Source organism: Phyllobates terribilis, unplaced genomic scaffold, assembly GCF_046119375.1.
Source record: "Phyllobates terribilis strain yellow unplaced genomic scaffold, ASM4611937v1 Scaffold_4__5_contigs__length_816908805, whole genome shotgun sequence".
In the NCBI taxonomy this organism is placed as follows: Eukaryota; Metazoa; Chordata; class Amphibia; order Anura; family Dendrobatidae; genus Phyllobates; species Phyllobates terribilis.
In genome coordinates this window covers 674,917,573-675,204,054 of record NW_027362764.1, presented here as the reverse complement: position 1 = coordinate 675,204,054, position 286,482 = coordinate 674,917,573, and the positions used below count along the sequence as shown (strand labels likewise).

The following is a 286,482-nucleotide window of genomic DNA, read 5'->3' as shown; positions in this document are numbered from 1 at the left end:
TCAGGCGTGTTAAGGGTGGTGTGGCCGTAGGCAGAGACAAGCCTCTCACTTGCTGCTTTTCTACTTTGAAGTCTGGCTGCCGGCTGCCCTTTCCAGTGCTCAGCAAGACCAGGTCCTTTTGTGCTTTCCCTTCTCTTCAATTTTTTTGCTGGCTTCCTTAAAAGGTCTTGTAGACAGAACGCCCCACTCAGAGCCGCTGAGCTCACTGATCGGCTGCAGCGCTGTCGACGGAACGTCAGCTTCACGGCCAATGCCACAGGCCGGGAGCAGAGGCGAGAATCACCGGTAGACCCGGGTAGGGTGAGTAGAGCGTGGTTAGTTGCTTTCTAATAGCCTGCAGCCGGGGATTAACTTTTAATGAAAGGGAACAATCCCTTTGACTGTCTGCAGCGCGCCACACCTAGGAAGCGCACTCTCACACACAAGCCAGCATGCACACGTGCTCGCACGTGACAACACCCCCTATCAGCCCCTACAACCTCTCTGTCACCATGTGTCAGACTCTCCTGCCTGTTTTATGATTTCAGGGCGCTAGCACTAATCACCCTCCCCTCTCCAATTCCTTCCTTGCCTTCCTTGCACTGAGGTTAGCTCTTTGTCAGCCGTCTGGCTTGGTTACACAAGCTTCTTTTCAGAGAAACATGTTACTTCTGCTGGCCCTCGCTAGGCGGCCGGCATCCAAAACCTTCCCTGGGCACCTGCTGAAAGCCTGGCCCCTCCACGGCCCCGGGTGCTTTTAACACCATCATTTCCACACAGCGAGCTGCGGAGTCAATAAGCACTCCTAGCCGTGGAAAGGAGCTCGGTGTCAGACCTGCGTGGTAGCGTACTTAGCTGCCAACTGGCTCAGAGGCCTTGGGGCTTCCATCATCTAAGTTACTTAAGGTCTGTGTCCGGCAAGGCGCCGTTCCATGCTAGCCGAGCTGGGCAGTAGGGCAAAACGTCATCAAAATGGTCTACAGCACCCGGTGTTCCCAGGAGTTCTCCCATCCAAGTACTGTCTGAGCCCAGCCCTGCTTTGCTTCCGAGATCAGATGAGATCGGGCGTATCCAAGGTGGTATGGCCAGTAGACGCTGTTTGATCCATCGCCCGGCCAGCCTTTCTCAGGATCGCTTGGTGGCGAGCAATCTGGCCGTGACGAGGCGGGCTCCGAAGGGTCCATGCAAAGGCTGTGCCGTCCCTACAGGTGTGGTTTGTTTAGCAGTGATTCACCCGCCGCATCAGGTGTCTTCAAAAATGTCTCGGCGCAGGGTCTCCTGCAGACTAAACCCTTCATCGCGGTAATGTGACAGAAAGAGCAAGCTGGACCCGTAACTTGGGGGCGGAGCGAGACGTCCAGGGGTGAATGAAGGAAGAGGGTGAGATGGTTGCCAGTGACTTTGAGCTGTTCTTCAGGGGGGAGGGTCGTGTTGCCTGCAAAGGTCTTCTGCTTGGGGTTACCAGTGGTTGCCTCCAGCCACGCGGGAGACGCTGGTCCTGGTGAAAAGGAGCCTAGTATTAAAAGTAAAGAAGCAACAATGCTGGAGGCCCACGGTGATCAGAAGGATGCTGGTATTTTGCAGAGATGAAATATCGCAAGAGAGAAAGCAAATGAAAAAAAGAAAAGAGAATGAATGTGTGCACTTGTGAAAGGGAATGGAAAAAAGGCATAGAAGAGAGTGCCCCCTGCTGGTGGAAGGAAGGAAAAAGCAAAAGCCTACAGCACCAGGTATTCCCAGGCGGTCTCCCATCCAAGTACTAACCAGGCCTAACCCTGCTTAGCTTCCAAGATCAGACAACATCGGTTGTGTTCAGGGTGGTTTGGCCGTAGGCAGAGAAAAGCCTCTCACTTGCTGATTTTCTACTTTGACGTCTGGCTGCCGGCTGCCCTTTCCAGTGCTCAGCAAGACGAGGTCCTTTTGTGCTTTCCCTTCTCTTCAATTTTTTTGCTGGCTTCCTTAAAAGGTCTTGTAGACACAACGCCCCACTCAGAGCCGCTGAGCTCACTGATCGGCTGCAGCGCTGTCGACGGAACGTCAGCTTCACGGCCAATGCCACAGGCCGCGAGCAGAGGCGAGACTCACCGGTAGACCCGGGTAGGGTGAGTGGAGCACGGTTAGTTGCTTTCTAATAGGCTGCAGCCGGGGATTAACTTTTAATGAAAGGGAACAATCCCTTTGACTGTCTGCAGCGCGCCACACCTAGGAAGCGCACTCTCACACACAAACCAGCATGCACACGTGCTCGCACATGACAACACCCCCTATCTGCCCCTACAACCTCTCCGTCACCATGCGTCAGACTCTCCTGCCTGTTTTATGATTTCAGGGCTCTAGCAGGAATCACCCCCCCCCCTCCCCAATTCCTTCCGCACCTTCCTTGCCTTCCTTGCCCTGAGGTTAGCTCTTTGTCAGCCATCTGGATTGGTTACACAAGCTTCTTTGCAGAGAAACATGTTACTTCTGCTGGCCCTCGCTAGGCGGCCGGCATCCAAATCCTTCCCTGGGCACCTGCTGAAAGCCTGACCCCTTCACGGCCCCGGGTGCTTTTAACGCCATCATTTCCACACGGCGAGCTGCGGAGTCAATAAGCAGTCCTAGCCGTGGCAAGGAGCTCGGTGTCAGCCCTGCGTGAAGGCGGCGGGGTATCGTACTTAGCTGCCAACTGGCTCAGAGGCCTTGGGGCTTCCATCATCTAAGCTACTTAAGGTCGGTGTCCGGCAAGGCGCCGTTCCATGCTAGCCGAGCTAGGCAGTAGGGCAAAACATCATCAAAATAGTCTACAGCACCCAGTGTTCCCAGGAGGTCTCCCATTCAAGTACTGTCCAAGCCCAGCCCTGCTTTGCTTCTGAGATCAGACGAGATCGAGCATATCCAAGGTGGTATGGCCAGTAGACGCTGCTCAATCCATCGCCTGGCCAGCCTTTCTCAGGATCGCTTGGTGGCGAGCAATCTGGCCGTGACGGGGCGGGCTCCGAAGGGTCCATGCAAAGGCTGTGCCGTCCCTACAGGTGTGGTTTGTTTAGCAGTGATTCACCCGACGCATCAGGTGTCTTCAAAAATGGCTCGGCGCAGGGTCTCCTGCAGGCTAAACCCTTCATCGCAGTAATGTAACAGAAAGAGCAAGCTGGACCTGTAACTTGGGGGCGGAGCGAGACGTTCAGGGGTGAATGAAGGAAGAGGGTGAGATGGTTGCCAGTGACTTTGAGCTGCTCTTCAGGGGGGAGGGTAGTGTTGCCTGCAAAGGTCTTCTGCTTGGGGTTACCGGTGGTTGCCTCCAGCCACGCGGGAGACGCTGGTCCTGGTGAAAAGGAGCCTAGTATTAAAAGTAAAGAAGCAACAATGCTGGAGGCCCACGGTGATCAGAAGTAGAGATGAGGGTTCTTCTACTCGAACTGTTCGCCAATCTCAAATTCGAGCTGTTTTGGGCGGTGTTCGAGCCGTTCGGCGAACACGAACAATTTGAGAAAAATTCGGCTGTTCGAGGTTATGTTCGATAACTGTTCGTGCACCAAAATCATAACTGGATTTTTTCTCAGTAATGATGAAAATTAATGTTAATACGCAGTTTGAGTGTACAGCGGGGTGGGGGGAGGGGCAGGGGATGGATCTCTGCAGGAACAATGAAGATCTCCATTTTTTTTTCTCTTTCCCGCATTTACAGTGGGGAGGTGCAATCTGTCAGCCTATCAGCAGCGCACACACGGAGCGAAGTGCTTTTTTTCACACAAGCAAGGGCATGTGTCATTGGCAGTGTATGTCACATGTCCTTGCCCTATAAGACCAAGCCATTTTCCCCGTCGCCACCATTTTCTCACTGCTGCAGCTGCGTGTTAGACGGCACCGCTGTTGCTGTGTGCGCTATACCTTGTTAATTTCAAGCCAATTTTCGCACAAATATACAGATAGCTTGGGAGTAGGGAATAGTTGTGATTGCAGTCCTTTTAAGGACTAGGTTACAGCATTTCCTACGACTTTTATCAGGCAGGTCTGTGCTCTTAAATAGATAGGTTGTGGGAGTAAAGACTAATTGTAATTGGAGTCCTTTTCAGGACTAGGTTACATCAGTTCCTATCAGTTTTTGCCAGGCAGGTCTGTGCCAGTGCTGTGCAAGTTTTTTTCACAGCATTTGGCTGAATCTAGCAAAGCTAATCCTTTTTGGCCTATTGCAGAGTGTGTTAGTCAGTGGAGTAGCCTATCTGTGTTGCAAGATATACCACCTGTGTATAGAATACCAATTTTTTTACTGCACCTAGTGAAGTAAAATCTTTTGGGCATAGCATCATTCTATTAGTCCATCTATACTGACCTCCATCAGGTTGCAAACTGAATCTAATTTTTTTCTGCATCTAGCTCTGAAAAAAATATTTGGCCTTCTAGCAGTGTGTGGGACTTGTTCTATTAGTCCACCTATACTGACCTCCATCAGGTTGCAAACTGAATATATTTTTTTCTGCATCTACCTCTGAAAAAATATTGGGCTTCTAGCTGTGTGTGGGACTTGTTGTATTAGTCCATCTATACTGACCTCCATCAGGTTGCAAACTGAATATATTTTTTTCTGCATCTACCTCTGAAAAAATATTGGGCTTCTAGCTTTGTGTGGGTCTTGTTCTATTAATCCATCTATACAGACCTCCATCAGGTTGCAAACTGAATATAATTTTTTTCTGCATCTAGCTCTGAAAATATATTTGGCCTTCTAGTAGTGTGTGGGACTTTCTCTGTTAGTCCATCTATACTGACCTCCATCAGGTTGCAAACTGAATATAATTTTTTCTGCATCTACCTCTGAAAAAATATTGGGCTTCTAGCTGTGTGTGGGTCTTGTTCTATTAATCCATCTATACTGACCTCCATCAGGTTGCAAACTGAATATAATTTTTTTCTGCATCTAGCTCTGAAAAAATATTTGGCATTCTAGTAGTGTGTCGGACTTTCTCTATTAGTCCATCTATACTGACCTCCATCAGGTTGCAAATTAAAAATAATTTTTATCTGCATCTACAGTACCTCTGAAAAAATATTTGGGCTTCTAGCTGTGTGTGGGACTTGTTGTATTAGTCCATCTATACTGACCTCCATCAGGTTGCAAACTGAATATAATTTTTTTCTGCATCTAGCTCTGAAAAAATATTTGGCCTTCTAGCAGTGTGTGGGACTTGTTCTATTAGTCCACCTATACAGACCTCCATCAGGTTGCAAACTGAATATAATTTTTTGTATGCATCTAGCTCTGAAAAAATATTTGGCCTTCTAGCAGTTTGTGGGACTTTCTCTGTTAGTCCATCTATACTGACCTCCATCAGGTTGCAAACTGAATCTAATTTTTTTCTGCATCTAGCTCTGAAAAAATATTTGGCCTTCTAGCAGTGTGTCGGACTTTCTCTATTAGTCCATCTATACTGACCTCCATCAGGTTGCAAACTGAATATATTTTTTTCTGCATCTACCTCTGAAAAAATATCGGGCTTCTAGCTGTGTGTGGGACTTGTTGTATTAGTCCATCTATACTGACCTCCATCAGGTTGCAAATTGAATATAATTTTTTTCTGCATCTAACCCAGCCAATAGTTTTGGCCTAATACCACAGTTTGGCCACTCAGCTCTGCTCGGTTACCATCCATTGTTTTTTTGTGCAAACAACTCCAGAGTTGTGAATTAGTTAACCACCAAAATGAGTGGAAAAAGGCCTGCTGCTGGTGGAAAGGGGAATAGGCGTGTTGGGAAGGGGAAAAAAGGTTGTGTCCGTGGGGTAGGTGTTAAAGCAACAGTAACATCTGCAGAAGAAAGACCATCTTCCAGCCAAACTAAAATGTCTACTTCTTTTAGCGGACAATGTGATAAGATCCCTTTCTTACGGCCACGCCAATCGCTACAAATTCCAGATGAGGCACAAAAACAGCAGGTGCTTCAACGGATATCAAGTGCTCCTTTAAGTGGGCTCTCCTCCACATCAACTTCAACATCACAAATACTCCAGTCCTCAAAGGTGTCACCCAAATCGCACTTGCTTCCTCACAGCTCCCAAATCTCCAGCTGCCCGTCTGAGTATGAGGTAGAACAGATGGTTGAGTCTGCAGAGCTGTTTACTCATACTATAGCCTGGGAATCAGAGGTCGACTCCAGCGCTTCTGTGAATCCAGACGAGGAAATGATCTGCACTGATGCCCAGAATCTTTATGAGTCGGATCCAGGACCAGACGCAGAAGGTTCTGACCATAATGTAGACCCTCATTCCCAAACTGTAACTCCTGTTGGTGGAGACAATGAGGAAGACGATGATAAGACTCAAATACCTGATTGGAGCGACAACTTTAGTTTTTGTCAGGGCAGGAACAGGTTGGCTCTGAGGACGACGGGTGTGATAACCCACAGGGTGATGATGATGAGGTTGGAGATCCCACTTACTGTCAACCCACAGTCAGCCAAGAGATGAGGTCAGCAGAGGAGGTGGAGGAAGATGCTAGTGACGACGAGGTCAGGTTGCGCCTTCCTGGACAGAGACGTAGTACTGGAAGCACGTCAACAACTGCATACTCAAACACAACTCTGCCTCTCACCACAAGTCGTGGTGGCTCTTCAGGTCGCATGGGTGCTAAGCCTTGCATAGCCTGGGCATTTTTTCAGATCGATAAAGATGACCCAACTCGTGTTATCTGTAACATTTGTCAGCAAAAGCTAAGTAGAGGCCAAAAAATACATAGTTTGAGTACTTCATGCATGAACCGGCACATGGACATGAAGCATAAGTTGCAGTGGGAAGCTCAGTGTGCTACATTGCGGCCTAGCCGGCCGGGCCAACCACCGTCTGCCATATCTTGTGCATCCGCGGCCTCTTCATCCTTTGTGACTGGGGGGAAAGCAGTCACAGCGGTTTTGGGGCGCAGACCTGCCACCTCTTTACCCGCAACAGCCAGCGTGATTGGCAGGTCATCATTTTCTTTGGAGGTGGTAACACCAGCTGGTGTTGAGCGCTGTCCGACATCGATAGCACCACCTTTGGATCAAGGCAACCTAACATGTCTGCCTGCATCTTCCTCACAGACCGGCAGTTTGCCGGGGACACCCTTATCAACCCCGTCTAAGCACAATAGCCAGCCCTCGGTCCCTCAGATGTGGACAAGTAAAAGACCATTTCCTCCTAGCCATGAGAAAGCTAAGAGGTTGAATTTCACCATCTGCAAGCTCTTGGCTACAGAAATGCTGCCTTTCCGCCTGGTGGACACAGAGGATTTTCGAGACCTTATGTCCGTCGCAGTGCCCCAGTACCAGATGCCCAGTCGGCACTACTTCTCAAGGAAAGGTGTGCCTGCGCTCCACCAGCATGTCGCACACAACATCACCGCTTCTTTGAGAAACTCTGTGTGTGACAGGGTGCATTTCACCCCAGACACTTGGACGAGTAGGCATGGACAGGGGCGTTACATGTCGCTGACTGGGCACTGGGTAACTATGGTGACAGCAGGACAAGGGGCTGCTGTCCAAGTCTTGCCGTCCCCACGAGTTGTGCGTCAATCCTCTTTATGTCAAAGTTCCTCCACTGCTTCTGCCTCCTCAACCTCCTCTCGGTCTTCCACCTGCACCCAAAGCCTGTCTGGTCATGCCACAAGCTTTCTAACTGCGCAGAAGGGATCCTGCACACCTCCTTACTATGCTGGCAGTAGGGCTCAACGTCATCAGGCGGTTTTTACTTTGAAATGTCTGGGAAATGTGAGTCACACAGCTGAGGAGTTGTGGTCAGCTCTGGAGAACCAATTTCATGAATGGCTGTCTCCACTGGACCTGAAACCAGGGAAGGCCGTGTGCGACAATGCTGCAAACCTGGGTGCGGCCCATCTCCGGGGCAATGTCACACACGTGCCTTGTATGGCTCACGTGTTGAACCTGGTTGTCCAGCAATTTTTAGCCCACTATCCCAGACTAGATGGCCTTCTGCAGAGGGCACGGTCGCTGTGTGCTCACTTCCGCCGTTCGCATCCCGCAGCTCAGCGACTTACATCTCTACAGAAGTCGTTGGGCCTGCCACTTCACCGGCTAAAATGCGATGTGCCTACCCGGTGGAATTCAACTCTGCACATGTTGCAGCGACTGTGGCAGCACCGACAAGCCCTGGTGCAATACGTTCTGACGTATAGCCTGGGCCAACGAGATCCAGAGGTGGGGCAAATCACGCTGGAGGAGTGGTCTCAGATCAGGGACCTATGCACCCTTCTGCACAGTTTTGAAATGGCGACGAAGATGTTTAGTGCTGATGATGCCATTATCAGCATGACTATTCCGGTGATTTACATGCTGGAGCACATGTTAAACAGAATTCGGAGTCAGGTGGTGGCACAAGAGGAGGTGGAGGAAGTAGAGGAGGAGGAGTTGTATGCGGAAGGGCTAACATCTGCAAGGTCCAGACGGTCGGCAGCACCAAGGTGGCAGGCATGTGAAGGTGGGGGAGATGGTTTTACCAGGGCGCATGGTAGCAGCCAAACTAGTGAGGAAGGTGCAGGAGCCCAGGAAGCAGTGGAGGACGAACTGATGGAAGACTCATCAGATGAGGGAGACCTTGATCACATTTCTGTTGTGCGAGGTTGGGGGGAGAGGACAGAGGAAGGAAGCATGATTGTTACCTCGCCACCAACACAACAGGGACTTGGTGCTCCTGGATGCGCAACACACATGAGTGCCTTCTTGCTGCACTACCTGCAACATGACCCTCGAATTGTGAGAATTAGAAATAATCCTAACTACTGGGTTGCCACACTGTTAGATCCCCGGTACAAAAGTAAATTTGCCGAAATTATTCCTGCCATAGAAAGGGATGCACGCATGCAGGAGTATCAGCAGAGACTGTTGCAGAATCTTACATGTGCTTTTCCACAAAACACCAGTGGTGCACGTAGTGAATCTCACAGTTCCAACTTGCCAACCGTGGGACCGTCAAGTGTTCAGCACTCAAACCGTAACAGAACCACAGTATCTGCTGGTAACATCAATTTTGCGGAATCATTTCACCACTTTTTTAGCCCATCCTTTGCAAGGCCACAGGAGACAAGAAGTCTGACACATAGTCAACGCCTAGAGACGATGGTACAGGAGTATCTCCAAGTAAACATTGAAGCCACGACTGTGTCACTGGACCCTTGCTCTTTTTGGGCTTCCAATCTGGATAAATGGCCGGAGCTAGCCACTTACGTCTTGGAGATCTTGTCATGCCCCGCAGCCAGCGTTCTGTCTGAACGTGTGTTCAGCGCTGCTGGTGGTGTGCTGACAGATAAGCGCACGCGGCTCTCCACTGATAATGTAGACAGACTCACGTTCATAAAGATGAACAAATCATGGATCCGAAACGACTTTTCTACCCCTGTGTCATCCTGGGGAGAGTAAAAGCTTGATGATTGGTTAAAATCACCCTACCAACCGTTTTAAGCTTTCAAATTACTAATCATGTTTATCTGTATCTTGACTGGAAAATAATTTGGGCTTTGTAGCAGTGTGCAGCACTGATCCTATTAGGCCATCTATAATAAGCTCCACCAGATTTAAAATTAAAAATAATTTTTAGCTGCATCTAGCCCGGAAAATAATTTTGGGGCTCCGAGATGCGCAAGACACATACGTGCCTTCTTGCTGCACTACCTGCAGCATGACCCTCATATTGTCAGAATTCGAAGTAATCATGACTACTGGGTTGCCACACTCTTAGATCCCCCAAACTTTTCGATCAACCTTTTCATTTTAATAAAGACCAAAAAAATGGTCATTTTTGAAATTATAAGCATTAGCAGGTTGTTAGAAACTGAAATCAAACAGTTTTCAACTCAAAACTTTATTCTAGGTGATGTTACATTTTCACATAGGACCCCTTGTTCGAAAGGAGCTTCTGAACTCTCTCGTCCATTGAATTTGTCAGGTTTTGGATGGTTTCTGCTTCAATTGTTTTGCATGAGGACAGAATACCCTCCCAGAGCTGTTGCTTAGATGTGAACTGCCTCCCGCCATCATAGACACTCCTTTTAATGATGCTCCAAAGGTTCTGAATGGGGTAGAGGTCAGGGGAGCATGGGGGTCACACCATAAGTTTGTCCCCTTTTATGCCCATATCAGCCAGAGATGCAGATATTTTATGTGCAGCATGAGATGGTGCATTATCATGCAGAAAAATGATCTTGCTGTGAAATACACGGTTCTTCTTCTTGAACCATGGCAGGAAGTGCTGTTTGAGAAAATCCACATACATTATGGAGTTCATCTTTAGCGCCTTCAGGGATCCTAAAGGGGCCGACAATCTCTCTCCCCATGATTCCAGCCCAAAACATTACTCCACCTCCTCCTTGTTGGCGCTGTAGCCGTGTTTGCGTGGGGTGTCCATCAACCAGCCATCCTCCACTCCATCCATCTGGACCATCGAGCGCTGCACGGCACTCATCCGTGAACAAAACAGTTTTGAAATCAGTCTTCATGTAATGTTTGGCCCACTGGAGCCGTTTCTGCTTGTGTGAAGTGGATAGAGGAGGTCAACAGGATGGCGTATGCACAGCTGCAAACCTCTGAAGGACCCTGCATCTTGTTGTTCGGGGGACGTTGGAGGCACAAGCAGCTTCAAAAACTTGTCTGCTGCTATGACAAGGCTTTTTTGCCACTGCTCTTTCAACCTGACGTAATTGCCTGTAGGAAAGAGTCCTCAATTTGCCCTTATCAGCACGCACACGTGTGTACTGTGAATCAGCTACATACTTCTTGATTGCCAAAACACTTCATCCTGATCATCGCACAATGTTGATTGTAGTCATGCCTTGACCTAAACACTCCACAATTTGTTGCTTCTCAGCAGCCGACACATCCTTTTTCTTTCCCATTTTGGCAGAAAATGTAGGCTGCTTAATAATGTGAGAGAGCCTTCTTAAGTAGTCTTGCCTTTCATTGGACACACCTGCCAAACTAATTAACACAGGTGTCTGCAATTGCTTACAGTGATATAAAGAGCCCTGACACACATCACCATCAATGAGTTTAACTGACAAACAAACAAATTCTTCCCTTATCACTCCTAAACACTTTTTGCATAATAATTTGGAACGCAGTGTACATGTGCTTTTCCACAAAACACCAGTGGTTCACGTAGTGAATCTTACAGTTCTAACTTGCCAACCGTGGTCTGTATGGAATTGTTCAATAAAGGGCCCAAAATTAAGATAACATAGATGGGAGAGGTCTCTATGAATAGGAATTCCTAAGTATTTGATACCCTGTGAGGGCCAGGCAAAGGGAAAGTTGGACTGGATGGAATCCTATATGGATTTGGGGAGGGAGACATCGAGGGCCTCAGACTTCGCTGCATTGATTATAAAATTTTACCATGTAACAAAGTGATCTATTTCAGCCATAACAGCAGGGATGGATATATGTGATTGAGTGATATATACTAGGACATCATCAGCAAATAGAGAGCACTTGTACTCGGTGCCTCCCACCTCAATCCACCTAATATTGGGGTTATGGCGAATTGATGAGAGCAGATGCTCCGTCACTAGGATGTATAAGAGAAGGGACAGAGGACATCCCTGCCTTGTCCCATTGGTGATTGTGAAAGGTGATGAAAATGTTCTGACGCACCCCCTGGGCCTTGGGACACCCGGAGCCGGACCCTTTTTGGTGGATGCTGGTGGTTGTAGTCTTCGTGGCGGTGACCCGGTTCCGTGGCTCAGGGCGGTCAAACCAGTGGCGGAACTATTTATGTGGTTTTGATGTTTAAATGTCCGACTACGCCACTCGTGGATTGCGGTCAGAGTGAACCGCCGCTACAGGGCAGACCGCTGTGGCTGGTGTTGTGGGTGCAGCAGAGCGTAGCATAACTCCCCACGGGAGGAGTATAGCCTCAGGGCAGTGTATGCGGAGGATGGGGGTGATGGTGCAGGGCAGCAACAGTAATGACACGGAGTCAGTGATGCAGTCCAGGGCCTTTACTCACAGTTCTTATTATCCAGACCACGTCTGCAGGTAACGGCTGCCCACGTCGTACTGTGCTCACCAGGTGAGGGGCTCAGACAACTCCCAGATAACTTTGGAGCACTTCACAGGACCCCCTTTGTGTGTCCTTTGTCTGGCCTTTCTTACCAACACTTCTGTCCGGCTGCCTCGGGCCTCCTCTTGATAAACTTGGCGCCAGTTTCCCTGACCCTATGTGGTGCCTTCCTAGCGGGTGTAGCGAGGGGCTGCGCAACATAAAATGTCAGAGCCTCCGGTTTCTAGCTGAGGGTCGTTTCCTGCCTCCACTAGTTCGGGGACCGATCTCCCCCTTTGGCCTGACCCCTCCACGCAGGTGGATTCGGGCGTGCGGTGGCGACTCGCCCGTCCGCACCCCTGGGATCCCTTCATTCCTCGTTCCTGGAGCCTTCTCCGCTCCTCTTCCTTCCTTCTCCCTCTTCCAGGCCTGGGCCTCTGTTACTAGGCCCGCCTCCGGAGCAGAGCTCATGCAGAGCCCCTGCTCCCTGCCACTTCTGCTCAGACTTCTCTGCACTGAACTAAGATGGTGCCCACCTTTTATACTCCCTTCTCAATGCACCCAGGAACTGCTTCCTCCCTGCTCCGGCACTACAGGGTTCCCCTTCCTCAGTGTTCCCTCCCCCCACTCCAGCCAGGGACAGGGACTGTCGTGCCCATCTCAGGGGCATATTGGTCGCCCTGCCCCACGGCAATGTGGTGTAATGCATGCAGGTGTCGGGTCCTGATCCACACTCCATCCTTACCTGAGAGTGAGATATCACACCTCTGGGTGAGGTGCAATACGTCTGTAGCAACCGAGCCCTCAGGGTGCTACAGTTCCATTTATCTTCAGCCTAGGTGACGTATTGCGATACAGGGCCGTGATTTTGGCTATAAAAAGGTCCCCTAGACCCCTACCCCAAGCTTTTTAAGAGAATCATATATGGCGTGCCAGGAGACTCTATGGAATGCTTTCTCAGCATCCAACGAGAGTATCTAATTACAAATTTTTAACTGCATCTAGCCCAGGAAATACTTTGTGCCTAGTAGCAGTGTCTGCTAGTCAGCGGATTATCCCAGCTGTTAAGCAAGCTACACCACCTGTAGTTTAGACACTTAATTTTTTCAAAGGAAATGCTTCGGGACCATGGGATACTTAGTGAAGAGCATCAGGAGGCACCCCAAGGCATAGGGGCTGGGACTGGCAGTAGGATGCCTTGCGGTGGACAGCCGAGCTCGATCCTTATAAAAGCTTTTTAACTGCAGCAGCTTTAGTGGACGCTACTGGAGCTGGAATTACCGCAGCTGCTGGCATGAGACTTGCCCTCCAATAGATCCTTATAAATGGATTTAAAGTGTATTCATTCAAATTAGAGAGACAATTTAAATTAAAAAGCTTAGAGCTGCCTCCACCACAGGGGGGCTCGCTCGACCCACCAGCGGACAGGCACCAGTATTGGGAGAGGGGGGCTGGCCGTCAGGGTTCACCGCGGCTCTGGCACAAACCCGGCGACATGGAGGTGGCACGGGCAGGAGCGGACTGGCCGTGTCGGCTTCTCACTTTTTGGATTTTAGAAGGGCATGACATGCCTATATCTGTGTCTCCCCCTCCTTTTACTCCTCCACCTCTTTTATTTTCGCATGACTATATGTACTTGTCACTTTTCCATGTGTTAGTTATGTCTTCTGAGCAGTTTGTCAGCTTTAGACACCTTTGAAGGTGTTTTCTATGTGTTTCTATGTGTTTTTGTTTGCCTGCCATTGGTTTTAACGGTGTTCGAAGGTGTTCGACGAACAGTTCGACGAACAGTTCGGCGAACACACAGGTGTTCGACGAACCGAACCGAACTCGAACACTACGGGGGTGGCTCAACACTAATCAGAAGGATGCTGGTATTTTGCAGAGATGAAATAGCGCAAGAGAGAAAGCAAATGAAAAAAAGAAAAAAGAATGAATGTGTGCACTTGTGAAAGGGAATGGAAAAAAGGCACAGAAGAGAGTGACCCCTACTGGTGGAAGGAAAGAAAAGGCAAAAGCCTACAGCACCTGGTATTCCTAGGCAGTCTCCCATCCAAGTACTAACCAGGCCCAACCCTGCTTAGCTTCTGAGATCAGACAAGATCAGGCGTGTTCAGGGTGGTGTGGCCGTAGGCAGAGACAAGCCTCTCACTTGCTGCTTTTATACTTTGAAGTCGGGCTGCCGGCTGCCCCTTCCAGTGCTCAGCAAGACCAGGTCCTTTTGTGCTTTCCCTTCTCTTCAATTTTTTTGCTGGCTTCCTTAAAAGGTCTTGTAGACACAACGCCCCACTCAGAGCCGCTGAGCTCACTGATTGGCTGCAGCGCTGTCGACGGAACGTCAGCTTCACGGCCAATGCCACAGGCCGGGAGCAGAGGCGAGACTCACCGGTAGACCCGGGTAGGGTGAGTAGAGCGTGGTTAGTTGCTTTCTAATAGCCTGCAGCCGGGGATTAACTTTTAATGAAAGGGAACAATCCCTTTGACTGTCTGCAGCGCGCCACACCTAGGAAGCGCACTCTCACACACAAGCCAGCATGCACACGTGCTCGCACGTGACAACACCCCCTATCTGCCTCTACAACCTATCCGTCACCATGCGTCAGACTCTCCTGCCTGTTTTATGATTTCAGGGCCCTAGCAGGAATCACCCCCCCCCTCCCCAATTCCTTCCGCACCTTCCTTGCACTGAGGTTAGCTCTTTGTCAGCCGTCTGGCTTGGTTACACAAGCTTCTTTGCAGAGAAACATGTTACTTCTGCTGGCCCTCGCTAGGCGGCCGGCATCCAAAACCTTCCCTGGGCACCTGCTGAAAGCCTGGCCCCTTCACGGCCCCGGGTGCTTTTAACGCCATCATTTCCACACGGCGAGCTGCGGAGTCAATAAGCACTCCTAGCCGTGACAAGGAGCTCGGTGTCAGGCGTGCGTGAAGGCGGCGGGGTAGCGTACTTAGCTGCCAACTGGCTCAGAGTCCTTGGGGCTTCCATCATCTAAGTTACTTAAGGTCGGTGTCCGGCAAGGCGCCGTTCCATGCTAGCCGAGCTGGGAAGAAGGGCAAAACGTCATCAAAATGGTCTAGAGCACCCGGTGTTCCCAGGAGGTCTGCCATCCAAGCACTGTCCGAGCCCAGCCCTGCTTTGCTTTCGAGATCAGATGGGATCGGGCGTATCCAAGGTGGTATGGCCAGTAGACGCTGCTCGATCCATCGCCCGGCCAGCATTTCTCAGGATCGCTTGGTGGCGGGCAATCTGGCCGTGACGGGGCGGGCTCCGAAGGGTTCATGCAAAGGCTGTGCCGTCCCTACAGGTGTGGTTTGTTTAGCAGTGATTCACGCGCCGCATCAGGTGTCTTCAAAAATGGCTCGGCGCAGGGTCTCCTGCAGGCTAAACCCTTCATCGCGGTAATGTGACAGAAAGAGCAAGCTGGACCCGTAACTTGGGGACGGAGCGAGACCTCCAGGGGTGAATGAAGGAAGAGGGTGAGATGGTTGCCAGTGACGTTGAGCTGCTCTTCAGGGGGGAGGGTCGTGTTGCCTGCAAAGGTCTTCTGCTTGGGGTTACCGGTGGTTGCCTCCAGACACGCGGGAAACGCTGGTCCTGGTGAAAATTAGCCTAGTATTAAAAGTAAAGAAGCAACAATGCTGGAGGCCCACGGTGATCAGAAGGATGCTGGTATTTTGCAGAGATGAAATAGCGCAAGAGAGAAAGCAAATGAAAAAAAGAAAAGAGAATGAATGTGTGCACTTGTGAAAGGGAATGGAAAAAAGGCATAGAAGAGAGTTCCCCCTGCTGGTGGAAGGAAGGAAAAAGCAAAAGCCTACAGCACCTGGTATTCCCAGGTGGTCTCCCATCCAAGTAATAACCAGGCCCAACCCTGCATAGCTTTTAAGATCAGACGAGATTGGGCATGTTCAGGGTGGTGTGGCCGTAGGCACAGACAAGCCTCTCACTTGCTGCTTTTCTACTTTGAAGTCTGGCTGCCGGATGCCCTTTCCAGTGTTCAGCAAGACCAGGTCCTTTTGTGCTTTCCCTTCTCTTCAATTTTTTTGCTGGCTTCCTTAAAAGGTCTTGTAGACAGAATGCCCCACTCAGAGCCACTGAGCTCACTGATCGGCTGCAGCGCTGCCGACGGAACGTCAGCTTCACGGCCAATGCCACAGGCCGGGAGCAGAGGCGAGACTCACCGGTAGACCCGGGTAGGGTGAGTAGAGCGCTGTTATTTGCTTTCTAATAGCCTGCAGCCGGGTATTAACTTTTAATGAAAGGGAACTATCCCTTTGACTGTCTGCAGCGCGCCACACCTAGGAAGCGCACTCTCACACACAAGCCAGCATGCACACGTGCTCGCACGTGACAACACCCCCTATCTTCCCCTACAACCTCTCCGTCACCATGCGTCAGACTCTCCTGCCTGTTTTATGATTTCAGGGCGCTAGCAGGAATCCCCCCCCCTCCCCAATTCCTTCCGCACCTTCCTTGAACTGAGGTTAGCTCTTTGTCAGCTGTCTGGCTTGGTTACACAAGCTTCTTTGCAGAGAAACATGTTACTTCTGCTGGCCCTCGCTAGGCGGCCGGCAACCAAAACCTTCCCTGGGCACCTGCTGAAAGTCTGGCCCCTTCACGGCCCTGGTTGCTTTTAACGCCATCATTTCCACACGGCGAGCTGCGGAGTCAATAAGCACTCCTAGCCGTGGCAAGGAGCTCGGTGTCAGGTCTGCGTGAAGGCGGCAGGGTAGCGTATTTAGTTGCCAACTGGCTCAGAGGCCTTGGGGCTTCCATCATCTAAGTTACATAAGGTCGGTGTCCGGCAAGGCGCCGTTCCATGCTAGCCGAGCTGGGCAGTAGGGCAAAGCGTCATCAAAATGGTCTACAGCACCCGGTGTTCCCAGGAGGTCTCCCATCCAAGTACTGTCTGAGCCCAGCCCTGCTTTGCTTTCAAGATCAGACAAGATCGGGCGTATCCAAGGTGATATGGCCAGCAGACGCTGCTCGATTCATCGCCCGGCCAGCCTTTCTCAGGATCGCTTGGTGGCGAGCAATCTGGCCGTGACGGGGTGGGCTCCGAAGGGTCCATGCAAAGGCTGTGCCTTCCCTACAGGTGTGGTTTGTTTAGCAGTGATTCACCCGCCGCATCAGGTGTCTTCAAAAATGTCTCGGCGCAGGGTCTCCTGCAGGCTAAACCCTTCATCGCGGTAATGTGACAGAAAGAGCAAGCTGGACCCGTAAATTGGGGGCGGAGCGAGACGTCCAGGGGTGAATGAAGGAAGAGGGTGAGATGGTTGCCAGTGACTTTGAGCTGCTCTTCAGGGGGGAGGGTCGTGTTGCCTGCAAAGGTCTTCTGCTTGGGGTTACCGGTGGTTGCCTCCAGCCACGCGGGAGACGCTGGTCCTAGTATTAAAAGTAAAGAAACAACAATGCTGGAGGCCCACGGTGATCAGAAGGATGCTGGTATTTTGCAGAGATGAAATAGCGCAAGAGAGAAAGCAAATGAAAAAAAGAAAAGAGAATGAATGTGTGCACTTGTGAAAGGGAATGGAAAAAAGGCATAGAAGAGAGTGCCCCCTGCTGGTGGAAAGAAGGAAAAAGCAAAAGCCTACAGCACCTGGTATTCCCAGGCGGTCTCCTATCCAAGTACTAACCAGGCCCAACCCTGCTTAGCTTCCGAGATCAGGCATGTTCAGGATGGTGTGGCCGTAGACAGAGACAAGCCTCTCACTTGCTGCTTTGAAGTCTGGCTGCCGGATGCCCTTTTCAGTGCTCAGCAAGACCAGGTCCTTTTGTGCTTTCCCTTCTCTTCAATTTTTTTGCTGACTTCCTTAAAAGGTTTTGTAGACAGAACGCCCCACTCAGAGCCGCTGAGTTCACTGATCGGCTGCAGCACTGTCGATGGAACGTCAGCTTCACGGCCAATGCAACAGGCCGGTAGCAGAGGCTAGACTCACCGGTAGACCCGGGTAGGGTGAGTAGAGCGCGGTTAGTTGCTTTCTAATAGCCTGCAGCCGGGGATTAACTTTTAATGAAAGGGAACAATCCCTTTGACTGTCTGCAGCGCGCCACACCTAGGAAGCGCACTCTCACACACAAACCAGCATGCACACGTGCTCGCACGTGACAACACCCCCTATCTGCCCCTACAACCTCTCCGTCACCATGCGTCAGACTCTCCTGCCTGTTTTATGATTTCAGGGCCCTAGCAGGAATCACCCCACCCTCCCCAATTCCTTCAGCACCTTCCTTGCACTGAGGTTAGCTTTTTGTCAGCTGTCTGGCTTGGTTACACAAGCTTCTTTGCAGAGAAACATGTTACTTCGGCTAGCCCTCGCTAGGCGGCCGGCATCCAAATCCTTCCCTGGGCACCTGCTGAAAGCCTGGCCCTTCACGGCCCCGGGTGCTTTTAACGCCATCATTTCCACACGGCAAGCTGCGGAGTCAATAAGCACTCCTAGCCGTGGCAAGGAGCTCGGTGTCAGGCCTGCAGGAAGGCGGCGGGGTAGCGTACTTAACTGCCAACTGGCTCAGAGGCCTTTGGGCTTCCATCATCTAAGTTACTTAAGGTCGGTGTCCGGCAAGGCGCCGTTCCATGCTAGCCGAGCTGGGCAGTAGGGCAAAACGTCATCAAAATGGTCTACAGCACCCGGTGTTCCCAGGAGGTATCCCATCCAAGTACTGTTCGAGCCCAGCCCTGCTTTGCTTCCGAGATCAGACGATGTCAGGCTCATCCAAGGTGGTATGACCAGTAGACGCTGCTCGATCCATCGCCCGGCCAGCCTTTCTCAGGATCGCTTGGTGGCGAGCAATCTGGCCGTGACGGGGCGGGCTCCGAAGGGTCCATGCAAAGGCTGTGCCGTCCCTACAGGTGTGGTTTGTTTAGCAGTGATTCACCCGCCGCATCAGGTGTCTTCAAAAATGGCTCAGCGCAGGGTCTCCTGCAGGCTAAACCCTTCATCGCGGTAATGTGACAGAAAGAGCAAGCAGGACCCGTAACTTGGGGACGGAGCGAGACGTCCAGGGGTGAATGAAGGAAGAGGGTGAGATGGTTGCCAGTGACTTTGAGCTGCTCTTCAGGGGGGAGGGTCGTGTTGCCTGCAAAGTTCTTCTGCTTGGGGTTACCGGTGGTTGCCTCCAGCCACCCGGGAGATGCTGGTCCTGGTGAAAAGGAGCCTAGTATTAAAAGTAAATAAGCAACAATGTTGGAGGCCCACGGTGATCAGAAGGATGCTTGTATTTTGCAGAGATGAAATAGCGCAAGAGAGAAAGCAAATGAAAAAAAGAAAAGAGAATGAATGTGTGCACTTGTGAAAGGGAATGGAAAAAAGGCATAGAAGAGAGTGCCCCCTGCTGGTGGAAGGAAGGAAAAAGCAAAAGCCTACAGCACCTGGCATTCCCAGGCGGTCTCTGTTAAATGGTTAGTTATGGAAATTCATTTGGAATGTTAATCGATAATCATTTTTCTGAGTTCTATGCCTCAGCCATCGTGTCTAGTTGACATGCGCTATTTGTGTGTGTATTTTTGGTTCACTACCATATGTAGAACAGGTGTCCATACGACTGGCTATAAAAGCCCATGGTACAGAATGGGGGGGCTCTCTTGCTCTGCCCACCCCACAAGACACAGAATCTTCATGCTGAGAAGCAGATGACATGTAGGCCTGGACACATGCTGGACAAAGACATGATTTACCAGCCAGGATCCAAGGAAAGATGGGTGAATCTCAACAATTAAGCTAATTATGGACAAATGGACAATTACTTTATAACTAATTATTGTATGTACCTGCTGCAATCTGATTCTTTTTAATGGACAATCCAAGAATAAATAGATACATTTTTTTATAAGAATATCGTGATATTGATACTTTGAGAAGTCCTCAGTAGAAAAAAATAATATAGGAAGAGTATTATTTTACAATGGTGAGCCAGCCAGTCCTGTTTTTTTGCTTTTTAAATTAAGTAAGTGAATTTCTTCCGTGAACAAGGGGGGAGTCCTGACGAGCTGAACAGCTGTTGTTCACTTGTCAGTAAATTCACTAGTTTTTCACGAGAAGCAGAAAGGACCTACAGACTGAGGAAAGACAGGAAGCAGAGGTACTAACAAGGAACAGAATCACACAGGAAAAGAATCAGACGAACTGAAGACAGGACGTGCTGATAAAGAGAAGCCAAGGAATCTTAAGGTAAGCAAAATATGGATATAATTTTTTCTTTTGCTAAACAAAGTAATATTAATTTCAAAGTTAATGTAGGAGATGACATAGAAGTTTTGTGGCTCAGTTTATACAAAGAATGTGAATTGCAGAATTTACAGTTAACTTCTAAATTGGTAAATAGAGACAAACAGTAATTGAGAAATATTCTACATTTGGTAGATTTTTTTCATAGTCTTGTGTTAGAGATTTCTAAGCAGGAAAATAGTGTAGAAGTGTCAGACGGTGATACTGATTCTGACTGTAATGTGGAAAATGAACAAGAAGTAAGACACGTGTCTATAACTGAAGGTGACCTTGGGTCTGACCAAGAGACGGACATACAGAAACCTGACATGGGAGGAGACATGACTGACATACGAGAAACCGACATACTAGGTGATGTGGGAGGAGACTTGAGTGACGTAGGAGGAACGGACGTACAAGAGCCACTAAAAATATCAGAGAATTCTGGAATTACCCAGGCTCAACTCCAAATTAAAATGAGGAAAAATTTGCTGAAATTATACAAATCATGCCAAAATATGATGTCAAAATCCATGCCTGTAGAAATTCAGAGACATTTGATAAATTCTCTGATAAGTTTGATTTATCCAATGAGGAGAGGAATCAATTATTTTAAATATGGATTCCTGTGACATTGTCCAGACGTTTACATTTAATGCCGTGTGAAAATGACTCTCCTAATGGATGGGAAAATGATTCGGACAGATTAAGATATTTGATTTATTGTGTCACAAAGGATTTTCCCAACATAGAAGATCTGCAGAAACTAAGGATTGGTAGGAAGGAATGTACATATACATTCATGTCCATATTTGAACGGTTGTACAAAGCTCTCATCAAAAATGGAAAAGTACAACATATGATAACAACTTTTGTACAAAAATTCAAATTCCTAAATTCAGTTTCCCAAGTTATGGCATCACAAAAAAATTAATTATTTGAATGTGCGCAGATGCTGGATTCTGTTAGAAAACATGAGAATCGTGAAAAGAAAATAAATCAAACTAAATTTATAAAACCAGGAAAGGTAAAATCTTACCAAAAGCCAATATCAAACTCTCCTAGACTGAGTCATCCCCATAGTGAACTCTATCAAATACGCAGAAGATTTCATATATGTTATAAGCCATATCAGCCAGTGCAAAGATCCATCTCTCCACAGAATGAGTTAATTCTCAGTCAGAACTGTGATTCTCTAAAAAGGAAAATGGCTGAAACTGATGGACAGAGACAGGTGAGACGACCAACTCACAGTGAGACCATGGAATGTGGACAGAAGAACAGGCAGTTCTCTGAGGTTTTGAAGGATAGAAAAATGTCTTTCCTAAAGAGGGCGTTCCTGGAGATATTTGAGAGAGACAGAAGATTTGGTTTAGGGAGTGGCTAAGGAAAAACTGTAATTATAATGTTGTATCAAAATGTAATACAATGTCTCAATATTTATTTATAATCTCATACAGTAAATTGTAGTTACATAGTTTCTAATAGTTCATATATATATATATATATGTACACTTTTCTAAGTAGAGATTGCGTATAATTGTATTTATATACGTTTATAATATATATATATATATATTAATTAATAAATTAGAACTTCATATATATAAATTTAAGTAGCAATATTTTGAATTACATTAGAACCAACCAATATATGTATAAGATATTTAAATAATTCTGTTTCTGTATGAATTTGATATTTAATTTTATTTTCTTATATTTCCTTAGAGTTTTCATTCCAAAGCAGGATTTGATCAGAGAACTCTAAAATGGATTTATTTCTTTATTCACACAGGAAGTGAAAAAATTGCATGATTTTATGTGTATAACATTTTAAAATAATAACAATATATCTAGTTGAACTATAATATATATGTAATACTTATTAATTCTTTTGTGTTGCTAATATTTTCTGTGCATGAAGTGTTCGTGCAAATTAAAGTAGCTTTACAGCATGACGTGTGACAGCTGCGGCCTTTGAACTTTGAGCTAATAGTATAGGATCCCATTCATTCTATTTTCAACTGATGTAACTTAAGACCGGGCAGCCAGTGAAGAAAGAATCTAAGACAAGAGTTTTTTCAAGTGTCTGAAATTCCAGTGACTTACTCTCATATTATATAATATGTACTTGGGGAATATTCAAAGAAATATAAAGATATTCAATTGATATGGCAATGCGCGTTAATAAATTGGGATACAACAATTTTGGGTTAAATATATATATATATCTAAAACTTCATATGTGGAATGTTTGAGTTGAACAGATCTGTGAATGTCAGAGTGAAGGTGACAGATGAGTAAATCAGCAGCTGCTAAGTGTGATTGATGTGACAGAGGCCTCGTATGTTTGTATGTTTGAAAAAAAAAATGTTTCTTTATGTGAAGGTACAAAAATATATTTAAATCTGAGGAAATTATAATACATAATTAGGTATTACAGTGCCTACAAGTAGTATTCAACCCCCTGCAGATTTAGGTGGTTGACACATGCTGAATTAACTTGGCATTGTGACATTTGTACTGTAGATCAGCCTGGAAGTGGGAAATGCACTGCAGCAACTTTTTTTTTGTTTTTTTAAAACGTTAAAAGTTAATTCAGAGTGTCCTTTATTATTCAACCCCTCAAACCACAAGAATTCTGTTTGGTCAACCTAAAGTATTAAGAAGTAGTTCAGGCTCCAAGAATAATGAGCTTCACATGTGTGGATTAAAGATCTCTTTTGCCAGCCTTTTCTGACTATTAAAGAACCTCCCCAAACTTGTGAACAGCACTCAGACATGGTCAACATGGGAAAGACAAAAGAGCATTCCAAGGCCATCAGAGACAAGATCGTGGAGGGTCACAAGGCTGGCAAGGGGTACAAAACCCTTTCCAAGGAGTTGGGCCTACCTGTCTCCACTGTTGGGAGCATCATCCGTAAGTGGAAGGCTTATGGAACGACTGTTAGCCTTCCACGGCCTGGACAGCCTTTGAAAGTGTCCTCCCGTGCCGAGGCCAGGCTTGTCCGAAGAGTCAAGGCTGTAGCGCCGGCGTCCCTGCCCTCTGCTAGGCAGGGACGCTGTTCCCCTCACCTCTCTGCTCCGTGCCCGGCGTCCTCCTACTGCTCTGCTGGCAGCGCGCGCTCCTTCCCGGCCACTGTGCTTAGGGCGCGCGCGCTCTCCCTCCCTCTTAAAGGGGCCGCGCGCGCCGTCCTAAGGAGTCCCCGGCCAATGGCCGGAGGACTTCACCATATATAAGGCACCTCCTCCAAAATGGAGGTGCCCGAGCAATGTTGTTGCACTGTTCACTACTCTGCTTCAGCCCTCAGGTCCCGTTGCCAGTTACCTGCCAGATACCTGCCAGATTCCTGCCAGCTTGCTGTCTTATTCCTGCCTGATATTCTGCTACCTGCCTGCTAGACTGAGCTCCGACGGTCTGCCTTACTACTCCTGTCAGGCTGTCTAAGGACCAGCTTGCCCGCTCACCTGGGAGCGCACATCAACTACCTGCCTGCTTGCCTGAGGTCCGACGTCTGCCTTCCAACTCTTGTCAGTCTGTCTATGGACCAGCTTGCCCGCTCACCTGGGAGCGCACATCTGCTACCTGCCTGCTAGCCTACCTGGAGGCTCTGCCGTCACGTGCTGTGACCACCTGCCTGTCCAGTGACTCCTGCCCGCTCACCTGGGAGCGCTCATCTGCTGCCTGTCTGCTAGCCTACCTGGAGGCTCTGCCGTCACGTGCTGTGACCACCCGCCTGTCCAGAGACTTCTGCCCGTTCACCTGGGAGCGCTCATCTGCCGCCTGTCTGTTGGTCTTCCTGGAAGCTCCGCCGTCACATGCTGTGACCACCCGTTTATCCAGAGACTCTCGCCTGCTCACCTGGGAGCTCACGTCTACCATCAGCCGCCACAGGTCGTACCAACCCTTTACCCAGAGACTGCCCCGGTCACTTGCCGTGACCATCTGCCCGTTCACCCAGAGACTGCCCCGGTCACTTGCCGTGACCATCTGCCCGTTCACCCAGAGACTGCCCCGGTCACTTGCCGTGACCATCTGCCCGTTCATCCAGAGACTGCCCCGGTCACTTGCCGTGACCTCCTGCCCGTTCTTCTAGAGACTGTCCCGGTCACCTGCTGTAACTGCCTGCCTGGTCGCCACCCGCTCCCTTACAAGGACCGCCCCCTTGTATAGTAGCTCAGAGGTTCCGCCTCCCAGACCCGTTACAGTTTGCTCGGGCCATGGAACCCGGTGGCACCCAAGCTCCCTCGCTCTCGGTCCTGTGTCATGAACTGTCCCATCAGAGGTCCCAACAGGAGTCCATCCTGGGTCACCTGCGGAATGTCAATTCTCGCCTGGACACTCTGACTGCTCCGCCAGCAACCTCCGCCAGTGCCATGACTCGCAATCCGGCAGCTCCGCTGTCCATTAATACCATGGTATCCTACCCCGGACCCCGGCTTTCTGCACCTCCTCGCTTCGGAGGCGACTCCGCCCAGGCTCGGGGCTTCATAAATCAGTGCACCCTGCACTTTGAACTCCTGTCCCACCAGTTTAACTCCGACCGGGCCAAAATTGCCTTCATCATGTCCCATCTCACCGGGGAGGCCCTGGCCTGGGTAAATCCTCTATGGGAGAGAGGAGACCCCTGGTGTCCGACTTGCCTGCCTTTCTCATGGCTTTCCGGAAAGTCTTCGACGAACCCGGACGGAAGACCTCATCCGCATCATCACTGCTACGCCTCCGTCAGGGAAGTCTCACCGTGGGCCAATATGCCATACGGTTCCGTACCCTTGCCTCGGAGCTCGCCTGGGATAACGACGCTCTGGTATCCGTCTTCTGGGAGGGTCTGTCCGGCCGTATTAAAGATGAACTTGCCAGTCGGGACATTCCTACCACTCTCGATGACCTAATAACTCTTGCCACCCGGATTGACCTACGGTTCCAGGAGCGTGCCAAAGAGGTCACCCGTGAGAGGAGGTTTCCACGTCTAGCTCCTACTTTTCAGAAATCCGTCTCTCCCCAGGTACACTCTCCTGAGCCTATGCAGGTCGACCAGACCAAGATGGTCAAAACCCGTCAGGACTTACGCCGTGCCGAGGGGAGCTGCTTCTACTGTGGCAGTAAGGAGCACCGGATCCGTGCCTGCCCGGAGAGGTCGGGAAACGCCTGTGTCTAGGTTCGCTCAGAGAGGTCGACCTAGACAAGAATAAATCCTCTCCATCTCTGCTGCTGTCAGTCTCAATCGTCTGCGGGGAGAACCGTTATTTCGAACTAGCCCAACTTGACTCTGGAGCAGCCGGGAATCTTATTTCACAGTCCCTGGTAGAGAAATTCCGCATCCCCACCAAACCTCTGGCTGTACCCTTGTCTGTTGCTGCCGTGGATGGGGGTCTCTTACCACGCCCCATCCAACTCATCACCGAATCCATTACTCTGCAGGTGGGAATACTGCATTCTGAGAGTATCTCCTTTCATGTTCTGCCTGGACTCTCTCACGCCCTCTTGCTAGGTCTACCTTGGCTCCAGAGACATGCACCCGTGGTTGACTGGCCGACCGGAGAAGTCCTTCGCTGGGGACAGGACTGCCATAAGACCTGTCTGGTTCCCGTCCATCCCGTCCGTCCTTCTCCTACCCCAGCTAATCTACCTGGACTTCCGATTCCTTATTGGTCTTATGCTGATGTCTTTAATAAAAAGGAGGCAGAGACACCACCCCCTCATAGACCATACGACTGCCCTATCGACCTGTTACCTGGTACTACTCCTCCCTGTGGGCGTATTTATCCATTATCCGCTGCTGAGACCCGGTCGATGTCCGAATATATTGAGGAGAATCTGGCCAGGGGATTCATCCGGAAATCTACCTCCCCGGCGGGAGCAGGCTTCTTTTTCGTCAAAAAGAAGGACGGCTCTCTCCGTCCCTGTATAGACTATAGAGGCCTTAACCAGATCACGGTGAAGAATAAGTACCCCCTTCCGCTCATTCCGGAGTTATTTGATCGTCTGAGGGGGGCTAGAATCTTCACCAAACTGGACCTCCGTGGGGCGTACAACCTGGTTCGTATCCGTCAGGGGGATGAATGGAAGACGGCATTCAACACCCGGGACGGCCACTATGAATATCTGGTAATGCCCTTTGGTCTCTGTAACGCTCCTGCCGTCTTTCAACAGTTGGTCAATGACATCTTCCGGGACCTTCTCTACTCCTGCGTAGTGGTGTACCTGGATGACATCTTGGTCTTCTCTCCGGATCTCCAGACTCACCGGAGGGACGTTCGTCAGGTCCTGCTCAGGCAGAATCACCTCTTCGCTAAATACGAGAAGTGCCTCTTTGAGCAGACCTCGCTTCCGTTTTTGGGCTACATTATTTCTCAGACCGGCCTACGAATGGATCCAGAGAAACTGTCTGCCATCGAGAAATGGCCTCGACCGGAGGGGTTGAAGGCCATTCAGCGGTTCCTGGGCTTCGCCAACTACTACCGCCTCTTCATACCGCACTTCTCTTCCCGGACTGCCCCAATTTCCGCGCTCACCCGTAAGGGTACTAATCCCAAAGAGTGGCCGCCCGAAGCAGAGGAGGCCTTTCTTTCCTTAAAACAGGCCTTCTCTTCCGCCCCGGTGCTGCATCGCCCGGATGGCAACAAGCAGTTCTTCCTGGAAGTTGACGCCTCCTCCTCTGGAGCCGGAGCGGTACTTACTCAAAAATCATCTTCCGGGAGGATGGTAACTTGCGGCTTCTTCTCTAAACTCTTCTCCTCCTCAGAGCACAATTATTCCATAGGAGACCGAGAGTTATTGGCCATCAAACTGGCATTGGAGGAGTGGCGTTACCTGCTCGAGGGGGCTCTTCACCCAGTAATAATTTACACTGACCACAAGAACTTGGCTTACCTCCAGCATGCCCAGAGACTTAACCCGCGCCAAGCCCGGTGGTCCTTGTTTTTTGCTCGCTTTGATTTTGTTCTTCATTTTCGCCCGGCTGACAAAAACGTCAAGGCGGACGCCTTGTCTCGATCCTTTCTGGTGTCTGATCTCGAGGAAGATCCGAAACACATCATCGATCCCGCCAGAGTAATGCAGGTGGCTCCCGTGAGTCTAAATCGTCTCCCTCCCGGAAAGACGTTCGTATCAGTACCTGATCGGGAGAAGATCCTTCACTGGGGTCACTCGTCTAAACTGGCTGGCCACGCCGGTCAGAAAAAGACCCTCCAGCTTATTACCCGGCACCACTGGTGGCCTAGCCTGCACAAGGACGTAATAGACTTTGTTTCTGCCTGTGTGTCCTGCGCCCGCAACAAGGTTCCGAGACATCTGCCAGCCGGTCGCCTCCTTCCGCTTTCTGTACCTGCTGCCCCCTGGCAGCATATAGCAATGGACTTTATAACTGACCTCCCAGTCTCTGCCGGTTGTACGGTCATTTGGGTGGTCGCTGACCGCTTCTCCAAGATGGCTCATTTCGTTCCCCTGCCAGGCCTCCCGTCTGCACCCGAGCTAGCTAAAGACTTTATTCGTCACATCTTTCGTCTTCATGGCCTGCCCCTCCACATCGTGTCGGATCGTGGGGTACAGTTCACCTCACGCTTCTGGAGAGCCACTTGTAAACTGCTAGACGTCACCCTGGACTTCTCTTCCGCTTACCACCCACAGTCCAATGGTCAAGTGGAGCGGATCAATCAGAACCTGACCAGTTACCTCCGGCACTTCGTTAATGCCCATCATTCAGACTGGGTGGATCTCCTACCATGGGCCGAGTTCTCTTATAACAGTCACGAGAGCGAATCCTCCTCCAAATCCCCGTTTTTTGTAGTCTTCGGTCAGCATCCTCGGATTCCTTTTCCTGTCTCCACCTCTGTGGACAACCCGGCTGCGGAATCTCTCGTTAGCAAATTTTCCTCCATTTGGGAGAGTACCCGATCCGCACTCCTTCAGTCGTCCGAACAGATGAAAAGACACGCTGACAAAAAACGCCTGGATCCTCCACAATTTCGTCCTGGAGATAAAGTCTGGCTCTCATCTAAATATGTCCAACTCAAGATACCTTCTTACAAGTTAGGGCCTCGGTTCATCGGTCCTCTGGAGGTCATCAGTCAGATCAACCCAGTGGCCTATAAATTGAAACTCCCGGCCAACTTACGGATCCCTAACTCCTTCCATGTATCTCTCCTCAAACCTGTGGTACTTAACTCTTTTTCCAAGTCTACAGGTACGCCTCCTGCTCCGGTTTCTGCTGAGGACGAGTTTGAGGTAGAGAACATTCTTGCCACCAAAAGGGTAAGAGGAAAGACCTTTTTTCTAGTAGATTGGAAGTGGTTTGGTCCTGAGGAGAGAACGTGGGAGCCCCGGGAGAACATCCATGCCCCGCTCATCCTTGCTAAATTTCTGTCTGGCCTAAAAAAGGGGGGGCCTAAAGGGGGGGTACTGTAGCGCCGGAGTCCCTGCCCTCTGCTAGGCAGGGACGCTGTTCCCCTCACCTCTCTGCTCCGTGCCCGGCGTCCTCCTCCCGCTCTGCTGGCAGCGCGCGCTCCTTCCCGGCCACTGTGCTTAGGGCGCGCGCGCGCGCTCTCCCTCTTAAAGGGGCCGCGCGCGCCGTCCTAAGGAGTCCCCGGCCAATGGCCGGAGGACTTCACCATATATATGGCACCTCCTCCAAAATGGAGGTGCCCGAGCAATGTTGTTGCACTGTTCACTACTCTGCTTCAGCCCTCAGGTCCCGTTGCCAGTTACCTGCCAGATACCTGCCAGATTCCTGCCAGCTTGCTGTCTTATTACTGCCTGATATTCTGCTACCTGCCTGCTAGCCTGAGGTCCGACGGTCTGCCTTACTACTCCTGTCAGGCTGTCTAAGGACCAGCTTGCCCGCTCACCTGGGAGCGCACATCAACTACCTGCCTGCTTGCCTGAGGTCCGACGGTCTGCCTTCCAACTCTTGTCAGTCTGTCTATGGACCAGCTTGCCCGCTCAACTGGGAGCGCACATCTGCTACCTGCCTGCTAGCCTACCTGGAGGCTCTGCCGTCACGTGCTGTGACCACCTGCCTGTCCAGTGACTCCTGGCCGCTCACCTGGGAGCGCTCATCTGCTGCCTGTCTGCTAGCCTACCTGGAGGCTCTGCCGTCACGTGCTGTGACCACCCGCCTGTCCAGAGACTTCTGCCCGCTCACCTGGGAGCGCTCATCTGCCGCCTGTCTGTTGGTCTTCCTGGAGGCTCCGCCGTCACATGCTGTGACCACCCGTTTATCCAGAGACTCTCGCCTGCTCACCTGGGAGCTCACGTCTACCATCAGCCGCCACAGGTCGTACCAACCCTTTACCCAGAGACTGCCCCGGTCACTTGCCGTGACCATCTGCCCGTTCACCCAGAGACTGCCCCGGTCACTTGCCGTGACCATCTGCCCATTCACCCAGAGACTGCCCTGGTCACTTGCCGTGACCATCTGCCCGTTCATCCAGAGACTGCCCCGGTCACTTGCCGAGACCTCCTGCCCGTTCTTCTAGAGACTGTCCCGGTCACCTGCTGTGACTGCCTGCCTGGTCGCCACCCGCTCCCTTACAAGGACCGCCCCCTTGTATAGTAGCTCAGAGGTTCCGCCTCCCAGACCCGTTACAAAGGCTAACCCAAGGACAACAAGGAAGGAGCTCCGGGAAGATCTCATGGCAGTGGGGACATTGGTTTCAGTCAATACCATAAGTAACGTACTCCACCGCAATGGTCTCCGCTCCAGACGAGCCCGTAAGGTACCTTTACTTTCAAAGCGTCATGTCAAGGCTCGTCTACAGTTTGCTCATGATCACTTGGAGGACTCTGAGACAGACTGGTTCAAGGTTCTATGGTCTGATGAGACCAAGATCGAGATCTTTGGTGCCAACCACACACGTGACGTTTGGAGACTGGATGGCACTGCATACGACCCCAAGAATACCATCCCTACAGTCAAGCATGGTGGTGGCAGCATCATGCTGTGGGGCTGTTTCTCTGCCAAGGGGCCTGGCCATCTGGTCCTCATCCATGGGAAGATGGATAGCACAGCCTACCTGGAGATTTTGGCCTTAACCCAATTGAAAACTTGTGGAAGGAGCTCAAGAATAAAGTCCACATGAGACACCCAAAGAACCTAGATAACTTGGAGAAGATCTGCATGGAGGAGTGGGCCAAGATAACTCCACAGACCTGTGCCGGCCTGATCAGGTCTTATAAAAGACGATTATTAGCTGTAATTGCAAACAAGGGTTATTCCACAAAATATTAAACATAGGGGTTGAATAATAATTGACACACACTTTTATGTTTAAAATTTAATAAAATTCAACTGAGCAACATAACTTTTTGGTTTGTAAGATTTATGCTTATGTTCATAAAACCTACTCTCGTTTGCAGTTTGAAGGCTCTAACTTATTTGCATCTTATCAAACCAGCTAAATCTGCAGGGGGTTAAATACTACTTGTAGGCACTGTATCTACATATATATATTTCTATATTTCTTTAATAATTATTATTTCTTGATTTAACTAATAGTGGATAAGGGCAACCACACATCAAAATGGTTTACAAAGCAAATTTATATTTAGAATAATTTTCCACATGATAATATTCTTGAATAACTATAATATTATTTTTAATGGTTACCTAAATAGGTACACACCTCTCTTTAGTCAAATCTATGCTACTCATCGATATGAAATTTATGCACAATATTTCTAGAAGAATAATTATTTTTAATTTGGTTCTGATATATACATAAATTTTATAAAATAATATTTTTGGTATTAAGGGGGAAAATGTGTCTTTGATCCTGATTACATAATCACTTTTGATCAATACTTATTTTCCACACATTTTAATAAAGAAGAAATAATAATAAGGTACTATGGTATAATTAAGAAGGGTATTACATGCAAAGTTGCAAAATTTAATATTTTTTGGTGGTACAAGGTTATGACAAATATGAAATCATCCAGATAATGGAGATATAAGGGTATTTTTTATGGAGAATATAATTACTCTGCATTTGTCATTAAAATTTAAAGGTCTTATTTTTATTTTTATTCTTATTTTTACTCTTAATTTTATTTTTCATTTTTAAAATTTTATTCTTACTTTATACTTCTTATTTTTCTATTTTTTCATTTTTTAATTCTCATTTGATTTTATTTCAGTTCAATATCTCAATTGAGAAAACACATTAATATTTAATAAAGTAATGTCTAATACAAGAGTATTGCTTCATTAAATATATATTGCTAAGGAAAAAAATGTTTACATTTTCTGAGTAAACACAACATTTCATTCATTCATTTATTCATTCATTCATTCATTCATACATTCATATATTTATTCATTTTGGTTCAGGAGTATACATTCTTTGATATTATTGGTTTAATAAAGATATAAAAACTTGTTTTTTCAAAATACACTGACACCTATGGGTTGGAAAAGGTAATTACACCTATGACATAAAAATGTTCTATCATATGGAGAACTTGATTGATAATGAATTATTATCTATTATTGTTTATTATTCCAAACATAATTTATTTTAATATTTTGATAATAATTAGATGGATATTACTGATTGCTATTGTACGCTGTGATATTATAGGTTAGGAAAAACTGCCAGATTTGGTATCAGATTAGGGAATGAAGACTTCAATCAAGACATCGCAATTATGAATTCTATCTTAATAAAGACTTTTAATTTTTATAAATCAAAGAGATTCTCAAAAGTTACAAGAAGAAGCAACTGATATCCGGACGTCTCAGAAGGTAACAGGTGTGAATGCTGAGTGTTATAATAGACTGTGTCCATTACATACAATACAATTCACACCACTGATCACCAGGACGGCAGAGGACGATGATCCTATATGTACTGTTTTGTGTTTAAGTTTCATCACTTTCCAGTGGTTACTTATCACCTGCAACGCTTCAATGAAAGCTGGTGAACAGGTAATACCTGGCATATGTGTCCTGTATATAAAGGACTGAGTACTGGTTATGGTGCTATATAAAGCAGGAAAGTGTCAAGTTAACCCTTGCTTTACTGACCAAAGACGTCACATCTGTTCCAAAAGTGACACGAGACCAGTGCGGACACACGGAAGATTCCAAAGACGATCCAACGTAAGTCCAGGTGACACTGCACAGATATTAAAGCTACATTTCATCCATGGACTTTGTTTTCTTATCAACTGACACACATGATCTTTCTAATAAAGAGTACAGTTTATGGACTAAACAATAATGAACACAATTATGGACTGTACAATATCTACATGCTGTAATTTATTTCAAAGAAGTTTTCATCTAAAGACTGTGTTATAAAAAAACCAAGAAGAAGTCGAGACGACGACCCGATGACATCAGTTGATGACGATTGAACCCGCGATTGCTTCAATTTAGATATAGGGAAGTATAATTATACATATTAAATGAATATTAGTCACGGCTTACCATAACATGAATTCACATCATTATATAACAATAATCCGATATTAATACTATTATTACTATTATTATTATTATGGAAATTTAATGATATTGCCATGGAAGAAGGAAAGAAAAAATGATTGATGAATGTATCTTCTTTTGAGAAATTTCAGTTAAAGTCCTTTTATTCTCAAAAAAGGGGGAAATGTTAAATGGCTAATTATGGAAATTCATTTGGAATGTTAATCGATAATCATTTTTCTGAGTTCTATGCCTCAGCCATCGGGTCTAGTTGACATGCGCTATTTGTGTGTGTATTTTTGGTTCACTACCATATGTAGAACAGGTGTCCATACGACTGGCTATAAAAGCCCATGGTACAGAAAGGGGGGGCTCTCTTGCTCTGCCCACCCCACAAGACACAGAATCTTCATGCTGAGAAGCAGATGACATGTAGGCCTGGACACATGCTGGACAAAAACATGATTTACCAGCCAGGATCCAAGGAAAGATGGGTGAATCTCAACAATTAAGCTAATTATAGACAAATGGACAATTACTTTATAACTAATTATTGTATGTACCTGCTGCAATCTGATTCTTTTTAATGGACAATCCAAGAATAAATAGATACATTTTTTTATAAGAATATCGTGATATTGATACTTTGAGAAGTCCTCAGTAGAAAAAAAAAATACAGGAAGAGTATTATTTTACAGTCTCCCATCCAAGTACTAACCAGGCCTGACCCTGCTTAGCTTCCAAAATCTGATGAGATCAGGCGTGTTCAGGGTGGTGTGGCCATAGGCAGAGACAAGCCTCTCACTTGCTGCTTTTCTACTTTGAAGTCTGGCTGCCGGCTGCCCTTTCCAGTGCTTAGCAAGACCAGGTCCTTTTGTGCTTTCCCTTCTCTTCAATTTTTTTGCTGGCTTCCTTAAAAGGTCTTGTAGACACAACGCCCCACTCAGAGCCGCTGAGCTCACTGATCGGCTGCAGCGCTGTCGACGGAACGTCAGCTTCACGGCCAATGCCACAGGCCGGGAGCAGAGGCGAGACTCACCGGTAGACCCGGGTAGGGTGAGTAGAGCACGGTTAGTTGCTTTCTAATAGGCTGCAGCCGGGGATTAACTTTTAATGAAAGGGAACAATCCCTTTGACTGTCTGCAGCGTGCCACACCTAGGAAGCGCACGCTCACACACAAGCCAGCATGCACACGTGCTCGCAAGTGACAACACCCCCTATCTACCCCTACAACCTCTCCGTCACCATGCGTCAGACTCTCCTGCCTGTTTTATGATTTCAGGGCCCTATCAGGAATCACCCCCCCCTCCCCAATTCCTTCCGCACCTTCTGCACCTTCCTTGCACTGAGGTTAGCTCTTTGTCAGCCGTCTGGCTTAGTTACACAAGCTTCTTTGCAGAGAAACATGTTACTTCTGCTGGCCCTCGCTAGGCGGCCGGCATCCAAAACCTTCCCTGGGCACCTGCTGAAAGCCTGGCCCCTTCACGGCCCCGGGTGCTTTTAATGCCATCATTTCCACACGGCGAGCTGCGGAGTCAATAAGCACTCCTAGCCGTGACAAGGAGCTCGGTGTCAGGCCTGCGTGAAGGCGGCGGGGTAGCGTACTTAGCTGCCAACTGGCTCAGAGGCCTTGGGGCTTCCATCATCTAAGTTACTTAAGGTCGGTGTCCGGCAAGGCGCCGTTCCATGCTAGCCGAGCTGGGCAGTAGGGCAAAATGTTATCAAAATGGTCTACAGCACCCGGTGTTCCCAGGAGGTCTCCCATCTAAGTACTGTCTGAGCCCAGCCCTGCTTTGCTTCCGAGATCAGACGAGAATGGGCGTATCCAAGGTGGTATTGCCAGTAGACGCTGCTTGATCCATCGCCCGGCCAGCCTTTCTCAGGATCGCTTGGTGGCGAGTGTAACATACCTGGCGGCGTCCTTGCATAGTGGTCCATCTCCCACTGTGCAAGAGCGCGCACTTGATCTCCTGTCCAGAATGTCTCTCTGGCTTCCCTCCATGCTGTCTGTTTGTGTCTGTTTCTGCTGCTTAAGGGCGGCGCCTGATCACTTCCTGCTTTTTGTACCTGCTGTGGGTCACACCCCTTGTGCGTCCTCAGCCTATTGCTGTCTGTCACCTGGTATATATCTCAGCTGCTCCCATCTATCCCTGCCTGAGCATAGTGTTTCATTCAGTGTGTGCTTGCACTCTGAAAGTGCCAGGTCCCGTTCTTTGTCTCCTGCCTTGCGGTATCAGTTCCCGTGTCTGAACTGAGTCCTGTCTATGTTTCCTGCCTTGCGGTATCAGTTCCCGTGTCTGAACTGAGTCCTTTCTTTGTCTCCTGCCTTGCGGTATCAGTTCCCGTGTCTGAACTGAGTCCTGTCTATGTCGCCTGCCTTGCGGTATCAATTTCCGTCTGAACTGAGTCCTGTCTGTGTACTCTTGCCTGCTGCCTCTCCTGGAGGCTGTATTTCCAGTCCTGTCTGAACACGCTCCTAGCCTGTTCCTCCCGCCTTCTAGGGGCCGATTACCTAGACCCGCTCCTGTATCTTGTCTGTCCTGTCTGAACACGCTCCTTGCCTGTTCGTCCCGCCTCTCTGGGGGCCGTATTCCCAGACCCGCTCCTGTATCCCGCTGCAGTGTCGGTCTCCTCCCTACACTCAGTTCCAGTCTGAACTCTCTCCTATCCTTTACCTGTTTTGCCTCTATGTCCGTTCCCTTCCTTTTTCTGCAGAGTCTGAACTCGTACCTAACTCCTGCTTGTTGTCTCTGTACTCCCGTTTGTGAGTTTGTGGTCCACTCGCTACTTCACTGCAAGTACCCTGTGGGTATCTGGCTCTGCCTTTCTCTTCCTGTCTGTTCCGTGTGAACAGAGCCCTGTCCCCCCTGCTCTGCTTTGTTTGCCGCTCTGCGGTTTCCGCTCTGCTCCTGCCTTGTTTACCGCTCTGCGGTTTCCGCTCTGCTAATTCCTTGTTTACCGCTCTGCGGTTTCCGCTCTGCTCCTGCCTTGTTTACCGCTCTGCAGTTTCCGCTCTGCTCCTGCTTAGCTTGCCGCTCTTGCGGTTTCTGCCCTGCTCTTGCCTTGCTTGCCGCTCCTGCGGTTTCTGCTCTGCTCCTGCCTTGTTTGCCGCTCTGCGGTTTCCGCTCTGCTCCTGCATACTTAGCCACTCTGCGGTTTCCGCTCTGCTCCTGCCTACTTAGCCGCTCTGCGGTTTCCGCTCCGCTCCTGCCTTGTTTACCGCTCTGCGGTTTCCGCTCTGCTCCTGCCCTATTTGCCGCTCTGCGGTTTCCGCTCTGCTCCTGCCTACCTAGCCGCTCTGCCGTTTCCGCTCTGCTCCTGCATTGTTTACCGCTCTGCGGTTTCCGCTCTGCTCCTGCCTTGTTTACCGCTCTGCGGTTTCCGCTCTGCTCCTGCCTTGTTTACTGCTCTGCGGTTTCTGCTCTGCTCCTGCTTAGCTTGCCGCTCTTGCGGTTTCCACTCTGCTCTTGCCTTGCTTGCCGCTCCTGCGGTTTCTGCTCTGCATCTGCTCGCTGCTCCGGCAGTCCTGTCCTGCTCTGCTTCTGCTCGCTGCTCTGACAGTCCCGTCCTGCTCTGCATCTGCTCGCTGCTCCGGCAGTCCTGTCCTGCTCTGCTTGCGCTCGCTGCTCCGGCAGTCCCGTCCTGCTCTGCTCTTGCCCACCGCTTCGGGCATTCCCTCTCTGCTGTGTTTGGCTACCGCATCTGCGGTTCTGTTTCTGTGACCCAGTCTGTACTGGGTCTTGTCCTCTCTGTGCTCCAGCCCGTCCTTTCGGCCAGTAGCTCCCCGCCTGCATACTCGCCTGTATCCACCCGTCTGCATACCTGCCGTGTTCGCTTATATCCACCAGTCTGTGCCAGCCTAACCTGCCTGTTCCAGTAATCCCTGTGTGGGTCAACCCCCGTGTCCGGAGTTTGACCTGGAGTAGCACCTGGTCCCTCTGCCCGGTATCTCCTTGGTGCACTGGCGTCGTATGCCGTCGTGCCACCTTGGTCGGATCGGCCAGATACTTAGTCACGCCCCTCCAGGCACTCTCCGGTTCATGGTCCAGTGGAACCACTACTCCCGCACACGCCAGTCAGTCCGGGCGTGTGCATAACAGCATGCTCAGGCCATGGTTCCCGTTGAGCCCCATGGCCTTCGCTCTCTGAGACGTTTTCTAGTGAATACATGCATTAAAAATAAATAGATACTTTTTTTTTTCCCTTAGCTGAGTTCCAGGCGAATTACGCACCGTCCAGATGGATCTGTCAGCTTTCGTTCCTGCGGATCCCCCACGTTACTATGGGGATCCAAGACAGTGTCGTGAATTTGTGGAGCAATGCATGCTACACTTTAAGGCCTACCCTCTCTATATTCCTTCCGATTGGGCTAAAGTGGCCTTTATGATTGACTACCTAGCGGGTGATGCCTTGAAATGGGTCACCCCCCTATAGGAAGCATGGGATCCTGTCGTCCTTGACCTGCAGGCCTTCCTGGTGGCCTTTCGTGTGGTCTTCGAGGACCCTAACCCTGAAGCCCCTGCTGAAGCTTCACTTCCCAATATCCCGGAGCAGCCCCGACGGGTAATGTGTGTGGGTAGCGCAATAGTCCTCCAGCCCAATGAGACTACTGCCCACCCAGAATCCTCACAGGGTGACTACGCTTTCCGGAATACTTCTCCCAACCTCAAGAGGCAGTCCAGACGTGCTAGACGTAGAGGCAAGCCGTCACGCCAGGGTCTGTCCTCCCTCAGACCTCCTGACCCCAACCTTGAAGTCCCTACTGAAGCTTCATCTCCCTGTATCCCGGAGAAGCCCCAACGGGTAATGTGCGTGGGTAGTGCACCAGTTCTCCTGCCCGAAGAGACTTCTGCCCATCCAGACTCCACACAGGAGAACTTCCTGCACCCGGCATCAGAAGCTTCACCCACTTTAACCGGTGTGCATGTCCAAGGATGCTCCAAAGCTGTGGTTACCTCAGAGTCTGTGCACCTCTACTACCTGGTGGAGGACCCCCTGTTGCCTCCTGAATCCTCCGGGATTCCACTCGATGATAAATGGAGAGAGACTTCTCTACACCCGGTACTCGATACTTTGTACGCTTCGTCCTGTGAGCCTGACAATGGGTACCCCAAAGTGGTAGTTACCCCCGAGTCTCTACACCCCTCCGACCAGGCGGAGGACCTCCAGTTGTCTCCTGAACCCTTCGGGGTGCTACCTGGTAGCGAAAGGACAGAGACTCTCCTATACTCTGTACCTGATGCCTCGCTCTCTTCGTCCAGTGAGTCCAACCTAGTGTACTCCGAAGCAGAGGTTAACCATGAGTCTCTACACCCCTCTGACCAGGCAGATGACCTCCAGTTGTCTCTAGAACCATTCGGGGTGCCACCTGGTGGTGAATGGACAGAGACTTTCCTATATCCTGGATCTGATACCTCGCTTGCTTCGTCCAGTGAGTCCGACCTAGTGTACTCTGAAGCAGAGGTTACCCGTGAGTCTCTACACCCCTCTGACCAGGCGGAGGACCGCCAGTTGTCTCCAGAACCCTTCGGGGTGCCACCTGGTGGTGAATGGACAGAGACTTTCCTATACTCGGTACCCGATACTTTGCCTGCTTCGTCCAGTGAGTCCGACCTTGTGTACTCTGAAGCAGATGTTTTCTCTGAGCCTCTGCACTCTTCTGACCCGGCGGAGGACCTCCAGTTGTTTCCTGAATCCTCCGGGGTACCACCAGATAACAAAGAGGCAGTGACTTTTCCTCATCCTGTACCTGATAACCCGTCTATTTCTTCCTGTGAGCTTGACAAGATGTACCTCGAAGCAGAGATTACCCCCAAGTCTCTGTCCCCCTCCAAACCGGTGGAGGACTTCCAGTTGTCTTCTGTACCCTCTGGGATGCCACCTGAAAGTATGTGGAGTGAGACTTCCTTGTGTGCTGTTCCTGGTACTCCACCCATTTCGTCTGTTGCTAAGGGTGGCTGGATGGGAGGTAGCATCCTAGCTACCCAGAGGAGACCAGTTTTTCCGATGGACAGTGGAAGTGATCTCTTCGAAGGGAAGAATTGGCCCTCAAATTCCCTGCGGGAGATTCTGGCAGGCCTGAAGAAGAGGGGTCGTAAGGGGGGGGGGTACTGTAACATAACTGGCGGCGTCCTTGCATAGTGGTCCATCTCCCACTGTGCAAGAGCACGCACTTGATCTCCTGTCCAGAATGTCTCTCTGGCTTCCCTCCATGCTGTGTGTTTGTGTCTGTTTCTGCTGCTTAAGGGCGGCGCCCGATCACTTCCTGCTTTTTGTACCTGCTGTGGGTCACACCCCTTGTGCGTCCTCAGCCTATTGCTGTCTGTCACCTGGTATATAGCTCAGCTGCTCCCATCTATCCCTGCCTGAGCATAGTGTTTCATTCAGTGTGTGCTTGCACTCTGAAGGTGCCAGGTCCCGTTCTTTGTCTCCTGCCTTGCGGTATCAGTTCCCGTGTCTGAACTGAGTCCTGTCTATGTCTCCTGCCTTGCGGTGTCAGTTCCCGTGTCTGAACTGAGTCCTGTCTTTGTCTCCTGCCTTGCGGTATCAGTTCCCGTGTCTGAACTGAGTCCTGTCTATGTCTCCTGCCTTGCGGTATCAGTTCCCGTGTCTGAACTGAGTCCTGTCTGTGTACTCTTGCCTGCTGCCTCTCCTGGAGGCTGTATTTCCAGTCCTGTCTGAACACTCTCCTAGCCTGTTCCTCCCGCCTTCTAGGGGCCGATTACCTAGACCCGCTCCTGTATCTTGTCTGTCCTGTCTGAACACGCTCCTTGCCTGTTCGTCCCGCCTCTCTGGGGGCCGTATTCCCAGACCCGCTCCTGTATCCCGCTGCAGTGTCGGTCTCCTCCGTACACTCAGTTCCAGTCTGAACTCTCTCCTATCCTTTACCTGTTTTGCCTCTATGTCCGTTCCCTTCCTTTTTCTGCAGAGTCTGAACTCGTACCTAACTCCTGCTTGTTGTCTTTGTACTCCCGTTTGTGAGTTTGTGGTCCACTCGCTACTTCACTGCAAGTACCCTGTGGGTATATGGCTCTGTCTTTCTCTTCCTGTCTGTTCCGTGTGAACAGAGCCCTGTCCCCCCTGCTCTGCTTTGTTTGCCGCTCTGCGGTTTCCGCTCTGCTCCTGCCTTGTTTACCGCTCTGCGGTTTCCGCTCTGCTCCTGCCTAGTTTACCGCTCTGCGTTTTCCGCTCTGCTCCTGCCTTGTTTACCGCTCTGCGGTTTCCGCTCTGCTCCTGCCTTGTTTACCGCTCTGCGGTTTCCGCTCTGCTCCTGCTTAGCTTGCCTCTCTTGCGGCTTCTGCCCTGCTCTTGCCTTGCTTGCCGCTCCTGCGATTTCTGCTCTGCTCCTGCCTTGTTTGCCGCTCTGCGGTTTTTGCTCTGCTCCTGCCTTGTTTGCCGCTCTGCGGTTTCCGCTCTGCTCCTGCCTACTTAGCCGCTCTGCGGTTTCCGCTCTGCTCCTGCCTTGTTTACCGCTCTGCGGTTTCCGCTCTGCTCCTGCCTTGTTTACCGCTCTGCGGTTTCCGCTCTGTTCCTGCTTAGCTTGCCGCTCTTGCGGTTTCCACTCTGCTCTTGCCTTGCTTGCCGCTCCTGCGGTTTCTGCTCTGCATCTGCTCGCTGCTCCGGCAGTCCTGTCCTGCTCAGCTTATGCTCGCTGCTCCGGCAGTCCCGTCCTGCTCTGCATCTGCTCGCTGCTCCGGCAGTCCTGTCCTGCTCTGCTTGCGCTCGCTGCTCCGGCAGTCCCGTCCTGCTCTGCTCTTGCCCACCGCTTTGGGCATTCCCTCTCTGCTGTGTTTGGCTACCGCATCTGCGGTTCTGTTTCTGTGACCCAGTCTGTACTGGGTCTTTTCCTCTCTGTGCTCCAGCCCGTCCTTTCGGCCAGTACCTCCCCGCCTGAATACTCGCCTGTATCCACCCGTCTGCATACCTGCCGTGTTCGCTTATATCCACCAGTCTGTGCCAGCCTAACCTGCCTGTTCCAGTAATCCCTGTGTGGGTCAACCCCCGTGTCCGGAGTTTGACCTGGAGTAGCACCTGGTCCCTCTGCCCGGTTTCTCCTTGGTGCACTGGCGTCGTATGTCGTCGTGCCACCTTGGTCGGATCGGCCAGATACTTAGTCACGCCCCTCCAGGCACTCTCCGGTTCATGGTCCAGTGGAACCACTACTCCCGCACACGCCAGTCAGTCCGGGCGTGTGCATAAAAGCGAGCAATCTGGCCGTGACGGGGCGGGCTCCGAAGGGTCCATGCAAAGTCTGTGCCGTCCCTACAGGTGTGGTTTGTTTAGCAGTGATTCATCCGCCACATCAGGTGTCTTCAAAAATGTCTCGGCGCAGGGTCTGCTGCAGGCTAAACCCTTCATCGCGGTAATGTGACAGAAAGAGCAAGCTGGACCCGTAACTTGGGGGCGGAGCGAGACGTCCAGGGGTGAATGAAGGAAGAGGGTGAGATGGTTGCCAGTGACTTTGAGCTGCTCTTCAGGGGGGAGGGTCGTGTTGCCTGCAAAGGTCTTCTGCTTGGGGTTACCGGTGGTTGCCTCCAGCCACGCGGGAGACGCTGGTCCTGGTGAAAAGGAGCCTAGTATTAAAAGTAAAGAAGCAACAATGCTGGAGGCCCACGGTGATCAGAAGGATGCTGGTATTTTGCAGAGATGAAATAGTGCAAGAGAGAAAGCAAATGAAAAAAAGAAAAGAGAATGAATGTGTGCACTTGTGAAAGGGAATGGAAAAAAGGCATAGAAGAGAGTGCCCCCTGCTGGTGGAAGGAAGGAAAAAGCAAAAGCCTACAGCACCTGGTATTCCCAAGCGGTCTCCCATCCACATACTAACCATGCCCGACCCTGCTTAGCTTCCAAAATCAGATGAGAGCAAGTGTGTTCAGGGTGGTGTGGCCGTAGACAGAGATAAACCTCTCACTTGCTGCTTTTCTACTTTGACGTCTGGCTGCCGGCTGCCCTTTCCAGTGCTCAGCAAGACCAGGTCCTTTTGGGCTTTCCCTTCTCTTCAATTTTTTTGCTGGCTTCCTTAAAAGGTCTTGTAGACACAACGCCCCACTCAGTTCCGCTGAGCTCACTGATCGGCTGCAGCGCTGTCGAAGGAGCGTCAGCTTCACGGCCAATGCCACAGGCAGGGAGCAGAGGCGAGACTCACCGGTAGACCCGGGTAGGGTGAGTGGAGCGCGGTTAGCTGCTTTCTAATAGCCTGCAGCCGGGGATTAACTTTTAATGAAAGGGAACAATCCCTTTGACTGTCTGCAGCGCGCCACACCTAGGAAGCGCACTCTCACACACAAGCCAGCATGCACACGTGCTCGCACGTGACAACACCCCCTATCTGCCCCTACAACCTCTACGTCACCATGCGTCAGACTCTCCTGCCTGTTTTATGATTTCAGGGCCCTAGCAGGAATCACCCCCCCCTCCCCAATTCCTTCTGCACCTTCCTTGCCTTCCTTGCACTGAGGTTAGCTCTTTGTCAAACATCTGGCTTGGTTACACAAGCTTCTTTGCAGAGAAACATGTTACTTCTGCTGGCCCTCGCTAGGCGGCCGGCATCCAAAACCTTCCCTGGGCACCTGCTGAAAGCTTGGCCCCTTCACGGCCCCGGGTTCTTTTAACGCCATCATTTCCACACGGCGAGCTGCGGAGTCAATAAGCACTCCTAGCCGTGGCAAGGAGCTCGGTGTCAGTCCTGCGTGAAGGCGGCGGGGTAGCGTACTTAGCTGCCAACTGGCTCAGAGGCCTTTGGGCTTCCATCATCTAAGTTACTTAAGGTCGGTGTCCGGCAAGGCACCGTTCCATGCTAGCTGAGCTGGGCAGTAGGGCAAAACGTCATCAAAATGGTCTACAGCACCTGGTGTTCCCAGGAGGTCTCCCATCCAAGTAATGTCCAAGCCCAGCCCTGCTCTACTTCTGAGATCAGACGAGATGGGGCGTATCCAAGGTGGTAGGGCCAGTAGACGTTGTTTGATCCATCGCCCGGCCAGCCTTTCTCAGGATCGCTTGGTGGCGAGCAATCTGGCCGTGGCGGGGCGGGCTCCGAAGGGTTCATGCAAAGGCTGTGCCGTCCCTACAGGTGTGGTTTGTTTAGCAGCGATTCACCCGCCGCATCAATTGTCTTCAAAAATGTCTTGGCGCAGGGTCTCCTGCAGGCTAAACCCTTCATCGCGGTAATGTAACAGAAAGAGCAAGCTGGACCCGTAACTTGGGGACGGAGCGAGACGTCTAGGGGTGAATGATGGAAGAGGGTGAGATGGTTGCCAGTGACTTTGAGCTGCTCTTCAGGGGGGAGGGTCATGTTGCCTGCAAAGGTCTTCTGCTTGGGGTTACCGGTGGTTGCCTCCAGCCACGTGGGAGACGCTGGTCCTGGTGAAAAGGAGCCTAGTATTAAAAGTAAAGAAGCAACAATGCTGGAGGCCCATGGTGATCAGAAGGATGCTGGTATTTTGCAGAGATTAAATAGCGCAAGAGAGAAAGCAAATGAAAAAAAGAAAAGAGAATGAATGTGTGCACTTGTGAAAGGGAATGGAAAAAAGGCATAGAAGAGAGTGCCCCCTGCTGGTGGAAGGAAGGAAAAAGCAAAAGGCTACAGCACCTGGCATTCCCAGGAGGTCTCTGTTAAATGGTTAATTATGGAAATTCATTTGGAATGTTAATCAATAATCATTTTTCTGAGTTCTATGCCTCAGCCATCGTGTCTAGTTGACATGCGCTATTTGTGTGTGTATTTTTGGTTCACTACCGTATGTAGAACAGGTGTCCATATGACTGGCTATAAAAGCCCATGGTACAGAAAGGGGGGGCTCTCTTGCTCTGCCCACCCCACAAGACACAGAATCTTCATGCTGAGAAGCAGATGACATGTAGGCCTGGACACATGCTGGACAAAGACATGATTTACCAGCCAGGATCCAAGGAAACCAAGTATGCAATGGACCAGGCAACTGTTAGGTGGATTCATAGCTGGCTTAGTGATCGGACTCAAAGGGTGGTTGTAAATGGCTGCACATCCAGCTGGATGAATGTCTCAAGTGGGGTACCACAGGGCTCTGTCCTGGGACCTGTATTGTTCAACATCTTTATCAATGATTTAGATGAAGGAATTGAGGGTAAACTGATTAAATTTGCTGATGACACAAAGCTAGGAGGGATAGCTAATACTAGAGAAGAGAGAGGATTCAAAAAGACCTAAATAAACTGGAGCAGTGGGCAGCAACCAACAGAATGGTTTTTAACAGGGAAAAATGCAAAGTACTACATCTGGGCAATAAAAATGAAAAAAGCATATACAGAATGGGAGGAATAGAGCTAAGCAACAGTACATGTGAAAAAGACTTAGGTATACTAATAGATCATAGACTGAACATGAGTCAACAGTGTGATGCAGCAGCAAAAAAGGCAAATACAATTCTTGGATGTATTAACAGAAGCATACAGTCTAGATCACGTGAAGTCATTATCGGTCTTTACTCCTCTTTGGTCAGACCTCATCTGGAATACTGTGTACAGTTTTGGGCACCACATTTTAAAAAAGACATAGACAAACTGGAGCAAGTTCAGAGAAGAGCGACCAGAATGGTGACTGGTCTGCAAACCATGTCCTGTGAGGAACGGTTGCAGGATTTGGGAATGTTTAGCTTGCAAAAAAGAAGACTGAGAGGAGACTTAATAGCTGTTTACAAATATGTCAAGGGCTGTCACATTGTAGAAGGATCATTTTATTCTCATTTGCACAAGGAAAGACTAGAAGCAATGGGATGAAACTAAATGGGAGGAGACACAGATTAGATATTAGAAAAAACTTTTTGACAGTTAGGGTGATCAATGAGTGGAACAGGCTGCCACGAGAGGTGGTGAGTTCCCCTTCAATGGACGTCTTCAAACAGAGGCTGGACAGACATCTGTCTGAGATGATTTAGTGAATCCTGCTTTGAGCAGGGGGTTGGACCAGATGACCCAGGAGGTCCCTTCCAACTCTACCATTCTATTATTCTATGATTCTATGAAAGATGGGTGAATCTCAACAATTAAGCTAATTATGGACAAATGGACAATTACTTTATAACTAATTATTGTATGTACCTGCTGCAATCTGATTCTTTTTAAAGGACAATCCAAGAATAAATAGATACATTTTTTTATAAGAATATCGTGATATTGATACTTTGAGAAGTCCTCAGTAGAAAAAAAATAAGAGTATTATTTTACAGTCTCCCATCCAAGTACTAACCAAGCCCGACCCTGCTTAGCTTCCGAGATCAGATGAGATCAGGCGTGTTCAGGGTGGTATGGCCAGTAGAAGTTGCTCTATTCATCGCCCAGCCAGCCTTTCTCAGGATCGCTTGGCGGCGAGCAATCTGGCCGTGACGGGGCGGGCTCCAAAGGGTCCATGCAAAGTCTGTGCCGTCCCTACAGGTGTGGTTTGTTTAGCAGTGATTCACACGCCGCATCAGGTGTCTTCAAAAATGTCTCGGCGCAGGATCTCCTGCAGGCTAAACCCTTCATCACGGTAATGTGACAGAAAGAGCAAGCTGGACCCGTAACTTGGGGGCGGAGCGAGACGTCCAGGGGTGAATGAAGGAAGAGGGTGAGATGGTTGCCAGTGACTTTGAGTTGCTCTTCAGGGGGGAGGGTCGTGTTGCCTGCAAAAGTCTTCTGCTTGGGGTTACCGGTTGTTGCCTCCAGCCACCCGGGAGACGCTGGTCCTGGTGAAAAGGAGCCTAGTATTAAAAGTAAATAAGCAACAATGCTGGAGGCCCACGGTGATCAGAAGGATGCTGGTATTTTGCAGAGATGAAATAGCGCAAGAGAGAAAGCAAATGAAAAAAAGAAAAGAGAATGAATGTGTGCACTTGTGAAAGGGAATGGAAAAAAGGCATAGAAGAGAGTGCCCCCTGCTGGTGGAAGGAAGGAAAAAGCAAAAGCCTACAGCACCTGGTATTCTCAGGTGGTCTCCCACCCAAGTTTTAACCAGACCCAACCCTGCTTAGCTTCCGAGATCAGACGAGATCGAGCGTGTTCAGGGTGGTGTGGCCGTAGGCAGAGAGAAGGCTCTCACTTGCTGCTTTTCTACTTTGAAGTCTGGCTGCCGGCTGCCCTTTCCAGTGCCCAGCAAGACCAGGTCTTTTTGTGCTTTCCCTTCTCTTCAATTTTTTTGCTGGCTTCCTTAAAAGGTCTTGTAGACAGAAGGCCCCACTCAGAGCCGCTGAGCTCACTGATCGGCTGCAGCGCTGTCGACGGAACGTCAGCTTCACGGCCAATGCCACAGGCCGGGAGCAGAGGCGAGACTCACCGGTAGACCCGGGTAGGGTGAGTAGAGCGTGGTTAGTTGCTTTCTAATAGCCTGCAGCCGGGGATTAACTTTTAATGAACGGGAACAATCCCTTTGACTATCTGCAGCGCGCCACACCTAGGAAGCGCACTCTCACACACAAGCCAGCATGCACACGTGCTCGCACGTGACAACACCCCCTATCTGCCCCTACAACCTCTACGTCACCATGCGTCAGACCCTCCTGCCTCTTTTATGATTTCAGGGCCCTAGCAGGTATCACCCCCACCCACCCCAATTCCTTCCGCACCTTCCTTGCACTGAGGTTAGCTCTTTGTCAGCCGTCTGCCTTGGTTACACAAGCTTCTTTGCAGAGAAACATCTTACTTGTGCTGGCCCTCGCTAGGCGGCCGGCATCCAAAACCTTCCCTGGGCACCTGCTGTAAGCCTGGCCCCTTCACGGCCCCGGGTGCTTTTAACGCCATCATTTCCACACGGCGAGCTGCGGTGTCAATAGGCACTCCTAGCCGTGGCAAGGAGCTCGGTGTCAGGCCTGCGTGGTAGCGTACTTAGCTGCCAACTGGCTCAGAGGCCTTGGGGCTTCCATCATCTAAGTTGCTTAAGGTCGGTGTCCGGCAAGGCGCCGTTCCATGCTAGCCGAGCTGGCTGTAGGGCAAAACATCATCAAAATGGTCTACAGCACCTGATGCTCCCAGGAGGTCTCCCATCCAAGTACTGTCCAAGCCCAGTGCTGCTTTGCTTCCGAGATCAGACGAGATCGCGCGTATCCAAGGTGGTATGGCCAGTGGACGCTGCTCGATCCATCGCCCGGCCAGCCTTTCTCAGGATCGCTTGATGGCGAGCAATCTGGCCGTGACGGGGCGGGCTCCGAAGGGTCCATGCAAAGGCTGTGCCGTCCCTACAGGTGTGGTTTGTTTAGTAGTGATTCACCCGCCGCATCAGGTGTCTTCAAAAATGTCTCGGCGCAGGGTCTCCTGCATGCTAAACCCTTCATCGCGGTAATGTGACAGAAAGAGCAAGCTGGACCCGTAACTTGGGGGCGGAGCGAGACGTCCAGGGGTGAATGAAGGAAGAGGGTGAGATGGTTGCCAGTGACTTTGAGCTGCTCTTCAGGGGGAAGGGTCGTGTTGCCTGCAAAGGTCTTCTGCTTGGGGTTACCGTTTGTTGCCTCCAGCCACACGGGAGACGCTGGTCCTGGTGAAAAGGAGCCTAGTATTAAAAGTAAAGAAGCAACAATGCTGGAGGCCCACGGTGATCAGAAGGATGTTGGTATTTTGCAGAGATAAAATAGCGCAAGAGAGAAAGCAAATGAAAAAAAGAAAAGAGAATGAATGTGTGCATTTGTGAAAGGGAATGGAAAAAAGGCATAGAAGAGAGTGCCCCCTGCTGGTGGAAGGAAGGAAAAAGAAAAAGCCTACAGCACCTGGTATTCCCAGGTGGTCTCTAATCCAAGTACTAACCAGGCCCAGCCCTACTTAGCTTCTGAGATCAGACGAGATCAGGCATGTTCAGGGTGGTGTGGCCATAGGCGGAGATGAGCCTCTCACTTGCTGCTTTTCTTCTTTGAAGTCTGGCTGCCAGATGCCCTTTCCATTGTTCAGCAAGACCAGGTCCTTTTGTGCTTTCCCTTCTCTTCAATTTTTTTGCTGGCTTCCTTAAAAGGTCTTGTAGACAGGATGCCCCACTGAGCTCACTGATCGGCTGCAGCGCTGTCGACGGAACGTCAGCTTCACGGCCAATGCCACAGGCCGGGAGCAGAGGCGAGACTCACCGGTAGACCCGGGTAGGTTGAGTAGAGCGCGGTTAGTTGCTTTCTAATAGCCTGCAGCCGGGTATTAACTTTTAATGAAAGGGAACAATCTCTTTGACTGTCTGCAGCGCGCCACACCTAGGAAGCGCACTCTCACACACAAGCCAGCATGCACACGTGCTCGCACGTGACAACACCCCCTATCTGCCCCTACAACCTCTCCGTCACCATGCGTCAGACTCTCCTGCCTGTTTTATGATTTCAGGGCCCTAGCAGGAATCACCCCCCCCCTCCCCTCCCCTCCCCAATTCCTTCCACACCTTCCTTGCCTTCCTTGCCTTCCTTGCACTGAGGTTAGCTCTTTGTCAGCCGTCTGGCTTGGTTACACAAGCTTCTTTGCAGAGAAACATGTTACTTCTGCTGGCCCTCGCTAGGCGGCCGGCATCCAAAACCTTCCCTGGGCACCTGCTGAAAGCCTGACCCCTTCACGGCCCCGGGTGCTTTTAACGCCATCATTTCCACACGGCGAGCTGCGGAGTCAATAAGCACTCCTAGCCGTGGCAAGGAGCTCTGTGTCAGGCCTGCGTGAAGGGCGGCGGGGTAGCGTACTTAGCTGCCAACTGGCTCAGAGGCCTTGGGGCTTCCATCATCTAAGTTACTTAACACTAGGACTACTGGACTCGTGACCCCGCCTAGAACTACTGAAAGTAGTCATTTTGACTCCTTGCTTGTTTTCGTTTATTTTTAGAGTTTCATTTGTGGTTATTTATTAATAATTATATTTTTTGTAATGTATTATTATTGTGAGATCCAACAGTAATGCTTTTGATTGTTTTTTTTCTGCTTTTCTTATTTTTCTACAGAAAATAACAATAATTATAATAGACATTTTTCAAACATTTTTTTTTATTCAAGTGCACACATATAAACAACAACTGAAGAACAAAAAGCAGAGAAAATGTAGGTGGAGGAGCATAAAAATGAAAATATGGCGCAGAATTCACCTTCTAAACATTTGGTGTTTCGCATTTTAGGCATTGCCTTTGATTTATGGCAGTACATTGCCCACACAAAGACTTACCACAAGTCTTACAATTTCCGACAGATCTATTTTTCTTGCACTTTTCTTTGATCTGGCAAAATTTTGTTTGAACCATCACTTCTGAGCATGTAGAAACTTGGGACGTGGAACCCTTTTCCCTATCTGTGACATAAGGACCACTCAACTCTCTCACAAGCGTTTGCAAAAATGCCTTGCGTGACATTTTTTGGTGGGTAATCTCCTTGAATATTATCCATGCATTTATACCCGCAAAGTCTAAGGCATTTTCAAATGCATGAACAGGCCATCTCCTTGTGCATGTTCGTGTGGTATATTTTCGTGCCATCTGATCCACTACATCTACTCCATATTTTGTTTCATTGTAAAACTTTACCGTTTCTGGAGTTTTTTTAGCGGAATCAGACGCAACAACAACATCTGGATGGACGGAACTCAAAATGACAACATTTTTGTTGGGCTTTCCTTGATCTACTGTAAGTGTAAAATTGTCTTCATTTCTAAACACTTTAGTGTTGTACAATTCCTCTTTCATGGATTTTATTTCTTTAGGCACTTCTCGCCTTATCTTGTTCAGTGTTCCCACGATGGTTGTTCCTTTGCTTTTTAGCTGTTTAGCTAATTTTACTGAAGTAAAATAATTATCGGTTGTAACATTGCGACCTTTTTTCAAAAACGGGTCCAATAACTTCATTACCACATGGTCAGCTAAACGGTCCTCAGCACGGCGTGTGTCATCTTTGCCTAGATAAGGGAAGCCATTTGCCAGATATTTGCTCCTCTTATCAACAGCTAGCCAATATTTGTGGCCATATTTATCTGGTTTGGAAGGCATGTACTGCGTGAATGGACACCTAGTTTTGCTTGGGAAAAGTTGCTCATCCACCGTTATGTATGGGCCAGGTTTGTAACACGCAATACAATTTTCAATAAACCTGTCCCACACAGTAGAAAATAGTGCAAACTTGTCCGTTTGCAGTCTCTCCGATCGAGTAGATTTCTCATCAAATCTGAGAAACCTCATAATTTCAACAAAGCGGTCCCTAGACATTGTCGCTTTGCAAAACGGTATTCCCCAGTCATTACACCAAATACTGCTAATCGAGTGACGGTTCGTGCCAGATATTCCACAAGCATAGAATATCTCAATGAATGCATCTAGCTCCTCATCAGATAGAGTAAACTGTAAATTATTGTTCCTGCATGCTTCTGCAAGCGTACAGTTCTTTATATGTGTCAATATATATGAATCAAAAAATAAACGCCATGCGCTCAAAGGACTATCGATAATGATATTTCTTCTGGCGTATCCTGTAGGGCCAGGTGCTTCTCGAAGAATATTTTGGCTGTCACGCCTACCAGGCAAGTGTTCTCCAATTTCAACAGGTTTCCATTGAATACCATCCGCTGAAACTAGTATTTCTTCAGATTCGCCTTCTCTGGTGTTTGTTGTTGCATTACCTTCGCCGCTATCGTTATCTGTTGTTCTTTCATTTCTGGGACGTTTTGCTGATTTTTTCTGTCCACGACCAGGAGGATGGTCACGAGGCAACATAACTGCATGAGCCCGATCTCCAGTTGATGTGCTTGGAATATCTGTAAAAAAGTTGATGAATATTTAGAATTTTTGTATTGTAAGGGTCCGTGCACACTGGCTGGATTAGCGGCGGAATATCCGACCGGATATTCTCACCACAATCCGGCCCGTACCTGCCCGCTCAGGTACAGAGCGGAGTTTCATACCTGAAGCTCCGCTCCGAACCCCGGGCTGGAGCCGCTGTCTGGGACGGAGCCGTGCTCGCGCGTAAGCAAGCGCTGCTCTGTCCCTGACAGCGGCTCCAGCCCGGGGTTCGGAGCGGAGCTTCAGGCATGAGCGGGCAGGTACGGCCTGTATTGCGGCAAGAATATCCAGATGGCTATTCAGCCAGAATTCTGCTAGTGTGCACAGGCCCTAACTCAGTGTGTGGAAGAACAAATAAATACACATAACTACTTACCTTCTGGATTTGTTCCTTCTGAGTTTTCAGATTCACTTGATATGTTCTGAGGAATGAAATCTTCATCACTGTCAGAATCAAATACATGTTCCTGCAATTCGGATTCTGATTCATCCTCCGGTATGGATTGCAAAGTAGCCAGAATATCCTGAGGCTTTATCAAACGTCTTCTCTCCATATTCCTCACAAATTCCATAATTCTATATAGTTCCCTGCGGAAAAATAGAAATGAAATGAAAACTAAAAGAAATAATAACTGTTCTGCCACCTTCAAAAGTAGGTGGGCTGAATCAGTTGACAGACAGCTAAACTATTTCATAACAATTCATACCTGTATGAGTCTTCAGAGCTCGTATGTCTGCGTCTGTTCTCTTTGTCTCTTCAGCTGAACTGAAAGTAAAGTTACTATCCAGAATACTGTCTCCTGCTAGGACCTTAGAAAAACACCACCCTTCATTAGCATAAGATAAGAGCCTAGAGTAAACAAGCTATTTTGTTCAGCATTACACAGTAATACAAGCAGGTAAAACACAAGGAAAATGTGAAAAGTTGACATGTAAATTGAACTACATCTATATGAACATCAGGGTAAATAAGACAGAGTGAAAAAATTATGCACAAAACTTTATAGCAACATTTAGTGACAAAAGGACCTCAAAATATAGTAGGGAGTCAAAATGACTCCCTTCAATAGTTCTTGGTAAATTTTGAAAAAAACGCACAAATTTTTCACCAAAATTATTTATTCTCACAAAATCTTTTTTCACATCATATTTGAGGAAAAGTCACCGAGTTTCAAGCTGGAATTCTGAAAAATGTAGTCACAGAAGAGAAATAAAAAACGAAAGGAGTCAAAATGACTCCATCAGTAGTTCTAGTGTTAATTAAGGTCGGTATCCGGCAACGCGCCGTTCCATGCTAGCCGAGCTGGGCAGTAGGGCAAAACGTCATCAAAATGGTCTACAGCACCTGGTGTTCCCAGAAGGTCTCCCATCCAAGTACTAACCAGGCCCAAATCTGCTTAGCTTCCGAGATCAGACGAGATTGGGCATGTTCAGGGGCATGTTCAGGTTGGTGTGGCCATAGGCAGAGACAAGCCTCTCACTTGCTGCTTTTCTACTTTAAAGTCTGGCTGCCGGCTGCCCTTTCCAGTGCTCAGCAAGACCAGGTCCTTTTGTGCTTTCCCTTCTCTTCAATTTTTTTGCTGGCTTCCTTAAAAGGTCTTGTAGACAGAAGACCCCACTCAGAGCCGCTGAGCTCACTGATCGGCTGCAGCGCTGTCGACGGAACGTCGGCTTCACGACCAATGCCACAGGCCGGGAGCAGAGGCGAGACTCACCGGTAGACCCGGGTAGGGTGAGTAGAGCGCGGTTAGTTGCTTTCTAATAGCCTGCAGCCGGGGATTAAATTTTAATGAAAGGGAACAATCCCTTTGACTGTCTGCAGCGCGCCACACCTAGGAAGCGCACTCTCACACACAAGCCAGCATGCACACGTGCTCGCACGTGACAACACCCCCTATCTGCCCCTACAACCTCTCCGTCACCATGCGTCAGACTCTCCTGCCTGTTTTATGATTTCAGGGCCCTAGCAGGAATCACCCCCCCCCTCCCCAATTCCTTCCGCACCTTCCTTGCCTTCCTTGCACTGAGGTTAGCTCTTTGTCAGCCGTCTGGCTTGGTTACACAAGCTTCTTTGCAGAGAAACATGTTACTTCTGCCGGCCCTCGCTAGGCGGCCGGCATCCAAAACCTTCCCTGGGCACCTGCTGAAAGCCTGGCCCCTTCACGTCCCCGGGTGCTTTTAACGCCATCATTTCCACATGGCGAGCTGCGGAGTCAATAAGCACTCCTAGCCGTGGCAAGGAGCTCGGTGTCATGCCTGCGTGAAGGCGGCGGGGTAGCGTACTTAGCTGCCAACTGGCTCAGAGGCCTTGGGGCTTCCATCATCTAAGTTACTTAAGGTCGGTGTCCGGCAAGGCGCCGTTCCATGCTAGCCGAGCTGGGCAGTAGGGCAAAACGTCATCAAAATGGTCTACAGCACCTGGTATTCCCAGGAGGTATCCCATCCAAGTACTGTTCGAGCCCAGCCCTGCTTTCCTTCCGAGATCAGACGAGATCAGGCGCATCCAAGGTGGTATGGCCAGTAGACGCTGCTCGATCCATCGCCCGGCCAGCCTTTCTCAGGACTGCTTGGTGGCGAGCAATCTGGCCGTGACGGGGCGGGCTCCGAAGGGTCCATGCAAAGGCTGTGCCGTCACTACAGGTGTGGTTTGTTTAGCAGTGATTTACCCGCCGCATCAGGTGTCTTCAAAAATGGCTCGGCGCAGGGTCTCCTGCAGGCTAAACCCTTCATCGCGGTAATGTGACAGAAAGAGCAAGCTGGACCCGTAACTTGGGGGCGGAGCGAGACGTCCAGGGGTGAATGAAGGAAGAGGGTGAGATGGTTGCCAGTGACTTTGAGCTGCTCTTCAGGGGGGAGGGTCGTGTTGCCTGCAAAGGTCTTCTGCTTGGGATTACCGGTTGTGGACTCCAGCTACCCGGGAGACGCTGGTCCTGGTGAAAAGGAGCCTAGTATTAAAAGTAAAGAAGCAACAATGCTGGAGGCCCACGGTGATCAGAAGGATGCTGGTATTTTGCAGAGATGAAATAGCGCAAGAGAGAATGCAAATGAAAAAAAGAAAAGAGAATGAACGTGTGCACTTGTGAAAGGGAATGGAAAAAATGCATAGAAGAGAGTGCCCCCTGCTGGTGGAAGGAAGGAAAAAGCAAAAGCCTATAGCACCTGGTATTCCCAGGCGGTCTCCCATCCAAGTACTAACCAGGCCCAACCCTGCTTAGCTTCCAAGATCAGACGAGATTGGGCGTTTTCAGGGTGGTGTGGCCATAGGCAGAGACAAGCCTCTCACTTGCTGCTTTTCTACTTTGAAGTCTGGCTGCCGGCTGCCCTTTCCAGTGCTCAGCAAGATCAGGTCCTTTTGTACTTTCCCTTCTCTTCAATTTTTTTGCTGGCTTCCTTAAAAGGTCTTGTAGACACAATGCCCCACTCAGAGCCGCTGAGCTCACTGATCAGCTGTAGCACTGTAGACGGAACGTCAGCTTCACGGCCAATGCCACAGGCCGGGAGCAGAGGCGAGACTCAACGGAAGACCCGGGTAGGGTGAGTAGAGCGCGGTTAGTTGCTTTCTTATAGCCTGCAGCCGGGGATTAACTTTTAATGAAAGGGAACAATCCCTTTGACTGTCTGCAGTGCGCCACACCTAGGAAGCGCACTCTCACACACAAGCCAGCATACACACGTGCTCGCACGTGACGACACCCCCTATCTGCCCCTACAACCTCTCCGTCACCATGCGTCAGACTCTCCTGCCTGTTTTATGATTTCAGGTCCCTAGCAGGAATCACCCCCTTCCTCCCCAATTCCTTCCTTGCCTTCTTTGCACTGAGGTTAGCTCTTTGTCAGCCGTCTGGCTTGGTTACACAAGCTTCTTTGCAGAGAAACATGTTACTTCTGCTGGCCCTCGCTAGGCGGCCGGCATCCAAAACCTTCCCTGGGCACCTGCTGAAAGCCTGGGTCCTTCACGGCCCCGGGTGCTTTTAACGCCATTATTTCCACACGGCGAGCTGCGGAGTCAATAAGCACTCCTAGCCGTGACAAGGAGCTCGGTGTCAGGCGTGCGTGAAGGCGGCGGGGTAGCGTACTTAGCTGCCAACTGGCTCAGAGGCCTTGAGGCTTCCATCATCTAAGTTACTTAAGGTCGGTGTCCGGCAAGTCGCCGTTCCATGCTAGCCGAGCTGGGCAGTAGGGCAAAACGTCATCAAAATGGTTTACAGCACCTGGTGTTCCCAGGAGGTCTCCCATCCAAGTACTGTCTGAGCCCAGCCCTGCTTTGCTTTTGAGATCAGACAAGATCGGGCGTATCCAAGGTGGTATGGCCAGTAGAAGCTGCTCGATACATCGCCCGGCCAGCCTTTCTCAGGATCGCTTGGTGGCGAGCAATCTGGCCGTGACGGGGCGGGCTCCGAAGGGTCCATGCAAAGTCTGTGCCGTCCCTACAGGTGTGGTTTGTTTAGCAGTGATTCACCCGCCGCATCAGGTGTCTTCAAAAATGACTCGGCGCAGGTTCTCCTGCAGGCTAAACACTTCATTGCGGTAATGTGACAGAAAGAGCAAGCTGGACCCGTAACTTGGGGGCGGAGCGAGACGTCCAGGGGTGAATGAAGGAAGAGGATGAGATGGTTGCCAGTGACTTTGAGCTGCTCTTCAGGGGGGATGGTCGTGTTGCCTGCAAAGGTCTTCTGCTTGGGGTTACCGGTGGTTGCCTCCAGCCACGCGGGAGACGCTGGTCCTGGTGAAAAGGAGCCTAGTATTAAAAGTAAAGAGGCAACAATGCTGGAGGCCCACGGTGATCAGAAGGATGCTGGTATTTTGCAGAGATGAAATAGCGCAAGAGAGAAAGCAAATGAAAAAAAGAAAAGAGAATGAATGTGTGAACTTGTGAAAGGGAATGGAAAAAAGGAATAGAAGAGAGTGCCCCCTGCTGGTGGAAGGAAGGAAAAAGCAAAAGCCTACAGCACCTGGTATTCCCAGGTGGTCTCCCATCCAAGTACTAATGAGGCCCAACCCTGCTTAGCTTTCAAGATCAGACAAGATTGGGCGTGTTCAGGGTGGTGTGGCCATAGGCAGAGACTAGCCTCTAACTTGCTGCTTTTCTACTTTGACGTCTGGCTGCCGGCTGCCCTTTCCAGTGCTCAGCAAGACCAGGTCCTTTTGTGCTTTCCCTTTTCTTCAATTTTTTTGCTGGCTTCCTTAAAAGGTCTTGTAGACAGAAGGCCCCACTCAGAGCCGCTGAGCTCACTGATCGGCTGCAGCGCTGTCGACGGAACGTCAGCTTCACGGCCAATGACACAGGCCGGGAGCAGAGGCGAGACTCACCGGTAGAACTGGGTAGGGTGAGTACAGCGCGGTTAGTTGCTTTCTAATACCCTGCAGCCGGGGATTAACTTTTAATGAAAGGGAACAATCCCTTTGACTGTCTGCAGCGCGCCACACCTAGGAAGCGCACTCTCTCACACAAGCCAGCATGCACACGTGCTCGCACGTGACAACACCCCCTATCTGCCCCTACAACCTCTCCGTCACCATGCGTCAGACTCTCCTGCCTGTTTTATGATTTCAGGCCCCTAGCAGGAATCACCCCCCCCTCCCCAATTCCTTCCTTGCCTTCCTTGCACTGAGGTTAGCTCTTTGTTAGCCGTCTGGCTTGGTTACACAAGCTTCTTTGCAGAGAAACATGTTACTTCTGCTGGCCCTCGCTAGGCGGTCGGCATCCAAAACCTTCCCTGGGCACCTGCTGTAAGCCTGGCCCCTTCACGGCCCCGGGTGCTTTTAATGCCATCATTTCCACACGGCGAGCTGCGGAGTCAATAAGCACTCCTAGCCGTGGCAAGGAGCTCGGTGTCAGGCCTTTGTGAAGGGCGGCGGGGTAGCGTACTTAGCTGCCAACTGGCTCAGAGGCCTTGGGGCTTCCATCATCTAAGTTACTTAAGGTCGGTGTCCGGCAAGGCGCCGTTCCATGCTAGCCGAGCTGGGCAGTAGGGCAAAACGTCATCAAAATGGTCTACAGCACCCGGTGTTCCCAGGAGGTCTCCCATTCAAGTACTGTCCGAGCCCAGCCCTGATTTGCTTCTGAGATCAGACGAGATCGGGCGTATCCAAGGTGGTATGGCCAGTAGACGCTGCTCGATCCATCGCCCGGCCAGCCTTTCTGAGGATCGCTTGATGGCGAGCAATCTGGCCGTGACGGGGCGGGCTCCGAAGGGTCCATGCAAAGGCAGTGCCGTCCCTACAGGTGTGGTTTGTTTAGCAGTGATTCAACCGCCGCATCAGGTGTCTTCAAAAATGGCTCGGCGCAGGGTCTCCTGCAGGCTAAACCCTTCATCGCGGTAATGTGACAGAAAGAGCAAGCTGGACCCGTAACTTGGGGGCGGAGCGAGACGTCCAGGGGTGAATGAAGGAAGAGGGTGAGATGGTTGCCAGTAACTTTGAGCTGCTCTTCAGGGGGGAGGGTCGTGTTGCCTGCAAAGGTCTTCTGCTTGGGGTTACCGGTGGTTGCCTCCAGCCACCCGGGAGACGCTGGTCCTGGTGAAAAGGAGCCTAGTATTAAAAGTAAATAAGCAACAATGCTGGAGGCCCACGGTGATCAGAAGGATGCTGGTATTTTGCAGAGATGAAATAGCGCAAGAGAGAAAGCAAATGAAAAAAAGAAAAGAGAATGAATGTGTGCACTTGTGAAAGGGAATGGAAAAAAGGCATAGAAGAGAGTGCCCCCTGCTGGTGGAAGGAAGGAAAAAGCAAAAGCCTACAGCACCTGGCATTCCCAGGCGGTCTCTGTTAAATGGTTAATTATGGAAATTCATTTGGAATGTTAATCGATAATCATTTTTCTGAGTTCTATGCCTCAGCCATCGTGTCTAGTTGACATGCGCTATTTGTGTGTGTATTTTTGGTTCACTACAATATGTAGAACAGGTGTGCCATACGACTGGCTATAAAAGCCCATGGTACAGAAAGGGGGGGCTCTCTTGCTCTGCACACCCCACAAGACACAGAATCTTCATGCTGAGAAGCAGATGACATGTAGGCCTGGACACATGCTGGACAAAGACATGATTTACCAGCCAGGATCCAAGGAAAGATGGGTGAATCTCAACAATTAAGCTAATTATGGACAAATGGACAATTACTTTATAACTAATTATTGTATGTACCTGCTGCAATCTGATTCTTTTTAATGGACAATCCAAGAATAAATAGATACATTTTTTTATAAGAATATCGTGATATTGATACTTTGAGAAGTCCTCAGTAGAAAAAAATAATACAGGAAGAGTATTATTTTACAATGGTGAGCCAGCCAGTCCTGTTTTTTTGTTTTTTAAATTAAGTAAGTGAATTTCTTCCGTGAACAAGGGGGGAGTCCTGACGAGCTGAACAGCTGTTGTTCACATGTCAGTAAATTCACTAGTTTGTCACGAGAAGCAGAAAGGACCTACAGACTGAGGAAAGACAGGAAGCAGAGGTACTAACAAGGAACAGAATCACACAGGAAAAGAATCAGACGAACTGAAGACAGGACGTGCTGATAAAGAGAAGCCAAGGAATCTTAAGGTAAGCAAAATATGGATATAATTTCTTCTTTTGCTAAACAAAGTAATATTAATTTCAAAGTTAATGTAGGAGATGACATAGAAGTTTTGTGGCTCAGTTTATACAAAGAATGTGAATTGCAAAATTTACAGTTAACTTCTAAATTGGTAAATAGAGACAAACAGAAATTGAGAAATATTCTACATTTGGTAGATTTTTTTCATAGTCTTGTGTTAGAGATTTCTAAGCAGGAAAATAGTGTAGAAGTGTCAGACGGTGATACTGATTCTGACTGTAATGTGGAAAATGAACAAGAAGTAAGACATGTGTCTGTAACTGAAGGTGACCTTGGGTCTGACCAAGAGACGGATATACAGAAACCTGACATGGGAGGAGACATGACTGACATACGAGAAACCGATATACTAGTGAGTGACGTAGGAGGAACGGACGTACAAGAGCCACTAAAAATATCAGAGAATTCTGGAATTACCCAGGCTCAACTCCAAATTAAAATGAGGAAAAATTTGCTGAAATTATACAAAATCATGCCAAAATATGATGTCAAAATCCATGCCTGTAGAAATTCAGAGACATTTGAGAGCTTCTCTGATAAGTTTGATTTATCCAATGAGGAGAGGAATCAATTATTTAAAATATGGATTCCTGTGACATTGTCCAGACATTTACATTTAATTCCCTGTGAAAATGACTCTCCTAATGGATGGGAAAATGATTCGGACAGATTAAGATATTTGATTTATTGTGTCACAAAGAATTTTCCCAACATAGAAGATCTGCAGAAACTAAGGATTGATAGGAAGGAATGTACATATACATTCATGTCCATATTTGAACGGTTGTACAAAGCTCTCATCAAAAATGGAAAAGTACAACATATGATAACAACTTTTGTACAAAAATTCAAATTCCTAAATTCAGTTTCCCAAGTTATGGCATCACAAAAAAATTAATTATTTGAATGTGCGCAGATGCTGGATTTTGTTAGAAAACATGAGAATCGTGAAAAGAAAATAAATCAAGCTAAATTTATAAAACCAGGAAAGGTAAAATCTTACCAAAGCCAATATCAAACTCTCCTAGACTGAGTCATCCCCATAGTGAACTCTATCAAATACGCAGAAGATTTCATATATGTTATAAGCCATATCAGCCAGTGCAAAGATCCATCTCTCCACAGAATGAGTTAATTCTCAGTCAGAACTGTGATTCTCTAAAAAGGAAAATGGCTGAAACTGATGGACAGAGACAGGTGAGACGACCAACTCACAGTGACGTCATGGAATGTGGACAGAAGAACAGGCAGTTCTCTGAGGTTTTGAAGGATAGAAAACTGTCTTTCCTAGATAGGGCGTTCCTGGAGATATTTGAGAGAGACAGAAGATTTGGTTTAGGGAGCGGCTAAGGAAAAACTGTAATTATAATGTTGTATCAAAATGTAATAAAATGTCTCAATATTTATTTATAATCTTATACAGTAAAATTGTAGTTACATAGTTTCTAATAGTTCATATATATATATACAGTCATATGAAAAAGTTTGGGCACCCCTATTAATCTTAAGCTTAATGTTTTATAAAAATTGGTGTTTTTGCAACAGCTATTTCAGTTTGATATATGTAATAACTGTTGGATACAGTAATGTTTCTGCCTTGAAATGAGGTTTATTGTACTAACAGAAAATGTGCAATCTGCATTCAAACAAAATTTGACAGGTGCATAAGTATGGGCACCTCACCAGAAAAGTGACATTAATATTTAGTAGATCCTCCTTTTGCAAGAATAACAGCCTCTAGTCGCTTCCTGTAGCTTTTAATGAGTTCCTGGATCCTGGATGAAGGTATTTTTGACCATTCCTCTTTACAAAACAATTCCAGTTCAGTTAAGTTTGATGGTCGCCGAGCATGGACAGCCTCTTCAAATGATCCCACAGATGTTCAATGATATTCAGGTCTGGGGACTGGGATGGCCATTCCAGAACATTGTAATTGTTCCTCTGCATGAATGCCTGAGTAGATTTGGAGCGGTGTTTTGGATCATTGTCTTGCTGAAAGATCCATCCACTGCGTAACTTCAACTTTATCACTGATTCTTGAACACTATTGCCAAGAATCTGCTGATACTGAGTGTAATCCATGCATCCCTCAACTTTAACAAGATTCCCAGTGCCGACATTGACCACACAGCCCCAAAGCATGATGGAACCTCCACCAAATTTTACTGTGGGTAGCAAGTGTTTTTCTTGGAATGCTGTGTTTTTTTTGCCACCATGCTTAACGCCTTTTTGTATGACCAAACAACTCAATCTTGGTTTCATCAGTCCACAGGACCTTCTTCCAAAAAGAAATAGGCTTCTTCAAATGTGCTTTTGCATACCTCAGCCGACTCTGTTTGTGCGTACTTGCAGAAACGGCTTCTTTCGCATCACTCTCCCATACAGCTTCTCCTTGTGCAAAGTGCGTTGTATAGTTGACCGATGCACAGTGACACCATCTGCAGCAAGTTGATGCTGCAGCTCTCTGGAGGTGGTCTGAGGATTGTCCTTGACTGATCTCACCATTCTTCTTCTCTGCCTTTTTGATGTTTTTCTTGTCCTGACACTTCTGGCCTTAACAAGAACTGTCCCTATGTTCTTCCATTTCCTTACTATGTTCCTCACAGTGGAAACTGACAGGTTAAATCTCTGAGACAGCTTTTTGTATCCTTCCCCTGAGCAACTATGTTGAATAATCTTTGTTTTCAGATCATTTGACAGTTGTTTTGAGGAGCCCATGATGCCACTCTTCAGAGGAGATTCAAACAGGAGAACAACTTGCAAGTGGCCACTTTAAGTAGCTTTTCTCATGATTGCATACACCTGGCTATAAAGTTCAAAGCTCAATGAGGTTACAAAACCAAAAAAAGTGCTTTAGTAGTCAGTAAAAAGTAGGCAGGAGTATTTAAAACAAGAAAATGATAAGGGTGCCCATACTTATGCACCGGTCAAATTTTGTTTGAATGCAGATTGCACGTTTTCTGTTAGCACAATAAACCTCATTTCAAGGCAGAAACATTACTGTGTCCAACAGTTATTACATATATCAAACTGAAATAGTTGTTGCAAAAACACCAATTTTTATAAAACATTAAGCTTAAGATTAATAGGGGTGCCCAAACTTTTACATATGACTGTATATATATATATATATATATATATATATATATATATATACACTTGTCTAAGTAGAGATTGCGTATAATTGTATTTATATATACGTTTATAAAATATATATATATATATATTAATTAATAAATTAGAACTTCATATATATAAATTTAAGTAGCAATATTTTGAATTACATTAGAACCATCCAATATATGTATAAGATATTTAAATAATTCTGTTTCTGTATGAATTTGATATTTAATTTTATTTTCTTATATTTCCTTAGAATTTTCATTCCAAAGCAGGATTTGATCAAAGAACTCTAAAATGGATTTATTTCTTTATTCACACAGGAAGTGAAAAAATTGCATGATTTTATGTGTATAACATTTTAAAATAATAACAATATATCTAGTTGAACTATAATATATATGTAATACTTATTAATTCTTTTGTGTTGCTAATATTTTCTGTGCATGAAGTGTTCGTGCAAATTAAAGTAGCTTTACAGCATGACGTGTGACAGCTGCGGCCTTTGAACTTTGAGCTAATTGTATAGGATCCCATTTATTCTATTTTCAACTGATGTAACTTAAGACCGGGCAGCCAGTGAAAAAAGAATCTAAGACAAGAGTTTTTTCAAGTGTCTGAAATTCCAGTGACTTACTCTCATATTATATAATATGTACTTGGGGAATATTCAAAGAAATATAAAGATATTCAATTGATATGGCAATGCGCATTAATAAATTGGGATACAACAATTTTGGGTTAAATATATATATATATACAGTACAGACCAAAAGTTTGGACACACATTCTCATTTAAAGATTTTTCTGTATTTTCTTGACTATGAAAATTGTACATTCACACTGAGGGCATCAAAACTATGAATTAACACATGTGGAATTATACACTTAACAAAAAAGTGTGAAACAAGTGAAAATATGTCTTATATTCTAGGTTCTTCAAAGTAGCCACCTTTTGCTTTGATGACTGCTTTGCACACTCTTGGCATTCTCTTGATGAGCTTCAAGAGGTAGTCACCGGAAATGGTCTTCCGTCAATCTTGAAGGAGTTCCCAGAGATGCTAAGCACTTGTTGGCCCTTTTGCCTTCACTCTGCGGTCCAGCTCACCCCAAACCATCTCGATTGGGTTCAGGTCTGGTGACTGTGGAGGCCAGGTCATCTGGCCTAGCACCCCATCACTCTCCTTCTTGGTCAAATAGCCCTTACACAGCCTGGAGGTGTATTTGGGGTCATTGTCCTGTTGAAAAATAAATGATGGTCCAACTAAACGCAAACAGGATGGAATAGCATGCCGCTGCAAGATGCTGTGGTAGCCATGCTGGTTCAGTATGCCTTCAATTTTGATTAAATCCCCAACAGTGTCACCATCAAAGCACCCCAACACCATCACACCTCCTCCTCCATGCTTCACGATGGGAACCAGGCATGTAGAGTCCATCCGTTCACCTTTTCTGCGTCGCACAAAGACACGGTGGTTGAAACCAAAGATCTCAAATTTGGACTCATCAGACCAAAGCACAGATTTCCACTGGTCTAATGTACATTCCTTGTGTTCTTTAGCCCAAACAAGTCTCTTCTGCTTGTTGCCTGTCCTTAGCAGTGGTTTCCTAGCAGCTATTTTACCATGAAGGCCTGCTGCACAAAGTCTCCTCTTAACAGTAGTTGAAGAGATGTGTCTGCTGCTAGAACTCTGTGTGGCATTGACCTGGTCTCTAATCTGAGCTGCTGTTAACCTGCGATTTCTGAGGCTGGTGACTCGGATAAACTTATCCTCAGAAGCAGAGGAGACTCTTGGTCTTCCTTTCCTGGGGCGGTCCTCATGTGAGCCAGTTTCTTTGTAGCGCTTGATGGTTTTTGCAACTGCACTTGGGGACACTTTCAAAGTTTGCCCAATTTTTCAGATTGACTGACCTTAATTTCTTAATGTAATGATGGCCACTCGTTTTTCTTTACTTAGCTGATTTTTTCTAGCCATAATACAAATTCTAACAGTCTATTCAGTAGGACTATCAGCTGTGTATCCACCAGACTTCTGCACAACACAATTGAAGGTCCCAACCCCATTTATAAGGCAAGAAATCCCACTTATTAAACCTGACAGGGCACACCTGTGAAGTGAAAACCATTTCCGGTGACTACCTCTTGAAGCTCATCAAGAGAATGCCAAGAGTGTGCAAAGCAGTCATCAATGCAAAAGGTGGCTACTTTGAAGAACCTAGAATAGAAGACATATTTTCAGTTGCTTCACACTTTATTGGTTAAGTATATAATTCCACATGTGTTAATTCATAGTTTTGAAGCCTTCAGTGTGAATGTACACTTTTCATAGTCATGAAAATACAGAAAAATCTTTAAATGAGAATGTGTGTCCAAACTTTTGGTCTGTACTGTATATCTAAAACTTCATATGTGGAATGTTTGAGTTGAACAGATCTGTGAATGTCAGAGTGAAGGTGACAGATGAGTAAATCAGCAGCTGCTAAGTGTGATTGATGTGACAGAGGTCTCGTATGTTTGTATGTTTGAAAATAAAAAAATGTTTCTTTATGTGAAGGTACAAAAATATATTTAATTCTGAGGAAATTATAATACATAATTAGGTATTATCTACATATATATATTTCTATATTTCTTTAATAATTATTATGTCTTGATTTAACTAATAGTGGATAAGGGCAACCACACATCAAAATGGTTTACAAAGCAAATATAAATTTAGAATAATTTTCCACATGATAATATTCTTGAATAACTATAATATTATTTTTAATGGTTACCTAAATAGGTACACACCTCTCTTTAGTCAAATCTATGCTACTCATCGATATGAAATTTATGCACAATATTTCTAGAAGAATAATTATTTTTAATTTGGTTCTGATATATACATAAATTTTATAAAATAATATTTTTGGTATTAAGGGGGAAAATTTGTTTTTGATCCTGATTACATAATCACTTTTGATCAATACTTATTTTCCACACATTTTAATAAAGAAGAAATAATAATAAGGTACTATGGTATAATTAAGAAGGGTATTACATGCAAAGTTGCATAATTTAATATTTTTTGGTGGTACAAGGTTATGACAAATATGAAATCATCCAGATTATGGAGCTATAAGGGTATTTTTTATGGAGAATATAATTACTCTGCATTTGTCATTAAAATTTAAAGGCCTTATTTTTATTTTTATTCTTATTTTTACTCTTAATTTTATTTTTCATTTTTAAAATTTTATTCTTACTTTATACTTCTTATTTTTCTATTTTTTCATTTTTTAATTCTCATTTGATTTTATTTCAGTTCAATATCTCAATTGAGAAAACACAATAATATTTAATAAAGTAATGTCTAATACAAGAGTATTGCTTCATTAAATATATATTGCTAAGGAGAAAAATGTTTACATTTTCTGAGTAAACACAACAATTCATTCATTCATTTATTCATTCATTCATTCATTCATACATTCATATATTTATTCATTTTGGTTCAGGAGTATACATTCTTTGATATTATTGGTTTAATAAAGATATAAAAACTTGTTTTTTCAAAATACACTGACACCTATGGGTTGGAAAAGGTAATTACACCTATGACATAAAAATGTTCTATCATATGGAGAACTTGATTGATAATGAATTATTATCTATTATTGTTTATTATTCCAAACATAATTTATTTTAATATTTTGATAATAATTAGATGGATATTACTGATTGCTATGGTATGCTGTGATATTATATATTAGGAAAAACTGCCAGATTTGGTATCAGATTAGGGAATGAAGACTTCAATCAAGACATCGCAATTATGAATTCTATCTTAATAAAGACTTTTAATTTTTATAAATCAAAGAGATTCTCAAAAGTTACAAGAAGAAGCAACTGATATCCGGACGTCTCAGAAGGTAACAAGTGTGAATGCTGAGTGTTTTAATAGACTGTGTCCATTACATACAATACAATTCACACCACTGATCACCAGGACGGCAGAGGACGATGATCCTATATGTACTGTGTTGTGTTTAAGTTTCATCACGTTCCAGTGGTTTCTTATCACCTGCAACGCTTCAATGAAAGCTGGTGAACAGGTAATACCTGGCATATGTGTCCTGTATATAAAGGACTGAGTACTGGTTATGGTGCTATATAAAGCAGGAAAGTGTCAAGTTAACCCTTGCTTTACTGACCAAAGACGTCACATCTGTTCCAAAAGTGAAACGAGACCAGTGCGGACACACGGAAGATTCCAAAGACGATCCAACGTAAGTCCAGGTGACACTGCACAGATATTAAAGCTACATTTCATCCATGGACTTTGTTTTCTTATCAACTGACACACATGATCTTTCTAATAAAGAGTACAGTTTATGGACTGAACAATAATGAACACAATTATGGACTGTACAATATCTACATTCTGTAATTTATTTCAAAGGAGTTTTCATCTAAAGACTGTGTTATAAAAGAACCAAGAAGAAGACGAGACGACGACCCGATGACATCAGATGACGACGATTGAACCCGCGTTTGCTTCAATTTAGATATAGGGAAGTATAATTATACATATTAAATGAATATTAGTCACGGCTTACCATAACATGAATTCACATCATTATATAACAATAATCCGATATTGATACTATTATTACTATTATTATTATTATTATAGAAATTTAATGATATTGCCAAGGAAGAAGGAAAGAAAAAATGATTGATGAATGTGTCTTCTTTTGAGAAGTTAAAGTCCTTTTATTCTCAAAAAAGGGGGAAATGTTAAATGGTTAACTATGGAAATTCATTTGGAATGTTAATCGATATTCATTTTTCTGAGTTCTATGCCTCAGCCATCGTGTCTATTTGGCTCAGAGACCTTGGGGCTTCCATCATCTAAGTTGCTTAAGGTCGGTGTCCGGCAAGGCGCCGTTCCATGCTAGCCGAGCTGGGCAGTAGGGCAAAACGTCATCAAAAAGGTCAACAGCACCCGGTGTTCCCAGGAGGTCTCCCATCCAAGTACTGTCCAAGCCCATCCCTGCTTTGCTTCCGAGATCAGACAAGATCAGGCGTATCCAAGGTGGTATGGCCAGTAGACGCTGCTCGATCCATCGCCCGGCCAGCCTTTCTCAGGATCGCTTGGTGGCGTCAATTTGGCCGTGACGGGGCGGGCTCCGAAGGGTCCATGCAAAGTCTGTGCCGTCCCTACAGGTGTGGTTTATTTAGCAGTGATTCACCCGCCGCATCAGGTGTCTTCAAAAATGGCTCGGCGCAGGGTCTCCTGCAGGCTAAACCCTTCATCTCGGTAATGTGACAGAAAGAGAAAGCTGGACCCGTAACTTGGGGGCTGAGCGAGACGTCCAGGGGTGAATGAAGGAAGAGGGTGAGATGGTTGCCAGTGACTTTGAGCTGCTCTTCAGGGGGGAGGGTCGTGTTGCCTGCAAAGGCCTTCTGCTTGGGGTTACCGGTGGTTGCCTCCAGCCACCCGGGAGACGCTGGTCCTGGTGAAAAGGAGCCTAGTATTAAAAGTAAAGAAGCAACAATGCTGGAGGCCCACGGTGATCAGAAGGATGCTGGTATTTTGCAGAGATGAAATAGCGCAAGAGAGAAAGCAAATGAAAAAAAGAAAAGAGAATGAATGTGTGCACTTGTGAAAGGGAATGGAAAAAAGGCATAGAAGAGAGTGCCCCCTGCTGGTGGAAGGAAGGAAAAAGCAAAAGCCTACAGCACCTGGCATTCCCAGGCGGTCTCTGTTAAATGGTTAATTATGGAAATTCATGGAATGTTAATCGATAATCATTTTTCTGAGTTCTATGCCTCAGCCATCGTGTCTAGTTGACATGCGCTATTTGTGTGTGTATTTTTGGTTCACTACCATATGTAGAACAGGTGTCCATACGACTGGCTATAAAAGCCCATGGTACAGAAAGGGGGGGCTCTCTTGCTCTGCCCACCCCACAGGACACAGAATCTTCATGCTGAGAAGCAGATGACATGTAGGCCTGGACACATGCTGGACAAAGACATGATTTACCAGCCAGGATCCAAGGAAAGATGGGTGAATCTCAACAATTAAGCAAATTATGGACAAATGGACAATTACTTTATAACTAATTATTGTATGTACCTGCTGCAATCTGATTCTTTTTAATGGACAATCCAAGAATAAATAGATACATTTTTTATAAGAATATCGTGATATTGATACTTTGAGAAGTCCTCAGTAGAAAAAAATAATACAGGAAGAGTATTATTTTACAATGGTGAGCCAACCAGTCCTGTTTTTTTGTTTTTTAAATTAAGTAAGTGAATTTCTTCCGTGAACAAGGAGGGAGTCCTGACGAGCTGAACAGCTGTTGTTCACGTGTCAGTAAATTCACTAGTTTGTCACGGTAAGCAGAAAGGACCTACAGACTGAGGAAAGACAGAAAGCAGAGGTACTAACAAGGAACAGAATCACACAGGAAAAGAATCAGACGAACTGGAGACAGGACGTGCTGATAAAGAGAAGCCAAGGAATCTTAAGGTAAGCAAAATATGGATATAATTTCTTCTTTTGCTAAACAAAGTAATATTAATTTCAAAGTTAATGTAGGAGATGACATAGAAGTTTTGTGGCTCAGTTTATACAAAGAATGTGAATTGCAGAATTTACAGTTAACTTCTAAATTGGTAAATAAAGACAAACAGAAATTGAGAAATATTCTACATTTGGTAGATTTTTTTCATAGTCTTGTGTTAGAGATTTCTAAGCAGGAAAATAGTGCAGAAGTGTCAGACGGTGATACTGATTCTGACTGTAATGTGGAAAATGAACAAGAAGTAAGACACGTGTCTGTAACTGAAGGTGACCTTGGGTCTGACCAAGAGATGGACATACAGAAACCTGACATGGGAGGAGACATGACTGACATACGAGAAACCGACATACTAGGTGATGTGGGAGGAGACGTGAGTGACGTAGGAGGAAAGGACGTACAAGAGCCACTAAAAATATCAGAGAATTCTGGAATTACCCAGGCGCAACTCCAAATTAAAATGAGGAAAAATTTGCTGAAATTATACAAAATCATGCCAAAATATGATGTCAAAATCCATGCCTGTAGAAATTCAGAGACATTTGAGAGCTTCTCTGATAAGTTTGATTTATCCAATGAGGAGACGAATCAATTATTTAAAATATGGATTCCTGTGACATTGTCCAGACATTTACATTTAATGCCCTGTGAAAATGACTCTCCTAATGGATGGGAAAATGATTCGGACAGATTAAGATATTTGATTTATTGTGTCACAAAGGATTTTCCCAACATAGAAGATCTGCAGAAACTAAGGATTGGTAGGAAGGAATGTACATATACATTCATGTCCATATTTGAACGGTTGTACAATGCTCTCATCAAAAATGGAAAAGTACAACATATGATAACAACTTTTGTATAAAAATTCAAATTCCTAAATTCAGTTTCCCAAGTTATGGCATCACAAAAAAATTCATTATTTGAATGTGCGCAGATGCTGGATTTTGTTAGAAAACATGAGAATCGTGAAAATAAAATAAATCAAGCTAAATTTATAAAACCAGGAAAGGTAAAATCTTACCAAAAGCCAATATCAAACTCTCCTAGACTGAGTCATCCCCATAGTGAACTCTATCAAATACGCAGAAGATTTCATATATGTTATAAGCCATATCAGCCAGTGCAAAGATCCATCTCTCCACAGAATGAGTTAATTCTCAGTCAGAACTGTGATTCTCTAAAAAGGAAAATGGCTGAAACTGATGGACAGAGACAGGTGAGACGACCAACTCACAGTGACGTCATGGAATGTGGACAGAAGAACAGGCAGTTCTCTGAGGTTTTGAAGGATAGAAAAATGTCTTTCCTAAATAGGGCGTTCCTGGAGATATTTGAGAGAGACAGAAGATTTGGTTTAGGGAGTGGCTAAGGAAAAACTGTAAATATAATGTTGTATCAAAATGTAATACAATGTCTCAATATTTATTTATAATCTCATACAGTAAAATTGTAGTTACATAGTTTCTAATAGTTCATATATATATATATATATATATACACTTGTCTAAGTAGAGATTGCGTATAATTGTATTTTTATATACGTTTATAAAATATATATATATATATATATATTAATTAATAAATTAGAACTTCATATTTATAAATTTAAGTAGCAATATTTTGAATTCCATTAGAACCAACCAATATATGTATAAGATATTTAAATAATTCTGTTTCTGTATGAATTTGATATTTAATTTTATTTTCTTATATTTCCTTAGAGTTTTCATTCCAAAGCAGGATTTGATCAAAGAACTCTAAAATGGATTTATTTCTTTATTCACACAGGAAGTGAAAAAATTGCATGATTTTATGTGTATAACATTTTAAAATAATAACAATATATCTAGATGAACTATAATATATATGTAATACTTATTAATTCTTTTGTGTTGCTAATATTTTCTGTGCATGAAGTGTTCGTGCAAATTAAAGTAGCTTTACAGCATGACGTGTGACAGCTGCGGCCTTTGAACTTTGAGCTAATAGTATAGGATCCCATTCATTCTATTTTCAACTGATGTAACTTAAGACCGGACAGCCAGTGAAAAAAGAATCTAAGACAAGTTTTTTCAAGTGTCTGAAATTCCAGTGACTTACTCTCATATTATATAATATGTACTTGGGGAATATTCAAAGAAATATAAAGATATTCAATTGATATGGCAATGCACATTAATAAATTGGGATACAACAATTTTGGGTTAAATATATATATATATCTAAAACTTCATATGTGGAATGTTTGAGTTGAACAGATCTGTGAATGTCAGAGTGAAGGTGACAGATGAGTAAATCAGCAGCTGCTAAGTGTGATTGATGTGACAGAGGCCTCGTATGTTTGTATGTTTGAAAAAAAAAAATGTTTCTTTATGTGAAGGTACAAAAATATATTTGATTCTGAGGAAATTATAATACATAATTAGGTATTACTGTATCTACATATATATATTTCTATATTTCTTTAATAATTATTATTTCTTGATTTAACTAATAGTGGATAAGGGCAACCACACATCAAAATGGTTTACAAAGCAAATTTATATTTAGAATAATTTTCCACATGATAATATTCTTGAATAACTATAATATTATTTTTAATGGTTACCTAAATAGGTACACACCTCTCTTTAGTCAAATCTATGCTACTCATCGATATGAAATTTATGCACAATATTTCTAGAAGAATAATTATTTTTAATTTGGTTCTGATATATACATAAATTTTATAAAATAATATTTTTGGTATTAAGGGGGAAAATGTGTTTTTGATCCTGATTACATAATCACTTTTGATCAATACTTATTTTCCACACATTTTAATAAAGAAGAAAAAATAATAATGTACTATGGTATAATTAAGAAGGGTATTACATGCAAAGTTGCATAATTTAATATTTTTTGGTGGTACAAGGTTATGACAAATATGAAATCATCCAGATAATGGAGATATAAGGGTATTTTTTATGGAGAATATAATTACTCTGCATTTGTCATTAAAATTTAAAGGCCTTATTTTTATTTTTATTCTTATTTTTACTCTTAATTTTATTTTTCATTTTTAAAATTTTATTCTTACTTTATACTTCTTATTTTTCTATTTTTTCATTTTTTAATTCTCATTTGATTTTATTTGAGTTCAATATCTCAATTGAGAAAACACATTAATATTTAATAAAGTAATGTCTAATACAAGAGTATTGCTTCATTAAATATATATTGCTAAGGAAAAAAATGTTTACATTTTCTGAGTAAACACAACAATTCATTCATTCATTTATTCATTCATTCATTCATTCATACATTCATATATTTATTCATTTTGGTTCAGGAGTATACATTCTTTGATATTATTGGTTTAATAAAGATATAAAAACTTGTTTTTTCAAAATACACTGACACCTATGAGTTGGAAAAGGTAATTACACCTATGACATAAAAATGTTCTATCATATGGAGAACTTGATTGATAATGAATTATTATCTATTATTGCTTATTATTCCAAACATAATTTATTTTAATATTTTGATAATAATTAGATGGATATTACTGATTGCTATGGTACGCTGTGATATTATCAGATGAGATCGGGCGTATCCAAGGTGGTATGGCCAGTAGAAGCTGCTCGATCCATCGCCCAGCCAGCCTTTCTCAGGATCGCTTGGTGGCGAGCAATCTGGCCGTGACGGGGCGGGCTCCGAAGGGTCCATGCAAAGTCTGTGCCGTCCCTACAGGTGTGGTTTGTTTAGGAGTGATTCACCTGTCGCATCAGGTGTCTTCAAAAATGGCTCGGCGCAGGGTCTCCTGCAGGCTAAACCCTTCATCGCGGTAATGTGACAGAAAGAGCAAGCTGGACCCGTAACTTGGGGGCGGAGCGAGACGTCCAGGGGTGAATGAAGGAAGAGGGTGAGATGGTTGCCAGTGACTTTGAGCTGCTCTTCAGGGGGGAGGGTCGTGTTGCCTTCAAAGGTCTTCTGCTTGGGGTTACCGGTGGTTGCCTCCAGCCACGCGGGAGACGCTGGTCATGGTGAAAAGGAGCCTAGTATTAAAAGTAAAAAAGCAACAATGCTGGAGGCCCACGGTGATCAGAAGGATGCTGGTATTTTGCAGAGATGAAATAGCGCAAGAGAGAAAGCAAATGAAAAAAAGAAAAGAGAATGAATTTGTGCACTTGTGAAAGGGAATGGAAAAAAGGCATAGAAGAGAGTGCCCCCTGCTGGTGGAAGGAAGGAAAAAGCAAAAGTCTACAGCACCTGGTATTCCCAGGCGGTCTCCCATCCAAGTACTAACGGGGCCCAACCCTGCTTGGCTTCCAAGATCAGACGAGATTGGGTATGTTCAGGGTGGTGTGGCCGTAGGCAGAGACAAGCCTCTCACTTGCTGCTTTTCTACTTTGACGTCTGGCTACCGGCTGCCCTTTCCAGTGCTCAGCAAGACCAGGTCCTTTTGTGCTTTCCATTCTCTTCAATATTTTTGCTGGCTTCCTTAAAAGGTCTTGTAGACAGAAGGCCCCACTCAGAGCCGCTGAGCTCACTGATCGGCTGCAGCGCCGTCGACGGAACGTCAGCTTCACGGCCAATGCCACAGGCCGGGAGCAGAGGCGAGACTCACCGGTAGACCCGGGTAGGGTGAGTAGAGCGCGGTTAGTTGCTTTCTAATAGCCTGCAGCCGGGGATTAACTTTTAATGAAAGGGAACAATCCCATTGACTGTCTGCAGCGCGCCACACCTAGGAAGCGCACTCTCACACACAAGCCAGCATGCACACGTGCTCGCACGTGACAACAACCCCTATCTGCCTCTACAACCTCTCCGTCACCATGCGTCAGACTCTCCTGCCTGTTTTATGATTTCAGGGCCCTAGCAGGAATCACCCCCCCCTCCCCAATTCCTTCCGCACCTTCCTTGCCTTCCTTGCACTGAGGTTAGCTCTTTGTCAGCCATCTGGCTTGGTTACACAAGCTTCTTTGCAGAGAAACATGTTACTTCTGCTGGCCCTCGCTAGGCGGCCGGCATCCAAAACCTTCCCTGGGCACCTGCTCAAAGCCTGGCCCCTTCACGGCCCCGGGTGCTTTTAACGCCATCATTTCCACACGGCGAGCTGCGGAGTCAATAAGCACTCCTAGCCGTGGCAAGGAGCTCGGTGTCAGGCCTGGGTGGTAGCGTACTTAGCTGCCAACTGGCTCAGAGGCCTTGGGGCTTCCATCATCTAAGTTACTTAAGGTCGGTGTCCGGCAAGGCTCCGTTCCATGCTAGCCGAGCTGGGCAGTAGGGCAAAACGTCATCAAAATGATCTACAGCACCCGGTGTTCCCAGGAGGTCTCCCATCCAAGTACCGTCTGAGCCCAGCCCTGCTTTGCTTCCGAGATCAGACGAGATCGGGCGTATCCAAGGTGGTATGGCCAGTAGGCGCTGCTCGATCCATCGCCCGGCCAGCCTTTCTGAGGATCGCTTGATGGCGAGCAATCTGGCCGTGACGGGGCGGGCTCCGAAGGGTCCATGCAAAGGCTGTGCCGTCCCTACAGGTGTGGTTTGTTTAGCAGTGATTCACCCGCCGCATCAGGTGTCTTCAAAAATGTCTCGGCGCAGGGTCTCCTGCAGGCTAAACCCTTCATCGTGATAATGTGACAGAAAGAGCAAGCTGGACCCGTAACTTGGGGGCGGAGCGAGACGTCCAGGGGTGAATGAAGGAAGAGGGTGAGATGGTTGCCAGTGACTTTGAGCTGCTCTTCAGGGGGGAGGGTTGTGTTGCCTGCAAAGGTCTTCTGCTTGGGGTTACCGGTTGTTGCCTCCAGCCACACGGGAGACGCTGGTCCTGGTGAAAAGGAGCCTAGTATTAAAAGTAAAGAAGTAACAATGCTGGAGGCCCACGGTGATCAGAAGGATGCTGGTATTTTGCAGAGATGAAATAGCGCAAGAGAGAAAGCAAATGAAAAAAAGAAAAGGGAATGAATGTGTGCACTTGTGAAAGGGAATGGAAAAAAGGCATATAAGAGAGTGACCACTGCTGGTGGAAGGAAGGAAAAAGCAAAAGCCTACAGCACCTGGTATTCCCAGGCGGTCTCCAATCCAGGTATTAACCAGGCCCAACCATGCTTAGCTTTAAAGATCAGACGAGATTGAGCTTGTTCAGGGTGGTGTGGCTGTAAGCAGAGAAAAGCCTCTCACTTGCTGCTTTTCTACTTTGACGTCTGGCTGCCGGCTGCCCTTTCCAGTGCTCAGCAAGACCAGGTCCTTTTGTGCTTTCCCTTCTCTTCAATTTTTTTGCTGGCTTCCTTAAAAGGTCTTGTAGACAGAACGCCCCACTCAGAGCCACTGAGCTCACTGATCGGCTGCAGCGCTGTCGACGGAACGTCAGCTTCACGGCCAATGCCACAGGCCGGGAGCAGAGGCGAGACTCACCGGTAGACCCGGGTAGGGTGAGTAGAGCGCGGTTAGTTGCTTTCTAATAGCCTGCAGCCGGGGATTAACTTTTAATGAAAGGGAACAATCCCTTTGACTGTCTGCAGCGCGCCACACCTAGGAAGCGCACTCTCATACACAAGCCAGCATGCACACGTGCTCGCACGTGACAACACCCCCTATCTGCCACTACATCCTTTCCGTCACCATGCGTCAGACTCTCCTGCCTGTTTTATGATTTCAGGACCCTAGCAGGAATCACCCCCCCTCCCCAATTCCTTCCGCACCTTCCTTGCCTTCCTTGCACTGAGGTTAGCTCTTTGTCAGCCGTCTGGCTTGGTTACACAAGCTTCTTTGCAGAGAAACATGTTACTTCTGCTGGACCTCGCTAGGCGGCCGGCATCCAAAACCTTCCCTGGGCAGCTGATGAAAGCCTGGCCCCTTCACGGCCCCGGGTGCTTTTAACGCCATCATTTCCACACGGCGAGCTGCGGAGTCAATAAGCACTCCTAGCCGTGGCAAGGAGCTCGGTGTCAGGCGTGCGTGAAGGCGGCGGGGTAGCGTACTTAGCTGCCAACTGGCTCAGAGGCCTTGGGGCTTCCATCATCTAAGTTACTTAAGGTCGGTGTCCGGCAAGGCGCCGTTCGAGGCTAGCCGAGCTGGGCAGTAGGGCAAAACGTCATCAAAATGGTCTACAGCACCCGGTGTTCCCAGGAGGTCTCCCATCCAAGTACTGTCCGAGCCCATCCCTGCTTTGCTTCCGAGATCAGAAAAGATGAGGCGTATCCAAGGTGGTATGGTCAGTAGACGCTGCTTGATCCATCGCCCGGCCAGCTTTTCTCAGGATCGCTTGGTGGTGAGCAATCTGGCCGTGACGGGGCGGGCTCCGAAGGGTCCATGCAAAGGCTGTGCTGTCCCTACAGGTGTGGTTTATTTAGCAGTGATTCACCCGCCGAATCAGGTGTCTTCAAAAATGGCTCGGCGCAGGGTCTCCTGCACCCTAAACCCTTCATCGCGGTAATGTGACAGAAAGAGCAAGCTGGACCCGTAACTTGGGGGCTGAGCGAGACGTCCAGGGGTGAATGAAGGAAGAGGGTGAGATGGTTACCAGTGACTTTGAGCTGCTCTTCAGGGGGGAGGGTCGTGTTGCCTGCAAAGGCCTTCTGCTTGGGGTTACCGGTGGTTGCCTCCAGCCACCCGGGAGACGCTGGTCCTGGTGAAAAGGAGCCTAGTATTAAAAGTAAAGAAGCAACAATGCTGGAGGCCCACGGTGATCAGAAGGATGCTGGTATTTTGCAGAGATGAAATAGCGCAAGAGAGAAAGCAAATGAAAAAAAGAAAAGAGAATGAATGTGTGCACTTGTGAAAGGGAATGGAAAAAAGGCATAGAAAAAAGTGCCCCCTGCTGGTGGAAGGAAGGAAAAAGCAAAAGCCTACAGCACCTGGCATTCCCAGGCGGTCTCTGTTAAACGGTTAATTATGGAAATTCATTTGGAATGTTAATCGATAATCATTTTTCTGAGTTCTATGCCTCAGCCATCGTGTCTAGTTGACATGCGCTATTTGTGTGTGTATATTTGGTTCACTACCATATGTAGAACAGGTGTCCATACGACTGGCTATAAAAGCCCATGGTACAGAAATGGGGGGCTCTCTTGCTCTGCCCACCCCACAAGACACAGAATCTTCATGCTGAGAAGCAGATGACATGTAGGCCTGGACACATGCTGGACAAAGACATGATTTACCAGCCAGGATCCAAGGAAAGATGGGTGAATCTCAACAATTAAGCTAATTATGGACAAATGGACAATTACTTTATAACTAATTATTGTATGTACCTGCTGCAATCTGATTCTTTTTAATGGACAATCCAAGAATAAATAGATACATTTTTTATAAGAATATCGTGATATTGATACTTTGAGAAGTCCTCAGTAGAAAAAAATAATACAGGAAGAGTATTATTTTACAATGGTGAGCCAGCCAGTCCTGTTTTTTTTTTTTTTAAATTAAGTAAGTGAATTTCTTCCGTGAACAAGGGGGGAGTCCTGACGAGCTGAACAGCTGTTGTTCACGTGTCAGTAAATTCACTAGTTTGTCACGAGAATCAGAAAGGACCTACAGACTGAGGAAAGACAGGAAGCAGAGGTACTAACAAGGAACAGAATCACACAGGAAAAGAATCAGACGAACTGAAGACAGGACGTGCTGATAAAGAGAAGCCAAGGAATCTTAAGGTAAGCAAAATATGGATATAATTTCTTCTTTTGCTAAACAAAGTAATATTAATTTCAAAGTTAATGTAGGAGATGACATAGAAGTTTTGTGGCTCAGTTTATACAAAGAATGTGAATTGCAGAATTTACAGTTAACTTCTAAATTGGACGGACATACAGAAACATGACATGGGAGGAGACATGACTGACATACGAGAAACCGACATACTAGGTGATGTGGGAGGAGACGTGAGTGACATAGGAGGAACGAACGTACAAGAACCACTAAAAATATCAGAGAATTCTGGAATTACCCAGGCTCAACTCCAAATTAAAATGAGGAAAAATTTGCTGAAATTATACAAAATCATGCCAAAATATGATGTCAAAATCCATGCCTGTAGAAATTCAGAGACATTTGAGAGCTTCTCTGATAAGTTTGATTTATCCAATGAGGAGAGGAATCAATTATTTAAAATATGCATTCCTGTGACATTGTCCAGACGTTTACATTTAATGCCCTGTGAAACTGACTCTCCTAATGGATGGGAAAATGATTCGGACAGATTAAGATATTTGATTTATTGTGTCATAAAGGATTTTCCCAACATAGAAGATCTGCAGAAACTAAGGATTGGTAGGAAGGAATGTACATATACATTCATGTCCATATTTGAACGGTTGTACAAAGCTCTAATCAAAAATGGAAAAGTACAACATATGATAACAACTTTTGTACAAAAATTCAAATTCCTAAATTCAGTTTCCCAAGTTATGGCATCACAAAAAAAATCATTATTTGAATGTGCGCAGATGCTGGATTTTGTTAGAAAACATGAGAATCGTGAAAAGAAAATAAATCAAGCTAAACTTATAAAACCAGGAAAGGTAAAATCTTACCAAAAGCCAAAATCAAACTCTCCTAGACTGAGTCATCCCCATAGTGAACTCTATCAAACACGCAGAAGATTTCATATATGTTATAAGCCATATCAGCCAGTGCAAAGATCCATCTCTCCACAGAATGAGTTAATTCTCAGTCAGAACTGTGATTCTCTAAAAAGGAAAATGGCTGAAACTGATGGACAGAGACAGGTGAGACGACCAACTCACAGTGACGTCATGGAATGTGGACAGAAGAACAGGCAGTTCTCTGACGTTTTGAATGATAGAAAAATGTCTTTCCTAAATAGGGCATTTCTGGAGATATTTGAGAGAGACAGAAGATTTGGTTTAGGGAGTGGCTAAGGAAAAACTGTAATTATAATGTTGTATCAAAATGTAATACAATGTCTCAATATTTATTTATAATCTTATACAGTAAAATTGTAGTTACATAGTTTCTAATAGTTCATATATATATATATATGTATATATAAATATATACACATGTCTAGGTAGAGATTGCGTATAATTGTATTTATATATACTTTTATAAAATATATATATATACATATTATTTAATAAATTAGAATTTCATATATATAACTTTAAGTAGCAATATTTTGAATTACATTAGAACCAACCAATATATGTATAAGATATTTAAAGAATTCTGTTTCTGTATGAATTTGATATTTAATTTTATTTTCTTATATTTCCTTAGAGTTTTCATTCCAAAGCAGGATTTGATCAAAGAACTCTAAAATGGATATATTTCTTTATTCACACAGGAAGTGAAAAAATTGCATGATTTTATGTGTATAACATTTTAAAATAATAACAATATATCTAGTTGAACTATAATATATATGTAATACTTATTAATTCTTTTGTGTTGATAATATTTTCTGTGCATGAAGTGTTCGTGCAAATTAAAGAAGCTTTACAGCATGACGTGTGACAGCTGCGGCCTTTGAACTTTGAGCTAATAGTATAGGATCCCATTCATTCTATTTTCAACTGATGTAACTTAAGACCGGGCAGCCAGTGAAAAAAGAATCTAAGACAAGAGTTTTTTCAAGTGTCTGAAATTCCAGTGACTTACTCTCATATTATATAATATGTACTTGGGGAATATTCAAAGAAATATAAAGATATTCAATTGATATGGCAATGCGCATTAATAAATTGGGATGCAACAATTTTGGGTTAAATATATATATATATATCTAAAACTTCATATGTGGAATGTTTGAGTTGAACAGATCTGTGAATGTCAGAGTGAAGGTGACAGATGAGTAAATCAGCAGCTGCTAAGTGTGATTGATGTGACAGAGGCCTCGTATGTTTGTATGTTTAAAAAAAAAATATATTTCTTTATGTGAAGGTACAAAAATATATTTAATTCTGAGGAAATTATAATACATAATTAGGTATTATCTACATATATATATTTCTATATTTCTTTAATAATTATTATTTCTTGATTTAACTAATAGTGGATAAGGGCAATCACACATCAAAATGGTTTACAAAGCAAATTTATATTTAGAATAATTTTCCACATGATAATATTCTTGAATAACTATAATATTATTTTTAATGGTTACCTAAATAGGTACACACCTCTCTTTAGTCAAATCTATGCTACTCATCAATATGAAATTTATGCACAATATTTCTAGAAGAATAATTATTTTTAATTGGGTTCTGATATATACATAAATTTTATAAAATAATATTTTTGGTATTAAGGGGGAAAATGTGTTTTTGATCCTGATTACATAATCACTTTTGATCAATACTTATTTTCCACACATTTTAATAAAGAAGAAATAATAATAAGGTACTATGGTATAATTAAGAAGGGTATTACATGCAAAGTTGCATAATTTAATATTTTTTGGTGGTACAAGGTTATGACAAATATGAAATCATCCAGATAATGGAGCTATAAGGGTATTTTTTATGGAGAATATAATTACTCTGCATTTGTCATTAAAATTTAAAGGCCTTATTTTTATTTTTATTCTTATTTTTACTCTTAATTTTATTTTTCATTTTTAAAATTTTATTCTTACTTTATACTTCTTATTTTTCTATTTTTTCATTTTTTAATTCTCATTTGATTTTATTTGAGTTCAATATCTCAATTGAGAAAACACATTAATATTTAATAAAGTAATGTCTAATACAAGAGTATTGCTTCATTAAATATATATTGCTAAGGAAAAAAATGTTTACATTTTCTGAGTAAACACAACAATTCATTCATTCATTTTTTCATTTATTCATTCATTCATTCATTCATTCATTCATACATTCATATATTTATTCATTTTGGTTCAGGAGTATACTGTAACGGGTCTGGGAGGCGGAACCTCTGAGCTACTATACAAGGGGGCGGTCCTTGTAAGGGAGCGGGTGGTGACCAGGCAGGCAGTCACAGCAGGTGACCGGGACAGTCTCTGGAAGAACGGGCAGGAGGTCACGGCAAGTGACTGGGGCAGTCTCTGGATGAACGGGCAGATGGTCACGGCAAGTGACCGGGGCAGTCTTTGGATGAACGGGCAGATGGTCACGGCAAGTGACCGGGGCAGTCTCTGGGTAAAGGGTTGGTACGACCGGTGGCGGCTGATGGTAGACGTGAGCTCCCAGGTGAGCAGGCGAGAGTCTCTGGATAAACGGGTGGTCACAGCATGTGACGGCGGAGCCTCCAGGAAGACCAACAGACAGGCGGCAGATGAGCGCTCCCAGGTGAGCGGGCAGGAGTCACTGGACAGGCAGGTGGTCACAGCACGTGACGGCGGGGCCTTCAGGTATGCTAGCAGGCAGGTAGCAGATGTGTGCTCCCAGGTGAACGGGCAAGCTGGTCCTTAGACAGACTGACAGGAGTTGTAAGGCAGACCGTCGGACCTCAGGCTAGCAGGCAGGTAGCAGAATATCAGGCAGGAATAAGACAGCAAGCTGGCAGGAATCTGGCAGGTATCTGGCAGGTAACTGGCAACGGGACCTGAGGGCTGAAGCAGAGTGGTGAACAGTGCAACAACATTGCTCGGGCACCTCCATTTTGGAGGAGGTGCCTTATATATGGTGAAGTCCTCCGGCCATTGGCCGGGGACTCCTTAGGACGGCGCGCGCGGCCCCTTTAAGAGGGAGGGAGAGCGCGCGCGCCCTAAGCACAGTGGCCGGGAAGGAGCGCGCGCTGCCAGCAGAGCGGGATGAGGACGCCGGGCACGGAGCAGAGAGGTGAGGAGAACAGCGTCCCTGCCTAGCAGAGGGCAGGGACGCCGGCACTACAGTACCCCCCTTTAGGCCCCCCCTTTTTTAGGCCAGACAGAAATTTAGCAAGGATGAGCGGGGCATGGATGTTCTCCCGGAGCTCCCACGTTCTCTCCTCAGGACCAAACCCCTTCCAATCTACTAGAAAAAAGGTCTTTCCTCTTACCCTTTTGGTGGCAAGAATGTTCTCTACCTCAAACTCGTCCTCAGCAGAAACCAGAGCAGGAGGCGTACCTGTAGACTTGGAAAAAGAGTTAAGTACCACAGGTTTGAGGAGAGATACATGGAAGGAGTTAGGGATCCATAAGTTGGCCGGGAGTTTCAATTTATAGGCCACCGGGTTGATCTGACTGATGACCTCCAGAGGGCCGATGAACCGAGGCCCTAACTTGTAAGAAGGTATCTTGAGTCGGACATATTTAGATGAGAGCCAGACTTTATCTCCAGGACGAAATTGTGGAGGATCCAGGCGTTTTTTGTCAGCGTGTCTTTTCATCCGTTCGGACGACTGAAGGAGTGCGGATCGGGTACTCTCCCAAATGGAGGAAAATTTGCTAACGAGAGATTCCGCAGCCGGGTTGTCCACAGAGGTGGAGACAGGAAAAGAAATCCGAGGATGCTGACCGAAGACTACAAAAAACGGGGATTTGGAGGAGGATTCGCTCTCGTGATTGTTATAAGAGAACTCGGCCCATGGTAGGAGATCCACCCAGTCTGAATGATGGGCATTAACGATGTGCCGGAGGTAACTGGTCAGGTTCTGATTGATCCGCTCCACTTGACCATTGAACTGTGGGTGGTAAGCGGAAGAGAAGTCCAGGGTGACGTCTAGCAGTTTACAAGTGGCTCTCCAGAAGCGTGAGGTGAACTGTACCCCACGATCCGACACGATGTGGAGGGGCAGGCCATGAAGACGGAAGATGTGACGAATAAAGTCTTTAGCTAGCTCGGGTGCAGACGGGAGGCCTGGCAGGGGAACGAAATGAGCCATCTTGGAGAAGCGGTCAGCGACCACCCAAATGACCGTACAACCGGCAGAGACTGGGAGGTCAGTTATAAAGTCCATTGCTATATGCTGCCAGGGGGCAGCAGGTACAGAAAGCGGAAGGAGGCGACCGGCTGGCAGATGTCTCGGAACCTTGTTGCGGGCGCAGGACACACAGGCAGAAACAAAGTCTATTACGTCCTTGTGCAGGGTAGGCCACCAGTAGTGCCGGGTAATAAGCTGGAGGGTCTTTTTCTGGCCGGCGTGGCCAGCCAGTTTAGACGAGTGACCCCAGTGAAGGATCTTCTCCCGATCAGGTACTGATACGAACGTCTTTCCGGGAGGGAGACGATTTAGACTCACGGGAGCCACCTGCATTACTCTGGCGGGATCGATGATGTGTTTCGGATCTTCCTCGAGATCAGACACCAGAAAGGATCGAGACAAGGCGTCCGCCTTGACGTTTTTGTCAGCCGGGCGAAAATGAAGAACAAAATCAAAGCGAGCAAAAAACAAGGACCACCGGGCTTGGCGCGGGTTAAGTCTCTGGGCATGCTGGAGATAAGCCAAGTTCTTGTGGTCAGTGTAAATTATTAACCGGTGAAGAGCCCCCTCGAGCAGGTAACGCCACTCCTCCAATGCCAGTTTGATGGCCAATAACTCTCGGTCTCCTATGGAATAATTGCGCTCTGAGGAGGAGAAGAGATTAGAGAAGAAGCCGCAAGTTACCATCCTCCCGGAAGATGATTTTTGAGTAAGTACCGCTCCGGCTCCAGAGGAGGAGGCGTCAACTTCCAGGAAGAACTGCTTGTTGCCGTCCGGGCGATGCAGCACCGGGGCGGAAGAGAAGGCCTGTTTTAAGGAAAGAAAGGCCTCCTCTGCTTCGGGCGGCCACTCTTTGGGATTAGTACCCTTACGGGTGAGCGCGGAAATTGGGGCAGTCCGGGAAGAGAAGTGCGGTATGAAGAGGCGGTAGTAGTTGGCGAAGCCCAGGAACCGCTGAATGGCCTTCAACCCCTCCGGTTGAGGCCATTTCTCGATGGCAGACAGTTTCTCTGGATCCATTTGTAGGCCGGTCTGAGAAATAATGTAGCCCAAAAACGGAAGCGAGGTCTGCTCAAAGAGGCACTTCTCGTATTTAGCGAAGAGGTGATTCTGCCTGAGCCTGAGCAGGACCTGACGAACGTCCCTCCGGTGAGTCTGGAGATCCAGAGAGAAGACCAAGATGTCATCCAGGTACACCACTACGCAGGAGTAGAGAAGGTCCCGAAAGATGTCATTGACCAACTCTTGAAAGACGGCAGGAGCGTTACAGAGACCAAAGGGCATTACCAGATATTCATAGTGGCCGTCCCGGGTGTTGAATGCCGTCTTCCATTCATCCCCCTGACGGATACGAACCAGGTTGTATGCCCCACGGAGGTCCAGTTTGGTGAAGATTCTAGCCCCCCTCAGACGATCAAATAACTCCGGAATGAGCGGAAGGGGCTTACTTATTCTTCACCGTGATCTGGTTAAGGCCTCTATAGTCCATACAGGGACGGAGAGAGCCGTCCTTCTTTTTGACGAAAAAGAAGCCTGCTCCCGCCGGGGAGGTAGATTTCCGGATGAATCCCCTGGCCAGATTCTCCTCAATATATTCGGACATCGACCGGGTCTCAGCAGCGGATAATGGATAAATACGCCCACGGGGAGGAGTAGTACCGGGTAACAGGTCGATAGGGCAGTCGTATGGTCTATGAGGGGGTAGTGTCTCTGCCTCCTTTTTATTAAAGACATCAGCATAAGACCAATAAGGAATCGGAAGTCCAGGTAGATTAGCTGGGGTAGGAGAAGGACGGACGGGATGGACGGGAACCAGACAGGTCTTATGGCAGTCCTGTCCCCAGCGAAGGACTTCTCCGGTCTGCCAGTCAAGCACGGGTGCATGTCTCTGGAGCCAAGGTAGACCTAGCAAGAGGGCGTGAGAGAGTCCAGGCAGAACATGAAAGGAGATACTCTCAGAATGCAGCATTCCCACCTGTAGAGTAATGGATTCGGTGATGAGTTGGATGGGGCGTGGTAAGAGACCCCCATCCACGGCAGCAACAGACAAGGGTACAGCCAGAGGTTTGGTGGGGATGGGGTATTTCTCAACCAGGGACTGTGAAATAAGATTCCCGGCTGCTCCAGAGTCAAGTTGGGCTAGTTCGAAATAACGGTTCTCCCCGCAGACGATTGAGACTGACAGCAGCAGAGATGGAGAGGATTTATTCTTGTCTAGGTCGACCTCTCTGAGCGAACCTAGACACAGGCGTTTCCCGACCTCTCCGGGCAGGCACGGATCCGGTGCTCCTTACTGCCACAGTAGAAGCAGTTCCCCTCGGCACGGCGTAAGTCCTGACGGGTTTTGACCATCTTGGTCTGGTCGACCTGCATAGGCTCAGGAGAGTGTACCTGGGGAGAGACGGAGGGAGTGACGGGTTTCTGAAAAGTAGGAGCTAGACGTGGAAACCTCCTCTCACGGGTGACCTCTTTGGCACGCTCCAGGAACCGTAGGTCAATCCGGGTGGCAAGAGTTATTAGGTCATCGAGAGTGGTAGGAATGTCCCGACCGGCAAGTTCATCTTTAATACAGCCGGACAGACCCTCCCAGAAGACAGATACCAGAGCGTCGTTATCCCAGGCCAGCTCCGAGGCAAGGGTACGGAACCGTATGGCATATTGGCCCACTGTGAGACTTCCCTGACGGAGGCGTAGCAGTGATGATGCGGATGAGGTCTTCCGTCCGGGTTCGTCGAAGACTTTCCGGAAAACCGTGAGAAAGGCAGGCAAGTCGGACACCAGGGGGTCTCCTCTCTCCCATAAAGGATTTAGCCAGGCCAGGGCCTCCCCGGTGAGATGGGACATGATGAAGGCAATTTTGGCCCGGTCGGAGTTAAACTGGTGGGACAGGAGTTCAAAGTGCAGGGTGCACTGATTTATGAAGCCCCGAGCCTGGGCGGAGTCGCCTCCAAAGCGAGGAGGTGCAGAAAGCCGGGGTCCGGGGTAGGATACCATGGTATTAGTGGGCAGCGGAGCTGCCGGATTGCGAGTCATGGCACTGGCGGAGGTTGCTGGCGGAGCAGTCAGAGTGTCCAGGCGAGAATTGACATTCCGCAGGTGACCCAGGATGGACTCCTGTTGGGACCTCTGACGGGACAGTACATGACACAGGTCCGAGAGGGAGGGAGCTTGGGTGCCACCGGGTTCCATGGCCCGAGCAAACTGTAATGGGTCCTTGTAAGGCAGCGGGTGGCGACCAGGCAGGCAGTCACAGCAGGTGACCGGGACAGTCTCTGGAAGAACGGGCAGGAGGTCACGGCAAGTGACCGGGGCAGTCTCTGGATGAACGGGCAGATGGTCACGGCAAGTGACCGGGGCAGTCTCTGGGTGAACGGGCAGATGGTCACGGCAAGTGACCGGGGCAGTCTCTGGGTAAAGGGTTGGTACGACCTGTGGCGGCTGATGGTAGACGTGAGCTCCCAGGTGAGCAGGCGAGAGTCTCTGGATAAACGGGTTGTCACAGCATGTGACGGCGGAGCCTCCAGGAAGACCAACAGACAGGCGGCAGATGAGAGCTCCCAGGTGAGCGGGCAGGAGTCACTGGACAGGCAGGTGGTCACAGCACGTGACGGCGGGGCCTCCAGGTAGGCTAGCAGGCAGGTAGCAGATGTGCGCTCCCAGGTGAGCGGGCAAGCTGGTCCATAGACAGACTGACAAGAGTTGGAAGGCAGATCGTCGGACCTCAGGCAAGCAGGCAGGTAGTTGATGTGTGCTCCCAGGTGAGCGGGCAAGCTGGTCCTTAGACAGACTGACAGGAGTTGGAAGGCAGACCGTCGGACCTCAGGCTAGCAGGCAGGTAGCAGAATATCAGGCAGGAATAAGACAGCAAGCTGGCAGGAATCTGGCAGGTATCTGGCAGGTAACTGGCAACGGGACCTGAGGGCTGAAGCAGAGTAGTGAACAGTGCAACAACATTGCTCGGGCACCTCCATTTTGGAGGAGGTGCCTTATATATGGTGAAGTCCTCCGGCCATTGGCCGGGGACTCCTTAGGACGGCGATCGCGGCCCCTTTAAGAGGGAGGGAGAGCGCGCGCACCCTAAGCACAGTGGCCAGGAAGGAGCGCGCGCTGCCAGCAGAGCGGGAGGAGGACGCCGGGCACGGAGCAGAGAGGTGAGGGGAACAGCGTCCCTGCCTAGCAGAGGGCAGGGACGCCGGCACTACATATACATTCTTTGATATTATTGGTTTAATAAAGATATAAAAACTTGTTTTTTCAAAATACACTGACACCTATTGGTTTTAAAAGGTAATTACACCTATGACATAAAAATGTTCTATCATATGGAGAACTTGATTGATAATGAATTATTATCTATTATTGTTTATTATTCCAAACATTATTTATTTTAATATTTTGATAATAATTAGATGGATATTACTGATTGCTATGGTACGCTGTGATATTATAGGTTAGGAAAAACTGCCAGATTTGGTATCAGATTAGGGAATGAAGACTTCAATCAAGACATCGCAATTATGAATTCTATCTTAATAAAGACTTTTAATTTTTATAAATCAAAGAGATTCTCAAGAGTTACAAGAAGAAGCAACTGATATCCGGACGTCTCAGAAGGTAACAGATGTGAATGCTGAGTGTTATAATAGACTGTGTCCATTACATACAATACAATTCACACCACTGATCACCAGGATGGCAGAGGACGATGATCCTATATGTACTGTGTTGTGTTCAAGTTTCATCACGTTCCAGTGGTTTCTTATCACCTGCAACGCTTCAATGAAAGCTGGTGAACAGGTAATACCTGGCATATGTGTCCTGTATATAAAGGACTGAGTACTGGTTATGGTGCTATATAAAGCAGGAAAGTGTCAAGTTAACCCTTGCTTTACTGACCAAAGACGTCACATCTGTTCCAAAAGTGACACGAGACCAGTGCGGACACACGGAAGATTCCAAAGACGATCCAACGTAAGTCCAGGTGACACTGCACAGATATTAAAGCTACATTTCATCCATGGACTTTGTTTTCTTATCAACTGACACACATGATCTTTCTAATAAAGAGTACAGTTTATGGACTGAACAATAATGAGCACAATTATGGACTGTACAATATCTACATGCTGTAATTTATTTCAAAGGAGTTTTCATCTAAAGACTGTGTTATAAAAGAACCAAGAAGAAGACGAGACGACGACCCGATGACATCAGATGATGACGATTGAACCCGCGATTGCTTCAATTTAGATATAGGGAAGTATAATTATACATATTAAATGAATATTAGTCACGGCTTACCATAACATGAATTCACATCATTATATAACAATAATCCGATATTGATACTATTATTACTATTACTATTATTATTATGGAAATGTAATGATATTGCCAAAGAAGAAGGAAAGAAAAAATGATTGATGAATGTATCTTCTTTTGAGAATTTTCAGTTAAAGTCCTTTTATTCTCAAAAAGGGGGAAATGTTAAATGGTTAATTATGGAAATTCATTTGGAATGTTAATCGATAATCATTTTTCTGAGTTCTATGCCTCAGCCATCGTGTCTAGATGACATGCGCTATTTGTGTGTGTATTTTTGGTTCACTACCATATGTAGAACAGGTGTCCATACGACTGGCTATAAAAGCCCATGGTACAGAAAGGGGGGGCTCTCTTGCTCTGCCCACCCCACAAGACACAGAATCTTCATGCTGAGAAGCAGATGACATGTAGGCCTGGACACATGCTGGACAAAGACATGATTTACCAGCCAGGATCCAAGGAAAGATGGGTAAATCTCAGCAATTAAACAATTAAGCTAATTATGGACAAATGGACAATTACTTTATAACTAATTATTGTATGTACCTGCTGCAATCTGATTCTTTTTAATGGACAATCCAAGAATAAATAGATACATTTTTTTATAAGAATATCGTGATATTGATACTTTGAGAAGTCCTCAGAAAAAAAAAATAATACAGGAAGAGTATTATTTTACAGTCTCCCATCCAAGTACTAACCAGGCCCTACCCTGCTTAGCTTCCGAGATCAGATGAGATCGGGCGTGTTCAGGGTGGTGTGGCCGTAGGCAGAGACATGCCTCTCACTTGCTGCTGAAGGCTAAACCCTTCATCGCGGTAATGTGACAGAAAGAGCACGCTGGACCCGTAACTTGGGGGCGTCCAGGGGTGAATGAAGGAAGAGGGTGAGATGGTTGCCAGTGACTTTGAGCTGCTCTTCAGGGGGGAGGGTCATGTTGTCTGCAAAGGTCTTCTGCTTAGGGTTACCGGTGGTTGCCTCCAGCCACGCGGGAGACGCTGGTCCTGGTGAAAAGGAGCCTAGTATTAACCGGTTCAGGACCGCCCACTGTACATAAACGTCGGCGCTGCCTGGGCTCTGTGCAGCGCCGACGTTTAAAAACAGTGGGTGGTCCCGCAGCGCTCAGGACCCCCAGGGTCCTGCTAGCGCTGCGGTACTGGTTCAGAGCGATAGCTCTGACATGTGGCATCATGGGGACCTGATTGGATCAGGTCCCCATGATGTTAACCTGTTCCTATCTTCTAGATGCCGCGATCCATAGCGATCGCGGCATTTAAAAGGTAGGGACAGCCGGTGGTCGGCGATCGGGACCCCCCACATACCTGTCAGCGGCGGGGATCCCGGTGCTGTGACCTCTGACATCATCGAGACCTGATTGGCTCAGGTCTCGATGATGTCAGCGTCACACCAGCCAATCAGAGACATCACCAGGGAAGTTTGTTTTAGCAACAAACTTTCCCGGGCGATCTGCCTGATAAATGCAGTTTCTCCTCCGATCTCAGTGAGAGAGCAGAGGAGAAACAGTGTGACAAGAGCTGTCAGCCTTGCCACTGTGAAAGTAAAAAAAAAAAAAAAAAAAAAAAGAAAGTAAGAGTTAGGGTTAGTGAGTCTGTCAGATCAGTCAGTCCCGTCAGATCAGTCCAGTCAGATCTGTCAGTCCTGTCAGATCTGTCAGTCAGATCTGTCAGTCCTGTCAGATCTGTCAGTCAGTCAGTCCTGTCAGATCTGTCAGTCAGTCCTGTCAGATCTGTCAGTCAGTCCTGTCAGTCCTGTCAGATCTGTCAGTCAGTCAGTCCTGTCAGATCTGTCAGTCAGTCCTGTCAGATCTGTCAGTCAGTCAGTCCTGTCAGATCTGTCAGTCAGTCAGTCCTGTCAGATCTGTCAGTCAGTCAGTCCTGTCAGATCTGTCAGTCAGTCAGTCCTGTCAGATCTGTCAGTCTGTCAGATCTGTCAGTCAGTCAGTCCTGTCAGATCTGTCAGTCCTGTCAGATCTGTCAGTCAGTCAGTCCTGTCAGATCTGTCAGTCAGTCAGATCTGTCAGTCAGTCAGTCCTGTCAGATCTGTCAGTAAGTCAGTCCTGTCAGATCAGTCAGTCAGTCCTGTCACATCAGTCAGTCAGTCCTGTCAGATCAGTCCGGTCAGTCCAGTCCGGTCCCGTCCTTTCAGTCCGGTCCGTTCAGTCCAGTCAAAAAATATAAAAATAAAATGGCCCGTCAGACTTATACCGCAGAGGAGGTGTATGCCCTGCTGTGTTCTGACACTGATGACAGCGCAATCTCAGATGGAGATATGGATTTTGAGGGCTTTAGTAGCGGCGACACTGAGAGCCCAGAAATGAGCAGTGATTCTGTTCCATCCTCAAGCCCAAGGACCAGTACAGCAATAGGGGCAAATAGCGCTACTGGAGAAACGTCTCCAAATCAGGGAACACTGCCCAGTACAAGCGCTGTCCCTGCTACTAGTGAATTGGCGCATGCCAGTGTACAAGGGGCGTTGCCACATGATCTAGCATTTCCCAGATGGGAGGCTTCAGATTCGGCTGCTCCATTCAGCCCTGATTTCAATGCCATTCCTGGTATAAATGTGGAGGTGGAAGATTTTGGACCAATTCATTTTTTTAATTTGTTTTTTACAGACAGCTTGCTAGAGCATATTGTCGTGCAAACAAATTTATACGCGTCCCAATTCATAAGCCAGAATCCCCGATCTTACTATGCTAGGGCAAATTTATGGACACCAACTAATGTCCCGGAAATAAAAAAATTTTTAGGACTTACATTTGCCATGGGGCTTGTTGAAAAACCGAGCATTCGATCCTACTGGTCCAACCACCCTGTTCAAGCCACCCCTATGTTTTCAGTCATTCTGCCTAGGACCCGTTATGAAATGCTCATGCGGTTTTGGCATTTTAACGACAATAGTCAATGCCTGCCCAGAAATGCCCCAGAACATGACAGGTTATATAAAATTAGACCCATCATTGAAAATTTGTCAGAAAAATTCTTAAGCCTCTACACTCCAACACAAAATATTTCTATAGACGAGTCCCTTGTAAAATTCAAAGGAAGACTGCACCTCAAGCAATTTATCCCATCTAAAAGGGCAAGGTTTGGAATAAAGCTCTATAAATTGTGCGAAAGTTCAACCGGATACACATCCGCTTTTCGCATATATGAGGGGAAAGATAGCCAACTAAACCCACCAGGATGCCCTACTTATCTGGGGACATCTGGAAAAATTGTTTGGGAGCTGATAAGTCCATTTTTTCAAAAAGGCTACAATCTATATGTGGACAATTATTACACCAGCATACCCCTATTTAAAAGTCTGGTTGAACACAACATCGGGGCTTGTGGGACCATCCGTAAAAACCGTCTAGGGTTTCCACAACCATTGGTCAACCAAAAGTTTCAAAAGGGGCAGTCAGGGGCTGTACGCAACGGAGAGCTGCTTGCCCTGAAATATAGGGATAAGAGGGATATTTTTGTCCTCAGCTCGATCCACACAGATGCCACAAGGGCCACTGTAGAACTAGGATCCACCACTCCGAAGCAAAAACCTGTGTCAGTCATTGACTACAACAAACACATGGGGGGTGTGGACCTTGCAGACCAGGTTCTACAGCCATACCAGGTATCAAGAAAGTCCTATACCTGGTATAAAAAGTTGGTTATTTATTTGTTTCAGGTGGCCACATACAATTCTTTTGTGTTGTACAAAAAAGCAGGAAATTCAGATCCTTTTCTTGATTATCAAGAAAAGGTAATTGAAAATCTTGTCTTTCAAAGTGTTAGCCCCGCTCATCCATTAGAATCTGAGGATGTGAAAAGACTCACTGAGCGACATTTTATTGCACTTATTCCAGCAACGGAAACAAGAAGGAACCCCCAGAAAAGATGTTGTGTATGTACTAAGAGAGCAATGAGGCGTGATACCCGCTACTATTGCCCACAATGCCCATCATTGCCAGCCTTATGCGTCACTGACTGCTTTAAAATCTTCCACACAGAACCACGTTTTTAAACTGTAAAAATGTATCCCAATTTGTCATTCAAACATTTGGTTCATTTAGTGAATGACACATTCGAGTAGAGCTCACTTAATTTCCAGGGGGGGTTCTCCAGAATCTAAACCTTCCATTGCGTGCTTGTTTCTGGAAATCATCCATTGAGTTAAAATGGTCACTAAACCCATAGATGAATTCCCAGAGGGGTTTCATTTATAAAATGGGGTCACTTCAGGGGGGATTCTTTAGCTCTGGTACTCTGAAAAGTGCCAGAACAGCATAATCCCCCCTGAAGTGACCCCATTATAGAAATGACACCTCTGTGGGAATTCATCTATAGGTTTAGTGACCATTTACCTATCTACTTATTTTCCCACCACTAGATTAATTTATACAGAGGAGTAGATTGTAAAATTCGGTCACTTGTTGTGGGCTTCCTCTGTTTAGGCACCTCAGGGGCTCTCCAAATGCAACATGGCGTCCGCTATCCATTCCAGTCAAATTTCCATTCCAAAAGTCAAATGGCGCTCCTTACCTTCCAAGCCATGCCGTGCGCCCAAACAGTGGCTTTGCACCACATATGGGGTATCAGCGTGCTCAGGAGAAAATGCACAACACATTTTGGGGTCCATTTTTTCTGGCTGCCCTTGTGAAAATTAAAAATTTGAGGCTAAAGTAGCAGTTTTGTGTTAAAAATGTGTTTTTTTATTTTCACACTTCAACATTATAAAATTCTGTGAAGCCCCTGGGGGTTCAAGGTGCTCACCACACATCTAGATAAGTTCCTTGAGGGGTCTAGTTTCCAAAATGGGGTCACTTGTTGGGGGTTTCCTCTGTTTAGGCACCTCAGGGGCTCTCCAAATGCAACATGGCGTCCGCTATCCATTCCAGTCAAATTTCCATTCCAAAAGTCAAATGGCGCTCCTTACCTTCCAAGCCATGCCGTACACCCAAACAGTGGCTTTGCACCACATATGGGGTATCAGCGTGCTCAGGAGAAATTACACAACACATTTTGGGGTCCATTTTTTCTGGCTACCCTTGTGAAAATTAAAAATTTGAGGTTAAAATAGCAGTTTTGTGAAAAAAAGTTAAATGTTGATTGTTTTCTTCCACATTCCAAAAATTCCTGTGAAGCACCTGAAGGGTTAATAAACTTCTTGAATGTGGTTTTGAGCACCTTGAGGGGTGCAGTTTTTAGAATGGTATCACTTTTGGGTATTTTCTGTCATAAAGGCTCCTCAAAGTCACTTCAAATAAGATGTGGTCCCTAAAAAAAATGTTTTTGTAAATTTTGTTGTAAAAATGAGAAATCGCTGGTCAAATTTAAACCCTTATAGCTTCCTAACAAAAAAAAATTTTGGTTCCAAAATTGTGCTGATGTGAAGTAGACATGTGGGCAATGTTATTTATTAACTACTTTGTGTGATATATCTCTCTGATTAAAGGGCATGAAAATTCAAAGTTTGAAAATTGCAAAATTTTCGCCAAATTTCCGATTTTTTCACAATCAAACGCAAGTGATATCAAAGAAATTTTACCACTATCATGAAGTACAATATGTCACAAAAAAACAGTCTCAGAATCAGGGGAATCCGTTGAAGCATTCCAGAGTAATTACCTCATAAAGTGACAGTAGTCAGAATTGAAAAAATTGGCCCGGTCACGAAGGCAAAAACAGGCTCTGGCGCGAAGTGGTTAAAAGTAAAGAAGCAAAAATGCTGGAGGCCCACGGTGATCAGAAGGATGCTGGTATTTTGCAGAGATGAAATAGCGCAAGAGAGAAAGCAAATGAAAAAAAGAAAAGAGAATGAATGTGTGCACTTGTGAAAGGGAATGGAAAAAAGGCATAGAAGAGAGTGCCCCTGCTGGTGGAAGGAAGGAAAAAGCAAAAGCCTACAGCACCTGGTATTCCCAGGTGGTCTCCCATCCAAGTACTAACTAGGCCCAACCCTGCATAGCTTCTGAGATCAGATAAGATTGGGCATGTTCAGATTGGTGTGGCCATAGGCAGAGACAGGTATCTCACTTGCTGCTTTTCTACTTTGACGTCTGGCTGCCGACTGCCCTTTCCAGTGCTCAGCAAGACCAGGTCCTTTTGTGCTTTCCCTTCTCTTCAATTTTTTTGCTGGCTTCCTTAAAAGGTCTTGTAGACACAACGCCCCACTCAGAGCCGCTGAGCTCACTGATCGGCTGCAGCGCTGTCGACGGAACGTCAGCTTCACGGCCAATACCACAGGCCGGGAGCAGAGGCGAGACTCACCGGTAGACCCGGGTAGGGTGAGCAGAGCGCGGTTAGTTGCTTTTTAACAGCCTGCAGCCGGGGATTAACTTTTAATGAAAGGGAACAATCCCTTTGACTGTCTGCAGCGCGCCACACCTAGGAAGCGCACTCTCACACACAAGCCAGCATGCACAACTGCTCGCACGTGACAACACCCCCTATCTGCCCCTACAACCTCTCCGTCACCATGCATCAGACTCTCCTGCCTGTTTTATGATTTCAGGGCCCTAGCAGGAATCACCCCCCCCCTCCCCAATTCCTTCCGCACCTTCCTTGCCTTCCTTGCACTGAGGTTAGCTCTTTGTCAGCCGTCTGGCTTGGTTTCACAAGCTTCTTTGCAGAGAAACATGTTACTTTTGCTGGCCCTCGCTATTCGGCCGGCATCCAAAACCTTCCCTGGGCACCTGCTGAAAGCCTGGCCCCTTCACGGCCCCGGGTGCTTTTAACGCCATGATTTCCACACGGCGAGCTGCTGAGTCAATAAGCACTCCTAGCCGTGGCAAAGAGCTCGGTGTCAGGCCTGCGTTAAGGCGGCGGGGAAGCATACTTAGCTGCCAACTGGCTCAGAGGCCTTGGGGCTTCCATCATCTAAGTTACTTAAGGTCGGTGTCCGGCAAGGCGCCGTTCCATGCTAGCCGAGCTGGGCAGTAGGGCAAAACATCATCAAAATAGTCTCCCATCCAAGTACTGTCCGAGACAAGCCCTGCTTTGCTTCCGAGATCAGACGAGATCGGGCGTATCCAAGGTGGTATGGCCAGTAGACGCTGTCCGATCCATCGCCCGGCCAGCCTTTCTCAGGATCGCTTGGTGGCGAGCAATCTGGCAGTGACGGGGCGGGCTCCGAAGGGTCCATGCAAAGGCTGTGCCGTCCCTACAGGTGTGGTTTGTTTAGCAGTGATTCACCCGCCGCATCAGGTGTCTTCAAAAATGTCTCGGCGCAGGGTCTCCTGCAGGCTAAACCCTTCATCGCGGTAATGTGACAGAAAGAGCAAGCTGGACGCATAACTTGGGGACGGAGCGAGACGTCCAGGGGTGAATGAAGGAAGAGGGTGAGATGGTTGCCAGTGACTTTGAGCTGCTCTTCAGGGGGGAGGGTCGTGTTGCCTGCAAAGGTCTTCTGCTTGGGGTTACCGGTGGTTGCCTCCAGCCACGCGGGAGACGCTGGTCCTGGTGAAAAGGAGCCTAGCATTAAAAGTAAAGAAGCAACAATGCTGGAGGCCCACGGTGATCAGAAGGATGCTGGTATTTTGCAGAGATGAAATAGCGCAAGAGAGAAAGCAAATGAAAAAAAGAAAAGAGAATGAATGTGTGCACTTGTGAAAGGGAATGGAAAAAAGGCATAGAAGAGAGTGCCCCCTGCTGGTGGAAGGAAGGAAAAAGCAAAATCCTACAGCACCTGGCATTCCCAGGCGGTCTCTGTTAAATGGTTAATTATGGAAATTCATTTGGAATGTTAATCGATAATCATTTTTCTGAGTTCTATGCCTCAGCCATCGTGTCTAGATGACATGCGCTATTTGTGTGTGTATTTTTGGTTCACTACCATATGTAGAACAGGTGTTCATATGACTGGCTATAAAAGCCCATGGTACAGAAATGGGGGGCTCTCTTGCTCTTCCCACCCCACAAGACACAGAATCTTCATGCTGAGAAGCTGATGACACGTAGGCCTGGACACATGTTGGACAAAGACATGATTTACCAGCCAGGATCCAAGGAAAGATGGGTGAATCTCAACAATTAAGCTAATTATGGACAAATGGACAATTACTTTATAACTAATTATTGTATGTACCTGCTGCAATCTGATTCTTTTTAATGGACAATCCAAGAATAAATAGATACATTTTTTATAAGAATATCGTGATATTGATACTTTGAGAAGTCCTCAGTAGAAAAAAATAATACAGGAAGAGTATTATTTTACAATGGTGAGCCAGTCAGTCCTGTTTTTTTTTTTTTTAAATTAAGTAAGTGAATTTCTTCCGTGAACAAGGGGGGAGTCCTGACGAGCTGAACAGCTGTTGTTCTCGTGTCAGTAAATTCACTAGTTTGTCACAAGAAGCAGAAAGGACCTACAGACTGAGGAAAGACAGGAAGCAGAGGTACTAACAAGGAACAGAATCACACAGGAAAAGAATCAGGCGAACTGAAGACAGGACGTGCTGATAAAGAGAAGCCAAGGAATCTTAAGGTAAGCAAAATATGGATATAATTTCTTCTTTTGCTAAACAAAGTAATATTAATTTCAAAGTTAATGTAGGAGATGACATAGAAGTTTTGTGGCTCAGTTTATACAAAGAATGTGAATTGCAGAATTTACAGTTAACTTCTAAATTGGTAAATAGAGACAAACAGAAATTGAGAAATATTCTACATTTGGTAGATTTTTTTCATAGTCTTGTGTTAGAGATTTCTAAGCAGGAAAATAGTGTAGAAGTGTCAGACGGTGATACTGATTCAGACTGTAATGTGGAAAATGAACAAGAAGTAAGACACGTGTCTGTAACTGAAGGTGACCTTGGGTCTGACCAAGAGACGGACATACAGAAACCTGACATGGGAGGAGACATGACTGACATACGAGAAACCGACATACTAGGTGATGTGGGAGGAGACGTGAGTGACGTAGGAGGAACGGACGTACAAGAGCCACTAAAAATATCAGAGAATTCTGGAATTACCCAGGCTCAACTCCAAATTAAAATGAGGATAAATTTGCTGAAATTATACAAAATCATGCCAAAATATGATGTCAAAATCCATGCCTGTAGAAATTCAGAGACATTTGAGTGCTTCTCTGATAAGTTTGATTTATCCAATGAGGAGAGGAATCAATTATTTAAAATATGGATTCCTGTGACATTGTCCAGACGTTTACATTTAATGCCCTGTGAAAATGACTCTCCTAATGGATGGGAAAATGATTCGGACAGATTAAGATATTTGTTTTATTGTGTCACAAAGGATTTTCCCAACATAGAAGATCTGCAGAAATAAGGATTGGTAGGAAGGAATGTACATATACATTCATGTCCATATTTGAACGGTTGTACAAAGCTCTCATCAAAAATGGAAAAGTACAACATATGATAACAACTTTTGTACAAAAATTCAAATTCCTAAATTCAGTTTCCCAAGTTATGGCATCACAAAAAAATTCATTATTTGAATGTGCGCAGATGCTGGATTTTGTTAGAAAACATGAGAATCGTGAAAAGAAAATAAATCAAGCTAAATTTATAAAACCAGGAAAGGTAAAATCTTACCAAAAGCCAATATCAAACTCTCCTAGACTGAGTCATCCCCATAGTGAACTCTATCAAATACGCAGAAGATTACATATATGTTATAAGCCATATCAGCCAGTGCAAAGATCCATCTCTCCACAGAATGAGTTAATTCTCAGTCAGAACTGTGATTCTCTAAAAAGGAAAATGGCTGAAACTGATGGACAGAGACAGGTGAGACGACCAACTCACAGTGACGTCATGGAATGTGGACAGAAGAACAGGCAGTTCTCTGAGGTTTTGAAGGATAGAAAAATGTCTTTCCTAAATAGGGCGTTCCTGGAGATATTTGAGAGAGACAGAAGATTTGGTTTAGGGAGTGGCTAAGGAAAAACTGTAATTATAATGTTGTATCAAAATGTAATACAATGTCTCAATATTTATTTATAATCTTATACAGTAAAATTGTAGTTACATAGTTTCTAATAGTTCATATATATATATATATATACACTTGTCTAAGTAGAGATTGTGTAACATACCTGGCGGCGTCCTTGCATGGTGGTCCAGTTCCCACTGTGCAAGAGCGCGCACTTGATCTCCAGTCCAGAATGTCTCTCTGGCTTCCCTCCTTGCTGTCTGTTTGTCTGTTTCTGCTGCTTGAGGGCGGCGCCCGATCACTTCCTGCTTTTTGTACCTGCTGTGGGTCACACCCCTTGTGCGTCCTCAGCCTATTGCTGTCGGTCACCTGGTATATAGCTCAGCTGCTCCCATCTATCCCTGCCTGAGCATAGTGTTTCATTCAGTGTGTGCTTGCACTCTGAAGGTGCCAGGTCCCGTTCTTTGTCTCCTGCCTTGCGGTATCAGTTCCCGTGTCTGAACTGAGTCCTGTCTATGTCTCCTGCCTTGCGGTATCTGTTCCCGTGTCTGAACGGAGTCCTGTCTATGTCTCCTGCCTTGCGGTATCAGTTCCCGTGTCTGAACTGAGTCCTGTCTTTGTCTCCTGCCTTGCGGTATCAGTTCCCGTGTCTGAACTGAGTCCTGTCTATGTCTCCTGCCTTGCGGTATCAGTTCCCATGTCTGTACTGTGTCCTATCTGTGTACCTTAACCTGCAGTCTGTACTCGTTCCTTGCCTGTTCGTTCCGCCTTCCTGGAGGCTGTATTTCCAGGCCAGTCTGAACACGCTCCTTGCCTGTTCGTCCTGCCTCTCTGGGGGCCGTATTCCCAGACCCGCTCCTGTATCCCGCTGCAGTGTCGGTCTCCTCCGTACACTCAGTTCCAGTCTGAACTCTCTCCTATCTTTTACCTGTTTTTTCTCTATGTCCGTTCCATTCCTTTTTCTGCAGAGTCTGAACTCGTACCTAACTCCTGCTCGTTGTCACTGTACTTCCGTTTGTGAGTTTGTGGTCCACTCGCTACTTCTCTGCAAGTACCCTGTGGGTATCTGGTTCTGCCTTTCCCTTCTAGTCTGTTCCGTGTGAACAGAGTCCTGTCCGCCGCGTCTGCGGTTTTCGCTTTGCTCAGCTCTGTCCGCCGCGTCTGCGGTTTTCGCTTAGCTCAGCTCTGTCCGCCGCGTCTGCGGTTTTCGCTTTGCTCAGCTCTGTCCGCCGCGTCTGCGGTTTTCGCTTTGCTCAGCTCTGTCCGCCGCGTCTGCGGTTTTCGCTTTGCTCAGCTCTGTCCGCCGCGTCTGCGGTTTTCGCTTTGCTCTGCTCTGTCCGCCCCGTCTGCGGTTTTCGCTTTGCTCTGCTCTGTCCACCGCGTCTGCGGTTTTCGCTTTGCTCAGCTCTGTCTACCGCGTCTGCGGTTTCGAATTTGTCTCCCAGTCTGTACTGGACCCTACCCAGCCTGTGCTCTAGTCTGCCTGTTCCTGTATTCCCCGGTGTGGGTCAACAGCCGTGTCCGGAGTCTGACCTGGAGTAGACCCTGGTTCCTCTGCTCGGTTCCTCCCTGGTGCACTGGCATCGTATGCCGTCATGCGACCTTGGTCGGATCGGGCAGATACTTAGTTACGCCTCTCCAGGCACTCTCCGGTTCATGGCACAGTGGAATCACTACATAAACACGCACACGCCAGTCAGTCCGGGCGTGTGCATAACAGCATGCTCAGGCCATGGTTCCCGTTGAGCCCCACGGCCTTCGCTCTCTGAGAAGTTTTCCAGCGAATACATGCATTAAAAATAAATAAATAAATATTTTTTTTCTCAGCTGAGTTCCAGGCGAATTACGCACCCGTCCAGATGGATCTATCTGCTCTCGTTCCTGCGGATCCGCCACGTTACTATGGGGATCCAAGACAAAGTCGTGCATTTGTGGAGCAATGCATGCTACACTTCAAGTTCTACCCTCTATGTTTTCCCACCGATCGGGTTAAGGTGGCATTCATTATGTCTTACCTGGCGGGTGATGCCTTGGAATGGATCAACCCCCTATATGAAACACAGGATCCGATCCTCCTGGACCTAATGGCCTTCCTGGTGGCCTTTCTAATGGTCTTCGATGATCCTAACCCGGAGGCTCCTGCTGAAGCTTCACCTCCCAATATCCCGGAGCAGCCCCGATGGGTAATGTGTGTGGGTAGTGCAATAGTCCTCCAGCCCAATGAGACTACTGCCCACCCAGAATCCTCACAGGGTGACTACGCTTCCCGGAAGACTTCTCCCAACCTCAAGAGGCAGTCCAGATGTGCTAGACGTAGAGGCAAGCCGTCACGCCAGGGTCTGTCCTCCCTGAGACCTCCTGACCCCAACCTTGAAGTCCCTACTGAAGCTTCATCTCCATGTATCCCGCAGAAGCCCCAACGGGTAATGTGCGTGGGTAGTGCACCGGTTCTCCTGCCCGAAGAGACTTCTGCCCATCCAGACTCCACAAAGGAGAACTTCCTGCACCCGGCATCAGATGCTTCACCCACTTTAACCGGTGTGCATGTCCAAGGATGCTCCAAAGCTGTGGTTACCTCTGAGTCTGTGCACCTCTACTACCTGGCGGAGGACCCCCTGTTGCCTCCTGAATCCTCCGGGATACCACTCGATGACAAATGGAGAGAGACTTCTCTACACTCGGTACTCGATACTTTGTCCGCTTCGTCCTGTGAGCCTGACAATGGGTACCCCAAAGTGGTAGTTACCCCCGAGTCTCTACACCCCTCCGACCAGGCGGAGGACCTCCAGTTGTCTCCAGAACCCTTCGGGGTGCTACCTGGTAGCGAAAGGACAAAGACTCTCCTATACTTTGTACCTGATACCTCGCTCGCTTCGTCCAGTGAGTCCAACCTAGTGTACTCCGAAGCAGAGGTTACTCCCGAGTCTCTACACCCCTCCGACCAGGCGGAGGACCTCCAGTCGTCTCCAGAACCCTACGGGGTGCTACCTGGTAGCGAAAGGACAGAGACTCTCCTATACTCTGTACCTGATATCTCGCTCGCTTCGTCCAGTGAGTCCAACCTAGTGTACTCCGAAGCAGAGGTCACTCCCGAGTCTCTACACCCCTCCGACCAGGTAGAGGACCTCCAGTTGTCTCCAGAACCCTTCGGGGTGCCACCTGCTGGTGAATGGACAGAGACTTTCCTATATCCTGGATCTGATACCTCGCCTGCTTCGTTCAGTGAGTTCGACCTTGTGTACTCTGAAGCAGAGGTTACCCATGAGTCTCTACAATCCTCTGACCAGGCGGAGTACCCCCAGTTGTCTCCAGAACCCTTTGGGGTGCCACCTGGTGGTGAATGGACAGAGACTTTCCTATACTCGGTACCCGATACCTCGCCTGATTCCTCCAGTGAGTCCGACCTAGTGTACTCTGAAGCAGATGTTTTCTCTGAGCCTCTGCACTCTTCTGACCCGGCGGAGGACCTCCAGTTGTTTCCTGAATTCTCCGGGGTACCACCAGATAACAAAGAGACAGTGACTTTTCCTCATTATGTACCTGATAACCCGTCTATTTCTTCCTGTGAGCTTGACAAGATGTACCTCGAAGCAGAGATTACCCCCAAGTCTCTGTCCCCCTCCAACCCGGTGAAGGACTTCCAGTTGTCTCCTGTACCCTCTGGGGTGCCACCTGAAAATATGTGGAGAGAGACTTCCTTGTGTGCTGTTCCTGGTACTCCACCCGTTTCGTCTGTTGCCAAGGATGGCTGGATAGGAGGTAGCATCCTAGCTAACCAGATGAGATCAATTTTTCCTGTGGACTGTGGAAGTGATCTCCTTGAAGTGAACAACTAGTCCTCGAATTCCCTGCGGAAGATTCTGGCAGGCCTGAAGAAGAGGGGGCGTAAGGGGGGGGTACTGTAACATACCTGGCGGCGTCCTTGCATGGTGGTCCATCTCCCACTGTGCAAGAGCGCGCACTTGATCTCCAGTCCAGAATGTCTCTCTGGCTTCCCTCCTTGCTGTCTGTTTGTCTGTTTCTGCTGCTTAAGGGCGGCGCCCGATCACTTCCTGCTTTTTGTACCTGCTGTGGGTCACACCCCTTGTGCGTCCTCAGCCTATTGCTGTCTGTCACCTGGTATATAGCTCAGCTGCTCCCATCTATCCCTGCCTGAGCATAGTGTTTCATTCAGTGTGTGCTTGCACTCTGAAGGTGCCAGGTCCCGTTCTTTGTCTCCTGCCTTGCGGTATCAGTTCCCGTGTCTGAACTGAGTCCTGTCTATGTCTCCTGCCTTGCGGTATCTGTTCCCGTGTCTGAACTGAGTCCTGTCTTTGTCTCCTGCCTTGCGGTATCAGTTCCCGTGTCTGAACTGGGTCCCGTTCTTTGTCTCCTGCCTTGCGGTATCAGTTCCCGTGTCTGAACTGAGTCCTGTCTATGTCTCCTGCCTTGCGGTATCAGTTCCCGTGTCGGAACTGAGTCCTGTCTTTGTCTCCTGCCTTGCGGTATCAGTTCCCGTGTCTGAACTGAGTCCTGTCTATGTCTCCTGCCTTGCGGTATCAGTTCCCGTGTCTGTACTGTGTCCTATCTGTGTACCTTAACCTGCAGTCTGTACTCGTTCCTTGCCTGTTCGTTCCGCCTTCCTGGAGGCTGTATTTCCAGGCCAGTCTGAACACGCTCCTTGCCTGTTCGTCCTGCCTCTCTGGGGGCCGTATTCCCAGACCCGCTCCTGTATCCCGCTGCAGTGTCGGTCTCCTCCGTACACTCAGTTCCAGACTGAACTCTCTCCTATCTTTTACCTGTTTTTTCTCTATGTCCGTTCCATTCCTTTTTCTGCAGAGTCTGAACTCGTACCTAACTCCTGCTCGTTGTCACTGTACTTCCGTTTGTGAGTTTGTGGTCCACTCGCTACTTCTCTGCAAGTACCCTGTGGGTATCTGGTTCTGCCTTTCCCTTCTAGTCTGTTCCGTGTGAACAGAGTCCTGTCCGCCGCGTCTGCGGTTTTCGCTTTGCTCAGCTCTGTCCGCTGCGTCTGCGGTTTTCGCTTTGCTCAGCTCTGTCCGCCGCGTCTGCGGTTTTCGCTTTGCTCAGCTCTGTCCGCCGCGTCTGCGGTTTTCGCTTTGCTCAGCTCTGTCCGCCGCGTCTGCGGTTTTCGCTTTGCTCAGCTCTGTCCGCCGCGTCTGCGGTTTTCGCTTTGCTCAGCTCTGTCCGCCGCGTCTGCGGTTTTCGCTTTGCTCAGCTCTGTCCACCGCGTCTGCGGTTTTCGCTTTGCTCAGCTCTGTCCACCGCGTCTGCGGTTTTCGCTTTGCTCAGCTCTGTCTACCGCGTCTGCGGTTTCGAATTTGTCTCCCAGTCTGTACTGGACCCTACCCAGCCTGTGCTCTAGTCTGCCTGTTCCTGTATTCCCCGGTGTGGGTCAACAGCCGTGTCCAGAGTCTGACCTGGAGTAGACCCTGGTTCCTCTGCTCGGTTCCTCCCTGGTGCACTGGCGTCGTATGCCGTCGTGCGACCTTGGTCGGATCGGGCAGATACTTAGTTACGCCGCTCCAGGAACTCTCCGGTTCATGGCACAGTGGAATCACTACATAAACACGCACACGCCAGTCAGTCCGGGCGTGTGCATAACAAATTGCGTATAATTGTATTTATATATACGTTTATAATATATATATATATATATATTAATTTGTAAATTAGAACTTCATATATATAAATTTAAGTAGCAATATTTTGAATTACATTAGAACCAACCAATATATGTATAAGATATTTAAATAATTCTGTTTCTGTATTAATTTGATATTTAATTTTATTTTCTTATATTTCCTTAGAATTTTCATTCCAAAGCAGGATTTGATCAAAGAACTCTAAAATGGATTTATTTCTTTATTCACACAGGAAGTGAAAAAATTGCATGATTTTATGTGTATAACATTTTAAAATAATAACAATATATCTAGTTGAACTATAATATATATGTAATACTTATTAATTCTTTTGTGTTGCTAATATTTTCTGTGCATGAAGTGTTCGTGCAAATTAAAGTAGCTTTACAGCATGACGTGTGACAGCTGCGGCCTTTGAACTTTGAGCTAATAGTATAGGATCCCATTCATTCTATTTTCAACTGATGTAACTTAAGACCGGGCAGCCAGTGAAAAAAGAATCTAAGACAAGAGTTTTTTCAAGTGTCTGAAATTCCAGTGACTTACTCTCATATTATATAATATGTACTTGGGAATAGTCAAAGAAATATAAAGATATTCAATTGATATGGCAATTCGCATTAATAAATTGGGATACAACAATTTTGGGTTAAATAAATATATATATATCTAAAACTTCATATGTGGAATGTTTGAGTTGAACAGATCTGTGAATGTCAGAGTGAAGGTGACAGATGAGTAAATCAGCAGCTGCTAAGTGTGATTGATGTGACAGAGGCCTCGTATGTTTGTATGTTTGAAAAAAAAAATGTTTCTTTATGTGAAGGTACAAAAATATATTTAATTTTGAGGAAATTATAATACATAATTATGTATTATCTACATATATATATTTCTATATTTCTTTAATAATTATTATTTCTTGATTTAACTAATAGTGGATAAGGGCAACCACACATCAAAATGGTTTACAAAGCAAATTTATATTTAGAATAATTTTCCACATGATAATATTCTTGAATAACTATAATATTATTTTTAATGGTTACCTAAATAGGTACACACATCTCTTTAGTCAAATCTATGCTACTCATCGATATGAAATTTATGCACAATATTTCTAGAAGAATAATTATTTTTAATTTGGTTCTGATATATACATAAATTTTATAAAATAATATTTTTTGGTATTAAGGGGGAAAATGTGTTTTTGATCCTGATTACATAATCACTTTTGATCAATACTTATTTTCCCCACATTTTAATAAAGAAGAAATAATAATAAGGTACTATGGTATAATTAAGAAGGGTATTACATGCAAAGTTGCATAATTTAATATTTTTTGGTGGTACAAGGTTATGACAAATATGAAATCATCCAAATAATGGAGATATAAGGGTATTTTTTATGGAGAATATAATTACTCTGCATTTGTTATTAAAATTTAAAGGCCTTATTTTTATTTTTATTCTTATTTTTACTCTTAATTTTATTCTTCATTTTTAAAATTTTATTCTTACTTTATACTTCTTATTTTTCTATTTTTTCATTTTTTAATTCTCATTTGATTTTATTTGAGTTCAATATCTCAATTGAGAAAACACATTCATATTTAATAAAGTAATGTCTAATACAAGAGTATTGCTTCATTAAATATATATTGCTAAGGAAAAAAATGTTTACATTTTCTGAGTAAACACAATTCATTCATTCATTTATTCATTCATTCATTCATTCATTCATACATTCATATATTTATTCATTTTGGTTCAGGAGTATACATTCTTTGATATTATTGGTTTAATAAAGATATAAAAACTTGTTTTTTCAAAATACACTGACACCTATGGGTTGGAAAAGGTATTTACACCTATGACATAAAAATGTTCTATCATGTGGAGAACTTGATTGATAATGATTTATTATCTATTATTGTTTATTATTCCAAACATAATTTATTTTAATATTTTGATAATAATTAGATGGATATTACTGATTGCTATGGTACGCTGTGATATTATAGGTTAGGAAAAACTGTCAGATTTGGTATCAGATTAGGGAATGAAGACTTCAATCAAGACATCGCAATTATGAATTCTATCTTAATAAAGACTCTTAATTTTTATAAATCAAAGAGATTCTCAAAAGTTACAAGAAGAAGCAACTGATATCCGGCCGTCTCAGAAGGTAACAGGTGTGAATGCTGAGTGTTATAATAGACTGTGTCCATTACATACAATACAATTCACACCACTGATCACCAGGACGGCAGAGGACGATGATCCTATATGTACTGTGTTGTGTTCAAGCTTCATCACGTTCCAGTGGTTTCTTATCACCTGCAACGCTTGAATGAAAGCTGGTGAACAGGTAATACCTGGCATATGTGTCCTGTATATAAAGGACTGAGTACTGGTTATGGTGCTATATAAAGCAGGAAAGTGGCAAGTTAACCCTTGCTTTACTGACCAAAGACGTCACATCTGTTCCAAAAGTGACACGAGACCAGTGCGGACACACGGAAGATTCCAAAGACGATCCAACGTAAGTCCAGGTGACACTGCACATATATTAAAGCTACATTTCATCCATGGACTTTGTTTTCTTATCAACTGACACACATGATCTTTCTAATAAAGAGTACAGTTTATGGACTGAACAATAATGAGCAAAATTATGGACTGTACAATATCTACATGCTGTAATTTATTTCAAAGGAGTTTTCATCTAAAGACTGTGTTATAAAAGAACAAAGAAGAAGACGAGACGACGACCCGATGACATCAGATGATGACGATTGAACCCGCGATTGCTTCAATTTAGATATAGGGAAGTATAATTATACATATTAAATGAATATTAGTCACGGCTTACCATAACATGAATTCACGTCATTATATAACAATAATCCGATATTGATACTATTATTACTATTATTATTATTATGGAATTTTAATGATATTGCCAAGGAAGAAGGAAAGAAAAAATGATTGATGAATGTATCTTCTTTTGAGATATTTCAGTTTAAGTCCTTTTATTCTCAAAAAGGGGGAAATGTTAAATGGTTAATTATGGAAATTCATTTGGAATGTTAATCGATAACCATTTTTCTGAGTTCTATGCCTCAGCCATCGTGTCTAGTTGACATGCGCTATTTGTGTGTGTATTTTTGGTTCACTACCATATGTAGAACAGGTGTCCATACGACTGGCTATAAAAGCCCATGGTACAGAAAGGGGGGGCTCTCTTGCTCTGCCCACCCCACAAGACACAGAATCTTCATGCTGAGAAGCAGATGACATGTAGGCCTGGACACATGCTGGACAAAGACATGATTTACCAGCCAGGATCCAAGGAAAGATGGGTGAATCTCAACAATTAAACAATTAAGCTAATTATGGACAAATGAACAATTAGTTTATAACTAATTATTGTATGTACCTGCTGCAATCTGATTCTTTTTAATGGACAATCCAAGAATAAATAGATACATTTTTTTATAACAACATCGTGATATTGATACTTTGAGAAGTCCTCAGTAGAAAAAAATAATACAGGAAGAGTATTATTTTACAGTCTCCCATCCAAGTACTAACCAGGCCCAATGCTGCTTAGCTTCCGAGATCAGATGAGATCAGGCATGTTCAGGGTGGTGTGGCCGTAGGCAGAGACAAGCCTCTCACTTGCTGCTTTTCTACTTTGACGTCTGGCTGCCGGCTGCCCTTTCCAGTGCTCAGCAAGACCAGGTCCTTTTGTGCTTTCCCTTCTCTTCAATTTTTTTGCTGGCTTCCTTAAAAGGTCTTGGAGACACAACGCCCCACTCAGAGCCGCTGAGCTCACTGATCGGCTGCAGCGCTGTCGACGGAACGTCAGCTTCACGGCCAATGCCACAGGCCGGGAGCAGAGGCGAGACTCACCGGTAGACCCGGGTAGGTTGAGTAGAGCGCGGTTAGTTGCTTTCTAATAGCCTGCAGCCGGGGATTAACTTTTAATGAAAGGGAACAATTCCTTTGACTGTCTGCAGCACGCCACACCTAGGAAGCGCACTCTTACACACAAGCCAGCATGCACACGTGCTCGCATGTGACAACACCCCCTATCTGCCCCTACAACCTCTCCGTCACCATGCGTCAGACTCTCCTGCCTGTTTTATGATTTCATGGCCCTAGCAGGAATCACCCCCTCCCCTCCCCAATTCCTTCCGCACCTTCCTTGTACTGAGGTTAGCTCTTTGTCAGCCGTCTGGCTTGGTTACAAAAGCTTCTTTGCAGAGAAACATGTTACTTCTGCTGGCCCTCGCTAGGCGGCCGGCATCCAAAACCTTCCCTGGGCACCTGCTGAAAGCCTGGCCCCTTCACGGCCCCGGGTGCTTTTAACGCCATCATTTCCACACGGCGAGCTGCGGAGTCAATAAGCACTCCTAGCCGTGACAAGGAGCTCGGTGTCAGGCCTGCGTGAAGGGCGGCCGGGTAGCGTACTTAGCTGCCAACTGGCTCAGAGGCCTTGGGGCTGCCATCATCTAAGTTACTTAAGGTCGGTGTCTGGCAAGGCGCCGTTCCATGCTAGCTGAGCTGGGCAGTAGGGCAAAACGTCATCAAAATGGTCTACAGCACCCGATGTTCCCCCATCCAAGTACTGTCTGAGCCCAGCCCTGCTTTGCTTCCGAGATCAGACGAGATCGGGCGTATCCAAGGTGGTATGGCCAGTAGACGCTGCTCGATCCATCGCCCGGCCAGCCTTTCTCAGGATCGCTTGGTGGCAAGCAATCTGGCCGTGACGGGGCAGGCTCCGAAGGGTCCATGCAAAGGCTGTGCCGTCCCTACAGGTGTGGTTTGTTTAGCAGTGATTCACCCGCCGCATCAGGTGTCTTCAAAAATGTCTCGGCGCAGGGTCTCCTGCAGGCTAAACCCTTCATCGCGGTAATGTGACAGAAAGAGCAAGCTGGATCCGTAACCTGGGGGCGGAGCGAGACGTCCAGGGGTGAATGAAGGAAGAGGGTGAGATGGTTGCCAGTGACTTTGAGCTGCTCTTCAAGGGGGAGGGTCGTGTTGCCTGCAAAGGTCTTCTGCTTGGGGTTACCGGTGGTTGCCTCCAGCCACGCGGGAGACGCTGGTCCTAGTATTAAAAGAAAAGAAGCAACAATGCTGGAGGCCCACGGTGATCATAAGGATGCTGGTATTTTGCAGAGATGAAATACCGCAAGAGAGAAAGCAAATGAAAAAAAGAAAAGAGAATGAATGTGTGCACTTTTGAAAGGGAATGGAAAAAAGGCATAGAAGAGAGTGCCCCCTGCTGGTGGAAGGAAGGAAAAAGCAAAAGCCTACAGCACCTGGTATTCCCAGGCGGTCTCCTATCCAAGTACTAACCAGGCCCGACACTGCTTAGCTTCTGAGATAAGGCCTGTTCAGGATGGTGTGGCCGTAGACAGAGACAAGCCTCTTATTTGCTGCTTTTCTACTTTGACGTCTGGCTGCCGGCTGCCCTTTCCAGTGCTCAGCAAGACCAGGTCCTTTTGTGCTTTCCCTTCTCTTCAATTTTTTTGCTGGCTTCCTTAAAAAGTCTTGTAGACAGAAGGCCCGACTCAGATCCGCTGAGCTCACTGATCGGCTGCAGCACTGTCGACGGAACGTCAGCTTCACGGCCAATGCCACAGGCCGGGAGCAGAGGCGAGACTCACCGGTAGCCCCTGGTAGGGTGAGTAGAGCGCGGTTAGTTGCTTTCTAATAGACTGCAGCCGGGGATTAACTTTTAATGAAAGGGAACAATCCCTTTGATTGTCTGCAGCACGCCACACCTAGGAAGCGCACTCTCACACCCAAGCCAGCATGCACACGTGCTCGCACGTGACAACACCCCCTATCTGCCCCTACAACCTCTCCGTCACCATGCGTCAGACTCTCCTGCCTGTTTTATGATTTCAGGGCCCTAGCAGCAACTACCCCCCCCCTCCCCAATTCCTTCCGCACCTTCCTTGCCTTCCGTGCACTGAGGTTAGCTCTTTGTCAGCCGTCTGACTTGGTTACACAAGCTTCTTTGCAGAGAAACATGTTACTTCTGCTGGCCCTCGCTAGGAGGCCGGCATCCAAAACCTTCCCTGGGCACCTGCTGAAACCCTGGCCCCTTCACGGCCCCGGGTGCTTTTAATGCCATCATTTCCACACGGCGAGCTGCGGAGTCAATAAGCACTCCTAGCCGTGGCAAGGAGCTCGGTGTCAGGCCTGCGTGAAGGCGGCGGGCTAGCGTACTTAGCTGCCAACTGGCTCAGAGGCCTTGGGGCTTCCATCATCTAAGTTACTTAAGGTCGGTGTCCAGAAAGGCGCCGTTCCATGCTAGCCGAGCTGGGCAGTAGGGCAAAACGTCATCAAAATGGTCTACAGCACCCGGTGTTCCCAGGAGGTATCCCATCCAAGTACTGTCCGAGCCCAGCCCTGCTTTGCTTCCGAGATCAGATGAGATCAGGCGTATGCAAGATGGTATGGACAGTAGATGCTGCTCAATTCATCGCCCAGCCAGCCTTTCTCAGGATCGCTTGGTGGCGAGCGATCTGGCCGTGACGGGGCGGGCTCCGAAGGGTCCATGCAAAGGCTGTGCCGTCCCTACAGGTGTGGTTTGTTTACCAGTGATTCACCCGCCGCATCAGGTGTCTTCAAAAATGTCTCGGCGCAGGGTCTCCTGCAGGCTAAACCCTTCATCGCGGTAATGTGACAGAAAGAGCAAGCTGGACCCGTAACTTGGGGGCGGAGCGAGACGTCCAGGGGTCTACAGCACCCGGTGTTCCCAGGAGGTATCCCATCCAAGTACTGTTCGAGCCCAGCCCTGCTTTGCTTCCGAGATCAGACGAGATCAGGAGCATCCATGGTGGTATGGCCAGTAGTAGCTGCTCGATCCATCGCCCGGCCAGCCTTTCTCAGGATCGCTTTGTTATGATCTGCTACAGAGACTAAGGAAAGAAAGGAGATCTATCCCTACAATAGAACTAAGCTAGATCCCTACGATGTAACGGGGAACCTGATCCTGCGATCAGACCCGCTAAAGTCCTCGGCTAGTCTGAACGCAGACCTATAGATGTGAGGGAGGGATCCCTACAAGATCTAGGGACTGGGAAAAGTTGGACACCTCCTAGCAGAAATAGTAGCAGTCAAAGACAAACACACAACAAAAAGGCATAGGGGTCAGAAGACCTAGCAAAACTAACAGAGAACGGCAACAGAGCAACAAGCTAGCTCAACAGTAGTAAATACAAATGAAGTCCAGCAAAGCCAGGTAGGCAAAATGGTCATGTGACCAGCAAACTAAAAAAAAACCTAACAGGAGAGTTGTAACAGTACCCCCTCTTCTAAGAGGATCCTCCGGATCCCCTAGGCCCAGGCTTACCAGGAAACCTCCTGTGAAACGCTCGGACAAGTCTGGGGGCAGAAACATAATCCGCTCTCACCCATGAGTTATCCTCAGGTCCGAAACCCTTCCAAGCGACGAGATACTGCAAACTCCCTCTATACCGTCTAGAATTTAGGATGCGGGAAATTTCATATTCCCCGTCCTCCACCACCGGAGGAACAGTGGCAGAGGCGTCACCATCCGACACATCAGCTTTTTTCAACAGAGAAACATGAGACACCGGATTAATCCTCCAGGACGTAGGAACCTCCAGCCTAACAGCAGATTGGTTAACTATCTGAAGTACCTTAAAGGGCCCTACGAACTTGGGACCCAATTTTTTAGAAGGAATCCTCAATCGCAGATTCTTAGAGGACAACCAAACCATGTCACCAACCGCAAACAAAATCTCTTGCCGTTTCCTATCAAAGTACCTCTTAGATTTTTTGTTAGCCTCCTGAAGATTACCACGCACATCCGTCCAAACTCTCTCCAAATGACCGGAAAAACTCTCCTCCTCAGGCACAGCCGAAACCAATTTGGAAAATGACCCAAAAGACGGATGTCTCCCAGAACAACAAAAAAAAGGCGAACACCCAGCAGAAGAGGATGTATGGTTGTTAAGAGCAAATTCAGCAAGTGGCAGAAACTCAGACCACCCCTCTTGATTGTCTGCCCAAAAACAACGCAAGAACTGCTCAACATCCTGGTTCTTCCTTTCTGTCTGGCCATTAGACTCAGGATGATATCCGGATGAAAACGACAAATGAACTCCCAACCTGTCACAAAAGGCACGCCAAAAACGAGCCACGAACTGAGGTCCCCTATCAAAAATAATGTCAGTAGGAACACCATGTAGTCTGATAATCTCCTTGACAAAGGCCTTAGCGAGTGTCTTAGCGCAAGGCAGTTTGATGAAGGGAACCAAGTGACACATCTTGCTAAAACGGTCCACGGCCACCCAGATGACCGTGAAACCTTCAGAGGGAGGAAGGTCAGTAATAAAGTCCATAGCCAGATGTGTCCAAGGTGCACTAGGAACCTCCAGAGGGCAAAGCAACCCCGCAGCAGGAGCATGCGAAGACTTGGATCTTGCACACACAGTACATTGGCGCACCCACTTAATGACTTCCTTCTGCCATCCAGGCCACCAAAAACTGCGACCCACAAGTCTCTTGGTCTCAGAAATTCCTGGATGACCTGCCAACCGAGATTCATGACACTCAACAAACAAATCTCTCCTAAAGGTCCTAGGCACAAACAACCTCCCATGGGGAGTGTTAGATGGGGCATTCTCCTGTGCTTTAAGAATCTCATCCTCCAAAATGGAGTCCAAAGCAGCAATCACAACACCTTCTTGTAAAATGGTCTCCTCTTCCTCCTCAACACCGACCATGGGAGAAAAGCTGCGAGACAAAGCATCCGCTTTAACATTCTTGGTACCCGGGATGTAAGTAACGGAAAAATTAAACCGCGAGAAAAAAAGTGCCCACCTAGCCTGACGGGCATTCAAGCGCTTGGCAGCATCAAGATAGATCAGATTTTTATGATCAGTGAAAACCTGAATGGGAAATTCAGCACCTTCCAAGAGATGACGCCAGTGTTCAAATGCGAGTTTAATCGCCAGCAATTCCCGATTATCAATATCGTAATTAAGTTCAGTCTCGGAAAATTTTTTTGAAAAAAAGGCACAGGGATGTACTCCATCCTTGTTTTCCTGAGACAACACCGCACCAACCCCCACCGAAGAAGCATCAACCTCAACCAAAAACGGCTTAGTCACATCAGGCTGCATAAGGATGGGAGCAGAGGTGAACCTCTCCTTTAGAAACACAAAAGCTTCAATGGCCTCAGAAGTCCAATGAACCACATTAGCACCTTTCCTGGTGAGATCGGTCAGCGGTTTGACAATAATAGAAAACTTTTTTATGAATTTTCTGTAATAATTGGCGAAACCCAAAAACCTCTGTATCGATTTCAAACCAATAGGCCTAGGCCATTCCTGCCCAGCTTGAACTTTAACCGGGTCCATCTCAAAACCTTCACTGGAGATAATGTAGCCCAAAAAACTATTTCTCTGTACAGCGAACTCACATTTCTCCAGCTTAGCAAAAAGCGAATTGTCCATTAATAACTGTAATACCTCACGTACGCTTCGCCAATGAGACTCCAGATCCGGCGAATAAATCAAAATGTCATCCAAATACACAACCACATTTTTGCCGATTAAACGTCTAAGGATATCATTAATAAGATTCTGAAAAAATGCTGGAGCATTGGTGAGACCAAAAGGCATAACCAGATTCTCAAAATGACCCACAGGAGTGTTAAAAGCAGTCTTCCATTCATCACCCTCCTTCATGCGCAACAAATTGTATGCCACCCGGAGATCAATTTTAGAGAACCACTTGGCCCCCACTAACTGGTTAAATAAATCAGGAATCAATGGCAGTGGGTAAGGATTGCGTACAGTAATTTTATTAATCTCACGAAAGTCCAGACAAGGACGTAAACCGCCATCTTTTTTTTTTACAAAAAAAAATCCAACAGCCACAGGAGACTTGGAAGGCCTAATGTGACCGGCGGCCAAGCTTGTCTGTATGTATTCTTCCAAAGCCTTTCTTTCAGGAATAGTAAGATTAAATAAACGACTCTTAGGAAAAGTCGCGCCAGGGACAAATTCAATGGTACAATCATAGTCTCTATGGGGAGGCAAAACCTGCGACTCCTCCTCAGAAAAAACTCTCCAAAAATCCTGAATAGGTACAGGCAATTCCCCTCTATCCACAGCAGCAATGCACCCGTTACAACACTTGTCATGACACTTAGGGCTCCAGGACTTAATTTCATTGGTAGACCAATCCAGTACAGGATTGTGCAATTTTAACCAGGGTAGCCCCAATATTACTGGAGAAGGCAAATTATCCAATACCACCAAATCCAAATTCTCTTGATGAATACCATTAATAGTGAGGGGAAATTCACAGACCTTGTGAGTAACACTCTTCAAGGGCGAGCCATCGACAGAAACCACAGCAATAGGGGATGACAAAGTTTTAGGTTCTAATCTAAGTTTTTCCAAGAATCCCCCATCAATCACATTCAGAGTAGATCCACAATCCACAAATACCCGAAATTCAATTAATTCATCCTGAGCAGCAGTAGTGGCAGATAGGAATACTCCCTTAGAATTTAAACAGGCAATACGAGCATGACTGACCATTTTTTTCTTTCTTCTTACGAAGCACACAGCTCTTAATAAAATGACCAGAATTTCCGCAATAGAAACACAAGTCTTCAGAAAGTCGGCGGTCTTTTTCCTGAGAGCGGGGTGCCATCGGCTCTCCATTGTCAGCACAGAACCTCTCAGGACTCGAAGCTGACATAGCAGAGGATTTGCTCTCATTAACCCTTTCACGCAGTCTCCTGTCCACCCGTATAGCTAATTGCATTGCCTCCTGCAAGTTTCCAGGTGTGGGATAAGCAATCAGTAAATCCTTTACCCTTTCACATAGCCCTGCAAGAAACAAGCTTTTCAAAGCAGAATCGTTCCACCCCACCTGGGCAGACCACCGACGGAAGTGAGAACAATATTTTTCCACATTACCTGATCCCTGCCTCAAACGTCTTAATTCAGACTCAGCAGATGAGACACGATCAGGATCATCGTACAACAAACCCAAAGCAGAAAAAAAACTATCCACTGATCTAAAGCACGGATCACTAGGTTGGAGAGAGAAGGCCCATCCCTGAAGATCTTTGCGCAAAAGTGACATTATGATCCCTATGCGCTGTGATTCATCACCAGAGGATCCGGGTCTCAAGCGAAAATATAATAGACAAGCATTTTTAAAAGAAAAAAAATCTTGTTGTTTGCCAAAAAATAGATCAGGCAGACGTACCTTAGGTTCCACAAAATGCGCTCCAGAACAGCTACTCACGTGTTGTTGGATCTTGGTCACCTCCAGAGAGAGTCCCTGCAAGCGTTGAGCCAAATCTTGCACCGAGACCATGATGGAAAACTGGAGGTCTTTTCTTAGAGAAATTTTTTTTTTTTTTTTTTTTTTTTATGGCTGGAATTACTGTTATGATCTGCTACAGAGACTAAGGAAAGAAAGGAGATCTATCCCTACAATAGAACTAAACTAGATCCCTACGACGTAACGGGGAACCTGATCCTGCGATCAGACCCGCTAAAGTCCTCGGCTAGTCTGAACGCAGACCTATAGATGTGAGGGAGGGATCCCTACAAGATCTAGGGACTGGGAAAAGTTGGACGCCTCCTAGCAGAAATAGTAGCAGTCAAAGACAAACACACAACAAAAAGGCATAGGGGTCAGAAGACCTAGCAAAACTAACAGAGAACGGCAACAGAGCAACAAGCTAGCTCAACAGTAGTAAATACAAATGAAGTCCAGCAAAGCCAGGAGGGCAGAGCCGGATTAAATTGGCAAAATGGTCATGTGACCAGCAAACTAAAAAAAAACTAACAGGAGAGTTGTAACACGCTTGGTGGCGAGCAATCTGGCCGTGACGGGGCGGGCTCCGAAGGGTCCATGCAAAGGCTATGCCGTCCATACAGGTGTGGTTTGTTTAGCAGTGATTCACCCGCCGCATCAGGTGTCTTCAAAAATGTCTCGGCGCAGGGTCTCCTGCAGGCTAAACCCTTCATCGCGGTAATGTGACAGAAAGAGCAAGCTGGACCCGTAACTTGGGGGCTGAGTGAGACGTCCAGAGGTGAATGAAGGAAGAGGGTGAGATGGTTGCCAGTGACTTTGAGCTGCTCTTCAGGGGGGAGGGTCGTGTTGCCTGCTAAGGTCTTCTGCTTGGGGATACCGGTGATTGCCTCCAGCCACGCGGGAGACGCTGGTCCTGGTGAAAAGGAGCCTAGTATTAAAAGTAAATAAGCAACAATGCTGGAGGCTCACGGTGATCAGAAGGATGCTGGTATTTTGCAGAGATGAAATAGCGCAAGAGAGAAAGCAAATGAAAAAAAGAAAAGAGAATGAATGTGTGCACTTGTGAAAGGGAATGGAAAAAAGGCATAGAAGAGAGTGCCCCCTGCTGGTGGAAGGAAAGAAAAAGCAAAAGCCTAGAGCACCTGGTATTCCCAGGCAGTCTCCCATCCAAGTACTAACCAGGCCCAACCCTGCTTGGCTTCCAAGATTAGACAAGGTCGGGCGTGTACAGAGTGGTTTGGCCGTAGGCACAGACAAGCCTCTCACTTGCTGCTTTTCTACTTTGAAGGCGTAGACAAGCCTCTCACTTGCTGCTTTTCTACTTTGAAGGCACAGACAAGCCTCTCACTTGCTGCTTTTCTACTTTGAAGTCTGGCTGCCGGCTGCCCTTTCCAGTGCTCAGCAAGACCAGGTCTTTTTGTGCTTTCCCTTCTCTTCAATTTTTTTGCTGGCTTCCTTAAAAGGTCTTGTAGACAGAAGGCCCCACTCAGAGCCGCTGAGCTCACTGATCGGCTGCAGCGCTGTCGACGGAACGTCAGCTTCACAGCCAATGCCACAGGCCGGGAGCAGAGGCGAGATTAACCGGTAGACCTGGGTAGGGTAAGTAGAGCGCGGTTAGTTGCTTTCTAATAGCCTGCAGCCGGGGATTAACTTTTAATGAAAGGGAACAATCCCTTTGACTGTCTGCAGTGTGCCACACCTAGGAAGCGCACTCTCACACACAAACCAGCATGCACACGTGCTCGCACGTGACAACACCCCCTATCTGCCCCTACAACCTCTACCTCACCATGCGTCAGACTCTCCTGCCTGTTTTATGATTTCAGGGCCCTAGCAGGAATCACCCCCCCCTCCCCAATTCCTTCCGCACCTTCCTTGCCTTCCTTGCAGTGAGGTTAGCTCTTTGGCAGCCGTCTGGCTTGGTTACACAAGCTTCTTTGCAGAGAAACATGTTACTTCTGCTGGCCCTCGCTAGGCGGCCGGCATCCAAAACCTTCCCTGGGCACCTGCTGAAACCCTGGCCCCTTCACGGCCCCGGGTGCTTTTAACGCCATCATTTCCACACGGCGAGCTGCGGAGTCAATAAGCACTCCTAGCCGTGGCAAGGAGCTCGGTGTCAGGCCTGCGTGAAGGCGGCGGGCTAGCGTACTTAGCTGCCAACTGGCTCAGAGGCCTTGGGGCTTCCATCATCTAAGTTACTTAAGGTCGGTGTCCGGAAAGGCGCCGTTCCATGCTAGCCGAGCTGGGCAGTAGGGCAAAACGTCATCAAAATGGTCTACAGCACCCGGTGTTCCCAGGAGGTATCCCATCCAAGTACTGTCCGAGCCCAGCCCTGCTTTGCTTCCGAGATCAGATGAGATCAGGCGTATGCAAGATGGTATGGACAGTAGATGCTGCTCAATTCATCGCCCAGCCAGCCTTTCTCAGGATCGCTTGGTGGCGAGCGATCTGGCCGTGACGGGGCGGGCTCCGAAGGGTCCATGCAAAGGCTGTGCCGTCCCTACAGGTGTGGTTTGTTTACCAGTGATTCACCCGCCGCATCAGGTGTCTTCAAAAATGTCTCGGCGCAGGGTCTCCTGCAGGCTAAACCCTTCATCGCGGTAATGTGACAGAAAGAGCAAGCTGGACCCGTAACTTGGGGGCGGAGCGAGACGTCCAGGGGTCTACAGCACCCGGTGTTCCCAGGAGGTATCCCATCCAAGTACTGTTCGAGCCCAGCCCTGCTTTGCTTCCGAGATCAGACGAGATCAGGAGCATCCATGGTGGTATGGCCAGTAGACGCTGCTCGATCCATCGCCCGGCCAGCCTTTCTCAGGATCGCTTTGTTATGATCTGCTACAGAGACTAAGGAAAGAAAGGAGATCTATCCCTACAATAGAACTAAGCTAGATCCCTACGATGTAACGGGGAACCTGATCCTGCGATCAGACCCGCTAAAGTCCTCGGCTAGTCTGAACGCAGACCTATAGATGTGAGGGAGGGATCCCTACAAGATCTAGGGACTGGGAAAAGTTGGACACCTCCTAGCAGAAATAGTAGCAGTCAAAGACAAACACACAACAAAAAGGCATAGGGGTCAGAAGACCTAGCAAAACTAACAGAGAACGGCAACAGAGCAACAAGCTAGCTCAACAGTAGTAAATACAAATGAAGTCCAGCAAAGCCAGGTAGGCAAAATGGTCATGTGACCAGCAAACTAAAAAAAAACCTAACAGGAGAGTTGTAACAGTACCCCCTCTTCTAAGAGGATCCTCCGGATCCCCTAGGCCCAGGCTTACCAGGAAACCTCCTGTGAAACGCTCGGACAAGTCTGGGGGCAGAAACATAATCCGCTCTCACCCATGAGTTATCCTCAGGTCCGAAACCCTTCCAAGCGACGAGATACTGCAAACTCCCTCTATACCGTCTAGAATTTAGGATGCGGGAAATTTCATATTCCCCGTCCTCCACCACCGGAGGAACAGTGGCAGAGGCGTCACCATCCGACTCATCAGCTTTTTTCAACAGAGAAACATGAGACACCGGATTAATCCTCCAGGACGTAGGAACCTCCAGCCTAACAGCAGATTGGTTAACTATCTGAAGTACCTTAAAGGGCCCTACGAACTTGGGACCCAATTTTTTAGAAGGAATCCTCAATCGCAGATTCTTAGAGGACAACCAAACCATGTCACCAACCGCAAACAAAATCTCTTGCCGTTTCCTATCAAAGTACCTCTTAGATTTTTTGTTAGCCTCCTGAAGATTACCACGCACATCCGTCCAAACTCTCTCCAAATGACCGGAAAAACTCTCCTCCTCAGGCACAGCCGAAACCAATTTGGAAAATGACCCAAAAGACGGATGTCTCCCAGAACAACAAAAAAAAGGCGAACACCCAGCAGAAGAGGATGTATGGTTGTTAAGAGCAAATTCAGCAAGTGGCAGAAACTCAGACCACCCCTCTTGATTGTCTGCCCCAAAACAACGCAAGAACTGCTCAACATCCTGGTTCTTCCTTTCTGTCTGGCCATTAGACTCAGGATGATATCCGGATGAAAACGACAAATGAACTCCCAACCTGTCACAAAAGGCACGCCAAAAACGAGCCACGAACTGAGGTCCCCTATCAAAAATAATGTCAGTAGGAACACCATGTAGTCTGATAATCTCCTTGACAAAGGCCTTAGCGAGTGTCTTAGCGCAAGGCAGTTTGATGAAGGGAACCAAGTGACACATCTTGCTAAAACGGTCCACGGCCACCCAGATGACCGTGAAACCTTCAGAGGGAGGAAGGTCAGTAATAAAGTCCATAGCCAGATGTGTCCAAGGTGCACTAGGAACCTCCAGAGGGCAAAGCAACCCCGCAGCAGGAGCATGCGAAGACTTGGATCTTGCACACACAGTACATTGGCGCACCCACTTAATGACTTCCTTCTGCCATCCAGGCCACCAAAAACTGCGACCCACAAGTCTCTTGGTCTCAGAAATTCCTGGATGACCTGCCAACCGAGATTCATGACACTCAACAAACAAATCTCTCCTAAAGGTCCTAGGCAAAAACAACCTCCCATGGGGAGTGTTAGATGGGGCATTCTCCTGTGCTTTAAGAATCTCATCCTCCAAAATGGAGTCCAAAGCAGCAATCACAACACCTTCTTGTAAAATGGTCTCCTCTTCCTCCTCAACACCGACCATGGGAGAAAAGCTGCGAGACAAAGCATCCGCTTTAACATTCTTGGTACCCGGGATGTAAGTAACGGAAAAATTAAACCGCGAGAAAAAAAGTGCCCACCTAGCCTGACGGGCATTCAAGCGCTTGGCAGCATCAAGATAGATCAGATTTTTATGATCAGTGAAAACCTGAATGGGAAATTCAGCACCTTCCAAGAGATGACGCCAGTGTTCAAATGCGAGTTTAATCGCCAGCAATTCCCGATTATCAATATCGTAATTAAGTTCAGTCTCGGAAAATTTTTTTGAAAAAAAGGCACAGGGATGTACTCCATCCTTGTTTTCCTGAGACAACACCGCACCAACCCCCACCGAAGAAGCATCAACCTCAACCAAAAACGGCTTAGTCACATCAGGCTGCATAAGGATGGGAGCAGAGGTGAACCTCTCCTTTAGAAACACAAAAGCTTCAATGGCCTCAGAAGTCCAATGAACCACATTAGCACCTTTCCTGGTGAGATCGGTCAGCGGTTTGACAATAATAGAAAACTTTTTTATGAATTTTCTGTAATAATTGGCGAAACCCAAAAACCTCTGTATCGATTTCAAACCAATAGGCCTAGGCCATTCCTGCACAGCTTGAACTTTAACCGGGTCCATCTCAAAACCTTCACTGGAGATAATGTAGCCCAAAAAACTATTTCTCTGTACAGCGAACTCACATTTCTCCAGCTTAGCAAAAAGCGAATTGTCCATTAATAACTGTAATACCTCACCTACGCTTCGCCAATGAGACTCCAGATCCGGCGAATAAATCAAAATGTCATCCAAATACACAACCACATTTTTGCCGATTAAAGGTCTAAGGATATCATTAATAAGATTCTGAAAAAATGCTGGAGCATTGGTGAGACCAAAAGGCATAACCAGATTCTCAAAATGACCCACAGGAGTGTTAAAAGCAGTCTTCCATTCATCACCCTCCTTCATGCGCAACAAATTGTATGCCACCCGGAGATCAATTTTAGAGAACCACTTGGCCCCCACTAACTGGTTAAATAAATCAGGAATCAATGGCAGTGGGTAAGGATTGCGTACAGTAATTTTATTAATCTCACGAAAGTCCAGACAAGGACGTAAACCGCCATCTTTTTTTTTTACAAAAAAAAATCCAACAGCCACAGGAGACTTGGAAGGCCTAATGTGACCGGCGGCCAAGCTTGTCTGTATGTATTCTTCCAAAGCCTTTCTTTCAGGAATAGTAAGATTAAATAAACGACTCTTAGGAAAAGTCGCGCCAGGGACAAATTCAATGGTACAATCATAGTCTCTATGGGGAGGCAAAACCTGCGACTCCTCCTCAGAAAAAACTCTCCAAAAATCCTGAATAGGTACAGGCAATTCCCCTCTATCCACAGCAGCAATGCGCCCGTTACAACACTTGTCATGACACTTAGGGCTCCAGGACTTAATTTCATTGGTAGACCAATCCAGTACAGGATTGTGCAATTTTAACCAGGGTAGCCCCAATATTACTGGAGAACGCAAATTATCCAATACCACCAAATCCAAATTCTCTTGATGAATACCATTAATAGTGAGGGGAAATTCACAGACCTTGTGAGTAACACTCTTCAAGGGCGAGCCATCAACAGAAACCACAGCAATAGGGGATGACAAAGTTTTAGGTTCTAATCTAAGTTTTTCCAAGAATCCCCCATCAATCACATTCAGAGTAGATCCACAATCCACAAATACCCGAAATTCAATTAATTCATCCTGAGCAGCAGTAGTGGCAGATAGGAATACTCCCTTAGAATTTAAACAGGCAATACGAGCATGACTGACCATTTTTTTCTTTCTTCTTACGAAGCACACAGCTCTTAATAAAATGACCAGAATTTCCGCAATAGAAACACAAGCCTTCAGAAAGTCGGCGGTCTTTTTCCTGAGAGCGGGGTGCCATCGGCTCTCCATTGTCAGCACAGAACCTCTCAGGACTCGAAGCTGACATAGCAGAGGATTTGCTCTCATTAACCCTTTCACGCAGTCTCCTGTCCACCCGTATAGCTAATTGCATTGCCTCCTGCAAGTTTCCAGGTGTGGGATAAGCAATCAGTAAATCCTTTACCCTTTCACATAGCCCTGCAAGAAACAAGCTTTTCAAAGCAGAATCGTTCCACCCCACCTGGGCAGACCACCGACGGAAGTGAGAACAATATTTTTCCACATTACCTGATCCCTGCCTCAAACGTCTTAATTCAGACTCAGCAGATGAGACACGATCAGGATCATCGTACAACAAACCCAAAGCAGAAAAAAAACTATCCACTGATCTAAAGCACGGATCACTAGGTTGGAGAGAGAAGGCCCATCCCTGAAGATCTTTGCGCAAAAGTGACATTATGATCCCTATGCGCTGTGATTCATCACCAGAGGATCCGGGTCTCAAGCGAAAATATAATAGACAAGCATTTTTAAAAGAAAAAAAATCTTGTTGTTTGCCAAAAAATAGATCAGGCAGACGTACCTTAGGTTCCACAAAATGCGCTCCAGAACAGCTACTCACGTGTTGTTGGAGCTTGGTCACCTCCTGAGAGAGTCCCTGCAAGCGTTGAGCCAAATCTTGCACCGAGACCATGATGGAAAACTGGAGGTCTTTTCTTAGAGAAATTTTTTTTTTTTTTTTTTTTTTTATGGCTGGAATTACTGTTATGATCTGCTACAGAGACTAAGGAAAGAAAGGAGATCTATCCCTACAATAGAACTAAACTAGATCCCTACGACGTAACGGGGAACCTGATCCTGCGATCAGACCCGCTAAAGTCCTCGGCTAGTCTGAACGCAGACCTATAGATGTGAGGGAGGGATCCCTACAAGATCTAGGGACTGGGAAAAGTTGGACGCCTCCTAGCAGAAATAGTAGCAGTCAAAGACAAACACACAACAAAAAGGCATAGGGGTCAGAAGACCTAGCAAAACTAACAGAGAACGGCAACAGAGCAACAAGCTAGCTCAACAGTAGTAAATACAAATGAAGTCCAGCAAAGCCAGGAGGGCAGAGCCGGATTAAATTGGCAAAATGGTCATGTGACCAGCAAACTAAAAAAAAACTAACAGGAGAGTTGTAACACGCTTGGTGGCGAGCAATCTGGCCGTGACGGGGCGGGCTCCGAAGGGTCCATGCAAAGGCTGTGCCGTCCATACAGGTGTGGTTTGTTTAGCAGTGATTCACCCGCCGCATCAGGTGTCTTCAAAAATGTCTCGGCGCAGGGTCTCCTGCAGGCTAAACCCTTCATCGCGGTAATGTGACAGAAAGAGCAAGCTGGACCCGTAACTTGGGGGCTGAGTGAGACGTCCAGAGGTGAATGAAGGAAGAGGGTGAGATGGTTGCCAGTGACTTTGAGCTGCTCTTCAGGGGGGAGGGTCGTGTTGCCTGCTAAGGTCTTCTGCTTGGGGATACCGGTGATTGCCTCCAGCCACGCGGGAGACGCTGGTCCTGGTGAAAAGGAGCCTAGTATTAAAAGTAAATAAGCAACAATGCTGGAGGCTCACGGTGATCAGAAGGATGCTGGTATTTTGCAGAGATGAAATAGCGCAAGAGAGAAAGCAAATGAAAAAAAGAAAAGAGAATGAATGTGTGCACTTGTGAAAGGGAATGGAAAAAAGGCATAGAAGAGAGTGCCCCCTGCTGGTGGAAGGAAAGAAAAAGCAAAAGCCTAGAGCACCTGGTATTCCCAGGCAGTCTCCCATCCAAGTACTAACCAGGCCCAACCCTGCTTGGCTTCCAAGATTAGACAAGGTCGGGCGTGTACAGAGTGGTTTGGCCGTAGGCACAGACAAGCCTCTCACTTGCTGCTTTTCTACTTTGAAGGCGTAGACAAGCCTCTCACTTGCTGCTTTTCTACTTTGAAGGCACAGACAAGCCTCTCACTTGCTGCTTTTCTACTTTGAAGTCTGGCTGCCGGCTGCCCTTTCCAGTGCTCAGCAAGACCAGGTCTTTTTGTGCTTTCCCTTCTCTTCAATTTTTTTGCTGGCTTCCTTAAAAGGTCTTGTAGACAGAAGGCCCCACTCAGAGCCGCTGAGCTCACTGATCGGCTGCAGCGCTGTCGACGGAACGTCAGCTTCACAGCCAATGCCACAGGCCGGGAGCAGAGGCGAGATTAACCGATAGACCTGGGTAGGGTAAGTAGAGCGCGGTTAGTTGCTTTCTAATAGCCTGCAGCCGGGGATTAACTTTTAATGAAAGGGAACAATCCCTTTGACTGTCTGCAGTGTGCCACACCTAGGAAGCGCACTCTCACACACAAACCAGCATGCACACGTGCTCGCACGTGACAACACCCCCTATCTGCCCCTACAACCTCTACCTCACCATGCGTCAGACTCTCCTGCCTGTTTTATGATTTCAGGGCCCTAGCAGGAATCACCCCCCCCTCCCCAATTCCTTCCGCACCTTCCTTGCCTTCCTTGCAGTGAGGTTAGCTCTTTGGCAGCCGTCTGGCTTGGTTACACAAGCTTCTTTGCAGAGAAACATGTTACTTCTGCTGGCCCTCGCTAGGCGGCCGGCATCCAAAACCTTCCCTGGGCACCTGCTGAAAGCCTGGCCCCTTCACGGCCCCGAGTGCTTTTAACGCCATCATTTCCACACGGCGAGCTGTGGAGTCAATAAGCACTCCTAGCCGTGGCAAGGAGCTCGGTGTCAGGCCTGCGTGAAGGCGGCGGGCTAGCGTACTTAGCTGCCAACTGGCTCAGAGGCCTTGGGGCTTCCATCATCTAAGTTACTTAAGGTCGGTGTCCGGCAAGGCGCCGTTCCATGCTAGCCGAGCTGGGCAGTAGGGCAAAACGTCATCAAAATGGTCTACAGCACCCGGTGTTCCCAGGAGGTCTCCCATTCAAGTACTGTCCGAGCCCAGCCCTGATTTGCTTCCGAGATCAGACGAGATCGGGCATATCCAAGGTGGTATGGCCAGTAGACGCTGCTCGATCCATCGCCCGGCCAGCCTTTCTCAGGATCGCTTGGTGGCGAGCAATCTGGCCGTGACGGGGCGGGCTCCGAAGGGTCCATGCAAAGCCTGTGCCGTCCATACAGGTGTGGTTTGTTTAGCAGTGATTCACCCGCCGCATCAGGTGTCTTCAAAAATGGCTTGGGACAGGGTCTCCTGCAGGCTAAACCCTTCATCGCGGTAATGTGACATAAAGAGCAAGCTGGACAAGTAACTTGGGGGCAGAGCGAGACGTCCAGGGGTGAATGAAGGAAGAGGGTGAGATGGTTGCCAGTGACTTTGAGCTGCTCTTCAGGGGGGAGGGTCGTGTTGCCTGCAAAGGTCTTCTGCTTGGGGTTACCGGTGGTTGCCTTCAGCCACCCAGGAGATGCTAGTCCTGGTGAAAAGGAGCCTATTATTAAAAGTAAATAAGCAACAATGCTGGAGGCCCAAGGTGATCAGAAGGATGCTGGTATTTTGCAGAGATGAAATAGCGCAAGAGAGAAAGCAAATGAAAAAAAGAAAAGAGAATGAATGTGTGCACTTGTGAAAGGGAATGGAAAAAAGGCATAGAAGACAGTGCCCCCTGCTGGTGGAAGGAAGGAAAAAGCAAAAGCCTACAGCACCTGGCATTCCCAGGCGGTCTCTGTTAAATGGTTAATTATGGAAATTCATTTGCAATGTTAATCGATAATCATTTTTCTGAGTTCTATGCCTCAGCCATCGTGTCTAGTTGACATGCGCTATTTGTGTGTGTATTTTTGGTTCACTACCATATGTAGAACAGGTGTCCATACGACTGGCTATAAAAGCCCATGGTACAGAAAGGGGGGGCTCTCTTGCTCTGCCCACCCCACAAGACACAGAATCTTCATGCTGAGGAGCAGATGACATGTAGGCCTGGACACATGCTGGACAAAGACATGATTTACCAGCCAGGATCCAAGGAAAGATGGGTGAATCTCAACAATTAAGCTAATTATGGACAAATGGACAATTACTTTATAACTAATTATTGTATGTACCTGCTGCAATCTGATTCTTTTTAATGGACAATCCAAGAATAAATAGATACATTTTTTTATAAGAATATCGTGATATTGATACTTTGAGAAGTCCTCAGTAGAAAAAAATAATACAGGAAGAGTATTATTTTACAATGGTGAGCCAGCCAGTCCTGTTTTTTTGTTTTTTAAATTAAGTAAGTGAATTTCTTCCGTGAACAAGGGGGGAGTCCTGACGAGCTGAACAGCTGTTGTTCACGTGTCAGTAAATTCACTAGTTTGTCACGAGAAGCAGAAAGGACCTACAGACTGAGGAAAGACAGGAAGCAGAGGTACTAACAAGGAACAGAATCACACAGGAAAAGAATCAGACAAACTGAAGACAGGACGTGCTGATAAAGAGAAGCCAAGGAATCTTAAGGTAAGCAAAATATGGATATAATTTCTTCTTTTGCTAAACAAAGTAATATTAATTTCAAAGTTAATGTAGGAGATGACATAGAAGTTTTGTGGCTCAGTTTATACAAAGAATGTGAATTGCAGAATTTACAGTTAACTTCTAAATTGGTAAATAGAGACAAACAGAAATTGAGAAATATTCTACATTTGGTAGATTTTTTTCATAGTCTTGTGTTAGAGATTTCTTAGCAGGAAAATAGTGTAGAAGTGTCAGACGGTGATACTGATTCTGACTGTAATGTGGAAAATGAAAAAGAAGTAAGACACGTGTCTGTAACTGAAGGTGACCTTGGGTCTGACCAAGAGACGGACATACAGAAACCTGACATGGGAGGAGACATGACTGACATACGAGAAACCGACATACTAGGTGATGTGGGAGGAGACGTGAGTGACGTAGGAGGAACGGACGTACAAGAGCCACTAAAAATATCAGAGAATTCTGGAATTACCCAGGCTCAACTCCAAATTAAAATGAGGAAAAATTTGCTGAAATTATACAAAATCATGCCAAAATATGATGTCAAAATCCATGCCTGTAGAAATTCAGAGACATTTGAGAGCTTCTCTGATAAGTTTGATTTATCCAATGAGGAGAGGAATAAATTATTTAAAATATGGATTCCTGTGACATTGTCCAGACGTTTACATTTAATGCCCTGTGAAAATGACTCTCCTAATGGATGGGAAAATGATTCGGACAGATTAAGATATTTGATTTATTGTGTCACAAAGGATTTTCCCAACATAGAAGAGCTGCAGAAACTATGGATTGGTAGGAAGGAATGTACATATACATTCATGTCCATATTTGAACGGTTGTACAAAGCTCTCATCAAAAATGGAAAAGTACAACATATGATAACAACTTTTGTACAAAAATTCAAATTCCTAAATTCAGTTTCCCAAGTTATGGCATCACAAAAAAATTCATTATTTGAATGTGCGCAGATGCTGGATTTTGTTAGAAAACATGAGAATCGTGAAAAGAAAATAAATCAAGCTAAATTTATAAAACCAGGAAAGGTAAAATCTTACCAAAAGCCAATATCAAACTCTCCTAGACTGAGTCATCCCCATAGTGAACTCTATCAAATACGCAGAAGATTTCATATATGTTATAAGTAGTGTTGAGCATTCCGATACTGTAATATGACGTCACAGAGAGACACTGAGGAGCGAAAGCATGCCTGCGCTTCTCAGTGTCTGCGGGATGACAGGCTGGATGGCAGCGTTCTGCTGCGGTCCAGCCTGTCATCTCGATGTAGCAGAGCTGAAGCTGTCGTGGGAACCATGGAAAGGTAAGGATGAGGTTGCTTTATTATTTTACTTTTATTGCAGGAGATCGTTGGCTTCAGCTGGAATGGGCGTGATGGTAAATATGGTTTAATTTAGAACAATAAAGAATTGTGTCTTTATTTCAATTAAAGGACTTTATTCTGGGTGTTTGTGTTTTCTTTTAACTTTGACTATGGGGTTAGTAATGGGGGTGTCTTATAGACGCCTCTCCATTACTAACCTGGGCTTGATGTCAGCTGGCATTATAAGCTGACATCAACCCCAACCCTATTACCCCCTGCCACCGCACCAGGGCAGCGTGGAAGAGCGAGGCTAAGTGCCAGAATTGGCGCATCCTATGAATGCGCCATTTCTGGGGCGGCTGACGGCTGGTGTTTCTAGCCTGGGAGGGGGCCAATATTCATGGCACCCTTCCTGGGCTATTAATATCAGCCCCCAGCTGTCTGCCTAGCCTGTGCTAGCTATTAAATTAGGGGGGACCCCACGTTATTTTTTTTGGGGGGTTCCCCCATTTTAATAGCTAGTAAAGGCTAGGTATTCAGCTGGGGGCTGATATTAGTAGCCTGGGAAGCTCCGTGGGTATTACCCCCTTCCCAGGCTTCAAACATTTGCCCCAGCTGTCTGCTTAACCTCCGCTAGAGCCTAAAATTAAGGGGATCCCCACGCCAATTTTTTTTTAAATAAATCCTTTATTTTAACACTAAATGACAAGTACAGTAATCAACACTGTCACTGTACTTCATATATATGTGACTGACATGTTTCTATCTATCTAATCTATGTGTGATTCTCTATTCTTTCTATTCTAAATTGTCGGGTACAGATGCTGAATTGCCGGCCGGCTTTCTTAAAGAGATGGTGCATGAAAACACTATTATTTTTTTAAATAAATCCTTTACACTAAATGACAAGTACAGTAAGCAACACTGTCACTGTACTTCTTATATATGTGGCTGACATGTTTCTATCTATCTAATCTATGTGTGAAGCTCTATTCTGTCTGTTATAAATTGTCGGGTACCGCTGCTGAATTGCCGGCCGGCTTTTTTAAAGAGACGGTGCACGAAAACACTAATATTTTTTTTAAAAAATCCTTTACACTAAATGACAAGTACAGTAAGCAACACTGTCACTGTACTTCATATATATGTGACTGACATGTTTCTATCTATCTAATCTATGTGTGAAGCTCTATTCTTTCTGTTGTAAATTGTCGGGTACCGGTGTATGCCGCTGCTGAATTGCCGGCTTTTCATGTCATTCTACATTATTCTTAGTTGTTTTACTTCATGTAGAATTAACCTACAAGGAAAGAAAGGGTTTATTTTCATTCCGATATTTGTGTCCCATTGACTTGCATTGGTTTCCGGTATCGGAATCGGCGATATCCGATACTTTTTGGGTATCGGCCCGATCCAATCCAATATGATATTTCCTGATATCGGAAGGTATCGCTCAACACTAGTTATAAGCCATATCAGCCAGTGCAAAGATCCATCTCTCCACAGAATGAGTTAATTCTCAGTCAGAACTGTGATTCTCTAAAAAGGAAAATGGCTGAAACTGATGGACAGAGACAGGTGAGACGACCAACTCACAGTGACGTCATGGAATGTGGACAGAAGAACAGGCAGTTCTCTGAGGTTTTGAAGGATAGAAAAATGTCTTTCCTAAATTGGGCGTTCCTGGAGATATTTGAGAGAGACAGAAGATTTGGTTTAGGGAGTGGCTAAGGAAAAACTGTAATTATAATGTTGTATCAAAATGTAATACAATGTCTCAATATTTATTTATAATCTTATACAGTAAAATTGTAGTTACATAGTTTCTAATAGTTCATATATATATATATATATATATATATATATACATATATATATATATATATATACACTTGTCTAAGTAGAGATTGTGTATAATTGTATTTATATATACGTTTATAAAATATATATATATATATTAATTAATAAATTAGAACTTCATATATATAAATTTAAGTAGCAATATTTTGAATTACATTAGAACCAACCAATATATGTATAAGATATTTAAATAATTCTGTTTCTGTATGAATTTGATATTTAATTTTATTTTCTTATATTTCCTTAGAGTTTTCATTCCAAAGCAGGATTTGATCAAAGAACTCTAAAATGGATTTATTTCTTTATTCACACAGGAAGTGAAAAATTTGCATGATTTTATGTGTATAACATTTTAAAATAATAACAATATATCTAGTTGAACTATAATATATATGTAATATTTATTAATTCTTTTGTGTTTTTAATATTTTCTGTGCATGAAGTGTTCGTGCAAATTAAAGTAGCTTTACAGCATGACGTGTGACAGCTGTGGCCTTTGAACTTTGAGGTAATAGTTTAGGATCCCATTCATTCCATTTTCAACTGATGTAACTTAAGACCGGGCAGCCAGTGAAAAAAGAATCTAAGACAAGAGTTTTTTCAAGTGTCTGAAATTCCAGTGACTTACTCTCATATTATATAATATGTACTTGGGGAATATTCAAAGAAATAGAATCATAGAATCATAGAATGGTAGAGTTGGAAGGGACCTCCTGGGTCATCTGGTCCAACCCCCTGCTCAAAGCAGGATTCACTAGATCATCTCAGACAGATGTCTGTCCAGCCTCTGTTTGAAGACGTCCATTGAAGGGGAACTCACCACCTCTCGTGGCAGCCTGTTCCACTCATTAATCACCCTAACTGTCAAAAAGTTTTTTCTAATATCTAATCTGTGTCTCCTCCCATTTAGTTTCATCCCATTGCTTCTAGTCTTTCCTTGTGCAAACGAGAATAAAGATGATCCTTCTACAATGTGACAGCCCTTGACATATTTGTAGACAGCTATTAAGTCTCCTCTCAGTCTTCTTTTTTGCAAGCTAAACATTCCCAAATCCTGCAACCGTTCCTCATAGGACATGGTTTGCAGACCAGTCACCATTCTGGTCGCTCTTCTCTGAACTTGCTCCAGTTTGTCTATGTCTTTTTTAAAATGTGGTGCCCAAAACTGTACACAGTATTCCAGATGAGGTCTGACCAAAGAGGAGTAAAGACCGATAATGACTTCACGTGATCTAGACTGTATGCTTCTGTTAATACATCCCAGAATTGTATTTGCCTATTTTGCTGCTGCATCACACTGTTGACTCATGTTCAGTCTATGATCTATTAGTATACCTAAGTCTTTTTCACATGTACTGTTGCTTAGCTCTATTCCTCCCATTCTGTATATGCTTTTTTCATTTTTTATTGCCCAGATGTAGTACTTTGCATTTTTCCCTGTTAAAAACCATTCTGTTGGTTGCTGCCCACTGCTCCAGTTTATTTAGGTCTTTTTGAATCCTCTCTCTCTCTTCTCTAGTATTAGCTATCCCTCCTAGCTTTGTGTCATCAGCAAATTTAATCAGTTTACCCTCAATTCCTTCCTCTAAATCATTGATAAAGATGTTGAACAATACAGGTCCCAGGACGGAGCCCTGTGGTACCCCACTTGAGACATTCATCCAGCTGGATGTGAAGCCATTTACAACCACCCTTTGAGTCCGATCACTAAGCCAGTTATGAATCCACCTAACAGTTGCCTGGTCCATTGCATACTTGGTCATTTTTTCAATAAGGATGGTGTGAGATACTTTGTCAAATGCTTTGCTGAAGTCAAGATATACTATATCTACAGCATTTCCCTGATCCACCCAGTCAGTGATTCTGTCATAGAAGGAAATTAAGTTAGTCTGACATGACTTGTTAGTTACAAACCCATGCTGACTCTGGTTAATCACTTCATTCTTATCCATGTACTTACATACATGTTGTTTAATAATTTGTTCAAAGATCTTTCCTGGTATAGAAGTCAGACTCACCGGCCTATAGTTCCCTGGGTCCACCTTCTTCCCCTTTTTGAAGATAGGAACAACATTTGCTCCTCTCCAGTCTTCTGGGACTTCTCCTGTTCTCCAAGAATTTTCAAAGATTATGGAGAGTGGTTCTAAAATTTCTTCTACGATCTCCTTCAGTACTCTGGGGTGTAATTCATCTGGACCTGGAGACTTGAACTCATTTATGTTAGCTAAATATTCCCTCACAATCTTTCTGTTTACAGATAACTTGGATTCCTCTATTCCTTTAAAAGGACAGTGGAGATCAGTTGATGTTACATTTTCTTTCTGAGAGAAAACAGATGCAAAATAAGAATTAAAACGTTCGGCCTTCTCAACATCCTCTCTTACCATTTCTCCATTTTCATCCTGTAAAAATCCTATAGCATCTTTGACTTTTCTTTTACTTTTGACATACCCCCAAAATCCTTTTTTATTGCTTTTGACATCTCTTGCAAGCCTTAATTCATTGTCAGCTTTAGCTAACCTGATACGTGCCCTACTGGATCTGCAGACTGCATTATAATCTTCTTTAGATATGGCTCCCTCTTTCCATTTAATAAACATTTCTTTCTTTCTTTTTAGCATGTGTTTAAGTTCTGTGTTCATCCATCCTGGTTTCCTTAAATGCTTCCCATTCTTCCTACTTTTCGGGATTGTTAACGATTGTGCTTTGAGAATCTCATTTTTAAAAATTTCCCATCCTTCCTTGACATTTTTGTCCTTAAGGACATCCAGCCATTGGATCCCTCCTATTCTCTTTCTGAGTCTCTTAAAATCTGCCTTTCTAAAATCTAACCTTGAAGTTTGAGTCTTCACATGTCTTCCTCCTCTAGTTATCCAAAATTTTATAATAGCATGATCGCTCCCTCCTAGGGTCCCAGCCACCTTTACCTCCTCAACCATTTCCTCCCTGTTTATAAGGATTAGATCCAAAGTAGCAGATCCACTTGTTTTCTCCCCTACCTTTTGGAAGATAAAGTTGTCAGCAAGAGAGGATAAGAATTTGCTTGACCTGTTAGTTTTACTTGACAGAGATTCCCAACAAATGTCTGGATAGTTGAAATCTCCCATGACCACTACGTCATATTTTTTGGAGAACTTGGTCATTTGATACATAAAGAGTTCATCCATATCTTCAGCTTGCCCAGGTGGCCTGTAGTAAATGCCTACAATGGTGTCCTTTCCGTTGTTCTCTCCTTGTATTCTTACCCAAACAGTTTCCACAGAACTCCCAGTCTCTGAAGCTTCAATCTCTGTGCAGATATACGCTTTTCTAACATACAATGCAACACCTCCTCCTCGTTTATCAAGTCTGTTTCTTGCAAATAAGTTGTATCCTTTTAGCTTTTTATTCCAATCATGTGTATCGTCCCACCAAGTTTCAGTGATTCCAATGACATCATATTCCTTTTCCTGCGTTAGTAGTTCCAATTCTCCTTGTTTGTTGCCCATGCTTTGTGCATTTGTATAAAAACATTTTAGTTTGTGATTGGTTTCTCTTCCTCCCATATTTTTATTATTTAAATTGTTTTGTCTTTGTTCTTCCTTTCCACTTCCAGTAGCAGAGATATCAATAGTATTTGTCAGCTGTATGGCTTTTTCTGGCCTTTTGCTTCCCTTCCCACATTGTTCTAGTTTAAAGCTCTTCTGATGAGTGTAGCAAGGCGACTTCCAAATACATGTTTTCCAGTCTTCGTAAGGTGCACCCCATCTCTAGCAAGTAGTCCATCGTATAGGTAATTCATTCCGTGATCCAGAAATCCAAATCCTTGTTGACGGCACCATCGACGTAGCCAGTTGTTCACCTGTAGAATGTTATTCCACCTCACTGTTCCATGGCCATCCACTGGGAGGATGGATGAGAAGACCACCTGCACTCCCAATTCTTTCACTTTCTTGCCTAAGTCTTCAAAGTCACTGCAGATGGTTTCCAGGTCCTTTCTTGCGGTGTCATTTGTCCCCACATGTAGTAGCAGGAATGGGTAGTGATCTGTAGGTCTGAAGAATCTTGATATCCTGTCAGACACATCTTTAATTTTTGCTCCTGGAAGACAGCACATTTCTCTTGAGGTTATGTCTGGTCTGCAGATAGCGGCCTCTGGTCCTCTTAACAGGGAATCCCCCATGACCACCACTCTCCGTTTTTTCTTCACAACATTCTTCTTTTTCCATCCAGGAGGATTCTGAGGGCTTACAAGGTTATTCATTGCTGGCAAAGTCTTATTTTGCTGTATTTCTTCATGGTTCTCCTGCGTGAGAGCCTGGTACTGGTTCCTGAGCAGTATGGGTGCTGACTGCCTCTCGATCCTCCTGCTTCTGTGGGTCACATGCTTCCATTCCTCTGTTTCGTCAGGTGCAGTTCGAATTTCTTCTCTTTCTGAATCATGAAGAGATAATTCTGCTCTGTCTAAGAACTCTTCACCTTCCTTAATGATTTTCATGGTAGTTAACCTCTCTTCTAGATTTCGCAACTTTTCCTTCAACAGGGACACAAGCTTGCATTTCTGGCATGTGAAGTTTGGCTTTTCCACTGGCAAGTCTGTGAACATGTAGCAGGATATGGAGCTCACCAAATGGCTCCTGGACTCTTCCATGTTCTTATTGTTAATGTTCTGAAAACAGTGAAAAAAGCTTAAAAAAAAAGCGTCAAAATGCGCGCGCCACTAGGCGCGCGGTTTACCGATGTCCTCTTTTCAGCTCTAACAGCCAAAATCTAGCGTTCTTTGAGCTCGCGGAGACTCTTCACTTACCCAAAAATGCAGCGGGAATATGCAAATTATCTCCTCAGGACTCCTCTCCTGGTTTACCGATGTCCTCTTTTCAGCTCCAACAGCCAAAATCCAGTGTTCTTTGAACTCGCGGAGACTCTTCACTTACCCCAAAATGCAGTGGGAATATGCAAATTATCTCCTCAGGACTCCTCCCCTGGTTTACCGATGTCCTCTTTTCAGCTCCAACAGCCAAAATCCAGTGTTCTTTGAGCTCGCGGAAACTCTTCACTTACCCCAAAATGCAGTGGGAATATGCAAATTATCTCCTCAGGACTCCTCCCCTGGTTTACCGATGTCCTCTTTTCAGCTCCAACAGCCAAAATCCAGTGTTCTTTGAGCTCGCGGAGACTTTTCACTTACCCCAAAATGCAGTGGGAATATGCAAATTATCTCCTCAGGACTCCTCCCCTGGTTTACCGATGTCCTCTTTTCAGCTCCAACAGCTAAAATCCAGTGTTCTTTGAGCTCGCAGAAACTATTCACTTACCCCAAAATGCAGTGGGAATATGCAAATTATCTCCTCAGGACTCCTCCCCTGGTTTACCGATGTCCTCTTTTCAGCTCCAACAGCCAAAATCCAGTGTTCTTTGAGCTCGCGGAGACTCTTCACTTACCCCAAAATGCAGTGGAAATATGCAAATTATCTCCTCAGGACTCCTCCCCTGGTTTACCGTTGTCCTCTTTTCAGCTCCAACAGCCAAAATCCAGTGTTCTTTGCGCTCGCGGAGACTCTTCACTTACCCCAAAATGCAGTGGGAATATGCAAATTATCTCCTCAGGACTCCTCCCCTGGTTTACCGATGTCCTCTTTTCAGCTCCAACAGCCAAAATCCAGTGTTCTTTGAGCTCGCGGTGAATCTTCACTTACCCCAAAATGCAGTGGGAATATGCAAATTATCTCCTCAGGACTCCTACCCTGGTTTACCAATATCCTCTTTTCAGCTCCAACAGCCAAAATCCAGTATATAAATATAAAGATATTCAATTGATATGGCAATGCGCATTAATAAATTGGGATACAACAATTTTGGGTTAAATATATATATATATATATATATCTAAAACTTCATATGTGGAATGTTTGAGTTGAACAGATCTGTGAATATCAGAGTGAAGGTGACAGATGAGTAAATCAGCAGCTGCTAAGTGTGATTGATGTGACAGAGGCCTCGTATGTTTGTATGTTTGAAAAAAAAATGTTTCTTTATTTGAAGGTACAAAAATATATTTAATTCTGAGGAAATTATAATACATAATTAGGTATTACAGTGAGTACAAGTAGTATTCAACCTCCTGCAGATTTAGGTGGTTGACACATGCGGAATTAACTTGGCGTTGTGACATTTGTACTGTAGATCAGCCTGGAAGTGGGAAATGCACTGCAGCAACTTTTTTTTGTTTTTTTGTTTTTTTAAAACGTTAAAAGTTAATTCAGAGTGTCATTTATTATTCAATCCCTCAAACCACAAGAATTCTGTTTGGTCCCCCTAAAGTATTAAGAAGTAGTTCAGGCACCAAGAATAATGAGCTTCACATGTGTGGATTAAAGATCTCTTTTGCCAGCCTTTTCTGACTATTTAAGATCCTCCCCAAACTTGTGAACAGCACTCAGACATGGTCAACATGGGAAAGACAAAAGAGCATTCCAAGGCCATCAGAGACAAGATCGTGGAGGGTCACAAGGCTGGCAAGGGGTACAAAACCCTTTCCAAGGAGTTGGGCCTACCTGTCTCCACTGTTGGGAGCATCATCCGTAAGTGGAAGGCTTATGGAACTACTGTTAGCCTTCCACGGCCTGGACAGCCTTTGAAGTTGTCCTCCCGTGCCGAGGCCAGGCTTGTCCGAAGAGTCAAGGCTAACCCAAGGACAACAAGGAAGGAGCTCCGGGAAGATCTCATGGCAGTGGGGACATTGGTTTCAGTCAATACCATAAGTAACGTACGCCACCGCAATGGTCTCGGTTCCAGACGAGCCCGTAAGGTACCTTTACTTTCAAAGCGTCATGTCAAGGCTCGTCTACAGTTTGCTCATGATCACTTGGAGGACTCTGAGACAGACTGGTTTAAGGTTCTATGGTCTGATGAGACCAAGATCGAGATCTTTGGTGCCAACCACACACGTGACGTTTGGAGACTGGATGGCACTGCATACGACCCCAAGAATACCATCCCTACAGTCAAGCATGGTGGTGGCAGCATCATGCTGTGGGGCTGTTTCTCTGCCAAGGGGCCTGGCCATCTGGTCTGCATCCATGGGAAGATGGATAGCACGGCCTACCTGGAGATTTTGGCCAAGAACCTCCGCTCCTCCATCAAGGATCTTAAGATGGATTGTAATTTCATCTTCCAACAAGACAACGACCCAAAGCACACAGCCAAGAAAACCAAGGCCTGGTTCAATAGGGAAAAAGTCAAGGTGTTGGAGTGGCCTAGTCAGTCTCCTGACCTTAACCCAATTGAAAACTTGTGGAAGGAGCTCAAGAATAAAGTCCACATGAGACACCCAAAGAACCTAGATAACTTGGAGAAGATCTGCATGGAGGAGTGGGCCAAGATAACTCCACAGACCTGTGCCGGCCTGATCAGGTCTTATAAAAGACGATTATTAGCTGTAATTGCAAACAAGGGTTATTCCACAAAATATTAAACATAGGTGTTGAATAATAATTGACCCACACTTTTATGTTTAAAATTTAATAAAATTCAACTGAGCAACATAACTTTTTGGTTTGTAAGATTTATGCTTCTGTTCATAAAACCTACTCTCGTTTGCAGTTTGAAGGCTCTAACTTATTTGCATCTTATCAAACCAGCTAAATCTGCAGGGGGTTGAATACTACTTGTAGGCACTGTATCTACATATATATATTTCTATATTTCTTTAATAATTATTATTTCTTGATTTAACTAATAGTGGATAAGGGCAACCACACATCAAAATGGTTTACAAAGCAAATTTATATTTAGAATAATTTTCCACATGATAATATTCTTGAATAACTATAATATTATTTTTAATGGTTACCTAAATAGGTACACACCTCTCTTTAGTCAAATCTATGCTACTCATCGATATGAAATTTATGCACAATATTTCTAGAAGAATAATTATTTTTAATTTGGTTCTGATATATACATAAATTTTATAAAATAATATTTTTGGTATTAAGGGGGAAAATGTGTTTTTGATCCTGATTACATAATCACTTTTGATCAATACTTATTTTCCACACATTTTAATAAAGAAGAAATAATAATAAGGTACTATGGTATAATTAAGAAGGGTATTACATGCAAAGTTGCAAAATTTAATATTTTTTGGTGGTACAAGGTTATGACAAATATGAAATCATCCAGATAATGGAGATATAAGGGTATTTTTTATGGAGAATATAATTACTCTGCATTTGTCATTAAAATTTAAAGGCCTTATTTTTATTTTTATTCTTATTTTTACACTTAATTTTATTTTTCATTTTTAAAATTTTATTCTTACTTTATACTTCTTATTTTTCTATTTTTTCATTTTTTAATTCTCATTTGATTTTATTTGAGTTCAATATCTCAATTGAGAAAACACATTAATATTTAATAAAGTAATGTCTAATACAAGACTATTGCTTCATTAAATATATATTGCTAAGGAAAAAAATGTTTACATTTTCTGAGTAAACACAACAATTCATTCATTCATTTATTCATTCATTCATTCATTCATACATTCATATATTTATTCATTTTGGTTCAGGAGTATACATTCTTTGATATTATTGGTTTAATAAAGATCTAAAAACTTGTTTTTTCAAAATACACTGACACCTATGGGTTGGAAAAGGTAATTACACCTATGACATAAAAATGTTCTATCATATGGAGAACTTGATTGATAATGAATTATTATCTATTATTGTTTATTATTCCAAACATAATTTATTTTAATATTTTGATAATAATTAGATGGATATTACTGATTGCTATGGTACGCTGTGATATTATAGTTTAGGAAAAACTGCCAGATTTGGTATCAGATTAGGGAATGAAGACTTCAATCAAGACATCGCAATTATGAATTCTATCTTAATAAAGACTTTTAATTTTTATAAATCAAAAAGATTCTCAAAAGTTACAAGAAGAAGCAACTGATATCCGGACGTCTCAGAAGGTAACAGGTGTGAATGCTGAGTTTTATAATAGACTGTGTCCATTACATACAATACAATTCACACCACTGATCACCAGGATGGCAGAGGACGATGATCCTATATGTACTGTGTTGTGTTTAAGCTTCATCACGTTCCAGTGGTTTCTTATCACCTGCAACGCTTCAATGAAAGCTGGTGAACAGGTAATACCTGGCATATGTGTCCTGTATATAAAGGACTGAGTACTGGTTATGGTGCTATATAAAGCAGGAAAGTGTCAAGTTAACCCTTGCTTTACTGACCAAAGACGTCACATCTGTTCGAAAAGTGACACGAGACCAGTGTGGACACACGGAAGATTCCAAAGACGATCCAACGTAAGTCCAGGTGACACTGCACATATATTAAAGCTACATTTCATCCATGGACTTTGTTTTCTTATCAACTGACACACATGATCTTTCTAATAAAGAGAACAGTTTATGGACTGAACAATAATGAACACAATTATGGACTGTACAATATCTACATGCTGTAATTTATTTCAAAGGAGTTTTCATCTAAAGACTGTGTTATAAAAGAACGAAGAAGAAGACGAGACGACGACCCGATGACATCAGATGATGACGATTGAACCCGCGATTGCTTCAATTTAGATATAGGGATGTATAATTATACATATTAAATGAATATTAGTCACGGCTTACCATAAAATGAATTCACATCATAATATAACAATAATCCGATATTGATACTATTATTACTATTATTATTATTATGGAAATTTAATGATATTGCCAAGGAAGAAGGAAAGAAAAAATGATTGATGAATGTATCTTCTTTTGAGAAATTTCAGTTAAAGTCCTTTTATTCTCAAAAAAGGGGAAATGTTAAATGGTTAATTATGGAAATTCATTTGGAATGTTAATCGATAATCATTTTTCTGAGTTCTATGCCTCAGCCATCGTGTCTAGTTGACATGCGCTATTTGTGTGTGTATTTTTGGTTCACTACCATATGTAGAACAGGTGTCCATACGACTGGCTATAAAAGCCCATGGTATAGAAAGGGGGGGCTCTCTTGCTGTGCCCACCCCACAAGACATAGAATCTTCATGCTGAGAAGCAGATGACATGTAGGCCTGGACACATGCTGGACAAAGACATGATTTACCAGCCAGGATCCAAGGAAAGATGGGTGAATCTCAACAATTAAGCTAATTATGGACAAATGGACAATTACTTTATAACTAATTATTGTATGTACCTGCTGCAATCTGATTCTTTTTAATGGACAATCCAAGAATAAATAGATACATTTTTTTTATAAGAATATCGTGATATTGATACTTTGAGAAGTCCTCAGTAGAAAAAAATAATACAGGAAGAGTATTATTTTACAGTCTCCCAACCAAGTACTAACCAGGCCCAACCCTGCTTAGCTTCCAAGATCTGATGAGATCAGGTGTGTTCAGGGTGGTGTGGCCGTAGGCAAAGACAAACCTCTCACTTGCTGCTTTTCTACTTTGACGTCTGGCTGCCGGCTGCCCTTTCCAGTGCTCAGCAAGACCAGGTCCTTTTGTGCTTTCCCTTCTCTTCAATTTTTTTGCTGGCTTCCTTAAAAGGTCTTGTAGACACAACGCCCCACTCAGAGCCGCTGAGCTCACTGATCGGCTGCAGCGCTGTTGACGGAACGTCAGCTTCACGGCCAATGCCACAGGCCGGGAGCAGAGGCGAGACTCACCGGTAGACCAGGGTAGGATGAGTAGAGCGCGGTTAGTTGCTTTCTAATAGGCTGCAGCCGGGGATTAACTTTTAATGAAAGGGAACAATCCCTTTGACTGTCTGCAGCGCGCCACACCTAGGAAGCGCACTCTCACATACAAGCCAGCATGCTCACGTGCCCTAGCAGGAATCACCCCCCCCCTCCCCAATTCCTTCCGCAACTTCCTTGCCTTCCTTGCACTGAGGTTAGCTCTTTGTCAGCCGTCTGGCTTGGTTACACAAGCTTCTTTGCAGAGAAACATGTTACTTCTGCTGGCCCTCGCTAGGTGGCCGGCATCCAAAACCTTCCCTGGGCACCTGCTGAAAGCCTGGCCCCTTCACGGCCCCGGGTGCTTTTAACGCCATCATTTCCACACGGCGAGCTGCGGAGTCAATAAGCACTCCTAGCCGTGGCAAGGAGCTCGGTGTCAGGCCTGCGTGAAGGCGGCGGGGTAGCGTACTTATCTGCCAACTGGCTCAGAGGCCTTGGGGCTTCCATCATCTAAGTTACTTTTGGTCGGTGTCCGGCAAGGCGCCGTTCCATGCTAGCCGAGCTGGGCAGTAGGGAAAAACTTCATCAAAATGGTCTACAGCACCCGGTATTCCCAGGAGGTCTCCCATCCAAGTACTCTCCGAGCCCAGCCCTGCTTTGCTTCCGAGATCAGATGAGATCAGGCGTATCCAATGTGGTATGGCCAGTAGAAGCTGCTCGATCCATCGCCCGGCCAGCCTTTCTCAGGATCGCTTGGTGGCGAGCAATCTGGCCGTGACGGGGCGGGCTCCGAATGGTCCATGCAAAGTCTGTGCCGTCCCTACAGGTGTGGTTTGTTTAGCAGTGATTCACCCGCCGCATCAGGTGTCTTCAAAAATGTCTCGGCGCAGGGTCTCCTGCAGGCTAAACCCTTCATCGCGGTAATGTGACAGAAAGAGCAAGCTGGACCCGTAACTTGGGGGCGGAGCGAGACGTCCAGGGGTGAATGAAGGAAGAGGGTGAGATGGTTGCAAGTGACTTTGAGCTGCTCTTCAGGAGGGAGGGTCGTGTTGCCTGCAAAGGTCTTCTGCTTGGGGTTACCGGTGGTTGCCTCCAGCCACGCGGGAGACGCTGGTCCTGGTGAAAAGGAGCCTAGTATTAAAAGTAAAGAAGCAACAATGCTGGAGGCCCACGGTGATCAGAAGGATGCTGGTATTTTGCAGAGATGAAATAGCGCAAGAGAGAAAGCAAATGAAAAAAAGAAAAGAGAATGAATGTGTGCACTTGTGAAAGGGAATGGAAAAAAGGCATAGAAGAGAGTGCCCCCTGCTGGTGGAAGGAAGGAAAAAGCAAAAGCCTACAGCACCTGGTATTCCCAGGTGGTCTCCCATCCAAGTACTAACCAGGCCCAACCCTGCTTAGCTTTTGAGATCAGACGAGATTGGGCGTGTTCAGGGTGGTGTGGCCGTAGGCAGAGACTAGCCTCTCACTTGCTGCTTTTCTACTTTGACGTCTGGCTGCCAGCTGCCCTTTCCAGTGCTCAGCAAGACCAGGTCCTTTTGTGCTTTCCCTTCTCTTCAATTTTTTTGCTGGCTTCCTTAAAGGGTCTTGTAGACACAACGCCCCACTCAGAGCCGCTGAGCTCACTGATCGGCTGCAGCGCTGTCGACGGAACGTCAGCTTCACGGCCAACGCCACAGGCCGGGAGCAGAGGCGAGACTCACCGGTAGACCCGGGTAGGGTGAGTAGAGCGCAGTTAGTTGCTTTCTAATAGGCTGCAGCCGGGGATTAACTTTTAATGAAAGGGAACAATCCCTTTGACTGTCTGCAGCGCGCCACACCTAGGAAGCGCACTCTCACACACAAGCCAGCATGCACACGCTGCCCTTACAACCTCTCCGTCACCATGTGTGTCACCCTGGCCTGGATGCCACAAAATGTATTAAAGCTGTGTCTGAGAGCAAGGGGGAGGTTCTCTGGTCAGGGGAACATTAGCATGCAATGCCTCCTGTCTCAGGCCAGTAGGGGGAGCAGGCTGCCCCTATAAAAGCTGGTGCTGGGGGCAGGGTTAGAGAGAACTGGATTGCCTGTCTCAGCTCTGAGACGTGTCCCAGAGTGGAGCAGGGACAGAAAGTTGATTGCACCTAAGAGGAAGTGTGGCAGGAGGAGAGCCACAAGCCAGAGACAAGAGGCAAAGAGAGCCTGTCTTGGCAGAGAAAAGACTTAATTTTACCAGACTTTGGTGTCTGAGGCTGGAAGAATTCCACATCCCCCAGCAGAGAACCAGTCCGCAAGGGTCTGTACATTCCTTGGCCTAAGAAGCCTGGAGGCCCTGCCACAACCGAAGGGACCAGTAAAGCCGTACAAGGCTGGGAGCAGAAAGGAACCCACGTCGCAGGCCATACAGGCGAGAATACACGGAAAGCTCGGAAACGTGGGCTGTTACCCTATCAGGAGGAGATAGCCAGAAGGAGCGCAGAAAGCACGGTAGGCCTACACCCTCACCCTGACCAGGGCCAATTTCCCCGTTGCTCTCAGACGTCCAGGTCCCCTCCTAGCCGGGACTGTTTATGGGTCAGTTTACCTGTTGTAGTAAAGACCCTGGACTGCAACTTGTTGTCTGTGTGCTCCTTGCTCCTCCCGCACTATCAGCACTGGGATTCTCACTACCATCACTCCCACCATCCATTATACTGCCCTGGGGCCTCACTCTTCCCGTGGGGAGTCACACTACCCTAGCTGCACACCTCATCAGCCCCAGCGGTCTGCATGCAGCGGCGGTTCCTAATAACCGCAATCCACGGGTGGCGTAGTCGGACATTATCAGCAGAACGTAGCAGACTACCATTGGCCTGACCACCCTGAGCCACGGAACCGGGTCGCCACTACTACCCCAATCGTCTCCCTATTGCCCGGATCCGAGTGCCCCACGGCCCAGGGGGCGAGTCAGCTTTGGCGTAGTCGGCAGGATTTCGTGCCCGCAACCACCGGGTACTGCGTGCCTGAAAAAGACTTTTGTAAACTTACCTGTGGCGAAGTTTCCCGCCATCCGCAGCCGATTCCCGCCATCGGACGCCATCTTGGACCGTTTCCCGCGTCTTCTGCCTTCTTCCCGCCATCCGCAGCTGCTTCCCGCCATCGGACGCCATCTTCAGGACGCCGCGCGGGAAGAAGAGGGGCGTGGACGTCAAAACCGCGCGAGATCCGAAGCTCCGCCCCACGCTCCGACGCTGCGCAAGGTCCTGGAAGGGAGAGAGAGCGACGCTGACGTCATCAGGACGCGACGCCAGGTCCTCGTCCATAGCAGCAGCAGCGGAGCCACAGCCTACAGAAGAGGATCGCCGGAAGGTAGGCCACGCTTAACTAGGGGGGAGCAAGATGTCAGACACAGAGGCGCCCACTACCACCAACGCAGCTGCAGCAGCAGTGATGCCCTTTTCCCTGCCCTACATCCCTGGAGCGGCCTGGCTGCCCAAATACTCAGGGGAGCCCCATGCCCTAACTGACTTTAAGGAAAGGCTATACAGTTTGTTCCAGGTTTACCCCCTGACAGAGGAGCAGAAGGTCAGCATATTGACAGGGCAGTTAACTGGCGCAGCCCAAAGGGAGGTAAAATCATGGCCCACTGAGGAGAAAAGGACTGTGAAGGGTATCCTGGCCCGGCTGCGGGGTACCTTTGATACACGTACCTCCCCTGAGATTAAAATGAGGTTCTATGTATGTAGGCAGCGGGCACAGGACAGCATTAGAGACTATGCCCTAAATCTGCAGGAAGCCTTGAGGGCTATTCAACAAACTGACCCTGGCAGTGTGCAGGAAACCGATAAGCTGCTAACAGAACAATTCATAGAAGGTCTGCTGTCTAGCGCCCACAGGGCCCACTGCGCCTCATGTTCTTTCAGAACCCCGACCTGACCTTTGCCCAATTTAAGGACAGGGCCATAAGGGTGCTCCGTGAATCTGTAACCAATGGCGCTATAAACCCCCGCGCCCTGCTATCACCTACCACCAGGAGGCGGCGCCCTCCTCTATGGACTCCGTGGAGGCTGATGCACAGGCCCTGAACCAAGCCCCGTCGAAAGGCCTGCACCACCAAGTCCAGGAGCTAACCAGGAGCGTCGCGGCGTTGACCAGAACCGTCCAGGCGTTGCAAGTGGACCCGTCAAGACCCATCGAGCTGGCTTCAAGTCCGGAGGATGTCCAGTGGCGTCAACAGAGGAGGATCCCGTCATTCCGAGGGAGGCCCACAGACCGCTACGCAGAGGATGGACAGCCCATTTGCCGTCGATGCAACCAGCCCGGACACATTTCCAGGTACTGTAATTTAAACGGGTCCAACCTGGGGCAGAGGGCCGACCCCCAGGCATAAGATCACCAGGCCCTTATAATTGGCGTGATAAGTACGTTGGGGGGCACCCAGTTTTACCCGTGGTGCTGGACGGTATCCCCATGAGCGCCTTGCTGGATACTGGGTCGCAAGTAACCACAATCCCTTATGTACTTTTTAAGCAGTATTGGACTGATGCTGATATCACACGGTATCCAGACAGTAACTTGAGCATCATCGCCAGTAATGGCTTACCCGTGCCGCAGATGGGGTTCAAGGAGATGACCATTAAAATTGGTAAAGTTGAACTGCCGGCACAGGGAGTGATTATTGTGGACATTGACGGTCATGAAAGTCACCCTAAAATAACTGTGGGTACTAACATAATTGAAAATTGTCTTTCAGAGGTAATTGTAATTCTACAACAGGTGGCGGTGAATGCTAGTTCCAGCCAACAGAGGGTCCTCAACAAGGAGATAAAAGCCCTGATGAGACGGCAGCAGGTAGAACTGTCTGGTGGTGAGATCGGTAGTGTAAGACTGAGTGACCCATTCCCCATTTCCATGCCTCCCAAAAGTGAAATGATGATCTGGTGTCGGACTGCAATCGGGTTGAGAGGTAGAGACTACCAAGCCATGGTAGAACCCGTGTACTCAGACAGCAGGCCCACCATTTTGACAGCCCGGGGGGTGGTTGATGTCCGTCATGGAGGGTGCCCGTCCGCATCCTCAACATTGGGGAGAGGGAAGTACACTTACCCAGGTACGCTACACTTGCCAAACTGTTTGTTGTCGAACACCAAGCTATCAGGGCCGTGGAACCCTTGCCTCCATCTCCTCAGGCGGAGGGTAATGGCTCCCAGAAACAAAAGGAGGACTGGTGCCAGAAACTCCATGTGGGTGCTGACTCCACTCCCCTGCACCAAAAACAAGGAGTCTACCGGGTGGTACAGGAGTACGAGAGAGTCTTTAGTAAGCACCCGCTGGGCTTCGGCAGAGTAAAGGGGATAGAACACCACATCCCGACAGGGAGCCACCCACCAATAAAAGAGAGACACAGGCCTGTACCCCCTGCACATTATCAGAACGCCAAGGGCATGCTAAGAGAGATGAAGGAAGCTGGGGTCATTAGAGATAGCTGTAGCCCCTGGGCAGCCCCCTTGTTTCTGGTGAAAAAGAAAGACGGCACCATGAGAATGTGCGTGGACTATAGACAAATCAACCGTATCACCCACAAAGACGCATACCCGCTGCCTAGAATAGAGGAGTCTTTAGCCGCACTAAAATCTGCTAACTTCTTTTCTACTTTGGACCTTACTAGCGGGTACTGGCAGGTTCTTGTGGCAGAGGCTCACAAGGAGAAGACCGCCTTCACCACCCCGATGGGACTGAGCGAGTTCAACTGTATGCCTTTCGGGCTCTGCAACGCACCAGGGACCTTCCAATGGCTGATGGAATGCTGTCTAGGGCACCGAAACTTCAATACGGTCCTCCTTTACCTGGACGACGTGATCGTCTATTCGAAGACCTACGAGGACCATCTAAAGCACCTGGCCGAGGTGTTCGAAGCCCTGGCAGGCTATGGCCTGAAGGTGAAACCATGGAAGTGTCACCTGCTGAAACCAAAGGTCCAGTACCTAGGGCACGTGGTAAGCGCGGAAGGAGTGGCCCCCGACCCTGACAAAGTCACGGGAATCAAGAGCTGGCCAAGCCCCTCGAACATCAAAGAGGTGAGACAGTTTCTCGGGTTGGTAGGCTACTACCGAAGGTTCATCCCCGGGTTCACTAAGATGGCAGCTCCTATGCAGGACCTCCTGATCGGACAGTCTAAGTCCCGAAGTCAAAAGCCACCCTTCAAGTGGGATAAACCGGAAGAGGAGTCCTTCCGCCAGCTAAAGATGGCCCTCACGGGGGATGAGATCCTGGCCTACCCTGATTACGGCCAGCCTTTCATTCTCCACACAGATGCCAGTAATGTGGGACTGGGAGCCGTACTGTCCCAAAACCAACAGGGCAGAGAACGGGTGATCGCATACGCCAGTCGGAAGCTGAGGCCCACCGAGAGGAACCCGGAGAATTACAGCTCCTTCAAGCTAGAATTCTTGGCGGTGGTGTGGGCCATGACGGAACGCTTCAAGCATTACCTGGCCTCCGCAAAGTTCACCGTGTACACGGACAACAACCCGTTGACACACGTGGACAATGCAAGACTGGGTGCCCTGGAACAGCGGTGGATGGCCCGTCTCTACAACTTTGACTTCGTGATCAAGTACCGGGCAGGCAAAACCAACGCCAACGCGGACGCCCTATCAAGAATGCCTCACTTACCTGAAGGTGACGAAGACCCAGAAGAGCTGGAGGAGGTAGAACTCCCCGCGTTTCACCGGTATGGAGCCGCTCAACACTCTCACCGCGTGAAGGAGGAGGATCTAACAACTGTGATGATGAATCCCCTACCTCACCACAGCTGGGCCGAGACCCAAGATAGTGACCCTGCAGTCCGCCTGGTGAAAGATCTGCTGACCCGGGAAGACGCCCGCCTAGATCCAGATGCCCCAGAGGAAGCCAAGCAGCTATGGAAGGAGAAGAGCAAGCTGTTCCTCTACGAAGGCAAGTTGTGCAGAAGGATTGTCAACCACCGGACGCAGGAGCTGACCTGGCAAGTCGTGGTCCCAAGGCGAGATGCAGCTATGGTCCTGGGGGCTTTCCATGACAGAGCGGGACACTTCGGTTGGAAGAAACTGGAGTTCCTACTAAGAGGAAGGTTCTTTTGGGTCGGCATGAGAGGAGCTGTAGAAAAATGGTGCAGAGACTGTGGCCCTTGTCACCTGAGGAGGAAGGACCGCACCAGCCAGAAGACACCCTTGAGGCCCATCGTCACCACGCAGCCTCTTCAGCTGGTAGCTCTGGACCATGTCAAATTGGCTCCCAGCCGGTCAGGATACATCTATGCCCTGACAATCGTGGACCACTATTCCCGTTTTCTAGTGGTGGTCCCGGTAAAGGACTTGACAGCCCAAACAGCGGCCAGAGCCTTCCAGCAATACTTCTGCCGTCCACACGGGTATCCGGAACAGGTCCTGACAGACCAGGGTCCAGCGTTCGAGGCTGAAATCTTCCAGGAGTTCTGCAACCTCTATGGCTGTAAGAAAATTCGGACAACGCCTTACCATCCACAAACCAACGGGATGTGTGAGAAGATGAACAATATAGTCATTGATCTCCTGAAGACGTTGCCCCTGGAGGAACGCAGCCTGTGGCCAGAAAAACTGCCGGACCTGATAGACCTATACAACAATATCCCGGTGAATGCTACCAACTGCACCCCGGCTTACCTGATGCGAGCCAGACCAGGTAAGCTGCCCGTAGACCTGGAGATGGGAGTCCTAATACCTGAGGACACCTCCCCGGATGCGGACTGGGATACGGAAAGGCAACTGCAGTACAAGAAGGTACAGGAGAGTGTGGAGAAGAGCCTGGCCCAGGTGAGAGAGAAGCAAGAAAGACTCTTCAATCAACACGCCCCTGCTGGTCCCCTAGAACCTGGTGAGCAAGTCCTAAAGCGAAAAAGAAGGCTACATAAGTTGGACGACCAGTGGGAAAGGGAACCCTACACCGTACTGCAGTCTGACCACGACAACCCAAAGGTGTGCGTAATCACCAAGGACGGAGGAGAAACCACTAGTGTCGTCTCCAGAGACCACCTCAAAAGGTGCCCCGAGCAACTCCGTAGTGCAGAAGAGGATCAGAGTGACCTTGAACCCGCAGAGGACAAGGAAGAAATGATCAGCACCATTCTCGGAGAGTTCCCTCAGTCCTGGACTCGCATAAATTATGCCATAGTGGTACCCGTCCTGCATTTCCTGCATCCGGCCCAGCAACAACCAACACCAGAGCCGGAAGGTGAAGAGGAGCCAGCAGTTCCAGAGGCAGAAGAGCCTGTACCAGCAGCCCAGGAGAGTCAACCCTCTGCTGACAGTGAGCCTGCCATGCCTGCGGTAAGCCAAAGAACCCGCAGACAGCTGCCTGCCCTACCTGTACACCCAGCTGGTAGCTGTACCCCTAACGCTAGTGGGGAAAGCCAGGTTGGTCCACCACCAGACAGTGGGTTAAGGAGGTCAAAGGGGCAGATACCCGCTCTCTGGAGAATATAGAGTGTACTAAGATTGTAAATAACCCTGTTGCCAAATGTTGAAATGTTTGCCAAGTTACCTGCATGTTTATTAATAGTGTGTTTCAGTTTCTTGCAGCTACCGTAAGGACTCACAGGTTATGGACTTTTTATAACCGGGACCTTGTATGGACTGCATTCTGAGCCTAACCCAGGAATGAACTAAGACTGTGAAGGACTTGGGGTAGGACAGACCCCCACCTGGTTAAGGCTCCCGTTGTATTGGTGATATGGACACCCGGTCACAGGCCACACTGTGACCGTAAGAACTCAATTTGTGCGTCGTCTGTCTATTAATGTTTTATTGTTATGCATATTGTCTTTGTTTATTGTTTAGTCCCGGAGTACTAAATATCACTAGGGGGGAATGTGTCACCCTGGCCTGGATGCCACAAAATGTATTAAAGCTGTGTCTGAGAGCAAGCGGGAGGTTCTCTGGTCAGGGGAACATTAGCATGCAATGCCTCCTGTCTCAGGCCAGTAGGGGGAGCAGGCTGCCCCTATAAAAGCTGGTGCTGGGGGCAGGGTTAGAGAGAACTGGATTGCCTGTCTCAGCTCTGAGACTTGCCCCAGAGTGGAGCAGGGACAGAAAGTTGATTGCACCTAAGAGGAAGTGTGGCAGGAGGAGAGCCACAAGCCAGAGACAAGAGGCGAAGAGAGTCTGTCTTGGCAGAGAAAAGACTTAATTTTACCAGACTTTGGTGTCTGAGGCTGGAAGGATTCCACATCCCCCAGCAGAGAACCAGTCCGCAAGGGACTGTACATTCCTTGGCCTAAGAAGCCTGGAGGCCCTGCCACAACTGAAGGGACCAGTAAAGCCGTACAAGGCTGGGAGCAGAAAGGAACCCACGTCGCAGGCCATACAGGCGAGAATACACGGAAAGCTCGGAAACGTGGGCTGTTACCCTATCAGGAGGAGATAGCCAGAAGGAGCGCAGAAAGCACTGTGGCCCTACACCCTCACCCTGACCAGCGCCAATTTCCCCGTTGCTCTCAGACGTCCAGGTGCCCTCCTAGCCGGGACTGTTTATGGGTCAGTTAACCTGTTGTAGTAAAGACCCTGGACTGCAACTTGTTGTCTGTGTGCTCCTTGCTCCTCCCGCACTATCAGCACTGGGATTCTCACTACCATCACTCCCACCATCCATTATACTGCCCTGGGGCCGCACTCTTCCCGTGGGGAGTCACACTACCCTAGCTGCACACCTCATCAGCCCCAGCGGTCTGCATGCAGGAGCGGTACCTAATAACCGCAATCCACGGGTGGCGTAGTCGGACATTATTAGCAGAACGTAGCAGACTACCATTGGCCTGACCACCCTGAGCCACGGAACCGGGTCGCCACTACTACCCCCATCGTCTCCCTATTGCCCGGATCCGAGTGCCCCACGGCCCAGGGGGCGAGTCATATGCATCAGACTCTCCTGCCTGTTTTATGATTTCAGGGTCCTATCAGGAATCACCCCCCCCCCTCCCCAATTCCTTCCTTGCCATCCTTGCACTGAGGTTAGCTCTTTGTCAGCCGTCTGGCTTGGTTACACAAGCTTCTTTGCAGAGAAACATGTTACTTCTGCTGGCCCTCGCTAGGCGGCCGGCATCCAAAACCTTCCCTGGGCACCTGTTGAAAGCCTGGCCCCTTCACGGCCCCGGGTGCTTTTAACGCCATCATTTCCACACGTCGAGCTGCGGAGTCAATAAGCACTCCTAGCCGTGGCAAGGAGCTCGGTGTCAGGCCTGCATGAAGGCAGCAGGGTAGCGTACTTAGCTGCCTACTGGCTCAGAGGCCTTGGGGCTTCCATCATCTAAGTTACTTAAGTTCGGTGTCCGGCAAGGCGCCGTTCCATGCTAGCAGAGCTGGGCAGTAGGGCAAAACGTCATCAAAATGGTCTAAAGCACCCAGTGTTCCCAGGAGGTCTCCCATCCATGTACTGTCCGAGCCCAGCCCTGCTTTGTTTTCGAGATCAGACGAGATCGGGCGTATCCAAGGTGGTACGGCCAGTAAACACTGCTCGATCCATCGCTCGGCCAGCCTTTCTCAGGATCGCTTGGTGGCGAGCAATCTGGCTGTGACGGGGCGGGCTCCGAAGGGTCCATGCAAAGGCTGTGCCGTCCCTACAGGTGTGGTTTGTTTAGCAGTGATTCACCCGCCGCATCAGGTGTCTTCAAAAATGTCTCGGCGCAGGGTCTCCTGCAGGCTAAACCCTTCATCGCGGTAATGTGACAGAAAGAGCAAGTTGGACCCGTAACTTGGGGGCGGAGCGAGACGTCCAGGGGTGAATGAAGGAAGAGGGTGAGATGGTTGCCAGTGACTTTGAGCTGCTCTTCAGGGGGGAGGGTCGTGTTGCCTGCAAAGGTCTTCTGCTTGGGGTTACCGGTGGTTGCCTCCAGCCACGCGGGAGACGCTGATCCTGGTGAAAAGGAGCCTAGTATTAAAAGTAAAGAAGCAACAATGCTGGAGGCCCACGGTGATCAGAAGGATGCTGGTATTTTGCAGAGATGAAATAGCGCAAGAGAGAAAGCAAATGAAAAAAAGAAAAGAGAATGAATGTGTGCACTTGTGAAAGGGAATAGAAAAAAGGCACAGAAGAGAGTGTCCCCTGCTGGTGGAAGGAAAGAAAAAGCAAAAGCCTACAGCACCTGGTAGTCACAGGTGGTCTCCCATCCAAGTACTAACCAGTCCCAACACTGCTTAGTTTCCAAGATCAGACGAGATCAGGCGTGTTCAGGGTGGTGTGGCCGTAGGCAGAGACAAAACTCTCACTTGCTGCTTTTCTACTTTAAAGTCTGGCTGCCGGCTGCCCTTTCCACTGCTCAGCAAGACCAGATCCTTTTGTGCTTTCCCTTCTCTTCAATTTTTTTGCTGGCTTCCTTAAAAGGTCTTGTAGACAGAACGCCCCACTCAGAGCCGCTGAGTTCACTGATCGGCTGCAGCATTGTCGACGGAACGTCAGCTTCACGGCCAATGCCACAGGCCGGGAGCAGAGGCGAGACTCACCAGTAGACCCGGGTAGGGTGAGTAGAGCGTGGTTAGTTGCTTTCTAATAGCCTGCAGCCAGGGATTAACTTTTAATGAAAGGGAACAATCCCTTTGATTGTCTGCAGCGCGCCACACCTAGGAAGCGCACTCTCACACACAAGCCAGCATGCACACGTGCTCGCACGTGACAACACCCCCTATCTGCCCCTACAACCTCTCCGTCACCATGCGTCAGACTCTCCTGCCTGTTTTATGATTTCAGGGCCCTAGCAGGAATCACCCCCCCCTCCCCAATTCCTTCCGCACCTTCCTTGCCCTGAGGTTAGCTCTTTGTCAAATGTCTGGCTTGGTTACACAAGCTTCTTTGCAGAGAAACATGTTACTTCTGCTGGCCCTCGCTAGGCGGCCGGCATCCAAAACCTTCCCTGGGCACCTGCTGAAAGCCTGGCCCCTTCACGGCCCCGGGTGCTTTTAACGCCATCATTTCCACACGGCGAGCTGCGGAGTCAATAAGCATTCCTAGCCAATAAGCATTCCTAGCCGTGGCAAGGAGCTCGGTGTCAGGCTTGCGTGAAGGCGGCAGGGAAGCGTACATAGCTGCCAACTGGCTCAGAGGCCTTGGGGCTTCCATCATCTAAGTTACTTAAGGTCGGTGTCCGGCAAGGCGCCGTTCCATGCTAGCCTAGCTGGGCAGTAGGGCAAAAGGTCATCAAAATGGTCTACAGCACCCGGTGTTCCCAGGAGGTCTCCCATCAAAATACTGTCCGAGCCCAGCCCTGCTTTGCTTTCAAGATAAGACAAGATCGGGCGTATCCAAGGTGGTATGGCCAGTAGCTGCTGCTTGATCCATCACCCGGCCAGCCTTTCTCAGGATCGCGTGGTGGCGAGCAATCTGGCCGTGACGGGGCGGGCTCCAAAGGGTCCATGCAAAGGCTGTGCCGTCCCTACAGGTGTGGTTTGTTTAGCAGTGATTCACCCGCCGCATCAGGTGTCTTCAAAAATGTCTCGGCGCAGGGTCTCCTGCAGGCTAAACCCTTCAACGCGGTAATGTGACAGAAAGAGCACGCTGGACCCGTAACTTGGGGGCGGAGCGAGACGTCCAGGGGTGAATGAAGGAAGAGGGTGAGATGGTTGCCAGTGACTTTGAGCTGTTCTTCAGGGGGGAGGGTCGTGTTGCCTGCAAAGGTCTTCTGCTTTGGGTTACCGGTGGTTGCCTCCAGCCACGCGGGAGACGCTGGTCCTGGTGAAAAGGAGCCTAGTATTAAAAGTAAAGAAGCAACAATGCTGGAGGCCCACGGTGATCAGAAGGATGCTGGTATTTTGCAGAGATGAAATAGCGCAAGAGCGAAAGCAAATGAAAAAAAGAAAAGAGAATGAATGTGTGCACTTGTGAAACGGAATGGAAAAAAGGCATAGAAGAGAGTGCCCCCTGCTGGTGGAAGGAAGGAAAAACCAAAAGCCTACAGCACCTGGTATTCCCAGGCGGTCTCCTATCCAAGTACTAACCAGGCCCAACCCTGTTTATCTTCCAAGATCAGAGGAGATCAGGCGTGTTCAGGGTGGTGTGGCCGTAAGCAGAGACAAGCCTCTCACTTGCTGCTTTTCTACTGTGACGTCTGGCTGCCGGCTGCCCTTTCCAGTGCTCAGCAAGACCAGGTCCTTTTGTGCTTTCCCTTCTCTTCAATTTTTTTGCTGGCTTCCTTAAAAGGTCTTGTAGACACAACGTCCCACTCAGAGCCGCTGAGCTCACTGATCGGCTGCAGCGCTGTCGACGGAATGTCAGCTTCACGGCCAATACCACAGGCCGGGAGCAGAGGCGAGACTCACCGGTAGACCCGGGTAGGGTGATCAGAGCGCGGTTAGTTGCTTTCTAATAGCCTGCAGCCGGGGATTAACTTTAAATGAAAGGGAACAATCCCTTTGACTGTCTGCAGCGCGCCACACCTAGGAAGCGCACTCTCACACACAAGCCAGCATGCACACGTGCTCGCACGTGACAACACCCCTATCTGCCCCTACAACCTCTCCGTCACCATGCGTCAGACTCTCCTGCCTGTTTTATGATTTCAGGGCCCTAGCAGGAATCACACCCCCCCCTCCCCAATTCCTTCCTTGCCTTCCTTGCACTGAGGTTAGCTCTTTGTCAGCCGTCTGGCTTGGTTACACAAGCTTCTTTGCAGAGAAACATGTTACTTCTGCTGGCCCTCGCTAGGCGGCCGGCATCCAAAACCTTTCCTGGGCACCTGCTGAAAGCCTGGCCCCTTCACGGCCCCGGGTGCTTTTAACGCCATCATTTCCACACGGCGAGCTGCGGAGTTAATAACCACTCCTAGCCGTGGCAAGGAGCTCGGTGTCAGGCCTGCGTGAAGGCGGCGGGGTAGCGTACTTAGCTGCCAACTGGCTCAGAGGCCTTGGGGCTTCCATCATCTAAGTTACTTAAGGTCGGTGTCCGGCAAGGCGCCGTTACATGCTAGCCGAGCTGGGCAGTAGGGCAAAATGTCATCAAAATGGTCTATAGCACCTGGTGTTCCCAGGAGGTCTCCCATCCAAGTACTGTCCTAGCCCAGCCCTGCTTTGATTTCAAGATCAGACGAGATCGGGCGTATCCAAGGTGGTATGGCCAGTAGACGCTGCTTGATCCATCGCCGGCCAGCCTTTCTCAGGATCGCTTTGTTATGATCTGGTACAGAGAGTATGGAAAGAAAGGAGATCTATCCCTACAATAGAACTAAACTAGATCCCTACGATGTAACGGGGAACCTGATCCTGCGATCAGACCCGCTAAAGTCCTCGGCTAGTCTGAACGCAGACCTATAGATGTGAGGGAGGGATCCCTACAAGATCTAGGGACTGGGAAAAGTTGGACACCTCTTAGCAGAAATAGTAGCAGTCAAAGACAAACACACAACAAAAAGGCATAGGGGTCAGAAGACCTAGCAAAACTAACAGAGAACGGCAACAGAGCAACAAGCTAGCTCAACAGTAGTAAATACAAATGAAGTCCAGCAAAGCCAGGAGGGCGGAGCCGGATTAAATAGACAAAATGGTCATGTGACCAGCAAACTAAAAAAAAACTAACAGGAGAGTTGTAACAGTACCCCCTCTTCTAAGAGGATCCTCCGGATCCCCCAGGCCCAGGCTTACCAGGAAACCTCCTGTGAAACGCTCGGACAAGTCTGGGGGCAGAAACATAATCCGCTCTCACCCATGAGTTATCCTCCGGTCCGAAACCCTTCCAAGCGACGAGATACTGCAAACTCCCTCTATACCGTCTAGAATTTAGGATGCGGGAAATTTCATATTCCGAGTCCTCCACCACCGGAGGAACAGTGGCAGAGGCGTCACCATCCGACACATCAGGTTTTTTCAACAGAGAAACATGAAACACCGTATTAATCCTCCAGGACGTAGGAACCTCCAGCCTAACAGCAGATTGGTTAACTATCTGAAGTACCTTAAAGGGCCCTACGAACTTGGGACCCAATTTTTTAGAAGGAATCCTCAATCGCAGATTCTTAGAGGACAACCAAACCATGTCACCAACCGCAAACAAAACCTCCTGCCGTTTCCTATCAAAGTACCTCTTAGATTTTTTGTTAGCCTCCTGAAGATTACCACGCACATCCGTCCAAACTCTCTCCAAATCACCGGAAAAACTATCCTCCTCAGGCACAGCCGAAACCAATTTGGAAAATGACCCAAAAGACGGATGTCTCCCAGAACAACAAAAAAAAGGCGAACACCCAGCAGAAGAGGATGTATGGTTGTTAAGAGCAAATTCAGCAAGTGGCAGAAATTCAGACCACCCCTCTTGATTGTCTGCCACAAAACAACGCAAGAACTGCTCAACATCCTGGTTCTTCCTTTCTGTCTGGCCATTAGACTCAGGATGATATCCGGATGAAAACGACAAATGAACTCCCAACCTGTCACAAAAGGCACGCCAAAAACGAGCCACGAACTGAGGTCCCCTTTCAGAAACAATGTTAGTAGGAACACCATGTAGTCTGACAATCTCCTTGACAAAGGCCTTAGCGAGTGTCTTAGCGCAAGGCAGTTTGATGAAGGGAACCAAGTGACACATCTTGCTAAAACGGTCCACGACCACCCAGATGACCGTGAAACCTTCAGAGGGAGGAAGGTCAGTAATAAAGTCCATAGCCAGATGTGTCCAAGGTGCACTAGGAACCTCCAGAGGGCAAAGCAACCCCACAGCAGGAGCATGCGAAGACTTGGATCTTGCACACACAGTACATTGGCGCACCCACTTAATGACTTCCTTCTGCCATCCAGGCCACCAAAAACTGCGAACCACAAGTCTCTTGGTCTCAGAAATTCCTGGATGACCTGCCAACCGAGACTCATGACACTCAACAAACAAATCTCTCCTAAAGGTCCTAGGCACAAACAACCTCCCATGGGGCGTGTTAGATGGGGCATTCTCCTGTGCTTTAAGAATCTCATCCTCCAAAACGGAGTCCAAAGCAGCAATCACAACACCTTCTTGTAAAATGGACTCCTCTTCCTCCTCAACACCGACCATGGGAGAAAAGCTGCGAGACAAAGCATCCGCTTTAACATTCTTGGTACCCAGGATGTAAGTAACGGAAAAATTAAACCGCGAGAAAAAAAGTGCCCACCTAGCCTGACGGGCATTCAAGCGCTTGGCAGCATCAAGATAGATCAGATTTTTATGATCAGTGAAAACCTGAATGGGAAATTCAGCACCTTCCAAAAGATGACGCCAGTGTTCAAATGCGAATTTATTCGCCAGCAATTCCCGATTACCAATATCGTAATTAAGTTCAGTCTCGGAAAATTTTTTTGAAAAAAAGGCACAGGGATGTACTCCATCCTTGTTTTCCTGAGACAACACCGCACCAACCCCCACCGAAGAAGCATCAACCTCAACCAAAAACGGCTTAGTCACATCAGGCTGCATAAGGATGGGAGCAGAGGTGAACCTCTACCTTTAGAAACACAAAAGCTTCAATGGCCTCAGAAGTCCACTGAACCGCATTAGCACCTTTCCTGGTGAGATCGGTCAGCGGTTTGACAATAATAGAAATTTTTTTTATGAATTTTCTGTAATAATTGGCGAAACCCAAAAACCTCTGTATCGATTTCAAACCAATAGGCCTAGGCCATTCCTGCACAGCTTGAACTTTAACCGGGTCCATCTCAAAACCTTCACTGGAGATAATGTAGCCCAAAAAACTAATTCTCTGTACAGCGAACTCACATTTCTCCAGCTTAGCAAAAAGCGAATTGTCCATTAATAACTGTAATACCTCACGTACGCTCCGCCAATGAGACTCCAGATCCGGCGAATAAATCAAAATGTCATCCAAATACACAACCACATTTTTGCCGATTAAAGGTCTAAGGATATCATTAATAAGATTCTGAAAAAATGCTGGAGCATTGGTGAGACCAAAAGGCATAACCAGATTCTCAAAATGACCCACAGGAGTGTTAAAAGCAGTCTTCCATTCATCACCCTCCTTCATGCGCAACAAATTGTATGCCCCCCGGAGATCAATTTTAGAGAACCACTTGGCCCCCACTAACTGGTTAAATAAATCAGGAATCAATGGCAGTGGGTAAGGATTGCGTACAGTAATTTTATTAATCTCACGAAAGTCCAGACAAGGACGTAAACCGCCATCTTTTTTTTTTACAAAAAAAAATCCAACAGCCACAGGAGACTTGGAAGGCCTAATGTGACCGGCGGCCAAGCTTGTCTGTATGTATTCTTCCAAAGCCTTTCTTTCAGGAATAGTAAGATTAAATAAACGACTCTTAGGAAGAGTCGCGCCAGGGACAAATTCAATGGTACAATCATAGTCTCTATGGGGAGGCAAAACCTGCGACTCCTCCTCAGAAAAAACTCTCCAAAAATCCTGAATAGGTACAGGCAATTCCCCTCTATCCACAGCAGCAATGTGCCCAGTACAACACTTGTCATAACACTTAGGGCTCCAGGACTTAATTTCATTGGTAGACCAATCCAGTACAGGATTGTGCAATTTTAACCAGGGTAACCCCAATATTACTGGAGAAGGCAAATTATCCAATACCACCAAATCCAAATTCTCTTGATGAATACCATTAATAGTGAGGGGAAATTCACAGACCTTGTGAGTAACACTCTTCAAGGGAGAGCCATCGACAGAAACCACAGCAATAGGGGATGACAAAGTTTTAGGTTCTAATCTAAGTTTTTCCAAGAATCCCCCATCAATCACATTCAGAGTAGATCCATAATCCACAAATACCCGAAATTCAATTAATTCATCCTGAGCAGCAGTAGTGGCAGATAGGAATACTCCCTTAGAATTTAAACAGGCAATACGAGCATGACTGACGATTTTTTTTTCTTTCTTCTTACGAAGCACACAGCTCTTAATAAAATGACCAGAATTTCCGCAATAGAAACACAAGCCTTCAGAAAGTCGGCGGTCTTTTTCCTGAGAGCGGGGTGCCATCGCCCCAATTTCCAACAGCTCTCCATTGTCAGCACAGAACCTCTCAGGACTCGAAGCTGACATAGCAGAGGATTTGCTCTCATTAACCCTTTCATGCAGTCTCCTGTCCACCCGTATAGCTAATTGCATTGCCTCCTGCAAGTTTCCAGGTGTGGGATAAGCAATCAGTAAATCCTTTACCCTTTCACATAGCCCTGCAAGAAACAAGCTTTTCAAAGCAGAATCGTTCCACCCCACCTGGGCAGACCACCGACGGAAGTGAGAACAATATTTTTCCACATTACCTGATCCCTGCCTCAAACGTCTTAATTCAGACTCAGCAGATGAGACACGATCAGGATCATCGTACAACAAACCCAAAGCAGAAAAAAAACTATCCACTGATCTAAAGCACGGATCACTAGGTTGGAGAGAGAAGGCCCATCCCTGAAGATCTTTGCGCAAAAGTGACATTATGATCCCTATGCGCTGTGATTCATCACCAGAGGATCCGGGTCTCAAACGAAAATATAATAGACAAGCATTTTTAAAAGAAAAAAAATCTTGTTGTTTGCCAAAAAATAGATCAGGCAGACGTACCTTAGGTTCCACAAAATGCGCTCCAGAACAGCTACTCACGTGTTGTTGGAGCTTGGTCACCTCCAGAGAGAGTCCCTGCAAGCGTTGAGCCAAATCTTGCACCGAGACCATGATGGAAAACTGGAGGTCTTTCCTTAGAGAAATTTTTTTTTTTAATTTTTTTATGGCTGCAATTACTGTTATGATCTGCTACAGAGACTAAGGAAAGAAAGGAGATCTATCCCTACAATAGAACTAAACTAGATCCCTACAATGTAACGGGGAACCTGATCCTGCGATCAGACCCGCTAAAGTCCTCGGCTAGTCTGAACGCAGACCTATAGATGTGAGGGAGGGATCCCTACAAGATCTAGGGACTGGGAAAAGTTGGACACCTCCTAGCAGAAATAGTAGCAGTCAAAGACAAACACACAACAAAAAGGCATAGGGGTCAGAAGACCTAGCAAAACTAACAGAGAACGGCAACAGAGCAACAAGCTAGCTCAACAGTAGTAAATACAAATGAAGTCCAGCAAAGCCAGGAGGGCGGAGCCGGATTAAATAGGCAAAATGGTCATGTGACCAGCAAACTAAAAAAAAAACTAACAGGAGAGTTGTAACACGCTTGGTGGCGAGCAATCTGGCCGTGACGGGGCGGGCTCCGAAGGGTCCATGCATAGGCTGTGCCGTCCCTACAGGTGTGGTTTGTTTAGCAGTGATTCACCCGCCGCATCAGGTGTGTTCAAAAATGTCTCGGCGCAGGGTCTCCTGCAGGCTAAACCCTTCATCGCGGTAATGTGACAGAAAGAGCAAGCTTTTCCCGTAACTTGGGGGCGGAGCGAGACGTCCAGGGGTGAATGAAGGAAGAGGGTGAGATGGTTGCCAGTGACTTTGAGCTGCTCTTCAGGGGGGAGGGTCGTGTTGCCTGCAAAGGTCTTCTGCTTGGGGTTACCGGTGGTTACCTCCAGCCACGCGGGAGACGCTGGTCCTGGTGAAAAGGAGCCTAGTATTAAAAGTAAAGAAGCAACAATGCTGGAGGCCCACGGTGATCAGAAGGATGCTGGTATTTTGCAGAGATGAAATAGCGCAAGAGAGAAAGCAAATGAAAAAAAGAAAAGAGAATGAATGTGTGCACTTGTGAAAGGGAATGGAAAAAAGGCATAGAAGAGAGTGCCCCCTGCTGGTGGAAGGAAGGAAAAAGCAAAAGCCTACAGCACCTGGTATTTGCAGGTGGTCTCCCATCCAAATACTAACCAGGCCCAACTGTGCTTAGATTCCAATATCAGACAAGATCGGGCGTGTTCAGGGTGGTTTGGCCGTAGGCACTGGCAAGCCTCTCACTTGCTGCTTTTCTACTTTGAAGGCACAGACAAGCCTCTCACTTGCTGCTTTTCTACTTTGAAGTCTGGCTGCCAGATGCCCTTTCCAGTGTTCAGCAAAACCAGGTCCTTTTGTGCTTTCCCTTCTCTTCAATTTTTTTGCTGGCTTCCTTAAAAGGTCTTGTAGACAGAACGCCCCACTCAGAGCCACTGAGCTCACTGATCGGCTGGAGCGCTGTCGATGGAACGTCAGCTACACGGCCAATGCCACAGGCCGGGAGCAGAGGCGAGACTCAACGGTAGACCCGGGTAGGGTGAGTAGAGCGCGGTTAGTTGCTTTCTAATAGCCTGCAGCCGGGGATTAACTTTTAATGAAAGGGAACAATCCCTTTGACTGTCTGCAGCGCGCCACACCTAGGAAGCGCACTCTCACACACAAGCCAGCATGCACACGTGCTCGCACGTGACAACACCCCCTATCTGCCCCTACAACCTCTACGTCACCATGCGTCAGACTCTCCTGCCTGTTTGATGATTTCAGGGCCCTAGCAGGAATCCCCCCCCACTCACCAATTCCTTCCGCACCTTCCTTGCCTTCCTTGCACTGATGTTAGCTCTTTGTCAGCCGTCTGGCTTGGTTACACAAGCTTCTTTGCAGAGAAACATGTTACTTCTGCTGGCCCTCGCTAGGCGGCCGGCATCCAAAACCTTCCCTGGGCACCTGCTGTAAGCCTGGCCCCTTCACGGCCCGGGTGCTTTTAACGCCATCATTTCCACACGGCGAGCTGCGGAGTCAATAAGCACTCCTAGCCGTGACAAGGAGCTCGGTGTCAGGCCTGCGTGAAAGGCGGCAGGGTAGCGTACTTAGCTGCCAACTGGCTCAGAGGCATCGGGGCTTTCATCATCTAAGTTACTTAAGGTCGGTGTCCGGCAAGGCGCCGTTCCATGCTAGCCGAGCTGGGCAGTAGGGCAAAACGTCATCAAAATGGTCTACAGCACCCGGTGTTCCCAGGAGGTATCCCATCCAAGTACTAACCAGGCCCGACCCTGTTTTGCTTCTGAGATTAGATGAGATCAGGTGTGTTCAGGGTGGTGTGGCCATCAACAGAGACAGCCTTCTCACTTGCTGCTTTTCTACTTTGAAGTCTGGCTGCCGGATGCCCTTTCCAGTGTTCAGCAAGACCAGGTCCTTTTGTGCTTTCCCTTCTCTTCAATTTTTTTGCTGGCTTCCTTAAAAGGTCTTGTAGACAGAACGCCCCACTCAGAAGCGCTGATCTCACTGATCGGCTGCAGCGCTGTCGACGGAACGTGAGCTTCACGGCCAATGCCACAGGCCGGGAGCAGGGTCGAGACTCACCGGTAGACCCGGGTAGGGTGAGCAGAGCGCGGTTAGTTGCTTTCTTATATCCTGCAGCCGGGGATTAACTTTTAATGAAAGGGAACAATCCCTTTGACTGTCTGCAGCGCGCCACACCTAGGAAGCGCACTCTCACACACAAGCCAGCATGCACACGTGCTCGCACGTGACATCAACCCCTATCTGCCCCTACAACATCTCCATCACCATGCGTCAGACTCTCCTGCCTGTTTTATGATTTGAGGACCCTAGCAGCAATCACCCCCCCCCTCCCCAATTCCTTCCTTGCCTTCCTTGCACTGAGGTTAGCTCTTTGTCAGCCGTCTGGCTTGGTTACACAAGCTTCTTTGCAGAGAAACATGTTACTTCTGCTGGCCCTCGCTAGGCGGCCAGCATCCAAAACCTTCTCTGGGCACCTGCTGAAAGCCTGGCCCCTTCACGGCCCCGGGTGCTTTTAACACCATCATTTCCACATGGCGAGCTGCGGAGTCAATAAGCACTCCTAGCCGTGGCAAGGAGCTCGGTGTCAGGCCTGCGTGGTAGCGTACTTAGCTGCCAACTGGCTCAGAGGCCATGTGGCTTCCATCATCTAAGTTACTTAAGGTCGGTGTCCGGCAAGGCGCCGTTCCATGCTAGCCGAGCTGGGCAGTAGGGCAAAACGTCATCAAAATGGTCTACAGCACCCGGTGTTCCCAGGAGGTTTCCCATCCAAGTACTGTCTGAGCCCAGCCCTGCTTTGCTTCTGAGATCCGACGAGATCGGGCATATCCAAGCTGGTATGGCCAGTAGACGCTGCTCGATCCATCGCCCGGCCAGCCTTTCTCAGGATCTCTTGGTGGCGAGCAATCTGGCCGTGATGGGGCGTTCTCCGAAGGGTCCTTGCAAAGTCTGTGCCATCCCTACAGGTGTGGTTTGTTTAGCAGTGATTCACCCGCGCGCATCAGGTGTCTTCAAAAATGGCTCGGCGCAGGGTCTCCTGCAGGCTAAACCCTTCATCGCGGTAATGTGACAGAAAGAGCAAGCTGGACTTGTAACTTGGGGACGGAGCGAGACGTCCAGGGGTGAATGAAGGAAGAGGGTGAGATGGTTGCCAATGACTTTGAGCTGCTCTTCAGGGGGGAGGGTCGTGTTGCCTGCAAAGGTCTTCTGCTTGGGGTTACCGGTGGTTGCCTCCAGCCACGCGAGAGACGCTGGTCCTGGTGAAAAGGAGCCTAGTATTAAAAGTAAAGAAGCAACAATGCTGGAGGCCCACGGTGATCAGAAGGATGCTGGTATTTTGCAGAGATGAAATAGCGCAAGAGAGAAAGCAAATGAAAAAAAGAAAAGAGAATGAATGTGTGCACTTGTGAAAGGGAATGGAAAAAAGGCATAGAAGAGAGTGCCCCCTGCTGGTGGATGAAGGAAAAAGCAAAAGCCTACAGCACCTGGTATTCCCAAGTGGTCTCCCATCCAAGTACTAACCAGGCCTGACCCTGCTTAGCTTCTGAAATCAGACGAGATCTGGCAGAGACAAGCCTCTCACTTGCTGCTTATCTACTTTGAAGTCTGGCTGCCGGCTGCCGGCTGCCCTTTCCAGTGCTCAGCAAGACCAGGTCCTTTTGTGCTTTCCCTTCACTTCAATTTTTTTGCTGGCTTCCGTAAAAGGTCTGGTAGACACAACGCACCACTCAGAGCCGCTGAGCTCACTGATCGGCTGCAGGGCTGTCGACGGAACGTCAGCTTCACGGCCAATGCTACAGGCCGGGAGCAGAGGCGAGACTCACCGGTAGACCCGGGTAGGGTGAGTAGAGCGCGGTTAGTTGCTTTCTAATAGCCTGCAGCCGGGGATTAACTTTTAATGAAAGGGAACAATCCCTTTGACTGTCTGCAGCGCGCCACACCTAGGAAGCGCACTCTCACACACAAGCCAGCATGCACACGTGCTCGCACGTGACAACACCCCCTATCTGCCCCTACATTCTCTCCGTCACCATGCGTCAGACTCTCCTGCCTGTTTTATGATTTCAGGGCCCTAGCAGGAATCACCCCCCCCTCCCCAATTCCTTCCGCACCTTCCTTGCCTTCCTTGCACTGAGGTTAGCTCTTTGTCAGCCGTCTGGCTTGGTTACACAAGCTTCTTTGCAGAGAAACATCTTACTTCTGCTGGCCCTCGCTAGCCGGCCGGCATCCAAAACCTTCCCTGGGCACCTGCTGAAAGCCTGGCCCCTTCACGGCCCCGGGTGCTTTTAACGCCATCATTTCCACACGGCGAGCTGCGGAGTCAATAAGCACTCTTAGCCGTGGCAAGAAGCTCGGTGTCAGACCTGCGTGAAGGCGGCGGGGTAGCGTACTTAGCTGCCAACTGGCTCAGAGGCCTTGGGGCTTCCATCATCTAAGTTACTTAAGGTCGGTGTCCGGCAAGGCGCCGTTCCATGCTAGCCGAGCTGGGCAGTAGGGCAAAAAGTCATCAAAATGGTCTACAGCACCCGATGCTCCCAGGAGGTCTCCCATCCAAGTACTGTCCGAGCCCAGCCCTGCTTTGCTTCCGAGATCAGACGAGATTGGGCGTATCCAAGGTGGTAAAGCCAGTAGACGCTGCTCGATCCATCGCCCGGCCAGCCTTTCTCAGGATCGCTTGGTGGCGAGCAATCTGGCCGTGACGGGGCGGGCTCCGAAGGGTCCATGCAAAGGCTGTGCCGTCCCTACAGGTGTGGTTAGTTTAGCAGTGATTCACCCACCGCATCAGGTGCCTTCAAAAATGTCTCGGCGCAGGGTCTCCTGCAGGCTAAACCCTTCATCGCGGTAATGTGACAGAAAGAGCAAGCTGGACCCATAACTTGGGGGCTGAGCGAGACGTCCAGGGGTGAATGAAGGAAGAGGGTGAGATGGTTGCCAGTGACTTTGAGCTGCTCTTCAGGGGGGAGGGTCGTGTTGCCTGCAAAGGTCTTCTGCTTGGGGTTACCGGTGGTTGCCTCCAGCCACCCGGGAGACGCTGGTCCTGGTGAAAAGGAGCCTTGTATTAAAAGTAAATAAGCAACAATGCTGGAGGCCCACGGTGATCAGAAGGATGCTGGTATTTTGCAGAGATGAAATAGCGCAAGAGAGAAAGCAAATGAAAAAAAGAAAAGAGAATGAATGTGTGCACTTGTGAAAGGGAATGGAAAAAAGGCATAGAAGAGAGTGCCCCCTGCTGGTGGAAGGAAGGAAAAAGCAAAAGCCTACAGCACCTGGCATTCCCAGGCGGTCTCTGTTAAATGGTTAATTATGGAAATTCATTTGGAATGTTAATCGATAATCATTTTTCTGAGTTCTATGCCTCAGCGATCGTGTCTAGTTGACATGCGCTATTTGTGTGTGTATTTTTCGTTCACTACCATATGTAGAACAGGTTGTCCATACGACTGGCTATAAAAGCCCATGGTACAGAAAGGGGGGGCTCTCTTGCTCTGCCCACCCCACAAGACACAGAATCTTCATGCTGAGAAGCAGATGACATGTAGGCCTGGACACATGCTGGACAAAGACATGATTTACCAGCCAGGATCCAAGGAAAGATGGGTGAATCTCAACAATTAAGCTAATTATGGACAAATGGACAATTACTTTATAACTAATTATTGTATGTACCTGCTGCAATCTGATTCTTTTTAATGGACAATCCAAGAATAAATAGATACATTTTTTATAAGAATATCATGATATTGATACTTTGAGAAGTCCTCAGTAGAAAAAAATAATTCAGGAAGAGTATTATTTTACAATGGTGAGCCAGCCAGTCCTGTTTTTTTGTTTTTTAAATTAAGTAAGTGAATTTCTTCCGTGAACAAGGGGGGAGTCCTGACGAGCTGAACAGCTGTTGTTCACATGTCAGTAAATTCACTAGTTTGTCACGAGAAGCAGAAAGGACCTACAGACTGAGGAAAGACAGGAAGCGGAGGTACTAAAAAGGAACAGAATCACACAGGAAAAGAATCAGACGAACTGAAGACACGACGTGCTGATAAAGAGAAGCCAAGGAATCTTAAGGTAAGCAAAATATGGATATAATTTCTTCTTTTGCTAAACAAAGTAATATTAATTTCAAAGTTAATGTAGGAGATGACATAGAAGTTTTGTGGCTCAGTTTATACAAAGAATGTGAATTGCAGAATTTACAGTTAACTTCTAAATTGGTAAATAGAGACAAACAGAAATTGAGAAATATTCTACATTTGGTAGATTTTTTTCATAGTCTTGTGTTAGAGATTTCTAAGCAGGAAAATAGTGTAGAAGTGTCAGACGGTGATACTGATTCTGACTGTAATGTGGAAAATGAACAAGAAGTAAGACACGTGTCTGTAACTGAAGGTGACCTTGGGTCTGACCAAGAGACGGACATACAGAAACCTGACATGGGAGGAGACATGACTGACATACGAGAAACCGACATACTAGGTGATGTGGGAGGAGACGTGAGTGACGTAGGAGGAACGGACGTACAAGAGCCACTAAAAATATCAGAGAATTCTGGAATTACCCAGGCTCAACTCCAAATTAAAATGAGGAAAAATTTGCTGAAATTATACAAAATCATGCCAAAATATGATGTCAAAATCCATGCCTGTAGAAATTCAGAGACATTTGAGAGCTTCTCTGATAAGTTTGATATATCCAATGAGGAGAGGAATCAATTATTTAAAATATGGATTCCTGTGACATTGTCCAGACGTTTACATTTAATGCCCTGTGAAAATGACTCTCCTAATGGATGGGAAAATGATTCGGACAGATTAAGATATTTGATTTATTGTGTCACAAAGGATTTTCCCAACATAGAAGATCTGCAGAAACTAAGGATTGGTAGGAAGGAATGTACATATACATTCATGTCCATATTTGAACGGTTGTACAAAGCTCTCATCAAAAATGGAAAAGTACAACATATGATAACAACTTTTGTACAAAAATTCAAATTCCTAAATTCAGTTTCCCAAGTTATGGCATCACAAAAAAATTCATTATTTGAATGTGCGCAGATGCTGGATTTTGTTAGAAAACATGAGAATCGTGAAAAGAAAATAAATCAAGCTAAATTTATAAAACCAGGAAAGGTAAAATCTTACCAAAAGCCAATATCAAACTCTCCTAGACTGAGTCATCCCCATAGTGAACTCTATCAAATACGCAGAAGATTTCATATATGTTATAAGCCATATCAGCCAGTGCAAAGATCCATCTCTCCACAGAATGAGTTAATTCTCAGTCAGAACTGTGATTCTCTAAAAAGGAAAATGGCTGAAACTGATGGACAGAGACAGGTGAGACGACCAACTCACAGTGACGTCATGCAATGTGTACAGAGGAACAGGCAGTTCTCTGAGGTTTTGAAGGATAGAAAAATGTCTTTCCTAAATAGGGCATTCCTGGGGATATTTGAGAGAGACAGAAGAGTTGGTTTAGGGAGTGGCTAAGGAAAAACTGCAATTATAATGTTGTATCAAAATGTTATACGATGTCTCAATATTTATTTATAATCTTATACAGTAAAATTGTAGTTACATAGTTTCTAATAGTTCATATATATATATATATATATATATATATATATACACTTGTCTAAGTAGAGATTGCATATAATTGTATTTATATATACGTTTATAAAATATATATATATATATTAATTAATAAATTATAACTTCATATATATAAATTTAAGTAGCAATATTTTGAATTACATTAGAACCAACCAATATATGTATAAGATATTTAAATAATTCTGTTTCTGTATGAATTTGATATTTAATTTTATTTTCTTATATTTCCTTAGAGTTTTCATTCCAAAGCAGGATTTGATCAAAGAACTCTAAAATGGATTTATTTCTTTATTCACACAGGAAGAGAAAAAATTGCATGATTTTATGTGTATAACATTTTAAAATAATAACAATATATCTAGTTGAACTATAATATATATGTAATACTTATTAATTCTTTTGTGTTGCTAATATTTTCTGTGCATGAAGTGTTCGTGCAAATTAAAGTAGTTTTACAGCATGATGTGTGACAGCTGCGGCCTTTGAACTTTGAGCTAATAGTATAGGATCCCATTCATTATATTTTCAACTGATGTAAGTTAAGACCGGGCAGCCAGTGATAAAAGAATCTAAGACAAGAGTTTTTTCAAGTGTCTGAAATTCCAGTGACTTACTCTCATATTATATAATATGTACTTGGGGAATATTCAAAGAAATATAAAGATATTCAATTGATATGGCAATGCGCATTAATAAATTGGGATACAACAATTTTGGGTTAAATATATATATACATATATAAAACTTCATATGTGGAATGTTTGAGTTGAACAGATCTGTGAATGTCAGAGTGAAGATGACAGATGAGTAAATCAGCAGCTGCTAAGTGTGATTGATGTGACAGAGGCCTCGTATGTTTGTATGTTTGAAAAAAAAATGTTTCTTTATGTGAAGGTACAAAAATATATTTAATTCTGAGGAAATTATAATACATAATTAGGTATTACTGTATCTACATATATATATTTCTATATTTCTTTAATAATTATTATTTATTGATTTAACTAATAGTGGATAAGGGCAACCACACATCAAAATGGTTTACAAATCAAATTTAAATTTAGAATAATTTTCCACATGATAATATTCTTGAATAATTATAATATTATTTTTAATGGTTACCTAAATAGGTACACACCTCTCTTTAGTCAAATCTATGCTACTCATCGATATGAAATTTATGCACAATATTTCTAGAAGAATAATTATTTTTAATTTGGTTCTGATATATACATAAATTTTATAAAATAATATTTTTGGTATTAAGGGGGAAAATGTGTTTTTGATCCTGATTACATAATCACTTTTGATCATTACTTATTTTCCACACATTTTAATAAAGAAGAAATAATAATAAGGTACTATGGTATAATTAAGAAGGGTATTACATGCAAAGTTGCATAATTTAATATTTTTTGGTGGTACAAGGTTATGACAAATATGAAATCATCCAGATAATGGAGATATAAGGGTATTTTTTATGGAGAATATAATTACTCTGCATTTGTCATTAAAATTTAAAGGCCTTATTTTTATTTTTATTCTTATTTTTACTCTTAATTTTATTTTTCATTTTTAAAATTTTATTCTTACTTTATACTTCTTATTTTTCTATTTTTTCATTTTTTAATTCTCATTTGATTTTATTTGAGTTCAATATCTCAATTGAGAAAACACATTAATATTTAATAAAGTAATGTCTAATACAAGAGTATTGCTTCATTAAATATATATTGCTAAGGAAAAAAATGTTTACATTTTCTGAGTAAACACAACAATTCATTCATTCATTTATTCATTCATTCATTCATTCATACATTCATATATTTATTCATTTTGGTTCAGGAGTATACATTCTTTGATATTATTGGTTTAATAAAGATATAAAAACTTGTTTTTTAAAAATACACTGACACCTATGGGTTGGAAAAGGTAATTACACCTATGACATAAAAATGTTCTATCATATGGAGAACTTGATTGATAATGAATTATTATCTATTATTGTTTATTATTCCAAACATAATTTATTTTAATATTTTGATAATAATTAGATGGATATTACTGATTGCTATGGTACGCTGTGATATTATAGGTTAGGAAAAACTGCCAGATTTGGTATCAGATTAGGGAATGAAGACTTCAATCAAGACATCGCAATTATGAATTCTATCTTAATAAAGACTTTTAATTTTTATAAATCAAAGAGATTCTCAAAAGTTACAAGAAGAAGCAACTGATATCCGGACGTCTCAGAAGGTAACAGGTGTGAATGCTGAGTGTTATAATAGACTGTGTCCATTACATACAATACAATTCACACCACTGATCACCAGGACGGCAGAGGACGATGATCCTATATGTACTGTGTTGTGTTTAAGTTTCATCACGTTCCAGTGGTTTCTTATCACCTGCAACGCTTCAATGATAGCTGGTGAACAGGTAATACCTGGCATATGTGTCCTGTATATAAAGGACTGAGTACTGGTTATGGTGCTATATAAAGCAGGAAAGTGGCAAGTTAACCCTTGCTTTACTGACCAAAGACGTCACATCTGTTCCAAAAGTGACACGAGACCAGTGCGGACACACGGAAGTTTCCAAAGACGATCCAACGTAAGTCCAGGTGACACTGCACAGATATTAAAGCTACATTTCATCCATGGACTTTGTTTTCTTATCAACTGACACACATGATCTCTCTAATAAAGAGTACAGTTTATGGACTGAACAATAATGAACACAATTATGGACTGTACAATATCTACATGCTGTAATTTATTTCAAAGGAGTTTTCATCTAAAGACTGTTATAAAAGAACCAAGAAGAAGACGAGACGACGACCCGATGACATCAGATGATGACGATTGAACCCGCGATTGCTTCAATTTAGATATAGGGAAGTATAATTATACATATTAAATGAATATTAGTCACGGCTTACCATAACATGAATTCACATCATTATATAACAATAATCCGATATTGATACTATTATTACTATTATTATTATTATGGAAATTTAATGATATTGCCAAGGAAGAAGGAAAGAAAAAATGATTGATGAATGTATCTTCTTTTGAGATTTTTCAGTTAAAGTCCTTTTATTCTCAAAAAAGGGGGAAATGTTAAATGGTTAATTATGGAAATTCATTTGTAATGTTAATCGATAATCATTTTTCTGAGTTCTATGCCTCAGCCATCGTGTCTAGTTGACATGCGCTATTTGTGTGTGTATTTTTGGTTCACTACCATATGTAGAACAGGTGTCCATACGACTGGCTATAAAATCCCATGGTACAGAAAGGGGGGGCTCTCTTGCTCTGCCCACCCCACAAGACACAGAATCTTCATGCTGAGAAGCAGATGACATGTAGGCCTGGACACATGCTGGACAAAAACATGATTTACCAGCCAGGATCCAAGGAAAGATGGGTGAATCTCAACAATTAAGCAAATTATGGACAAATGGACAATTACTTTATAACTAATTATTGTATGTACCTGCTGCAATCTGATTCTTTTTAATGGACAATCCAAGAATAAACAGATACATTTTTTTATAAGAATATTGTGATATTGATACTTTGAGAAGTCCTCAGAAGAAAAAAATAATACAGGAAGAGTAATATTTTACAGTCTCCCACCCAAGTACTAACCAGGCCCAACCCTGCTTAGCTTCCGAGATCAGATGAGATCGGGCGTGTTCAGGGTGGTGTGTCCGTAGACAGAGACACGCCTCTCACTTGCTGCTGAAGGCTAAACCCTTCATCGCGGTAATGTGACAGAAAGAGCAAGCTGGACCCGTAACTTGGTGGCGGAGCGAGACGTCCAGGGGTGAATGAAGGAAGAGGGTGAGATGGTTGCCAGTGACTTTGAGCTGCTCTTCAGGGGGGAGGGTCATGTTGCCTGCAAAGGTCTTCTGCTTAGGGTTACTGGTGGTTGCCTCCAGCCACGCGGGAGACGCTGGACCTGGTGAAAAGGAGCCTAGTATAAAAAGTAAAGAAGCAACAATGCTGGAGGCCCACGGTGATCAGAAGGATGCTGGTATTTTGCAGAGATGAAATAGCGCAAGAGAGAAAGCAAATGAATAAAAGAAAAGAGAATGAATGTGTGCACTTGTGAAAGGGAATGGAAAAAAGTCATAGAAGAGAGTGCCCCCTGCTGGTGGAAGGAAGGAAAAAGCAAAAGCCTACAGCACCTGGTATTCCCAGGCGGTCTTCCATCCAAGTACTAACCAGGCCCATCCCTGCTTCGTTTCCAAAATCAGACAAGATCAGGCGTATCCAGGGTAGTGTGGCCATAGGCAAAGACCAGCTTCTCACTTGCTGCTTTTCTACTTTGATGTCTGGCTGCCGGCTGCCCTTTCCAGTGCTCAGCAAGACCAGGTCCTTTTGTGCTTTCCCTTCTCTTCAATTTTTTTGCTGGCTTCCTTAAAAGGTCTTGTAGACACAATGCCCCACTCAGAGCCGCTGAGCTCACTGATCGGCTGCAGCGCTGTCGACGGAACGTCAGCTTCACGGCCAATGCCACAGGCCGGGAGCAGAGGCGAGACTCACCGGTAGACCTGGGTAGGGTGAGTAGAGCGCGGTTAGTTGCTTTCTAATACCCTGCAGCCGGGGATTAACTTTTAATGAAAGGGAACAATCACTTTGACTATCTGCAGCACGCCACACCTAGGAAGCGCACTCTCACACACAAGCCAGCATGCACACGTGCTCGCACGTGACAACACCCCCTATCTGCCCCTACAACCTCTCCGTCACCATGCGTCAGACTCTCCTGCCTGTTTTATGATTTCAGGGCCCTAGCAGGAATCACCCCCCCCTCCCCAATTCCTTCCGCACCTTCCTTGCCTTCCTTGCACTGAGGTTAGCTCTTTGTCAGCCGTCTGGCTTGGTTACACAATCTTCTTTGCAGAGAAACATGTTACTCTGCTGGCCCTCGCTAGGTGGCCGGCATCCAAAACCTTCCCTGGGCACCTGCTGAAAGCCTGGCCCCTTCACGTCCCCGGGTGCTTTTAACGCCATCATTTCCACACGGCGAGCTGCGGAGTCAATAAGCACTCCTAGCCGTGGCAAGGAGCTCGGTGTCAGGCCTGCGTGAAGGCGGCGGGGTAGCGTACTTTGCTGCCAACTGGCTCAGAGGCCTTGGGGCTTCCATCATCTAAGTTACTTAAGGTCGGTGTCCGGCAAGGCGCCGTTCCATGCTAGCCGAGCTGGGCAGTAGGGCAAAACGTCATCAAAATGGTCTACAGCACCCGGTGTTCCCAGGAGGTATCCCATCAAAGTACTGTTCGAGCCCAGCCCTGCTTTGCTTCCGAGATCAGACAAGATCAGGCATATCCAAGGTGGCATGGCCAGTAGACGCTGCTCGATCCATCGCCCAGCCAGCCTTTCTCAGGATCGCTTGTTGGTGAGCAATCTGGCCGTGACGGGGCGGGCTCCGAAGGGTCCATGCAAAGGCTGTGCCGTCCCTACAGGTGTGGTTTGTTTAGCAGTGATTCACCCACCGCATCAGGTGTCTTCAAAAATGGCTCGGCGCAGGGTCTCCTGCATGCTAATCCCTTCATCGCGGTAATGTGACAGAAAGAGCAAGTTGGACCTGAAACTTGGGGGCGGAGCGATACGTCCAGGGGTGAATGAAGGAAGAGGGTGAAATGGTTGCCAGTGACTTTGAGCTGCTCTTCAGGGGGGAGGGTCATGTTGCCTGCAAAGGTCTTCTGCTTGGGGTTACCGGTAGTGTTGAGCCACCCCCGTAGTGTTCGAGTTCGGTTCGGTTCGTCGAACACCCGTGTGTTCGCCGAACTGTTCGTCGAACTGTTCGTCGAACACCTTCGAACACCGTTAAAACCAATGGCAGGCAAACAAAAACACATAGAAACACATAGAAAACTCCTTCAAAGGTGTCCAAAAGCTGACAAACTGCTCAGAAGACATAACTAACACATGGAAAAGTGACAAGTACATATAGTCATGCGAAAATAAAAGAGGTGGAGGAGTAAAAGGAGGGGGAGACACAGATATAGGCATGTCATGCCCTTCTAAAATCCAAAAAGTGAGAAGTCGACACGGCCAGTCCGCTCCTGCCCGTGCCACCTCCGTGTCGCCGGGTTTGTGCCAGAGCCGCGGTGAACCCTGACGGCCAGCCCCCCTCTCCCAATACTGGTGCCTGTCCGCTGGTGGGTCAAGCGAGCCCCCCTGTGGTGGAGGCAGCTCTAAGCTTTTTAATTTAAATTGTCTCTCTAATTTGAATGAATACACTTTAAATCCATTTACAAGGATCTATTGGAGGGCAAGTCTCATGCCAGCAGCCGCGGTAATTCCAGCTCCAGTAGCGTCCACTAAAGCTGCTGCAGTTAAAAAGCTTTTATAAGGATCGAGCTCGGCTGTCCACCGCAAGGCATCCTACTGCCAGTCCCAGCCCCTATGCCTTGGGGTGCCTCCTGATGCTCTTCACTAAGTATCCCATGGTCCCGAAGCATTTCCTTTGAAAAAATTAAGTGTCTAAACTACAGGTGGTGCAGCTTGCTTAACAGCCGGGATAATCCGCTGACTAGCAGACACTGCTACTAGGCACAAAGTATTTCCTGGGCTAGATGCAGTTAAAAATTTGTAATTAGATACTCTCATTGGATGCTGAGAAAGCATTCCATAGAGTCTCCTGGCACGCCATATATGATTCTCTTAAAAAGCTTGGGGTAGGGGTCTAGGGGACCCTTTTATAGCCAAAATCACGGCCCTGTATTGCAATACGTCACCTAGGCTGAAGATAATGGAACTGTAGCACCCTGAGGGCTCGGTTGCTACAGACGTATTGCACCTCACCCAGAGGTGTGATATCTCACTCTCAGGTAAGGATGGAGTGTGGATCAGGACCCGACACCTGCATGCATTACACCACATTGCCGTGGGGCAGGGCGACCAATATGCCCCTGAGATGGGCACGACAGTCCCTGTCCCTGGCTGGAGTGGGGGGAGGGAACACTGAGGAAGGGGAATCCTGTAGTGCAGGAGCAGGGAGGAAGCAGTTCCTGGGTGCATTGAGAAGGGAGTATAAAAGGTGGGCACCATCTTAGTTCAGTGCAGAGAAGTCTGAGCAGAAGTGGCAGGGAGCAGGAGCTCTGCATGAGCTCTGCTCCGGAGGCGGGCCTAGTAACAGAGGCCCAGGCCTGGAAGAGGGAGAAGGAAGGAAGAGGAGCGGAGAAGGCTCCAGGAACGAGGAATGAAGGGATCCCAGGGGTGCGGACGGGCGAGTCGCCACCGCACGCCCGAATCCACCTGCGTGGAGGGGTCAGGCCAAAGGGGGAGACCGGTCCCCGAACTAGTGGAGGCAGGAAACGACCCTCAGCTAGAAACCGGAGGCTCTGACATTTTATGTGGCGCAGCCCCTCGCTACACCCGCTAGGAAGGCACCACATAGGGTCAGGGAAACTGGCGCCAAGTTTACCAAGAGGAGGCCCGAGGCATCCGGACAGAAGTGTTGGTAAGAAAGGCCAGACAAAGGACACACAAAGGGGGTCCTGTGAAGTGCTCCAAAGTTATCTGGGAGTTGTCTGAGCCCCTCACCTGGTGAGCACAGTACGACGTGGGCAGCCGTTACCTGCAGACGTGGTCTGGATAATAAGAACTGTGAGTAAAGGCCCTGAACTGCATCACTGACTCCGTGTCGTTACTGCTGCTGCCCTGCACCATCACCCCCATCCTCCGCATACACTGCCCTGAGGCTATACTCCTCCCGTGGGGAGTTATGCTACGCTCTGCTGCACCCACAACACCAGCCTCATCGGTCTGCCCTGTAGCGGCGGTTCACTCTGACCGCAATCCACGGGTGGCGTAGTCGGACATTTAAACATCAAAACCACATAAATAGTTCCGCCACTGGTTTGACCGCCCTGAGCCACGGAACCGGGTCGCCGCCACGAAGACTACAACCACCAGCATCCACCAAAAAGAGTCCGGCTCCGGGTGTCCCAAGGCCCAGGGGGTGCGTCAGAACATTTTCATCACCTTTCACAATCACCAATGGGACAAGGCAGTGATGTCCTCTGTCCCCTCTCTTATACATCCTAGTGACGGAGCACCTGCTCTCATCAATTCGCCATAACCCCAATATTAGGTGGATTGAGGTAGGAGGCACCGAGTACAAGTGCTCTCTATTTGCTGATGATGTCCTAGTATATATCACTCAATCACATATATCCATCCATGCTGTTATGGCTGAAATAGATCACTTTGTTACATGGTAAAATTTTAAAATCAATGCAGCGAAGTCTGAGGCCCTCGATGTCTCCCTCCCCAAATCCATATAGGATTCCATCCAGTCCAACTTTCCATTTGCCTGGCCTTCACAGGGTATCAAATACTTAGGAATTCCTATTCATAGAGACCTCTCCCATCTATGTTATCTTAATTTTGGGCCCTTTATTGAACAACTCCATACAGACCACGGTTGGCAAGTTAGAACTGTAAGATTCACTACGTGAACCACTGGTGTTTTGTGGAAAAGCACATGTACACTGCGTTCCAAATTATTATGCAAAAAGTGTTTAGGAGTGATAAGGGAAGAATTTGTTTGTCAGTTAAACTCATTGATGGTGATGTGTGTCAGGGCTCTTTATATCACTGTAAGCAATTGCAGACACCTGTGCTAATTAGTTTGGCAGGTGTGTCCAATGAAAGGCAAGACTACTTAAGAAGGCTCTCTCACATTATTAAGCAGCCTACATTTTCTGCCAAAATGGGAAAGAAAAAGGATGTGTCGGCTGCTGAGAAGCAACAAATTGTGGAGTGTTTAGGTCAAGGCATGACTACAATCAACATTGTGCGATGATCAGGATGAAGTGTCTTGACAATCAAGAAGTATGTAGCTGATTCACAGTACACACGTGTGCGTGCTGATAAGGGAAAATTGAGGACTCTTTCCTACAGGCAATTACGTCAGGTTGAAAGAGCAGCGGCAAAAAAGCCTTGTCATAGCAGCAGACAAGTTTTTGAAGCTCCAACGTCCCCCGAACAACAAGATGCAGGGTCCTTCAAAGGTTTGCAGCTGTGCATGCGCCATCCTGTCAAACTCCTCTATCCACTTCACACAAGCAGAAACGGCTCCAGTGGGCCAAACATTACATGAAGACTGATTTCAAAACTGTTTTGTTCACGGATGAGTGCCGTGCAGCGCTCGATGGTCCAGATGGATGGAGTGGAGGATGGCTGGTTGATGGACACCCCACGCAAACACGGCTACAGCGCCAACAAGGAGGAGGTGGAGTAATGTTTTGGGCTGGAATCATGGGGAGAGAGATTGTCGGCCCCTTTAGGATCCCTGAAGGCACTAAAGATGAACTCCATAATGTATGTGGATTTTCTCAAACAGCACTTCCTGCCATGGTTCAAGAAGAAGAACCGTGTATTTCACAGCAAGATCATTTTTCTGCATGATAATGCACCATCTCATGCTGCACATAAAACATCTGCATCTCTGGCTGATATGGGCATAAAAGGGGACAAACTTATGGTGTGACCCCCATGCTCCCCTGACCTCTACCCCATTCAGAACCTTTGGAGCATCATTAAAAGGAGTGTCTATGATGGCGGGAGGCAGTTCACATCTAAGCAACAGCTCTGGGAGGGTATTCTGTCCTCATGCAAAACAATTGAAGCAGAAACCATCCAAAACCTGACAAATTCAATCGACGAGAGTTCAGAAGCTCCTTTCGAACAAGGGGTCCTATGTGAAAATGTAACATCACCTAGAATAAAGTTTTGAGTTGAAAACTGTTTGATTTCAGTTTCTAACAACCTGCTAATGCTTATAATTTCAAAAATGACCATTTTTTTGGTCTTTATTAAAATGAAAAGGTTGATCGAAAAGTTTGGGGGATCTAAGAGTGTGGCAACCCAGTAGTCATGATTACTTCGAATTCTGACAATATGAGGATCATGCTGCAGGTAGTGCAGCAAGAAGGCACTTATGTGCCTTGCGCATCTCGGAGCCCCAAAATTATTTTCCGGGCTAGATGCAGCTAAAAATTATTTTTAATTTTAAATCTGGTGAAGCTTTAGTATAGATGGCCTAATAGGATCAGTGCTGCACACTGCTACAAAGCCCAAATTATTTTCCAGTCAAGATACAGATAAACATGATTAGTAATTTGAAAGCTTAAAACGGTTGGTAGGGTGATTTTAACCAATCATCAAGCTTTTACTCTCCCCAGGATGACACAGGGGTAGAAAAGTCGTTTCGGATCCATGATTTGTTCATCTTTATGAACGTGAGTCTGTCTACATTATCAGTGGAGAGCCGCGTGCGCTTATCTGTCAGCACACCACCAGCAGCGCTGAACACACGTTCAGACAGAACGCTGGCTGCGGGGCATGACAAGATCTTCAAGGCGTAAGTGGCTAGCTCCGGCCATTTATCCAGATTGGAAGCCCAAAAAGAGCAAGGGTCCAGTGACACAGTCGTGGCTTCAATGTTTACTTGGAGATACTCCTGTACCATCGTCTCTAGGCGTTGACTATGTGTCAGACTTCTTGTCTCCTGTGGAATTGCAAAGGATGGGCTAAAAAAGTGGTGAAATGATTCCGCAAAATTGATGTTACCAGCAGATACTGTGGTTCTGTTACGGTTTGAGTGCTGAACACTTGACGGTCCCACGGTTGGCAAGTTGGAACTGTGAGATTCACTACGTGCACCACTGGTAGTTTGTGGAAAAGCACATGTAAGATTCTGCAACAGTCTCTGCTGATACTCCTGCATGCGTGCATCCCTTTCTATGGCAGGAATAATTTCTGCAAATTTACTTTTGTACCGGGGATCTAACAGTGTGGCAACCCAGTAGTCAGGATTATTTCTAATTCTCACAATTCGAGGGTCATGTTGCAGGTAGTGCAGCAAGAAGGCACTCATGTGTGTTGCGCATCCAGGAGCACCAAGTCCCTGTTGTGTTGGTGGCGAGGTAACAATCATGCTTCCTTCCACTGTCCTCTCCCCCCAACCTCGCACAACAGAAATGTGATCAAGGTCTCCCTCATCTGATGAGTCTTCCATCAGTTCGTCCTCCACTTCTTCCTGGGCTCCTGCACCTTCCTCACTAGTTTGGCTGCTACCATGCGCCCTAGTAAAACCATCTCCCCCACCCTCACATGCCTGCCGCCTTGGTGCTGCCGACCGTCTGGACCTTGCAGATGTTAGCCCTTCCGCATACAACTCCTCCTCCTCTACTTCCTCCACCTCCTCTTGTGCCACCACCTGACTCCGAATTCTGTTTAACATGTGCTCCAGCATGTAAATCACCGGAATAGTCATGCTGATAATGGCATCGTCAGCACTAAACATCTTCGTCGCCATTTCAAAACTGTGCAGAAGGGTGCATAGGTCCCTGATCTGAGACCACTCCTCCAGCGTGATTTGCCCCACCTCTGAATCTCGTTGGCCCAGGCTATACGTCAGAACGTATTGCACCAGGGCTTGTCGGTGCTGCCACAGTCGCTGCAACATGTGCAGAGTTGAATTCCACCGGGTAGGCACATCGCATTTTAGCCGGTGAAGTGGCAGGCCCAACGACTTCTGTAGAGATGTAAGTCGCTGAGCTGCGGGATGCGAACGGCGGAAGTGAGCACACAGCGACCATGCCCTCTGCAGAAGGCCATCTAGTCTGGGATAGTGGGCTAAAAATTGCTGGACAACCAGGTTCAACACGTGAGCCATACAAGGCACGTGTGTGACATTGCCCCGGCGAAGGGCCGCACCCAGGTTTGCAGCATTGTCACACACGGCCTTCCCTGGTTTCAGGTCCAGTGGAGACAACCATTCATGAAATTGGTTCTCCAGAGCTGACCACAACTCCTCAGCTGTGTGACTCACATTTCCCAGACATTTCAATGTAAAAACCGCCTGATGACGTTGAGCCCTACTGCCAGCATAGTAAGGAGGTGTGCAGGATCCCTTCTGCGCAGTTAGAAAGCTTGTGGCATGACCAGACAGGCTTTTGGTGCAGATGGAAGACCGAGAGGAGGTTGAGGAGGCAGAAGCAGTGGAGGAACTTTGACATAAAGAGGATTGACGCACAACTCGTGGGGACGGCAAGACTTGGACAGCAGCCCCTTGTCCTGCTGTCACCATAGTTACCCAGTGCCCAGTCAGCGACATGTAATGCCCCTGTCCATGCCTACTCGTCCAAGTGTCTGTGGTGAAATGCACCCTGTCACACACAGAGTTTCTCAAAGAAGCGGTGATGTTATGTGCGACATGCTGGTGGAGCTCAGGCACACCTTTCTTTGAGAAGTAGTGCCGACTGGGCATCTGGTACTGGGGCACTGCGACGGACATAAGGTCTCAAAAATCCTCTGTGTCCACCAGGCGGAAAGGCAGCATTTCTGTAGCCAAGAGCTTGCAGAGGGTGAAATTCAACCTCTTAGCTTTCTCATGGCTAGGAGGAAATGGTCTTTTACTTGTCCACATCTGAGGGACCGAGGGCTGGCTATTTTGCTTAGACGGGGTTGATAAGGGTGTCCCCGGCAAACTGCCGGTCTGTGAGGAAGATGCAGGTGGACATGTTAGGTTGCCTTGATCCAAAGGTGGTGCTATAGATGTCGGACAGCGCTCAACACCAGCTGGTGTTACCACCTCCAAAGAAAATGATGACCTGCCAATCACGCTGGCTGTTGCGGGTAAGGAGGTGGCAGGTCTGCGCCCCAAAACAGGTGTGACTGCTGTCCCCCCAGTCACAGAGGATGAAGAGGCCGCGGATGCACAAGATATGGCAGACGGTGGTTGGCCCGGCCGGCTAGGCCGCATTGTAGCACACTGAGCTTCCCACTGCAACTTATGCTTCATGTCCATGTGCCGGTTCATGCATGAAGTACTCAAACTATGTATTTTTTGGCCTCTACTTAGCTTTTGCTGACAAATGTTACAGATAACACGAGTTGGGTCATCTTTATCGATCTGAAAAAATGCCCAGGCTATGCAAGGCTTAGCACCCATGCGACCTGAAGAGCCACCACGACTTGTGGTGAGAGGCAGAGTTGTGTTTGAGGATGCAGTTGTTGACGTGCTTCCAGTACTACGTCTCTGTCCAGGAAGGCGCAACCTGACCTCGTCGTCACTAGCATCTTCCTCCACCTCCTCTGCTGACCTCATCTCTTGGCTGACTGTGGGTTGACAGTAAGTGGGATCTCCGACCTCATCATCATCACCCTGTGCGTTATCACACCCGTCGTCCTCAGAGCCAACCTGTTCCTGCCCTGACAAAAAACTAAAGTTGTCGCTCCAATCAGGTATTTGAGTCTTATCATCGTCTTCCTCATTGTCTCCACCAACAGGAGTTACAGTTTGGGAATGAGGGTCTACATTATGGTCAGAACCTTCTGTGTCTGGTCCTGGATCCGACTCATAAAGATTCTGGGCATCAGTGCAGATCATTTCCTCGTCTGGATTCACAGAAGCGCTGGAGTCGACCTCTGATTCCCAGGCTATAGTATGAGTAAACAGCTCTGCAGACTCAACCATCTGTTCTACCTCATACTCAGACGGGCAGCTGGAGATTTGGGAGCTGTGAGGAAGCAAGTGCGATTTGGGTGACACCTTTGAGGACTGGAGTATTTGTGATGTTGAAGTTGATGTGGAGGAGAGCCCACTTAAAGGAGCACTTGATATCCGTTGAAGCACCTGCTGTTTTTGTGCCTCATCTGGAATTTGTAGCGATTGGTGTGGCCGTAAGAAAGGGATCTTATCACATTGTCCGCTAAAAGAAGTAGACATTTTAGTTTGGCTGGAAGATGGTCTTTCTTCTGCAGATGTTACTGTTGCTTTAACACCTACCCCACGGACACAACCTTTTTTCCCCTTCCCAACACGCCTATTCCCCTTTCCACCAGCAGCAGGCCTTTTTCCACTCATTTTGGTGGTTAACTAATTCACAACTCTGGAGTTGTTTGCACAAAAAAACAATGGATGGTAACCGAGCAGAGCTGAGTGGCCAAACTGTGGTATTAGGCCAAAACTATTGGCTGGGTTAGATGCAGAAAAAAATTATTTTGAATTTGCAACCTGATGGAGGTCAGTATAGATGGATTAATAGAACAAGACCCACACACAGCTAGAAGCCCAATATTTTTTCAGAGGTAGATGCAGAAAAAAATATATTCAGTTTGCAACCTGATGGAGGTCAGTATAGATGGACTAATACAACAAGTCCCACACACAGCTAGAAGCCCAATATTTTTTCAGAGGTAGATGCAGAAAAAAATATATTCAGTTTGCAACCTGATGGAGGTCAGTATAGATGGACTAATACAACAAGTCCCACACACAGCTAGAAGCCCAAATATTTTTTCAGAGGTACTGTAGATGCAGATAAAAATTAGTTTTAATTTGCAACCTGATGGAGGTCAGCATAGATGGACTAATAGAGAAAGTCCGACACACTACTAGAAGGCCAAATATTTTTTCAGAGCTGGATGCAGAAAAAAATTATATTCAGTTTGCAACCTGATGGAGGTCAGTATAGATGGATTAATAGAACAAGACCCACACACAGCTAGAAGCCCAATATTTTTTCAGAGGTAGATGCAGAAAAAAATATATTCAGTTTGCAACCTGATGGAGGTCAGTATAGATGGACTAATACAACAAGTCCCACACACAGCTAGAAGCCCAAATATTTTTTCAGAGGTACTGTAGATGCAGATAAAAATTAGTTTTAATTTGCAACCTGATGGAGGTCAGTATAGATGGACTAATAGAGAAAGTCCGACAAACTACTAGAAGGCCAAATATTTTTTCAGAGCTAGATGCAGAAAAAAATTATATTCAGTTTGCAACCTGATGGAGGTCAGTATAGATGGACTAATAGAGAAAGTCCGACACACTACTAGAAGGCCAAATATTTTTTCAGAGCTAGATGCAGAAAAAAATTATATTCAGTTTGCAACCTGATGGAGGTCAGTATAGATGGATTAATAGAACAAGACCCACACACAGCTAGAAGCCCAATATTTTTTCAGAGGTAGATGCAGGAAAAAAATATATTCAGTTTGCAACCTGATGGGGGTCAGTATAGATGGACTAATACAACAAGTCCCACACACAGGTAGAAGCCCAAATATTTTTTCAGAGGTACTGTAGATGCAGATAAAAATTAGTTTTAATTTTCAACCTGATGGAGGTCAGTATAGATGGACTAATAGAATGATGCTATGCCCAAAAGATTTTACTTCACTAGGTGCAGTAAAAAAATTGGTATTCTATACACAGGTGGTATATCTTGCAACACAGATAGGCTACTCCACTGACTAACACACTCTGCAATAGGCCAAAAAGGATTAGCTTTGCTAGATTCAGCCAAATGCTGTGAAAAAAACTTGCACAGCACTGGCACAGACCTGCCTGGCAAAAACTGATAGGAACTGATGTAACCTAGTCCTGAAAAGGACTCTAATTACAATTAGTCTTTACTCCCACAACCTATCTATTTAAGAGCACAGACCTCCCTGATAAAAGTCATAGGAAATGCTGTAACCTAGTCCTTAAAAGGACTGCAATCACAACTATTCCCTACTCCCAAGCTATCTGTATATTTGTGCGAAAATTGGCTTGAAATTAACAAGGTATAGCGCACACAGCAACAGCGGTGCCGTCTAACACGCAGCTGCAGCAGTGAGAAAATGGTGGCGACGGGGAAAATGGCTTGGTCTTATAGGGCAAGGACATGTGACATACACTGCCAATGACACATGCCCTTGCTTGTGTGAAAAAAAGCACTTCGCTCCGTGTGTGCGCTGCTGATAGGCTGACAGATTGCACCTCCCCACTGCAAATGCGGGAAAGAGAAAAAAAAATGGAGATCTTCATTGTTCCTGCAGAGATCCATCCCCTGCCCCGCCCCCCACCCCGCTGTACACTCAAACTGCGTATTAACATTAATTTTCATCATTACTGAGAAAAAATCCAGTTATGATTTTGGTGCACGAACAGTTATCGAACACAACCTCGAACAGTCGAATTTTTCTCAAATTGTTCGTGTTCGCCGAACGGCTCGAACACCGCCCAAAACAGCTCGAATTTGAGATTGGCGAACAGTTCGAGTAGAACAACGCTCATCTCTAATTTTGACATCATATTTTGGCATGATTTTGTATAATTTCAGCAAATTTTTCCTCATTTTAATTTTGAGTTGAGCCTGGGTAATTCCAGAATTCTCTGATATTTTTAGTGGCTCTTGTACGTCCGTTCCTCCTACGTCACTCAAGTCTCCTCCCACATCACCTAGTATGTCGGTTTCTCGTATGTCAGTCATGTCTCCTCCCATGTCAGGTTTCTGTATGTCCGTCTCTTGGTCAGACCCAAGGTCACCTTCAGTTACAGACACGTGTCTTACTTCTTGTTCATTTTCCACATTACAGTCAGAATCAGTATCACCGTCTGACACTTCTACACTATTTTCCTGCTTAGAAATCTCTAACACAAGACTATGAAAAAAATCTACCAAATGTAGCATATTTCTCAATTTCTGTTTGTCTCTATTTACCAATTTAGAAGTTAACTGTAAATTCTGCAATTCACATTCTTTGTATAAACTGAGCCACAAAACTTCTATGTCATCTCATACATTAACTTTGAAATTAATATTACTTTGTTTAGCAAAAGAAGAAATTATATCCATATTTTGCTTACCTTAAGATTCCTTGGCTTCTCTTTATCAGCACGTCCTGTCTTCAGTTTGTCTGATTCTTTTCCTGTGTGATTCTGTTCCTTGTTAGTACCTCTGCTTCCTGTCTTTCCTCAGTCTGTAGGTCCTTTCTGCTTCTCGTGACAAACTAGTGAATTTACTGACACGTGAACAACAGCTGATCAGCTCGTCAGGACTCCCCCCTTGTTCACGGAAGAAATTCACTTACTTAATTTAAAAAACAAAAAAAACAGGACTGGCTGGCTCACCATTGTAAAATAATACTCTTCCTGTATTATTTTTTTCTACTGAGGACTTCTCAAAGTATCAATATCACGATATTCTTATAAAAAAATGTATCTATTTATTCTTGGATTGTCCATTAAAAAGAATCAGATTGCAGCAGGTACATACAATAATTAGTTATAAAGTAATTGTCCATTTGTCCATAATTAGCCTAATTGTTGAGATTCACCCATCTTTCCTTGGATCCTGGCTGGTAAATCATGTCTTTGTCCATCATGTGTCCAGGCCTACATGTCATCTGCTTCTCAGCATGAAGATTCTGTGTCTTGTGGGGTGGGCAGAGCAAGAGAGCCCCCCCTTTCTGTACCATGGGCTTTTATAGCCAGTCGTATGGACACCTGTTCTACATATGGTAGTGAACCAAAAATACACACACAAATAGCGCATGTCAACTAGACACGATGGCTGAGGCATAGAACTCAGAAAAATGATTATCGATTAACATTCCAAATGAATTTCCATAATTAACCATTTAACAGAGACCGCCTGGGAATACCAGGTGCTGTAGGCTTTTGCTTTTTCCTTCCTTCCACCAGCAGGGGGCACTCTCTTCTATGCCTTTTTTCCATTCCCTTTCACAAGTGCACACATTCATTCTCTTTTCTTTTTTTCATTTGCTTTCTCTCTTGCGCTATTTCATCTCTGCAAAATACCAGCATCCTTCTGATCACCGTGGGCCTCCAGCATTGTTGCTTCTTTACTTTTAATACTAGGCTCCTTTTCACCAGGACAAGCGTCTCCCGCGTGGCTGGAGGCAACCACCGGTAACCCCAAGCAGAAGACCTTTGCAGGCAACACGACCCTCCCCCCTGAAGAGCAGCTCAAAGTCACTGGCAACCATCTCACCCTCTTCCTTCATTCACCCCTGGACGTCTCGCTCCGCCCCCAAGTTACGGGTCCAGCTTGCTCTTTCTGTCACATTACCGCGATGAAGGGTTTAGCCTGCAGGAGACCCTGCGCCGAGACATTTTTGAAGACACCTGATGCGGCGGGTGAATCACTGCTAAACAAACCACACCTGTAGGGACGGCACAGCCTTTGCATGGACCCTTCGGAGCCTGCCCCATCACGGCCAGATTGCTCGCCACCAAGCGATCCTGAGAAAGGTTGGCCGGGCGATGGATCGAGCAGCATCTACTGGCCATACCACCTTGGATACGCCTGATCTCATCTGATCTCGGAAGCAATGCAGGGCTGGGCTTGGACAGTACTTGGATGGGAGACCTACTGGGAACACCAGGTGCTGTAGACCATTTTGATGACGCTTTGCCCTACTGCCCAGCTCGGCAAGCATGGAACGGCGCCTTGCCGGACACCGACATTAAGTAACTTAGATGATGGAAGCCCCAAGGCCTCTGAGCCAGTTGGCAGCTAAGTACGCTACCCCGCCGCCTTCACGCAGGCCTGACACCGAGCTCCTTGTCATGGCTAAGAGTGCTTATTGACTCCGCAGCTCGCCATGTGGAAATGATGGCGTTAAAAGCACCCGGGGCCGTGAAGGGGCCAGGCTTTCAGCAGGTGCCCAGGGAAGGTTTTGGATGCCGGCCGCCTAGCGAGGGCCAGCAGAAGTAACATGTTTCTCTGCAAAGAAGCTTGTGTAACCAAGCCAGACGGCTGACAAAGAGCTAACCTCAGTGCAAGGAAGGTTATCCTTATCCTCTCTTGCTGACAACTTTATCTTCCAAAAGGTAGGGGAGAAAACAAGAGGATCTGCTACTTTGGATCTAATCCTTATAAACAGGGAGGAAATGGTTGAGGAGGTAAAGGTGGCTGGGACCCTAGGAGGCAGCGATCATGCTATTATAGAATTTTGGATAACTAGAGGAGGAAGACATGTGAAGACTCAAACTTCAAGGATAGATTTTAGAAAGGCAGATTTTAAGAGACTCAGAAAGAGAATAGGAAGGATCCAATGGCTGGATGTACTTAAGGACAAAAATGTCCAGGAAGGATGGGAAATTTTTAAAAATGAGATTCTCAAAGCACAATCGTTAACAATCCCGAAAAGTAGGAAGAATGGGAAGCATTTAAGGAAACCAGGATGGATGAACACAGAACTTAAACACATGCTAAAAAGAAAGAAAGAAATGTTTATTAAATGGAAAGAGGGAGGCATATCTTAAGAAGATTATAATGCAGTCTGCAGATCCTGTATGGCACGTATCAGGTTAGCTAAAGCTGACAATGAATTAAGGCTTGCAAGAGATGTCAAAAGCAATAAAAAAGGATTTTGGGGGTATGTCAAAAGTAAAAGAAAAGTCAAAGATGCTATAGGATTTTTACAGGATGAAAATGGAGAAATGGTAAGAGAGGATGTTGAGAAGGCCGAACTTTTTAATTCCTATTTTGCATCTGTTTTCTCTCAGAAAGAAAATGTAACATCAACTGATCTTCACTGTCCTTTTAAAGGAATAGAGGAATCCAAGTTATCTGTAAACAGAAAGATTGTGAGGGAATATTTAGCTAACATAAATGAGTTCAAGTCTCCAGGTCCAGATGAATTACACCCCAGAGTACTGAAGGAGATCGTAGAAGAAATTTTAGAACCACTCTCCATAATCTTTGAAAATTCTTGGAGAACAGGAGAAGTCCCAGAAGACTGGAGAAGAGCAAATGTTGTTCCTATCTTCAAAAAGGGGAAGAAGGTGGACCCAGGGAACTATAGGCCGGTGAGTCTGACTTCTATACCAGGAAAGATCTTTGAACAAATTATTAAACAACATGTATGTAAGTACATGGATAAGAATGAAGTGATTAACCAGAGTCAGCATGGGTTTGTAACTAACAAGTCATGTCAGACTAACTTAATTTCCTTCTATGACAGAATCACTGACTGGGTGGATCAGGGAAATGCTGTAGATATAGCATATCTTGACTTCAGCAAAGCATTTGACAAAGTATCTCACACCATCCTTATTGAAAAAGTGACCAAGTATGCAATGGACCAGGCAACTGTTAGGTGGATTCATAACTGGCTTAGTGATCGGACTCAAAGGGTGGTTGTAAATGGCTTCACATCCAGCTGGATGAATTTCTCAAGTGGGGTACCACAGGGCTCTGTCCAGGGACCTGTATTGTTCAACATCTTTATCAATGATTTAGATGAAGGAATTGAGGGTAAACTGATTAAATTTGCTGATGACACAAAGCTAGGAGGGATAGCTAATACTAGAGAAGAGAGAGAGAGGATTCAAAAAGACCTAAATAAACTGGAGCAGTGGGCAGCAACCAACAGAATGGTTTTTAACAGGGAAAAATGCAAAGTACTACATCTGGGCAATAAAAATGAAAAAAGCATATACAGAATGGGAGGAATAGAGCTAAGCAACAGTACATGTGAAAAAGACTTAGGTATACTAATAGATCATAGACTGAACATGAGTCAACAGTGTGATGCAGCAGCAAAAAAGGCAAATACAATTCTGGGATGTATTAACAGAAGCATACAGTCTAGATCACGTGAAGTCATTATCGGTCTTTACTCCTCTTTGGTCAGACCTCATCTGGAATACTGTGTACAGTTTTGGGCACCACATTTTAAAAAAGACATAGAAAAACTGGAGCAAGTTCAGAGAAGAGCGACCAGAATGGTGACTGGTCTGCAAACCATGTCCTATGAGGAACAGTTGCAGGATTTGGGAATGTTTAGCTTGCAAAAAAGAAGACTGAGAGGAGACTTAATAGCTGTCTACAAATATGTCAAGGGCTGTCACATTGTAGAAGTATCATCTTTATTCTCATTTGCACAAGGAAAGACTAGAAGCAATGGGATGAAACTAAATGGGAGGAGACACAGATTAGATATTAGAAAAAACTTTTTGACAGTTAGGGTGATTAATGAGTGGAACAGGCTGCCACGAGAGGTGGTGAGTTCCCCTTCAATGGACGTCTTCAAACAGAGGCTGGACAGACATCTGTCTGAGATGATCTAGTGAATCCTGCTTTGAGCAGGGGGTTGGACCAGATGACCCAGGAGGTCCCTTCCAACTCTACCATTCTATGATTCTATGATTCTATGAAGGCAAGGAAGGAATTGGGGTGGGGGGGGTGATTCCTGCTAGGGCCCTGAAATCATAAAACAGGCAGAAGAGTCTGACGCATGGTGACGGAGAGGTTGTAGGGGCAGATAGGGGGTGTTGTCACGTGCGAGCACGTGTGCATGCTGGCTTGTGTGTGAGAGTGCGCTTCCTAGGTGTGGCGCGCTGCAGACAGTCAAAGGGATTGTTCCCTTTCATTAAAAGTTAATCCCCGGCTGCAGGCGATTAGAAAGCAACTAACCGCGCTCTACTCACCCTACCCGGGTCTACCGGTGAGTCTCGCCTCTGCTTCCGGCCTGTGGAATTGGCCGTGAAGCTGACGTTCCGTCGACAGTGCTGCAGCCGATCAGTGAGCTCAGCGGCTCTGAGTGGGGCGTTGTGTCTACAAGACCTTTTAAGGAAGCCAGCAAAAAAATTGAAGAGAAGGGAAAGCACAAAAGGACCTGGTCTTGCTGAACACTGGAAAGGGCATCCGGCAGCCAGACTTCAAAGTAGAAAAGCAGCAAGTGAGAGGCTTGTCTCTGCCTACGGCCACACCACCCTGAGCACGCCTGATCTCGGAAGCAAAGCAGGGTCGGGCCTGGTTAGTACTTGGATAGGAGACCGCCTGGGAATACCATCTGCTGTAGGCTTTTGCTTTTTCCTTCCTTCCACCAGCAGGGGGCATTCTCTTCTATGCCTTTTTTCCATTCCCTTTCGCAAGTGCACACATTCATTCTCTTTCTTTTTTTCATTTGCTTTCTCTCTTGCGCTATTTCATCTCTGCAAAATACCAGCATCCTTCTGATCACCGTGGGCCTCCAGCATTGTTGCTTCTTTACTTTTAATACTAGGACCAGCGTCTCCCGCGTGGCTGGAGGCAACCACTGGTAACCCCAAGCAGAAGACCTTTGCAGGCAACACGACCCTCCCCCCTGAAGAGCAGCTTAAAGTCACTGGCAACCATCTCACCCTCTTCCTTCATTCACCCCTGGACGTCTCGCTCCGCCCCCAAGTTACGGGTCCAGCTTGCTCTTTCTGTAACATTACCGCGATGAAGTGTTTAGCCTGCAGGAGACCCTGCGCCGAGACATTTTTGAAGACACCTGATGCGGCGGGTGAATCACTGCTAAACAAACCACACCTGTAGGGACGGCACAGACTTTGCATGGATCCTTCGGAGCCCGCCCCGTCACGGCCAGATTGCTCGCCACCAAGCGAACCTGAGAAAGGCTGGCCGGGCGATGGATTGAGCAGCGTCTACTGGCCATACCACCTTGGATATGCTCCATCTTGTCTGATCTCGGAAGCAAAGCACGGCTGGGCTCAGACAGTACTTGGATGGGAGACCTCCTGGGAACACCGGGTGCTGTAGATCATTTTGATGACGTTTTGCCCTACTGCCCAGCTCGGCTAGCATTTAACGGCGCCTTGCCGGACACCGACCTTAAGTAACTTAAATGATGGAAGCCCCAAGGCCTCTGAGCCAGTTGGCAGCTAAGTACGCTACCCCGCCGCCTTCACGCAGGCCTGACACCGAGCTCCTTGCCACGGCTAGGAGTGCTTATTGACTCCGCAGCTCGCCGTGTGGAAATGATGGCGTTAAAAGCACCCGGGGCCGTGAAGGGGCCAGGCTTTCAGCAGGTGCCCAGGGAAGGATTTGGATGCCGGCCGCCTAGCGAGGGCCAGCAGAAGTAACATGTTTCTCTGCAAAGAAGCTTGTGAAACCAACCCAGACGGCTGACAAAGAGCTAACCTCAGGGCAAGGAAGGAATTGGGGAGGGGGGGGGTGATTCCTGATAGGGCCCTGAAATCATAAAACAGGCAGGAGAGTCTGATGCATGGTGACGGAGAGGTTGTAGGGGCAGATAGGGGGTGTTGTCATGTGCGAGCACGTGTGCATGCTGGCTTGTGTGTGAGAGTGCGCTTCCTAGGTGTGGCGCGCTGCAGACAGTCAAAGGGATTGTTCCCTTTCATTAAAAGTTAATCCCCGGCTGCAGCCTATTAGAAAGCAACTAACCGCGCTCTACTCACTCTACCCGGGTCTACCGGTGAGTCTCGCCTCTGCTCCCGGCCTGTGGCCTTGGCCGTGAAGCTGACGTTCCGTCGACAGCGCTGCAGCCGATCAGTGAGCTCAGCGGCTCTGAGTGGGGCATTGTGTCTACAAGACCTTTTAAGTAAGCCAGCAAGAAAATTGAAGAGAAGGGAAAGCACAAAAGGACCTGGTCTTGCTGAGCACTGGAAAGGGCAGCCGGCAGCCAGACGTCAAAGTAGAAAAGCAGCAAGTGAGAGGCTAGTCTCTGCCTACGGCCACACCACCCTGAACACGCCCAATCTCGTCTGATCTCAAAAGCTAAGCAGGGTTGGGCCTGGTTAGTACTTGGATGGGAGACCACCTGGGAATACCAGGTGCTGTAGGCTTTTGCTTTTTTCTTCCTTCCACCAGCAGGGGGCACTCTCTTCTATGCCTTTTTTCCGTTCCCTTTCACAAGTGCACACATTCATTCTCTTTTCTTTTTTTCATTTGCTTTCTCTCTTGCGCTATTTCATCTCTGCAAAATACCAGCATCCTTCTGATCACCGTGGGCCTCCAGCACTGTTGCTTCTTTACTTTTAATACTAGGCTCCTTTTCACCAGGACCAGCGTCTCCCGCGTGGTTTGAGGCAACCACCAGTAACCCCAAGCAGAAGACCTTTGCAGGCAGCACGACCCTCCCCCCTGAAGAGCAGCTCAAAGTCACTGGCAACCATCTCACCCTCTTCCTTCATTCACCCCTGGACGTCTCGCTCCGCCCCCAAGTTACGGGTCCAGCTGGCTCTTTCTGTCACATTACCGCGATGAAGGGTTTAGCCTGCAGGAGACCCTGCGCCGAGACATTTTTGAAGAAACCTGATGCGGAGGGTGAATCACTGCTAAACAAACCACACCTGTACTGACGGCACAGCCTTTGCATGGACCCTTCGGAGCCCGCCCCATCACGGCCAGATTGCTCGCCACCAAGCGATCCTGAGAATGGCTGGCCGGGCGATGGATCGAGCAGCGTCTACTGGCCATACCAACTTGGATACGCCTGATCTTGACTGATCTCGGAAGCAAAGCAGGGCTGGGCTCAGACAGTACTTGGATGGGATACCTCCTGGGAACACCAGGTGCTGTAGACCATTTTGATGACGTTTTGCCCTACTGCCCAGCTCGGCTAGCATGGAACGGCGCCTTGCCGGTCACCGACCTTACGTAACTTAGATGATGGAAGCCCAAAGGCCTCTGAGCTAGTTGGCAGCTAAGTACGCTACCGCGCCGCCTTCACGCAGGCCTGACACCGAGCTCCTTGCCACGGCTAGGAGTGCTTATTGACTGCGCAGCTCGCCGTGTGGAAATGATGGCGTTAAAATCACCCGGGGCCGTGAAGGGGCCAGGCTTTCAGCAGTTGCCCAGGGAAGGTTTTGGATGCCGGTCGTCTAGCGAGGGCCAGCAGAAGTAACATGTTTCTCTGCAAAGAAGCTTGTGTAACCAAGCCAGACGGCTGACAAAGAGCTAACCTCAGTGCAAGGAAGGAAAGGAAGGTGCGGAAGGAATTGGTGAGGGGGGGGGTGATTCCTGCTAGGGCCCTGAAATCATAAAACAGGCAGGAGAGTCTGACACATGGTGACGGAGAGGTTGTAGGGGCAGATAGGGGGTGTTGTCACGTGCGAGCACGTGTGCATGCTGGCTTGTGTGTGAGAGTGCGCTTCCTAGGTGGGGCGCGCTGCAGACAGTCAAAGGGATTGTTCCCTTTCATTAAAAGTTAATCCCCGGCTGCAGCCTATTAGAAAGCAACTAACCGCGCTCTACTCACCCTACCCGGGTCTACCGGTGAGTCTCGCCTCTGCTCCCGGCCTGTGGCATTGGCCGTGAAGCTGATGTTCCGTCGACAGCGCTGCAGCCGATCAGTGAGCTCAGCGGCTCTGAGTGGGGCGTTGTGTCTACAAGACCTTTTAAGGAAGCCAGCAAGAAAATTGAAGAGAAGGGAAAGCACAAAAGGACCTGGTCTTGCTGAGCACTGGAAAGGGCAGCCGGCAGCCAGACGTCAAAGTAGAAAAGCAGCAAGTGAGAGGCTTGTCTTTGCCTACGGCCACACCACCCTGAACACGCCCGATCTCATCTGATCTCGGAAGCTAAGCAGGGTCAGGCCTGTTTAGTACTTGGATGGGAGACTGTAAAATAATACTCTTCCTGTGTTATTTTTTTCTACTGAGGACTTCTCAAAGTATCAATATCACGATATTCTTATAAAAAAATGTATCTATTTATTCTTGGATTGTCCATTAAAAAGAATCAGATTGAAGCAGGTACATACAATAATTAGTTATAAAGTAATTGTCCATTTGTCCATAATTAGCTTAATTGTTGAGATTCACCCATCTTTCCTTGGATCCTGGCTGGTAAATCATGTCTTTGTCCAGCATGTGTCCAGGCCTACATGTCATGTGCTTCTCAGCATGAAGATTCTGTGTCTTGTGGGGTGGGCAGAGCAAGAGAGCCCCCCCTTTCTGTACCATGGGCTTTTATAGCCAGTCGTATGGACACCTGTTCTACATATGGTAGTGAACCAAAAATACACACAGAAATAGCGCATGTCAACTAGACACGATGGCTGAGGCATAGAACTCAGAAAAATGATTATCGATTAACATTCCAAATGAATTTCCATAATTAACCATTTAACATGTCCCCCTTTTTTGAGAATAAAAGGACTTTAACTGAAATTTCTCAAAAGAACATACATTCATCAATCATTTTTTCTTTCCTTCTTCCTTGGCAATATCATTAAATTTCCATAATAATAATAATAGTAATAATAGTATCAATATTGGATTATTGTTATATAATGATGTGAATTCATGTTATGGAAAGCCGTGACTAATATTCATTTAATATGTATAATTATACTTACCTATATCTAAATTGAAGCAATCGCGGGTTCAATTGCCATCATTTGATGTCATCGGGTCGTCGTCTCGTCTTCTTCTTGGTCCTTTTATAACACAGTCTTTAGATGAAAACTCCTTTGAAATAAATTACAGCATGTAGATATTGTACAGTCCATAATTGTGTTCATTATTGTTCAGTCCATAAACTGTACTCTTTATTAGAAAGATCATGTGTGTCAGTTGATAAGAAAACAAAGCCCATGGATGAAATGTAGCTTTAATATCTGTGCAGTGTCACCTGGACTTACGTTGGATCGTCTTTGGAATCTTCCGTGTGTCCGCACTGGTCTCGTGTCACTTTTGGAACAGATGTGACGTCTTTGGTCAGTAAAGCAAGGGTTAACTTGACACTTTCCTGCTTTATATAGCACCATAACCAGTACTCAGTCCTTTATATACAGGACACATATGCCAGGTATTACCTGTTCACCAGCTTTCATTGAAGCGTTGCAGGTGATAAGAAACCACTGGAACGTGATGAAACTTGAACACAACACAGTACATATAGGATCATCGTCCTCTGCCATCCTGGTGATCAGTGGTGTGAATTGTATTGTATGTAATGGACACAGTCTATTATAACACTCAGCATTCAGACCTGTTACCTTCTGAGACGTCCGGATATCAGTTGCTTCTTCTTGTAACTTTTGAGAATCTCTTTGATTTATAAAAATTAAAAGTCTTTATTAAGATAGAATTCATAATTGCGATGTCTTGATTGAAGTCTTCATTCCCTAATCTGATACCAAATCTGGCAGTTTTTCCTAACCTATAATATCACAGCGTACCATAGCAATCAGTAATATCCATCTAATTATTATCAAAATATTAAAATAAATTATGTTTGGAATAATAAACAATAATAGATAATAATTCATTATCACTCAAGTTCTCCATATGATAGAACATTTTTATGTCATAGGTGTAATTACCTTTTCCAACCCATAGGTGTCAGTGTATTTTGAAAAAACAAGTTTTTATATCTTTATTAAACCAATAATATCAAAGAATGTATACTCCTGAACAAAATGAATAAATATATGAATGTATGAATGAATGAATGAATGAATAAATGAATGAATGAATTGTTGTGTTTACTCAGAAAATGTAAACATTTTTTTCCTTAGCAATATATATTTAATGAAGCAATACTCTTGTATTAGACATTACTTTATTAAATATTAATGTGTTTTCTCAATTGAGATATTGAACTCAAATAAAATCAAATGAGAATTAAAAAATTAAAAAATAGAAAAATAAGAAGTATAAAGTAAGAATAAAATTTTAAAAATGAAAAATAAAATTAAGAGTAAAAATAAGAATAAAAATAAAAATAAGGCCTTTAAATTTTAATGACAAATGCAGAGTAATTATATTCTCCATAAAAAATACCCTTATATCTCCATTATCTGGATGATTTCATATTTGTCATAACCTTGTACCACCAAAAAATATTAAATTATGCAACTTTGCATGTAATACCCTTCTTAATTATACCATAGTACCTTATTATTATTTCTTCTTTATTAAAATGTGTGGAAAATAAGTATTGATCAAAAGTGATTATGTAATCAGGATCAAAAACACATTTTCCCCCTTTTACCAAAAATATTATTTTATAAAATTTATGTATATATCAGAACCAAATTAAAAATAATTATTCTTCTAGAAATATTGTGCATAAATTTCATATCGATGAGTAGCATAGATTTGACTAAAGAGAGGTGTGTACCTATTTAGGCAACCATTAAAACTAATATTATAGTTATTCAAGAATATTATCATGTGGAAAATTATTCTAAATATAAATTTGCTTTGTAAACCATTTTGATGTGTGGTTGCCCTTATCCACTATTAGTTAAATCAAGAAATAATAATTATTAAAGAAATATAGAAATATATATATATGTAGATAATACCTAATTATGTATTATAATTTCCTCAGAGTTAAATATATTTTTGTACCTTCACATAAAGAAACATTTTTTTTTTCAAACATACAAACATACGAGGCCTCTGTCACATCAATCACACTTAGCAGCTGCTGATTTACTCATCTGTCACCTTCACTCTGACATTCACAGATCTGTTCAACTCAAACATTCCACATATGAAGTTTTATATATATATATATATATATATATTTAACCCAAAATTGTTGTATCCCAATTTATTAATGCGCATTGCCATATCAATTGAATATCTTTATATTTCTTTGAATATTCCCCAAGTACATATTATATAATATGAGAGTAAGTCACTGGAATTTCAGACACTTGAAAAAACTCTTGTCTTAGATTCTTTTTTCACTGGCTGCCCGGTCTTAAGTTACATCAGTTGAAAATAGAATGAATGGGATACTATACTATTAGCTCAAAGTTCAAAGGCCGCAGCTGTCACACGTCATGCTGTAAAGCTACTTTAATTTGAACGAACACTTCATGCACAGAAAATATTAGCAACACAAAAGAATTAATAAGTATTACATATATATTATAGTTCAACTAGATATATTGTTATTATTTTAAAATGTTATACACATAAAATCATGCAATTTTTTCACTTCCTGTGTGAATAAAGAAATAAATCCATTTTAGAGTTCTTTGATCAAATCCTGCTTTGGAATGAAAACTCTAAGGAAATATAAGAAAATAAAATTAAATATCAAATTCATACAGAAACAGATTTATTTAAATATCTTATACATATATTGGTTGGTTCTAATGTAATTCAAAATATTGCTACTTAAATTTATATATATGAAGTTCTAATTTATTAATTAATATATATATATATATTTTATAAACGTATATATAAATACAATTATACGCAATCTCTACTTAGACAAGTGTATATATATATATATATATATATATATATATATATAAACTATTAGAAACTATGTAACTACAATTTTACTGTATAAGATTATAAATAAATATTGAGACATTGTATTACATTTTGATACAACATTATAATTACAGTTTTTCCTTAGCCACTCCCTAAACCAAATCTTTTGTCTCTCTCAAATATCTCCAGGAACGCCCTATTTAGGAAAGACATTTTTCTATCCTTCAAAACCTCAGAGAACTGCCTGTTCTTCTGTCCACATTCCATGACGTCACTGTGAGTTGGTCGTCTCACCTGTCTCTGTCCATCAGTTTCAGCCATTTTCCTTTTTAGAGAATCACAGTTCTGACTGAGAATTAACTCATTCTGTGGAGAGATGGATCTTTGCACTGGCTGATATGGCTTATAACATATATGAAATCTTCTGCGTATTTGATAGAGTTCACTATGGGGATGACTCAGTCTAGGAGAGTTTGATATTGGCTTTTGGTAAGATTTTACCTTTCCTGGTTTTATAAATTTAGCTTGATTTATTTTCTTTTCACGATTCTCATGTTTTCTAACAAAATCCAGCATCTGCGCACATTCAAATAATGAATTTTTTTGTGATGCCATAACTTGGGAAACTGAATTTAGGAATTTGAATTTTTGTACAAAAGTTGTTATCATATGTTGTACTTTTCCATTTTTGATGAGAGCTTTGTACAACCGTTCAAATATGGACATGAATGTATATGTACATTCCTTCCTACCAATCCTTAGTTTCTGCAGATCTTCTATGTTGGGAAAATCCTTTGTGACACAATAAATCAAATATCTTAATCTGTCCGAATCATTTTCCCATCCATTAGGAGAGTCATTTTCACAGGGCATTAAATGTAAACGTCTGGACAATGTCACAGGAATCCATATTTTAAATAATTGATTCCTCTCCTCATTGGATAAATCAAACTTATCAGAGAAGCTCTCAAATGTCCCTGAATTTCTACAGGCATGGATTTTGACATCATATTTTGGCATGATTTTGTATAATTTCAGCAAATTTTTCCTCATTTTAATTTGGAGTTGAGCCTGGGTAATTCCAGAATTCTCAGATATTTTTAGTGGCTCTTGCACGTCCGTTCCTCCTACGTCACTCACGTCTCCTCCCACATCACCTAGTATGTCGGTTTCTCGCATGTCAGTCATGTCTCCTCCCTTGTCAGGTTTCTGTATGTCCGTCTCTTGGTCAGACCCAAGGTCACCTTCAGTTACAGACACGTGTCTTACTTCTTGTTCATTTTCCACATTACAGTCTGAATCAGTATCACCGTCTGACACTTCTACACTATATTCCTGCTTAGAAATCTCTAACACAAGACTATGAAAAAAATCTACCAAATGTAGAATATTTCTCAATTTCTGTTTGTCTCTATTTACCAATTTAGAAGTTAACTGTAAATTCTGCAATTCACATTCTTTGTATAAACTGAGCCACAAAACTTCTATGTCATCTCCTACATTAACTTTGAAATTAATATTACTTTGTTTAGCAAAAGAAGAAATTATATCCATATTTTGCTTACCTTAAGATTCCTTGGCTTCTCTTTATCAGCACGTCCTGTCTTCAGTTCGTCTGATTCTTTTCCTGTGTGATTCTGTTCCTTGTTAGTACCTCTGCTTCCTGTCTTTCCTCAGTCTGTAGGTCCTTTCTGCTTCTCGTGACAAACTAGTGAATTTACTGACACGTGAACAACAGCTATTCAGCTCGTCAGGACTCCCCCCTTGTTCACGGAAGAAATTCACTTACTTAATTTAAAAAACAAAAAAACAGGACTGGCAGGCTCACCATTGTAAAATAATACTCTTCCTATATTATTTTTTTCTACTGAGGACTTCTAAAAGTAGCAATATCACGATATTCTTATAAAAAATGTATCTATTTATTCTTGGATTGTCCATTAAAAAGAATCAGATTGCAGCAGGTACATACAATAATTAGTTATAAAGTAATTGTCCATTTGTCCATAATTAGCTTAATTGTTGAGATTCACCCATCTTTCCTTGGATCCTGGCTGGTAAATCATGTCTTTGTCCAGCATGTGTTCAGGCCTACATGTCATCTGCTTCTCAGCATGAAGATTCTGTGTCTTGTGGGGTGGGCAGAGCAAGAGAGCCCCCCCTTTCTGTATCATGGGCTTTTATAGCCAGTCGTATGGACACCTGTTCTACATATGGTAGTGAACCAAAAATACACACACAAATAGCGCATGTCAACTAGACACGATGGCTGAGGCATAGAACTCAGAAAAATGATTATCGATTAACATTCCAAATGAATTTCCATAATTAACCATTTAACAGAGACCGCCTGGGAATGCCAGGTGCTGTAGGCTTTTGCTTTTTCCTTCCTTCCACCAGCAGGGGGCACTCTCTTCTATGCCTTTTTTCCATTCCCTTTCACAAGTGCACACATTCATTCTCTTTTCTGTTTTTCATTTGCTTTCACTCTTGCGCTATTTCATCTCTGCAAAATACCAGCATCCTTCTGATCATCGTGGGCCTCCAGCATTGTTGCTTCTTTACTTTTAATACTAGGCTCCTTTTCACCAGGACCAGCGTCTTCCGCGTGGCTGGAGGCAACCACCGGTAACCCCAAGCAGAAGACCTTTGCAGGCAACACGACCCTCAACCCTGAAGATCAGCTCAAAGTCACTGGCAACCATCTCACCCTCTTCCTTCATTCACCCCTGGATGTCTCGCTCCGCCCCCAAATTAAGGGTCCAGCTTGATCTTTCTGTCACATTACCGCGATGAAGGGTTTAGCCTGCAGGAGACCCTGCGCCGAGCCATTTTTGAAGACACCTGATGCGGCGGGTGAATCACTGTTAAACAAACCACACCTGTAGGGACGGCACAGACTTTGCATGGACCCTTCGGAGCCCGCCCCGTCACGGCCAGATTGCTCGCCACCAAGCGATCCTGAGAAAGGCTAGCCGGGCGATGGATCGAGCAGCTTCTACTGGCCATACCATCTTGGATACACCCGATCTCATCTGATCTCGGAAGCAAAGCAGGGCTGGGCTCGGACAGTACTTGGATGGGAGTACTCCTGGGAACACCGGGTGCTGTAGACCATTTTGATGACGTTTCTACCTACTGCCCAGCTCGGCTAGCATGGAACGGGGCCTTGCCGGACACCGACCTTAAGTAACTTAGATGATGGAAGCCCCAAGGCCTCTGAGCCAGTTGGCAGCTAAGTACGCTACCCCGCCGCCTTCACGCAGGCCTGACACCGAGCTCCTTGCCAGGGCTAGGAGTGCTTATTGACTCCGCAGCTCGCCGTGTGGAAATGATGGCGTTAAAAGCACCCGGGGTCGTGAAGGGGCCAGGCTTTCAGCAGGTGCCCAGGGAAGGTTTTGGATGCCGGCCGCCTAGCGAGGGCCAGCAGAAGTAACATGTTTCTCTGCAAAGAAGCTTGTGTAACCAAGCCAGACGGCTGACAAAGAGCTAACCTCAGTGCAAGGAAGGCAAGGAAGGTGCGGAAGGAATTGTGGAGTGGGGGTGATTCATGCTAGGGCCCTGAAATCATAAAACAGGCAGGAGAGTCTGATGCATGGTGACGGAAATGTTGTAGGGGCAGATAGGGGGTGTTGTCACGTGCGAGCACGTGTGCATGCTGGCTTGTGTGTGAGAGTGCGCTTCCTAGGTGTGGCGCGCTGCAGACAGTCAAAGGGATTGTTCCCTTTCATTAAAAGTTAATCCCTGGCTGCAGGCTATTAGAAAGCAACTAACCGCGCTCTGCTCACCCTACCCGGGTCTACCGGTGAGTCTCGCCTCTGCTCCCTGCCTGTGGCATTGGCCGTGAAGTTGACGTTCCGTCGACAGCGCTGCAGCCGATCAGTGAGCTCAGTGGCTCTGAGTGGGGCGTTCTGTCTACAAGACCTTTTAAGGAAGCCAGCAAAAAAATTGAAGAGAAGGGAAAGCACAAAAGGACCTGGTCTTGCTGAGCACTGGAAAGGGCAGCCGGCAGCCACACGTCAAAGTAGAAAAGCAGCAAGTGAGAGGCTTGTCTCTGCCTACGGCCACACCACCCTGAACACACCCGATCTCATCTGATCTTGGAAGCTAAGCAGGGTCAGGCCTGTTTAGTACTTGGATGGGAGACTGTAAAATAATACTCTTCCTGTAATTTTTTCTACTAAGGACTTCTCAAAGTATCAATATCACGATATTCTTATAAAAAAATGTATCTATTTATTCTTGGATTGTCCATTAAAAAGAATCAGATTGCAGCAGGTACATACAATAATTAGTTATAAAGTAATTGTGCATTTGTCCATAATTAGCTTAATTGTTGAGATTCACCCATCTTTCCTTGGATCCTGGCTGGTAAATCATGTCTTTGTCCAGCATGTGTCCAGGCCTACATGTCATCTGCTTCTCAGCATGAAGATTCTGTGTCTTGTGGGGTGGGCAGAGCAAGAGTCCTCTGCCGTCCTTTTGATCAGTGGTGTGAATTGTATTGTATGTAATGGACACAGTCTATTATAACACTCAGCATTCACACCTGTTACCTTCTGAGACGTCCGGATATCAGTTGCTTCTTCTTGTAACTTTTGAGAATCTCTTTGATGTATAAAAATTAAAAGTCTTTATTAAGATAGAATTCATAATTGCGATGTCTTGATTGAAGTCTTCATTCCCTAATCTGATAACAAATCTGGCAGTTTTTCCTAACCTATAATATCACAGCGTACCATAGCAATCAGTAATATCCATCTAATTATTATCAAAATATTAAAATAAATTATGTTTGGAATAATAAACAATAATAGATAATAATTCATTATCAATCAAGTTCTCCATATGATAGAACATTTTTATGTCATAGGTGTAATTACCTTTTCCAACCCATAGGTGTCAGTGTATTTTGAAAAAACAAGTTTTTATATCTTTATTAAACCAATAATATCAAAGAATGTATACTCCTGAACCAAAATGAATAAATATATGAATGTATGAATGAATGAATAAATGAATGAATGAATTGTTGTGTTTACTCAGAAAATGTAAACATTTTTTTCCTTAGCAATATATATTTAATGAAGCAATACTCTTGTATTAGACATTACTTTATTAAATATTAATGTGTTTTCTCAATTGAGATATTGAACTGAAATAAAATCAAATGAGAATTAAAAAATGAAAAAATAGAAAATTAAGAAGTATAAAGTAAGAATAAAATTTTAAAAATGAAAAATAAAATTAAGAGTAAAAATAAGAATAAAAATAAAAATAAGGCCTTTAAATTTTAATGACAAATGCAGAGTAATTATATTCTCCATAAAAAATACCCTTATAGCTCCATTATCTGGATGATTTCATATTTGTCATAACCTTGTACCACCAAAAAATATTAAATTATGCAACTTTGCATGTAATACCCTTCTTAATTATACCATAGTACCTTATTGTTATTTCTTCTTTATTAAAATGTGTGGAAAATAAGTATTGATCAAAAGTGATTATGTAATCAGGATCAAAAACACATTTTCCCCCTTAATACCAAAAATATTATTTTATAAAATTTATGTATATATCAGAACCCAATTAAAAATAATTATTCTTCTAGAAATATTGTGCATAAATTTCATATCGATGAGTAGCATAGATTTGACTAAAGAGAGGTGTGTACCTATTTAGGTAACCATTAAAAATAATATTATAGTTATTCAAGAATATTATCATGTGGAAAATTATTCTAAATATAAATTTGCTTTGTAAACCATTTTGATGTGTGGTTGCCCTTATCCACTATTAGTTAAATCAAGAAATAATAATTATTAAAGAAATATAGAAATATATATATGTAGATAATACCTAATTATGTATTATAATTTCCTCAGAATTAAATATATTTTTGTACCTTCACATAAAGAAACATTTTTTTTTTCAAACATACAAACATACGACGCCTCTGTCACATCAATCACACTTAGCAGCTGCTGATTTACTCATCTGTCACCTTCACTCTGACATTCACAGATCTGTTCAACTCAAACATTCCACATATGAAGTTTTAGATATATATATATATATATATTTAACCCAAAATTGTTGTATCCCAATTTATTAATGCGCATTGCCATATCAATTGAATATCTTTATATTTCTTTGAATATTCCCCAAGTACATATTATATAATATGAGAGTAAGTCACTGGAATTTCAGACACTTGAAAAAACTCTTGTCTTAGATTCTTTTTTCACTGGCTGCCCGGTCTTAAGTTACATCAGTTGAAAATAGAATGAATGGGATCCTATAATATTAGCTCAAAGTTCAAAGGCCGCAGCTGTCACACGTCATGCTGTAAAGCTACTTTAATTTGCACGAACACTTCATGCACAGAAAATATTAGCAGCACAAAAGAATTAATAAGTATTACATATATATTATAGTTCAACTAGATATATTGTTATTATTTTAAAATGTTATACACATAAAATCATGCATTTTTTTCACTTTCTGTGTCAATAAAGAAATAAATCCATTTTAGAGTTCTTTGATCAAATCCTGCTTTGGAATGAAAACTCTAAGGAAATATAAGAAAATAAAATTAAATATCAAATTCATACAGAAACAGAATTATTTAAATATCTTATACATATATTGGTTGGTTCTAATTTAATTCAAAATATTGCTACTTAAATTTATATATATGTAGTTCTAATTTATTAATTAATATATATATATATATATTTTATAAACGTATATATAAATACAATTATACGCAATCTCTACTTAGACAAGTGTATATATATATATATATATATATATATATGTATGAACTATTAGAAACTATGTAACTACAATTTTACTGTATGAGATTATAAATAAATATTGAGACATTGTATTACATTTTGATACAACATTATAATTACATTTTTTCCTTAGCCACTCCCTAAACCAAATCTTCTGTCTCTCTCAAATATCTCCAGGAACGCCCTATTTAGGAAAGACATTTTTCTATCCTTCAAAACCTCAGAGAACTGCCTGTTCTTCTGTCCACATTCCATGACGTCACAGTGAGTTGGTCGTCTCACCTGTCTCTGTCCATCAGTTTCAGCCATTTTCCTTTTTAGAGAATCACAGTTCTGACTGAGAATTAACTCATTCTGTGGAGAGATGGCTCTTTGCACTGGCTGATATGGCTTATAACATATATGAAATCTTCTGCGTATTTGATAGAGTTCACTATGGGGATGACTCAGTCTAGGAGAGTTTGATATTGGCTTTTGGTAAGATTTTACCTTTCCTGGTTTTATAAATTTAGCTTGATTTATTTTCTTTTCACGATTCTCATGTTTTCTAACAAAATCCAGCATCTGCGCACATTCAAATAATGATTTTTTTGTGATGCCATAACTTGGGAAACTGAATTTAGGAATTTGAATTTTTGTACAAAAGTTGTTATCATATGTTGTACTTTTCCATTTTTGATGAGAGCTTTGTACAACCGTTCAAATATGGACATGAATGTATATGTACATTCCTTCCTACCAATCCTTAGTTTCTGCAGATCTTCTATGTTGGGAAAATCCTTTGTGACACAATAAATCAAATATCTTAATCTGTCCGAATCATTTTCCCATCCATTAGGAGAGTCATTTTCACAGGGCATTAAATGTAAACGTCTGGACAATGTCACAGGAATCCATATTTTAAATAGTTGATTCCTCTCCTCATTGGATAAATTAAACTTATCAGAGAAGCTCTCAAATGTCTCTGAATTTCTACAGGCATGGATTTTGACATCATATTTTGGCATGATTTTGTATAATTTCAGCAAATTTTTCCTCATTTTAATTTGGAGTTGAGCCTGGGTAATTCCAGAATTCTCTGATATTTTTAGTGGCTCTTGTACGTCCGTTCCTCCTACGTCACTCACGTCTCCTCCCACATCACCTAGTATGTCGGTTTCTCGTATGTCAGTCATGTCTCCTCCCATGTCAGGTTTCTGTATGTCCGTCTCTTGGTCAGACCCAAGGTCACCTTCAGTTACAGACACGTGTCTTACTTCTTGTTCATTTTCCACATTACAGTCAGAATCAGTATCACCGTCTGACACTTCTACACTATTTTCCTGCTTAGAAATCTCTAACACAAGACTATGAAAAAAATCTACCAAATGTAGAATATTTCTCAATTTCTGTTTGTGTCTATTTACCAATTTAGAAGTTAACTGTAAATTCTGCAATTCACATTCTTTGTATAAACTGAGCCACAAAACTTCTATGTCATCTCCTACATTACCTTTGAAATTAATATTACTTTGTTTAGCAAAAGAAGAAATTATATCCATATTTTGCTTACCTTAAGATTCCTTGGCTTCTCTTTATCAGCACGTCCTGTCTTCAGTTCGTCTGATTCTTTTCCTGTGTGATTCTGTTCCTTGTTAGTACCTCTGCTTCCTGTCTTTCCTCAGTCTGTAGGTCCTTTCTGCTTCTCGTGACAAACTAGTGAATTTACTGACACGTGAACAACAGCTGTTCAGATCGTAAGGACTCCCCCCTTGTTCACGGAAGAAATTCACTTACTTAATTTAAAAAACAAAAAAACAGGACTGGCTGGCTCACCATTGTAAAATAATACTCTTCCTGTATTATTTTTTACTACTGAGGACTTCTCATAGTATCAATATCACGATATTCTTATAAAAAAATGTATCTATTTATTCTTAGATTGTCCATTAAAAAGAATCAGATTGCAGCAGGTACATACAATAATTAGTTATAAAGTAATTGTCCATTTGTCCATAATTAGCTTAATTGTTGAGATTCACCCATCTTTCCTTGGATCCTGGCTGGTAAATCATGTCTTTGTCCAGCATGTGTCCAGGCCTACTTGTCATCTGCTTCTCAGCATGAAGATTCTGTGTCTTGTGGGGTGGGCAGAGCAAGAGAGCCCCCCCTTTCTGTACCATGGGTTTTTATAGCCAGTCATATGGACACCTGTTCTACATATAGTAGTGAACCAAAAATAGACATACAAATAGCGCATGTCAACTAGACACGATGGCTGAGGCATAGAACTCAGAAAAATGATTATCGATTAACATTCCAAATGAATTTCCATAATTAACCATTTAACAGAGACCGCCTGGGAATGCCAGGTGCTGTAGGCTTTTGCTTTTTCCTTCCTTCCACCAGCAGGGGGCACTCTCTTCTATGCCTTTTTTCCATTCCCTTTCACAAGTGCACACATTCATTCTCTTTTCTGTTTTTCATTTGCTTTCACTCTTGCGCTATTTCATCTCTGCAAAATACCAGCATCCTTCTGATCATCGTGGGCCTCCAGCATTGTTGCTTCTTTACTTTTAATACTAGGCTCCTTTTCACCAGGACCAGCGTCTTCCGCGTGGCTGGAGGCAACCACCGGTAACCCCAAGCAGAAGACCTTTGCAGGCAACATGACCCTCAACCCTGAAGATCAGCTCAAAGTCACTGGCAACCATCTCACCCTCTTCCTTCATTCACCCCTGGATGTCTCGCTCCGCCCCCAAATTAAGGGTCCAGCTTGATCTTTCTGTCACATTACCGCGATGAAGGGTTTAGCCTGCAGGAGACCCTGCGCCGAGACATTTTTGAAGACACCTGATGCGGCGGGTGAATCACTGCTAAACAAACCACACCTGTAGGGACGGCACAGCCTTTGCATGGACCCTTCGGAGCCCGCCCCGTCACGGCCAGATTACTCGCCACCAAGCGATCCTGAGAAAGGCTGGCCGGGCGATGAATCGAGCAGCGTCTACTGTCCATACCACCTTGGATACGCCTGATCTCTTCTGATCTCGGAAGCAAAGCAGGGCAGGGCTTGGACAGTACTTGGATGGCATACCTCTTGGGAACACCGGGTGCTGTAGACCATTTTGATGACGTTTTGCCCTACTGCCCAGCTCGGCTAGCATAGAAGGGCGCCTTGCCGGACACCGACTTCAAGTAACTTAGATGATGGAAGCCCCAAGGCCTCTGAGCCAGTTGGCAGCTAAGTACGCTACCCTGCCGCCTTCACGCAGGCCTGACACCGAGCTCCTTGCCACGGCTAGGAGTGCTTATTGACTCCGCAGCTCGCCGTGTGGAAATGAAGGCGTTAAAAGCACCCGGGGCCGTGAAGGGGCCAGGCTTTCAGCAGGTGCCCAGGGAAGGTTTTGGATGCCGGCCGCCTAGCGAGGGCCAGCAGAAGTAACATGTTTCTCTGCAAAGAAGCTTGTGTAACCAAGCCAGACGGCTGACAAAGAGCTAACCTCAGTGCAAGGAAGGCAAGGAAGGTGCGGAAGGAATTGGGGAGGGGAGGTGATTCCTGCAAGGGCCCTGAAATCATAAAACAGGCAGGAGAGTCTGACGCATGGTGACGGAGAGGTTGTAGGGGCAGATAGGGGGTGTTGTCACGTGCGAGCACGTGTGCATGCTGGCTTGTGTGTGAGAGTGCGCTTCCTAGGTGTGGCGCGCTGCAGACAGTCAAAGGGATTGTTCCATTTCATTTAAAGTTAATCCCCGGCTGCAGCCTATTAGAAAGCAACTAACCGCGCTCTACTCACCCTACCCGGGTCTACCGGTGAGTCTCGCCTCTGCTCCCGGCCTTTGGCATTGGCCGTGAAGCTGACGTTCCGTCGACAGCGCTGCAGTCGATCAGTGAGCTCAGCGGCTCTGAGTGGGGCGTTCTGTCTACAAGACCTTTTAAGGAAGCCAGCAAAAAAATTGAAGAGAAGGGAAAGCACAAAAGGACCTGGTCTTGCTGAGCGCTGGAAAGGGCAGCCGGCAGCCAGACTTCAAAGTAGGAAAGCAGCAAGTGAGAGGTTCGTCTCTGCCTACGGCCACACCACCTTGAACACGCTCGATCTCATCTGATTTTGGAAGCTAAGTAGGGTCAGGCCTGGTTAGTACTTGGATGGGAGACTGTAAAATAATATTCTTCCTGTATTATTTTTTTCTACTGAGGACTTCTCAAAGTATCAATATCACAATATTCTTATAAAAAATGTATCTATTTATTCTTGGATTGTCCATTAAAAAGAATCAGATTGCAGCAGGTACATACAATATTTGGTGATAAAGTAATTGTCCATTTGTCCATAATTAGCTTAATTGTTGAGATTCACCCATGTTCCCTTGGATCCTGGCTGGTAAATCATGTCTTTGTCCAGCATGTGTCCAGGCCTACATGTCATCTGCTTCTCAGCATGAAGATTCTGTGTCTTGTGGGGTGGGCAGAGCAAGAGAGCCCCCCCTTTCTGTACCATGGGCTTTTATAGCCAGTCGTATGGACACCTGTTCTACATATGGTAGTGAACCAAAAATACACACACAAATAGCGCATGTCAACTAGACACGATGGCTGAGGCATAGAACTCAGAAAAATGATTATCGATTAACATTCCAAATGAATTTCCATAATTAACCATTTAACAGAGACCGCCTGGGAATGCCAGGTGCTGTAGGCTTTTGCTTTTTCCTTCCTTCCACCAGCAGGGGGCACTCTCTTTTATGCCTTTTTTCCATTCCCTTTCACAAGTGCACACATTCATTCTCTTTTCTTTTTTTCATTTGCTTTCTCTCTTGCGCTATTTCATCTCTGCAAAATACCAGCATCCTTCTGATCACCGTGGGCCTCCAGCATTGTTGCTAATTTACTTTTAATACTAGGCTCCTTTTCACCAGGACCAGCGTCTCCCGGGTGGCTGGAGGCAACCACCGGTAACCCCAAGCAGAAGACCTTTGCAGGCAACACGACCCTCCCCCCTGAAGAGCAGCTCAAAGTCACTGGCAACCATCTCACCCTGTTCCTTCATTCACCCCTGGATGTCTCGCTCCGCCCCCAAGTTACGGGTCCAGCTTGCTCTTTCTGTCACATTACCGCGATGAAGGGTTTAGCCTGCAGGAGACCCTGCGCCGAGCCATTTTTGAAGACACCTGATGCGGCGGGTGAATCACTGCTAAATAAACCACACCTGTAGGGACGGCACAGCCTTTGCATGGACCCTTGGGAGCCCGCCCCATCACGGCCAGATTGCTCGCCACCAAGCGATTCTGAGAAAGGCTGGCCGGGCGATCGATCGAGCAGCGTCTACTGGCCATACCAACTTGGATACGCCCTATCTCGTCTGATCTCGGAAGCAAAGCAGGGCTGGGCTCAGACAGTATTTGAATGGGGGACCACCTGGGAACACCGGGTGCTGTAGACCATTTTGATGACGTTTTGCCCTACTGCCCAGCTCGGCTAGCATGGAACGGCGCCTTGCCGGACACCTACCTTAAGTAACTTAGATGATGGAAGCCCCAAGGCCTCTGAGCCAGTTGGCAGCTAAGTACGCTACCCCGCCGCAATTAACGCAGGCCTGACACCGAGCTCCTTACCACGGCTAGGAGTGCTTATTGACTCCGCAGCTCGCCGTGTGGAAATGATGGCGTTAAAAGCACCCGGGGCCGTGAATGGGCCAGACTTTCAGCAGGTGCCCAGGGAAGGTTTTGGATGCCGGCCGCCTAGCGAGGGCCAGCAGAAGTAATATGTTTCTCTGCAAAGAAGCTGGTGTAAACAAGCCAGATAGCTGACAAAGAGCTAACCTCAGTGCAAGGAAGGCAAGGAAGGTGCGGAAGGAATTGGGGAGGGGGGGGGTGATTCCTGCTAGGGCCCTGAAATCATAAAACAGGCAGGAGAGTCTGACGCATGGTGACGGAGAGGTTGTAGGGGCAGATAGGGGGTGTTGTCACGTGCGAGCACGTGTGCATGCTGGCTTGTGTTTGAGAGTGCGCTTCCTAGGTGTGGCGCGCTGCAGACAGTCAAAGGGATTGTTCCCTTTCATTAAAAGTTAATCCCCGGCTGCAGGCTATAAGAAAGCAACTAACCGCGCTCTGCTCACCCTACCCGGGTCTACCGGTGAGTCTCGCCTCAGCTCCCGGCCTGTGGCATTGGCCGTGAAGCTGACGTTCCGTCGACAGCGCTGCAGCCGATCAGTGAGCTCAGCGGCTTTGAGTGGGGCCTTCTGTCTACAAGACCTTTTAAGGAAGCCAGCAAAAAAATTGAAGAGAAGGGAAAGCACAAAAGGACCTGGTCTTGCTGAACACTGGAAAGGGCATCCGGCAGCCAGACTTTAAAGTAGAAAAGCAGCAAGTGAGAAGCCTGTCTCTGCTGACGGCCACACCACCCTGAACACGCCTGATCTTGTCTAATCTTAGAAGCGTAAGCAGGGTCAGGCCTGGTTAGTACTTGGATGGGAGACCACCTGGGATTACCAGGTGCTGTAGGCTTTTGCTTTTTCTTTCCTTCCACCAGCAGGGGGCACTCTCTTCTATGCCTTTTTTCCATTCCCTTTCACAAGTGTACACATTCATTCTCTTTTCTTTTTTTCATTTGCTTTCTCTCTTGCGCTTTTTCATCTCTGCAAAATACCAGCATCCTTCTGATCACCGTGGGCCTCCAGCATTGTTGCTTCTTTACTTTTAATACTAGGCTCCTTTTCACCAGGACCAGCGTCTCCCGTGTGGCTGGAGGCAACCACCGGTAACCCCAAGCAGAAGACCTTTGCAGGCAACACGACCCTCCCCCCTGAAGAGCAGCTCAAAGTCACTGGCAACCATCTCACCCTCTTCCTTCATTCACCCCTGGACGTCTCGCTCCGCCCCCAAGTTACGGGTCCAGCTTGCTCTTTCTGTAACATTACCGCGATTAAGGGTTTAGCCTGCAGGAGACCCTGCGCTGAGACATTTTTGAAGACACCTGATGCGGCGGGTGAATCACTGCTAAACAAACCACACCTGTAGGGACGGCACAGCCTTTGCATGGACCCTTCGGAGCCCGCCCCATCACGGCCAGATTGCTCGCCACCAAGCGATCCTGAGAAAGGCTGGCCGGGCGATGGATCGAGCAGCGTCTACTGGCCATACCACCTTGGATACGCCTGATCTCGTCTGATCTCGGAAGCAAAGCAGGGCTGGGCTCTGACAGTACTTGGATGGGATACGTCCTGGGAACACCGGGTGCTGTAGACCATTTTGATGACGTTTTGCCCTACTGCCCAGCTCGGCTAGCATGGAACGGCGCCTTGCCGGACACCGACCTTAAGTAACTTAGATGATGGAAGCCCCAAGGCCTCTGAGCCAGTTGGCAGCTAAGTACGCTACCCCGCCGCCTTCACGCAGGCCTGACACCGAGCTCCTTGCCACGGCTAGGAAGGCTTATTGACTCCGCAGCTCGCCGTGTGGAAATGATGGTGTTAAAAGCACCCGGGGCCGTGAAGGGGCCAGGCCTTCAGCAGGTGCCCAGGGAAGGTTTTGGATGCCGGCTGCCTAGCGAGGGCCAGCAGAAGTAACATGTTTCTCTGCAAAGAAGCTTGTGTAACCAAGCGAGACGGCTGCCAAAGAGCTAACCTCAGTGCAAGGAAGGAAAGGAAGGTGCGGAAGGAATTGGGGAGGGAGTGGGGTGATTCCTGCTAGGGCCCTAAAATCATAAAACAGGCAGGAGAGTCTGACGCATGGTGACGGAGAGGTTGTAGGGGCAGATAGGGGGTGTTGTCACGTGCGAGCACGTGTGCATGCTGGCTTGTGTGTGAGAGTGCGCTTCCTAGGTGTGGCGCGCTGCAGACAGTCAAAGGGATTGTTCCCTTTCATTAAAAGTTAATCCCCGGCTGAAGCCTATTAGAAAGCAACTAACTGCGCTCTACTCACCCTACCCGGGTCTACCGGTGAGTCTCGCCTCTGCTCCCGGCCTGTGGAATTGGCCGTGAAGCTGACGTACCGTCGACAGCGTTGCAGCCGATCAGTGAGCTCAGCGGCTCTGAGTGGGGCGTTGTGTCTACACGACCTTTTAAGGAAGCCAGCAAAAAAATTGAAGAGAAGGGAAAGCACAAAAGGACCTGGTCTTGCTCATCACTGGAAAGGGCAGCCGGCAGCCAGACGTCAAAGTAGAAAAGAAGCAAGTGAGAAGCTTGTCTCTGCCTTCTGCCACACCACCCTGAACACGCCCGATCTTGTCTGATCTCGGAAGCTAAGCAGGGTCAGGCCTGGTTAGCACTTGGATGGGAGACCGCCTGGGAATACCAGGTGCTGTAGGCTTTTGCTTTTTCCTTCCTTCCACCAGCAGGGGGCACTCTCTTCTATGTCTTTTTTCCATTCCCTTTCACAAGTGCACACATTCATTCTCTTCTGTTTTTCATTTGTTTTCTCTCTTGCGCTATTTCATCTCTGCAAAATACCAGCATCCTTCTGATCACCGTGGGCCTCCAGCATTGTTGCTTCTTTACTTTTAATACTAGGCTCCTTTTCACCAGGACCAGCGTCTCCCGCGTGGCTGGAGGCAACCACCGGTAACCCCAAGCAGAAGACCTTTGCAGGCAACACGACCCTCCCCCCTGAAGAGCAGCTCAAAGTCACTGGCAACCATCTCACCCTCTTCCTTCATTCACCCCTGGACGTCTCGCTCCACCCCCAAGTTTCGGGTCCAGCTTGCTCTTTCTGTCACATTACCGCGATGAAGGGTTTACCCTGCAGGAGACCCTGCGCCGAGACATTTTTGATGACACCTGATGCGGCGGGTGAATCACTGCTAAACAAACCACACCTGTAGGGACAGCACAGCCTTTGCATGGACCCTTCGGAGCCCGCCCCGTCACGGCCAGATTGCTCGCCACCAAGCGTGTTACAACTCTCCTGTTAGTTTTTTTTTAGTTTGCTGGTCACATGACCATTTTGCCTATTTAATCCGGCTCCGCCCTCCTGGCTTTGCTGGACTTCATTTGTATTTACTACTGTTGAGCTAGCTTGTTGCTCTGTTGCCGTTCTCTGTTAGTTTTGCTAGGTCTTCTGACCCCTATGTCTTTTTGTTGTGTGTTTGTCTTTGACTGCTACTATTTCTGCTAGGAGGTGTCCAACTTTTCCCAGTCCCTAGATCTTGTAGGGATCCCTCCCTCACATCTATAGGTCTGCGTTCAGACTAACCGAGGACTTTAGCGGGTCTGATCGCAGGATCAGGTTCCCCGTTACATCGTAGGGATCTAGTTTAGTTCTATTGTAGGGATAGATCTCCTCTCTTTACTTAGTCTCTGTAGCAGATCATAACAGTATTTCCAGCCATAAAAAAAAAAAAAAAAAATTTTCTCTAAGGAAAGACCTCCAGTTTTCCATCATGGTCTCGGTGCAAGATTTGGCTCAACGCTTGCAGGGACTCTCTCTGGAGGTGACCAAGCTCCAACAACACGTGAGTAGCTGATCTGGAGCGCATTTTGTGGAACCTAAGGTACGTCTGCCTGATCTATTTTTTGGCAAACAACAAGATTTTTTTTCTTTTAAAAATGCTTGTCTATTATATTTTCGTTTGAGACCCGGATCCTCTGGTGATGAATCACAGCGCATAGGGATCATAATGTCACTTTTGCGCAAAGATCCTCAGGGATGGGCCTTCTCTCTCCAACCTAGTGATCCGTGCTTTAGATCAGTGGATAGTTTTTTTTCTGCTTTGGGTTTGTTGTACGATGATCCTGATCGTGTCTCATCTGCTGAGTCTGAATTAAGACGTTTGAGGCAGGGATCAGGTAATGTGGAAAAATATTGTTCTCACTTCCGTCGGTGGTCTGCCCAGGTGGGGTGGAACGATTCTGCTTTGAAAAGCTTGTTTCTTGCAGGGCTATGTGAAAGGGTAAAGGATTTACTGATTGCTTATCCCACACCTGGAAACTTGCAGGAGGCAATGCAATTAGCTATACGGGTGGACAGGAGACTGCATGAAAGGGTTAATGAGAGCAAATCCTCTGCTATGTCAGCTTCGAGTCCTGAGAGGTTCTGTGCTGACAATGGAGAGCCGATGGAAATTGGGGCGATGGCACCCCGCTCTCAGGAAAAAGACCGCCGACTTTCTGAAGGCTTGTGTTTCTATTGCGGAAATTCTGGTCATTTTATTAAGAGCTGTGTGCTTCGTAAGAAGAAAGAAAAAAAATGGTCTGTCATGCTCGTATTGCCTGTTTAAATTCTAAGGGAGTATTCCTATCTTCCACTACTGCTGCTCAGGATGAATTAATTGAATTTCGGGTATTTGTGGATTATGGATCTACTCTGAATGTGATTGATGGGGGATTCTTGGAAAAACTTAGATTAGAACCTTAAACTTTGTCATCCCCTATTGCTGTGGTTTCTGTCGATGGCTCTCCCTTGAAGAGTGTTACTCACAAGGTCTGTGAACTTCCCCTCACTATTAATGGTATTCATCAAGAGAATTTGGATTTGGTGGTATTGGATAATTTGCCTTCTCCAGTAATATTGGGGTTACCCTTGTTAAAATTGCACAATCCTGTACTGGATTGGTCTACCAATGAAATTAAGTCCTGGAGCCCTAAGTGTTATGACAAGTGTTGTAACGGGCGCATTGCTGCTGTGGATAGAGGGGAATTGCCTGTACCTATTCAGGATTTTTGGAGAGTTTTTTCTGAGGAGGAGTCGCAGGTTTTGCCTCCCCATAGAGACTATGATTGTACCATTGAATTTGTCCCTGGCGCGACTCTTCCTAAGAGTCGTTTATTTAATCTTACTATTCCTGAAAGAAAGGCTTTGGAAGAATACATACAGACAAGCTTGGCCGCCGGTCACATTAGGCCTTCCAAGTCTCCTGTGGCTGTTGGATTTTTTTTTGTAAAAAAAAAAGATGGCGGTTTACGTCCTTGTCTGGACTTTCGTGAGATTAATAAAATTACTGTACGCAATCCTTACCCACTGCCATTGATTCCTGATTTATTTAACCAGTTAGTGGGGGCCAAGTGGTTCTCTAAAATTGATCTCCGGGGGGCATACAATTTGTTGCGCATGAAGGAGGGTGATGAATGGAAGACTGCTTTTAACACTCCTGTGGGTCATTTTGAGAATCTGGTTATGCCTTTTGGTCTCACCAATGCTCCAGCATTTTTTCAGAATCTTATTAATGATATCCTTAGACCTTTAATCGGCAAAAATGTGGTTGTGTATTTGGATGACATTTTGATTTATTCGCCGGATCTGGAGTCTCATTGGCGGAGCGTACGTGAGGTATTACAGTTATTAATGGACAATTCGCTTTTTGCTAAGCTGGAGAAATGTGAGTTCGCTGTACAGAGAATTAGTATTTTGGGCTACATTATCTCCAGTGAAGGTTTTGAGATGGACCCGGTTAAAGTTCAAGCTGTGCAGGAATGGCCTAGGCCTATTGGTTTGAAATCGATACAGAGGTTTTTGGGTTTCGCCAATTATTACAGAAAATTCATAAAAAAATTTTCTATTATTGTCAAACCGCTGACCGATCTCACCAGGAAAGGTGCTAATGCGGTTCAGTGGACTTCTGAGGCCATTGAAGCTTTTGTGTTTCTAAAGGAGAGGTTCACCTCTGCTCCCATCCTTATGCAGCCTGATGTGACTAAGCCGTTTTTGGTTGAGGTTGATGCTTCTTTGGTGGGGGTTGGTGCGGTGTTGTCTCAGGAAAACAAGGATGGAGTACATCCCTGTGCCTTTTTTTCAAAAAAATTTTCCGAGACGAAACTTAATTACGATATTGGTAATCGGGAATTGCTGGCGATTAAACTCGCATTTGAACACTGGAGTCATCTCTTGGAAGGTGCTGAATTTCCCATTCAGGTTTTCACTGATCATAAAAATCTGATCTATCTTGATGCTGCCAAGCGCTTGAATGCCCGTCAGGCTAGGTGGGCACTTTTTTTCTCGCGGTTTAATTTTTCCGTTACTTACATCCTGGGTACCAAGAATGTTAAAGCGGATGCTTTGTCTCGCAGCTTTTCTCCCATGGTCGGTGTTGAGGAGGAAGAGGAGACCATTTTACAAGAAGGTGTTGTGATTGCTGCTTTGGACTCCGTTTTGGAGGATGAGATTCTTAAAGCACAGGAGAATGCCCCATCTAACACTCCACATGGGAGGTTGTTTGTGCCTAGGACCTTTAGGAGAGATTTGTTTGTTGAGTGTCATGAGTCTCGGTTGGCAGGTCATCCAGGAATTTCTGAGACCAAGAGACTTGTGGGTCGCAGTTTTTGGTGGCCTGGATGGCAGAAGGAAGTCATTAAGTGGGTGCGCCAATGTACTGTGTGTGCAAGATCCAAGTCTTCGCATGCTCCTGCTGCGGGGTTGCTTTGCCCTCTGGAGGTTCCTAGTGCACCTTGGACACATCTGGCTATGGACTTTATTACTGACCTTCCTCCCTCTGAAGGTTTCACGGTCATCTGGGTGGTCGTGGACCGTTTTAGCAAGATGTGTCACTTGGTTCCCTTCATCAAACTGCCTTGCGCTAAGACACTCGCTAAGGCCTTTGTCAAGGAGATTGTCAGACTACATGGTGTTCCTACTGACATTGTTTCTGATAGGGGACCTCAGTTCGTGGCTCGTTTTTGGCGTGCCTTTTGTGACAGGTTGGGAGTTCATTTGTCGTTTTCATCCGGATATCATCCTGAGTCTAATGGCCAGACAGAAAGGAAGAACCAGGATGTTGAGCAGTTCTTGCGTTGTTTTGTGGCAGACAATCAAGAGGCGTGGTCTGAGTTTCTGCCACTTGCTGAATTTGCTCTTAACAACCATACATCCTCTTCTGCTGGGTGTTCGCCTTTTTTGTGTTGTTCTGGGAGACATCCGTCTTTTGGGTCATTTTCCAAATTGGTTTCGGCTGTGCCTGAGGAGGAGAGTTTTTCCGGTGATTTGGAGAGAGTTTGGACGGATGTGCGTGGTAATCTTCAGGAGGCTAACAAAAAATCTAAGATGTACTTTGATAGGAAACGGCAAGAGGTTTTGTTTGCGGTTGGTGACATGGTTTGGTTGTCCTCTAAGAATCTGCGATTGAGGATTCCTTCTAAAAAATTGGGTCCCAAGTTCGTAGGGCCCTTTAAGGTACTTCAGATAGTTAACCAATCTGCTGTTAGGCTGGAGGTTCCTACGTCCTGGAGGATTAATCCGGTGTTTCATGTTTCTCTTTTGAAAAAAGCTGATGTGTCGGATGGTGACGCCTCTGCCACTGTTCCTCCGGTGGTGGAGGATGGGGAATATGAAATTTCCCGCATCCTAAATTCTAGACGGTATAGAGGGAGTTTGCAGTATCTCGTCGCTTGGAAGGGTTTCGGACCTGAGGATAACTCATGGGTGAGAGCGGATTATGTTTCTGCCCCCAGACTTTTCCGAGCGTTTCACAGGAGGTTTCCTGGTAAGCCTGGGCCTAGGGGATCCGGAGGATCCTCTTAGAAGAGGGGGTACTGTTACAACTCTCCTGTTAGTTTTTTTTTAGTTTGCTGGTCACATGACCATTTTGCCTATTTAATCTGGCTCCGCCCTCCTGGCTTTGCTGGACTTCATTTGTATTTACTACTGTTGAGCTAGCTTGTTGCTCTGTTGCCGTTCTCTGTTAGTTTTGCTAGGTCTTCTGACCCCTATGCCTTTTTGTTGTGTGTTTGTCTTTGACTGCTACTATTTCTGCTAGGAGGTGTCCAACTCTTCCCAGTCCCTAGATCTTGTAGGGATCCCTCCCTCACATCTATAGGTTTGCGTTCAGACTAGCCGAGGACTTTAGCGGGTCTGATCGCAGGATCAGGTTCCCGGTTACATCGTAGGGATCTAGTTTAGTTCTATTGTAGGGATAGATCTCCTTTCTTTCCATACTCTCTGTAGCAGATCATAACAAAGCGATCCTGAGAAAGGCTGGCCGGGCGATGGATCAAGCAGCGTCTACTGGCCATAACACCTTGGATACGCCCGATCTCGTCTGATCTCAAAAGCAAAGCAGGGCTGGGCTCAGACAGTACTTGGATGGGAGACCTCCTGGGAACACCGGGTGCTGTAGACCATTTTGATGACATTTTGCCCTACTGCCCAGCTCGGCTAGCATGGAACGGCGCCTTGCCGGACACCGACCTTAAGTAACTAAGATGATGGAAGCCCCAAGGCCTCTGAGCCAGTTGGCAGCTAAGTACGCTACCACGCAGGCCTGACACCGAGCTCCTTGCCACGGCTAGGAGTGCTTATTGACTCCGCAGCTCGCCGTGTGGAAATGATGGCATTAAAAGCACCCGGGGCCGTGAAGGGGCCAGGCTTACAGCAGGTGACCAGGGAAGGATTTGGATGCCGGCCGCCTAGCGAGGGCCAGCAGAAGTAACATGTTTCTCTCCAAAGAAGCTTGTGTAACCAAGCCAGACGGATGACAAAGAGCTAACCTCAGTGCAAGGAAGGCAAGGAAGGAATTGGGGAGGGGGGGGGTGATTCCTGCTAGGGGCCTGAAATCATAAAACAGGCAAGAGAGTCTGACGCATGGTGACGGAGAGGTTGTAGGGGCAGATAGGGGGTGTTGTCACGTGCGAGCACGTGTGCATGCTGGCTTGTGTGTGAGAGTGCGCTTCCTAGGTGTGGCGCGCTGCAGACAGTCAAAGGGATTGTTCCCTTTCATTAAAAGTTAATCCCCGGCTGCAGGGTATTAGAAAGCAACTAACCGTGCTCTACTCACCCTACCCGGGTCTACCGGTGAGTCTCGCCTCTGCTCCCGGCCTGTGTCATTGGCCGCGAAGCTGACGTTCCGTCGACAGCGCTGCAGCCGATCAGTGAGCTCAGCGGCTCTGAGTGGGGCGTTGTGTCTACAAGACCTTTTAAGGAAGCCAGCAAAAAAATTGAAGAGAAGGGAAAGCACAAAAGGACCTGGTCTTGCTGAGCACTGGAAAGGGCAGCCGGCAGCCGGCAGCCAGACTTCAAAGTAGAAAAGCAGCAAGTGAGAGGCTTGTCTCTGCCTACGGCCACACCACCCTGAATGTGCCCAATCTTGTCTGATCTCAGAAGCTAAGCAGGGTTGGGTGTGGTTAGTACTTGGATGGGAGACCACCTGGGAATACCAGGTGCTGTAGGCTTTTGTTTTTTCCTTCCTTCCACCAGCAGGGGGCACTCTCTTCTATGCCTTTTTTCCATTCCCTTTCACAAGGGCACACATTCATTCTCTTTTCTTTTTTTCATTTGCTTTCTCTCTTGCGTTATTTCATCTCTGCAAAATACCAGCATCCTTCTGATCACCGTGGGCCTCCAGCATTGTTGCTTATTTACTTTTAATACTAGGCTCCTTTTCACCAGGACCAGCGTCTCCCGGGTGGCTGGAGGCAACAACCGGTAACCCCAAGCAGAAGACCTTTGCAGGCAACACGACCCTCCCCCCTGAAGAGCAGCTCAAATCACTGGCAACCATCTCACCCTCTTCCTTCATTCACCCCTGGACGTCTTGCTCCGCCCCCAAGTTACGGGTCCAGCTTGCTCTTTCTGTCACATTACCGCGATGAAGGGTTTAGCCTGCAGGAGAACCTGTGCCGAGCCATTTTTGAAGACACCTGATGCGGCGGGTGAATCACTGCTAAACAAACCACACCTGTAGGGACGGCACAGACTTTGCATGCACCTTCGGAGCCCGCCCCGTCACGGCCAGATTGCTCGCCACCAAGCGATTCTGAGAAAGGCTGGCCGGGTGATGGATCGAGCAGCTTCTACTGGCCATACCACCTTGGATACGCCCGATCTCATCTGATCTCAGAAGCAAAGCAGGGCTGGGCTCGGACAGTACTTGGATGGGAGACCTACTGGGAACTCCAGGTGCTGTAGACCATTTTGATGATGTTTTTACCTACTGCCCAGCTCGGCTAGCATGGAACGGCGCGTTGTCGGACACCGACCTTAAGTAACTTAGATGATGGAAGCCGCAAGGCCTCTGAGCCAGTTGGCAGCTAAATACGCTACCCCGCCGCCCTCACGCAGGCCTGACACCGAGGTCCTTGTCACGGTTAGGAGTGCTTATTGACTCCGCAGCTCACCGTGTGGAAATGATGGCGTTAAAAGCACTCGGGGCCGTGAAGGGGCCAGGCTTTCAGCAGGTGCCCAGGGAAGGTTTTTGATGCCGGCCGCCTAGCGAAGGCCAGCAGAAGTAACATGTTTCTCTGCAAAGAAGCTTGTGTAACCAAGCCAGACGGCTGACAAAGAGCTAACCTCAGTGCAAGGAAGGCAAGGAAGGTGCGGAAGGAATTGGGGAGGGGGGGGTGATTCCTGCTAGGGCCCTGAAATCATAAAACAGGCAGGAGAGTCTGACGCATGGTGACGGAGAGGTTGTAGGGGCAGATAGGGGGTGTTGTCACATGCGAGCACGTGTGCATGCTGTCTTGTGTGTGAGAGTGCGCTTCCTAGGTGTGGCGCGCTGCAGACAGTCAAAGGGATTGTTCCCTTTCATTAAAAGTTAATCCCCGGCTGCAGCCTATTAGAAAGCAACTAACCGCGCTCTACTCACCCTACCCGGGTCTACCGGTGAGTCTCGCCTCTGCTCCCGGCCTGTGGCATTGGCCGTGAAGCGGACGTTCCGTCGACAGCGCTGCAGCCGATCATTGAGCTCAGCGGCTCTGAGTGGGGCGTTGTGTCTACAAGACCTTTTAAGGAAGCCAGCAAAAATTTGAAGAGAAGGGAAAGCACAAAATGACCTGGTCTTGCTGAGCACTGGAAAGGGCAGCCGGCAGCCAGACGTCAAAGTAGAAAAGCAGCAAGTGAGAGGCTTGTCTCTGCCTATGGCCACACCATCCTGAACACGCCCGATCTCATCTGATCTTGGAAGCTAAGCAGGGTCGGGCCTGGTTAGTACTTGGATGGGAGACTGTAAAATAATACTGTTCCTGTATTATTTTTTTCTACTGAGGACTTCTCAAAGTATCAATATCACGATATTCTTATAAAAAAATGTATCTATTTATTCTTGGATTGTCCATTAAAAAGAATCAGATTGCAGCAGGTACATACAATAATTAGTTATAAAGTAATTGTCCATTTGTCCATAATTAGCTTAATTGTTGAGATTCACCCATCTTTCCTTGGATCCTGGCTGGTAAATCATGTCTTTGTCCAGCATGTGTCCAGGCCTACATGTCATCTGCTTCTCAGCATGAAGATTCTGTGTCTTGTGGGGTGGGCAGAGCAAGAGAGCCCCCCCTTTCTGTACCATGGGCTTTTATAGCCAGTCGTATGGCACACCTGTTCTACATATGTAGTGAACCAAAAATACACACACAACTAGCGCATGTCAACTAGACACGATGGCTGAGGCATAGAACTCAGAAAAATGATTATCGATTAACATTCCAAATGAATTTCCATAATTAACCATTTAACATTTCCCGCTTTTTTGAGAATAAAAGGACTTTAACTGAAATTTCTCAAAAGAAGATACATTCATCAATCATTTTTTCTTTCCTTCTTCCTTGGCAATATCATTAAATTTCCATAATAATAATAATAGTAATAATAGTATCAATATCGGATTATTGTTATATAATGATGTGAATTCATGTTATGGTAAGCCGCGACTAATATTCATTTAATATGTATAATTATACTTCCCTATATCTAAATTGAAGCAATCGCGGGTTCAATCGTCATCATCTGATGTCATCGGGTCGTCGTCTCGTCTTCTTCTTGGTTCTTGTATAACACAGTCTTTAGATGAAAACTCCTTTGAAATAAATTACAGCATGTAGATATTGTACAGTCCATAATTGTGTTCATTATTGTTCAGTCCATAAACTGTACTCTTTATTAGAAAGATCAAGTGTGTCAGTTGATAAGAAAACAAAGTCCATGGATGAAATGTAGCTTTAATATCTGTGCAGTGTCACCTGGACTTATGTTGGATCGTCTTTGGAATCTTCCGTGTGTCCGCACTGGTCTCGTGTCACTTTTGAAACAGATGTGACGTCTTTGGTCAGTAAAGCAAGGGTTAACTTGACACTTTCCTGCATTATATAGCACCATAACCAGTACTCAGTCCTTTATATACAGGACACATATGCCAGGTATTACCTGTTCACCAGCTTTCATTGAAGCGTTGCAGGTGATAAGAAACCAGTGTAATGTGATGAAACTTGAACACAACACAGTACATATAGGATCATCGTCCTCTGCCGTCCTGTTGATCAGTGGTGTGAATTGTTTTGTATGTAATGGACACAGTCTATTATAACACTCAGCATTCACACCTGTTACCTTCTGAGACGTCCAGATATCAGTTGCTTCTTCTTGTAACTTTTGAGAATCTCTTTGATTTATAAAAATTAAAAGTCTTTATTAAGATAGAATTCATAATTGCGATGTCTTGATTGAAGTCTTCATTCCCTAATCTGATACCAAATCTGGCAGTTTTTCCTAACCTATAATATCACAGCGTACCATAGCAATCAGTAATATCCATCTAATTATTATCAAAATATTAAAATAATTTATGTTTGGAATAATAAACAATAATAGATAATAATTCATTATCAATCAAGTTCTCCATATGATAGAACATTTTTATGTCATAGGTGTAATTACCTTTTCCAACCCATAGGTGTCAGTGTATTTTGAAAAAACAAGTTTTTATATCTTTATTAAACCAATAATATCAAAGAATGTATACTCCTGAACCAAAATGAATAAATATATGAATGTATGAATGAATGAATGAATGAATAAATGAATGAATGAATTGTTGTGTTTACTCAGAAAATGTAAACATTTTTTTCCTTAGCAATATATATTTAATGAAGCAATACTCTTGTATTAGACATTACTTTATTAAATATTAATGTGTTTTCTCAATTGAGATATTGAACTCAAATAAAATCAAATGAGAATTAAAAAATGAAAAAATAGAAAAATAAGAAGTATAAAGTAAGAATAAAATTTTTAAAATAAAAATTAAAATTAAGAGTAAAAATAAGAATAAAAATAAAAATAAGGCCTTTAAATTTTAATGACAAAAGCAGAGTAATTATATTCTCCATAAAAAATACCCTTATATCTCCATTATCTGGATGATTTCATATTTGTCATAACCTTGTACCACCAAAAAAATATTAAATTATGCAACTTTGCATGTAATACCCTTCTTAATTATACCATAGTACCTTATTATTATTTCTTCTTTATTAAAATGTGTGGAAAATAAGTATTGATCAAAAGTGATTATGTAATCAGGATCAAAAACACATTTTCCCCCTTAATACCAAAAATATTATTTTATAAAATTTATGTATATATCAGAACCAATTAAAAATAATTATTTTTCTAGAAATATTGTGCATAAATTTCATATCGATGAGTAGCATAGATTTGACTAAAGAGAGGTGTGTACCTATTTAGGTAACCATTAAAAATAATATTATACTTATTCAAGAATATTATCACGTGGAAAATTATTCTAAATATAAATTTGCTTTGTAAACCATTTTGATGTGTGGTTGCCCTTATCCACTATTAGTTAAACCAAGAAATAATAATTATTAAAGAAATATAGAAATATATATATGTAGATAATACCTAATTATGTATTATAATTTCCTCAGAATTAAATATATTTTTGTACCTTCACATAAAGAAACATTTTTTTTTTTTCAAACATACAAACATACGAGGCCTCTGTCACATCAATCACACTTAGCAGCTGCTGATTTACTCATCTGTCACCTTCACTCTGACATTCACAGATCTGTTCAACTCAAACATTCCACATATGAAGTTTTAGATATATACATATATATATTTAACCCAAAATTGTTGTATCCCAATTTATTAATGCGCATTGCCATATCAATTTAATATCTTTATATTTCTTTGAATATTCCCCAAGTACATATTATATAATATGAGAGTAAGTCACTGGAATTTCAGACACTTGAAAAAACTCTTGTCTTAGATTCTTTATTCACTGGCTGCCCGGTCTTAAGTTACATCAGTTGAAAATAGAATGAATGGGATCCTATACTATTAGCTCAAAGTTCAAAGGCCGCAGCTGTCACACGTCATGCTGTAAAGCTACTTTAATTTGCACGAACACTTCATGCACAGAAAATATTAGCAATACAAAAGAATTAATAAGTATTACATATATATTATAGTTCAACTAGATATATTGTTATTATTTTAAAATGTTATACACATAAAATCATGCAATTTTTTCACTTCCTGTGTGAATAAAGAAATAAATCCATTTTAGAGTTCTTTGATCAAATCCTGCTTTGGAATGAAAACTCTCAGGTAATATAAGAAAATAAAATTAAATATCAAATTCATACAGAAACAGAATTATTTAAATATCTTATACATATATTGGTTGGTTCTAATGTAATTCAAAATATTGCTACTTAAATTTATATATATGAAGTTCTAATTTATTAATTAATATATATATATATTTTATAAACGTATATATAAATACAATTATACGCAATCTCTACTTAGACTAGTGTATATATATATATATATATATATATATATATATATGAACTATTAGAAACTATGTAACTACAATTTTACTGTATAAGATTATAAATAAATATTGAGACATTGCATTACATTTTGATACAACATTATAATTACAGTTTTTCCTTAGCCACTCCCTAAACCAAATCTTCTGTCTCTCTCAAATATCTCCAGGAACGCCCTATTTAGGAAAGACATTTTTCTATCCTTCAAAACCTCAGAGAACTGCCTGTTCTTCTGTCCACATTCCATGACGTCACTGTGAGTTGGTCGTCTCACCTGTCTCTGTCCATCAGTTTCAGCCATTTTCCTTTTTAGAGAATCACAGTTCTGACTGAGAATTAACTCATTCTGTGGAGAGATAGATCTTTGCACTGGCTGATATGGCTTATAACATATATGAAATCTTCTGCGTATTTGATAGAGTTCACTATAGGGATGACTCAGTCTAGAAGAGTTTGATATTGGCTTGTGGTAAGATTTTACCTTTCCTGGTTTTATAAATTTAGCTTGATTTATTTTCTTTTCACGATTCTCATGTTTTCTAACAAAATCCAGCATCTGCGCACATTCAAATAATGAATTTTTTTGTGATGCCATAATTTGGGAAACTGAATTTAGGAATTTGAATTTTTGTACAAAAGTTGTTATCATATGTTGTACTTTTCCATTTTTGATGAGAGCTTTGTACAACCGTTCAAATATGGACATGAATGTATATGTACATTCCTTCCTACCAATCCTTAGTTTCTGCAGATCTTCTATGTTGGGAAAATCCTTTGTGACACAATAAATCAAATATCTTAATTTGTCCAAATCATTTTCCCATCCATTAGGAGAGTCATTTTCACAGGGCATTAAATGTAAACGTCTGGACAATGTCACAGGAATCCATATTTTAAATAATTGATTCCTCTCCTCATTGGATAAATCAAACTTATCAGAGAAGCTCTCAAATGTCTCTGAATTTCTACAGGCATGGATTTTGACATCATATTTTGGCATGATTTTGTATAATTTCAGCAAATTTTTCCTCATTTTAATTTGGAGTTGAGCCTGGGTAATTCCAGAATTCTCTGATATTTTTAGTGGCTCTTGTATGTCCGTTCCTCCTACGTCACTCACGTCTCCTCCCACATCACCTAGTATGTCGGTTTCTCGTATGTCAGTCATGTCTCCTCCCATGTCAGGTTTCTGTATGTCCGTCTCTTGGTCAGACCCAAGGTCACCTTCAGTTACAGACACGTGTCTTACTTCTTGTTCATTTTCCACATTACAGTCAGAATCAGTATCACCGTCTGACACTTCTACACTATTTTCCTGCTTAGAAATCTCTAACACAAGACTATGAAAAAAATCTACCAAATGTAGAATATTTCTCAATTTCTGTTTGTCTCTATTTACCAATTTAGAAGTTAACTGTAAATTCTGCAATTCACATTCTTTGTATAAACTGAGCCACAAAACTTCTATGTCATCTCCTACATTAACTTTGAAATTAATATTACTTTGTTTAGCAAAAGAAGAAATTATATCCATATTTTGCTTACCTTAAGATTCCTTGGCTTCTCTTTATCAGCACGTCCTGTCTTCAGTTCGTCTGATTCTTTTCCTGTGTGATTCTGTTCCTTGTTAGTACCTCTGCTTCCTGTCTTTCCTCAGTCTGTAGGTCCTTTCTGCTTCTCGTGACAAACTAGTGAATTTACTGACACGTGAATGTAACGGGTCCGGGAGGCGGACTGTAACGGGTCCGGGAGGCGGAACCTCTGAGCTACTATACAAGGGGGCGGCCCTTGTAAGGGAGCGGGTGGCAGTCTCTGGGTGAACGGACAGGGAGTTACGGCAAGTGATCAGGGCAGTCTCTGGGTAAGGGGTAGGTACGACCTGTGATGGCAGAGCCTCCGGGTAGGCTAGCAGGCAGGTGGTAGATGTGTGCTCCCAGGTGAGCAAGCGAGAGTCTCTGGAATAGCAGGTGGTCACGGCACGTGACGGCGGAACCTCCGGGCTGGCAGGCAGGTAGGTAACGGAGAAGCGCTCCCAGGTGAGCGGGCAAGAGTCTCTGGAATAGCTGATGGTCACCGCACGTGACAACGGGACCTCCGGGCTGGCAAGCAGGCAGGTAACGGAGATGCGCTCCCAGGTGAGCGGGCAAGAGTCTGGAGTAGCTGGTGGTCACAGCACGTGACAACGGAGCCTCCGGGCTGGCAAGCAGGCAGATAACGGAGAAGCGCTCCCAGGTGAGCGGGCAAGCTGGTCCATAGACAGACTGACCGGAGTAGTAAGGCAGACCGTCGGACCTCAGGCAAGCAGGCAGGTAGCTGATATGCGCTCCCAGGTGAGCGGGCAGGCTGGTCCTTTAGACAGACTGACAGGAGTAGTAAGGCAGACCGTCGGACCTCAGACTGGCAGACAGGTAACAAGTATTCAGGCAGGAATCAGGCAGGTAACTGGCAGGTACTGGCAGGTAACTAGCAGGAAACTGGCAGGAAACTGGCAGGTAACTGGCAACGGGACCTGAGGGCTGAAGCACAGGTGAGACACAGGTGCAAACAACATTGCTCGGGCACCTCCATTTTGGAGGAGGTGCCTTATATATGATGAAGTCCTCCGGCCATTGGCCGGGGACTCTTTAGGGCGGCGCGCGCGGCCCCTTTAAGAGGAGGGGAGCGCGCGCGCGCGCGCCCTAAGCACAGGGGCCGGGAAGGAGCGCGCGCTGAGAGCAGAGCAGGAGGAGGACGCCGGGACGGAGCGCGCGCTGACAGCAGAGCGGGGGGAGGAAGCCGGGCACGGAGCAGAGCGGTGAGAGGAGCAGCGTCCCTGCCTAGCAGAGGGCAGGGACGCCGGCACTACAGTACCCCCCCCTTTAGGCCCCCCCTTTTTTAGGCCAGACAGAAATTTAGCTAGGATGAGAGGGGCATGGATGTTCTCCCGGGGCTCCCACGTTCTCTCCTCAGGACCAAACCCCTTCCAATCTACCAGGAAAAAGGTCTTTCCTCTTACCCTTTTGGTGGCAAGAATGTTCTCTACCTCAAACTCGTCCTCAGCAGAAACCGGAGCAGGAGGCGTACCTGTAGACTTGGAAAAAGAGTTAAGTACCACAGGTTTGAGGAGAGACACATGGAAGGAGTTAGGGATCCGTAAGTTGGCCGGGAGTTTCAATTTATAGGCCACCGGGTTGATCTGACTGATGACCTCCAGTGGGCCGATGAACCGAGGCCCTAACTTATAGGAAGGGATCTTGAGCCGGACATATTTGGACGAGAGCCAGACTTTATCCCCAGGGCGGAATTGAGGAGGGTCCAGACGTTTTTTGTCAGCGTGTCTTTTCATACGCTCGGATGACAGAAGGAGTGCGGACCGGGTACTCTCCCATATGGAGGAAAATTTGTTAACAAGAGATTCCGCAGCCGGATTGTCCGCCGAGGTGGAGACGGGAAACGGGATCCGAGGATGCTGACCGTAGACTACAAAAAACGGGGATTTGGAGGAAGACTCGCTCTCGTGATTGTTGTACGAGAATTCGGCCCATGGCAGGAGATCCACCCAGTCAGAATGGTGGGCATTAACGAAGTGCCGAAGGTAACTGGTCAGGTTCTGATTGATCCGCTCCACTTGACCATTAGACTGTGGGTGGTAAGCGGAGGAGAAGTCCAGGGTGACGTCCAGCAATTTACAAGTGGCTCTCCAGAAACGGGAAGTGAACTGTACCCCACGATCCGACACGATGTGACGGGGCAGGCCATGAAGACGGAAGATGTGGCGGATAAAGTCTTTAGCCAGCTCGGGTGCAGACGGAAGACCTGGCAGTGGAATGAAGTGAGCCATCTTGGAGAAGCGGTCAGCGACCACCCAAATGACCGTACAACCGGCAGAGACGGGCAGATCAGTAATGAAGTCCATCGCTATATGCTGCCAGGGGGCAGCAGGTACTGGCAGAGGTAGGAGGCGGCCGGCCGGCAGGTGTCTCGGAACTTTGTTGCGGGCGCAGGACACACAGGCAGAAACAAAGTCTATTACATCCTTGTGCAGGTTAGGCCACCAGTAGTGCCGGGTAATAAGCTGGAGGGTCTTTTTCTGACCGGCGTGGCCAGCTAGTTTAGACGAATGACCCCAGTGTAGAATCTTCTCCCGATCAGGTACTGGTACGAACGTCTTACCAGGAGGAAGACGATTTAGACTCACGGGAGCCACCTGCATTACTCTGGCGGGATCGATGATATGTTTCGGATCCTCCTCGAGATCAGACACCAGAAAGGATCGAGACAAGGCATCCGCCTTGACGTTTTTGTCAGCCGGGCGAAAATGAAGGACAAAATCAAAACGAGCAAAAAACAAGGACCACCGGGCTTGGCGCGGGTTAAGTCTCTGGGCATGCTGGAGGTAAGCCAAGTTCTTGTGGTCAGTGTAAATTATTACCGGGTGAAGAGCCCCCTCGAGCAGGTAACGCCACTCCTCCAATGCCAGTTTGATGGCCAATAACTCTCGGTCTCCTATGGAATAGTTGCGCTCAGAGGAGGAGAAGAGTTTAGAGAAGAAGCCACAAGTTACCATCCTCCCGGAAGATGATTTTTGAGTAAGTACCGCTCCGGCTCCAGAGGAGGAGGCGTCAACTTCCAGGAAGAACTGCTTGTTGCCATCTGGGCGATGCAGCACCGGGGCGGAAGAGAAGGCCTGTTTAAGGGAAAGAAAGGCCTCCTCTGCTTCGGGTGGCCACTCTTTGGGATTAGTACCTTTACGGGTGAGCGCAGAAATTGGGGCCGTCCGGGAAGAGAAGTGTGGTATGAAGAGGCGGTAGTAGTTGGCGAAGCCCAGGAAACGCTGAATGGCCTTCAACCCCTCCGGTCGGGGCCATTTCTCGATGGCAGACAGTTTCTCAGGATCCATTTGAAGGCCGGTCTGAGAGATAATGTAGCCCAGAAACGGAAGCGAGGTCTGCTCAAAGAGGCACTTCTCAAATTTAGCGTAGAGATGGTTCTGCCTTAGCCTGAGCAGGACCTGACGAACGTCCCTCCGGTGAGTCTGGAGATCCGGAGAGAAGACCAAGATGTCGTCCAGGTACACCACTACGCAGGAGTAGAGAAGGTCCCGGAAGATGTCATTGACCAACTCTTGAAAGACGGCAGGAGCGTTACAGAGACCAAAGGGCATTACCAGGTATTCATAGTGGCCGTCCCGGGTGTTGAATGCCGTCTTCCATTCATCCCCCTGACGAATACGAACCAGGTTGTACGCCCCACGAAGGTCCAGTTTGGTGAAGATCCTAGCCCCCCTCAGACGATCAAATAATTCTGGAATGAGCGGAAGGGGGTACTTATTCTTCACCGTGATCTGGTTTAGGCCTCTATAGTCTATACAGGGACGGAGAGAGCCGTCCTTCTTTTTGACGAAAAAGAAGCCTGCTCCCGCCGGGGAGGTAGATTTCCGGATGAATCCTCTGGCCAGATTCTCCTCAATATATTCGGACATTGACCGGGTCTCAGCAGCGGATAAAGGATAGATACGCCCACGGGGAGGAGTAGTACCGGGTAGCAGATCGATGGGACAGTCGTATGGTCTATGTGGTGGTAATGTCTCTGCCTCCTTTTTATTAAAGACATCTGCATAAGACCAATAAGGAATCGGAAGTCCAGGTAGATTAGCTGGGGTAGGAGAGGGACGGACGGGATGGACGGGAACCAGGCAGGTTTTATGACAGTCTTGTCCCCAGCGAAGGACCTCTCCGGTTTGCCAGTCTAGCACGGGTGCATGTCTCTGGAGCCAGGGCAGACCTAGCAAGAGGGCGTGAGAGAGTCCAGGCAGAACATGAAAGGAGATACTTTCAGAATGCAGCATTCCCACCTGCAGGGTAATGGATTCGGTGATGAGTTGAATGGGGCGAGGTAAGAGGCCCCCATCCACGGCAGCGACAGACAAGGGTACAGCCAGAGGTTTGGTGGGGATGCGGTATTTCTCAACCAGGGACTGTGAAATAAGGTTCCCGGCTGCTCCAGAGTCAAGCTGGGCTAGTTCGAAATAACGGTTCTCCCCGTAGATGATCGAAACTGACAACAGCAGGGATGGAGAGGATTTATTCTTGTCTAGGTGGACCTCTCTGAGCGAACCTAGACACAGGCGTTTCCCGAACTCTCCGGGCAGGCACGGATCCGGTGCTCCTTACTGCCACAGTAGAAGCAGCTCCCCTCGGCACGGCGTGAGTCCTGACGGGTTTTGACCATCTTGGTCTGATCGACCTGCATAGGCTCAGGAGAGTGTACCTGGGGAGAGATGGAGGGAATGACGGGTTTCTGGAAAGTAGGAGCTAAACGTGGAATCCTTCTCTCACGGGTGACCTCTTTGGCACGCTCCTGAAACCGTAGGTCAATTCGGGTGGCAAGAGTTATTAAGTCATCGAGAGTGGTAGGAATGTCCCGACCGGCAAGTTCATCTTTAATACGGCTGGACAGACCCTCCCAGAAGACGGAAACCAGAGCGTCGTTATCCCAGGCCAGCTCCGAGGCAAGGGTACGGAACCGTATGGCATATTGGCCCACGGTGAGACTCCCCTGACGGAGGCGTAGCAACGATGATGCAGATGAGGTCTTCCGTCCGGGTTCGTCGAAGACTTTCCGGAAAGCCGTGAGAAAAGCAGGCAAGTTGGACACCAGGGGGTCTCCTCTCTCCCATAGAGGATTCAGCCAGGCCAGGGCCTCCCCGGTGAGATGGGACATGATGAAGGCAATTTTGGCCCGGTCGGAGTTAAACTGGTAGGACAAAAGTTCAAAATGCAGGGTGCACTGATTCAAGAAGCCCCGAGCCTGGACGGGGTCGCCTCCGAAGCGAGGAGGTGCAGAAAGCCGGGGTCCGGGGTAGGATACCATAGTATTAGTGAGCAGCGGAGCCGCCGGATTGCAAGATATGGCACTGGCGGAGGTTGTTGGTGGATCAGACAGAGTGTTCAGGCGAGTATTAACATTCCGCAGGTGACCCAGGATGGCCTCCTGTTGGGACCTCTGACGGGACAGTTCAAGACCGAGGTCCGAGAGCGAGGGAGCTTGGGTGCCACCGGGTTCCATTGCCCGAGCAAACTGTAACGGGTCCGGGAGGCGGACTGTAACGGGTCCGGGAGGCGGAACCTCTGAGCTACTATACAAGGGGGCGGCCCTTGTAAGGGAGCGGGTGGCAGTCTCTGGGTGAACGGACAGGGAGTTACGGCAAGTGATCAGGGCAGTCTCTGGGTAAGGGGTAGGTACGACCTGTGATGGCAGAGCCTCCGGGTAGGCTAGCAGGCAGGTGGTAGATGTGTGCTCCCAGGTGAGCAAGCGAGAGTCTCTGGAATAGCAGGTGGTCACGGCACGTGACGGCGGAACCTCCGGGCTGGCAGGCAGGTAGGTAACGGAGAAGCGCTCCCAGGTGAGCGGGCAAGAGTCTCTGGAATAGCTGATGGTCACCGCACGTGACAACGGGACCTCCGGGCTGGCAAGCAGGCAGGTAACGGAGATGCGCTCCCAGGTGAGCGGGCAAGAGTCTGGAGTAGCTGGTGGTCACAGCACGTGACAACGGAGCCTCCGGGCTGGCAAGCAGGCAGATAACGGAGAAGCGCTCCCAGGTGAGCGGGCAAGCTGGTCCATAGACAGACTGACCGGAGTAGTAAGGCAGACCGTCGGACCTCAGGCAAGCAGGCAGGTAGCTGATATGCGCTCCCAGGTGAGCGGGCAGGCTGGTCCTTTAGACAGACTGACAGGAGTAGTAAGGCAGACCGTCGGACCTCAGACTGGCAGACAGGTAACAAGTATTCAGGCAGGAATCAGGCAGGTAACTGGCAGGTACTGGCAGGTAACTAGCAGGAAACTGGCAGGAAACTGGCAGGTAACTGGCAACGGGACCTGAGGGCTGAAGCACAGGTGAGACACAGGTGCAAACAACATTGCTCGAGCACCTCCATTTTGGAGGAGGTGCCTTATATATGATGAAGTCCTCCGGCCATTGGCCGGGGACTCTTTAGGGCGGCGCGCGCGGCCCCTTTAAGAGGAGGGGAGCGCGCGCGCGCGCGCCCTAAGCGCAGGGGCCGGGAAGGAGCGCGCGCTGAGAGCAGGGCAGGAGGAGGACGCCGGGACGGAGCGCGCGCTGACAGCAGAGCGGGGGGAGGAAGCCGGGCACGGAGCAGAGCGGTGAGAGGAGCAGCGTCCCTGCCTAGCAGAGGGCAGGGACGCCGGCACTACAGTGAACAACAGCTGTTCAGCTCGTCAGGACTCCCCCTTTGTTCACGGAAGAAATTCACTTACTTAATTTAAAAAACAAAAAAACAGGACAGGCTGGCTCACCATTGTAAAATAATACTCTTCCTGTATTATTTTTTTCTACTGAGGACTTCTCAAAGTATCAATATCACGATATTCTTATAAAAAATTTATCTATTTATTCTTGGATTGTCCATTAAAAAGAATCAGATTGCAGCAGGTACATACAATAATTAGTTATAAAGTAATTGTCCATTTGTCCATAATTAGCTTAATTGTTGAGATTCACCCATCTTTCCTTGGATCCTGGCTGGTAAATCATGTCTTTGTCCAGCATGTGTCCAGGCCTACATGTCATCTGCTTCTCAGCATGAAGATTCTGTGTCTTGTGGGGTGGGCAGAGCAAGAGAGCCCCCCATTCTGTACCATGGGCTTTTATAGCTAGTCGTATGGACACCTGCTCTACATATGGTAGTGAACCAAAAATACACACACAAATAGCGCATGTCAACTAGACACGATGGCTGAGGCATAGAACTCAGAAAAATGATTATCGATTAACATTCCAAATGAATTTCCATAATTAACCATTTAACAGAGACCGCCTGGGAATGCCAGGTGCTATAGGCTTTTGCTTTTTCCTTCCTTCCACCAGCAGGGGGCACTCTCTTCTATGCCTTTTTTCCATTCCCTTTCACAAGTGCACACATTCATTCTCTTTTCGTTTTTTCATTTGCTTTCCCTCTTGCGCTATTTCATCTCTGCAAAATACCAGCATCCTTCTGATCACCGTGGGCCTCCAGCATTGTTGCTTATTTACTTTTAATACTAGGCTCCTTTTCACCAGGACCAGCGTCTCCCGGGTGGCTGGAGGCAACCACCGGTAACCCCAAGAAGAAGACCTTTGCAGGCAACACGACCCTCCCCCCTGAAGAGCAGCTCAAAGTCACTGGCAACCATCTCACCCTCTTCCTTCATTCACCCCTGGACGTCTCGCTCCGCCCCCAAGTTACGGGTCCAGCTTGCTCTTTCTGTCACATTACCGCGATGAAGGGTTTAGCCTGCAGGAGACCCCGCTCCGAGACATTTTTGAAGACACCTGATGCGGCGGGTGAATCACTGCTAAACAAACCACACCTGTAGGGACGGCACAGCCTTTGCATGGACCCTTCGGAGCCCGCCCCGTCACGGCCAGATTGCTCGCCACCAGGCGATCCTGAGAAAGGCTGGCCGGGCGATGGATCAAGGAGCGTCTACTGGCCATATCGCATTGGATACGCACGATCTCGTCTGATTTTGGAAGCAAAGCAGGGCTGGGCTCGGACAGTACTTGGATGGGATACCTCCTGGGAACACCGGGTGCTGTAGACCATTTTGATGACGTTTTGCCCTACTGCCCAGCTTGGCTAGCATGGTACGGCGCCTTGCCGGACACCGACCTTAAGTAACTTAGATGATGGAAGCCCCAAGGCCTCTGAGCCAGTTGGCAGCTAAGTACGCTACCCCGCAGCCTTCACGCAGGCCTGACACCGAGCTCCTTTCCACGGCTAGGAGTGCTTATTGACTCCGCAGCTCGCCGTGTGGAAATGATGGCGTTAAAAGCACCCGGGGCCGTGAAGGGGCCAGGCTTTCAGCAGGTGCCCAGGGAAGGTTTTGGATGCCGGCCGCCTAGCGAGGGCCAGCAGAAGTAACATGTCTCTCTGCAAAGAAGCTTGTGTAACCAAGCCAGACGGCTGACAAAGAGCTAACCTCAGTGCAAGGAAGGCAAGGAAGGTGCGGAAGGAATTGGGGAGGGGGGGGTGATTCCTGCTAGGGCCCTGAAATCATAAAACAGGCAGAAGACGCATGGTGACGGAGAGTTTGTAGGGGCAGATAGGGGGTGTTGTCACGTGCGAGCACGTGTGCATGCTGGCTTGTGTGTAAGAGTGCGCTTCCTAGGTGTGGCGCGCTGCAGACAGTCAAAGGGATTGTTCCCTTTCATTAAAAGTTAATCTCTGGCTGCAGGCTATTAGAAAGCAACTAACCGCGCTCTACGCACCCTACCCGGGTCTACCGGTGAGTCTCGCCTCTGCTCCCGGCCTGTGGCATTGGCCGTGAAGCCGACGTTCCGTCGACAGTGCTGCCTCCGTTCAGTGAGCTCAGCGGCTCTGAGTGGGGCCTTCTGTCTACAAGACCTTTTAAGGAAGCCAGCAAAAAAATTGAAGAGAAGGGAAAGCACAAAAGGACCTGGTCTTGCTGAGCACTGGAAAGGGCAGCCGGCAGCCAGACGTCAAAGTAGAAAAGCAGCAAGTGAGAGGCTTGTCTCTGCCTACGGCCACACCACCCTGAACACGCCTGATCTCATCTGATCATGGAAGCTAAGCAGGGTTGGGCCTGGTTAGTACTTGGATGGGAGACTGTAAAATAATACTCTTCCTGTATTATTTTTTTCTACTGAGGACTTCTCAAAGTATCAATATCACGATATTCTTATAAAAAAATGTATCTATTTATTCTTGGATTGTCCATTAAAAAGAATCAGATTGCAGCAGGTACATACAATAATTAGTTATAAAGTAATTGTCCATTTGTCCATAATTAGCTTATTTGTTTAATTGTTGAGATTCACCGATCTTTCCTTGGATCCTGGCTGGTAAATCATGTCTTTGTCCAGCATGTGTCCAGGCCTACATGTCATCTGCTTCTCAGCATGAAGATTCTGTGTCTTGTGGGGTGGGCAGAGCAAGAGAGCCCCCCCTTTCTGTACCATGGGCTTTTATAACCAGTCGTATGGACACCTGTTCTACATATGGTAGTGAACCAAAAATACACACACAATTAGCGCATGTCAACTAGACACGATGGCTGTGGCATAGAACTCAGAAAAATGATTATTGATTAACATTCCAAATGAATTTCCATAATTAACCATTTAACATTTCCCCCTTTTTGAGAATAAAAGGACTTTAACTGAAAAATCTCAAAAGAAGATACATTCATCAATCATTTTTTCTTTCCTTCTTCCTTGGCAATGTCATTAAATTTCCATAATAATAATAATAGTAATAATAGTATCAATATCGGATTATAGTTATATAATGATGTGAATTCATGTTATGGTAAGCCGTGACTAATATTCATTTAATATGTATAATTATACTTCCCTATATCTAAATTGAAGCAATCGCGGGTTCAATCGTCATCATCTGATGTCATCGGGTCGTCGTCTCGTCTTCTTCTTTGTTCTTTTATAACACAGTCTTTAGATGAAAACTCCTTTGAAATAAATTGCAGCATGTAGATATTGTACAGTCCATAATTGTGCTCATTATTGTTCAGTCCATAAACTGTACTCTTTATTAGAAAGATCATGTGTGTCAGTTGATAAGAAAACAAAGTCCATGGATGAAATGTAGCTTTAATATCTGTGCAGTGTCACATGGACTTATGTTGGATCGTCTTTGGAATCTTCCGTGTGTCCGCACTGGTCTCGTGTCACTTTTGGAACAGATGTGACGTCTTTGGTCAGTAAAGCAAGGGTTAACTTGCCACTTTCCTGCTTTATATAGCACCATAACCAGTACTCAGTCCTTTATATACAGGACACATATGCCAGGTATTACCTGTTCACCAGCTTTCATTGAAGCGTTGCAGGTGATAAGAAACCACTGGAACGTGATGAAACTTGAACACAACACAGTACATATAGGATCATCGTCCTCTGCCGTCCTGGTGATCAGTGGTGTGAATTGTATTGTATGTAATGGACACAGTCTATTATAACACTCAGCATTCACACCTGTTACCTTCTGAGACGTCCGGATATCAGTTGCTTCTTCTTGTAACTTTTGAGAATCTCTTTGATTTATAAAAATTAAGAGTCTTTATTAAGATAGAATTCATAATTGCGATGTCTTGATTGAAGTCTTCATTCCCTAATCTGATACCAAATCTGGCAGTTTTTCCTAACCTATAATATCACAGCGTACCATAGCAATCAGTAATATCCATCTAATTATTATCAAAATATTAAAATAAATTATGTTTGTAATAATAAACAATAATAGATAATAATTCATTATCAATCAAGTTCTCCATATGATAGAACATTTTTATGTCATAGGTGTAATTACCTTTTCCAACCCATAGGTGTCAGTGTATTTTGAAAAAACAAGTTTTTATATCTTTATTAAACCAATAATATCAAAGAATGTATACTCCTGAACCAAAATGAATAAATATATGAATGTATGAATGAATGAATGAATAAATGAATGAATGAATTGTTGTGTTTACTCAGAAAATGTAAACATTTTTTTCCTTAGCAATATATATTTAATGAAGCAACACTCTTGTATTAGACATTACTTTATTAAATATTAATGTGTTTTCTCAATTGAGATATTGAACTCAAATAAAATCAAATGAGAATTAAAAAATGAAAAAATAGAAAAATAAGAAGTATAAAGTAAGAATAAAATTTTTAAAATAAAAATTAAAATTAAGAGTAAAAATAAGAATAAAAATAAAAATAAGGCCTTTAAATTTTAATGACAAAAGCAGAGTAATTATATTCTCCATAAAAAATACCCTTATATCTCCATTATCTGGATGATTTCATATTTGTCATAACCTTGTACCACCAAAAAAATATTAAATTATGCAACTTTGCATGTAATACCCTTCTTAATTATACCATAGTACCTTATTATTATTTCTTCTTTATTAAAATGTGTGGAAAATAAGTATTGATCAAAAGTGATTATGTAATCAGGATCAAAAACACATTTTCCCCCTTAATACCAAAAATATTATTTTATAAAATTTATGTATATCTCAGAACCAAATTAAAAATAATTATTCTTCTAGAAATATTGTGCATAAATTTCATATCGAAGAGTATCATAGATTTGACTAAAGAGATGTGTGTACCTATTTAGGTAACCATTAAAAATAATATTATAGTTATTCAAGAATATTATCATGTGGAAAATTATTCTAAATATAAATTTGCTTTGTAAACCATTTTGATGTGTGGTTGCCCTTATCCACTATTAGTTAAATCAAGAAATAATAATTATTAAAGAAATATAGAAATATATATATGTAGATAATACCTAATTATGTATTATAATTTCCTCAGAATTAAATATATTTTTGTACCTTCACATAAAGAAACATTTTTTTTTTCAAACATACAAACATACGAGGCCTCTGTCACATCAATCACACTTAGCAGCTGCTGATTTACTCATCTGTCACCTTCACTCTGACATTCACAGATCTGTTCAACTCAAACATTCCACATATGAAGTTTTAGATATATATATATATATATATTTAACCCAAAATTGTTGTACCCCAATTTATTAATGCGCATTGCCATATCAATTGAATATCTTTATATTTCTTTGACTATTCCCCAAGTACATATTATATAATATGAGAGTAAGTCACTGGAATTTCAGACACTTGAAAAAACTCTTGTCTTAGATTCTTTTTTCACTGGCTGCCCGGTCTTAAGTTACATCAGTTGAAAATAGAATGAATGGGATCCTATACTATTAGCTCAAAGTTCAAAGGTCGCAGCTGTCACACGTCATGCTGTAAAGCTACTTTAATTTTCACGAACACTTCATGCACAGAAAATATTAGCAACACAAAAGAATTAATAAGTATTACATATATATTATAGTTCAACTAGATATATTGTTATTATTTTAAAATGTTATACACATAAAATCATGCAATTTTTTCACTTCCTGTGTGAATAAAGAAATAAATCCATTTTAGAGTTCTTTGATCAAATCCTGCTTTGGAATGAAAACTCTAAGGAAATATAAGAAAATAAAATTAAATATCAAATTCATACAGAAACAGAATTATTTAAATATCTTATACATATATTGGTTGGTTCTAATGTAATTCAAAATATTGCTACTTAAATTTATATATATGAAGTTCTAATTTATTAATTAATATATATATATATATCTTATAAACGTATATATAAATACAATTATACGCAATCTCTACTTAGACAAGTGTATATATATATATATATATATATATATATATGAACTGTTAGAAACTATGTAACTACAATTTTACTGTATAAGATTATAAATAAATATTGAGACATTGTATTACATTTTGATACAACATTATAATTACAGTTTTTCCTTAGCCACTCCCTAAACCAAATCTTCTGTCTCTCTCAAATATCTCCAGGAACGCCCTATTTAGGAAAGACATTTTTCTATCCTTCAAAACCTCAGAGAACTGCCTGTTCTTCTGTCCACATTCCATGACGTCACTGTGAGTTGGTCATCTCACCTGTCTCTGTCCATCAGTTTCAGCCATTTTCCTTTTTAGAGAATCACAGTTCTGACTGAGAATTAACTCATTCTGTGGAGAGATGGATCTTTGCACTGGCTGATATGGCTTATAACATATATGTAATCTTCTGCGTATTTGATAGAGTTCACTATGGGGATGACTCAGTCTAGGAGAGTTTGATATTGGCTTTTGGTAAGATTTTACCTTTCCTGGTTTTATAAATTTAGCTTGATTTATTTTCTTTTCACGATTCTCATGTTTTCTAACAAAATCCAGCATCTGCGCACATTCAAATAATGAATTTTTTTGTGATGCCATAACTTGGGAAACTGAATTTAGGAATTTGAATTTTTGTACAAAAGTTGTTATCATATGTTGTACTTTTCCATTTTTGATGAGAGCTTTATACAACCGTTCAAATATGGACATGAATGTATATGTACATTCCTTCCTACCAATCCTTAGTTTCTGCAGATCTTCTATGTTGGGAAAATCCTTTGTGACACAATAAAACAAATATCTTAATCTGTCCGAATCATTTTCCCATCCATTAGGAGAGTCATTTTCACAGGGCATTAAATGTAAACGTCTGGACAATGTCACAGGAATCCATATTTTAAATAATTGATTCCTCTCCTCATTGGATAAATCAAACTTATCAGAGAAGCTCTCAAATGTCTCTGAATTTCTACAGGCATGGATTTTGACATCATATTTTGGCATGATTTTGTATAATTTCAGCAAATTTTTCCTCATTTTAATTTGGAGTTGAGCCTGGGTAATTCCAGAATTCTCTGATATTTTTAGTGGCTCTTGTACGTCCGTTCCTCCTACGTCACTCACGTCTCCTCCCACATCACCTAGTATGTCGGTTTCTCGTATGTCAGTCATGTCTCCTCCCATGTCAGGTTTCTGTATGTCCGTCTCTTGGTCAGACCCAAGGTCACCTTCAGTTACAGACACGTGTCTTACTTCTTGTTCATTTTCCACATTACAGTCTGAATCAGTATCACCGTCTGACACTTCTACACTATTTTCCTGCTTAGAAATCTCTAACACAAGACTATGAAAAAAATCTACCAAATGTAGAATATTTCTCAATTTCTGTTTGTCTCTATTTACCAATTTAGAAGTTAACTGTAAATTCTGCAATTCACATTCTTTGTATAAACTGAGCCACAAAACTTCTATGTCATCTCCTACATTAACTTTGAAATTAATATTACTTTGTTTAGCAAAAGAAGAAATTATATCCATATTTTGCTTACCTTAAGATTCCTTGGCTTCTCTTTATCAGCACGTCCTGTCTTCAGTTCGTCTGATTCTTTTCCTGTGTGATTCTGTTCCTTGTTAGTACCTCTGCTTTCTGTCTTTCCTCAGTCTGTAGGTCCTTTCTGCTTCTCGTGACAAACTAGTGAATTTACTGACACGTGAACAACAGCTGTTCAGCTCGTCAGGACTCCCCCCTTGTTCACGGAAGAAATTCACTTACTTAATTTAAAAAACAAAAAAACAGGACTGGCTGGCTCACCATTGTAAAATAATACTCTTCCTGTATTATTTTTTTCTACTGAGGACTTCTCAAAGTATCAATATCACGATATTCTTATAAAAAATGTATCTATTTATTCTTGGATTGTCCATTAAAAAGAATCAGATTGCAGCAGGTACATACAATAATTAGTTATAAAGTAATTGTCCATTTGTCCATAATTAGCTTAATTGTTGAGATTCACCCATCTTTCCTTGGATCCTGGCTGGTAAATCATGTCTTTGTCCAGCATGTGTCCAGGCCTACATGTCATCTGCTTCTCAGCATGAAGATTCTGTGTCTTGTGGGGTGGGCAGAGCAAGAGAGCCCCCCCTTTCTGTACCATGGACTTTTATAGCCAGTCGTATGGACACCTGTTCTACATATGGTAGTGAACCAAAAATACACACACAAATAGCGCATGTCAACTAGACACGATGGCTGAGGCATAGAACTCAGAAAAATGATTATCGATTAACATTCCAAATGAATTTCCATAATTAACCATTTAACAGAGACCGCCTGGGAATGCCAGGTGCTGTAGGCTTTTGCTTTTTCCTTCCTTCCACCAGCAGGGGGCACTCTCTTCTATGCCTTTTTTCCATTCCCTTTCACAAGTGCACACATTCATTCTCTTTTCTTTTTTTCATTTGCTTTCTCTCTTGCGCTATTTCATCTCTGCAAAATACCAGCATCCTTCTGATCACCCTGGGCCTCCAGCATTGTTGCTTCTTTACTTTTAATACTAGGCTCCTTTTCACCAGGACCAGCGTCTCCCGGGTGGCTGGAGGCAACCACCGGTAACCCCAAGCAGAAGACCTTTGCAGGCAACATGACCCTCCCCCCTGAAGAGCAGCTCAAAGTCACTGGCAACCATCTCACCCTCTTCCTTCATTCACCCCTGGACGTCTCGCTCCGCCACCAAGTTACGGGTCCAGCTTGCTCTTTCTGTCACATTACCGCGATGAAGGGTTTAGCCTTCAGCAGCAAGTGCGAGACGTGTCTCTGCCTACGGCCACACCACCCTGAACACGCCTGGTCTCATCTCATCTCGGAAGCTAAGCAGTGTTGGGCCTGGTTAGTACTTGGATGGGAGACTGTAAAATAATACTCTTCCTGTACTATTTTTTTCTACTGAGGACTTCTCAAAGTATCAATATCACGATATTCTTATAAAAAAATGTATCTATTTATTCTTGGATTGTCATTAAAAAGAATCAGATTGCAACAGGTACATACAATAATTAGTTATAAAGTAATTGTCCATTTGTCCATAATTAGCTTAATTGTTTAATTGCTGAGATTCACCCATCTTTCCTTGGATCCTGGCTGGTAAATCATGTCTTTGTCCAGCATGTGTTCAGGCCTACATGTCATCTGCTTCTTAACATGAAGATTCTGTGTCTTGTGGGGTGGGCAGAGCAAGAGAGCCCCCCCTTTCTGTACCATGGGCTTTTATAGCCAGTCGTATGGACACCTGTTCTACATATGGTAGTGAACCAAAAATACACACACAAATAGCACATGTCAACTAGACACGATGGCTGAGGCATAGAACTCAGAAAAATGATTATCGATTAACATTCCAAATGAATTTCCATAACTAACCATTTAACATTTCCCCCTTTTTGAGAATAAAAGGACTTTAACTGAAAATTCTTAAAAGAAGATACATTCATCAATCATTTTTTCTTTCCTTCTTCCTTGGCAATATCATTAAATTTCCATAATAATAATAATAGTAATAATAGTATCAATATCGGATTATTGTTATATAATGATGTGAATTCATGTTATGGTAATCCGTGACTAATATTCATTTAATATGTATAATTATACTTCCCTATATCTAAATTGAAGCAATCGCGGGTTCAATCGTCATCATCTGATGTCATCGGGTCGTCGTCTCGTCTTCTTCTTGGTTCTTTTATAACACAGTCTTTAGATGAAAACTGTAGCGCCGGCGTCCCTGCCCTCTGCTAGGCAGGGACGCTGTTCCCCTCACCTCCCTGCTCCATGCCCGGCGTCCTCCTCCCGCTCTGCTGGCAGCGCGCGCTCCTTCCCGGCCACTGTGCTTAGGGCGCGCGCGCTCTCCCTCCCTCTTAAAGGGGCCGCGCGCGCCGTCCTAAGGAGTCCCCGGCCAATGGCCGGAGGACTTCACCATATATAAGGCACCTCCTCCAAAATGGAGGTGCCCGAGCAATGTTGTTGCACTGTTCTACTCTGCTTCAGCCCTCAGGTCCCGTTGCCAGTTACCTGCCAGTTACCTGCCTGATTCCTGCCAGAGTCCTGCCAGTTTGCTGTCTGTTTCCTGCCAGTTATTCCTGCTACCTGCTTGCTAGCCTGAGGTCCGACGGTCTGCCTTTCTACTCCTGTCAGTCTGTCTATGGACCAGCTTGCCCGCTCACCTGGGAGCGCTCCTCCGCTACCTGCCTGCTTGCCTGCCCGGAGGCTCCGCCGTCACGTGCTGTGACCACCAGCTATTCCAGAGACTCTTGCCCGCTCACCTGGGAGCGCTTCTCCGCTACCTGCCTGCTTGCCAGCCCGGATTCTCCGCCGTCACGTGCTGTGACCACCAGCTATTCCAGAGACTCTTGCCCGCTCACCTGGGAGTGCTTCTCCGCTACCTGCCTGCTTGCCAGCCCGGAGGCTCCGCCGTCACGTGCTGTGACCACCAGCTATTCCAGAGACTCTTGCCCGCTCACCTGGGAGCGCTTCTCCGCTACCTGCCTGCCTGCTTGCCTACCTGGAGGCTTCGCCGTCACGTGCTGTGACCACCTGCTATTCCAGAGACTCTTGCTTGCTCACCTGGGAGCACACATCCTCCATCTGCCTTGCTAGCCTACCTGGAGGTTCAGCCATCACAGGTCGTACCTACCCTTTACCTAGAGACTGCCCCGGTCACTTGCCGTGACCTCCAGCCCATTCACCCAGAGACTGCCCCGGTCACTTGCCGTGACCTCCAGCTCGTTCACCCAGAGACTGTCCCGGTCACTTGCCATGATCTCCAGCCCGTTCACCCAGAGACTGCCCCGGTTACTTGCCGTGACCTCCAGCCCGTTCACCCAGAGACTGCCCCGGTCACTTGCCGTGACCTCCAGCCCGTTCTTCCAGAGACTGTCCCGGTCACTTGCCGTGACCTCCTGCCCGTACACCCAGAGACTGTCCCGGTCACCTGCTGTGACTGCCTGCCTGGTCGCCACCCGCTCCCTTAGAAGGACCGCCCCCTTGTATAGTAGCTCAGAGGTTCCGCCTCCCAGACCCGTTACAGTTTGCTCGGGCCATGGAACCCGGTGGCACCCAAGCTCCCTCGCTCTCGGACCTCTGTCATGAACTGTCCCGTCAGAGGTCGCAACAGGAGTCCATCCTGGGTCACCTGCGGAATGTCATTTCTCGCCTGGATACTCTGACTGCTCCACCAGCAACCATTGCCAGTGCCATGACTCACAACCCGGCAGCTCCGCTGCCCACCAATACCATGGTATCCTACCCCGGACCCCGGCTTTCTGCACCTCCTCGCTTCGGAGGCGACTCCGCCCAGGCTCGGGGCTTCATAAATCAGTGCACCCTGCACTTTGAACTATTGTCCCACCAGTTAAACTCCGACTGGGCCAAAATTGCCTTCATCATGTCCCATCTCAGCGGGGAGGCCCTGGCCTGGCTAAATCCTCTATGGGAGAGAGGAGACCCCCTGGTGTCCGACTTGCCTGCCTTCCTCACGGCTTTCCGGAAAGTCTTCGCCGAACCCGGACGGAAGACCTCATCCGCATCATCTCTGCTACGCCTCCGTCAGGGAAGTCTCACCGTGGGCCAATATGCCATACGGTTCCGTACCCTTGCCTCGGAGCTGGCCTGGGATAACGACGCTCTGGTATCCGTCTTCTGGGAGGGTCTGTCCGGCCGTATTAAAGATGAACTTGCCGGTCGGGACATTCCTACCACTCTCGATGACCTAATAACTCTTGCCACCCGGATTGACCTACGGTTCCAGGAGCGTGCCAAAGAGGTCACCCGTGAGAGGAGGTTTCCACGTCTAGCTCCTACCTTTCAGAGACCCGTCACTCCCTCCATCTCTCCCCAGGTACACTCTCCTGAGTCTATGCAGGTCGACCAGACCAAGATGGTCAAAACCCGTCAGGACTTACGCCGTGCCGAGGGGAGCTGCTTCTACTGTGGCAGTAAGGAGCACCGGATCCGTGCCTGCCCAGAGAGGTCGGGAAACGCCTGTGTCTAGGTTCGCTCAGAGAGGTCGACCTAGACAAGAATAAATCCTCTAGATCTCTGCTGCTGTCAGTTTCAATCGTCTGCGGGGAGAACCGTTATTTCGAACTAGCCCAACTGGACTCTGGAGCAGCCGGGAATCTTATTTCACAGTCCCTGGTAGAGAAATACCGCATCCCCACCAAACCTCGGGCTGTACCCTTGTCTGTTGCTGCCGTGGATGGGGGTCTCTTACCACGCCCCATCCAACTCATCACCGAATCCATTACTCTGCAGGTGGGAATGCTGCATTCTGAGAGTATCTCCTTTCATGTTCTGCCTGGACTCTCTCACGCCCTCTTGCTAGGTCTACCTTGGCTCCAGAGACATGCACCCGTGCTTGACTGGCAGACCGGAGAAGTCCTTCGCTCGGGACAGGACTGCCATAAGACCTGTCTGGTTCCCGTCCATCCCGTCCGTCCTTCTCCTACCCCAGCTAATCTACCTGGACTTCCGATTCCTTATTGGTCTTATGCTGATGTCTTTAATAAAAAGGAAGCAGAGACGCTACCCCCTCATAGACCATACGACTGCCCTATCGACCTGTTACCCGGTACTACTCCTCCCCGTGGGCGTATTTATCCATTATCCACTGCTGAGACCCGGTCGATGTCCGAATATATTGAGGAGAATCTGGCCAGGGGATTCATCCGGAAATCTACCTCCCCGGCGGGAGCAGGCTTCTTCTTCGTAAAAAAGAAGGACGGCTCTCTCCGTCCCTGTATAGACTATAGAGGCCTTAACCAAATCACGGTGAAGAATAAGTACCCCCTTCCGCTCATTCCGGAGTTATTTGATCGTCTGAGAGGGGCTAGAATCTTCACCAAACTGGACCTCCGTGGGGCATACAACCTGGTTCGTATCCGTCAGGGGGATGAATGGAAGACGGCATTCAACACCCGGGACGGCCACTATGAATATCTGGTAATGCCCTTTGGTCTCTGTAACGCTCCTGCCGTCTTTCAAGAGTTAGTCAATGACATCTTCCGGGACCTTCTCTACTCCTGCGTAGTAGTGTACCTGGACGACATCTTGGTCTTCTCTCCGGATCTCCAGACTCACCGGAGGGACGTTCGTCAGGTCCTGCTCAGGCTCAGGCAGAATCACCTCTTCGCTAAATACGAGAAGTGCCTCTTTGAGCAGACCTCGCTTCCGTTTTTGGGCTACATTATTTCTCAGACCGGCCTACGAATGGATCCAGAGAAACTGTCTGCCATCGAGAAATGGCCTCGACCGGAGGGGTTGAAGGCCATTCAGCGGTTCCTGGGCTTCGCCAACTACTACCGCCTCTTCATACCACACTTCTCTTCCCGGACTGCCCCAATTTCCGCGCTCACCCGTAAGGGTACTAATCCCAAAGAGTGGCCGCCCGAAGCAGAGGAGGCCTTTCTTTCCTTAAAACAGGCCTTCTCTTCCGCCCCGGTGCTGCATCGCCCGGACGGCAACAAGCAGTTCTTCCTGGAAGTTGACGCCTCCTCCTCTGGAGCCGGAGCGGTACTTACTCAAAAATCATCTTCCGGGAGGATGGTAACTTGCGGCTTCTTCTCTAAACTCTTCTCCTCCTCAGAGCGCAATTATTCCATAGGAGACCGAGAGTTATTGGCCATCAAACTGGCATTGGAGGAGTGGCGTTACCTGCTCGAGGGGGCTCTTCACCCGGTAATAATTTACACGGACCACAAGAACTTGGCTTACCTCCAGCATGCCCAGAGACTTAACCCGCGCCAAGCCCGGTGGTCCTTGTTTTTTGCCCGCTTTGATTTTGTTCTTCATTTTCGCCCGGCTGACAAAAACGTCAAGGCGGACGCCTTGTCTCGATCCATTCTGGTGTCTGATCTCGAGGAAGATCCGAAACACATCATCGATCCCGCCAGAGTAATGCAGGTGGCTCCCGTGAGTCTAAATCGTCTCCCTCCCGGAAAGACGTTCGTATCAGTACCTGATCGGGAGAAGATCCTTCACTGGGGTCACTCGTCTAAACTGGCTGGCCATGCCGGTCAAAAAAAGACCCTCCAGCTTATTACCCGGCACTACTGGTGGCCTACCCTGCACAAGGACGTAATAGACTTTGTTTCTGCCTGTGTGTCCTGCGCCCGCAACAAGGTTCCGAGACATCTGCCAGCCGGTCGCCTCCTTCCGCTCCCAGTACCTGCTGCCCCCTGGCAGCATATAGCAATGGACTTTATAACAGACCTCCCAGTCTCTGCCGGTTGTACGGTCATTTGGGTGGTCGCTGACCGCTTCTCCAAGATGGCTCATTTCGTTCCCCTGCCAGGCCTCCCGTCTGCACCCGAGCTAGCTAAAGACTTTATTCGTCACATCTTCCGTCTTCATGGCCTGCCCCTCCACATCGTGTCGGATCGTGGGGTACAGTTCACCTCACGCTTCTGGAGAGCCACTTGTAAACTGCTAGACGTCACCCTGGACTTCTCTTCCGCTTACCACCCACAGTCCAATGGTCAAGTGGAGCGGATCAATCAGAACCTGACCAGTTACCTCCGGCACTTCGTTAATGCCCATCATTCAGACTGGGTGGATCTCCTACCATGGGCCGAGTTCTCTTATAACAATCACGAGAGCGAATCCTCCTCCAAATCCCCGTTTTTTGTAGTCTTCGGTCAGCATCCTCGGATTCCTTTTGCTGTCTCCACCTCTGTGGACAACCCGGCTGCGGAATCTCTCGTTGGCAAATTTTCCTCCATTTGGGAGAGTACCCGATCCGCAGTCCTTCAGTCGTCCGAACGGATGAGAAGACACGCTGACAAAAAACGCATGGATCCTCCACAATTTCGTCCCGGAGATAAAGTCTGGCTCTCATCTAAATATGTCCGACTCAAGATACCTTCTTACAAGTTAGGGCCTCGGTTCATCGGCCCCCTGGAGGTCATCAGTCAGATCAACCCGGTGGCCTATAAATTGAAACTCCCGGCCAACTTACGGATCCCTAACTCCTTCCATGTATCTCTCCTCAAACCTGTGGTACTTAACTCTTTTCCAAGTCTACAGGTACGCCTCCTGCTCCGGTTTCTGCTGAGGACGAGTTTGAGGTAGAGAACATTCTTGCCACCAAAAGGGTAAGAGGAAAGACCTTTTTTCTAGTAGATTGGAAGGGGTTTGGTCCTGAGGAGAGAACATGGGAGCCCCGGGAGAACATCCATGCCCCTCTTATCCTTGCTAAATTTCTGTCTGGCCTAAAAAAGGGGGGGCCTAAAGGGGGGGGTACTGTAGCGCCGGCGTCCCTGCCCTCTGCTAGGCAGGGACGCTGTTCCCCTCACCTCCCTGCTCCGTGCCCGGCGTCCTCCTCCCGCTCTGCTGGCAGCGCGCGCTCCCTCCCGGCCACTGTGCTTAGGGCGCGGCCCCTTTAAGAGGGAGGGAGAGCGCGCGCGCGCCGTCCTAAGGAGTCCCTGGCCAATGGCCGGAGGACTTCACCATATATAAGGCACCTCCTCCAAAATGGAGGTGACCGAGCAATGTTGTTGCACTGTTCTACTCTGCTTCAGCCCTCAGGTCCCGTTGCCAGTTACCTGCCAGTTACCTGCCTGATTCCTGCCAGAGTCCTGCCAGTTTGCTGTCTGTTTCCTGCCAGTTATTCCTGCTACCTGCTTGCTAGCCTGAGGTCCGACGGTCTGCCTTTCTACTCCTGTCAGTCTGTCTATGGACCAGCTTGCCCGCTCACCTGGGAGCGCTCCTCCGCTACCTGCCTGCTTGCCTGCCCGGAGGCTCTGCCGTCACGTGCTGTGACCACCAGCTATTCCAGAGACTCTTGCCTGCTCACCTGGGAGCGCTTCTCCGCTACCTGCCTGCTTGCCAGCCCGGAGGCTCCGCCGTCACGTGCTGTGACCACCAGCTATTCCAGAGACTCCTGCCCGCTCACCTGGGAGCGCTTCTCCGCTACCTGCCTGCTTGCCAGCCCGGAGGCTCCGCCGTCACGTGCTGTGACCACCAGCTATTCCAGAGACTCTTGCCCGCTCACCTGGGAGCGCTTCTCCGCTACCTGCCTGCTTGCCTACCTGGAGGCTTCGCCGTCACGTGCTGTGACCACCTGCTATTCCAGAGACTCTCGCTTGCTCACCTGGGAGCACACATCCTCCATCTGCCTTGCTAGCCTACCTGGAGCCTACCTTCAGCCATCACAGGTCGTACCTACCCTTTACCTAGAGACTGCCCCGGTCACTTGCCGTGACCTCCAGCCCGTTCACCCAGAGACTGCCCCGGTCACTTGCCGTGACCTCCAGCCCATTCACCCAGAGACTGTCCCGGTCACTTGCCGTGATCTCCAGCCCGTTCACCCAGAGACTGCCCCGGTCAATTGCCGTGACCTCCAGCCCGTTCACCCAGAGACTGCCCCGGTCACTTGCCGTGACCTCCAGCCCGTTCACCCAGAGACTGCCCCGGTCACTTGCCGTGACCTCCAGCCCGTTCTTCCAGAGACTGTCCCGGTCACTTGCTGTGACTGCCTGCCTGGTCGACACCCGCTCCCTTACAAGGACCGCCCCCTTGTATAGTAGCTCAGAGGTTCCGCCTCCCAGACCCGTTACAAAAACTCCTTTGAAATAAATTACAGCATGTAGATATTGTACAGTCCATAATTGTGCTCATTATTGTTCAGTCCATAAACTGTACTCTTTATTGGAAAGATCATGTGTGTCAGTTGATAAGAAAACAAAGTCCATGGATGAAATGTAGCTTTAATATCTGTGCAGCGTCACCTGGACTTACGTTGGATCGTCTTTGGAATCTTCCGTGTGTCCGCACTGGTGTCGTGTCACTTTTGGAACAGATGTGACGTCTTTGGTCAGTAAAGCAAGGGTTAACTTGACACTTTCCTGCTTTATATAGCACCATAACCAGTACTCAGTCCTTTATATACAGGACACATATGCCAGGTATTACCTGTTCACCAGCTTTCATTGAAGCGTTGCAGGTGATAAGAAACCACTGGAACGTGATGAAACTTGAACACAACACAGTACATATAGGATCATCGTCCTCTGCCGTCCTGGTGATCAGTGGTGTGAATTGTATTGTATGTAATGGACACAGTCTATTATAACACTCAGCATTCACACCTGTTACCTTCTGAGACGTCCGGATATCAGTTGCTTCTTCTTGTAACTTTTGAGAATCTCTTTGATTTATAAAAATTAAAAGTCTTTATTAAGATAGAATTCATAATTGCGATGTCTTGATTGAAGTCTTCATTCCCTAATCTGATACCAAATCTGGCATTTTTTCCTAACCTATAATTTCACAGCGTACCATAGCAATCAGTAATATCCATCTAATTATTATCAAAATATTAAAATAAATTATGTTTGGAATAATAAACAATAATAGATAATAATTCATTATCAATCAAGTTCTCCATATGATAGAACATTTTTATGTCATAGGTGTAATTACCTTTTCCAACCCATAGGTGTCAGTGTATTTTGAAAAAACAAGTTTTTATATCTTTATTAAACCAATAATATCAAAGAATGTATACTCCTGAACCAAAATGAATAAATATATGAACATATGAATGAATGAATGAATGAATAAATGAATAAATGAATGAATGAATTGCTGTGTTTACTCAGAAAATGTAAACATTTTTTTCCTTAGCAATATATATTTAATGAAGCAATACTCTTGTATTAGACATTACTTTATTAAATATTGATGTGTTTTCTCAATTGAGATATTGAACTCAAATAAAATCAAATGAGAATTAAAAAATGAAAAACTAGAAAAATAAGAAGTATAAAGTAAGAATAAAATTTTAAAAATGAAAAATAAAATTAAGAGTAAAAATAATAAAAATAAAAATAAGGCCTTTAAATTTTAATGACAAATGCAGAGTAATTATATTCTCCATAAAAAATACCCTTATATCTCCATTATCTGGATGATTTCATATTTGTCATAACCTTGTACCACCAAAAAATATTAAATTATGCAACTTTGCATGTAATACCCTTCTTAATTATACCATAGTACCTTATTATTATTTCTTCTTTATTAAAATGTGTGGAAAATAAGTATTGATCAAAAGTGATTATGTAATCAGGATCAAAAACACATTTTCCCCCTTAATACCAAAAATATTATTTTATAAAATTTATGTATATATCAGAACCCAATTAAAAATAATTATTCTTCTAGAAATATTGTGCATAAATTTCATATTGATGAGTAGCATAGATTTGACTAAAGAGAGGTGTGTACCTATTTAGGTAACCATTAAAAATAATATTATAGTTATTCAAGAATATTATCATGTGGAAAATTATTCTAAATATAAATTTGCTTTGTAAACCATTTTGATGTGTGGTTGCCCTTATACACTATTAGTTAAATCAAGAAATAATAATTATTAAAGAATTATAGAAATATATACTGTATATGTAGATAATACCTAATTATGTATTATAATTTCCTCAGAATTAAATATATTTTTGTACCTTCACATAAAGAAACATTTTTTTTTTTTAAACATACAAGCATACGAGGCCTCTGTCACATCAATCACACTTAGCAGCTGCTGATTTACTCATCTGTCACCTTCACTCTGACATTCACAGATCTGTTCAACTCAAACATTCCACATATGAAGTTTTAGATATATATATATATATATTTAACCCAAAATTGTTGTATCCCAATTTATTAATGCGCATTGCCATATCAATTGAATATCTTTATATTTCTTTGAATATTCCCCAAGTACATATTATATAATATGAGAGTAAGTCACTGGAATTTCAGACACTTGAAAAAACTCTTGTCTTAGATTCTTTTTTCACTGGCTGCCCGGTCTTAAGTTACATCAGTTGAAAATAGAATGAATGGGATCCTATACTATTAGCTCAAAGTTCAAAGGCCGCAGCTGTCACACGTCATGCTGTAAAGCTACTTTAATTTGCACGAACACTTCATGCACAGAAAATATTAGCAACACAAAAGAATTAATAAGTATTACATATATATTATAGTTCAACTAGATATATTGTTATTATTTTAAAATGTTATACACATAAAATCATGCAATTTTTTCACTTCCTGTGTGAATAAAGAAATAAATCCATTTTAGAGTTCTTTGATCAAATCCTGCTTTGGAATGAAAACTCTAAGGAAATATAAGAAAATAAAATTAAATATCAAATTCATACAGAAACAGAATTATTTAAATATCTTATACATATATTGGTTGGTTCTAATGTAATTCAAAATATTGCGACTTAAAGTTATATATATGAAGTTCTAATTATTAATTAATATGTATATATATATATATATATTTTATAAAAGTATATATAAATACAATTATACGCAATCTCGACTTAGACAAGTGTATATATATATATATATATATATACATATATATATATGAACTATTAGAAACTATGTAACTACAATTTTACTGTATAAGATTATAAATAAATATTGAGACATTGTATTACATTTTGATACAACATTATAATTACTGTTTTTCCTTAGCCACTCCCTAAACCAAATCTTCTGTCTCTCTCAAATATCTCCAGGAACGCCCAATTTAGGAAAGACATTTTTCTATCCTTCAAAACCTCAGAGAACTGCCTGTTCTTCTGTCCACATTCCATGACGTCACAGTGAGTTGGTCGTCTCACCTGTCTCTGTCCATCAGTTTCAGCCATTTTCCTTTTTAGAGAATCACAGTTCTGACTGAGAATTAACTCATTCTGTGGAGAGATGGATCTTTGCACTGGCTGATATGGCTTATAACATATATGAAATCTTCTGCGTATTTGATAGAGTTCACTATGGGGATGACTCAGTCTAGGAGAGTTTGATATTGGCTTTTGGTAAGATTTTACCTTTCCTGGTTTTATAAATTTAGCTTGATTTATTTTCTTTTCACGATTCTCATGTTTTCTAACAAAATCCAGCATTTGCGCACATTCAAATAATGAATATTTTTGTGATGCCATAACTTGGGAAACTGAATTTAGGAATTTGAATTTTTGTACAAAAGTTGTTATCATATGTTGTACTTTTCCATTTTTGATGAGAGCTTTGTACAACCGTTCAAATATGGACATGAATGTATATGTACATTCCTTCCTACCAATCCTTAGTTTCTGCAGATCTTCTATGTTGGGAAAATCCTTTGTGACACAATAAATCAAATATCTTAATCTGTCCGAATCATTTTCCCATCCATTAGGAGAGTCATTTTCACAGGGCATTAAATGTAAACGTGTGGACAATGTCACAGGAATCCATATTTTAAATAATTGATTCCTCGCCTCATTGGATAAATCAAACTTATCAGAGAAGCTCTCAAATGTCTCTGAATTTCTACAGGCATGGATTTTGACATCGTATTTTGGCATGATTTTGTATAATTTCAGCAAATTTTTCCTGATTTTAATTTGGAGTTGAGCCTGGGTAATTCCAGAATTCTCTGATATTTTTAGTGGCTCTTGTACGTCTGTTCCTCCTACGTCACTCACGTCTCCTCCCACATCACCTAGTATGTCGGTTTCTCGTATGTCAGTCATATCTCCTCCCATGTCAGGTTTCTGTATGTCCGTCTCTTGGTCAGACCCAAGGTCACCTTCAGTTACAGACACGTGTCTTACTTCTTGTTCATTTTCCACATTACAGTCAGAATCAGTATCACCGTCTGACACTTCTACACTATTTTCCTGCTTAGACATCTCTAGCACAAGCCTATGAAAAAAATCTACCAAATGTAGAATATTTCTCAATTTCTGTTAGTCTCTATTTACCAATTTAGAAGTTAACTGTAAATTCTGCAATTCACATTCTTTGTATTAACTGAGCCACAAAACTTCTATGTCATCTCCTACATTAACTTTGAAATTAATATTACTTTGTTTAGCAAAAGAAGAAATTATATCTATATTTTGCTTACCTTAAGATTCCTTGGCTTCTCTTTATCAGCACGTCCTGTCTTCAGTTCGTCTGATTCTTTTCCTGTGTGATTCTGTTCCTTGTTAGTACCTCTGCTTCCTGTCTTTCCTCAGTCTGTAGGTCCTTTCTGCTTCTCGTGACAAACTAGTGAATTTACTGACACGTGAACAACAGCTGTTCAGCTCGTCAGGACTCCCCCCTTGTTCACGGAAGAAATTCACTTACTTAATTTAAAAAACAAAAAAACAGGACTGGCTGGCTCACCATTGTAAAATAATACTCTTCCTGTATTATTTTTTTTCTACTGAGGACTTCTCAAAGTATCAATATCACGATATTCTTATAAAAAATGTATCTATTTATTCTTGGATTGTCCATTAAAAAGAATCAGATTGCAGCAGGTACATACAATAATTAGTTATAAAGTAATTGTCCATTTGTCCATAATTAGCTTAATTGTTGAGATTCACCCATCTTTCCTTGGATCCTGGCTGGTAAATCATGTCTTTGTCCAGCATGTGTCCAGGCCTACATGTCATCTGCTTCTCAGCATGAAGATTCTGTGTCTTGTGGGGTGGGCAGAGCAAGAGAGCCCCCCCTTTCTGTACCATGGGCTTTTATAGCCAGTCGTATGGACACCTGTTCTACATATGGTAGTGAACCAAATATACACACACAAATAGCGCATGTCAATTAGGCACGATGGCTGAGGCATAGAACTCAGAAAAATGATTATCGATTAACATTCCAAATGAATTTCCATAATTAACCATTTAACAGAGACCGCCTGGGAATGCCAGGTGCTGTAGGCTTTTGCTTTTTCCTTCCTTCCACCAGCAGGGGGCACTTTCTTCTATGCCTTTTTTCCATTCCCTTTCACAAGTGCACACATTCATTCTCTTTTCTTTTTTTCATTTGCTTTCTCTCTTGCGCTATTTCATCTCTGCAAAATACCAGCATCCTTCTGATCACCGTGGGCCTCCAGCATTGTTGCTTCTTTACTTTTAATACTAGGCTCCTTTTCACCAGGACCAGCGTCTCCCGGGTGGCTGGAGGCAACCACCCGTAACCCCAAGCAGAAGGACTCTGCAGGCAACACGACCCTCCCCCCTGAAGAGCAGCTCAAAGTCACTGGCAACCATCTCACCCTCTTCCTTCATTCACCCCTGGACGTCTCGCTCCGCCCCCAAGTTACGGGTCCAGCTTGCTCTTTCTGTCACATTACCGCGATGAAGGGTTTAGCCTGCAGGAGACCCTGCGCCGAGACATTTTTGAAGACACCTGATGCGGCGGGTGAATCACTGCTAAATAAACCACACCTGTAGGGATGGCACAGCCTTTGCATGGACCCTTCGGAGCCCGCCCCGTCACGGCCAGATTGCTCGCCACCAAGCGATCCTGAGAAAGGCTGGCCGGGCGATGGATCAAGCAGCGTCTACTGGCCATACCACCTTGGATACGCCCGATCTCGTCTGATCTCAGAAGCAAAGCAGGGCTGGGCTCGGACAGTACTTGGATGGGAGACTTCCTGGGAACACCGGGTGCTGTAGACCATTTTGATGACGTTTTGCCCTACTGCCCAGCTCGGCTAGCATGGAACGGCGCCTTGCCGGACACCGACCTTAAGTAACTTAGATTATGGAAGCCCCAAGGCCTCTGAGCCAGTTGGCAGCTAAGTACGCTACTCCGCCGCCTTCACGCACGCCTGACACCGAGCTCCTTGCCACAGCTAGGAGTGCTTATTGACTCCGCAGCTCGCTGTGTGGAAATGATGGCGTTAAAAGCACCCGGGGCCGTGAAGGGGCCAGGCTTTCTGCAGGTTCCCAGGGAAGGGTTTGGATGCCGGCCGCCTAGCGAGGGCCAGCAGAAGTAACATGTTTCTCTGCAAAGAAGCTTGTGTAACCAAGCCAGACGGCTGACAAAGAGCTAACCTCAGTGCAAGGAAGGTGCGGAAGGAATTGGGTAGGGTGGGGTGATTCCTGCTAGGGCCCTGAAATCATAAAACAGGCAGGAGAGTCTGACGCATGGTGACGGAAAGGATGTAGGGGCAGATAGGGGGTGTTGTCACGTGCGAGCACGTGTGCATGCTGGCTTGTGTGTGAGAGTGCGCTTCCTAGGTGTGGCACGCTGCAGACAGTCAAAGGGATTGTTCCCTTTCATTAAAGTTAATCCCCGGCTGCAGGCTATTAGAAAGCAACTAACCGCGCTCTACTCACCCTACCCGGGTCTACCGGTGAGTCTCGCCTCTGCTCCCGGCCTGTGGCATTGGCCGTGAAGCTGACGTTCCGTCGACAGCGCTGCAGCCGATCAGTGAGCTCAGCGGCTCTGAGTGGGGCGTTGTGTCTACAAGACCTTTTAAGGAAGCCAGCAAAAAAATTGAAGAGAAGGGAAAGCACAAAAGGACCTGGTCTTGCTGAGCACTGGAAAGGGCAGCAGGCAGCCAGACGTCAAAGTAGAAAAGCAGCAAGTGAGAGGCTTGTCTCTGCCTACGGCCACACCACCCTGAACACGCCTGATCTCGTCTGATCTTGGAAGCTAAGCAGTGTCGGGCCTTGTTAGTACTTGGATGCGAGACCACCTGGGACTAAAAGGTGCTGTAGGCTTTTGCTTTTTCTTTCCTTCCACCAGCAGGGGGCACTCTCTTCTGTGCCTTTTTTCTATTCCCTTTCACAAGTGCACACATTCATTCTCTTTTCTTTTTTTCATTTGCTTTCTCTCTTGCGCTATTTCATCTCTGCAAAATACCAGCATCCTTCTGATCACCGTGGGCCTCCAGCATTGTTGCTTCTTTACTTTTAATACTAGGCTCCTTTTCACCAGGACCAGCGTCTCCCGCGTGGCTGGAGGCAACCACTGGTAACCCCAAGCAGAAGACCTTTGCAGGCAACACGACCTTCCCCCCTGAAGAGCAGCTCAAAGTCACTGGCAACCATCTCACCCTCTTCCTTCATTAACCCCTGGACGTCTCGCTCCGCCCCCAAGTTAGGGGTCCAGCTTGCTCTTTCTGTCACATTACCGCAATGAAGGGTTTAGCCTGCAGGAGACCCTGCGCCGAGACATTTTTGAAGACACCTGATGCAGCGGGTGAATCACTGCTAAACAAACCACACCTGTAGGGACGGCACAGCCTTTGCATGGACCCTTCGGAGCCCGCCCTGTCACGGCCAGATTGCTCGCAACCAAGAGATCCTGAGAAAGGCTGGCCGGGCGATGGATTGAGCAGCGTCTACTGGCCATACCACCTTGGATACGCCCGATCTCATCTGATCTGGAAAGCAAAGCAGGGCTGGGCTCGGACAGTACTTGGATGGGAGACCTCTTGGGAACACCAGGTGCTGTAAACCATTTTGATGACGTTTTGCCCTACTGCCCAGCTCGGCTAGCATGGAACGGCGCCTTGCCGGACACCGACCTTAAGTAACTTAGATGATGGAAGCCCCAAGGCCTCTGAGCCAGTTGGCAGCTAAGTACGCTACCCCGCCGCCTTCTCGCAGGCCTGACACCGAGCTACTTGCCACGGCTAGGAGTGCTTATTGACTCCGCAGCTCGAAGTGTGGAAATGATGGCATTAAAAGCACCCGGGACCGTGAAGGGGCCAGGCTTTCAGCAGGTGCCCAGGGAAGGTTTTGGATGCCGGCCGTCTAGCGAGGTCCAGCAGAAGTAACATGTTTCACTGCAAAGAAGCTTGTGTAGCCAAGGCAGACGGCTGACAAAGAGCTAACCTCAGTGCAAGGAAGGCAAGGAAGGTGCGGAAGGAATTGGGGAGGGGGGGTGTGATTCCTGCTAGGGCTCTGAAATCATAAAACAGGCAGGAGAGTCTGACGCATGGTGACGGAGAGGTTGTAGGGGCAGATAGGGGGTGTTGTCATGAGCGAGCACGTGTGCATGCTGGCTTGTGTGTGAGAGTGCGCTTCCTAGGTGTGGCGCGCTGCAGACAGTCAAAGGGATTGTTCCCTTTCATTAAAAGTTAATCCCCGGCTGCAGGCAATTAGAAAGCAACTAACCGCGCTCTACTCACCCTACCCGGTTCTACCGGTGAGTCTCGCCTCTGCTCCCGGCCTGTGGCATTGGCCGTGAAGCTGATGTTCCGTCGACAGCGCTGCAGCCGATCAGTGAGCTCAGTGGCTCTGAGTGGGGCGTTCTGTCTACAAGACCTTTTAAGGAAGCCAGCAAAAAAATTGAAGAGAAAGGAAAGCACAAAAGGACCTGGTCTTGCTGAGCACTGGAAAGGGCAGCCGGCAGCCAGACGTCAAAGTAGAAAAGCAGCAAGTGAGAGGCTTTTCTCTGCTTACAGCCACACCACCCTGAACTCGCCCGATCTCATCTGATCTCAGAAACTAAGCAGAGTTGGGCCTGGTTAGTACTTGGATGGGAGACCACCTGGGAATACCAGGTGCTGTAGGCTTTTGCTTTTTCCTTCCTTCCACCAGCAGGGGTCACTCTCTTCTATGCCTTTTTTCCATTCCCTTTCACAAGTGCACACATTCATTCTCTTTTCTTTTTTTCATTTGCTTTCTCTCTTGCGCTATTTCATCTCTGCAAAATACCAGCATCCTTCTGATCACCGTGGGCCTCCAGCATTTCTTGCTTCTTTACTTTTAATACTAGGCTCCTTTTCACCAGGACCAGCATCTCCCGTGTGGCTGGAGGCAACAACCGGTAACCCCAAGCAGAAGACCTTTGCAGGCAACACGACCATCCCCCCTGAAGAGCAGCTCAAAGTCAATGGCAACCATCTCACCCTCTTCCTTCATTCACCCCTGGACGTCTCGCTCCGCCCCCAAGTTACGGGTCCAGCTTGCTCTTTCTGTCACATTACCACGATGAAGGGTTTAGTCTGCAGGAGACCCTGCGCCGAGACATTTTTGAAGACACCTGATGCGGCGGGTGAATCACTGCTAAACAAACCACACCTGTAGGGACGGCACAGCCTTTGCATGGACCCTTCGGAGCCCGCCCTGTCACGGCCAGATTGCTCGCCATCAAGCGATCCTCAGAAAGGCTGGCCGGGCGATGGATCAAGCAGCGTCTACTGGCCATACCACCTTGGATACGCCCGATCTCGTCTGATCTCGGAAGCAAAGCAGGGCTGAGCTCAGACAGTACTTGGATGGGAGACCTCCTGGGAACACCGGGTGCTGTAGACCATTTTGATGACGTTTTGCCCTACTGCCCAGCTCGGCTAGCATGGAACGGCGCCTTGCCGGACACCGACCTAAAGTAACTTAGATGATGGAAGCCCCAAGGCCTCTGAGCCAGTTGGCAGCTAAGTACGCTACCCCGCCGCCTTCACGCAGGCCTGACACCGAGCTCCTTGTCACGGCTAGGAGTGCTTATTGACTCCGCAGCTCGCCGTGTGGAAATGATGGCGTTAAAAGCACCCGGGGCCGTGAAGGGGCCAGGCTTTCAGCAGGTGCCCACGGAAGGTTTTGGATGCCGGCTGTCTAGCGAGGGCCAGCAGAAGTAACATGTATCTCTGCAAAGAAGCTTGTGTAACCAAGCCAGACGGTTGCCAAAGAGCTAACCTCAGTGCAAGGAAGGCAAGGAAGGTGCGGAAGAAATTGGGGAGGGGGGGGTGGGTGATTCCTGATAGGGCCCTGAAATCATAAAACAGGCAGGAGAGTTTTACGCATGGTGACGGAGAGGTTGTAGGGGCAGATAGGGGGTGTTGTCACGTGCGAGCACGTGTGCATGCTGGCTTGTGTGTGAGAGTGCGCTTCCTAGGTGTGGCGCGCTGCAGACAGTCAAAGGGATTGTTCCCTTTCATTAAAAGTTAATCCCCGGCTGCAGGCTATTAGAAAGCAACTAACCGCGCTCTACTCACCCTACCCGGGTCTACCGGTGAGTCCCGCCTCTGCTCCCGGCCTGTGGCATTGGTCGTGAAGCTGACGTTCCGTCGACAGCGCTGCAGCCGATCAGTGAGCTCAGCGGCTCTGAGTGGGGCGTTGTGTCTACAAGACCTTTTAAGGAAGCCAGCAAAAAAATTGAAGAGAAGGGAAAGCACAAAAGGACCTGGTCTTGCTGAGCACTGGAAAGGGCAGCCGGCAGCCAGACGTCAAAGTAGAAAAGCAGCAAGTGAGAGGCTTGTCTCTGCCTACGGCCACACCACCCTGAACACGCCCGATCTCATCTAATCTTGGAAGCTAAGCAGGGTCGGGCCTGGTTAGTACTTGAGTGGGAGACTGTAAAATAATACTCTTTCTGTATTATTTTTTTCTACTGAGGACTTCTCAAAGTATCAATATCACGATATTCTTATAAAAAAATGTATCTATTTATTTTTGGATTGTCTATTAAAAAGAATCAGATTGCAGCAGGTACATACAATAATTAGTTATAAAGTTACATAGTTACATAGTTTATAAGGCCGAAAAAAGACAAGCGTCCATCCAGTTCAGCCTATTTCTTGTGCACTGCAGCTATTCCGCAGCATTGATCCAGGGGAAGGCAACAAAAAAACATGCGGCATAGGCCAATTTACATCATTGAGGAAAAATTCACTTCCCGACACCAATCTGGCAGTCAGATTAAATCCCTGGATTAATTAACTAGGCATAAGATGTAATTTTATTGTTCTCAAGAAAGGCGTCCAGGCCTCTCTTGAACTCTTTAAGTGAGTTGGACATCACCACTTCCTCTCCCAGAGAGTTCCAGAGTCAGACGGCTCTGACCGTAAAGAATCCCCTTCTATGATGGTGCAGGAACCTCCTTTCCTCCAGACGCATAGTGTGCCCCCTCGTCTTTGTCACCATCCTTGGTATAAACAGGTCACGGGAGAGATCTCTGTACTGCCCCCTGATGTATTTATACATGTTTATGAGGTCTCCCCTAAGCCTTCTCTTTTCCAATGTAAATAGGCCTAATTTTGACAACCTCTCTGGGTATTCTAGTCCCTCCATTCCCTTTATTACCTTAGTCGCCCTCCTTTGTACCCTCTCTAGCTCCAATATGTCTTTCCTGAGCACAGGAGCCCAGAACTGTGCACAATATTCTAAGTGCGGCCTTACCAGCGCTTTATACAGAGGAAGAACAATGTTCTCATCATATGCCCCTATTCCTCTTCTGATGCATGCCATGACTCTATTTGCCTTCGCAGCTGCTGCCTGACACTGGGCACTCCAATTTAATTTGCTATTAACCAAGACGCCCAGGTCCTTCTCCATGTCAGATTTCCCCAACGGTTTCCCATTTAATATGTATGGGTGACTGCTGTTTTTCTTTCCCATGTGCATGACCTTAGATTTATCGGCATTGAACCCCATTTGCCATTTTTTGGCCCAACTCCCCAATTTATCTAAATCCTCCTGTAGCTGTGCCCTATCCTCATCTGTATTAACTACTTTACAAAGTTTAGTATCATCTGCAAATATTGCTATTTTACTATGCAACCCTTCCACTAGATCATTAATAAATATATTAAATAATATAGGGCCCAAGACAGACCCTTGAGGCACCCCGCTAGTAACCCTGACACACCCTGAGCTTACTCCATTGATAACCACCCTCTGCTTTCTATCACTCAGCCAGCTATTTACCCACTTGCACACATTATCCCCCAGACCAAGCATTCTCATTTTATATACCAACCTTTTGTGTGGCACGGTATCAAACGCTTTGGAGAAGTCAAGGTATACAACATCCACTGACTCTCCCCGATCCAGCTGTGAGCTCACCTCCTCGTAGAAGGCCATCAGGTTTGTTTGGCAGGAGCGATCCCTCATGAATCCATGTTGATATGGAGTTAGACAGTTATTATCATTAAGATATTCTACAATAGCATCTCTAAGAAATCCTTCAAACAATTTACCCACAACAGACGTTAAGCTTACTGGTCTATAGTTCCCAGGGTCACTTTTAGACCCCTTTTTGAATATTGGTACCACATTTGCTTGGCGCCAGTCTAGTGGGACAGTCCCTGTCCATAAAGAGTGCTTGAATATAAGATACAGCGGTCTGTCTATCACATTACTTAATTCTTTTAGTACCCGGGGGTGTATGCCATCTGGGCCTGGTGACTTGTCTATTTTGATATTATTTAGGCGTTTCTGAACTTCCTCCTGGGTTAGGTGGGTGATATTTAGCGGAGGGTTTACTTTATCACTCTGCATTTCCTCCGATAAATTGTTTTCTTTTGTGAAAACAGTGGAGAAGAAGCTATTGAGTAGGTTTGCTTTACCCTCATCGCCCTCTATGATTTTACCCAGGTTATTTTTCAATGGGCCAACTCCATCAGTTTTAATCCTTTTACTGTTTATATAGTTAAAGAACAGTTGGGATTCGTTTTACTTTCCTTGGCAATTAGTCTCTCTGTCTCCTCTTTTGCTATTCTTATTTGTTTCTTACAGATTTTGTTTTTTTCCCTATAAGATATTAGCGCTTCCTTGCTGCCTTCTTGTTTAAGTTTACCGAAAGCCCTTTTTTTGTTTTTCATTGCCCTATTGACTTCCTTATTTAGCCACATTGGCTTCCTCCTATTCCTAGCCCTTTTATTCCCATAAGGTATGTACCTTCTACAGTGACTATGTAGGACTGTTTTAAAAATTTCCCATTTTCTATCCGTGCTCCTATTACTAAAGATACTATCCAAGTCTATAAGGTGAAGGGCATCTCTTAGCTGATCAAACTTTGCCCTCCTGAAGTTCAGTGTTTTTGTGACTCCCTTGCTGGGCACCCTACTGAAGCACATGTGGAATTGTATAATGTTGTGGTCACTATTTCCCAGGTGCCCCCCGACCTGCACCTCAGTTATTCTGTCTGGCCTGTTAGTTAATATTAAGTCTAAAAGGGCCGTCCATCTAGTTGGTTCCTGTACAAGTTGTGACAAATAATTGTCTTTGATAATTGACAGAAACCTGTTTCCTTTCTGAGATTTACAGCTTTCGGTTTCCCAGTCTATATCGGGGTAGTTAATTGTCCATTTGTCCATAATTAGCTTAATTGTTGAGATTCACCCATCTTTCCTTGGATCCTGGATGGTAAATCATGTCTTTGTCCAGCATGTGTCCAGGCCTACATGTCATCTGCTTCTCAGCATGAAGATTCTGTGTCTTGTGGGGTGGGCAGAGCAAGAGAGCCCCCCCTTTCTGTACCATGGGCTTTTATAGCCAGTCATATGGCACACCTGTTCTACATATGGTAGTGAACCAAAAATACACACACAAATAGCGCATGTCAACTAGACACGATGGCTGAGGCATAGAACTCAGAAAAATGATTATCGATTAACATTCCAAATGAATTTCCATAATTAACCATTTAACATTTCCCCCTTTTTTGAGAATAAAAGGACTTTAACTGAAAAATCTCAAAAGAAGATACATTCATCAATCATTTTTTCTTTCCTTCTTCCTTGGCAATATCATTAAATTTCCATAATAATAATAATAGTAATAATAGTATCAATATCGGATTATTGTTATATAATGATGTGAATTCATGTTATGGTAAGCCGTGACTAATATTCATTTAATATGTATAATTATACTTCCCTATATCTAAATTGAAGCAATCGCGGGTTCAATCGTCATCATCTGATGTCATCGGGTCGTCGTCTCGTCTTCTTCTTGGTTCTTTTATAACACAGTCTTTAGATGAAAACTCCTTTGAAATAAATTACAGCATGTAGATATTGTACAGTCCATAATTGTGTTCATTATTGTTCAGTCCATAAACTGTACTCTTTATTAGAAAGATCATGTGTGTCAGTTAATAAGAAAACAAAGTCCATGGATGAAATGTAGCTTTAATATCTGTGCAGTGTCACCTGGACTTACGTTGGATCGTCTTTGGAATCTTCCGTGTGTCCGCACTGGTCTCGTGTCACTTTTGGAATAGATGTGACGTCTTTGGTCAGTAAAGCAAGGGTTAACTTGACACTTTCCTGCTTTATATAGCACCATAACCAGTACTCAGTCCTTTATATACAGGACACATATGCCTGGTATTACCTGTTCACCAGCTTTCATTGAAGCGTTGCAGGTGATAAGAAACCACTGGAACATGATGAAACTTGAACACAACACAGTACATATAGGATCATCGTCCTCTGCCGTCCTGGTGATCAGTGGTGTGAATTGTATTGTATGTAATGGACACAGTCTATTATAACACTCAGCATTCACACCTGATACCTTCTGAGACGTCCGGATATCAGTTGCTTCTTCTTGTAACTTTTGAGAATCTCTTTGATTTATAAAAATTAAAAGTCTTTATTAAGATAGAATTCATAATTGCGATGTCTTGATTGAAGTCTTCATTCCCTAATCTGATACCAAATCTGGCAGTTTTTCCTAACCTATAATATCACAGCGTACCATAGCAATCAGTAATATCCATCTAATTATTATCAAAATATTAAAATAAATTATGTTTGGAATAATAAACAATAATAGATAATAATTCATTATCAATCAAGTTCTCCATATGATAGAACATTTTTATGTCATAGGTGTAATTACCTTTTCCAACCCATAGGTGTCAGTGTATTTTGAAAAAACAAGTTTTTAGATCTTTATTAAACCAATAATATCAAAGAATGTATACTCCTGAACCAAAATGAATAAATATATGAATGTATGAATGAATGAATGAATGAATAAATGAATGAATGAATTGTTGTGTTTACTCAGAAAATGTAAACATTTTTTTCCTTAGCAATATATATTTAATGAAGCAATACTCTTGTATTAGACATTACTTTATTAAATATTAATGTGTTTTCTTAATTGAGATATTGAACTCAAATAAAATCAAATGAGAATTAAAAAATGAAAAAATAGAAAAATAAGAAGTATAAAGTAAGAATAAAATTTTAAAAATGAAAAATAAAATTAAGAGTAAAAATAAGAATAAAAATAAAAATAAGTCCTTTAAATTTGAATGACAAATGCAGAGTAATTATATTGTCCATAAAAAATACCCTTATATCTCCATTATCTGGATGATTTCATATTTGTCATAACCTTGTACTACCAAAAAATATTAAATTATGCAACTTTGCATGTAATACCCTTCTTAATTATACCATAGTACCTTATTATTATTTCTTCTTTATTAAAATGTGTGGAAAATAAGTATTGATCAAAAGTGATTATGTAATCAGGATCAAAAACACATTTTCCCCCTTAATACCAAAAATATTATTTTATAAAATTTATGTATATATCAGAACCAAATTAAAAATAATTATTCTTCTAGAAATATTGTGCATAAATTTCATATCGATGAGTAGCATAGATTTGACTAAAGAGAGGTGTGTACCTATTTAGGTAACCATTAAAAATAATATTATAGTTATTCAAGAATATTATCATGTGGAAAATTATTCTAAATATAAATTTGCTTTGTAAACCATTTTGATGTGTGGTTGCCCTTATCCACTATTAGTTAAATCAAGAAATAATAATTATTAAAGAAATATAGAAATATATATGTAGATAATACCTAATTATGTATTATAATTTCCTCAGAATTAAATATATTTTTGTACCTTCACATAAAGAAACATTTTTTTTTTTTCAAACATACAAACATACGAGGCCTCTGTCACATCAATCACACTTAGCAGCTGCTGATTTACTCATGTCACCTTCACTCTGACATTCACAGATCTGTTCAACTCAAACATTCCACATATGAAGTTTTAGATATATATATATATTTAACCCAAAATTGTTGTATCCCAATTTATTAATGCGCATTGCCATATCAATTGAATATCTTTATATTTCTTTGAATATTCCCCAAGTACATATTATATAATATGAGAGTAAGTCACTGGAATTTCAGACACTTGAAAAAACTTTTATCTTAGATTCTTTTTTCACTGGCTGCCCGGTCTTAAGTTACATCAGTTGAAAATAGAATGAATGGGATCCTATACTATTAGCTCAAAGTTCAAAGGCCGCAGCTGTCACACGTCATGCTGTAAAGCTACTTTAATTTGCACGAACACTTCATGCACAGAAAATATTAGCAACACAAAAGAATTAATAAGTATTACATATATATTATAGTTCAACTAGATATATTGTTATTATTTTAAAATGTTATACACATAAAATCATGCAATTTTTTCACTTCCTGTGTGAATAAAGAAATAAATCCATTTTAGAGTTCTTTGATCAAATCCTGCTTTGGAATGAAAACATATATTGGTTGGTTCTAATGTAATTCAAAATATTGCTACTTAAATTTATATATATGAAGTTCTAATTTATTAATTAATATATATATATTTTATAAACGTATATATAAATACAATTATACGCAATCTCTACTTAGACAAGTGTGTATATATATATATATATATATATATATATATATATATATATATATGAACTATTAGAAACTATGTAACTACAATTTTACTGTATAAGATTATAAATAAATATTGAGACATTGTATTACATTTTGATACAACATTATAATTACAGTTTTTCCTTAGCCACTCCCTAAACCAAATCTTCTGTCTCTCTCAAATATCTCCAGGAACGCCCTATTTAGGAAAGACATTTTTCTATCCTTCAAAACCTCAGAGAACTGCCTGTTCTTCTGTCCACATTCCATGACGTCACTGTGAGTTGGTCGTCTCACCTGTCTCTGTCCATCAGTTTCAGCCATTTTCCTTTTTAGAGAATCACAGTTTTGACTGAGAATTAACTCATTCTGTGGAGAGATGGATCTTTGCACTGGCTGATATGGCTTATAACATATATGAAATCTTCTGCGTATTTGATACAGTTCACTATGGGGATGACTCAGTCTAGGAGAGTTTGATATTGGCTTTTGGTAAGATTTTACCTTTCCTGGTTTTATAAATTTAGCTTGATTTATTTTCTTTTCACGATTCGTATGTTTTCTAACAAAATCCAGCATCTGCGCACATTCAAATAATGAATTTTTTTGTGATGCCATAACTTGGGAAACTGAATTTAGGAATTTGAATTTTTGTACAAAAGTTGTTATCATATGTTGTACTTTTCCATTTTTGATGAGAGCTTTGTACAACCGTTCAAATATGGACATGAATGTATATGTACATTCCTTCCTACCAATCCTTAGTTTCTGCAGATCTTCTATGTTGGGAAAATCCTTTGTGACACAATGAATCAAATATCTTAATCTGTCCGAATCATTTTCCCATCCATTAGGAGAGTCATTTTCATAGGGCATTAGATGTAAACGTCTGGACAATGTCACAGGAATCCATATTTTTAATAATTAATTCCTCTCCTCATTTGATAAATCAAACTTATCAGAGAAGCTCTCAAATGTCTCTGAATTTCTACAGGCATGGATTTTGACATCATATTTTGGCATGATTTTGTATAATTTCAGCAAATTTTTCCTCATTTTAATTTGGAGTTGAGCCTGGGTAATTCCAGAATTCTCTGATATTTTTAGTGGCTCTTGTACGTCCGTTCCTCCTACGTCACTCACGTCTCCTCCCACATCACCTAGTATGTCGGTTTCTCGTATGTCAGTCATGTCTCCTCCCATGTCAGGTTTCTGTATGTCCGTCTCTTGGTCAGACCCAAGGTCACCTTCAGTTACAGACACGTGTCTTACTTCTTGTTCATTTTCCACATTACAGTCAGAATCAGTATCACCGTCTGACACTTCTACACTATTTTCCTGCTTAGAAATCTCTAACACAAGACTATGAAAAAAATCTACCAAACGTAGAATATTTCTCAATTTCTGTTTGTCTCTATTTACCAATTTAGAAGTTAACTGTAAATTCTGCAATTCACATTCTTTGTATAAACTGAGCCACAAAACTTCTATGTCATCTCCTACATTAACTTTGAAATTAATATTACTTTGTTTAGCAAAAGAAGAAATTATATCCATATTTTGCTTACCTTAAGATTCCTTGGCTTCTCTTTATCAGCACGTCCTGTCTTCAGTTCGTCTGATTCTTTTCCTGTGTGATTCTGTTCCTTGTTAGTACCTCTGCTTCCTGTCTTTCCTCAGTCTGTAGGTCCTTTCTGCTTCTCGTGACAAACTAGTGAATTTACTGACACGTGAACAACAGCTGTTCAGCTCGTCAGGACTCCCCCCTTGTTAACGGAAGAAATTCACTTACTTAATTTAAAAAACAAAAAAACAGGACTGGCTGGCTCACCATTGTAAAATAATACTCTTCCTGTATTATTTTTTTCTACTAAGGACTTCTCAAAGTATCAATATCACGATATTCTTATAAAAAATGTATCTATTTATTCTTGGATTGTCCATTAAAAATAATCAGATTGCAGCAGGTACATACAATAATTAGTTATAAAGTAATTGTCCATTTGTCCATAATTTGCTTAATTGTTGAGATTCACCCATCTTTCCTTGGATCCTGGCTGGTAAATCATGTCTTTGTCCAGCATGTGTCCAGGCCTACATGTCATCTGCTTCTCAGCATGAAGATTCTGTGTCTTGTGGGGTGGGCAGAGCAAGAGAGCCCCCCCTTTCTGTACCATGGGCTTTTATAGCCAGTCGTATGGACACCTGTACTACATATGGTAGTGAACCAAAAATACACACACAAATAGCGCATGTCAACTAGACACGATGGCTGAGGCATAGAACTCAGAAAAATGATTATCGATTAACATTCCAAATGAATTTCCATAATTAACCATTTAACATTTCCCCCTTTTTTGAGAATAAAAGGACTTTAACTGAAAAATCTCAAAAGAAGATACATTCATCAATCATTTTTTCTTTCCTTCTTCCTTGGCAATATCATTAAATTTCCATAATAATAATAATAATAGTAATAATAGTATCAATATCGGATTATTGTTATATAATGATGTGAATTCATGTTATGGTAAGCCGTGACTAATATTCATTTAATATGTATAATTATACTTACCTATATCTAAATTGAAGCAATCGCGGGTTCAATTGCCATCATCTGATGTCATCGGGTCGTCGTCTCGTCTTCTTCTTGGTTCTTTTATAACACAGTCTTTAGATGAAAACTCCTTTGAAATAAATTACAGCATGTAGATATTGTACAGTCCATAATTGTGTTCATTATTGTTCAGTCCATAAACTGTACTCTTTATTAGAAAGATCATGTGTGTCAGTTGATAAGAAAACAAAGTCCATGGATCAAATGTAGCTTTAATATCTGTGCAGTGTCACCTGGACTTACGTTGGATCGTCTTTGGAATCTTCCGTGTGTCCGCACTGGTCTCTTGTCACTTTTGGAACAGATGTGACGCCTTTGGTCAGTAAAGCAAGGGTTAACTTGACACTTTCCTGCTTTATATGGCACCATAACCAGTACTCAGTCCTTTATATACAGGACACATATGCCAGGTATTACCTGTTCACCAGCTTTCATTGAAGCGTTGCAGGTGATAAGAAACCACTGGAACGTGATGAAACTTAAACACAACACAGTACATATAGGATCATCGTCCTCTGCCGTCCTGGTGATCAGTGGTGTGAATTGTATTGTATGTAATGGACACAGTCTATTATAACACTCAGCATTCACACCTGTTACCTTCTGAGACGTCCGGATATCAGTTGCTTCTTCTTGTAACTTTTGAGAATCTCTTTGATTTATAAAAATTAAAAGTCTTTATTAAGATAGAATTCATAATTGCGATGTCTTGATTGAAGTCTTCATTCCCTAATCTGATACCAAATCTGGCAGTTTTTCCTAACCTATAATATCACAGCGTACCATATCAATCAGTAAAATCCATCTAATTATTATCAAAATATTAAAATAAATTATGTTTGGAATAATAAACAATAATAGATAATAATTCATTATCAATCAAGTTCTCCATATGATAGAACATTTTTATGTCATAGGTGTATTTACCTTTTCCAACCCATAGGTTTCAGTGTATTTTTAAAAAACAAGTTTTTATATCTTTATTAAACCAATAATATCAAAGAATGTATACTCCTGAACCAAAATGAATAAATATATGAATGTATGAATGAATGAATGAATGAATAAATGAATAGAGATGAGCGGTGTTCGACTAGAACTGTTCGCCAATCTCAAATTCGAGCTGTTTTGGGCGGTGTTCGAGTTGTTCGACGAACCCGAACGATTTGCAAAAAATTCGGCTGTTCGAGGTTATGTTCGATAACTGTTCGTGCACCAAAAGCGTGTCCTGCATGGATTGTCTGCCACTCACTGTAATGCCACAGCCATGGTGGTTGTGGCATTACAGTGATTGCCCAAATCGATGGGAACAGTGCCAACAGTGAAACATGAAAAGCCGGCAATTCAGCAGCGGCATACACCTGTACCCGACAATTTAGAACCGAAAGAATAGAGCTTCACACATAGATTAGATAGATATAAACATGTCAGCCACATATATACGAAGTACAGTGAAAGTGCTGCTTACTGTACTTGTCATTTAGCGTAAAGGATTTATCAAAAAAAATAATAGTGTTTTCATGCACCGTCTCTTTAAAAAAGCCGGCCGGCAATTCAGCAGCGGTACCCGACAATTTAGAATAGAAAGAATAGAGCATCACACATAGATTAGATAGATAGAAACATGTCAGTCACATATATATGAAGTACAGTGATAGTGTTGGTTACTGTACTTGTCATTTAGTATTAAAATAAAGGATTTATTATTAAAAAAATTGGCGTGGGGTTCCCCTTAATTTTAGGCTCTAGCGGAGGTTAAGCAGACGGCTGGGGCAGATGTTTGAAGCCTGGGAAGGGGGTAATACCCACGGAGCTTCCCAGGCTACTAATATCAGCCCCCAGCTGAATACATAGCCTTTACTAGCTATTAAAATGGGGGACCCCCCCAAAAAAATGACGTTGGGTCCCCCCTAATTTAATAGCTAGCAAAGGCTAGGCAGACAGCTGGCGGCTGATATTAATAGCCCAGGAAGGGAGCCATGAATATTGGCCCCCTCCCAGGCTAGAAACACCAGCCGTCAGCCGCCCCAGAAATGGCGCATTCATAGGATGCGCCAATTCTGGCACTTAGCCTCGCTCTTCCACGCTGCCCTGGTGCGGTGGCAGGGGGTAATAGGGTTGGGGTTGATGTCAGCTTATAATGCCAGCTGACATCAAGCCCAGGTTAGTAATGGAGAGGCGTCTATAAGACACCCCCATTACTAACCCCATAGTCAAAGTTAAAAAAAACACAAACACCCAGAATAAAGTCCTTTAATTGAAATAAAGACACAGTCCTTTATTGTTCTAAATTAAACCATACTTACCGTCACGCCCATTCCAGCTGAAGCCAACGATCTCCTGCAATAAAAGAAAAATAATAAAGCAACCTCATCCTTACCTTTCCATGGTTCCCACGACAGCTTCAGCTCTGCTACATCGAGATGACAGGCTGGACCGCAGCAGAACGCTGCCATCCAGCCTCTCATCCCGCAGACACTGAGAAGCGCAGGCTTGCTTGCGCTGCTCAGCGTCTCTCTGTGACGACATCCAGACGAGCCGAGTTCATGTCCAATGAACTCGGCTCACCTCATGCACGTCACTGACAGCGTGGGAAAATTCTCAAGCTGAAGCGCTGAGTGCAGGAGAATTTTCCCACGCTGTCAGTGACGTGCATAAGGTGAGCTCATGTCCAATGAACTCAGCTCACCTCCTGCACGTCACTGACAGCGTGGGAGAATTCTCCTGCACTCAGCGCTTCAGTGTGAGAATTCTCCCACGCTGAAGCGCTGAGTGCAGGAGAATTTTCCCACGCTGTCAGTGACGTGCATGAGGTGAGCCGAGTTCATTGGACATTAACTCGGCTCATCTGGATGCCCTCACAGAGAGACACTGTGGAGCGCAAGCAAGCCTGCGCTTCTCAGTGTCTGCGGGATGACATACTGGATGGCAGCGTGCTGCTGCGGTCCAGCCTGTCATCTCGATGTAGCAGAGCTGAAGCTGTCATGGGAACCATGGAAAGGTAAGGATGATGTTGCTTTATTATTTTTCTTTTATTTCAGGAGATCGTTGGCTTCAGCTGGAATGGGCGTGATGGTAAGTATGGTTTAATTTAGAACAATAAAGAATTGTGTGTTTATTTCAATTAAAGGACTTTTTTCTGGGTGTTGTGTTTTTTTTAAATTCTTTACTAGAAATTCATGGTGGTCATGTCTAATATTGGCGTGACCCCATGAATTTCGGGCTTAGGGCCAGCTGATAATGCCAAGCTGGCCCTAACCCCTTTATTACCCAGTGAGCCACCGCATCAGGGCCCTGGATGAGTTGGGTACAGCGCCAGAAGATGGCGCTTCTATGAACGCGCCATTTTCCGGGGTGGCTGCGGACTGCAATTTGCAGCGGGGGTGGCCCAGAAAGCTTGGGCCTCCCTGCGCTGCGGATTCCAGCCCCCAGCTGCCTAGTTGTACCTGGCTGGACACAAAAACAGGGCGAAGCCCCACGTCAATTTTCTTTAAATTATTTCATGAAATAATTAAGAAAAAAGGGCTTCCCTATATTGTTGTGTCCGGCCAGGTAGAAATAGGCAGCTGGTGGTTGGGGGCAGCCCGTTCCTGCCTGCTGTACCTGGCTGGACACAAATATAGTGCGAAGCCCCACGTCAATTTTTTTAAAATTATTTCATGAATTTCCTGAAATAATTTAAAAAAATTTAAGTGGGGCTTCGCACTATATTTGTGTCCAGCCAGGTACAGCAGGCAGGAACGGGCTGCCCCCATCCACCAGCTGCCTATTTGTACCTGGCCGGACACAACAATATAGGGAAGCCCTTTTTTTCTTAATTATTTCATGAATTTCATGAAATAATTAAAAAAAATTGAAGTGGGGCTTCGCACAATATTTGTGTCCAGCCAGGTACAGCAGGCAGGAACGGGCTGCCCCCAACCACCAGCTGCCTATTTGTACCTGGCCGGACACAACAATATAGGGAAGGCCTTTTTTTCTTAATTATTTCATGAATTTCATGAAATAATTAAAAAAAAAGTACGTGGGGCTTCGCCCTATTTTTGTGTCCAGCCAGGTACAACTAGGCAGCTGGGGGCTGGAATCTGCAGCGCAGGGAGGCCCAAGCTTTCTGGGCCCCCCCCCGCTACAAATTGCAGTCCGCAGCCACCCCGGAAAATGGCGCGTTCATAGAAGCGCCATCTTCTGGCGCTGTACCCAACTCATCCAGGGCCCTGGTGCGGTGGCTCACTGGGTAATAAAGGGGTTAGGGCCAGCTTGGTATTATCAGCTGGCCCCAAGCCCAAAATTCATGGGGTCACGCCAGTATTAGACATGACCGCCATGAATTTCTAGTAAAGTATTTAAAAAAAACACAACACCCAGAATAAAGTCCTTTAATTGAAATAAAGACACAATTCTTTATTGTTCTAAATTAAACCATACTTACCATCACACCCATTCCAGCTGAAGCCAACGATCTCCTGCAATAAAAGAAAAATAATAAACCAACCTCATCCTTACCTTTCCATGGTTCCCACGACAGCTTCAGCTCTGCTACATCGAGATGACTGGCTGGACCGCAGCAGAACGCTGCCATCCAGTCTGTCATCCCGCAGACACTGAGAAGCGCAGGCATGCTTGCGCGCCTCAGTGTCTCGCTGTGACGGCATCCAGATGAGCCGAGGTCATGTCCAATGAACTCGGCTCACCTCATGCACGTCACTGACAGCGTGGGAAAATTCTCACGCTGAAGTGCTGAGTGCAGGAGAATTCTCCCACGCTGTCAGTGATGTGCATGAGGTGAGCTCATGTCCAATGAACTCAGCTCACCTCCTGCACGTCACTGACAGCGTGGGAAAATTCTCCTGCAATCAGCGCTTCAGCGTGAGAATTTTCCCACGCTGTCAGTGACGTGCATGAGGTGAGCCGAGTTCATTGGACATGAACTCGGCTCATCTGGATGTCGTCACAGAGAGACGCTGAGCAGCGCAAGCAAGCCTGCGCTTCTCAGTGTCTGCGGGATGACAGGCTGGATGGCAGCGTTCTGCTGCGGTCCAGCCTGTCATCTCGATGTAGCAGAGCTGAAGCTGTCGTGGGAACCATGGAAAGGTAAGGATGAGGTTGCTTTATTATTTTTCTTTTATTGCAGGAGATCGTTGGCTTCAGCTGGAATGGGCGTGACGGTAAGTATGGTTTAATTTAGAACAATAAAGGACTGTGTCTTTATTTCAATTAAAGGACTTTATTCTGGGTGTTTGTGTTTTTTTTAACTTTGACTATGGGGTTAGTAATGGGGGTGTCTTATAGACGCCTCTCCATTACTAACCTGGGCTTGATGTCAGCTGGCATTATAAGCTGACATCAACCCCAACCCTATTACCCCCTGCCACCGCACCAGGGCAGCGTGGAAGAGCGAGGCTAAGTGCCAGAATTGGCGCATCCTATGAATGCGCCATTTCTGGGGCGGCTGACGGCTGGTGTTTCTAGCCTGGGAGGGGGCCAATATTCATGGCTCCCTTCCTGGGCTATTAATATCAGCCCCCAGCTGTCTGCCTAGCCTTTGCTAGCTATTAAATTAGGGGGGACCCCACGTCATTTTTTTTGGGGGGTCCCCCATTTTAATAGCTAGTAAAGGCTATGTATTCAGCTGGGGGCTGATATTAGTAGCCTGGGAAGCTCCGTGGGTATTACCCCCTTCCCAGGCTTCAAACATCTGCCCCAGCCGTCTGCTTAACCTCCGCTAGAGCCTAAAATTAAGGGGAACCCCACGCCAATTTTTTTAATAATAAATCCTTTATTTTAATACTAAATGACAAGTACAGTAACCAACACTATCACTGTACTTCATATATATGTGACTGACATGTTTCTATCTATCTAATCTATGTGTGATTCTCTATCTTTCTGTTCTAAATTGTCGGGTACCGCTGCTGAATTGCCGGCCGGCTTTTTTAAAGAGACAGTGCATGAAAACACTATTATTTTTTTAAATAAATCCTTTACACTAAATGACAAGTACAGTAAGCAACACTATCACTGTACTTATTATATATGTGACTGACATGTTTCTATCTATCTAATCTATGTGTGAAGCTCTATTCTTTCTGTTCTAAATTGTCGGGTACAGATGCTGAATTGCCGGCCGGCTTTTTTAAAGAGACGGTGCATGAAAACACTAATATTTTTTTTAATAAATCCTTTACACTAAATGACAAGTGCAGTAACCAACACTGTCACTGTGCTTCTTATATGTGTGACTGACATGTTTCTATCTATCTAATCTATGTGTGATGCTCTATTCCTTCTTGTCTAAATTGTCGGGTACCGGTGTATGCCGCTGCTGAATTTGCCGGCCGGCTTTTTTAAAGAGAGTGTCTTCTGAGCAGTTTGTCAGCTTTTGGACACCTTTGCAGGTGTTTTCTATGTGTTTCTATGTGTTTTTGTTTGCCTGCCATTGGTTTTAACGGTGTTCGACGGTGTTCTAAGGTGTTCGACGAACAGTTCGACGAACAGTTCCTCGAACATCCCGGTGTTCGACGAACCGAACCGAACCCGAACACTACGGGGGTGGCTCAACACTATAAATGAATGAATGAATTGTTGTGTTTACTCAGAACATGTAAACATTTTTTTCCTTAGCAATATATATTTAATGAAGCAATACTCTTGTATTAGACATTACTTTATTAAATATTAATGTGTTTTCTCAATTGAGATATTGAACTCAAATAAAATCAAATGAGAATTAAAAAATGAAAAAATAGAAAAATAAGAAGTATAAAGTAAGAATAAAATTTTAAAAATGAAAAATAAAATTAGGAGTAAAAATAAGAATAAAAATAAAAATAAGGCCTTTAAATTTTAATGACAAATGCAGAGTAATTATATTCTCCATAAAAAATACCCTTATATCTCCATTATCTGGATGATTTCATATTTGTCCTAACCTTGTACCACCAAAAAATATTAAATTATGCAACTTTGCATGTAATACCCTTCTTAATTATACCATAGTACCTTATTATTATTTCTTCTTTATTAAAATGTGTGGAAAATAAGTATTGGACAAAATTGATTATGTAATCAGGATCAAAAACACATTTTCCCCCTTAATACCAAAAATATTATTTTATAAAATTTATGTATATATCAGAACCAAATTAAAAATAATTATTCTTCTAGAAATATTGTGCATAAATTTCATATCGATGAGTAGCATGGATTTGACTAAAGAGAGGTGTGTACCTATTTAGGTAACCATTAAAAATAATATTATAGTTATTCAAGAATATTATCATGTGGAAAATTATTCTAAATATAAATTTGCTTTGTAAACCATTTTGATGTGTGGTTGCCCTTATTCACTATTAGTTAAATCAAGAAATAATAATTATTAAAGAAATATAGAAATATATATATGTAGATACTGTAATACATAATTATGTATTATAATTTCCTCAGAATTAAATATTTTTTTGTACCTTCACATAAAGAAACATTTTTTTTTTTCAAACATACAAACATACGAGACCTCTGTCACATCAATCACACTTAGCAGCTGCTGATTTACTCATCTGTCACCTTCACTCTGACATTCTGTAACGGGTCTGGGAGGCGGAACCTCTGAGCTACTATACAAGGGGGCGTTCCTTGTAAGGGAGCGGGTGGTGACCAGGGTAGACGGGCAGGCAGTCACAGCAGGTGACTGGGACAGTCTCTGAATGAACGGACAGGAGGTCACGGCAAGTGACCGGGGCAGTCTCTGGATGAACGGGCAGGAGGTCACGGCAAGTGACCGGGGCAGTCTCTGGATGAACGGGCGGGAGGTCACGGCAAGTGACCGGGGCAGTCTCTGGATGAACGGGCAGGAGGTCACGGCAAGTGACCGGGGCAGTCTCTGGGTAAAGGATTGGTACGACCTGTGGCGGCAGATGATAGACGTGAGCTCCCAGGTGAGCAGGCGAGAGTCTCTGGATAAACGGGTGGTCACAGCATGTGACGGCGGAGCCTCCAGGAAGACCAACAGACAGGTAGCAGATGAGCGCTCCCAGGTGAGCGGGCAGGAGTCTCTGGACAGGCGGGTGGTCACAGCACGTGACGGCAGAGCCTCCTGGTAGGCTAGCAGACAGGCAGCAGATGAGCGCTCCCAGGTGAGCGGGCAAGCTGGTCCTTAGACAGACTGACAGGAGTTGGAAGGCAGACCGTCGGACCTCAGGCAAGCAGGCAGGTAGAAGATGTGCGCTCCCAGGTGAGCGGGCAAGCTGGTCCTTAGACAGACTGACAGAAGTTGGAGGGCAGACTGTCGGACCTCAGGCTAGCAGGCAGGTAGCAGGATATCAGGCAGGAATTAGACAGCAGACTGGTAGGAATCTGGCAGGTATCTGGCAGGTAACTGGCAACGAGACCTGAGGGCTGAAGCAGAGTAGTGAACAGTGCTACAACATTGCTCGGGCACCTCCATTTTGGAGGAGGTGCCTTTTATATGGGAGGTCCTCCGGCAATTGGCCGGGGACTCCTTAGGACGGCGCGCGCGGTCCCTTTAAGAGAGGGGGAGAGCGCGCGCGCGCGCCCTAAGCACACTGCCGGGGAAGGAGCGCGTGCCGGAAGCAGCGGGGAGAGAAGCGCTGGAGGACGCCGCGCCAGGAGCGGGGAGGTGAGAGGGACGGCGTCTCTGCCTAGAACGGGGCAGAGACGCCGATGCTACAGTACCCCCCCCTTTAGGCCCCCTCTTTTTTTGGCCAGAAAGAAATTTCTCAAGGAGAAGCGGGGCGTTGATGTTCTCCCTGGGTTCCCAAGTTCTCTCCTCAGGACCAAACCCCTTCCAATCTACCAGAAAAAATGTTTTTCATCTTACCCTCTTGGAGGCCAGAATACTCTCTACCTCAAAGATGTCATCAGCGGAAACCGGAGCAGGAGGGGCACCTGGATTTTTGGAAAAAAAGTTAAAGACAACGGGTTTGAGGAGAGATACGTGGAAGGAGTTGGGGATCCGTAGGGTGGCCGGGAGTTTTAATTTGTAGGCCACAGGGTTAATTTGCCTGAGGATTTCGAAGGGGCCGATGAATCGAGGACCCAACTTGTAGGAGGGTACTTTGAGCCGCACATGTTTGGATGAGAGCCAAACCTTGTCTCCCGGATGGAATTGGGGCGGATCCAGACGTCTCTTATCAGCATATCTCTTCATCCGCTCAGAGGAGAGAAGAAGAGCGGACCTGGTGCTCTCCCAAATAGTAGAAAATTCACTGACAAGAGACTCCGCAGCAGGGTTGTCCACAGAAACGGAGACAGGAAGTGGAATCCGGGGATGTTGGCCACCGACTATAAAGAACGGGGATTTGGAAGAGGACTCGCTCTCATGGTTGTTATAAGAGAACTCGGCCCATGGTAAGAGATCCACCCAGTCCGAGTGGTGAGCATCAACGAAGTGCCGGAGGTAGCTGGACAAGATCTGATTGATCCGCTCCACTTGACCATTGGACTGAGGGTGGTAAGCGGAGGAGAAATCCAGGGTAATGTCCAGCAGCTTACATGTGGCTCTCCAGAAGCGAGAGGTGAACTGAACCCCAAGATCCGACACGATGTGGAGGGGCAGACCATGGAGACGGAAGATGTGGCGGATAAAGTCTTTAGCCAGCTCGGGTGCAGACGGAAGACCAGGCAGGGGAATGAAGTGGGCCATCTTAGAAAAACGGTCAGCGACAACCCAAATGACAGTACAACCGGCAGAAACTGGAAGGTCGGTGATAAAGTCCATACCGATGTGTTGCCAAGGAGCAGCAGGTACGGGAAGGGGCAGGAGATGGCCGGCAGGTAGATGTCGGGGAACTTTGTTACGGGCACAGGATGAACAGGCCGCGACGAAGTCTACCACGTCCTTACGCAGGGTAGGCCACCAGTAATGCCGGGTAATAAGTTGGAAGGTCTTCTTTTGGCCAGCATGGCCAGCTAGTTTAGAAGAATGTCCCCAGCGAAGAACCCTCTCCCGATCTGGCACAGCTACGAACGTCTTACCGGGTGGAAGACGAGTCAGATCCAAGGGGGCCACATTCATCACCTTGGAGGAGTCGATGATGTGCGTAGGTTCCTCCTCTTGATCGGAGGACAAGAAGGACCGGGACAAGGCATCAGCTTTGACATTCTTGTCCGCCGGACGGAAATGAAGAATGAAGTCGAAGCGGGCAAAAAACAACGACCACCGGGCCTGGCGAGGATTGAGTCTCTGGGCATTTTGGAGATATGCCAGGTTTTTGTGATCCGTGTAGATAATTACCGGGTAGAGAGCCCCTTCAAGCAGATAGCGCCACTCTCCCAGTGCCAATTTGATGGCTAGCAATTCCCGGTCTTCAATGGAGTAGTTGCGCTCCGACGAGGAGAAGATTTTGGAGAAGAAGCCGCACGTTACCATTCTCCCGGTAGAAGACTTCTGGGTGAGCACCGCTCTGGCTCTGGAGGAGGAGGCATCAACCTCCAGGTAGAATTGTTTATTACAGTCCGGACGGTGCAGGACGGGAGCAGAGGCGAAGGCTTTCTTTAGGGAAAGGAAGGCCTCCTCGGCTTCAGGCGACCATGTCCTGGGGTTAGCCCCCTTACGGGTAAGTGCAGATATGGGGGCAGTCCGAGACGAGAAGTGTGGGATGAAAAGACGATAATAATTAGCGAAGCCCAGGAATCGCTGTATCGCCTTCAAACCTTCAGGACGAGGCCATCTTAGAACGGAAGAGAGCTTCTCGGGATCCATTTGCAGACCTGTTTGGGAGATGACATAGCCCAAGAACGGAAGGGAGGTCTGATCGAAGAGGCACTTCTCGTATTTGGCGTAAAGGTGGTTCTGCCGAAGCCTAAGCAGGACCTGACGAACATCCCTCCGGTGTGTGGGGAGATCCGGAGAGAAGACCAAGATATCGTCCAGGTATACCACTACGCAGGAGTACAGGAGGTCATGGAAGATGTCGTTGACTAGTTCCTGAAAGACCGCGGGAGCATTACAGAGACCAACGGGCATCACAAGGTACTCGTAGTGACCGTCCCGGGTATTGAATGCCGTCTTCCACTCGTCTCCTTGACGGATACGGACCAGATTATACGCTCCTCGTAGATCCAGCTTGGAGAAGATCCTGGCGCCCTTGAGACGGTCAAACAAATCGGAGATGAGTGGCAGGGGATATTTGTTTTTTACCGTGATGATATTGAGTCCTCTGTAGTCAATACAGGGACGTAGCGAGTCATCTTTCTTTTTGACAAAGAAGAATCCGGCTCCAGCCGGGGAGGTAGATTTTCGGATAAATCCCCTAGCCAGATTCTCTTCAATGTACTCAGACATGGCTCGGGTCTCGGCTGCAGACAACGGGTAGATACGCCCACGGGGAGGAGTGGTGCCAGGTACCAGGTCGATCGGGCAATCGTATGGCCTATGGGGTGGCAACGTCTCAGCTTCCTTCTTACCGAAGACGTCTGCATAGGGCCAGTAGGGAGCCGGGAGACCAGGTAAGTTAGCTGGAGTAGGCTGAAGGCGAAGTGGACGGACCGGGACCAGGCAGGTCCTATGGCAGTCAGGACCCCATCGGAGTACTTCACTGGACCGCCAGTTCAATACGGGTTCATGTGTCTGGAGCCAAGGTAGACCTAGCAACAGGGAGTGAGAAAGTCCGGACAGCACATGGAATGAGATCTCCTCAGAGTGCAGCATTCCCACCTGCATGGTTATGGGTTCGGTGACGAGCAGGATGGTCTCCGAGAGAAGTCTTCCATCCACGGAGGCGACTGACAATGGTTCAGCCAAGGACTTGGTGGGAATATGGTATCTCTCTACCAGAGACTGGGAGATGAGGTTTCCAGCAGCTCCAGAATCCAGATGGGTGAGTTCAAAGAGACGGTTCTCTCCCCAAGCAATAGAGACCGATAAGGTCAGAGACGGAGAGGGCTTACTTTTGTCTAGGACGACCTCTCCGAGTGGTCCTAGACACTGGCGCTTCCCGGTTTTTCCGGGCAGGAACGGATGAAGTGCTTCATACTGCCACAATAGAAACAGCTTCCCTCGGCTCGGCGAGATTCTTGGCGAGAACCGACCATCTTGGTCTGGTCGACCTGCATAGGCTCAGGAGAGTGTAGCTGAGGAGAGACGGAGGGAGTGACGGGTTTCTGGATAGTAGGAGCTAGACGTGGAACCCTCCTCTCACGGGTGACCTCTTTGGCACGCTCCGGGAACCGCAGGTCAATCCGGGTGGCAAGAGTTATAAGGTCATCGAGAGTGGTAGGAATGTCCCGACCGGCAAGTTCATCTTTAATACGGCCGGACAGACCCTCCCAGAAGACGGAAACCAGAGCGTCATTATCCCAGGCCAGCTCCGAGGCAAGGGTATAGAACCGTATGGCATATTGGCCCACGGTGAGACTTCCCTGACGGAGGCGTAGCAGAGATGATGCGGATGAGGTCTTCCGTCCGGGTTCGTCGAAGACTTTCCGGAAAGCCGTGAGAAAGGCAGGCAAGTCGGACACTAGGGGGTCTCCTCTCTCCCATAGAGGATTTAGCCAGGCCAGGGCCTCCCCGGTGAGATGGGACATGATGAAGGCAATTTTGGCCCGGTCGGAGTTAAACTGGTGAGACAGGAGTTCAAAGTGCAGGGTGCACTGATTTATGAAGCCCCGAGCCTGGGCGGAGTCGCCTCCGAAACGAGGAGGTGCAGAAAGCCGTGGTCCGGGGTAGGATACCATGTTATTAGTGGGCAGTGGAGCTGCCGGATTGCGAGTCATGGCACTGGCGGTGGTCGCAGGCAGAGCAATCAGAGTGTCCAGGCGAGAATTGACATTCCGCAGGTGACCCAGGATGGACTCCTGTTGGGACCTCTGACGGGACAGTTCATGACACAGGTCCGAGAGCGAGGGAGCTTGGGTGCCACCGGGTTCCATGGCCCGAGCAAACTGTAACGGGTCTGGGAGGCGGAACCTCTGAGCTACTATACAAGGGGGCGGTCCTTGTAAGGGAGCGGGTGGCGACCAGGGTAGACGGGCAGGCATTCACAGCAGGTGACTGGGACAGTCTCTGAATGAACGGACAGGAGGTCACGGCAAGTGACAGGGGCAGTCTCTGGATGAACGGGCAGGAGGTCACGGCAAGTGACCGGGGCAGTCTCTGGATGAACGGGCAGGAGGTCACGGCAAGTGACCGGGGCAGTCTCTGGGTAAAGGATTGGTACGACCTGTGGCGGCAGATGATAGACGTGAGCTCCCAGGTGAGCAGGCGAGAGTCTCTGGATAAACGGGTGGTCACAGCATGTGACGGCGGAGCCTCCAGGAAGACCAACAGACAGGTAGCAGATGAGCGCTCCCAGGTGAGCGGGCAGGAGTCTCTGGACAGGCGGGTGGTCACAGCACGTGACGGCAGAGCCTCCTGGTAGGCTAGCAGACAGGCAGCAGATGAACGCTCCCAGGTGAGCGGGCAAGCTGGTCCTTAGACAGACTGACTGGAGTTGGAAGGCAGACCGTCGGACCTCAGGCAAGCAGGCAGGTAGAAGATGTGCGCTCCCAGGTGAGCGGGCAAGCTGGTCCTTAGACAGACTGACAGAAGTTGGAGGGCAGACCGTCGGACCTCAGGCTAGCAGGCAGGTAGCAGGATATCAGGCAGGAATTAGACAGCAGACTGGCAGGAATCTGGCAGGTATCTGGCAGGTAACTGGCAACGAGACCTGAGGGCTGAAGCAGAGTAGTGAACAGTGCTACAACATTGCTCGGGCACCTCCATTTTGGAGGAGGTGCCTTTTATATGGGAGGTCCTCCGGCAATTGGCTGGGGACGCCTTAGGACGGCGCGCGCGGTCCCTTTAAGAGAGGGGGAGCGCGCGCGCGCGCGCCCTAAGCACACTGTCGGGGAAGGAGCGCGTGCCGGAAGCAGCGGGAGAGAAGCGCTGGAGGACGCCGCGCCAGGAGCGGGGAGGTGAGAGGGACGGCGTCTCTGCCTAGAACGGGGCATAGACGCCGATGCTACACATTCACAGATCTGTTCAACTCAAACATTCCACATATGAAGTTTTATATATATATATATATATATATATATATATTTAACCCAAAATTGTTGTATCCCAATTTATTAATGCGCATTGCCATATCAATTGAATATCTTTATATTTCTTTGAATATTCCCCAAGTACATATTATATAATATGAGAGTAAGTCACTGGAATTTCAGACACTTGAAAAAACTCTTGTCTTAGATTCTTTTATCACTGGCTGCCCGGTCTTAAGTTACATCAGTTGAAAATAGAATTAATGGGATCCTATACTATTAGCTCAAAGTTCAAAGGCCGCAGCTGTCACACGTCATGCTGTAAAGCTACTTTAATTTGCACGAACACTTCATGCACAGAAAATATTAGCAACACAAAAGAATTAATAAGTATTACATATATATTATAGTTCAACTAGATATATTGTTATTATTTTAAAATGTTATACACATAAAATCATGCAATTTTTTCACTTCCTGTGTGAATAAAGAAATAAATCCAATTTTAGAGTTCTTTGATCAAATCCTGCTTTGGAATGAAAACTCTAAGGAAATATAAGAAAATAAAATTAAATATCAAATTCATACAGAAACAGAATTATTTAAATATCTTATACATATATTGGTTGGTTCTAATGTAATTCAAAATATTGCTACTTAAATTTATATATATGAAGTTCTAATTTATTAATTAATATATATATATATATATATATTTTATAAACGTATATATAAATACAATTATACGCAATCTCTACTTAGACAAGTGTATATATATATATATATATATATATATATATGAACTATTAGAAACTATGTAACTACAATTTTACTGTATAAGATTATAAATAAATATTGAGACATTGTATTACATTTTGATACAACATTATAATTACAGTTTTTCCTTAGCCACTCCCTAAACCAAATCTTCTGTCTCTCTCAAATATCTCCAGGAACGCCCTATTTAGGAAAGACATTTTTCTATCCTTCAAAACCTCAGAGAACTGCCTGTTCTTCTGTCCACATTCCATGACGTCACTGTGAGTTGGTCGTCTCACCTGTCTCTGTCCATCAGTTTCAGCCATTTTCCTTTTTAGAGAATCACAGTTCTGACTGAGAATTAACTCATTCTGTGGAGAGATGGATCTTTGCACTGGCTGATATGGCTTATAACATATATGAAATCTTCTGCGTATTTGATAGAGTTCACTATGGGGATGACTCAGTCTAGGAGAGTTTGATATTGGCTTTTGGTAAGATTTTACCTTTCCTGGTTTTATAAATTTAGCTTGATTTATTTTCTTTTCACGATTCTCATGTTTTCTAACAAAATCCAGCATCTGCGGACATTCAAATAATGAATTTTTTTGTGATGCCATAACTTGGGAAACTGAATTTAGGAATTTGAATTTTTGTACAAAAGTTGTTATCATATGTTGTACTTTTCCATTTTTGATGAGAGCTTTGTACAACCGTTCAAATATGGACATGAATGTATATGTACATTCCTTCCTACCAATCCTTAGTTTCTGCAGATCTTCTATGTTGGGAAAATCCTTTGTGACACAATAAATCAAATATCTTAATCTGTCCGAATCATTTTCCCATCCATTAGGAGAGTCATTTTCACAGAGCATTAAATGTAAACGTCTGGACAATGTCACAGGAATCCATATTTTAAATAATTGATTCCTCTCCTCATTGGATAAATCAAACTTATCAGAGAAGCTCTCAAATGTCTCTGAATTTCTACAGGCATGGATTTTGACATCATATTTTGGCATGATTTTGCATAATTTCAGCAAATTTTTCCTCATTTTAATTTGGAGTTGAGCCTGGGTAATTCCAGAATTCTCTGATATTTTTAGTGGCTCTTGTACGTCCGTTCCTCCTACGTCACTCACGTCTCCTCCCACATCACCTAGTATGTCGGTTTCTCGTATGTCAGTCATGTCTCCTCCCATGTCAGGTTTCTGTATGTCCGTCTCTTGGTCAGACCCAAGGTCACCTTCAGTTACAGACACGTGTCTTACTTCTTGTTCATTTTCCACATTACAGTCAGAATCAGTATCACCGTCTGACACTTCTACACTATTTTCCTGCTTAGAAATCTCTAACACCAGACTATGAAAAAAATCTACCAAATGTAGAATATTTCTCAATTTCTGTTTGTCTCTTTTTACCAATTTAGAAGTTAACTGTAAATTCTGCAATTCACATTCTTTGTATAAACTGAGCCACAAAACTTCTATGTCATCTCCTACATTAACTTTGAAATTAATATTACTTTGTTTAGCAAAAGAAGAAATTATATCCATATTTTGCTTACCTTAAGATTCCTTGGCTTCTCTTTATCAGCACGTCCTGTCTTCAGTTCGTCTGATTCTTTTCCTGTGTGATTCTGTTCCTTGTTAGTACCTCTGCTTCCTGTCTTTCCTCAGTCTGTAGGTCCTTTCTGCTTCTCGTGACAAACTACTGAATTTACTGACACGTGAACAACAGCTGTTCAGCTCGTCAGGACTCCCCCCTTGTTCACGGAAGAAATTCACTTACTTAATTTAAAAAACAAAAAAACAGGACTGGCTGGCTCACCATTGTAAAATAATACTCTTCCTGTATTATTTTTTTCTACTGAGGACTTCTCAAAGTATCAATATCACGATATTCTAATAAAAAAATGTATCTATTTATTCTTGGATTGTCCATTAAAAATAATCAGATTGCAGCAGGTACAAACAATAATTAGTTATAAAGTAATTGTCCATTTGTCCATAATTTGCTTAATTGTTGAGATTCACCCATCTTTCCTTGGATCCTGGCTGGTAAATCATGTCTTTGTCCAGCATGTGTCCAGGCCTACATGTCATCTGCTTCTCAGCATGAAGATTCTGTGTCTTGTGGGGTGGGCAGAGCAAGAGAGCCCCCCCTTTCTGTACCATGGGCTTTTATAGTCAGTCGTATGGACACCTGTTCTACATATGGTAGTGAACCAAAAATACACACACAAATAGCGCATGTCAACTAGACACGATGGCTGAGGCATAGAACTCAGAAAAATGATTATCGATTAACATTCCAAATGAATTTCCATAATTAACCATTTAACAGAGACCGAGTGGGAATGCCAGGTGCTGTAGGCTTTTGCTTTTTCCTTCCTTCCACCAGCAGGGGGCACTCTCTTCTATGCCTTTTTTCCATTCCCTTTCACAAGTGCACACATTCATTCTCTTTTCTTTTTTTCATTTGCTTTCTCTCTTGCGCTATTTCATCTCTGCAAAATACCAGCATCCTTCTGATCACCGTGGGCCTCCAGCATTGTTGCTTATTTACTTTTAATACTATGCTCCTTTTCACCAGGACCAGCGTCTCCCGGGTTGCTGGAGGCAACCACCGGTAACCCCAAGCAGAAGACCTTTGCAGGCAACACGACCCTCCCCCCTGAAGAGCAGCTCAAAGTCACTGGCAACCATCTCACCCTCTTCCTTCATTCACCCCTGGACGTCTCGCTCAGCCCCCAAGTTACGGGTCCAGCTTGCTCTATCTGTCACATTACCGCGATGAAGGGTTTAGCCTGCAGGAGACCCTGCGCCGAGACATTTTTGAAGACACCTGATGCGGCGGGTGAATCACTGCTAAACAAACGACACCTGTAGGGACGGCACAGCCTTTGCATGGACCCTTCGGAGCCCGCACCGTCACGGCCAGATTGCTCATCACCAAGCGATCCTGAGAAAGGCTGGCCGGGCGATGGATTGAGCAGCGTCTACTGGCTTTACCACCTTGGATACGCCCGATCTCGTCTGATCTCGGAAGCAAAGCAGGGTTGGGCTCAGACAGTACTTGAATGGGAGACCACCTGGGAACACCGGGTGCTGTAGACCATTTTGATGACGTTTTGCCCTACTGCCCAGCTCGGCTAGCATGGAACGGCGCCTTGCCGGACACCGACCTTAAGTAACTTAGATGATGGAAGCCCCAAGGCCTCTGAGCCAGTTGGCAGCTAAGTACGCTACCCCGCCGCCCTTCACGCAGGCCTGACACCGAGCTCCTTACCACGGCTAGGAGTGCTTATTGACTCCGCAGCTCGCCGTGTGGAAATGATGGCGTTAAAAGCACCCGGGGCCGTGAAGGGGCCAGACTTTCGGCAGGTGCCCAGGGAAGGTTTTGGATGCCGGCCGCCTAGCGAGGGCCAGCAGAAGTAACATGTTTCTCTGCAAAGAAGCTTGTGTAACCAAGCCAGATGGCTGCCAAAGAGCTAACCTCAGTGCAAGGAAGGCAAGGAAGGTAAGGAAGGTGCGGAAGGAATTGGGGAGGGGGTGGTGATTCCTGCTAGGGCCCTGAAATCATAAAACAGGCAGGAGAGTCTGACGCATGGTGACGGAGAGGTTGTAGGGGCAGATAGGGGGTGTTGTCACGTGCGAGCACGTGTGCATGCTGGCTTGTGTGTGAGAGTGCGCTTCCTAGGTGTGGCGCGCTGCAGACAGTCAAGGGGATTGTTCCCTTTCATTAAAAGTTAATCCCCGGCTGCAGGCTATTAGAAAGCAACTAACCACGCTCTACTCACCCTACCCGGGTCTACCGGTGAGTCTCGCCTCTGCTCCCGGCCTGTGGCATTGGCCGTGAAGCTGACGTTCCGTCGACAGCGCTGCAGCCAATCAGTGAGCTCAGCGGCTCTGAGTGGAGCGTTGTGTCTACAAGACCTTTTAAGGAAGCAAGCAAAAAAATTGAAGAGAAGGGAAAGCACAAAAGGACCTGGTCTTGCTCAGCACTGGAAAGGGCAGCCGGCAGCCAAACTTCAAAGTAGAAAAGCAGCAAGTGAGAGGCTTGTCTCTGCCTATGGCCACACCACCCTGAAAACGCCCGATCTCGTCTGATCTTGGAAGCTAAGCAGGGTTGGGCCTGGTTGTTACTTAGATGGGAGACCGCCTGGGAATACCAGGTGCTATAGGCTTTTGCTTTTTCCTTCCTTCCACCAGCAGGGGGCACTCTCTTCTATGCCTTTTTTCCATTCCCTTTCACAAGTGCACACATTCATTCTCTTTTCTTTTTTTCATTTGCTTTCTCTCTTGCGCTATTTCATCTCTGCAAAATACCAGCATCCTTCTGATCACCGTGGGCCTCCAGCATTGTTGCTTCTTTACTTTTAATACTAGGCTCCTTTTCACCAGGACTAGCGTCTCCCGGGTGGCTGGAGGCAACCACCGGTAACCCCAAGCAGAAGACCTTTGCAGGCAACACGACCCTCCCCCCTGAAGAGCAGCTCAAAGTCACTGGCAACCATTCACCCTCTTCCTTCATTCACCCCTGGACGTATCGCTCCACCCCCACGTTACGGGTCCAGCTTGCTCTTTCTGTCACATTCCCGCGATGAAGGGTTTAGCCTGCAGGAGACCCTGCGCTGAGACATTTTTGAAGACACCTGATGCGGCGGGTGAATCACTGCTAAACAAACCACCCCTGTAGGGACGGCACAGCCTTTGCATGGACCCTTCGGAGCCTGCCCCGTCACGGCCAGATTGCTCGCCACCAAGCGATCCTGAGAAAGGCTGGCCGGGCGATGGATCGAGCAGCGTCTACTGGCCATATCACCTTGGATACGCCCGATCTCGTCTGATCTTGGAAGCAAAGCAGGGCTGGGCTTGGACAGTACTTCATTGGGAGACCTCCTGGGAACACCGGGTGCTGTAGACCATTTTGATGACGTTTTGCCCTACTGCCCAGCTTGGCTAGCATGGAACGGCGCCTTGCCGGACACCAACCTTAAGTAACTTAGATGATGGAAGCCCCAAGGCCTCTGAGCCAGTTGGCAGCTAAGTACACTACCCTGCCGCCTTCACGCAGGGCTGACACTGAGCTCTTTGCCACGGCTAGGAGTGCTTATTGACTCCGCAGCTCGCAGTGTGGAAATGATGGCGTTAAAAGCGCCCGGGGCTGTGAAGGGGCCAGGCTTTCAGCAGGTGCCAAGGTAAGGTTTTGGATGCCTGCCGCCTAGCGAGGGCCAGCAGAAGTAACATGTTTCTCTGCAAAGAAGCTTCTGTAACCAAGTCAGACGGCTGACAAAGAGCTAACCTCAGTGCAAGGAAGGAAAGGAAGGAATTGGGGAGGGGGGGTGATTCCTGCTAGGGCCCTGAAATCATAAAACAGGCTGGAGATTCTGACGCATGGTGACGGAGAGGTTGTAGGGGCAGATAGGGGGTGTTGTCACGTGCGAGCACGTGTGCATGCTGGCTTGTGTGTGAGAGTGCACTTCCTAGGTGTGGCGCACTGCAGACAGTCAAAGGGATTGTTCCCTTTCATTAAAAGTTAATCCCCGGCTGCAGGCTATTTGAAAGCAACTAACCGCGCTCTGCTCACCCTACCCGGGTCTACCGGTGAGTCTCGCCTCTGCTCCCGGCCTGTGGTATTGGCCGTGAAGCTGACTTTCCGTCGACAGCACTGCAGCCGATCAGTGAGCTCAGCGGCTCTGAGTGGGGCGTTGAGTCTAGAGATGAGCGTTGTTCTACTCGAACTGTTCGCCAATCTCAAATTAGAGCTGTTTTGGGCGGTGTTCGAGCCGTTCGGCGAACACGAACAATTTGAGAAAAATTTGGCTGTTCGAGGTTATGTTCGATAAATGTTCGTGCACCAAAATCATAACTGGATTTTTTCTCAGTAATGATGAAAAATAATTTTAATACGCAGTTTGAGTGTACAGCGGTGTGGGGGGAGGGGCAGGGGATGGATCTCTGCAGGAACAATGAAGTTCTCCATTTTTTTTTCTCTTTCCTGCATTTGCAGTGGGGAGGTGCAATCTGTCAGCCTATCAGCAGCGCACACACGGAGCGAAGTGCTTTTTTTCACACAAGCAAGGGCATGTGTCATTGGCAGTGTATGTCACATGTCCTTGCCCTATAAGACCAAGCCATTTTCCCCGTCGCCACCATT

At 45.7% G+C, this 286,482-nt stretch overlaps 11 non-coding genes and 61 pseudogenes across 11 annotated transcripts; 23 read left to right on the top strand and 49 right to left on the bottom strand.

The window, feature by feature from the left end:
- LOC141267319 (5S ribosomal RNA) overlaps positions 1–32 on the bottom strand; it is a 119-nt pseudogene extending 87 nt beyond the window's left edge.
- A 921-nt stretch (positions 33–953) lies between these two features.
- Positions 954–1,073, bottom strand: LOC141268060 (5S ribosomal RNA; annotated as a pseudogene).
- Positions 1,074–1,694: 621 nt separating this feature from the next.
- LOC141267883 (5S ribosomal RNA) lies at positions 1,695–1,813 on the bottom strand (annotated as a pseudogene).
- A 943-nt stretch (positions 1,814–2,756) lies between these two features.
- On the bottom strand, positions 2,757–2,876 carry LOC141268880 (5S ribosomal RNA; annotated as a pseudogene).
- Positions 2,877–13,990: 11,114 nt separating this feature from the next.
- Positions 13,991–14,109, bottom strand: LOC141266337 (5S ribosomal RNA). The gene has a single exon (XR_012320377.1). It is a non-coding gene; the product is annotated as a 5S ribosomal RNA (ribosomal RNA).
- A 933-nt stretch (positions 14,110–15,042) lies between these two features.
- On the bottom strand, positions 15,043–15,162 carry LOC141269126 (5S ribosomal RNA; annotated as a pseudogene).
- A 621-nt stretch (positions 15,163–15,783) lies between these two features.
- LOC141267760 (5S ribosomal RNA) lies at positions 15,784–15,902 on the bottom strand (annotated as a pseudogene).
- Positions 15,903–16,833: 931 nt separating this feature from the next.
- On the bottom strand, positions 16,834–16,953 carry LOC141269832 (5S ribosomal RNA; annotated as a pseudogene).
- Positions 16,954–17,559: 606 nt separating this feature from the next.
- Positions 17,560–17,668, bottom strand: LOC141269021 (5S ribosomal RNA; annotated as a pseudogene).
- A 923-nt stretch (positions 17,669–18,591) lies between these two features.
- Positions 18,592–18,711, bottom strand: LOC141269967 (5S ribosomal RNA; annotated as a pseudogene).
- Positions 18,712–34,336: 15,625 nt separating this feature from the next.
- On the bottom strand, positions 34,337–34,456 carry LOC141269601 (5S ribosomal RNA; annotated as a pseudogene).
- A 6,927-nt stretch (positions 34,457–41,383) lies between these two features.
- Positions 41,384–41,502, bottom strand: LOC141269252 (5S ribosomal RNA; annotated as a pseudogene).
- A 941-nt stretch (positions 41,503–42,443) lies between these two features.
- On the bottom strand, positions 42,444–42,563 carry LOC141270077 (5S ribosomal RNA; annotated as a pseudogene).
- Positions 42,564–45,523: 2,960 nt separating this feature from the next.
- Positions 45,524–45,642, bottom strand: LOC141267212 (5S ribosomal RNA). The gene has a single exon (XR_012321223.1). It is a non-coding gene; the product is annotated as a 5S ribosomal RNA (ribosomal RNA).
- Positions 45,643–46,563: 921 nt separating this feature from the next.
- LOC141269629 (5S ribosomal RNA) lies at positions 46,564–46,683 on the bottom strand (annotated as a pseudogene).
- Positions 46,684–47,304: 621 nt separating this feature from the next.
- On the bottom strand, positions 47,305–47,423 carry LOC141267377 (5S ribosomal RNA; annotated as a pseudogene).
- A 4,234-nt stretch (positions 47,424–51,657) lies between these two features.
- On the bottom strand, positions 51,658–51,788 carry LOC141268686 (5S ribosomal RNA; annotated as a pseudogene).
- Positions 51,789–52,730: 942 nt separating this feature from the next.
- On the bottom strand, positions 52,731–52,850 carry LOC141267558 (5S ribosomal RNA; annotated as a pseudogene).
- A 621-nt stretch (positions 52,851–53,471) lies between these two features.
- On the bottom strand, positions 53,472–53,590 carry LOC141267032 (5S ribosomal RNA). The gene has a single exon (XR_012321051.1). It is a non-coding gene; the product is annotated as a 5S ribosomal RNA (ribosomal RNA).
- A 933-nt stretch (positions 53,591–54,523) lies between these two features.
- On the bottom strand, positions 54,524–54,643 carry LOC141269969 (5S ribosomal RNA; annotated as a pseudogene).
- Positions 54,644–55,264: 621 nt separating this feature from the next.
- Positions 55,265–55,383, bottom strand: LOC141267276 (5S ribosomal RNA). Its single transcript, XR_012321285.1, has one exon. It is a non-coding gene; the product is annotated as a 5S ribosomal RNA (ribosomal RNA).
- A 933-nt stretch (positions 55,384–56,316) lies between these two features.
- Positions 56,317–56,436, bottom strand: LOC141268174 (5S ribosomal RNA; annotated as a pseudogene).
- Positions 56,437–66,023: 9,587 nt separating this feature from the next.
- LOC141268244 (5S ribosomal RNA) lies at positions 66,024–66,143 on the bottom strand (annotated as a pseudogene).
- A 5,725-nt stretch (positions 66,144–71,868) lies between these two features.
- Positions 71,869–71,987, bottom strand: LOC141266918 (5S ribosomal RNA). The gene has a single exon (XR_012320937.1). It is a non-coding gene; the product is annotated as a 5S ribosomal RNA (ribosomal RNA).
- Positions 71,988–72,917: 930 nt separating this feature from the next.
- On the bottom strand, positions 72,918–73,037 carry LOC141268585 (5S ribosomal RNA; annotated as a pseudogene).
- A 621-nt stretch (positions 73,038–73,658) lies between these two features.
- LOC141269217 (5S ribosomal RNA) lies at positions 73,659–73,777 on the bottom strand (annotated as a pseudogene).
- Positions 73,778–74,717: 940 nt separating this feature from the next.
- Positions 74,718–74,837, bottom strand: LOC141269841 (5S ribosomal RNA; annotated as a pseudogene).
- Positions 74,838–92,665: 17,828 nt separating this feature from the next.
- On the bottom strand, positions 92,666–92,784 carry LOC141269498 (5S ribosomal RNA; annotated as a pseudogene).
- A 14,128-nt stretch (positions 92,785–106,912) lies between these two features.
- On the bottom strand, positions 106,913–107,022 carry LOC141270349 (5S ribosomal RNA; annotated as a pseudogene).
- A 606-nt stretch (positions 107,023–107,628) lies between these two features.
- On the bottom strand, positions 107,629–107,737 carry LOC141270354 (5S ribosomal RNA; annotated as a pseudogene).
- Positions 107,738–108,679: 942 nt separating this feature from the next.
- On the bottom strand, positions 108,680–108,799 carry LOC141268835 (5S ribosomal RNA; annotated as a pseudogene).
- A 268-nt stretch (positions 108,800–109,067) lies between these two features.
- LOC141268667 (5S ribosomal RNA) lies at positions 109,068–109,187 on the bottom strand (annotated as a pseudogene).
- A 5,590-nt stretch (positions 109,188–114,777) lies between these two features.
- Positions 114,778–114,896, bottom strand: LOC141269494 (5S ribosomal RNA; annotated as a pseudogene).
- A 1,023-nt stretch (positions 114,897–115,919) lies between these two features.
- Positions 115,920–116,039, bottom strand: LOC141268834 (5S ribosomal RNA; annotated as a pseudogene).
- Positions 116,040–116,307: 268 nt separating this feature from the next.
- LOC141267785 (5S ribosomal RNA) lies at positions 116,308–116,427 on the bottom strand (annotated as a pseudogene).
- Positions 116,428–122,016: 5,589 nt separating this feature from the next.
- On the bottom strand, positions 122,017–122,135 carry LOC141269493 (5S ribosomal RNA; annotated as a pseudogene).
- A 1,023-nt stretch (positions 122,136–123,158) lies between these two features.
- LOC141267790 (5S ribosomal RNA) lies at positions 123,159–123,278 on the bottom strand (annotated as a pseudogene).
- A 15,926-nt stretch (positions 123,279–139,204) lies between these two features.
- Positions 139,205–139,324, bottom strand: LOC141267943 (5S ribosomal RNA; annotated as a pseudogene).
- A 621-nt stretch (positions 139,325–139,945) lies between these two features.
- LOC141266599 (5S ribosomal RNA) lies at positions 139,946–140,064 on the bottom strand. Its single transcript, XR_012320630.1, has one exon. It is a non-coding gene; the product is annotated as a 5S ribosomal RNA (ribosomal RNA).
- Positions 140,065–148,972: 8,908 nt separating this feature from the next.
- Positions 148,973–149,092, bottom strand: LOC141270248 (5S ribosomal RNA; annotated as a pseudogene).
- Positions 149,093–149,713: 621 nt separating this feature from the next.
- LOC141269076 (5S ribosomal RNA) lies at positions 149,714–149,832 on the bottom strand (annotated as a pseudogene).
- A 1,690-nt stretch (positions 149,833–151,522) lies between these two features.
- LOC141267066 (5S ribosomal RNA) lies at positions 151,523–151,641 on the bottom strand. Its single transcript, XR_012321083.1, has one exon. It is a non-coding gene; the product is annotated as a 5S ribosomal RNA (ribosomal RNA).
- Positions 151,642–152,574: 933 nt separating this feature from the next.
- LOC141268819 (5S ribosomal RNA) lies at positions 152,575–152,694 on the bottom strand (annotated as a pseudogene).
- A 5,622-nt stretch (positions 152,695–158,316) lies between these two features.
- Positions 158,317–158,435, bottom strand: LOC141269097 (5S ribosomal RNA; annotated as a pseudogene).
- A 982-nt stretch (positions 158,436–159,417) lies between these two features.
- LOC141267186 (5S ribosomal RNA) lies at positions 159,418–159,536 on the bottom strand. The gene has a single exon (XR_012321199.1). It is a non-coding gene; the product is annotated as a 5S ribosomal RNA (ribosomal RNA).
- Positions 159,537–160,458: 922 nt separating this feature from the next.
- LOC141269810 (5S ribosomal RNA) lies at positions 160,459–160,578 on the bottom strand (annotated as a pseudogene).
- A 1,662-nt stretch (positions 160,579–162,240) lies between these two features.
- Positions 162,241–162,360, bottom strand: LOC141268879 (5S ribosomal RNA; annotated as a pseudogene).
- A 7,168-nt stretch (positions 162,361–169,528) lies between these two features.
- Positions 169,529–169,647, bottom strand: LOC141269094 (5S ribosomal RNA; annotated as a pseudogene).
- Positions 169,648–170,587: 940 nt separating this feature from the next.
- LOC141269227 (5S ribosomal RNA) lies at positions 170,588–170,707 on the bottom strand (annotated as a pseudogene).
- Positions 170,708–183,449: 12,742 nt separating this feature from the next.
- LOC141268276 (5S ribosomal RNA) lies at positions 183,450–183,569 on the top strand (annotated as a pseudogene).
- A 3,308-nt stretch (positions 183,570–186,877) lies between these two features.
- LOC141270291 (5S ribosomal RNA) lies at positions 186,878–186,986 on the top strand (annotated as a pseudogene).
- A 605-nt stretch (positions 186,987–187,591) lies between these two features.
- LOC141270220 (5S ribosomal RNA) lies at positions 187,592–187,711 on the top strand (annotated as a pseudogene).
- A 924-nt stretch (positions 187,712–188,635) lies between these two features.
- On the top strand, positions 188,636–188,754 carry LOC141266598 (5S ribosomal RNA). Its single transcript, XR_012320629.1, has one exon. It is a non-coding gene; the product is annotated as a 5S ribosomal RNA (ribosomal RNA).
- Positions 188,755–189,375: 621 nt separating this feature from the next.
- Positions 189,376–189,495, top strand: LOC141269881 (5S ribosomal RNA; annotated as a pseudogene).
- Positions 189,496–197,150: 7,655 nt separating this feature from the next.
- LOC141268317 (5S ribosomal RNA) lies at positions 197,151–197,270 on the top strand (annotated as a pseudogene).
- A 6,671-nt stretch (positions 197,271–203,941) lies between these two features.
- Positions 203,942–204,061, top strand: LOC141268983 (5S ribosomal RNA; annotated as a pseudogene).
- A 2,196-nt stretch (positions 204,062–206,257) lies between these two features.
- On the top strand, positions 206,258–206,377 carry LOC141269981 (5S ribosomal RNA; annotated as a pseudogene).
- A 943-nt stretch (positions 206,378–207,320) lies between these two features.
- Positions 207,321–207,440, top strand: LOC141270133 (5S ribosomal RNA; annotated as a pseudogene).
- A 621-nt stretch (positions 207,441–208,061) lies between these two features.
- On the top strand, positions 208,062–208,181 carry LOC141269395 (5S ribosomal RNA; annotated as a pseudogene).
- A 943-nt stretch (positions 208,182–209,124) lies between these two features.
- On the top strand, positions 209,125–209,243 carry LOC141267894 (5S ribosomal RNA; annotated as a pseudogene).
- Positions 209,244–214,860: 5,617 nt separating this feature from the next.
- LOC141269550 (5S ribosomal RNA) lies at positions 214,861–214,980 on the top strand (annotated as a pseudogene).
- A 929-nt stretch (positions 214,981–215,909) lies between these two features.
- LOC141268054 (5S ribosomal RNA) lies at positions 215,910–216,028 on the top strand (annotated as a pseudogene).
- Positions 216,029–216,647: 619 nt separating this feature from the next.
- LOC141267866 (5S ribosomal RNA) lies at positions 216,648–216,767 on the top strand (annotated as a pseudogene).
- A 14,135-nt stretch (positions 216,768–230,902) lies between these two features.
- LOC141269990 (5S ribosomal RNA) lies at positions 230,903–231,022 on the top strand (annotated as a pseudogene).
- Positions 231,023–252,094: 21,072 nt separating this feature from the next.
- LOC141267886 (5S ribosomal RNA) lies at positions 252,095–252,214 on the top strand (annotated as a pseudogene).
- A 931-nt stretch (positions 252,215–253,145) lies between these two features.
- Positions 253,146–253,264, top strand: LOC141269077 (5S ribosomal RNA; annotated as a pseudogene).
- A 621-nt stretch (positions 253,265–253,885) lies between these two features.
- Positions 253,886–254,005, top strand: LOC141268725 (5S ribosomal RNA; annotated as a pseudogene).
- Positions 254,006–254,947: 942 nt separating this feature from the next.
- On the top strand, positions 254,948–255,066 carry LOC141266896 (5S ribosomal RNA). The gene has a single exon (XR_012320916.1). It is a non-coding gene; the product is annotated as a 5S ribosomal RNA (ribosomal RNA).
- Positions 255,067–255,688: 622 nt separating this feature from the next.
- Positions 255,689–255,808, top strand: LOC141268077 (5S ribosomal RNA; annotated as a pseudogene).
- A 27,511-nt stretch (positions 255,809–283,319) lies between these two features.
- LOC141268258 (5S ribosomal RNA) lies at positions 283,320–283,439 on the top strand (annotated as a pseudogene).
- A 951-nt stretch (positions 283,440–284,390) lies between these two features.
- LOC141266591 (5S ribosomal RNA) lies at positions 284,391–284,509 on the top strand. The gene has a single exon (XR_012320623.1). It is a non-coding gene; the product is annotated as a 5S ribosomal RNA (ribosomal RNA).
- A 620-nt stretch (positions 284,510–285,129) lies between these two features.
- LOC141268304 (5S ribosomal RNA) lies at positions 285,130–285,249 on the top strand (annotated as a pseudogene).
- Positions 285,250–286,482: the final 1,233 nt, after the last annotated feature.